Below are 215783 nucleotides of genomic sequence, written 5' to 3' on the forward strand. Positions count from 1 at the left end.
ACATATGCTTTGTGAGCTTGCCAACTAATGGCCTGGCATGCATGGATATAATTTTGTGGAAATATTTGTGAATGGAGCTTTTTCTTATGAAAATCTTTAAGTTGCCCAAGTAGAAACATGTCTATCTGTTTTGAATGTTTTTCTGTACTAAATTGTGTAATGATAATATGGTTACTTAACTTTACAGCGTCTTGTGTTGTCAAAGCCATCCTATTCACATTTGCTGACTTAACAATTTCCATCTCATATACAGTTCATCGGTCCATCGAGTCAAACGCTCTTTTGTGAATTAAACGTGTTGCCAGCAAGTGTCACTTTAAGTTTGCTCCTGCAGTTTTTCTTTAACTTGGGTATGCAAATGTTTTAACACAGAGGTAGAAGTCAGCAATTTTTATTGATTCAGGAGTGGCTTCCACCTTGCCTTACTGGTGTGGAATGCACACCTGGAGGTGTTTGCTGAGTGTCTTTAGTAATCCATATAACAATGCAGGACATGTATTGTAATCAAAGGAACTGCCCTTAAGTCAGGTGCTGCATGTGCGATTTCCACAGGCTATATATCTGTTAAATGATTGGTTCATTTTTGTTGTTTTAAGTAGATTTAAAAAGGCACCTGCTTAAAGATGATGGAATCTCTAATATTGACATAAGACCTTTGAATTTCCCTACATGGAATAGTTTGGTTGAGCTTGTTGACATGGCAGCACAAGATGAGCTGCACCACTTTGGCCTCCAAAAACAGTGTACACACAGGAGGAGATGGGTGCAGATAAAACGACTAGGTTACGCCCAGACGAAGAACTGGGATGTCTGGAGGGAGTTTGGGGGGGTGAAGTGGTGGTGAAGGGGTTGGGAGAACCTTTATTTCTGTCTGGCTTTCCTTCATTTAGCAGTAGTTTTAGGCCATTCCTTGCAGCGTCTTTGATTGCATCAAGTTCGTGCAGGACTCCAGCAAGGTCTTCTCTGGTTAGACAGCTGTCAGGTTGGCAAAGCCCAAAATAGTCAAACACTGACACTGCAGAACCATACCGCAGCTTCAGGTGAGTGCTGATTCACTTAAAGGGGCCTTCTTTCAGTGCTGCCTTGTTTACATTATGTCTGACTAATCAGTAATCTGAAAAATGTTTTGTTCTTCTGATATTTGATTTAGCTATTAAGCTATGCTTCTTCTCACTCCTTTCTGAATATGTCTTTGGTTTTTTATTACTTTGTTTTGTGGTTTATGTAGCTTCCTTATGTAGCTTATCTTTTTTTTTTACAAATATTACAAATTTTTTGACAACGATCAGGAAGCCTTGCACTGCTTGTGATGCATATTCCGAATAAACAAATGACAAATGATTAATCCATCATATATTTTGTTTCTTAACGGAGAAATCAGAACCAAAAATGTTTCATTTTAATGCTGTAGTGTAAGACATATTTATTTCAAATTGACAATGTAAAAAAAACTAAATTGCTTGTTATTAATTTTAAAATAGGGAATGGGATAAACATTTGGTACCATAAATTTCGGACCACAGAGCACACCAGATTATAAGCCGCATGTGTACATTTAAAAAAGAAACTCAACTTTGTCTTTCTACTAACTGCACTGGATTTTAAACTGCAAGCTTGAACAACTGATAAACTGTCCAAAAAGTCAAATCAGGCTTCTGAATTGTATTCAGTACAATACATTGAGTTTTGTTTTGAAAATGTTTTTTTCAAACTCATGTATATATGTTAATACCAATTTAGTTAATATTGACTGAAATGCTAGTTGATGAAGATTGGCTTTTGTGGAAACAGTCTGCAGATTAGTGTCTGAATCACGGCAAAGTTTGTTACTTTTCTGTAATCAGCGTTTCTGTGAATCCTTGAAAAGTCTTAAAAGGCATTGAATTCATTTTTCTAAAAATAAGGCCTTAATTGCCATTAAACTGTCTTAAAACAAACTTCCTAAAGTCTCACAAATTTGAACACATTAATAAGATTTATATTTGTTTGGAACAAAAAGACATTTATCAATTGTCTTTTTCAATAGTTCACCGATTTACTTTCATGGCAATCTCACGTGACCACAATAACAGAACTATCAAAACGGTGATGTGGTTTCAGTCAGGCCTTTCAGATCAGACGCATGTCTTATGTCTGCTCACAATACACATAGCAACTTCGGACAGAGACCTTTACTTTGGAGCATGGGAAAGTGTAAATTTAATGAGAAGTGGCTGTCCTACGAACATTTTTCGCCATGGGTAAAAGCTGTGCTATGTAATGTGTATGAAGAATTATGTATCGTGTGCAAAAAATATTAGTGTTTTTCTTTTTTTTTGCTTGTTTCAAATGTTGTTGTTTTTTGTCAGCTTGGTCGATTTTGGAAATTTGATTTTAAAAGGAATTTTTAAGTCTTGAATATAACCTTCCTTAAGCTGTAGAAACCTTAGTAATAGACATTTCCTTACTATTCTGCCAAGATCCCAATCTTACTCCATATGGATAGTGGGAATCTTGTTCATCCATTCATGCACAATACTAATAGATGAATAGGCATTTAGACACCGAAGGGAGTCATAGTTACCCCCGCCGTTTAAGTGCGCTCAACTAAATTTTTTCACTTTGATATTCAGAGTCACTGCCGCAACCATCACCCTCATGAGATAATTAAAAATATTAAAATAAACAAGCGGCATCGTATTGTTAGCTGTTTGAAGCCTGGAATTTACAGTAATTATTTTTCAAAGTAAAAGCAAGTCGCTAACAGAGGGCCCAAGCCTTTAAGCATGAACATGCCTTTTAATGATACCTCAAAAATATATTTTTTTGTTCAAATAATAACACTGTATTGCAGCACTTAAAAACAGATAATAAAATAAACAACCACCTGAAATTTTACTCAAATTATCAGTCTCAAAGGACTGCACAGGCCACCATTACTAATCTGAAACCTAGACGAAGGCCAGAAAAAACATAGAAAATCTATTTTAACATGGAGCGTGAATAAAGTATAATATTTGCTTGATGGGAATCCAAAATATATTTAAATTATTAATCATTATGATCAAATTTTGATTCATTCTTTGCTCGTTTTGTATTTTAATAAAAATCTAAATTGCACTGTATTAGTTTAGTTTCAATTATTCTTTTTTTCCAAGTCATGTTTATTTGTATAGACCTATATCACAATAAGTCCCTTTTTAAAATGTATCAAGAAAAAAATAGAGTTTCATATTTGTTAAGATTTAATCTGCGTTTTTAGAAGTTAAAGAAGACAGTACAGTATATAAGGGTAGGTATTATTTTGTCTATGCTGCAGGCTGCTGAAATATGCTTTGTAGGCCACAAATAGCCCCCTGGCCTTAGTTTGGACACAGCTGCCATATGGTATTAAAGTCAGTAAGTCACTCAATCTTTCAGTTGGAGTTGATTTGCAATTCCTGTTAATTCATGCACGGGCATTCAGGCAAGTCTGTGCAAGAACCTTCAATGTTCAAAGTTTGAGAACTGTCTTGGTTGAATACTCAATTAGGAAGTCCCTAGTTATAGCGTACTTAGTAAACTGTGGATGAACTCTTTCAGGCCAAGTTTGCACTTTGAAGAGGGCGAGAGCCGCCTCAGTAACTCGACCTAGCCACCTGTGCTCGCGTTCTCAGAGAAAACACTGGCTTTTGTGTCTGAGTGAGATGTCCACTCAGTGGGGTTGGGTTGAGGCAGGGTTGGGCAAACAAATAACATACAATAAAACATTTTTTTTTGTTGACAACTTTGTCCCTATCGTACCTGTGTTTGTCTGCAACTAAATCATACTACAAAAATGCCACAAAACTAAATATCAAATTTAGAACTTAAAAATATGGACCTAATATATAATTTGGCTTTCATTCTGAAAAGAGAAAAATACTGTAGAAATACTACTACAGTAATACTGAGATACAGAAATCCTACAAATATTTTACAACAGAAATACTACAAAATACAACTACAGTAATGATAAAAATACTAAAGACGTTCTATAATGATTCTAAAGAAATACTACAGTAGTGCTACTAAAATACTCCTAAGGAAATACTTCAAAAATAACACTACAGTTATACTATAATACAAAAATATTTTTTACAGAAATATTATAACGGAAATTCTACAAAACTAAAACTACAGTAATACTACAAAAATACTACGGATATACTACATAAATACTAAGAAAATACTACTATGGAAATACTACCAAAATGTTGCTGCAGAAATACCACAAAATACCACAAAAATAAAAGTACACTAATCCTTTAGAATTACAACAAAAATACGACCTCAGAAATACTGCAAAAATACTACAGATAAACTACAAAGGTCCTACTATAGAAATACTACAAAAACACCTCTCAAGAAATACTACAAAAATACTACCAAAACAAAACTACAGTGATACTATGAAAATACTACAGGAATACAACAAAAATGTGACTGCAGAAACACTAATAAAATACTGCAGATGTACTAGAAAAATTCTACTATAGAAATACTACACAAATGCTACTATGGAAGTACTGCAGAAATACTACAAGATTACTCAAAAAATTAAATGCACAAATACTTAAAAAATACTACAGAACTACAACAACAATTCAACTGCTGAAATGCTAAAAAGTAAACAATAATACAACTATAGCAATACTACAAAACTAGAATAAAATGCTTAAAACAGGGCCCTACTATTTTATTTTTGCTTTAATTGTGAACGGTTCAATTTGATGAAACTAATCTATTCCAATAGTAATACAATGTGTAGACGTCTGCATCTATATTTATTCATAAATGAAAAAAACGGACCTGTCTCCAGGATCGGCCACTGGACAACATTTTTTTAACCCAATGGGGCCTGTGACTCCAAATAGTTGCCCACCCCTGGGTTAAGGTATATTACATAGGGGGTCTGTGACAGGTGGCCTCTTCCCTCTTCAGCTGAATCTCGGACTTGCTCACACAACAGCTGCATCACACGCTTTGCAGCGAGAGACCCTGAATTTAGTTCAAGTGCCCTCAGCCGAGCAGGCACTCGTGTGTTTGCGTAGCTGTTTGCATTTGCGTGTGTGACATCATGCCTCGGAACGGAGGAGGAACCGTTTGTTCACATGGTATCTTAAAGCCAGTGGCCGGTTAGAGGCTAGCCTCAGATGGTAAGCATGTCTGGACGGTGATGGGATACCGGATCTAAAACCGATGACGATTGATGCTTTCTGAGGCCTTTCAAAGTATGTGACCTGTGAGTAGAGATTCGTTGATATCTAGTAGATTACAAAGGCTGTCTTTCATAGTTTTTTTTTTTTTAACCTGAGGTTTATCTGGGTTATGGAAAGTTTTGTGGTGGGTTCAACAGATACTTTGGAGTGTAATTTTAGTTTGAAAAAAACGAGCGGTGCAAGAGAAGATGAAGATGATTTCATTGCTATCGTTGATGTGTGGCCTCTGTGGCTATATGAGGTTGCTACGAAGTGAGATAGAACCAAGGTGTCACATTCCTCAGTTTGGTGTGTGTGTGTGTGCCATTCTTAATTGCAAATGACCATCCACCCATTTACAGCTAAGAGGACATTTGGGTCGAAGTGCTTCACTCATTAGTCTTTTCTGGCTTTGAAATGTTCACAATGTCTTCTTTAGTCTGTCTTTTGTGGGAGTTTGAGGGGCTTGTTTATTTTTTTATATTCTCATGAGATACTTCTCAAAATACTGTTTTGTCTCGCTCATTTAACCTTCCTCTTCGTTAGGGTGGCCACCGACCCGTTTTTATTTTAAATACATTAGAATACATACATTTGTTTATTGCCTCAAGGCTTCTTAACTTTGTCAGGAATATCTATTTTAACAAAATCAAGAAACAAAACACTGCATTATAAAATGTCTAGTTATGTTTATTTGTAAAGCCCTTAATCACAAGAAGTCTCAAAGGGCTCTACAGACTAAAATACCATCACACTGATCAAAGACCTACATGAGGGCAAGGAAAAACTGAAAAAAGGGGCTGCACATGAGGTAAGCCACCTCCCAGGAGGATCAGGGTGCAATAGATATTGAAAGGGCGTCAAGAGAGAATACACAGACACCATCAACATGAAATATATGTAATAACAGAACTTTCGGTTGACATTTTCCTGTTCCAAAATCTTGACCAATTTAGCAGGTTCTAGATAAGGTGTCGGGAACCTATGGCTCGCAATCCAGATATGGCTCCTTTCATGAGTACATAAGGCTCACAGATAAAATTATACTCATGCAAATCTCATTTATAGGATTCTAATCCTGAAAATCACTGAGGGTTTAGTGTGCTCATAGACAACATAGCACCAGTATTAAATTGGTTCGGTCCAGTACATAAAGAGCAAACTCTGCACTACAGTTTACAGGCAAGGTGTCACACAGATGGACTCCGTTTTGGCTGTACATTGCTAAGCAATCCTTTATAAGGAAGCTCATTTAACAATTTAGGTTGACTGTTGAGAAACTTTATGATGAAAACCCACAGAACAAAATTATAAACACGCAGAAATGCCAGCCAAGCACACAGACCAATTTGATGATGTGAGCGGTAAGGGTAGGCGGAGCTATGCATACACCACACTTCTTCCATCTGCACCAAAGTTAAATATGTCCATGTTCTCGTTTGCAGTATTTTGTTGCATTTATACAAAATAACTTTGCTTGCACCTTGTTTTAAAACTATTATGGTTTAAAAAAAATAAAAAAGGTCAAAATGAGCCTCAACGATCTTAAAAAATTGCGAAAGGAAGACAGGTTTAAAATGATACGGCTCTGGTATTAGTTTTTTCATAAATTTTGTCAAATCGTCCAACGTCACTCAGTGAAATAAAATGTCCTGAAAAATAAGAGTAGGGTTGGTTTGGCGGTTTTGCTGAAATTTGTCTAAACTATCTGGTATGGCTTTCTCTCTCCAAAAAACATCGAAATGTTTTGTTATTATCGCTCTTTGAGTCAAAAAGGTTTCCGACCCCTGTCCTAGATCATGGCGTACATCAGGTCCAAGTGTTGGTATGATGGCTCAAAACGCATGCACCATGCAACAACCAGGGTCATTTTTCTCCCTCAGGGAACAGTAAGTAAGACTATGAGATCAATATCATTTATAAGCCATTGGATGTTGGTAATTGTGTTTTAAATCTAGATTTAAACAATTTTAATGAGGTTGTAGATCAAAATAAAATATATCCATTCGTATTGTAGGGTCAGTTTCAACCAGGCCGAAAAAACACGATTTTAAAACACTTGCCACAGTCAAACTGAAATCATAAGTGGATTGGTCATATTTTGCAACAACTGCAAATCATATCTCCGCGTCACTTTTTTGCCACAAAAGCATCTTAACACATACTTGCACACAGTGACTTTTACTCTAATTTGTTTTTTTATTTGTTTTGGAACGAATGATCAATCTTGGTCCTTGGTTGTTGTTTGTTTGGTCTTGCAAATTCAATTATTGTGTTTTGATTTGTTGTGCTTTTCATTTTGTATATTTATTACAGTTCTATTGCTGAAAAAAGGATTTTAGCCTTGTTCTTGGAGCAAATGTCTATTAGTCGAAACCAACCCTCACACTATAAATTTCATTTTAGTTAATACTATCAAATGAAAATTAAAAAAAAATGAAAAAATATTTACCAGATGTGTTGCAATACCCCTAAGTAATAGTCATGTAACAAAATAACCTTTATTTTGAGGTTGATTTTAACATTTTTCAAAATTGAAATTGAGGGGTATACAGTCGGAAAAATGGTCCAGGGACCCACAACAAAAAAAGGAAAAAAAACAATATTTTCATGAATAGGAAGCCTAAGAAAGTGACCAAGAGAGAAGGAAAAAAATGGATGATGTATTATTGTATTTTGAAGCGGATTTATGACTTGGGTCACCATTAACCTGCTATCATGGGGGCGTGTTACCTGAAAACTAACACAAGAGGACAGTTGAATCTCAGTGAGGTCAATTTGCTATGGATTCCGTCCAAAATTTTGTTAGAAATGCCATAAATGTTAATTAACAATGTTTACGTTGACAATCACAGCCACAGCAGGACTGAATAGACAGATGTTTAACCGTTAAAAAAAATAAGGGGGAAAAAAACTGCTCTTCTGACATGGGGCAAATACAGTGAGTTCCCATGGTAGTTTTATCGGGTTTACCACCCAAGAGACAAGGCATATCACTTCTTCTCATCGCATAAATAAGACTTACCAGAAGCTCGCGTAAATGTGGCTATTTTAAAATTCTGCTGCTCTGCGTGGAAAAACAACAGGAAAGGTTTCATTTATACACTTTGCAAAACAATATTAACAGACAGCGATCCCCAAATAGATTCTGTTGTTGACTTCAAACACATTGGTAATTATGGTGTCCAGTGCCACAGCCTACATAAACCTTTTTTTGGGAAGGATAAATCTTCCTGAATTTAAATGCAAGCACTGTTTATTCATTTAAGTTTAGTGGCTTGACCTACAAGCCTCCTCTAGTGGACATAAGGCATACAAAAGTCACACAGGACGCATACACGTTTGAGAACTTTCAATTAGAAAGTACATTTTATTAGCTTTTGTGAACCTATTATAGCTTAACATTTCAAACAACACGTGATTCTGCTCATTTTAGGCCTAAAACAAGTATAAAAAGATACCTAATTAAATACACCCTTTTTAAAATGAGAAAAACTAGTTTAACAATTAAGTGATGATGCTTTGTTTCCAAATAAACAAATACATTTATAACAGATAAATATTCTGTAATGTGATTGCCTGTAAGAGAGGAAATAACTGTTTTGTTAAATGTCATCGATATGTTATTCATATAGGCCTATGCATGTACAATATATTTGATGATTCTTCCTCTGTTCTTTTTGTTTTAACAAGCAACGTTTTACGCTAAAAAGTATTTTGTGCATTTAGTTCATCAGTTGATTACAGGGAAATTACAAATTGATACTCTTTTAAATCCTGATTTTCAAAGTTTCAATTCCTCAGAACTAACTGTTGATTGAAGATTCTGCTCATGGATTTTGTCTCAAATAATGGAGGGGTACATTTTGGTTACAAATCTTTCCAACATGGAAGCATTTTAAAGTAGGGCGATGTTGAATTAAATAAAATTGATTTATAAAGATAATTACACAAAATGAATGACATCACATCATATGATTTGTATTTTCTTGTTTTTATTTTTTTTAATCGTACTTATCAATAGGTTACAGAATGTTATTGTATGAATAACAATTCTCAATAAATTGTCCTGCATTCTTAAATCATTACCATAATTCTACCTCGTATGGACGGAACAATATTATATTATTTTCCAGACAAGACACATCAGAATTTCACAAACATCACGTTCTCACCATGAGGCCGTGCAGACACGCCTGCATTTTTGCTTGCTTGCGCAAAATTATATATCTGGGCTAAACGCAACCATAGAGGGCATCCTTGACGTGACTAGATTGGATCTCTCATTAGGGCCCTAACCAAGTATTCATGCTGACTTGCATTTGAACTCCAAACACCCCTTCTCCTTATTTTTTGCCCCACATGTGCAGCTATTCCAACATAATTAGATAAGTGAGGATTAAAAATGAAGGTTGAGAAGAAAACTGTCAGGGATGAAAGTAGCAAAGCCCGCCCTTGCTGACCGTGTAGCCGCTGCAAATGGCCCGACGAGCTCAAATTATAGGTTGAGTTTGTCAAAGGAGGCGTGTATATTTGCAGAATGTGTATCTGAGGTATGTTTCCCTCTGTGTTTACTGCAGATTATACAGCAGTCATTCACAAGAGACTAAATACTTATAACAATAGTTATTTATACCTCTTTCTTGAAGTTTAAACTCAACTTTACCATCTTGTGATGCAATGCATGCTACGTTGCCACATTAGGAGACGGTATGTCGTCGACTTACCACTTGTTGTGTGTCTCGCACTAATAAGACCCCTTAGGAAACAGGGTTTCTTTCTATTTATAAATCAATCTGATTACCTAGCCTCACTACTTTCTTTGTTGAAGCAACATGGCTTAATGTATTTTTTTAACACAAAAAACACATTGCATAGTATGTTCAGTGTAAAACCTAGATGTGTTTGGGCAATGAAGATCTGTGATTTTAGTAGACTTAAGTGATTTCTTTAAATTACTGGTTATCTGCAACAGTTCCGTCTTATAAGACCAATCACATATGCAGTCATTGAATGGCAGCAGCATTTGAATATTGACTACATAACAGCACTATAATTTCCAAATTTGGTACAATCTTTTCCATAATCTACTCATCATCTCATATCAAAGTATGGTTATTGCTGTCAAATATCTTATGAAATAAAATAATATTGTTTCTAATTGTCTGTGTCAATTTTACTTTGAATTATCCCTAACAAGTGAACTTAAGAAATCTGGCGAGGTTTTCTACTGGCTTTTGTCATCACTGCAGCCTCAGTCAGCTTATTCATGATGCACGTGCAAGTATGTGTATTTCATAAACACGCTGCAAGGACAAGCATGACATCAATCTCTAGCAATCCCCCCCAACCCCATTGCTCCTACCTAATGTGTTCCGCCCTAAACAGCTTGGCTGAAAGTAAAATAAGAGCGACAGAAAATAAATATTTAACTTTCAACTTCTTAAGGACACCTCAAATGCTGCACCCATCCTTTACACATATGCACAAGAATTGTACTTTTTACAGTTTTTAGGAGGGCTCTCAAATGTACAGTAATTCAACTTACCTTCTTAGAATTATGGCAATTTTGTGATGCAATTTTCAGAATTTTGTGTTGCTCAGACAGATCTGAAGCAGTTGTTATCATAACTTGTGCAGCACTGCCCTAAGCATTGAAACAATTTCACAAAACGAATACCTACACAAATTGTGGAAACTTTTACCTCACTTTGCACCCAATTTATCTTTTGAGATCATTCTTCTTCAAAGATGTCATATTTAGCCCCTTCAACAGAGCTCTGCGCCTCATGTGTCACGGGTTTGTAAGAGCAAGTTAAAGCCTTGGGTTTTCCCCTGACAAAATTTAAAGGGAATGCTATTGTCGTGAGTGACCCGAACCACCAATCCTGTGCTGATGTCTTCCTTTCTTTGCTTCCCTTTGAAAAGCAGCAGAATAAGCTGAAACCCTAGTCCATTTGTATTGTGGGGACAAAAGAGGGCCCATTGTGGCCAGGAGGGGTGTGGGGACCTGCTTGTGGAGGTTGGGAGAGTAAAGGGTCACTGGGCCAGAGAGGAGTTAGTCAGAGTCCGACCCCTGCCGGGTGGTAGGACAGTGTGTGGACCAGGTAGTGTGTGTGTTTGTGTATGTTTGGAATGATGGGTTGCTGCAGTATGCATTTATCCAGCTGGGAGAGGTTTTCAGTATGGGGAGGCAGGGCTGTGGTGGATCGGGTGGGGGCGTGCGGGTGAGTGACGGGGGACTCCAATGTGCTGCCTCTCTCACGCCCCAGCAGGAGTTTATTCAGCTTCAGCTGCCACAAAGCACGAGACCTCGAAATGGACCCGGTAGTTGGGATGACGGATCATACACTGGATAGTACATCTTGGATTTGACACTGCTTAATTCAGTTTAACTGGAATCTTCATCAGGTGCCTAAATGCTGTCGCTTAGTAAAATGCACTCCAAAGCCAAGTCAAGGAGTTGTGACAACTACCTGAGTATTAAGGTATGTATTTCATGTGCGCTTTGAGGCTTAGGGTAGTTGTTCGACATGCATTATCATGCTTGCTGGTGTCTCTGTGGTTTAGGTCTTTTTTTTAGCCCTAAATTATAGCAGCTGTTTATATTAGCGTTAAACGAGAGGAACAATGTAGCCTACATGCTGAAGTTGCAAATTGGAGTCGTCAAATAAAAACATTTATGTTTTGAATTAGAAAATGAAAAACAGGTCTTTGTGTTTTGAATGGAAATATTTTTTAGCGTTTAGGACAAATATACATTGTTATAACTATCTTACAACTACTCACTTGCAAATCCTTCAAAGTGAAATGGATTCTAATACAACAGGATAAAGTTTGGATTTCATGAATTTGTTAGTAAATTTGACGCCGCACTTGAGTTTGGGAAGGAGACCTGCTAAAACTTGTCAAATACCCTTGGTGTTGTACACATGACAACCCTGAGCGGGAGAAAACAAGATTTAAAGTGCATGCTTTGTATCACTGCTGGGGTCAGCGAAGTACGCAACTTTGTATCCTCTCTGATAAGCAGGTTTCAACTTATCAACTCTCGAACTGTTTTGTTATCCACCGTTCTTTATTTACCTTGCACAAAAATCAACAATTTTCAGTGGTTGATTTCTCCTGGTTTGGCTTTCATTTCCCAAATTGTATTGAATCAATTGTGTACAATCACTCTTTGCATGTGCACATGTGTGTTTTGTGGAATGTGAAAGAAGCCAAATGCATGGAGTCAAAGAGGTCAGCATGGCCTGCTTGAGAACAATATCCTGGAGCAAGTGTTGTTTACATCCTGTCAGACAAAGACATCAGTCGGCCTACAACATAAATCAAGTCTTTTTCTTAACTCTTGTGAGACTATTTTTGAAACAGCCTTTCCTCGAAATCACGGCACAGCTCTGCGTCCCGACATGAATTGTTGGTCAGATACCTTGATTTTACATTCCATTACAAATGAAGTTTTTAATATGTGGAAGACATCTTTTCCAATTAAACTCCCTCAAGTTAAGTCAGTCTTACTTTATTTGTTCAAAATGAAACTGTCATACTGTGAACACTAAAATCCACTCTTCAATCTTGCCTTTGACTCTGTCATTATGCAAGTATTTCTTGATTTCTGTTATGTGTGAATACCTGACCGGTCAGTTTTTGCACTGAGTACTTCCTGAAATTATGATATAAGAGGTGACCCTTAAAGGTTAACTTTAATCATGAAGAGATAGCCTCTCATTAAGAAACTTGTTTTTACTCTACCAAAACCATCTTGGCAGCTATTGTAACGTACTTTTTTTGAAGTCAAATATTTATTTTAATCTTTTTTTTTTTTTTTTTTTTTTTTTCAAAAGTAGTGGGGTTATGAGTGAATGTGAGCACACAAAAAAGTGCGCTAATTAATCATTATATGGACAGGACAAACAAAGCACCATTTTATTTTTCACTTTTGCTAACAGTTAAAGGAGCTTTACAGAATTTGTAACATTTTTACTTGCTGCCACCATCTCCTAGCTTGTGTCATCATTGCAGTCTCTGTCAAGCTCCTTATGTTGCTCCTATTAAGCACCTTAATAAAGCATAAGGGCTTTTTGAACTCATTTTGGCATTGATAACACGCCATAAAAAGTTAAAGGAGAAAATGATCTTTTTAAAGAGACAGTGAGTAATATTTAGAGCCTCCTGGTGTTACAAAAAAACCTTCATTCAATTTAAAGAAAATTATTTGAGTTGTAGCCAAAACTATATGAACTATCGTACCAATGTTAATTTCAATAAGTATTCATGGTTTGAGAAATTTGCATTTCTTTTACATAGCTCGCCGCCCTGAGACTGAGACTTACAACATTGGTACTCATTGCCTTCCTGCTTGGCGCTCGGCAATAGTGGTTGGAATTGGGGGGTTCGGTCACCTGATGACTCCCAACACATCAGTTGGGTTGGGCGAGGGGGCTGGGAATCCCCTCCTCTGTATCGATTTCCCAGAAAGAGTCAGAAAAGACTCTGGCCACCCCCCACTAGGGGGACATGGCTTTGCTATACATACATACAATTCATGGTTTGAGAAATTTGCATTTGTTTTACATAGCGGAAATCTTACCTTGAATCCGCCGCCATGTTTGTCTGGCATATTGCTGCTAAGCTGTGCTCATTTGGTACCAGTTTTCGTTCACATTTGACAATACAGTGCCACTTAGTGGTCAAATACTACACAGTGTATCTTCAAGGACATCTCAAACAAAGCACCCCACCGCTAAGCATGGAGCAGCAGTTCCACATCAAGAAATCCAACGTCAGAAAAGCCCTTTATTTAGTTAATTTAATGTAAAATGATTGCAGCGGGCATCATCCGTATGCTGCCATGTGCGTATCAACAACTTCTCATCATTGACATTTACATGAAGTGACACTATGTCTTAAAATGGTCTGCCACTGCTCGGGAACCTTTGGCATCATACCGTGGCCTGTGAGACACTCGGTAGCTTGGGGGCTCTCTCGTTACACTCCCCTAGTAGCTTCATGGTCCAGTGGAGCCCTGGTAGGCAGGCTTTTGTGCCCGTGACCCACTAAATGAGTGAGCAACCTTTCATCACTCTCGCTCCACCTTTTTCTTGGATGCAGACTTTGTGCCTACTTGATTGTATTTGATTTTCCTCACAACTTAAACAGTAAGCCAAGGTATAAGAAAGCAGAACTCGGATGTACAGTATATGTCAGTAAGTGAATTTGTTGTGTTTAAAAGCAAAATGTGTGTATTTTCAAATCAAATCAAATATATGAGTGAAGCACTCGCAATTTATAACCATTTAACCACTGTCTACCACTGTGGTACCCCCAAATGAGGGAACACTGAAATATGACCATTAAAAAAAAGAAACAACTGCAGAACAAAATTAAATAAAAGTAAGTTATTATGCAATAAAATATTACAGGTAAATAATAAAAAAGGATCAATTAAAATCCATATTTAAAAAGTGTGTCCTGAGCCTCCTCTTAAAAATAGCAAGGGTCCCTGCAGACCTGATGTCCTCCGGCAGACTGTTCTATAGGTAATCTTAACATAGTAAATTCTCAGGTTTTTTTCTATGCGCTTCAGTAACAGCTGTTATGCCACTGCAGCAAACAAGAGTGTCCCACCTGGATATAGAGGCCAATAATTACCACAAGTTTCCTTCACCACACAAGAGGCCATTCACCCACCCTGAAATTATAAAACAGTGGGAGTGGGACTTCCCGCTTCATCCATCTGCCATGGCCGAGGGTCTAAAGCAGTACAATCTTTGCGTTCAGATGAGCTAACTCATTTCGTTGAAACATGCACATTTTGCCACAACATTAGGGACATTTGCACTGACTTAAATCTAGTGCAAAATCAGTCCCAAAAGAAAACAACCTCCGCAATAATTGATCAAATATAATAAGGGCCACCACAGAGATTGATGACATCATGTGGGTTTTGCTTTACAAGTGATATTGTAATAATCAAAATGCATTGTTTAGAATACGGGGTCCCATAGAACATTATTTTTGGAAAATTCTTTATGTTGTCTTCCCCTTTAAGACAGACACTGGTTTTGTGCATGCCCCGGCTTGAAAATGTCATGTCCTTTTTACAAATGTTACTTCCTCTGGAACCTCAAGAAGAAACCTACTAACAAACCTGTCTTCACAGTCTTGTGAAGGATTTTCCCCTATTGTTTGCACACTCCTCATAAAGTGCAACGCTAGTCTTCCTCTGCCGGATGACCAAGGCCTAGAGACGTTTCTGTCCCTCTAAGTGCTGTCGGACTACTAATGGAGGTGGGAGCTTTGTTTCTGGAGACCAACACTGTACCACACGTCACTTAAAGAGGGGGTGATCACAATGAGGGCCTTGTAGCCAAGTCGTGGCATGTGTACCAACGCAGTGAACTGTACTTAATCTCCTCTAATAAACAGAGCTATTAAGACCAACAGACCCACAAACGGTGAAAGAAGGCAATGTCTGACTTAAACCACTAGAGCACATGGGATGTTTTGACTCAGTTGACATTGTCATGCAAATGTGAGCATGTAAAAGTAGCAGAAAGTTCATCAACGTACTTGGCTGGTAAATGGTGGGACTTTCCTCTGCTATTCTGTCTATCACTGTGGTTATCACTCGAGGCAGATGTTCCACTGTTGTGTTCCATTCGGGAAGGACAGATAGCCGAAGGATGTTGGCCTTGAAACTATCCTGAGCTGTAAAAATGACACTCACTCTAAACCGGTCATCAAAGTTTCATGACAAACATGCTGTGCTAAGGCTGTTTTCCAAATATATCCTCCAGCACAGTTGATCATTTATTGGTGAGACATTAAAAAACTACAAATATGCTATTAGAAGGTAAATTTTAGCTAGGCAGACTTTCCAGTTGTGATGTTTGTGTTTTCACACTCAGTGACGTCATTTGGTCCAGGTGTTTCCTCTCTGATTGAAAGACCGTCATGGGGTCGTGTTTTTTTATCTTGATACAACTTCCCGATTACATGGGATCATGTACAGTCTATAAATAAGCACATTTATCTGCTGTTACTCATGTCTATTTATGTAAAAATATACCTCTGGCCAGTCCATATATGCAAACAATACTTTTGTCTAAATTTAATGTCATTTGGGAATTGCATAAATTGCTGAAACCAAAATTAGTGTTGGCAACTCAAGAAGGATGCCATAGTTCTTTCTACTTTATGTTCCTGGACGGCAGACAGAGGATTTACTGCCATGCTGTAGGCGCTGTGACAAAAACTGTGAATGTCATTGAAATAATGTGACAACAAACCAGTGTTATCCTCAGACAGTAAACATGTTTCTGTTGTTGTGTGGAAGTGATAATGTTAGTTTAATTGAATCCCAACCTTGAAAAGGGAAAACATTGATGTGGTACAGATCGTCCAATTTCATAGTCTTTAAAAATGATTACAATTAGAAAACAAAAGGTATTCAGATTTGCAAAACACGAAACACCTGATTGAACAGATATGTCTTTTTCTCAGGACACCGAGTCTTTGGACAGCTGCATCCAGAGCACCTTGTCGGCCCTTTACCGGCCCTTCACTGCTACCGCTTCTACTGTCCTCTGGCAGCTCTTTAGCGTGGTGGAAAGACAATACCGTGGAGATGGCCTCCGTTGTTTTATTGACTTTTTGATTCCGGCCAAGAGGATTCTTCAGATCATCCAGCAAGAAACTTGTGTGAGTAGGTCATTTCCCTGATTATGTTTATTTTATTTTTTTACTAGAGCTAAAATTTCGAAGGCCTAGCCCCTAAAAGCAACATTTATTTCAGAGAACTAGGTACTGTTTTGTGGCCAACATAATATGGTGCTCTCACAAGTTCTTCTGCTAACAATCCAAAAAGATTGAAGCACTCTTTTAATATGAGGTAACAATAAAGATTTCTGTTTTGGCTGTTTAGAAATCAGGCTTGATGCAACAGGCCTACCTGTTAAGACAAATGATCACTGTGAGTGATTCATCGTGTGTGTCTTGCCTCTCCGTCACACTTGAATATGTGTCTTAACAACTGTTACGATTGTTCAGACAGTTATATCTCATACCACAAGCTGTCCTCACACAGAAAAGTGATGTTTTCCCAGAGTGAGTGTTATTTCTCTCCTCTCTCAGGTAAGGTTCCGAGGACTGCTGCTCTTTAATGAAGGGTGGCCTCTCTGCATTCATGACAAAGTGGTTTTGCAGCTGTCGCCTTTGCACAAAGTGAGACTCAAGCAAGGAGACTTCTATCTACAAATCGTCCCACTAGGCCGCAAGGCTGCCAAGCTTGTGATAAAATGCTTGTCGGTCAGTGGCCAGGCCATCGTGGAGATTCCCATCACGGAGAGCATGTATGGCGGTGTCTTTACCGCTGAGTTCCTACAGAATGTAACACTGGAACGGAACCTGCACCCTCTGCAGAACTGCCTGCTCACGACTGGTAAATCTGTTTACAGGACACAGTGGAAGAACGTGGTCAATCCTCTGTTTGTCAGTAGCACTGCAGAAGCCATCATGCAAGCACACTGTAGCAGAGTGGGCTTCCGCGGCCAACTTAGCGCCTGCAGTACAAGCGGATCCACGGGAACCCTGGACAGCCATCGCAGCTCCAGGGAGTCCCTCCATTCTCAGGGAGCGGACTCCTCTTTTTCAGAGCCCACCTCACCAAACAGAAATCACAGGGATATCAGTAATCATAGCCATAGCATGAGTAGAGTAGACATAACAACTCCCAGCATTAAGATCAGCCCCACAGAAGAGCGTGGGACAACGCACACGGGGGAGGACACTGGTGGGCGTGAAAGAGGACCAGCATCAAAGACACTCTGTTTTAGTACAGATCTCAGCAGTCCAATTCCAAACCCTCGTAGACGTCACTCAAGAGACTCTGTGGCTTTTGAAAGCAGAAGACTTTTCCGGAAATCCTACATGGAAGCCCTGCAAAACCCAATGAGCCTCGGATCCAGCACCGAGTCTATTTTGGAAGAAAGTCCAGAGCATGGTGGGCACAGGGACACCGTGACCCCAGGCAGCAGCCCAGACACTCGCACTTCCTCTCGAGAACTCTTGTCCCGAAGGTTGGGGAGCCGAGGCTGGCTCAACGGTGACGACTCCAGGCCTAGCACGCCCCTGCATTACTTACAGAAGGGACTTAGGAGTGCAGAGAAACGTGCGGAACGCCGCTCAAAGTCTTTGGAGAGGATGAATAAGGCTGCCCAAGGTAAAGCTCACCGGGAGAGGTCTTCTTCTGGGGGCTCAGCGAGCGTCTCCCCCAAAAAGTTGATGAATGGATATGTTCTTCGCTTCGGGAAGTTGGAAGTAGAGGCCTCACTTCCTGGTTATGAAAAAAGGAGCAGCAAAGAAGGAACAGGTATGTTCCACTGCTGATTAACGCCATGATTGCACTGTTCTTAGAAAAACAATTTATGCAGTTCTTATTATGGTTATAAAATTATTGGCATATCATCTTAACTTAGTCCATCAGATTAACTGACATTTTGGATGTGTGTGGTTTGAACATCTTAAAACAGCATCAAAATAAAAATCAACATCAATTATGAAATATGAAATATCCCACAAGTTTGTTTTAAACTAAACTAATAGCTACTTAAAAGAATGGTCACCGTGTGATTAATTGTGATGGTCTGTTGCTGGTGATTTCTGAAATGACACAAGCTGAGGTTTTGAAAATAATGTTTTAAGTCTCAAAACATAATAGGCTACTGTGGGCATGTTTCGTAATGATAGCCTGCAGCAATACTAGCTGCAACAGCTCATCTAGGGTGAGACACTTCACAACTGTGAAACATTAGTGTCATCACTGCTGACAGATTGCTTTTCAGACGTGAATTGCTGTGTTTTTTTTTGTGCTTATGGGTGGGGGTGCATGTGTATTGGGTGTAGGTATGGCTTCAATTTTTAATTTTATAATCAATTTTATAATATTGCAAACAAATTTTAACATGATTTTTTTATTTAGTTTAACAAAACACTCAGTAAACCAAGCAGTAGGAACCCGGTTTTGTACAAAAAGAGTCTACCTTATACTTTTAAGGCTAGGGATGCTCATATCACACATAGGTTGCTCCACTTACAAGGTTTTTGTGCATCAATAAGTTCTAATAAAAATAGAGACCCATACCATAGAATTCAAGTCTATGCACTTCCACCGCAAGGTCTTGTCCCACTGACTGAGACAGATTTAGCCTTGACACTGTGATCCTTCCGGAAGGGGACGCAAAAAGCAGATTTTCACAATACTCTAGAGGCTTTATTCAACGTTTGTCACTTCCTGTCAAAACAAAGCAATTTAGAAAACATGCAGCAAACAAGCCTGCTCACACAGTGGCACAGGAAATGCACTGACTATTTGAAGACAATAGAGGCTGTCCTGGCTAGGTTTACTCCCACTCAACTGTGGAACTATAAGAGGCCCCAACCAATTGAAAAAAAAGAGTGTCAAGCACACAATCGTGGAGCTTTGCAGTATATTACAGTAATTGTCTCCTTCATACTGGATTTGATAGACTGTGCTTTCGCCTACTCCCCTGTAGACATAAGATGGGTTGTTGTTTTAATACTATTCTGCATTTTTGAGGGGGCTGCATTACTCTGGCAGTAATCAGAATTGGCATCCATTTGTTGCGCTATTGCCGCACCATTCTTGTTTGGTGGTAAATATGACCTGGTGCAAAAGAAATCGCCTCAGCAGAGGGACAATATTCTACGAAATACAGTGCTGCAATGAAAACAGAAGTTTATAATACAGGGATGAGTTTCAATAAGACAAGCAGTCGCAGGTGTTTGTTCATGTGACATCACCAGTATCTGGTTTCGCTTTGCAGCATCACGAAGACGATAAACCGCTGGGTCTCTTTTAGTTTTTTTTAAATGAGTCACGCAAAACATAATAGAGAGAATTGCCATGTATTGCACTGCAGCGTAATATGAGATCAGTGCTAATTTATGTGTACAAAGACTAATCCTGTTCAGGAGCGCTTTTACAATCCCGCTCTTTAGATCAAGTGTGAAAATTGTGTTACCAGTAGAGAATGTGAGAAACAGGCCCCAGGGACCAAAGTGCTGCCGTTTCCAATGATGGCAAAATCACCCCTGACTCATCTTGATGGTACACCTGGTGTGCACTATGAGTCAGAAAGACTATGATTATAATACAATAAGGTGAAACTGAAAGGAAGCTTCTATCTGTTTGTAAAACTGAGATGTATTATTATAGGGCAGCAGGAGGACACAGGTGACGACAGGAAGTCCAGGCCTGCAGAGGATAAGTCAAATAGTCCCACTACAGCCAATGGCTCAGCCTTCAGGTCGGGGTCATCATCAAGCGCCTCCATTGAAAGCAACTTATCCCTCCCCAGATGGATGTCAGAGGTCAATCAGGCGCTTCTTGCATCAGGCGCTATCATTCTGCCTGGTAAGAAACACCTTGACCTCATTTCACTCTGTCGCTGTTCTAATAGAAAATATTTTGTCATGGTCATCGCTACCATCCAGGGGTTAACTAAAAATCTTTTACCACTACATATTTCATCAGTGAGAAAGTATTTGTTTTCTTTTTAAATTAGTGTTCTGTACCCTCTGCCGCACTTTTGTCTTCTAGGAAGCAGAGATCGTAGTGGGAGGGCCGTATTACAGGTGTGCACCAGAGCTTCGGTGTGGACATGTGAAAGTTTCACATTGCATGACCTCAGCAGTTTACTGGTTTACTACCATTCTACAATGCGGTAAGTAGAGAACAGTCACCCTTTGTCTTCATTTTTATTCACCAAAAAGTCTTTTTTGTAGAATCAACAATTAATTCATTTTTTTCTAATAGCCTTAAAACTTCCGAAAACATTCATGTCAGGTTAATTGGCCGATCCAAATTGTCCCTATGCGTGAATGAGCAAGTGAGTTGTCTGTCTCTGTGTGCCCTGTGACTGGCTGGTAACGAGTTAGGGTGCCCACTGCCCGAAGATAGCTGGGATGGGCTCCAGCACCCCTGTGACCCTCCTCAGGATAAGCGGTGCAGATAATGGATGGATGGATGGGTTTCAAATGACATACTGTAATGCCAAAATTAGATTTCAAATGACATACTGCAATGCCAAATTAGATTGGCCAACTCTCACACATGACCATCAAAAATTCTGAAATGCCAGGATTTCTCTGTAGAGTTTGTGAAACGTTGCAGCCACCAGCGAACAAATCGGGCTGTTTTCTTGTAGTGTGCCGTGGGCATTATAGAGTTGGGTGTGTAAATGTTTTGCTATGCTTCTGACCCCATTTCCTACGAGGACCTCAAATTAACTCCTGTGTTTGTAATGAACAGGGAAAGTAAATGCCACTTGCTACGAAGTTTCTTAATGACAATTATAAGATACAGATCCCTCATAAATTAACAAAAGAAAACATTATATTAGTTGTAAGTCTATTTTTTCATTAACTAGGTATAACAAATATGAATTAATGGTTGCCAAGTGTTGCTTTGATGGATTTAATTTCATGATTATGCCCTGCCATGTAAGTACAGTATTATTGACAATTGCCCCCCTAGGTACTTGTCGTTTAGAAACGCATACATGTGGTCAAAATTACTGGATTATTTTTTTGTCTTTATTGCAGGAAAGAAAAACGTGATGCAGGTCTGACAGTTGTGATAGACAGCAGGAGGCAGCAGCCAGTTCCAGCTCTATTATCATCACTTTCTGAATTTCAGGTTAGCAACAGACAGTACATGTTTTCAACATCCAGTAAATTTTTACTGGCCTCACATGTTTAAGCAATGTCAGACCTATTACTCCTTTTTACATTCTGGGGAATGTTCCATTATTTTTTCTTATTTTCAGCGTTTCTAAAGCAGAGCCACACCTTAAATTTGTAATGAGTGCACATCCAAGAAGTGCTTCTGAGAAAACCCTGCCCTCTGGGATAACCTGTGCTTACATGTCTGTTTTAAACAACTCACTGTGTTGGTTTTACAAAACTTGCATGAGGCATTTGATGATGTTTTGAGTCTGACTTATGGAACTGTGCTGTGTGGGGAAATCTTAGCAAACGTCAAAACAAAATAAAAATATATTAATGCTTGCACTTTTATGAGGCACCCTAGTAAAAATGTTTACCTTTTAACTAGGTACTAGTCATCATTTTTATCTTCATGAAAATATGCCTGTTTCCCCAGACATTGGTACCAAATGCACTTTACTCGGTTCTTTTCCTGGTGGATAAGGAGGCAGCATCCAAACCTGAAAAAGATATTGTCAACGTCCAGGTGAGTATATATGATAATTTTCATATGAAACAATCATGTGGTGGCTGTTCCCAGAGGCCATGTTCTCCTGTAAAAGATTTGCACAGATGGATAAATCGATGTATTTCTGACTACAGACAGAGACCATTTCATCATTGAAGGCCCTACTGAAGCATGTTGAACAGAATCAGCTTACGCGAGACCTAGACGGCACTTTTCATTATGACCACAACCACTGGATGCTCTTCAGAGAGGTGAGCTGGACAAATAACGAACAGAAAGCCACACTGTGGCAATTTTTCATAATCTTTAGTTTTTTGCAGCATTACAGGACAGGGGAAGCACAAATGGTTTAATTATTTTCTTAATTCCCAGCTGCTGGTGCTGTCCGAACTAAAACTCATAGCATAATTGGATGAAGCCTGCCCAGAAGCAAGCAAAGCGTAATGCTAATTTTTTATTCTTGCAGAAAATAGAACCATTTGCCAGGGGCTGCAGTGAAGCCATCTCTTCCCTTCAGGAGTCTATCACCACTTTAGGTCACTACGGCAACCTGAAGACTTCTGAGGTAGGAGCTGGAAGTCTTACAAATATGGGTAAACAACTGAAAATGGGTTTGTGTGTAGGAGGTGTCTCAAATGATGGAGCAGCAGAAACATCTCATGGAGCGTTTGCTCAATGACAGTCATCTAAATAGATTACGCCTGGAAGGAGGCACCATCCTCGCACGCATCAGGAAGGAAGAGGCCTGTGACAACGACAGTTACAGGTACTACAGAGGGTGAGACTTCCTGTTAATACAAAATTGGACCTTGTTGATCCTTTTTGTCTCTCTTTAGAGACACTGTAGATATGTTGAGTGCACTGTACAACCAGGTGGACGAGGAGGTCCACGAGCTTGTCATTCTGTCCAACAAGTCTCAGAAGGACTTGGAAAGTCTCCTGGAGGTGCGTCAGTTTGAGGAACGAACACAACAGGTGAGCCTTTTCATCACTTGATCGTACTTTCCAACAATATTAGATAAAGGCTTTAATTATCATTATTTTTGTTGGGGTTTTTTCAGGTCAAACTTTGGTTCAATGTAGAGGGAGACAAGCATCTCACACCTTTGGAATCACTTACTTTGTCTGTCAACAGCATTAAAGACATGAAGGAAGGCTTGAACAGATTTCTAAAAGAGTCTGTGGTAAATATCTTGACAAGAACTGGCATGTTATGAAAACAATGCATTGGAATTTCTGTGATCCTAAAATAACTCCAAATGTAGTAGCACACTCTCCTTTTTGCCGCTGTATTCAGTCTGCTTTGTATCTAGGGTTAATGAGGGGAGCTGTTTCTATTGCACGGAAGAAAGTTGGCATGTAAATTTCTGAATGTGCACAAAGAATGATTACCAATAAAATTAAGACTGCTCATGGAGCTACAGCCATCGGCCATGAAAATGTTTTCATCAACGTTTAGATCAAATAGTAAATTGTCCCTCCTTTGGTTGACAGCAACAGCAGAGACATGCCCTTCAGATGGTCAACGATTCATCACCATCTCTTCCTGGCACAGTTTCCTCCGAGTTCAAGCAACATCTTGTCTCCATCATGACCAGAGTAGAGAAGAGGAAGGCACAATTGGACATACTGGGAAACCTTTATGAGTTTTATGACTCTGTAAGATAAAACCCTTGGTATTGATTATGTAAATTTGCTCCTTTAATTTAGGTTTTCTTATATGCAGTCTTAGTATTGTTATTGTTTTTCTATTTATTCTAATCTAACCTACTAAAGAAAGTATTTGAATAGCTTAATTCTGCATCGCAAAGCAAAATGGAGGCGCTCACTAAACTCTTAATTATCTTTAAAACATAGGTCAACAAATGGATTGAACACTGCCAGGACTACGTCAGTCACTTGAACACTTCAAGTGAAGCCCTTTCACCTGCAGTGGTCCAGATCCTGCAGGATTACTGCGCCGAAGCCTCCAAATTCTCCCTGGACAACTTCAGCACTTTGAACGATATGGTGCTTTCCTTGAAATGTCCTCAGCAAATGCAGCAGTGGAACACAGTGTGGCACAAATGTCAGCAGACCAAGGAACAACTGGAGGACACTTTGACCCGAGCCACCAGGGCTTCTTCAGACTCATTTTCTTCTGAAATTATGGATATTTTAAAGCCTCCAGAGATCCAAATTAATGTAACGGACAATAGTGGATGCGGGCTTCCAGATGAAGGTTCTTCTTGCTCCAGCAGGACACTTACGCCACAGGGGGTCGAGGAATCCTATTCCAAAAGCCCTTCCGGTTCGACTGCCTCTTTACACTTCACTTTCCCACCCGACAGGAAAATGAGCCCGTTGATGTTTGATGACACGGACAGTGACTGCACTATTGACTCTGCGATCTCGTGCCACTCGGAGCCTACCTTTTCCGCAGCCTCCCGAGTCCGTAAGTCACCGATGAAGAAGATCATGAAGAAGACCGTGAGCTACGAGCTGACGTCAAGGGATGGTGGTTATTCAGACTCAAGTCATGTCCATGGTTACACGGGGGTGTACATCAAGGGTCTGGAGGTGGCCAATAACGTATCTGCTGAAAAGAAGCTTCAAAGACCCAATGTGATGAGCCCAGCTTTAGCGCGCAGTCACAGCATGTCTACGCCCTCTAAGGCCCATAACAGTCACAGTGAAGGAGATGGCAAGAAACAGAGCAGGTCAAAACACTTTTTTTGTTGTTAACAATAAAGGAATGCACAATTGTAACATTTTTAACATAAGCATTGTTTATGAAACCCTAAATAGTCAATTTCAACACAATATCGGAGGAATAAAATACAAATATTACTAAAGCAAGAATAGCAATGAGTGGAGCGCAGATTTGAGGATCTGATGTTTAACTTTTATGATCAAAAAATCCTGACATACACGCAACCATGGGTCCATATGCATTTTTAACTGTAAGATAACAATCAATGAAAAATCAATGTGTTACTATTACAGGAGTATTTTCTGCAACAAAATGATTGAACAAAATTTGAATTGCTACCCATTGAACACAATTTATTTAATCTTCAGCAAAAATGCATATTTTGGACATTAAAAACATTTTAAATGTGACCAAGGTTTTAATTTTTTCACTGGTTACACAAGTGCAACTATGTTTGTTAGTTGGTTACATACAGAGCAAAGGATTTTGTCACATCTCTATTTGTGGCAAGACACCATGACCAATGACCATACTAATGGACAGTTACTACCCTAAGTGTTGTTGACATCTATTTTGTTTGGTCGCAGTCTCGAACCCTTGTTAAGTTTAAATGTTGGCAAGACGTTACAGTTAGCGAAAGTCATGGTGTCCAGTCACTTGTGAGTTATTTTAGATCCCTTACGTTATTTGTATCGTCTTTGGGGATACTTTCCCATATTTACAAATACACCATATTTACAAAGACAATTCAGACTGGCAAAGGATCCTATGTTAATTCAAAGCAAGCAAGCGGTATTAATGATTATTTAACGTGGTTGCTTAGACATATTAAAGTGGTTTCCATGTGTTTAAAAAGAATATCTTTCTGTTCCTAGTAAAGTGCAGCACATCATGGACGAGATGCTCTCCACAGAGAAAGAGTACGTTCGGTCTCTCAGCTACGTCATTGAGCATTATTTCCCTGAGATGGAGCGTCTGGATCTGCCACAGGACCTGCGTGGGAAACGAAGCATCATTTTTGGAAATGTGGAGAAGCTGTGGGATTTCCACAGCCAATACTTCCTCAAGGACCTGGAGTCGTGTGTCGACTCTCCGCTGTCCGTCAGCAGTTGCTTTCTTCGACACGTGAGTGTGTGGACAAATGTCAGCGGGTCCCAGCTTACTAAGAGCTCTCAGTTTCCATCAACAGTCATGACCTTTAGACGTCAGATTAGACCGCTGAATGTCACAGTTCCAGGGTCATGCTTTTGTAAGCTCCTTTGACGTTTTAGATTTGTGCAGATATATTCACAAAGACAGGTTCAATTGCAGGAAAAGTGCATTGAGCTATGTAGTACAGACTGACTGATACAATCAAGATTTTTCGTCAAGTCAAGTCATGTTTATTTGTATAGCCCTTATTCACAAAGAGTCTCAAAGGGCTGCACAGACCACAGATTATTGGAAACTACAGACTATTATTACACCATCACCTGATCTAAAACCTACATGAGGGCAAATAATAGACAGATATTGTCAACATAAAATATAAGTTATTAATATGCTATAGAATAGAAGTGTGTTTTAAGCTTAGATTTAAACATTTCCACTGAGGTTGCAGATCGAATCTCAGGGGGAAGAGCATTCCACATTACCGTGGCACGAATGGAGAACGCTCTCGAAACTGCTGATCTCTTCTGTCTTGCTTAATCACCCAGTCATGTATAAATTTTATATAATTAACAACGGGATACCAGGAATTTTGCCTATGTGTGTATTCTACTGTATATTGTGTAGGACTGTGCACAATTTAGCCTTGCAGTTAATAGGACGCTGCTCATATGGCTTAAATCACATAACTGTACACGTTGTTTAGGGGGACCTGCTGACAGGCCAGTTTACTTTTTGTAGTGTTCTAACTTGTTGATTGTATTTGTGTGTGCAGGAGGATCAGTTTGGAATGTATGCCCTGTACAGCAAGAATAAGCCCCGGTCCGACTCCCTGCTCAGCAGCCATGGGAACGAATTCTTTAAGGTGCGTCTGGAAACTCTGGTAACATTCTTTACTGGGTAAAAAGGTCAGCACTGGTTCACTATGGTGCAGTACAATAGGATTTGGGAAATTCATATCTCACAAAGACTTAGGATGGCTAAAATGAGTAATGTATTGTTTTAAGATTTTTGCGCAATATAATGGTTGTTCTGATCTACACAAAAGACCAAAAGATAACTGAGAATAAAGTGAAAAATATATGTATTTATTTTATGTTTGAATGACATACCATTTGGTAAACCTCAGAAAATTACATTACAAAAGCAAAGTCCTACCCTTTTTATGTCCCGTTAAGTTTTAACTAAAGTAGACATTCAAGAGGAGAGAGAGAGGACATCAATGGATTTTGAACTTGCAAGGAGGACTGGGAGAGGAGCCTTCACATAAGAGAATTTTATCCTGTCCTAAACCCCTCTTCTGAACCCCCTTTTTGTTAAATCTACAAGGTTTTAAAAAACAGATCAGGCCTAAAAGGTGTGTTTATCAAAGAACAGCAACATGATTGGCCAATAGCAACAATGATGTAACAGTCAAAACAACGAACAACAGTGGACAATAATACACAAAATAAGGAACCGGCAACCTATGAAATTTCATTTGCATTTGTCCAATGTCAAAAAGAGAATAAACATATCATGTCCAAAAATATTTCCATAAATGCCACAATTCAAACATTTTGAGGATTTCTTTTAACTGTAATTATTATGAAAGGGCATTTTACGTGTAAAGAAAATAAAAACATGTTTTAATTCTAAGGCTGTAGCTAAACAACCATCTCGTGTCTTAAGCAGGAAAAGTGGCAAACAGACAGTAAAAAAATGTCTGCATTGTCCTCTCACATCCCAGAATAAACAGCTAGATCTGGAGGACAAGATGGACCTTGCATCCTATCTGCTGAAGCCCATCCAGAGGATGAGTAAATATGCCCTGCTGCTGAAAGACCTTATCAAGGAGTGCGGCCAGTCACATGCGCAAGAGTTGAGCGACCTTCGCATCGCCGAGGAGATGGTCAAGTTTCAGCTTCGCCATGGCAACGACCTGCTGGCCATGGACGCCATCCGGGGCTGTGACGTAAGTAGAAAGTGTAAACTTAATGGAGCATTTGTTTTAACGTGGTGTTTTCAAATAGAATACAAATATATTTTTATTATGGCTCTAGAACAAAGATGTCCACAGAAAAAAGTTAAAAGTTTTAAAAGAAGCTCATGTTCTATGACATGGTTCGTGAACATATGGCTTGCGATCCAGATATGGCTATTTTCATTAGTACGTCTGGCTCGGAGATAAGACAAGAGCCATTGTAATCTTTTTGTGACTTTCCTAGATTAGTGTATAAGAAGCCGAAGCAACCCAGTAATTACTAAGTCTGATCCAATTTGTAGGTTAAATATTCAACTACAGTTTACAGACACGGTATTACACCAACATACCCTCTTTTGGATGGGGTCGTTTGGTACTGGGCTCCCACAGAAAGACAAAAATCCCTTAATAAAAGGCTTTAGTTTTCCCTTATACAGTACAAACACACAACACAATAAACGCAAAAGTAAAATCGAAACCAAAACTAAAATCAAAGTTTCAGTGCGTGTTACACCGAGGTTTTATGGTTTTAGGGAATCAAACCCGGATCACTGCGGCAAGAGATTTGAATTCTAGCTACTAGCCAGCTAGGATTGTGGATGTCAAAAGGCATTAAGTTTTATCATCAAATTGTTACTCACTGTGCCACGTTGAACAATGTTGTTTTGACCAACAGTGTAAATGAGCATTATGGAAATGAGTCCAGTCAAAACAACGTTGTATAATGATTGACTAATAATCTTAGCCTTCAAAATTAAAAATATGGTACCGTGAGTGAAAATAGTGTGATGATGATATAAAATGTAATGCCTTTTCTTATGTCATCTAGATGTGGCCAGTGATAACACACTGGATTCAATCTTATTCTTATTCTTTTTATTATCATTGTTATTATTACCAATGTTATTAGTGGGCCAGGCCAGAACAATATTGTCAGACATTAAACCGGTCCGTGGTACAAAAAAACGTTGCCAACCTCTACTTTGTAAGAAAGCTCATTAAACAATCCATGTTCAATGTTGAGACACTTTATAATGAAAACCCACGCAATAAACTAAACACCAGAAAATACCAGAGAATTCTATTGGGTGAGCAGTAAGGGTGGGCAGATCTCTGCACACATAGCACACTACTATAGATACATCCATATCCTTCTTGTTTGCTGTTTTTTGGTCCCATTTTTACACAAAAAAACTCGCACTCTGTTTTGAAAGCATTAGTTACAACAAAAATGACAATCAAAATGTGCCTCATTGATCTTAAGTAACTGCGGGAGTGAGTCCACTTTTAAGTGGTATGTGTGTTTATATGAGACAGATGCTCTCGTATTATTATTATTTCATTGATTTTCACAAACCATCATACGTCACACAGTGAAATAAAATGCTCTGAAAAATTAGCTTTTGTCAGGAAAGCGAGTTTGGTGGTTTTGTTGAATATCGTCTTAACATATACGGTGTGGCTCTCGGGGGAAAAAAAAGCAAAAATTGTGCTTTCAAGGATTCGAAAATGTCCCGACTGCTGTTCTACAAGCACACGTATCCATACAGTATTTTTGAAGTGAATGTCATCTTCCTCTGTATACAGTAGAGTGAAGTCAGCATCCTGCCAGTACTTCCATTGTTGTGTGTGACGCATATGACCCGAGGTTTTTCCTGTCCAGGTGAACCTAAAAGAACAAGGTCAACTTCGCTGCCAAGACGAATTCATCGTCTGGTGTGGACGCAGGAAGTACCTTCGTCACGTCTTCTTGTTTGAAGACCTCATCCTCTTCAGCAAGACTAAAAAAATTGAAGGAGGATATGACATTTACATCTATAAACAATCATACAAAGTAAGTTTTTTCACCAAATTTTTGTGTGGATTTTCTTTTTGACAGATAATTCTTTTTTTTCAATAGACGGCAGAGATAGGCATGACTGAAAATGTTGGCGATAGCGGTCTGCGCTTTGAGATTTGGTTCCGGCGGAGGAAGTCTCAGGACACATTTATCCTGCAAGCAAGCTCTGTGGACACCAAAGCAGTATGGACCTCCATCATAGGGAAAATCCTGTGGAGGCAGGCGCTACGAAACCGGGGTGTGTTTCTTTGTCACTGATAATCCTTTGATTGTGATTGTTTAACATTTTGTTTTGAAGCTTTTTACTAATAAAAGGGCACTTTTTGTGTGTTCTGTCCTGCAGAGTTGCGCATGCAAGAAATGGTGTCAATGGGCATTGGAAGCAAACCTTTCATGGATATTAAGCCCAGCGATGCAGCCATCAATGACAGAGCCATCGACTACATCATGAAGGGGACTGGTAAGACATCTCACACCTTTATTTATACCCATTATTTCTCTGTAATTTACCCATGAGGTTAGCCAGAGGGAAAATAAATGTTCATATTAATTCAAATGGGCAGTATGGAGAAAATGTAACCCAACTTTCTTTTATAATCTGGCAGTTGTCGAAAGATATGACTGTTGAAATTAAATCAAATGTTTTTGTGAAGCTCTTTTGAGGCAAAAAAATTGCCACTCAAAGTCCTGGATAATAGTATTCAGGATACAACAAGACCGCAAAATCCCCGGTCCCATCCCCACCCAACAACCCAAAACACATCATACACAGAAACACAATGGATAAAATACAATATGAAATGAAATGATCTGCATTTATATAGCGCTTTTCAAGTCAATGACTTCCCAAATCTCTTTACAGTGTGCTTCACATTTCCCAATAGCGGCCATGATCTGTGCAGCCATGTAAGGCGCTACTGCTTATTGAGGGTAATTGGGGGTTCAATGTCTTACCCAAGGACACTTCGACATGTAACACGGACAAGCTGGGATTTGAACTGGGATCCCTTAATCCTAAAACGATCGCTCTACCTCCTGAGCTACTGCCGCCCCCAATAAAACCAAAATAAATAGTAATAGAGATCAAATATGATCACAGCAAGGCACAGACTAACCATATAAGGAAAAGGACCTCAGGGAGGCTTATCCACACTTATAGCCTCAGGATTTTCAGCCATTGAACCACACCCACTGAAATATAAGAATTGAAATTAAATTAACTGCAGAACAAAACCTAAAAGAATGAAATAAAAAAGTAAAGTATGATTCAGTAAAAAAAAGAAGTTAAACAGATCAAAAATAAATAAAAATTATCAATTAAAAGCCATATTAAAAAGGTGGGTCTTCAGTCTCCTCTTAAAAATATCAAGGGTCCCTGCAGGGCTGATGTTCTCCGTAGACTGTTCCATCGGTGAAGACCAAAGTGGCCAAATGTTGCTTCACCAGGTTTTGGTCTTCACCCTGGGAACAGTCAACAAAACGCTGACAGAGGACCTCAGGGACCGCAAGGGCTGATATAATAAAAGCAAATCACAGATAAGATGGACCAAGACAATGAAGACATTTAAAAAACAGTAAAAGCAGTTACAGGCTTATGAATTCCTGAGTCAAAATCAGTAAGATTGTATGAACAGAATTTAAAGGTGAATAAAATGATCCTTACAAAATGGGTGTTCTAACTTTTCTTTTGAAGGCTGCAGGCCAAAAAAAGAAGGATGCCAGCGCCATTCTTTAATTACCTGACCTTTAGTTTTATAAATTATAATAATATGAACATTTTTTTTGTTATGATTTTTGAGTTTATGTGGTGGCCTATGCAATTTGTACTGCTTGTTATCAGTTCTCACTGAACTTTTATAACTTTTTTGCAGTTTAAGTCTATAAAATCTCATAAACTATAACGTAAGATCAGTAGAAGTGTCCTAATTTGGGACATTATCATAATCTTTTTTAACTATTTACGCACTGAAGTGCCCATCAAAACATATCTTAAAAATCTTGTAGCCACAAAAAAGGTCTTTTTCTGTAACTAAGTATACTATCAACGCCTAATCATATTGATATTGCAGCCCCTCTAGCACATAGAAAAAAAAAATGTTTATTATTATAAACCCTCCCTTTATTTCATTTTCTTTACAAATCAACACATTTCTTGTAAGGAAATCCCAAAACCCAAATAATGTGTGAATGATACAGAGGTTTCATGTGATTTTTTTAAAAATTGTTTATTTATTTGCATACTGTTAACAGTTTTGTTATTTTTCCTTTTGTAAAGTTCCATTATTTTATTTGTATCTAGTCCCATAACAATAAATAGCCCAGCCAGAGTTAGTATCTCTTTCCAAAATCTCTTGTATTTATTTTAGTTGTCAGAGATTTAATGGTACAATTGGATTGAAATTGAAGTGGGCCCTGCGTTCCTTAGCAAAAATGTGACTCAATACTCCAAACAAATTGGAGACAAGCAAATTTACCATCAGCACTGAGGGACCATTGTTTATGTTGTTATAACCTTGAGAATCGAGTGATAAATATTCCTCCTCTAGGCCAGGTTGTTTTTAGCCGTCGATTTTCGAAAGTTTCTTTGTCTAATGTCACATGTATTTACAAAAAGTACACCATCACCTTTTACAAGTCCTCAAGAGTGAAATTGTTTTATTGTTATTGTAATTATAACTGATTATTCACTTTCCAAATGAAGTATTACATTTTAACCAGCCTGCAGGGTGTGTCATTTCTTTAAATTTTTTTTTTTTTACTTTTTAAAAAAAAACACATTTTTTTTTAAATCAAACACTGCAATACACTAAAAGACAAAGCTGCAAATGGCCCCACGACCATAGATTGGGCACTACCACCTCAGGGAATAATAGGGCGACTTGTTTCTTATCAACACAACATTAAGTTAAAAGAGTAGAAGGAGAATACAATTTATTGTCATTGTAACGTAAAATGCACAAGGAAATCAAAAAGTACCACTCAGATAGTGCAAGAACATTTACAAGCTAAAATAACGCGGTGCTGAATAATAAGTAAAGGGTAATAGTATAAAAATAAATAATATTAAATTGAAATTTGAAAATAAAAAATGGAATGAATCCTTGTCGTTATTGCACATTCTCTTCTCTAAGGTTGACCAGTGTTTTATTTTGCAGCGTTGAGGGTTATTATTGCCTTTGGGTACAAGCCATTTTTCAATATATTACTTCTATCAAGACTTATGGTCCTAAATCATCTACCAGAGTTATTTTCCCTCCTACAATCTTACACCTTGTTTCTTCATGTTGACATCAGAATGTAGGACGAGGGCCTCCATAGCGGTGCCATCATACGAATACTCGGCTTCCATCAAAAGACCACACTCCACCATCTCCAACAGCAGCACCTCCTCGTCCGGCAGCCAGTCTTCGTCCTCCCTGCTTGGATCGCTCAACCTCCATCTGTATTCGTCGCCATCGCACCCGCACGCCCATGCTTACCCGCTGGCTGCAGTGCCTTCCTTCGCCCAGTGGCCGTACGACTGCATCGAAGAAGACGAGCTGGAGCAAGATTCTGGGAGCCAGCCCTCCATGCGTGAGTTGAGATTTTACAGGCAACGTCCTTCAGTTTGGACCGTATTTTGCAGACCATAAGGCGCACCTAAAAACCCCAATACCTGTATGGCTGCAAATGTGAAAGCGCACTTCATTTACTGCAGAATAATAGAGATACGATTAGAAATGTATACGAAAAATTTAGGCATTCGTTGCCATGCAAGGTTTTATGATATACTGTCATTTTTGAGCAATAATTGATCTACACGATAAGCATGGCTGACCCATACTTCAAAAATTGTATGCAACAGTAATTGAGTCAGAGTTTTGTACCACAAGACTACTAGTGGTTAAAATGACAAATGGCAAGGCATTAGATCTTATATCATTATCTCACCATTTTCAAGGAACACTGGTTTACCTAAGTGCATTCTGATAAGTTAAACAGTCTCGTCACTTCTTCAGAAACAAATGTTAGGAAATAGAGAAAACAGAAAGTCTTTCAGCAAAATACTATACAGACGCTGCCCTACTTATGAATGAGATTCTGGACGATCGTTCGAAGTATAATTTGTTCATAAGTTGCTTAACATCCTATATTTTGTATATTTAAGAATAGAATAGAATGTGCCTTTATTGTCATTGTTACAACATGGGATATGCTGTGACAACGAAATTGGACGACTCCAGTCCACATTTACAGTGAGGATAAGGAAACAAAGAGATACAGGAACAAAGAACTAACTGTAAGGTTTAAGGTTTACTGTATATAGGTGTGTTTAAGACTTGTATAAGTAACCTGTATTGTTTTGTACTAATAAAATACACATTTAATAAAATAATGTGCTCTATAAAGATGAATAAAGTATAGTTTCACTTACTTGTGGAAGATGAGCTTCAAGAGTTAGGTGACTTCCTCCTCTGAAAAAAAGCAATCCAACCATTTTCTCAACCGCATCTAGCTTTCTTATTCCATTTAGTTTCAAAAAAACGCTTTACACTTTACACCAATCATATTGAATGGATTCACAAGATATTAAACAATAAAAATGTCAAAGTTCTTCTATAGAACAGTATGTTTACACAAGAACTGGGAAGAGGACGCGGATTTCTTCTGCGGGTTGGATGCAGGGTGACCTCTTACAGCCCCACATGCGGGTAGTGGCTGAAAGAAGCACTACAGTACTGTCCTGTACTCAGAAAAAGGTGCACACAATACAAAATCTAAATTACAGCAATGTCCAGATATTTTTTAAGTATTAAGTATTTTTTTCCATATCGACTGTTTTTCGTAACCCGAACGGTCTTAAGTAGGAGAGCGTCTGTATAAGTTCTTTTATGTAAGCATACATATTAAAACTGAAGTTATTGACACACAGATGAAGAAGTGGAGAGTGATTAATCAGAATACACTCTGCAAATCAGTATGTTAGCGTAAAAATAGTGTCACAATGGGATAAGCTCTAATACCTTTTCATATGTCATCTGTACCACTAGAAGTAAGTGTCAGTGCTCCCAGCGCCACTAACAGCTGTTTTGTTTAGCAGAATTACAGTGGAGTGTACACCTTATACTGAACATACAGAAGCTTTGTTTTGTTTTTTGTTTTCCTCATGTTCAAAATAATGTTTCACTCATTCATTCATTCATTCAATCAAACTCTTACTCTAGTCTCAGTTTTATGCACCTTATAGTCCAGTGCGCCTTGTCTATGAAAAATATATGACAAAAAAAAACATCTGGGGGTTTGCGCCTCATAATTCAGTGCACCTTATGACGTGGAAAATATAGTATACATATTGATTTTAATAAACGCCATTGTGTGTTGCATGTCAGTCACAGAGAGTTCAGAGACGTCATCCCAGTGCACTTCCAGTGACAGCGTGACCGGTCTGAGCACCCTCACTTTACCCGGAGCCACTGACGGACTTTTGGACTCGTTCAACAACAACAGCAATGAGGAATCTTCTTCCTTCAGCTGCTCTTCTCTTGCGCCTTCCTCCATAGACGCCTCCTCGCTCTTCTCTATTAATGAAGACCTCCAACCACAGAGCAACAATTTCATCACAGCAGTAAGTCTTTGTTTTTTTTAAAACAAGTGAAGTTCAGAACGATTGAATTGTGCTTAACAAATGTAAGTTACTTACACAAATATTAATGTGAGCAGACCTGTAGTTGTTCTCATGCTAAACCTCAAGATTAATGTCATGGTGCCTCTTTATACAAACCCCCAAAAAGTGAGTCGGTGTAAATATTATGATTTGGAATATGAATAAACATCACTTGCATGTTTTTTCAATTCCAAAGTTTTATACAAGCAGCGTTGAATAAGTCAATTTTGATTATTCAATTGGTGCCAAATTTGCCACCACCCAAGAACAGGTCAGGGACCATCAACAAGCGGTGGCCTTGCGGGTAGGGCGCCCGCCCCGAGACTGGGAGGTTGCTGATTCAAGACTCAGCCAGGTCATACCTAAGACTTACAAACATTGGTACCCATTGCCTCCCTGCTTGGCGTTCAGCATTAGGGTTTGGAATTGGGGGTTTTGGTCATCTAATGACACCCAACACATCAGTTGGGTTCAAATGGACCCATGAGAATCTCATTGTAAGAATGTGGTACCATTAAAACTAAAACTGAAACTACCTTAATCAGGGCTGTCTCAGTAGAGTGGTTAGCCCTGAATCCTGATTGCATGGATTCAAAAAGATTGTTCTCGGATATTAAATCATTCAGCTGCTGTGCCACAACTTTTTCAAGTACTTTAGAAAGAAAGGGTAGGTTTGACACAGGTCTATAATTACATATGCTTTCTGGATCAAGGCTGGACTGTGTCAGTGTAGGTTTAGTAACAGCAGACTTAAAAGCCGCTGGAACTACACCTGAGGAGAGTGATATGTTTATAATATTTAGAACTGTAGGTCCAAAGACCCCAAAAAGACCTTTAATCAGCGAACTTGGAAGCAGGTCAAACAGACAGGTAGTCAGTTTGGCCGTTTTTACCACCTGTTTAAGATTATGAAGTGACAGATCACTAAATCGGGAAAAAAATCGCTGGACAGCCACCTTGTCGCGCATCTGTAATTTTCAGACCTTTAATATGTGACGTATATACATGTTTGTAATGTTCCTTTTCTCCCTTAAGAAAGACTGATATATTTTGCAAAAAGGTAAACCAAAGTTGTTCTGCATTCTTTAAAAGTCAAGTCATTTTTACACAAATTCTAACATCACCAATGTTGACTATTCCTCATGAAAGAGCCTGAACAGAGAGGCAGTAGATAGCAGCCCCATTTCAAAATGCCACTTTTGCCATCTTGTTTTTGTCAGAGCCAGACTTCTCATATAGGCCTGTCGACAATGGTCTAGCTCAGTAAGTATTAAGCATCGGCATTGTGGTCGCCATGAATAGCCTGCTGAAAAAGCGTGCCAATGACAACTCGTAACTTTGTTACTAATACAGCATGAGTGAAAATCATGCATGCTCGCGCGGGTTGGTTGAATATTCGGTTTTTGACTTGCCTGCCGTTTCTTCGTGCACTGTTGTCATTTTTTTTGCATGTTTTTCAATGCATATTGAAGGAACAGCAAATATTTGAAGTTAACACACCCCTGTTTGAATGCCTCTTTCTTAAAAGTTAACCTATAAACTGTGTTCAACGTTTGTTCTTTGGAGAGTTTAAATCAGCAACTGAAATAATGTGTTTGCACAAGTTCACACCCTCTTGTAACTGGACTTTTGTGTGTTCATGATTCAAGTTTTTTTTACTCATGTTAAATGGAAGCCAGGCAACCCTTTTAAAGGCTTTAGCAAAATGACAGATTTCTTTGTTCAAATACTGTTTGGTGACACATTTACTCGAAATTTCAGATTTTGAAATGCTCCAATAGAACCAGTCTAATAAGGTCAAGTGCAGGAAAGGGCCTCTTAGCTCATTGTTTTTCCAACCTTTTTTGAGCCACTTATTCATAAAAAAATCTTGAGGCACACCATCAGTAGAAATGGTTTCAAACTGAATTCCCAGCACCAGTTTCATGTTGTATCTGTTTTTTAAAACTTAAGTTCACATATTGCCTAATTTTGATATTTTTAGGATCATTTGTGGACACCGTGGCTCAGGAAGTAATACAGGTCATTATATTTTGGGTAATATATTTTTAACCTAGTAGAGTGTATTTGAACCTTGTTTGTCTTGAAAAATAGTAAAATTAATGCTTCAAATAAAGAAATATTTCCAGGTATAGGAATACAATAATTTAACGATGTGTTAGTGTTTTTATTTTTTGAGGAAGGGTGGGGGTAAGAAATCATTCTTTGTAATCAGCAAAGTTGTGTGCAAGCTTTTCACTTTATTTGATGTATTATTGTTATCTTTGCATTGCTTCTTCAAAAAATGTATTTTCTTCAAATATTTCATTGTACTATGAGCAGATAATTTGTATATAAAAAGAAGGGAAAAAAAATATGTGCTTCACTCTTAAACAGCTTTGTTAAAAAAATAAGTTTATCAAATATACTGTGCTAACTCATGAGCAGATCATTTATTTATAAAAATTATAAAAAGTGCCATCTGCTGCAACCCACTAATATTGATGAATGTTGGTTACTTGGCTGATCAATAGGAAAAAGCAAAGACAATAAACAATCGCATGCATTTTTAAAAACTATACAAGAGCTCACGGCACACTGGCTGAAAAACACTTTCTTAGACATAACTAGAGGTAGGAATTATCAACAGCTCTAAATAGAAGTCTTGGTAGGGGCAAAAATGTTCAATTTCATACTGAAAAGCAAAATGAAAATGCCAGGAAAAGCCTCCATAAAGAGATGAAATATGTGATCAATATGTGCTCGTAACAGTGACAAGATTGTTCTGAATTACATGGACCATGAATTTACATCAGCACGGCGGAGCGGTGGTTAGCAGTCCTGAGGTCGTGGCTTTAAATCCAGCTACCAACCTTCCTGTGCGGGGTTTGCATGTTCTCCCCGTGCTTGCGTGGGTTTCCTCCGGGCACTCCGGTTTCCTCCCACACTCCAAAAACATGCATGTCAGATTAGATTAATTGGCCGGTCAAAATTGTCCCTAGGTGTGAATGAGCGAGCGAATTGTCTGTCCCTGTGTGCCCTGCGGCTGGCTGGCAACCAGTTCAGGGTGTCCCCTGCCCACTGCCCGGAGATGGCTGGGATGGGCTCCAGCACCCCCGCGACCCTACTGAGGATAAGCGGTGAAGATAATGGATGGATGGATGAATACATGTGATTGGTTCGTGGACAAAGCCATGTCCACAGTTGTGAGGGTGTGCACACTTATGCAATCACATTACTTCACTTTTTATCTTTTAATATTTACTGTAAAACACTCCTAATTTTACCTAATTGAATTTCCACATGCTATATCTCAGGTTATAGTATATTTTTTATTGTTAAATGTCAGACAGGTTACCAGTAGGTGCAGTTGATGCTTTGAAAACAAACAAGACCCAGGATTTGTAATAGGCATGTTCCGAAGGCTGTGCAATTGGGCAAATAGTACAAAGGGGCGTGGCAACCAATCTCTGAGTTCATCAATTTTAGGGAAGGAAAAAAAAAAACAGGTGTGAATCAGGGGGCGCCTATTTAAGGATGATGAAGCCAGCACAGGTTGAACATGCATTTGAGGTAAATAGGGCGTTCATTGATTAAAAAGTTGATTAGAGAGCAAAGAATCGATAAATGGGGGGGAAAAATGTTGGCTTTTCAGCTAAAATGATCTCCAATACCTTAAAATGGGTAGAAAAACCAAAGACACCTGGATTAAAACGAAAGATAACTGATAAAATGGACCGGATAAAAAACAGAATGGCAAAGGCTCAGCCAAAGATCAGCTCCAGGACGATCTAACACAGTCTGCAGTTACCTGTAAGTGCCGTGACAGTTTGAAGACGTCTGTGTGAAGCAAATTTATTTTCAAGAATCCCACGCAAAGTCCCATGTTAAAAAAGGCATGTGCAGAAGAGGTTGCAATTCGCCAAAGAAGACATGAACTGGCCTAAAGAAAAATGAGGGAACATTTTGTGGACTGATGAAAGTAAAATTGTCCTTTTAGGTCCAGTGACCACCCAAACTCTGAATTCAAACCTCGGTACACATTAAAGACAGTTTGTGTATATCAAGATACTTAAGGAGGTTATGTTGCCTTATGCTGAAGAGGACATGTCCTTTAAATGAGGGTGTTTCAACAAGATAATGATCCGAAATACACCCGTAGACGAGCAAAGTAAAAAAACAATAAAATGAATGTTCCGGAGTGGCCAGCCCAATCCCCAGATCTCAATCTAATTCAGAACTTGTAGGGTGATATCAAAAATTCTGTTTGTGAAGCAAAACCAAGAAATGTAAATTAATTGTGGAATGTTGTTAAGCAATCATAAGGTGAAATAACAACTGAAATTTGCCACAAGTCGGTTGACTCTTTGCCACACAGATGTGAAGCAGTTACAAAAGAACAGTGGTCGTGCAGGTAAATTTTAGGATTGTTAAATCCTATCATTTTTGGAAATACAAAATAGTTTTGAGTTTGTACAGTCAACAGCAGACACTGCTATTATTTTGAACTATTTTTCCAATTGCACAACCTTTGGAGCGTGCCTATTATGAATGCTAGGTCTTGTTTGTTTCCTGAGGCTCTACTACACCAACTGGTAACTTATTTGGCATGCAACAATAAAAATTACCCTAAAATCTGAGATATTCTGGTTAGTCACATTGCAATGCTATCATTTTGAACAGCACTGTGGTTCACATTTCTATTTGTGAAAAAGACTGCATATATTTGATATAAACAATTGGTTTCATAATTTATAATGCAAATATGATTTATACGCACCTAAAAAAGGTATCTGTCAAAGTGTCAATTCACCTTGCATCCAAGCGCAAATGAAACTTAAATAATTTTTCTTCTTTGCAGCTCTGAAGTTACAAGAATGACCACATTCCAGTGAAGACAACGTCACTAATCGGAGATTATGATTTAGAAGCATCTCAATTATCACAATGGTACTCATTCGGTTTGTTACATTTCATGAACAGTATGCACCTGTGTTTATATTGTTTTCTGTTTTTATTATTGTTTTGTAATTTACAAAGGACAACAAGCCCCTGTTTTTTTGTTTTGTTTTTTTGCTGTCCAGCCCTTGTGAGACTTGTACAGATGATTAAAAAATAGGTTTGTTTTAAAACTTTATTTCGTTGTGTGTTGTTATCAATAGTCTTTACTATTTCGAGAAAGCAACAAATATGCAACAACCGCACGTAATCAAAATCAAACGGGGCGGAGGGTAAGGGGAAAGGATTTTCCTTTTCACAACATTTACACTGACAGCAAGGTTTTTTTTTCATTTTGCCCTAAAAGTTGAGATGCACATTCACTGTGATCCTCATTTTTTCCACTTGCCACTGGAGATCCACACGCAGAGGATTACACTGAGCACAAGTTGAAATCCCAGTATGCAAAGTTCTACCACCTTCATCGTCAAGTAGTTTTGTTCTTTGTGCCACAGACTGAGATCGGCGGTCATCAAAGCCACAGCTACTAATGCGAAAACAACGCAGGCTCTGTTGATTGTCAGGGACACCTGAAAAAAAAACTGCATCAGTTCGAAGAAACTATTGCATTTTTTTTAACATACATTCTTACTTACAGTTTCTAATACCGGATATTTTATCAGCATGCTGGATACAACTCCTGCCATAATAAACTGAAAAGCAGCAACACTTCAAATGATTGAGGAAAAAAAACAACATCAAAGTCATGTGAGTATTTCTTACAAGCATCCCGGTCATGTGAGAAACTCTGAAAAGCGTTTCAAGCGAATGGTTGATGCTGAAGTTGGCGGCCTTTGTGAGGCCGATACCAACGCTGGGTAGTCCACTTATAACCTGCAGGGACTGATTATGATGATGATTATTTTTCAAAACACAGATACCGGGAAGAGAAATGTGCTTATTATCATCCATCCATCCATTATCTGCACCACTTATCCTCAGTAGGGTCGCGTGGTTGCTGGAGCCCATCCCAGTTATCCCACCCTGAACTGGTTGGCAGCCAGTCGCAGGGCACACAGAGACAGACAATTCACTCGCTAAATAACACCTAGGGACAATTTGGACTTGTCACAGACCAGGAACGGAGACGGGACCCAATTGCGTTCGTTTTACTCAGTTTCTATTAAGAAGAACAGGACTTGCATCCGCGATCCGATGATCGTCGGTCACGGGTAGCAGATAGCAGTAACGCGGAAGTGGCACTTTCGTGTCGAGTGAAGGTAGTCGTTGACAGCGAGAAAAACAGGTCGATGGCCGGGGCGGAGGAGCAAAAACATAAACGGGTCCAGATTAGAGGTCGGCAACAGCTATCAGACAGAAAACCGGGCAGGATTGAGTCGGAGAGTCACAAAAGCTTGCCTAGCTTGGAGCATAGGTTTGCAGACGATCTGACGGGTTCTTTCAGGAAGGCAGGAGTTTAAAAAGAGTCCAACAGCCAATCAGGGTCCGTGGCTGTTGGCGCCAACGGGGCAGTCACGGGTGCCCCGCATCAGTGATCATGACAGGACTGTCCAATTAACCTGACATGCATGTTTTTGGAATGTGGGAGGAAACCGGAGTACCCGGAAAAAAACCACGCAAGCACGGGGAGAACATGCAAACTCCACACAGGAAGGTTCGATCTCATGACCTCAGAACCGTGCCGCACATTCGCTAACCACTACGCTGCCGTGCTTGCTTATTATCAACATGAAGAATACAGTATTTCTATGTGTTGAATAAAAAGTAAGTCGGTCTACATTGCATGTGAAACTTCTTTTGGGGCATTTCAGAGGAAGACCACAAGCCTCTATGGCAGTTTCCTGTAGCAGACAGGCTGGACAGCCTTTCACCACAAAACCGCCATTTGCAGTATGTCTGTGTTCATTTTGCACGTGCACAAAGATTACATCGGTATAGTCAAGTCAAGTCACATTTATTTGTATAGCCCTTAATCACAAAAATGTTTCAAAAGACTGCACAGGATTACAATTACACCATTAAGCTTTTAGAATACCATTTCATCTAATATACTAATATATGCTCAAATTAATCGATTTATTGGGGGGGGTCATCGGCACCCTTATTTAATGTTTCCTCAATGCGATAGAAATTAAAGATGTCTTTGATTGCCGATACAGTTTGTATTGTAGATTGTGGAATATTTATAATCGGTATTGTCCTTTTTGTGTATGTGGTGGGCATTGTTGGGACAAACGCCTTACAAGACTGCCGGTGGGCTGAAAAAGGGAAAATGTTTTTAAGTAAATCCAGATAGAATAGATATTTAAGTCTTAATTTAGGTTTTGTTTTGAAGTCAAGTGAAACATTTTTTGTATTACAGTCGACACCTCATGGAAGGAGGAGGGTTAGGAGTCGTTTGGGAAGTGTAATGTATTTCACAATACTAATTTTTACCTGTATGGTGATACATTTCAAATAATCATCTTTTCCTTCCTTATAATGACCAATCACAACTCATCCGTTTTATAATTTTTTGAAAAACATTTTTAGTTAGTCCAGGATTGGTCTCCAAGCAATTGTAATGTAATTTACAGTGCACACCCACGGACACACTGCCCACCCAAAGGAAACTGGATTTAGTGGTGAGAGCTGTCAGAAAATAATATATAAGAACAAATAAAATAAAAAAACAATAATTTAATGAAGAAAATGAATTCATAATTTGAATAAGAAAATGTATACTTGTACTTGATTACGGCAGCACAGTGGTTAGCGCTTGTGCGGCACAGTTCATGTCATGGGAACCTGTCGTGGGTTCAAATCCAGCTCCAGACTTCCTGTGCGGAGTTTGTATGTTCTCCCCGTGCTTGGGTTTCCTCCGGGCACTCCGGTTTCCTCCCACGTTCCAAAAACATGCATTTCAGGTGAATTGGCCGGTCCAATTTGTCCCTAGGTGTGAATGAGCGAATGAGTTGTCGGTCCCTGTGTGCCCTGCGATTGGCTGGCAACCAGTTCAGGGTGTCCCCTGCCCACTGCCCAGAGATGGCTGGGATGGGCTCCAGCCCCCCACGACCCTAATGAGGATAAGCGGTATGGCTAATGAGATGAGATGAGATACTTCTACTTAATTATATTTGCATGTATTTTTTCCTTCTACAGTGAATGTCCAAGCTACTTAATTTTTGAACTTTTTTCATAATAAACCTCAGAGGGGAAAAAATAATAAATAAAGCAAAAAAAAAATCGCAGGAAAAGGAAACGAAAGGGAAAGTAAAGGTCTGCCTTTCATATAGCACTTTTCAAGTCAATGAAGACCTCCTAAAGCGTTTTTCAATGTGCTTTACAAACACCCATTCACACACACTCACACACCGATAGCAGCAAGGCAACTACTTGCTTATTGGGGACATTAGGGATTCAGTGTCTTGCCCAGGGACAATTCAACATATAACACGGAGGGGCAGGGAATCGAACTCGCGGCTTCTTGATCCCGAGACGAGCGCTTTACCTCCTGAGTTGCTACTGGGAAAAAGGTTGGAAAAGAAAGGGAAAAAAAATACAAAGAAAGAAGAAAAAAGCAGAAAAAATACAGGTTGGGGGGTCCCTTGTTTAAGTATATTACTAATAATAATGTAATATTCTGCACAAATGAATATGTTTATTATTGTGAAACACATCCCTGAAAAACACTGGAAACTGCTGTGCAAAAATATTGAATGGTAAAATAATTGTGCCTCCCCGTGCATTTGATATGCCCCCCTGAGACACATGTCTGGCCACGGCCATGGCTGTCATGTCCTGCACGGTTGTCATGGCGCCCAGCTGGCCCCGCCCCTTGACACCGGCTGAGACGCATTGGACTGATTGCTTTTGGAGTACTTAAACGCTCCTTTCGGGACTGCCCGTTGCCAGACCATTGTTTAACCCTCGTTGAAACCCTGTCCATGCCCATTTGATCTGAGTAATGCCTAGTTTGTAATTTTGATTGCCTTTGAACCTGTTTTGTTTTGTTTTTGGTCCGTTTGTGTGTTGGACAACTTTTCTTTCCTAATTAAAGTGACAGATCGTCTACGCATATGAGTTCCGACTTCCTGCTTCCTGGTCCGTTTCCTGACAATGGCTGCAGTGATGATTTAAGCCAGAAGGTGTTGTCAGCTAGTACAACATTTTCCAATTCTGGACAGCACCTCTAAATCTATAAAAAAATCAAGACTGATCCTGTCCCCGTACCAACTAACCAAAAAAATTGTATTCTTCTCACCCCGATCAAGGAGGTTTTCATCTGAAGCATCTCTTGCAAAGCCGGTGTCTCATCTTGTCCGACTTTTGTTGCCTGGTAGCGTACCACTCCGGGCATTTCCTTGGCATTATTGCACATGTTTCGGTCGTCTTCTTCAATCTCCATTGATAATTCTGAACACGCCATGATGCACTTACCTGAAAATACATATCGTACTTCTGTTTGTATAGCTTTATACGTGTTACAAATTTGGGACTTTTGGCTATGATGAATTATGCCGAACTGCATTACTGTGCGTAATAGTAATGATTAAGTAATGGAATTTTTGTAAAGTGTTTGCTCCATTTTTGCAAACCGGCATCTTCTAACTATCACAAGACTCTCGATTTCAGCTAGAGTACGTGAAAATATACGGTAGTGTTTACACACAAAGCATTTTTATTAGTTTGTTTATCTGTTCTGTGGTCAAAAATATTAAATGCCCATTTTCTTTGTACTAGTGCATTTTTTAAGTAGTACATACAATTAAGTTTGTCATTATCATACTGTACTGTTTTTTTTACGTTTTATATTAGATTTAGATTTGTTTCTTTTTGCTAATATTCACATTTTCCTTAGTTTTCGTCACCACCTGGTATGTTGTCATCATGGTAAATATGATATTAAAAATATATTGAACGGTTGTTGCAGCACGGCGGCGCAGTGGTTAGCGCCTGTGTGGCACAGTTCTAAGTTCTTGGGAACCTCCTGTGTGGGTTCAAATCCAGCTACCGGACTTACTGTGCGGAGTTTGTATGTTCTCCCCGTGCTTGCGTGGGTTTCCTCCGGACACTCCGGTTTCCTCCCACATTCCAAAGACATGCATTTCAGGTGGATTGGCCGGTTCAAATTGTCCCTAGGTGTGAATGAGCGAGCGAGTTGTCTGTCCCTGTGTGCCATGCGATTGGCTGGCAACCAGTTCAGGGTGTCCCCTGCCCACTGCCCGATGATTGCTGGGATGGGCTCCAGCACCCCCGCAACCCTACTGAGGATAAGCGGTGCAGCTAATGAGATGAGATGAGATGAACGGTTGTATTTATTAAACAGTGAAGTTCTTTCTTACCTAATTTCACAATTTTTAGGTGTTTTTTTTTTTCAAAATCACTGAATTTTCACATTATATTCTGAATATTATTAATACAATGACTATGGAGTGCTTTAGTGTGCTGAGTGTCTGCAGATGCAGAGTGAGGCACGCACTTTTCCTGCCTCATGGCAGAGGGCGATAGTGAGACCGAGGATTCTGATTTGGTCCGCACCGCAGCCCCAAACAATACGATTTGTGATAGTATTTGCAGGCTAACAAGTCAAGCCATCCAATAGTTTTTTTTTTCTTGTTGCTTAGACTTTTTTTCATAATGGACGATAACCTATCTATCGATACTTTCATTCAAAAGGAACAGCGCATGGACTTTATTTTTAAGTTAAGACATTAACGTATTTTCTATGCTAGAGTTTTTTTCATTGCTTTTTTTTCTGTTAATCAAATGATGAATAGGACGTAGGTTCATTTATTTGTAAATCTGAGAAATCAACCTCACCGCACATCACTGAGGCGTGTTCAGGAGAGTGAGCGATTGCTATCGCTAGCTATCGCTAGCTTCTGAACGGCCAATGATTATTGAGCGCTCGCGTGCCCGAGTAATCACGGGAGAAAGACCGCTTACTTTGATTTCCAACATGGCGTCGACAGTGCTGAACATGGAGGATCTCACCCTGACGAGTGCTGTTGGCGATGTAATATATCGTCTTACATTGCCTGGTAATGTTTGTGAACAATGCAAGACAGGTATGACCCTTCCACTGCGTTTAGGATAACCTTAACTGTGTCAATATGCGAACTGTCGCTCATATCAGCCAACTCGCTCAAAGCAAGCTGTAGAACGAAATCCATTGTACTGTCGTCGGCCATTTTGGATCAGTAAGGCAATCACAGTGAGCGATTACAAAACGTTCAGCAGTGCGCGGCAAGCGATTAACAAGCGACTACATGTCTGATTACTCTCCTGAACACGCCTCTGGTCAATAGTCGACAAAAGGTTCATTGCCAAGGAGGATTCTTCATTTTGGGTTAATTAATTTAATTACGTATTGATTTAAACTGATATACAGTACACAGATAGATTAATTATCCAACTTTTTTTATTGTTTACAGTTTTTTTGCAATAATACACGACTAATGTTTGATATATTTAATAATATATGAATGTAATTGTTAATATAGATGATATGTTGTTACTTACCGAGCCCCAAATGGTTTGTCTGCACAACCAGTGTCCTATAGTCGAATTGTCATAACAAAAAAGGTCGCAGGACACTTGTCACTTCCTCATTTGGCTGACATTTAGCTGCAAGAACATCCTCTCTGCCTCCAAAACCTGCGAGCAGGTATTTGATCGGTTCGAAATACATGAAGTGGACCACAATGACGAGTTATTTCAGGTTTCCAATAGCTGTATCCTTCCAAATGTGAGCAAAAGTCATCGTTTATTGAACTCATCCAAGGAACATCAGGTGAGGAAGATCCACTTTGTTTCCTTTATTTGATTATCACTAAAATATTACATGACAACGTTTGTGTTCCTCAAGGAAGATGAAGACTTTTGTGTGTGATGAGTCCATGATCATCAACATTCCTATCAAGAAGGGCGACGAAAAGCGAAAACACGTCATGCCCCGAGAGTTTCATTGTGTTTTCCGAGACACGTTCAAGGTTTTTGTCTACAATGGATTCCCAAAACCTCTCGGGGTGAGTGCTAGTTTTTGGAAATTGAAATATTGAATTTAATCTGTCTAAGTACCAACCTACCTGCATATCTATATCTCTATTGCAATATCAAAATTTCTCACTGCACTTTATAATTTCTTCATGTATTTAGTCGCAATTAGGTAACTTAAGTTCTGGATTTTTTTGTACTCATAAGTGGCTTCAAACACTAATATTAGGTGCCTCACCTTCCTGTTTTAAATTATCACAATGACAGACAATAGACATCTGTTTCAGCTCAAAGGGAAATTTAATCAGCTCAAGAATGCTCATAAATAAAATTCAGCCTTCATCCCTGTTAAAATACAATTGATTTCCTCAGGTGAAGGTTGAGGTGTTTGAGCAAGATTCCCCCCAAAAAGACAAAGCTATCTTTAGTAGAGCAATGCTTTATTCAACTGTGTGACTCCTGATTAATGTTTAACTTTGTAATGAAATGAAATGATCTGCATTTATATAGCACTTTTCAAGTCAAGACTTCCCAAAGCGCTTTACAGTGTGTTTCACATTTCCCAATAGCGGCCATGCAGCCATGTAAGGCGCTAACCTGCTTATTGGGGGTATTAGGGGTTCAGTGTCTTACCCAAGGACACTTCGACATGTAACATGGAGGAGCCGGAATTCGGACTGCGATCTCTTGATACCAAAACGAGCGCTCCTGAGCCACTGCCACTCCTAATAGATTTGTAATAGATTTACAATTAGATAGATAGATAGATAGATAGATACTTTATTCATCCCCGTAGAGAAATTCACACTTCCAGCAGTATCCTTGTGTTGAAAATAGAACAATAATAAAGGAAAGGGAATATAATACATAAATACCCAATGTAACCTGTTGACATAGAGTATTTAAATAGTGCTACATAAAATACACATTGTAATAAAAATGTGGTAATTTGCAAATGTGTGGGTGTGGTTTCATGTGGGCTTTTACTCCCCCGGGTGGAGTTAAAGAGCCTTATGGCATGAGGAAGAAATGCTCTCCTCAGTCTGTAGCTCATATGTGCCTGTAATATACTGTAATAAATGTTTTGGTGGTAGATGGACCCATGTGGGGGAGACAGAAACTAGAAGCAGGGGTGGCAAAACAAAAACAAACCAATCAAAGTACCAAACAAACAAGTGGGCACTAAGCCCACACTTACATGCCCACACTTTCTTGTGTAAATATTTTGTGTTCATATATATCCAAATTATTTTTTATCTTATTTAATCTTTTATCTTTACAGTTAAATGTGTAACTCGAGTGCCACATCCAATTTTGTTGTCACAATATGTTCAACCCATTTTGTAACCATAATAAAGGTATATTCTATTCTATTCTATTCTATTCTATTCTATTTTATTCTATTCTATTCTATTCTAAGCAACGAACAAAATGCCCACTCAAGAAACCAAAAACCAAACCTAGAAATGGATAATACAAGGAGTAAAGTAACAAAGAAATCAGAAACAAACATAGACTAGTGAAGATGAAAATGACAATGAGGAGAACAATGGCAGAAGAACTCAAAATGACCAATAAAGATATGGTGTCCAAACAGTCATGTGGAGATTAGCCTCCCCGTGGGTCTTTCGGTGGTCAGGTCATTTTGTTACAGGATGGACCCATGTCGGGAAGGCGGGAACTAGAAGCGGGGGAGCTCAAAACAAGTCAAGTCAAGTCATGTTTATTTGTATAGCCCTTAACCACGAGGAACCAAAGGGCTGCACAGACCACAGACTATTGCAAACTACAGACTATTAGTACAGCATCCCCTGATTTCAAACCTACATGAGGGCAAGGAAAAACTCAAAACCTCAACATGAGGTTAATGAAGAATACTTGAGAAGGGACCGCATATGTGGTAATCCCCCTTCCAGGGTGACCAGTCTGCAGTGGTTGTTGCAATAACAAAAAATACACAGATACTGTCAACCTGAAATCTAAGTCATTCATAAGCTATAGAATAGAAGTGTGTTTTAAGCCTAGATTCAAACAGGTCCACTGAGGTTGCAGATCGAATCTCAGGGTGCAGAGTATTCCACATCACCGGGGCCCAAATGGAGAACGCTCTCGAACCTGCGAATCTCTTCTTGGCTCTTGGGATCAAGAGTGGACCAGCATTTTCAGAGCGAAAGGCTCCGGACCGGAACAAGGACGGTATTTATTAACAAAGTTAGCAACGTAGTACCAACAAAAACAAGTGGGCACAAAGTAACTAACAAAATGCCCAAACAGGAAACCAGAAAAAAACCTGGAACTGAAAAATGCAAGGAGTAAACTATAAAATAAATCAGAAACAGAGACTATCCTGACTTGAAGGGGAATTAAAAAGGAGGATGACAGTGGCAAAATAGTTCAAAATGACCCAACCAAGTATTTCTTGTTGTTCTTCTTCTTCTTGTTGATATTCAATGGTGGTTTGCATCCATTTTTTGGCACGTTACCACCCCCTATCACCACATCCTCATCACTTTTCAAATCCTGTTAAAAAGTCCCATACTCCTCAAAAAAATGTAAAAGAACCCTCTGGTCAGACTCATTATCAGAATCCAGCAGTCCTTTCGTTGAAACTCCCTTTACTTCTTCTTCCACCAGCCCTTTCTTCATTTCTTCCCTCTCTACTTCATGCAGTCCATTGTTGAAACTCCTCACACAATCAAGTGACATGTTTCCATCAGTTTTAATGTTTTGTTTATGGCAGTGTGTCCATTCCTTGATCACGACAACACAGTCTCCGCTCTTCTCCTTTTGCCATCAACTCTTGCTGTCCCAACATCCCGTTGAATTTCTTACATGTGTCACCCTCTGATCTCTCCATCCCACATGCTCTGCCATTTCTGAAATACCCCCCCAACCTTAATTATACAATTCCAACCGTCGTATATAAAGGGCTATGTGTGTGGAGATTGGACAAACCCATACCTGTCAACCTTCACAGCTCCATGCCCTTACAAACTATCATATTTTCCAATACAAGATACAAAAAAATCTTGCAAAAATCTTTATTTATGTAGTTTAACATGTTATATTGTACATGTGTTTCGTTATATCATATATATTGTTAATTAATATTTTGTTTTGAGATACTGAGTTGCTCGACATGAATGTGGTTCGTTATAAAAAAAGTTCAAAAATGAAGTCGCTTGGACGTTCACGGTAGAAGGAAAAAATACATGCAAATATAATTAAATAGAATAACACATTTTTTTATTCAAATTATGAATTCATTTTCTGCATTCAATTATTGTTGGTAATATACTGATTAAAGGGATAACCACAAACCTGTCTATTTTCATTTTTTCTTTTTATACTTTTTTTCTTAACTTCTTTATACAACATGATAATTCGTAATGTAATGCATCAAAGCAAGTGAGCCGTTTGAGAGCCGGCTCTCTTTAATGAGTGGAGCCGAAAAAGCCGGTTCTCTAAAAAGAGACAGACTTCCTTTCACTACACAAACTACCACATGAAATCTGAGGGTGCAGACGCATGCGCACAGTAGCATCAAACCGCTCGCTTCGTTTGCAACGGAAAAAAACGATACCGAGATAGAGGCTACCGCGGCGAACTCGTTTGACTTGATTGATTTGCCGTTTCGTCATAGTCGGTGTATACCGAATGGTACCCATAATTGACAAATTTGCGTTTTTCCGTACAGATTTTCTTGTACGTCGTACACGTCTTAAAATGCATAATAAACGTACTTTGTACGGCAAAAACGTACAGGTTGACAGGTATGCAAACCGGTGCCCATTTCCAAACCCTGTTGGTGCCCTCTGGTAGAAGAAGTCCTTTTAAACCCTAACAATAAGAAAGGAACTGCTCACCTCCAGCTCCTAATTTGTCCGACCTCTCGTCTCATGACCATGGTATAAAACAAACACAAGGATCAACCAATTACTCTCACAGAACAAATGGACTAAATTGTTTTTTTTCTTTTGTTTTGTAGGCGGCACAATGTCTTGCTGGAGTGTCTCTTGTCAGTCTTGGTCTGATGCTTTCTCAGGGAGAGGCTGACATTCTCCTCATCTGTCCGAGCATTCTTGTAAAACGCTTTCAGTGCAATTGTTATTTTTTTGGTGTTTGAAACATGCACTGATATGTGACTTTTGTCAGTTTGTGCTATGCGGGATGTTGACCTTTGCAGCAGGACGGGTTCCTAATATGCGTTTGGTAAGATGACGAAAAAATTAGTATTTTTCTGTAGGTATTATGGATTTGAGTATTTTCATTGCGCTTGCTATCAGACCAAAGCCTCATTCTGTCTGAACATCGTCAGCTTCCTGGGGTCCGTCGTCTCACTTTGTCTGTTCGTGCTCGATTATCATTTGTCTCAGGAGTTTGCACAATACGAACTCAAGGTGAGTTAATTTCAGATTTATTTTCTTATTCTTTAGTGGTAATGATTCCCGAGCGGTCTGTCTTCATGACCAGGGTTGGGTAGGGTTACTTTAACTGGATTACTTTCAATTACTTTTGGATTACTCCAATACCAAATATGCTAATAAAAGACAAAAGAAACTAAATGTGAATAAAATGATGACTCACAACACGCGGTAAGCTTTCTCTCCTGGCTTTGATCTCTTTGATCTCCGGCAACTCTAACATAAAATGCGACAGAAACAAAATGAAAATAAATCCAAACAGCTTGCCAACATCATTTTTGCCGTTCCACGTATTCCCTTACTCCCCAAGCCTGCACAAAATTTAGTAATTGTATTCATATTTTGTTTCTTTTGTCTTTTATTAGCATATTTGGTTATTGGAGTAATCCAAAAGTAATTGAAAGTAATCCAGTTAAAGTAACCCTACCCAACCCTGTTCATGACCCAGTAACTCACCTTAATTACAAGCTGCAACTCAAATAGAGTAAAGATTTCCATTTCTGACATGTATTGAATGAAAGGATCGCAGTTCAAACCAGAGATAGTAGAATAAATGTGTGTAATCATGACACCCAATCCCTTGCTGAAATGGTCAGAGTGAGATTCCTCTTCCTTGCAACAGCTCCAATCAGGAATCAAGGCGACAATGGCGGCCCATTTTGTGGTGCAGAGCTTGATGGCCGTATTTCTCATCTACTGGCAGAGTAAAGCGGTGTGCAGACCACATTTCAACATACTGGTGTGTTGCCTTGCTCCTGTTGCGATTCCCCTCCAAAGTAAATCATTTTACGACAAGCGCTTTTCCCTGCAGCCGACGATTCAACTGATGCATGAAGACGAACCGGCCGACGCAACCAAACATCGCTATAAGATCAACTGACCGCTTCTGCTCAATGCGTCACTCTCGATCTACCGGTAGATCATGAAAGTACTACCGGTGGATCTCGAGCATGTGTATTCAGTGCTTTGCATTTGTTGGGACAGACTGCCGTCTAGTGGTCAAACGCAGCATATCAGCATTGACATTGATGTTGTACATGCAGTACAGTAACAAATAGGAGATCTCCAAATGTTTTGAATTAAAGGTTTAAATTAATACAATTATATGTATTACATTTCAACTATCTGAATATTTGATCATTAGGTTCAACTTACATATAATATCATTGCCCTCATGTAGATTTTAAATCAGAGGATGTGTCATAATAGTCTGTGGTTTTCAATAATCTGTGGTCTGTGCAGCCCTTTGAGACTCTTTGTGATTAAGGGATTTACAAATAAACATGACTTGACTTCTTAGTCAAATTACAATTTCCCCCAAATTGCTTCAGTACAGTCATGTCCAAAGTCCGGCCCAGGGGGCCAGTTACGGCCCGTGATCACATTTCTACCGGCCCGCAGCCTCTGTGATAACAATTCATGATATGTGGCCTGCCGGTAATGTTGACCGCAGTATGAAACAGATTTGTACAAAAAAAAAATCACCGTTTCTCTAGATGATGGCAGTAGCCCTTTGGTCACCTTGGCTTTGAGTGAGATTGTTAGCCCACCCTAGTTCCAAAATCGCTACTGTAAATAAAAAAAGGAAAGTTGACTGTGAGGACCGCCGTTTCCAGGACAAGTCGAGATCGTGTATTTTTCCACCATAACCCGAAACAACAGCATCTGCCTAATTTGCTAAGAGACAGTGCCTGTTTCCAAAGAACATAATATAAAGAGGCACAGTCAAATGAAACATGCCAACTACTAAAAGCGAATTGGAAATGAACGCTGTGAAAATGTGAAGCAACTGGAAGCTATTTTAACAGTGCAGCAGAACTTTTTTTTATAAAACCCTGCGAGTCAAATTAAAATGCGACAAAGGCGAGCTACAAGGTGCTCTGCAAGCGCGGCACACTTTCCACAGAAGGTGAATTTATTAAAAACTGTTCAAGGAATGCCAGGCTGAAAAGTCAGCCCTCACATATTTTCAGCTTACCAAATCTGGCCCGCTTCATGAAAAGTTTGGACACCCCTGCTTTAGTACGTTTCTCCGCTCAGACTTGGTATTCTCAAAACGACTTGATCAATCCTCACAACACTGTATCAACCAGTCCCGGTTAAAAAGCAACTTCTCATTTCTTTGAGCAAGTTGCAAATGCTTTTGATCATCCATGAAAATTCTTGGGATGTCTTGTTGGTCACAATGGACTATTATGGGTCACAACTTTAAGTCATTAGTTTATTGCATACACCTTTACATGCAAATTGGATAGATCTTATAAAATTAAAGAATGAGGACATGTCTTGGACATGTCTTAGGGACTCAGTGGAGACAACATCACATGTGACCATTTTTTAACCAGTATACTGTACCAGTATACACTAGGCTAGTGGCTTAATGCCATGTGTTCAATGGGGCTGATGTGTTTATTTTGTTCATGTGTTCAGCTTCTGTGGTACAATGGTTGCATTTTCAAGTTCAACGAAATAAAAGTGAATGTTTTTGAAAAACTTTGCTTCACTTGTAAATTTATTTTCACTCATATCTGAATTTTAATTGATTTTCTTAATTATGTGTAACCGCGGTGTACCTGTCCCACCAAAGATCCACATTCACGCTGGACTGGATGATGAGGTTTTAATTACAGTTTCTGCAAATGAAATGACTCACAACATGTGATTAGCTTCTCTGCTGGCTTTGATCTCGTTGGCAGCTCGCTCTGTAGACTGCCCAAAGCATATCAAAGAGATTTCTCTTCAATTTACATAAAATACATTTCAGAATATCACAATACATTTTTACATCCATTTTAACAAGATACTTTTAACAAGAGATCGTATAGTGTTTTTTTTAACGTTTACAAGGAATTCAACATATTTTTCTTTAGTCTGAATTTTAACCAACATCATCCTTTTTATATGTATGAGAAAATAGAAATAAGAACAATAATGAGTACAAAAACGGGTACAATTTACCTGCAAATGAAATGAGTCACAACACGTGATTAGCTTATCTGCTGGCTTTGATCTCTTTGATCCCTACAAGGGGAATTAACATTTTAGCACAACAGAAACAAAACGAAAATAAATCCAAACAGCTTGACAACATCAATCACATTACTGTGCATGTTGAGAGATTTGTCAGCTGTGTTTATAATGTTTAAAATTAACTTTTTTTTGTGGAGCACCAAAAGATGTGTCTTACCCTTGGCAGCTCGCTCTGTAGACTGACAACAAAACCCCGCCTTCCGGTCACATGTCAAAAGCCAAAACAAACCCTAACCCATACCAGCAGGTGGCACTGTTGGACTCATCATTGCAGGACACTTACCAAAAACTATACACATATTTCAGCAGGAATTTAAATAAAACAAAAGTTATTATTACACCCGTTACATATGTTTTAAAATGATAACTTGTAAATTTGACCACACAAAAAGAGAAGGGAAAATGCATCCATCCGTCCATTATCTGCACCGCTTATCCTCAGTAGGGTCGCGGGGGTGCTGGAGCTATCTTCGGGCAGTGGCAGGGGTCACCCTGTACTGTTTGTGAGCCATTCGCATTTTGATTCCCTAAACAGGGGAAAATGCTATCTATTGCCAACAAAGTTGGACCTCTCCACCCGCTAAACTTGCAACATGCAGGTCTTTGGTTTTCCCTAGTGGTTCCCTGGCACTTTTTCAAAAAATGTTTAATAATGAAAATATACGGTATATGGTTTCTGTAGGACAAAAACAGTAGGCAAATGCAGTTTTCAATACGTCCATTTGATAGTAACAAAGTTTCATGCAAAATGTAGTGGATCTGGTCCTTAATTCATAACATTGTGCAACAAAACAGCAGGATTGTTTTTTAAATTATAATTTGACAGTACATAAGTTTAAAACAACAACAAAACGTGTATAAAGTACAGTTCCTTTTTTTGTTAAACAAATATTTGAGCCTGTAAGTTGGGTATGTTCTTTAGTACATAAATAAATAAATAGATCAAAATAGTTTATACTTTGTAGATTTTTCTTTTTTTTAAATGTTTTTATTCATCATACTTTTTCTGTTTACAAATGTAAATGCTCGTTGGGCCTGATTTAGAACGAATCAGGCCGGATATGGCGAGCGTGCCATAACTAGCCCACCCATTTTTGTACAAGTCTTGCAACGCCGCAAACAGCCATAGGAGGGCGACATAGACTGATTAAATAAGAGGCGGATCTAATAAAACTGTTTACCGTTCATCTGTACGTGACTGAAACGTTTTAATTCTTCGTGTTTTCGTCATGAAAATGTAGAAAGACGTTTGTAGTATCTCACTTCTCAGAGTTCGATTTAAAAGCAACGTTTTTCTGAATATGACAGAGAGCAAAAGAGCGCTTCCGCTTCTCGTTGGCACTCCCTTCTGCGCTGTCGCCAACCATAACTCATCATCAGCGCTGTTTTCTCGTGATGTGATTTTTTTTTTAATCGAGAACCGCCTCTTTCGGCTTGGCTCACTGGGAAGAGTCGGCTCTTAATTCAAACTTTCAAATTGTGTATATTGTACATATAAGCAGACAACGCGGATTACGCCGTGCATATAGATCAGTTGAGAAAAAGAGAGGGAAAAAAAAGGAGAGAGAGAGCGAGAGAGAGAGAGAGAAAGAAAATGATACAAAATGAGAGAGACAGACGGAAACAAAGAAAGAGAGAAAAGGAAAGAAAGCAACTATTAAAGAACGTAGGACAAAAAGAGAAAGAAGTATAAAGAAAGACCAAAAAAAGACTATAAGGAAAGAGAACTTGAAAGATAACAAGAAAGTGAACAAGAGTGAGGGAGTTTGGAGGGAACAAGAGAGAAACGAGGATAGAAAGAAAAAGAGAGTAAGGATACAAATTTTATGGAAAGAGAAAGAAAGGGAGAGTAAGCAAGAAAAACAAAAAGAGAGAGAAAGAGAGAAGCAATGTGTGAAAGAGAGAAAGGGGGAGGAGAAGAGAAGGAGAAAGAGAAAAAAGAGAAAACCAAGAATAAAAAGGGAGAGTGACGGAAGGGAGGGGAGAAAGGGAAAGACAGAGGGATACCAGCTCAGTAGCCTAGATGGTAAGGCGCCCGCTTTGAGACTGGGAGGTCGGTGGTTCGCGCCCCGGCCGAGTCATTCCTAAGACTTAAAAAGTGGTCGGCGGCGCCCTCTGTTGGCTGCGGCTGCATCGGCTCGCTACAACGGGTCAGGTGCAATCGACATTTCGTTCTGTGTACATTGTTACACAGAATGACAATACAAGGAAATTATTATTATTATTATTATTATAAAGACAAAGAGAGAGAGAAAGTGAAAGTGAAAGACAGACCGAATGAGAGAAAGAAAGAGACAGACAGACAGACAGAAACAAAGAAAGAGAGAAAAAGAAAGCAACTATTAAAGAACGTAGGACAAAAAGAGAGAGAAGTAGAAAGAAAGAGAAAGAAGGACTATAAGGAAAGAGAACGTGAAAAGAAACAAGAAAGAACAAGAGTGAGAGTTTGGAGGGAACAAGTGAGAAACGAGGATAGAAAAAAACAGAGAGAAGGATATAAAATTTGGGGAAAGAGAAAGAAAGGGAGGGGAAAGCAAGAAAAACAAAAAGAGCGAGAGACAAGGAGAGAAACAAGGTGTGAAAGGGAGAAAGGTAGGGGGGAAGAGAAGGAGAAAGAGAAAAAAAGAGAAAACCAAGAATTAAAGGGAGAGTGACGAAGGGAGGGGAGACAGGGATAAAGATAAAGAGAGAGAGAAAGTGAAAGACAGACCGAATGAGAGAATTAGAGAAAGAAAGAGACAGACAGACAGATAGAAACAAAGAAAGAGAGAAAAAGAAAGCAACTATTAAAGAACGTAGGACAAAAAGAGAGAGAAGTAGAAAGAAAGAGAAAGAAGGACTGTAAGGAAAGAGAACGTGAAAAGGAACAAGAAAGAACAGGAGTGAGAGAGTTTGGAGGGAACAAGAGAGAAACGAGGATAGAAAAAAAAAACAAAGAGAAGGATACAAATTTTGGGGAAAGAGAAAGAAAGGGAGAGAAAGCAAGAAAAAACAAAAAGAGAGAGAGACAAGGAGAGAAACAAGGTGTGAACGAGATAGAGGTAGGGGGAAAAGGGGAAAGCAAAAAAAAAGAAAACCAAGAATAAAAAGGAAGAGTGACAGAAGGGAGGAAGGGAAAGAAAGAAAGAAAGAGAGAAAGAAAGAGAGAAAGAAATGAGCAAGGGACGGAGAGAAAGAGAATGAAGGTGAGAAAAAGACAGAAGATAGAAAGAGAGGGTGATTGGAACGTCGCCTACTCCTTTTCGATGGGGAGCCGCCTCTGGTCGTTCACATCAAAGAGTCGTCTCTTGCTATCGTTTCGTTCGCGAACGATCATCAGTGTTGAAGCCAATCACAACTCATCAGCGACGCTCTGTTTTCATTTTCACATCTCTGCTTTTCTTCCTCAGACGTCACATTCGCACTCCTCCTGTTACAATAGTAATGTTAATATATTGCTCTCATTACGTTGAGCTACGTGTGGCCGGCTAGTGGCTAGCCGCCCCTGGTGTGCTTTGTGCGAAGGGGGGCTCGCCTCGCCTTCCTGCCTGGCTGCCTGCTCGCCCGCCGTGGCTCCGCTATGGCGTCCGCGTACAGCCGAGGCTCGCATACCCTCAGCAAGGATGACGTGAACTACCGAATGCATTTTCGGATGATAAACGAACAGCAGGTTGAGGATATAACAATAGAGTTCTTCTACCGGCCACACACCATCACGCTATTGACATGCACCGTGCTATGTCTGATGTACTTCGCCTTCGCGAGGTAAGCCAGGGAAGGTTAGCTTGTGGGGAGCTAGCTGGTGGGCTAACCGAGATGCTCCGCGTTAACGGCTACTTTCAGTGATTTCTCAGGCTAAGTTAACGATATATGTTTCACTCCAGAAATGTGTTACATCCCAAGCTTTGAATACGGCCAATGTTACTTCAAAAAAATTCAATTTCGTCCTTCATTAGAAACTCGCGTCCTTACAACCGGACAGTGCTCCCCCATTGTAACGCCCCCCGAAATATCGCGAATTTTGAGATTGAACGCTGGTGGGCAGTCAGGCCCTGCAAGGCCTTCTCCGTTGACCTTAAAATACCTGGATCGTGCGACGTCTTGATCTTGGTCTGTATTTACCAGGGTTGGGTAGGGTTACTTTAACTTGATTACTTTCAATCACTTTTGGATTACTCCAATACCAAATATGCTAATAAAAGACCAAGGAAACTAAATATGAATAAAATGATGACTCGCAACAAGTGGTAAGCTTTCTCTCCTGGCTTTGATCTCCGGGAAAACTAACATAAAATGTGACAGAAACAAAATGAAAATAAATCCAAACATCTTGCCAACATCATTTTTGCCGTTCCATGTATTCCGTTACTCCCCAAGCCTGCACAAATTTATTCATATTTAGTTTATTTTGTCTGTTATTAGCATGTTTGGTATTGGAGTAATTTAAAAGTAATTGAAAGAATCAAGTTAGAGTAACCGTACCCAACCCTGGTATTTACATAGCACTTTTCAAGTCACTGAAGACCCCCCCAAAGCACTTTACAATGTGCTTCACACACACTCTCACCATGCAATTGTAATTTGTCCATAATCCTCAATAAAAAATTTCAATTGCCTGTTAGATAGATACTTTATTCCTCCCCGTAGGGAAATTCACACTTCCACCAGTATCCTTGTCTTGAAAATAAAATAACAATAAAATAAAAGAAATAGAATACAGAAAGACCCAATACAACGTGTTGATATAGAGTATTTAAATAGTGCTACACACATTAATAAGAATAGGGTAATATGTAAATGTGGGGGTGGGGTTTAATATGGACTTTTACTCCATCGGGTGGAGTTAAAGAAAAAAATGAGGAAGAAAGGATCTCCTCAGTCTGTCCGTGGAACTACACGTTACTTTCCTTTCGTAGTTTCCCGCTTCGTTTTGCTGCTTCCAGATGTGTGCTTTCATATTTCAGAACTAAATAAACCCATTGGGGCGGCAGTAGCTCAGGAGGTAGAGCGCTCGTCTTGGGATCAAGGGATCCCAGTTCGAATCCCGGCTCGTCTGTGTAACATGTCGAAGTGTCCTTGGGTAAGACACTGAACCCCTAATACCCCCAATAAGCAGGTTAGCGTCTTACATGGCTGCAATACAAGGCCGCTATTGGGAAATGTGAAGCCCATTGTAAAGCGCTTTGGGAAGTCATTGACTTGAAAAGCGCTATATAAATGCAGATCATTTCATTTCAGCCATTAATTGTGGCCAGGCTCAAATATCTACCCAGATACTTTGACAAACGATGGGTGTCGATGAACAATTTTCATATTTTTTTATACTTGACATATTTATAGTCAACACCGAATCCCCAAGCAATCACAAGCAAAAAAAAAAGACTTGTAGGGAACCGGCTCTTGATGGGTGGGGGGTTCAGCTCCTGTCGTTCACTCCCACGAGCTGACTCATCGAGCCTTTTTGTTATAACTAAAGGCCATCACTGAAAGCCTAAGTGTGTAATGCACGGCCCGCCACCGACTTTTATTGCTAGTTTTAGCGTGACGTCCCTAGCATCCCCAAACAAAATGTGTCAGCCATATTGGATGGCTCCCCCAGACACTGTTTGATGTTGTTATGGGTTTACATCAGTTTTGGTGGCTTTTCAACTGAAAGCAACGCCTGAGGCGTTGTTTTCTGTAATTTTAACTGTTTAATTCTCGGCAATGTTACCTGGTGAGTGGAGGCCAGAGCAATAACCTGACTTGCAATGCACCCTTCAGTGAGAATGGGCGCGCCTCATAAATCCTAGTTGACAATATTGTGATGTTTCCCAGCCTAAATAAGCTCAGTGGAAAGCCTCGGTTGTCCGTGAAAGCTTGGCTGAAAAGAGTGCACCCTTATCCGGTGAGTCGAAGGCAGAGATGGACTCCGAAATTGGCGCAATGCAACCCCTCGAGATGACTGGGAATGCTAATACCCCTTGTTGATAATCGTGCACCGTTTAGCGATTAAAACAAGTCCTCGTTTGAATCTTAACCCCGACACTTAACACTTTTCTTTAGCGCTTATTTGAATATCGAATATTTGTTGTAACTTAACCCAGATCATTTATTGTCAGCTAACTAGAGCTATGATTGCTATATTTTGAATGTCAATCACAATAATTATGAGGTAAACTTACACCCAGCATGGCCGCAATTATTTGGGTTGCCTGGATGTTGTTCACATAATTAGAAACTATCTATTGGCCATCCTTTGTTTTAGTGACTCACATCAATTTAAGTACTTAGTCACAATAATATTAATTGATTAGGGATGTCGAGTGCACATTTATTCAGACCAACAACCAAATCAGGGTAAGTCATCAATAAAGATGCCCCACACAAATAACGCTCTCCATAGTAACGGTTGCCCAATGGTTAAATAGAAAGCAGCCCAATAATATTTATTAATTGAGGATGTTGGATACCACATTTGCTCAGACCAATAACCAAATCATGGGAGGTTATTGATACTGATCATATATACCAATATAACATCAGAAAAAAACATATTTTCTGTAAAAAAAAAACGTTTTAAATAGATGGCTTTAAATCCCAGCAGAACATTTTTTCCCTAATATTGCATTTATTTACCAACAACTCGTGTGTTTCTTTAATTTGAAGACGGGCAATACTGGTGCAATCTACTATCAGGAGTAGTGATATCGTAAAAACTGGTAGTATCAGCACCAAAACCTGGCACTGGCATTCAGCCATCCATAGTTTAAAAGCAGAAAAAGTTCATGAGATTTTTTGTTTTTAAAATGTGCAACAATACTGATCAAATTATTGCTGTTAGTGTTTGTGGTTTTGTTTTGTTCCATTTACATTACTGCAACTCTTAAGCCATACTCAATGCCAAAATGATGTTTGACGTTTATAGTTTTTACTGGAGGTTTATCCATTTTTTTGTTCTTTACAGGGACGATGGAAATCCTGATGGTAATGTTTGGGTTGGTCTGATTCTGGTGATTTCCTTTTTCCTGGTCATCAGCGTTTTGGCATTTCCCAATGGTGAGATCCACAGTAAATCAACTAAATGACCTCAATTACATGTTGTTACCTTACCTTTGGTGTACTATGTCACATTTGTGAAACGAAGGTTTGGTCAACTGCTTGTTTGCACACATTTATATTTTCTTTTTTTTCTACAGGTCCTTTTACCAGACCTCATCCAGCAATATGGAGAATAGTCTTCGGTGAGTATTATAGAGCGCATCAAAGCCTCTTTTTTTCCTCCAATCCCTCTTCCTTTTATCTAAATCTCTCCCTGTTGTTCAGGGCTGAGTGTACTGTACTTCCTCTTCTTGGTTTTCATCATCTTCCTGAACTGGCAGCAGGTTAAACAATTAATGTACTGGCTTGATCCAAACCTGCGCTATGCAAAGAGAGAGGCAGACATAATGGTAAGGATGACTTGGCCGTGGAAGTCGAATATGCAAAAGTTCTTTCAAACTGTTCATCAATATAATTTTGGTCCACGTCGGACGATTAGTTGGAAGGTCTGCTTGAGTTCTCACATATCTGCGTGAAGTTGCTGAGGGCATGCGTGTGCCTTTTTTTTGTAGGAGTATGCAGTCAACTGCCATGTCATCACCTGGGAGAGAATTCTCAGCCATTTTGATATCTTTGCGTTCAGCCATTTCTGGGGTTGGGGCATGAAGGCTCTTTTGATTCGAAGCTACGGCCTCTGCTGGACAATCAGTATTACCTGGGAGCTCACTGAGGTACTGCACGGTGTCCTCGCCTCCACAGGTTTTGCATCTGAGGGAATGAATCTCACCTGTGTTTCCTCCAGCTCTTCTTCATGCATCTGCTGCCCAACTTTGCCGAATGTTGGTGGGATCAGGTGATTCTGGACATAGTTTTATGTAATGGTGGAGGCATCTGGCTTGGGATGACTGTGTGCCACTTTCTGGAGATGAGGACTTACCACTGGGCCAGCATTAAGTATGTACTGCTATTTTTTTTCATGTATTTGTAATTTTATTGTCCTGCACTACAAAATAATAAGTTTGTTCACCACTGCTAATTTCGAGTATCATAAAATCTGGATTATAAGCGGTGACTTTGTTCCCAAGCTTTTTACTTTAAATGAGCAAAAACATTTAAAGAATTATTCAAAATATATATTTTCTTACTTTGCTTGAAAAAAAACTAATCAGAATATCTTAAAACTAGAAAAGTATACACTTAGAATGGGCAACAGTTCTTGTCATTTGGGTGAGATTTTATTTTTTCAGTGTGCTCTGAAGAATTGCACTATACAAAATGCCCGACTCACAAATGAAATAGGTTCCGGACAATCGTTTGTAAGTTTAATTTGTTTGTAAGCTACTTCGGTGCTATATTTTCTATGTTTAAGGTTTATATAAGTGTGTTCAAGGCTTGTATAAGTAACCTGTACTGTATTGTACTAAAAAAATGAACATTTCATAAAATAATATGCTCTATAAAGATAAATAAAAGGAAGTTTTAACTTACTTTTGGGAGATGCGCTTCAAGAGGTCCTCCTCAGTGGTAAAAAGTGGCAGAAAAAAAGCGTTGCGACAATTTTCCCAACCGCATCAAGCTTTCTTATTCCACTTTCATTTAAAAAGAAACGGCTCGACTCTTCTTTACTCTTTACACCAACCATATTGAATGGATGCACGAGATATTAAACAATAAAAATGTCAGAGTATTTAGCATGCTGGGGATAGTGTAGGCGCAGAATATGAGGTGCGCATGAATGATGTCAGTAGGGCGACGATTGTCACAACTGTTGGTGCAAGAGTGTAGGCTAGCGCGAGAGTTTAGTTATGGAGAGAGTTCGGTGTGTTTACAAAAAGACCATAAGTGTTTCTGAGTATTTCATGAACAAGGAGCAATCCATTATCCACACAAAACGACACGCTACATTGGCGGCAGCGGTGGGATTACAAGTAGGTGAAGGAGGAGGTGTTTACATACGAATTAGGAAGAGGAAGCAGATTTTTTCACTTCCAGGTGCTGATTGACCTAAACAACCCCACACGTCGGTAGTGGCGGAAAGAAGCACTACAGTAATGTCCTGTACAAAATCTAACTTTGAGCAATGTCCAGATATTTTTCGACACCCCGAAGAAAATGTCCGTATTTACTGTTTTGCGTAAGTCAAATGGTCGTAAGTAGGGGAGCGTCTGTAAATATGTTCTCATTTTAAAGTATTTTATCTATTGTTGAAAAAAAAAAGTCTGAAAGATTGTCCTTAAACAAACAAAATGAACGCATAACAGGTATTAGTTAGTTTTGCTTAAAAAACATTTTGTTGTAAGATAAAATACATGAGCAAAATTATGCATCATCTCCCAAGTGTAACAAGTTCTAAATGTTACCAGCAAAACAAGTTAAAATATCTCAGAACTAAGAAAATACACTTGATATAAGCTAAATGTTCTACTATTGTCGAAAGATTGTATTTTTTTTGCTGTGTGCTCATTATGCTTTGTTTGTTCAATGAGTTAACTGCTACCCAAATGTCCCATTTCCAATTTTATCACACACATTAAAGGCAACAATAAATGTTTTATTTTTGACTCATTAGCTGACCCGTATCTCCATGTCAAAATGCAATTTAACTGTCCCTACAGTAAAAGCGTTAAGACCTCGATCAGTCATTCCAGCCATCCAAAACAAGACCTAAGACTTTCTGTCCCTCAATAGGGACATCCACACGACCACCGGAAAGATCAAGCGCGCAGTTTTACAGTTCACGCCGGCGAGCTGGACTTACGTCCGCTGGTTGGATCCAAAATCTTCTCTGCAGCGGGTGATGGGTGTCTATCTCTTCATGATCATCTGGCAGGTAGGTCAGACCCCTTCCAGTCAGGGATCATCCACTGTGTTCGGCGGATTAAATGCGGGCTATTCTGCGAACGAAATCTAAAACTTAGCTCGGATCCTTTTAATGCTCGGGTGTCTTTCTGTCGACGCATTAACAGTTAATCCTTTAAAGAGGATTACTGGGGTGTAATTAATTAAGAAGGGCAGGATTTTGACTGCTGTAGACCTGAATCACACCCAAGCTTCCTTGTCCTTAGCGTTTGTCTGCCATGGTAACACACAGTTGGTCCTCTTTTATTTTGCAACATCATCATCATCATGCACTTGGCCGCACAGCTCGCTTCTCTCTAGGGGCTCTACACAGTAATCAGTAACCAATCTTCAAGAATGGATCAGAGAGCCTGCGATTGCGCTCGGCTCAGCATGGGGACAGTTGAGCTGGTTCAAGAAGACGGGCCTCAGGCCAAATGAGAGAATAGCATTGCAGCAGGCCTCCGCTCTTTTTATGCTTCTGTGGGAATGAGAGGAGCGGCACAAAAGTCATGCAACAAATGCTTCTCTGTTTGAGAATATTATGCTCATTGAAGCTTTATCTTCAGATTAGGCATTATTTATAGGTTTTATTAGGCGTTGTCACAAAGTGCAAATTGATAATGATATACAGTATCAGGCAGGCTATCAGTCCCATGTGAAATAAAACAAAACAATATCATCATACATGAGAGTAGGATTTCAGATATACTCTCACTGTGTTTTCCAGACCATTCCTTTTTTTTTGCCCGGCTTGGGTAACAGAGCGGATAAATGATTAAAGGGACAGGGTGTATTATTAGACGTCAAGCTGCAGCCGTATTGTGTAGTGCAACTGAAAACGAGTGCTGTAACGTATAAGGAAGAATACAAACTATGGAGACTCAAAGTGACCAAACCGCACCATTTTTTGGGGGGGCCAGCTTTTTGCAAGATTTTTTGTTTTGGGTACCCGTAGCAGTCAGATGGCTTAAAATTATGTCAGCTGTTTTTAAAGTAATGCACGTTTATTTTAGGGTTCCCGTGAATCCTTAAATTCTTAAAGGCATTAAATTTATTATTCTTAAAAATAAGGCCTTTATTGGCATTACATGTCTTGAATCCAATTTTTTAAAAACCTAAAATATGAACACATTATCAAGATTTAGTAACATTTATCAGTTGTATTTTTTCATAATTCACAGATTTTCTTTTGTTGCAACGTCGTGTGGCCAAAATAACGGAACTATCACAAAGGTCATGTGGTTTCAGTAGGGCCTTGCAGAGCAGACACATGTCTCAGGTTAGGTCTACCCACTATACACAGAGCAACTTTGGACAGAGACAATTATTTTGGACCTTGAGAACGTGAAAATCTGATGAGAAGTGGTTGTCCGACAAACGTTTTTCACCATTGCTATATTTTGTGTGCTAGAAATGTTGGTGTTTGTTTCAATTGTGTGGTTTTGTCAACTTGGTTAAATTTGATTTCAAAAGGCATTTAAAAAGTATTTAAAATTCTTGAATTTAACTAGCCTTAACCCGTGGGAATCCAGTTATATGATAGTTCATACAATCCCAGGTATCTTCCGGCAGCGGGCAGGGGACACTCTGAACTGGTTGGCAGCCAGTTGCAGGGCACCCGCAAACTCACTCACACCTACAGACAACTTGGACCGGACAAATAACCTGAATCAGATTTTTCGGTTTACGGAACGATGAAAAAGACTAGGCCCATTTTTGGTGTAGAAAGATGAGGCTAGTTGTCCAGACCTAAGACATTAGTTTTAAAGATGATCTTGATAGAAGATGATGCAAGATTTCCACACAGATTAAAATGACCAGTGTTGAGCTTAAAAGACAATATCAGCTAATTGGGCTGAATAAAATGGGGCATGTGGCATTAGTTACATTTTACCAGTCTTTATGATATGGTTAAAAATTGGACAAAGATACATTGTTTTTAGCGCAGAAAGTAACATTGCTAATTTTCAGCACAGACAACTCTAGTTTTCCACACATATAAGGCAAGGCTATTTTCAGTCTCATGACGCCAGTAAAATGTTATATTTTTCCAATGTACAAATGTACAATACAAACTATGAAGTAATCAGCTGTAAAATTGGCAGCCTGCACCTTCTAGTGGAAGAGGACTTCATTGTTCCTGTCAATAACCTGTATGTCACAAGCGTAAGTAAACAATAGCTGATACAATCTACATTAATGATGTTGAGAATTTCCTTTGGCATGTGATATCATGTCAGGGTGCACTGCTGTAGGCTTGGTAATCCCTTATTGTAAATGATAACTTCTTATTAATTATAATGTTTGTATTAAAATTGCAACAGCTTTATGGTTTTTCATTGTTGTAATAACAATTCTTTGTCTGCGTTCCAGCTGACCGAGTTAAACACGTTTTTCCTCAAGCACATATTTGTTTTCCCTGCGAGCCACGCCCTCAGCTGGTGCCGGATCCTGTTCGTTGGCATCATCACTGCACCAACAGTCAGGTGCAGATTTTGCGTTCATTCCCTAATGCATCGGTTTTATATCCTCTGACGTGTTGTGTTTTCTTGCTTCAGGCAGTATTATGCGTACCTCACAGACACACAGTGTAAGAGAGTCGGCACTCAATGTTGGGTGTTTGGGTGAGTAAGCATCCCGCCACAATGGTCCTTTTATATATCCCAACAAATAAAAAAAAAGTTGATTTCTGCTGTGGGTGTTTTGTGGCTAATAGTTGAAGTTGTGTTAACCATGATCATTTGGATCAAGTCAGATTTGTAAACTATAGGCCTGAACTGAATTGCTAATGTGTGACTCTGTGTACCTCAGGGCCATTGCCTTCCTGGAGGCGCTTGCGTGTATCAAATTCGGACAGGACCTGTTCTCCAAAACTCAGATCCTCTATGTAATCCTCTGGCTGCTCTGTTTGGTAAGATCTGCTTGCTTGGAAATCCATTGTATCTGAGGTAGAGGTAATATCTGGCCTAAGAAATCAGCCCGACCTGGCCCGAGTTGCATGTGTAAAACCTGCCCAAACCAGATGCAATAACTTGATTTGATAAACGAGCCCGAAATAAACCCAAGCATCAATTTGCCGCCGAAGTAAACACAAACCTTTATTCCGGCCGTGCGTACTCCAGAGAGAAGCCCAACCAGCCCGACTTAATGGTTGACATTTGAAGCCAGAACCCAACCCGACCCCAATTGGGCTGGGATCGGGCCCCAGATCTTACCTCTAATCTGAGGGCACGCTCCTGACAAGTGAGCGTCCTTATTGTCCGAATTTCGAGCATTCTCAGTGACCTGGCGATCAAGGATTCTAACTCTATATCAATTGACTCATTCACTGCCAGCTGACTTAAGTGGAGAATTGCGTTTTGACGTCTATAGCCGTCAAGGTCATTGAATGTGCTGGAAAAATTAAATTGAGAAGTATAAAAAAGATGTTGTTCCTTGTTCATTAATTGTTTTATATTGATCCCTTTTAGGCCTTCATTACATTCCTGTGTTTGTTTGGAATGGTGTCGTATGCAGAAAACTATGGTCCAAAAGAAAAGGTACGTCTGATCAGGCCCATTTGCGTCATTGTGTTAAAATCCTGACGTATCAAACAACCGTTCGAATATAAGAATTTATTTTTGCAAATAATGTGCACACTTTAAAGTGATATTAAAAGAAAGTGTTGCTGCGTAGTTATGAATCAAGGGTAAGTCAAGTAAGTATTCACTGGTAAAGTGATCGCACAGCCCTACAAAATACAAATTTATTAGATGCAAAACAAATACCAGTCTCCCTTCATATGTAAGCAACGGTGACTATAAAGTTTAGCAGCAATTCCTTTTCCTCCATTGTCTGTATAGTAAAGAAGTATCTAGTGTTCCAGTGTAGCAATTAGCTACTTGAAACAATGTGTGTTGTGTGCTTCTCCTCCCACAGAGTTTCTCAGAATGTGATGACAGCAGTTACACTGAATTTGCTGCAAATTACCCAGAGTCTGCTGATGATTTGTCAGAAGAACTTGCAGGTACACTCAGTTTCATGTTAAGATACCTCCGCTCATTGCTTGGAATTGGCATATCGCTTCCCCCCCCTTGAATAAATCCAGCCCTTGAAATTACATAACTTGATTTGTGTATGTCCAATATAGAAGTTACCGTAGAAATATTGAAATATTTCAAAACCATGTTGTAACACTAACTTTAAAAAGAAATCGCTTACCAAGAGTCTTTAACAACCAAAGCAAAACTTTGGTATTCCCACTGTACTGATGTTTGTAGTTGAACTAAATCACACAACATCATGACTGTTTTCCGATTAGCCAGAGCTTTGGTGCTCTGCTGTGGAATGCTCTTTCAAATCATTGCAATTAGGTCTGTTTTTTTTTCTGAACAGCTGATTCTCGTTTCCACAGTATGGTAATTCTTTAGCACGGAAGATTTGTTACAGTTCTACAACACAAACACATTTGAACAAAAAAAAAAACATTTGACACAAAGGGACACATAACACAAAATCAAAATATGCACTCGGGTTTTTGTTCACCATTTTTTCCAACCCAACCAAAATGAGTCAATTCAAGCAGTTTAATACGGCTTTGACAGTATAAAACATTGATATCTATGAAGGAAATAAGTTTGTTTTGAGGGTTTTTTTAGATGTTGGTTGAAAGAATATATAAGCCTCAGCACAGAACAACAGCTTAACCTAAATCCAACATTCAGAACAAAAACTCGTGAAACATTTCTTTGATCCTGACACGCCATGTTTTTTATAAATATGTATTGCACTTATTCACGTCATTGCTTTAAACATTGTTTCATATTTAAACAGTTAACTTACATATTTTAAAAGTTCCACATTGTATAAAAGTAAAGTAGGCTATTAGTAGATGAAGTGATTTTGTTATTTTGTTTTGTACCTTTGACACATGTTTTTGTCTGGAGATGCACAGTCAGTCTTACAAATAAATTAACCTAAATCTTATTCATCATCTGATTGGCAGAGCAAGAGAGCGATTAAAAAACTTAATCATAGAAAAAAAAAACCATTGTATTTTTTCATGAAGTCTATGTGCTGCTTCTTTTGAATAAAAGCATCAATAGAGGGCTCCGAGCTTTGTGCTAAAAATAGTAACACGGCTTTGTGCCGCCATTTCGGAAGTCAGTAGATTACAAGCGGTGATAGCGAGAGGAGCAAATATTTACTCAGTTTGTCTATTTATTTACTCAACTAGCTTCTTTTGTGTACGTATTTTTTCATCAACACTATGGAAAACTACGTGGAGAGTTTAGACAAGCAAGCACGCGAGTGGTACGCTGCGAAGTTGCATTTTATTGGAAAATTGGATCACTACAAAATTAAAAACAAGGACTGGAAGTCTGATCCCGATTTGTTGCCGTGTGTGACTTACATCGAACTTGTTAACTATCTTATTTTCAGCCCAAGTCCCTTTTTTGAACTTAAGGATTTTCAAAATTACAAAAGTATGGAAGCCTACGACAGAGAACAACCCGGGAAAGGCAACGCTTCTCCGAACGGCGCACCGGTGGCTAAGTTAGCTTAGCTTTCGGGGGCTTTAAATCCTCTATTGACGCGAGTTGACTGAGGAAAGGAGACTCTCTTTCCTTGAAACCGCGTTGAATTTCTCCACCAAAATAGTGTACGAATGAGAAACGGAGTTTTGTTCGGTTTGTTAAATGTCCTACCTCACATATATGTTATAAAAGTAGTTTGGGGTCGTCGAGCTGTTGTCATGAAGTACACATGTCCCATAACCTTTATAAAATTTATTTCTACATCATAAATAATTCAACTTACCAGCCAGAAAGTGGTCAGAACAAACACGAACACAGTCAAACTTTGGCAAATTCGACCGGTTGATAGCTGCCAGCAACATTCGTCTTCACCGTTCACTTTTCTCCTGAGCTTCAAACCCCTGATCGTAAACACACTTCGGAAGTCTAAAGAAGCCCTTCCCACCCTTTTCCCCTCGGCTACAACAGCCAAAAATAACGCACGTATTCGGCATTACAATGTAGAATCTAACTGGTTTGCTGAACAATAACAATGAAGTGAAAAGCTTTGTTGACTTCCAAAATGCCCGCCAGCAATGCATTGTGGGTAATCTTAGGACCTCGAAGCACTCTATAGATAAGAAATCTTCCATTATGAAAAAAAAATACAACGATAAAAATATTGACTGGATGACTATAGTTTCCATTAGTCTGCTAATACCATCTCTAATTCTATTGCTTGAGTTTGAGGTAAGGAGCCAAATCAGCGTCTCTGGTCTCACTATCGCCCTCTGCCATGAGGCAAGGAAATTGCGTGCCTCACTCTATACCAGCAGACGCTCAGCAAAGTCAAATGTCAAATGGTACCGTAATTTCCTGACTTAGTCTTTCCGGTCTATAAATTGCACGAGCCAAAAATGCAAAATAAAGAAAGAAAAATCGTGTATAAGTTGCACTCGAAATATAAGTCGCATTTTTGGGGGGAATGTTTTTAATAAAATCCATCACCCAAACCAAACATGTCATCTTGAAGGGAAATTTGAAATAAAAGGGAACAATCTTAGTAAGTTTGTACCGTATGCGAACGTTGCATGAGTGAAATGCCTTTTAATTTCAGTACTCTAGCATAAATATCGTGCTTGCCAAACTATCAGTTCACTCCAAATAACTAAATCCAATGAAATATTCATCCTCTGCCTTTTTTTTTTTTACCGGTAAACAACTCCCCCAACTGGAGGAATGACATAATTTGTACTAGGTTTTTCAGGTTGTGCTGTGAGGATTAAGGAGGTGATTTTATTGTCCTATTATAGGCTGAATGATTGTATACAGGACATTAAGTGGCAATTGTCTGCCTAAAAAGTGCTTTACATATAAATTGGATTTGATTGGATAAGCTCTTCACTTCCTCTTTCCGCTTTGAAAAAAACGTCCCGATCACAACAGAGCAAGGTTGAAATTATTCACACAGGCATAGAGCGTCCTCTTGCGGTTAAGTGTGAAAATAACATGTGAAGCGATATTCATTCATACAGTACAGGTAATACCAAAAAATCAATGATATAATAATGAGTTAATAATTTCACATACAAGGCACACCGGAGTATAAGTCGCACCCCCAGCCAAACTATGAACAAAACTGCGACTTACAGTCTGAAGACTGCAATAATTATACTAATAATATTTACAATATAGTGTGAAAACGTAGCGATTTTCAAAAAGAAAATCTCATGGTGAAGTCAAATGAGAACAGACTTTAAGACTGTATAAATGTAATCATTTAATATAATTTGAATTTCATATTTCCATGATGCCAGATGAGACATAGACTCATCCGCCTCCCCTGACTCCACATTATATTGCAACTGAATGGTAAATGGTAGGCCACAAAAAGCTTCCTGGCCAAATTTTGGACACCACTGTTTCAAATGCTTCCAAATAAAACACATTTTATCGAAAATCAGCTTTCTCAAGGCTTAATTATACTATTGCCAAAAGATACAGAAGACTGAAGTATGTATTCATCCATTTCAGCTTCTTAATGATGCTGCTACCTTAGAACATTGCATTTCAACACATCTTAAATTGTTAGCACTGAAGATTCCTCTTTTTCAACTCCTGCTGACTTTCTGTGTTACAGGAGAGGCTGAAATAGGAGGCGACTGCCCAAACCTCAGGCTGAGAGGAAAGCACAATTCTGTTAATGGCCTGGAAAGCTAGTAGGAATCGCAGCAAGTTGTTCCTAAACACACACACAGAGTTGCAAGGGCGCACGTTGGAGAGGCGCACCCACAAATTGCTCGTAAAAGCTCTTTTACCTTGTTCACAGGCGGGCGCGCATGTGTAAATACTCCACATTTGTGTGTGGAAAGAGATGGTAATCGATAACTGCCAACTTTATTTAACTGCATGCTCCGTGTAGCTGATTATATACAGACGATGCACTCGTTTCTTTACGCCCGTTCCAAACATTTCACTATTTAAAGCCGCCAGGTGATCAGAATCTTTTGAGCCTCCCATGTCCAAATGTTGTACTATTGATGATAATAATAAGACCCTACCTTTTGGCATTTTAATGTTATCTAGGTACATTAGTAACCTCTGTGATTATCACCTCAATGTGGGCGGGGCTTCCACTCAGGAGCATTTTTGATCCGGAACAAATGCAGATGCGGCTAACGCACTTTGCAAAAGTTGTTTTTTTGAAGAACTGTATGTTGATTTTCGAGTGTCTTGAGCTTCGTTGATAGCCTGTTTATTAATGGCTGCTATTTATGTCTTACCGTAATGGTATCGAAGGGCAAATATTTAAATTTTTGACCAGAATGATTTTGTTATACGTGCATGCTTGCAATGTTACATGATGGCAGCAATTTTCTCAGAGTCTTTGCCATTTTTAACTTCACCTTTTGTGCCTGTCTGCATGTTTCTTTCGTTAGAATTTTCAGGCTACGCATTTTTTATTTCATCGTCACTCCAAAATTGCAGTAAGAACAGATAAACCAATATGTCTTAGAATAAGAAACATTATCTTTTCAAGTCAAGCATTTTTGTTCTGTTTGTAAATCATTCGACTTATTCAAAACATTTTCCATATTTTGTGATGCATTTTATCCTTTTACTACAGTTTTTTCATTGTTTTGTTTTCAATTAAAGGTTTCAAGGTTTAGTTCTGAGTTAAAGCTTCAAGGCTAATTTAACTTATGCTTTAAATCAGGTGTTAAAGATTTTAAGCTGCTTCAACCCAAATCCACTTTAAATCTTTAACTTGAAGTTGAACCTTATAGTTAAGCAATTAACTCAAGTTTATTTGCAGTGATAAAGCTTTATCTCTCCTTCAAGCTGCTTGTGCTTTAGTTTTGAAGTTTTGACACTTCCTTAGGTCAACTTTACAATTACTTCATGTTTTATATATTAAATATATTACTTCATTTTAGGTCTTAGAAAAGCTGTTAAGCTTTAACTCCATCTTGACCTTTAACTGAAGCGTCAAAGCTTGAAAGCTAAACTTGTCTTAAAGCTTTAACTTGGAATTAAAGCTTATAGTTAAAAAAATACTAATGCTGTGTTAAAGCTTTAACTCTGCTTTAAGTCATCTTTAAAGTGGCTTTACCTTGGGTGTTAAAGAAACTATGAAGCTTGAAAGCTGCTTTAAGATGACTTAATCTTTGACTGAAATCTCAGCAGCTTTAAAGCTTTAACTTCAAGTTAACAGTTATAGTTGAGCAATTAACTCACATGTTATTGCAGTGTTAACGCTTTGACTCTGCTCTAAATCTGCTTTGCCTTTAATTTGAAATGTTTAACTTGAGCTAAGGCAGGTTAAACTTTGTAGGTAGGCTAAAGTTTGACCGCCTTAATCTTTTGCAGCTCCACGTCAACCTCAGAAAATGAGGGGAAAAATAGTTCAAACAATACTTAAATTATCTATAAACAGAACAGGATTCATTTGCGAGGTTTGCTCATTAATTTCTTTGGATTTTGTGCCATCGGTTAAAGCTCATGCAGTATGCGACCTGCCTGAAATATTACAACGGTCAGATTATTAAAAAACGTATCTGCCAAATCTGCTTATCCGCGTTTGTACGTTTTCATGTCGAGCTCACTGATGTTTACGTGTTACCTTTTTGTCAAAGCGTACAAGCACGTTTGTCTCAATGTTTGTGTAGCAATGCCTGTTTTTCCCAAGCAGTTTTCTAAGAACTTTTGCACACGGGCATTACGGGAGATTGCGCTTTTACACTTAATGCATTTGTATCTTGAGGCCTGTACGCAACGTTTTTTTTTTTTTTTGGAGAATGACGGAATATTCCAGTGATGACATACCTCTAATAATAAAAACAAAATCCTGACAAATTGAATTCATGAGACGGAGTAACGGGTGGGCAAAAGGTGCCTGTCAATGGTACATGATTTTTTTCTGGATGTATATGTAATTTGCCAAAACACTTACATGGAAAATTACTTTTGTCGTTCTGTATCACTGTGAAAAATTGAACCACATTAAAATGTTTTACATGTTATTTATGACTCATTCTTTGCTTTTAACCTAAATAGGAGCTATCAATTATGCCTGTATATTTTGTACCAATAATCATTTTTATGCCAACTGAAATTTACAGGCAAAAGGAACTCACGAATGACTTTGACCGACCTCTAAAAGGTGTCCTCTTCCTGCTGAGAACAAAATTGGATGACTCGAGTACTGGCTTGCGAGAGACGAGATCCGATTTCACTGCGCATCGTGAAGCTAAAATAGCTTCCTCATGTTGAGCTGTGTCCTGATTGCTTTGCAGAGAAATGTGACTTTGTGGCGAAGGACAACGTTTTGGGGGATTGGGAAGTGGATTCATTTGAAATTTGGAATCTCCTGAGTGGTGTGGTGAGTATCCATGTTGCAAGAAACTATCTATCTAGCTTGGTCATATCCCTCAAGAGAGGTGACCGACAACAAGACACATACAATAATAAGAAAATAAAAAAGGAAAGAATAGCAAAAAAAAAAAAACACACAAAATCTTTTGGACCATGGCCAGCCCAAATGCCCGGAGGAAACCCACGCAAGCACGGAGAGAACATGCAAACTCCACACAGGAGGTTCGATCTCATGACCTCAGAACTCTGCCGCACATGCGCTAACCACTGCGCCACCATGCTGCCTGTGTTTCATTTACTGGGGACTTATTCAACGCATCGCTTTTAGAAAATCTTTTGTTAAGTTTAATTTTAAACCTTTCCTAACGAATCTATATTTGAAAATACAGCTTGAGAGTTGACTGAATACAATTAATTAAAAAGATGGATTTCCCCTTTTCATGTACGGTTGGTTTGTTGATTGAATCCCTTAGCCATTTGGGTTATAGGAGCACCATTTCCTGCAGTGTGTCTTGGGCGAGTACAGCCTGGTGGCGCCCACCTCGCTCCAGGCCAACATATGTTTTCACCCAGTCTTAGACCAGGGACATTTCACAAAGGCTAACCACTGCACTATGGAACTATATTTTATTAAAAGCCCCATTTAGTAATTTTTGACCATTAGATGGCACTGTGTTATCTGAAGCAAGCGAGGGCAAGTGATACACAGCAGGATATGGCAGGAGAATGCCCAAAGAACATGGCGCTGATCCAAGAAGGGATTCCACAGTGAAAAACAGATTTAATTTAAAAAAAAAAAAAAAATATATATATATATATATATATATATATATATATATATATATATATAAAATTGGTATCATGTATTTCTTCCCCAGTATTCAAATAAATGTGTGTTTTGTTTTTTTTTTTTTAAACTGGATGAAAGTATTTGTATCACTAGAAGGCACAAAATATTACACACACAGACGGGATGGTTTTTTCAATCATGGGCATGAGGACAAAAGTCACTTGATGTTTAATCGATATTATTGTGATGTAAGACCAGCCAGAGGTGGGTACTAACGACTTACATCTACTCTGTTACATTTACTTGAGTAAGTTTTGATACATTTTTAAATCACTATACTTTTTACTTTTACTCGAGTAGATTTGTGAAGAAGAAACTCTTACTCTGCTACTTTAGGCTACTTTGAACCCATTACTTAAATCCCCTCTACCTAAGAATTTCTCCTCTGCTTGTCAAAGCTCTCTTTTAGCAAAATATACGCGTTTAAAATGCCCAATGCATTGGTTCAGGAGGTAGAGCGATCATCTTGGGACTGAAGTGACGCTGGTTTGAGTCCTGGCTCCAAGTTGACTCCAAGTATACTGGGCAAGACACTGAACCCTAATGCCACTGATAAACAGGTAGGTCTTGTCTTTGTTTTGCAACAGAGCAAATTTCTTTTGGCTTTTACAGTGGCAGCCACAGAGTGATACTACTGTTGCACTGTGCAGAAATGTGTTCCCTGTACGCAAATAAATCCCGGCCAAAGAAAACAAATGTCTTCATAAATTAAGATTTTGATTACAGCTATTCACTCCTGGGGAAGTTACATTCTCTTTTAATCAACATGGCTTTTAGCGTGCCGTGTATGGCTTACTCCCTATCGGTGTTTGAAAGTGTGTGAGAATGGGTAAGTGTGAAGCACATTGTAAAGCGCTTTGGGAGGTCTTCAGTGACTTGAAAAGCGCTATATAAAACAGTCCACTTACTCCCTTTAAACCACTGGTGTTAAACAGGCGGCCCGCGGGCCAGGTTAGGCCCGCTAAGCGATTGAATTTTTCCTGTGAGACAACACTCAGAGAAGCACAAGAGAAAAACAAGCTGCAGGTTGAAATATGTCAACTTAATGTTGCCAAAGCCATATCCCTCTCACAAAGACCCTGTACTTGTATTTATCTCTCTCTTTCTTTTCCACCCCTTTTCTCCCACTCTGTCTTTAACTCTGTGTCTCTCTTTTTCTCTTCCTTTGTTTCTCTTTGTCTCTTTCTCTCTGTGTCTTTTAACCTCTTGCTCTAACTTCCCATTTTCCTTTTCTCTCTTCCTAGCCTTCACTCTTTCTTTTCTCTTTTCTCTCCTTCTGTCTTTCTATTTCTCTTTAGATTTCTTTCTTCCTCTCCCTTTCTTTTCCCCTCTCACGACTTTTTGTTTCTCTTTTGTTTCTCACGCTCTCTCACTCTCTCTCTTTTCTTTGTCCTGCCCTCTCTCACTTTCCCTCCCTCTTTCTCTTATTTCTTTATCTCTCCTTTTCTTTCTCTTTAATCTACTAGTCTGGCCCCCGACAGAATGTTTGTTCCATCGTGTGGCCCCCGAGTTAAAATGAGTTTGACACCCCTGCTTGAAACTATTTTAAACTCTCCACCAACATGTGGTAAACTCTACTTCCACAAGAGAGCAGCAGAGAATTCGAATCTGTCGCCAAACATCACGTGACTCCGGCCTACTGCACACATTCTGCAGCCGAATTTTAGTTTTCTTCTGCAGTTAGCTTCCATCTCCCTTTGATCCTCAAATATTCCATTCATTTTGTCTGTTCAGCACCTCGAACGAACGCTCAGGACAGGAACCCATCTGCAACCATGGAACACAGCCTTCCCAAACCAAAGGACACTTTGCGAGACATCCGGGTTAACTTGCTGGAATGTAAAGTCTGCTTCGAAAAGGTCAGCCCCCGGCGCAGGCCTCAGAACCTGTCGTGCGGTCACGTCTTGTGTGAGGAATGCGTGGGGGCTTTGTCCCGGTCTCCCTTGAGGAAACTGGAGTGCCCGTTCTGCAGGCAGCTGTGCCTTGTGGAAGCTACCTCCCCCTGCCAGCCTCTTTTGGACCTGCATGAACTACTCCTACCTGGTCCTGAACAAGATGAAGAAGAAGCCTCGGGCATCGGCGGTAAAACCACACGCTTGTGTTTGACTTTCGGTGGGTGGGGGACGCTCATCAACCCAACCGGACTGGCGGTGATGCAACCCTCAGGGACGGTGTTTGTGGTGCATGATGGCGAGAAAAGAGTGGTGGTGTTTACTCTTCAAGGGAGGACGCTCCACACTTTTGGCAGAAGGGGACATGCCGACGAGGAGGTTTGTTTTCCAGTGGACTTGTCTCTTACCCCTTGTGGTCACGTGGTGGTGACCGACGCTGGGGATAAAGCCGTCAAGGTGTTCACATCCAGGGGGAACCACGTGACCACGGTCAGGTCCGGGTTCTCCATGCCGTGGGGGGTTGACACGGACGCCAGCGGTCGTGTCCTGGTGTCGGACGTCCAAGCGGGGACGCTGTCCCGTATTAAGGTGGACTACAAACACGGTGTCGTGAAGGAGGAGAAAACGGTTGCCACGCATCTGGAGAATCCGAAATCCGTTGCCTGCTGCAGGACGACGGGGCACACGGCAGTGATGGAGCACGTCCAGGCGAAGACCCAAAGTTACTCCAGGTTAACGGTGTTCACACCAGATTTTCACATCGTCTATCAGACGGATAATTTGAGTCTGAGTGTGAAGGCCGCAGTGAGAATAAATATGTCGACGGTGACGTTCGACAGAAAGGGACACCTGCTCGTGGTCGACTCCCTCCGAGGGATGATTTGGACTTTCGGAAATGTGCTAAGAGGCGTTGTCCTCACACCTCTTGTAGCAGAGAAGCTCATTAGACCTGTTGGACTGGTGGCATTTAATAACAGTCTTGTTTTTGTGGACGGTGGGGACCATGCGGTCAAGATCTACGCTTGACAACTGAACTTTGCCCAAAATTTTATTAAAAAACATGTTAAAAAGACAAGATTCAGACCATAAGATGTCTTAATTTGGTTCAAAAGAGTGGGAAAACCGTCTTATTCAAGACGATGTTAAAGGAGTTGGACTGAATTCGCACTAGTAGGTTTAAGAGAGAGGGAGAAAAAGACAGAGAAAGAGAGGGAGGGAAAGAGAGAGCGATAAACAGATAGGGAGAACAAGGGAGACTGAGTAACAGTAAGAGAAAAAGAGAGAGCAGAATAAAGATATGAATGGAGAAGAAGGGGGAAATTAATATAGAAAGAATAAGAGAAGTGAAACGACAGAAAGAAAAAGAGTCAGCAAGAGACAAAGTGAGAGAGAGAGAGAGAGAGAGAGGTCGAAAAAGGGAAAGAAAGAGGGAGAGAAAGAAAGAAAAAAATAGAAAGAAAGAGAATTAAAGTGTAAATTAGAGAGAAGAAATAGAAAGAGAGCAAGACAGAGAAAAAGAGAGAGTGAGAGAGAAATAGAGAAAAGGAGAGAAAGAGAGTGAACAGGAGAAAGAAAAATAGGGAGAAAAAATTTAAAAAAAAAAGTCAGAGAGAAATGGATGAATACTACCACGTTTTTTTGCAAGTGCTACCTGGCTTGGGTGACATCCGGTGGAAATATTTAAAACTACTGCTCATTTTCCTCTTGCGCTTCTCTCACTGTTGTCTTGCGGGCCAGATTTAAACCATTGGTGGGCCTGATCTGGCCCGCGGGCCGCCTGTTTGACACATGTGAGTTAAACTATATCTTGGTATTCTCTCACGAATAAGCAAGGTAGTTTGGTTGGTATTAATTGTGTAGGGGATAAGATGGGGGTGCATGGACAAACGGACAGGTAGATAGCGATTACGTACCTGAGTATATTCGTACTGCAAAGTTTCACTATCGATATTTAATGTCTGGTTAAGTCGGGAAGAGATAATGAAAATGCTAAAGTGCAAGCATAAGAAGAATTTGGCCAACCCTCAGTAAATAGAGCTTTGTTCTTTGGACAGAGTATTATATGTCAATGGAACAGAATATTCACAATATCATAAAACTATCAACCAAGGTCGAACACTAATTTGTTCAAAATTGAAATTTCCATTGTTTTTCATGCTTCTCCTGTTCTCAACTCTGTTTTGATTATGTAAATTATGTGTCTGGCGATAGGGCAGCACGGTGGCGCAGTGGTTAGCACGTGTGTGGCACAGTTCTGAGGTCTTGAGATGGAACTTTCCTGTGTGAAGTTTGCATGTTCTCCACGTGCTTGCGTGGGTTTCCTCCGGGCACTCCGGTTTCCTCATACTTTCCAAAAACATGCATGTCAGGTTAATTGGCCGGCCCAAATTGTCCCTAGGAATGAGTTGTCTGTCTCTGTGTCCCCTGCGACTGGCTGGCAACCGGTTCAGGGTGTCCCCTGCCCACTGCCCAAAGATAGCTGGGATGGGCTCCAGCACCCCCGTGACCCTACTGAGGATAAGTGGTGCAGATAATGGATGGATAGATGGTGTCTGGTGATTTTGTCCCCCATGCATTTTAAGTTTGAGCATTGAACCAATAATCTTTAGCAAGATTCAAAGCAGAATTTTTATTCCCCTGTGCAAAGCAGTCCGTTACATGTTTTTCATGTCTATCAATCTTTTTTTTTGTTTTACAAAATGTACACACACTTTAAAGGACAAATTTTCCACTTTCACATTACAATAAAAATTCATAAAACACTTACAATTCCCCCCCAGTAGGAAATTTGGTATTATTTTGAGGGTTACACGGTTCTGGTGCTTTCTGTTCAAGGGAGAGTTTCTAATTTTTCAGTTTTTAGACCCCTTTTGGCTAGTAGTTTGAGCACATTTTAAACACTCACTTAAGCAGTGGTCCCCAACCTTTTTCTGTACCATGGATCGGTTTAAAGTCTGAAAATATTTTTACTCTGGACCAAGTTCGGCATTAAACATGTTTATACTTTTTCTGAGATAATGATAACAATAACAATGATTCCATTCATAACAAGAATAACATAAGTGATGATAATTGAAGGCAGCACGGCGGTTGGGTGGTTAGCACGCAGCGCCACGGTGCAGAGTTTCAGGGTTCAAGTCCAGCTACTGCAGTCTCCCTGTATGGAGTAGTTTGCATGTTCTCCCCGTGCTTGTGAGAGATTTCTCCCACATGCCAAAAACATGCGTGTCAGGTTAATTGACCAGACCATATTGTCCCTCTGTTTGATTGTCTGTCCTGTCTTTGTGTGCCTTGTGACTGGCTGGCAACCAGTTCAGGGTGTGCCCCTGCCCACGGCCCGAAGATAGCTGAGATAGACTCAAGCAACCTCGCAACCCTACTGAGGACAAGCGTTGCAAATAGTGGATGGAGGCCAATGAGAGGAAGAGGACAACATATGCTGAGTTAGCGGAGGAGTGCTGAAGCAAAAGGTGGAAAGCACAATGTGAGCCTATCGAGGTGGGATGCCCAGGGTTTGCTGGCCAGTCTCTCTGCAGGGCTTACAACATCTTGAACATCGCAGGGGCCAGCAGGGTAAGAACCATTAAGGAGGTCACAGAGGCAGCAGAAGATGCCTCAAGGTGGCTCTGGTTGAGGAGAAGTACACCGAGGGTAAGGTCGGACTACCTGGACACAGGTTTGGGTCTGATCAATCCCAGTTGGGTCACCTGGGTGAGAATGTATGATGTTTGAAAGACCTCAAACACTCTGTGACCCCATGTAACATCACTGATGATAGCAATAATAATAAGTGTAAATCCACTATGCAACAATTTGCAATATTTAGATGTCCTCATAACATCATAGGCAACTCTGCCACCTCACTGCAACACACTTTGGTAGCATTTAAAGCAAGAGTTTGTTATTTGGGTTCAGGTCGCTGGAGTGGGCTAATGTGCCCCATCTAAAATGAACTGCACTGTTTTGATTGCGCTCCATTACTCCCATTGGACTATTGCTAAAGCAGCCTTGTGAGTGAATATATGCCATGCCTGGTTGCTCTTTTTTCCCGTTCTTTTATGAACAGCACCTGTGTGGCCGCGACCCATTATTCACGGTTGATTATTCCTCCGGCAGAGGGCTCGTTAAAATGGGGAGCTACACATCGTGGATTTTCGCATATTGCAGAGGGTTCTGGTCCCCATTAATCATCATAAATGAGGGATTACAGTACGCCTTGCTTGAGAATCGTTCAATGTTTCTGGGTCACTAACATATTACACCCTTTACCTTTAAAGGGACAGTGTGTATTTTTAGTGCTTCTTAGAGGTAAAAAAACATTTGATTTGAAAAATGAGCAAAAATACATGAATTATGTAAACTTGTGTTTTGTTTTTTTTTTTCCAATACTCAATGGCTGAAAAATTGCATTTATTTTACATAACATTAGCCTCACCTTGAGGGATCTGACATAATTACCAACCATCATGCTGCTACGGGTACCCAAAAACAAAAAACCTTTCTCAAGACGCTGCACAAAGAAATAATAAAATGGTTATTTATGGTCACTTTAAATTTTTGTCGTTTGTATTCTTCCTTTTGCTTTTTAGCACTCGCTTTTGGCTGCATTAAACCGTACAGCAACACCTAGTGGTTAAATAAGAACCAGGAGAAGTATGTAGTTTATTTTGCATCTTTGTAAAGTGTCTGTGGTGTGTCTTAAACAGATACAGCCTGGCGGTGCCCATCCCTGTCCATACCAGATCCTAATTCTTTGGGGAAAAATATTTTCGAAACTTTGAGTAATCTAATAATCTTTTAAGTAGTATCTGTCAGAACCCTAACAGGAGGAAGACCCAGATGCGTAACGTTTTCACACAAGCTTTATTTTATGGGAATGGGGCAGTCATGCGCGTGAACACAAACGCCAGTGATTCGGTGATCACTGGGCGGAAGAAGAAAGACAGAAGTCCGGCGTGGGAAGACAGGAAGCCAGAGGCTGACGAGATCGATACCAGGTACACGGGCAGATAACGGACAGACGGGGTCGATACCGGACAGGACGAGCCAGACTGGATCGAAACCAGATACTGGAGATTGGAGTCAGATACTAGACAGGATGAGACAGACGGGATCAATACTGGAGACTGGCGCAAGGTATTGGACACGATGAGAAAGGCGGAATCGTTAGCGGATAGCGGAGACTGTAGCAAGATATCAGACGAGACGAGACAGAAGGGATCGATACCAGACACTGGTGACTGGAGTCAGATACCAAACAGGACGAGAAAGATGGGATCGATACCCGTTACTGGAGACTGGAGCCAGATATCAAACAGGACGAGATAGACGGGAGCGATACCCGATACTGGAGACTGGAGCCAGATATCAAACAGGACGAGATAGACGGGAGCGATACCCGATATTGGAGACTGGAGTCAGATATCAGACAGGAAGTCAAGTCAAGTCAAGTCATTTTTATTTGTATAGCCCTAAATCACGAAGAGTCTCAAAGGGCTTCACAGATTGTTACACTATATTACACAAACTATTTTCAACCGACAAGAGGAGTAGGTTATTCGTATGCAATGGAGTAGAAGTGAGTTTTAAGTTTAGATTTAAACATTTCCACTGAGGTTGCAGATCGAATCTCAGGGGGAAGAGCATTCCACAGCACCGGTGCCCGGATGGAGAACGCTCTCGAACCAGCCGAAGACTTCTTTGCTCTCGGGATCATCAGAAGACCAGCACTCTCAGATCGTAGGCTTCGGACCGGGACATAGTGGCAGATCAGATCTGAAAGATAAGAGGGAGCAAGTCCATGTATGATTTTGTACAATACTAAGAGAACTTTGAAGTCACATCTTTGACTAACTGGGAGCCAATGCAGGTTAGCCATAATCGGTGTTATGTGATCGTACTTTTTTGTCCTAGTTAAAAGCCTCGCTGCGGCATTTTGTACTAGCTGAAGAGACTTGATTCTGGACTTCGGGAGACCGGAGAGTAGTGCATTGCAGTAATCGAGACGGGAGGTAACAAATGCATGAATTATTGTTTCCGCATCAGACTGAGACAGTATTGAACGGATTTTAGCAATGTTGCGAAGATGGAAGAAGGCAGTTCTAGTAATTTGCTTTACATGCATCTCAAAGGATAGATCAGGGTCAAATATGACACCTAAATTTTTAACTGAGTCACTCTGTGTGATGTGACATTTGTCAATGTTCACAGCAGTTTTTGCGAATAAGTCCCGGCATTTAGAAGGACCAATGACTAACATTTCGGTCTTTTCAGAGTTAAGACGCAAGAAATTGAGTGACATCCACTCTTTTATCTCAGTGAGACAGGCCTCCAAATTTCCACAGTTTAGTGTGGAAGATTCCTCCAACGGAAGATATAGTTGAGTGTCGTCTGCGTAGCAGTGGAAGCTGATATTGTACTTGCGAATAATATCACCTAATGGAAGCATGTAAATGTTGAAAAGTAGGGGGCCGAGCACTGAACCCTGCGGAACACCGCAGGTAACATTAAAGGGCTCAGATGTCGTTTCACCATATTTAACACAGTGCGTCCTATCTGAGAGGTAAGATTTGAACCACGAGAGGACGGCTCCTGAGAGACCAATCCATTTTTCCAACCGTTCTAGTAGGATATTGTGGCGCACTGTGTCAAAAGCAGCACTAAGATCCAGCAGCAGCAAAAGTGATGAAGCGCCAGAATCCATTGACATTAGGAGATCATTTGTTACCTTGATCAGAGCTGTCTCAGTAGAGTGGTTAGCCCTGAATCCTGATTGCATGGATTCAAAAAGGTTATTCTCCGATATGAAAGCATTCAGCTGCTGTGCCACTACTCTTTCGAGTACTTTAGAGAGGAAAGGTAGGTTTGACACAGGTCTGTAATTACTTAATATTTCTGGATCAAGGTTGGGTCGTTTCAGTGTGGGTTTAATAACGGCGGACTTAAAAGCTGCTGGAACTACACCTGAGGAGAGTGATGTATTTATAATATTTAGAACTGAAGGCCCAAGGACGCTAAAAAGACTTTTAATAAGTGAACCTGGGAGAGGGTCGAACTGGCAAGTCGTCGGTTTGGCCGCATTCACCACTTGTTTGAGATCATCAAGTGACAGTTCACTAAAACCGGCCATTTTCCCAGGGCAGCCACCCTGTCGTGCATCTGTAAATTTCAGTCCTTTAATACGTGTGGTACTAACAATATCTTTTGCAATTTCTTCCTGTATGCATTGAATCTTCTTAGTGAAGAAGACCATTAAGTCCTGAGCAGAGTGTGTCGAACTGTCTGCGATAGCCTGTTGCCTTGTAAGCGATGCTACAGTGTCAAAAAGGGCTTTGGGGTTGTTCTTTTGAGACGCAATCACCTTCGAAAGGTAGGCCGATTTAGCAGAGGCAAGGGCCGCTTTATACTTTAACAAGCTGTCACACCAGGTTTGATGGAAAACCTCAAGCTTGGTAGCGCGCCATTTTCTCTCCCATTTCCTGCATTCTTTTTTAAGGGCTCTAGTTTCATCAGTAAACCAAGGTGTGCGTCTTTTAGGACGTGATTTTAGTTTTATGGGCGCTATTGAATCCAGCACACTAGTCAGGGTGGTATTGAACTCATTCATGAGTGAGTCAATCGAGCCATTGTATTTAGGAAAGGACGCAACTGCTCCAGGAAGGAGTTCAAAGAGCTCAGAAACTGTGCCAGTGCTTATATTGCGTCCGCTAAATCCCTCAGCTTTATTAAGTCTACATTTAGTTAGCACCTCAAATGTCACTAAATAATGATCAGAGATAACAGTAGTACACGGTAGAACCATAATGTTTGAGGTTAAAACTCCTCGAGTCAGAATCAAGTCTAGCGTGTTCCCATTTTTATGGGTTGGCAAGTCAACCAGTTGAGTAAAACCAAATGCATCAATTAGAGAACTAAACGCAATAGTAAGTGAACTGTGTGGGGAGTTCATATGAATGTTAAAGTCTCCCATAATTATAATTTTGTCTGCATAGGTTACTAGTTCAGACAAAAGTTCAGCAAATTCGTCTAAGAAAGTTGTGTATGGCCCAGGTGCACGATAGATAGTTATTACATCAATTGACAATTGAGGGGACCGCATCACAAGAGCCTCAAACGTTTTGTAATTATTAGAGGTACGTGTATTAAATTTGAGCGATTTTTCAGAGATTAGCGCAACACCACCACCTCTTTTCAGCGTGCGTGCTATATGACTACTCTCGTAGTCTGGGGGAGAGGCATAATTTAGCGCTAAGTGCTCATCCGGGCGTAACCACGTTTCACAAAGACCCATACAGTTAAGTTTATAATCACGAATAATGTTATCAACAAGTAAAGCTTTTGGAGCAAGCGATCTAATATTTAACAGACCAAATTTCAGCTTTGCTGAATCATTTGACTTAGCTGAACTCTTTGTAGTCTTTGTCGAGATCTTCAAAAGCTCCCGGCGTTGTGGCCGCTCGTGAGCGCTGAGTTTAAAGCGTCGGTTGTCCGGCGAGGAATGAATGGTGGAATTAGTTACATCCTCGCGTCCATCCTCGCGTCCATCTTGCTGCTTGGACTTCACACGCTTCACACATCTACCTGCACGGCAACCACGCTTCTGTGTCCTTTCTTTACGGCGCCTTCGGCGACGTTTATTAAGAGGAATAGCTGTCCACAAGGATGCCGGGTCTCTTTGAAGTTCGCTCGGTATATCATGGGCGGTATAAAAAGTGCCCGAAAAATCGAAATTTAGACGCCCACCCAACCGTATAAGTTCGTCCCTACTGTAAGTGTTTTTGGCCACACATGTGTCCAAAAGTGAAAGCAAAAAAGACAAGAGAACGGCAATAAATAGAAGATTAGCTGGAGAGCTAGCCGCAAGCATGTATCCATGCGCAGCCGCCAATACCAGATACACGAGCCAATGCTGGACAGACGGGCTCGATACCGGACAGGATACACAAGCAGGAAACCGGACAAGATCAAAACACACTCCCTGCGGGTGCAGAGTTTTGTTGACGGACTGACAAAGGGTGTGTGAGAGCACTGAGCTTGAAAAGGAGGAAAGCCAATCAGGTAACGAGTGGCAGCTGGCGCCAAACGGGCGGGGCCAATTGAGGGCAATGGGCAACCGTGACAGCATCAGTACTGTATCGTCCCACCTACGCCACAGCCAAAAACCTGCAAATCTCTGAAGAGCGGGATGACGCTTTACAACAACAACAAAAAAACAACAGCGACCAGATGATGAAGGTGCTGTATCTCAGTCCAATCAGGAGGCTTATTCATCTATCAATTTCATGATGTGGAGCAACCCTCTACCCAGAATAACAGCCTGGAGAGAGATGGGAACCGCCAGGCTGTGCTTGCCCGAGACACACCACAGGAAACGGCGGTCACGGGATCTGTGAACCGTATGGGGTAAAAAGAAACTCCCGGGCGGGTGTTCTGACGTCCGGTCACGTGCGTTAGTCGTCTTCTTCCCACCAATCAGGGTCTGGTCCCTGTTGAGTGCACATCGTCGAAAAAAAAGAAAAAAAAAGGGTTTGTCCCCCTTGTGGTACTGCAGCCTCCACAGTCTGCCAGACGAGAGCAGACCAGAGCCGCGGAGCTCCGAGGCGGGTCCGTGGAGGAAGATGGCGGTGGGGATGCTGTCTTGGAGCGAAGTCGAGGACTGCTCGTAAAAGAAACAAAAAAACCAAAGCCAATGGATTATCAAAGACGAACACAGGCTCTTTACTTTGACGCTCGGACGCTTTGAGGCGATTTTTAACACTCTTATTCCGTCGCCTTTCGCCTCACGGACTTCTCGTCTTTTTCCTCCAGACGGTCTCAAAAGCGGACGAAAAATGTCGGATACCAAGGTTAAAGTTGCCGTGAGAGTTCGGCCCATGAACCGCAGAGGTAAGACTTTTCAAAAACCTTTTCCATTTTTTTGGGCGAACTCGCCAACTTTTGAAGATTCAAAAGGGCGCCACTTAGTTGAATCTACCGAGAACGAAGACGCCTTTTTACTTCACTCTTCGTCTTCAACTGATTTGTTTTGCAAAACAAAATGTCTTGGTGCAGAAATTGAGCTGAATACAAAATGCGTGGTGGACATGGAGGACAACCAAACGGTTCTTCACGCGCCGCCCTCCAACGCAAAAGGAGAAAACAGGTAAAACAAATACCATAAAACAAAAACTCTTTTTTTGTTGACATGAGCATCATTCCAGTGGGGTTTTGTTCGAATTCCGGGGGGGCGGCATGGGGGGCTTCCTGTAAAAGAAAGTTTGGATTACTGTGCTTGGTTTGAGTGTCACCAGATATTTGGAGCTCCCAGGGGGCTCCAGGGGTGTTATGTAAACGTCTGACCCCCAAGTGCAAGTGCACAAATAACTTGCACAGCCCCTCTTCCTGTTACTTGCTAATAACAATGTAGTCAAACTGGGTGTCAAACGGGCGGCCCGTGAGGCGGATCAGGCCCACTAAGGGATTTAATCCGGCCCGCGAGGCTACACTCAGGGAAGCGCGAGAGAAAAACGAGCTGCAGGTCGAAATATGTCCAGTTGATGTTGCCAAAGCCAAGTGCCTCTTACAAAGACACTGTACTTGTATTTCTTTCTCTGTCTCTGTATCTGTCTCTCTCTCTCCCCCCCCCCCCTCTCTCTCTTCTGTCTCTGTGTATTTTTACCTTCTTTTGCTCTCTCTTCCTTTTTTACTCTTCTCTCTTTTCTCTCTTTCTCTGTTGCTTTCCCCTCTCCCTTTCTCCCCTTTTCTCTTTCTCTTCTTCTCTTTTCTCTCATTCTCTTTCTCTCTTTCTATTTTTCTTTGGCTTTCTTTCTCTCTCTTTCTTTCCACTTCTCTCACTATTTCTCTTTTTATGTTTATTTCAAGTCATGTTTATTTGTATAGCCCTTAATCACAAAGAATCTTAAAGGGCTGCACAGACCACAGATTATTGCAAACCACGGACTATTATTACACCATACCCTGATCTAAAACCTACATAACGGCAAATAATACAGATATATTGTCAACATGAAATATAGGTTATTCATATTTATCTTTTCATGTTCTACCTCGCTCTCTCTATCTCTTTCTCTTCCCCCCTTTCTTTCACCCTTTTCTCTTTCTTTGTCCCACCCTCTCTTTTTCTCTCCCTCTCTTTTTCTTATTTCTTTCTCTTTTTCTTTCTCTCTAACCTACTATTCCGCCCCCTGAGAGAGTGTTTGTTCTATCATGTGGCCCCCGAGTTAAAATGAGTTTGACAACCATGATGTAGTGTGTTGGTTTGCACATCAGCCTCAAAGTTGCAAGGTTTTTGGTTTGAATCTTGATATTTCTGCGATTGGCTGGCAATCAGTTCAGGGTGTCCTCTGCCCACTGCCCGATGATTGCTGGGATTGGCTCCCGCACCCCCGCGACCCTACTGAGGATAAGCGGTGCAGCTAATGAGATGAGATGAGACATCCCTGTTGGTTGGGTAAATGCCAATCACGGCTTACTTGTTTTTGAAGCTGTGCCGTGATTGGTTATTATCAGAGATCTGATCTGTGATGACAGTTTCAGTTGACAGCAAGTTGCTACCGCTCTAGTTATTGTAAGTTAACTTTAACTTCCTCAAACAGTTGCTTGGGTAACACAAAAATCACGGCTCTCTTACCAGAGATTTAAGCCATGATGATAATTTTCAGTTGATCACAGGATGCTAATAGTTGTCTACTCTAGTGATTAAAAAAAGAGATAGACATTGCTTCTCTATTTATATTCCACATACACAAAAAAAATGGAATGTCACATTTGACTAGTCCGAGCTATGTAAGTTATTGAGACAATTTGTGTGTGGGAGTTTGATGTCTTCCTCTCAATATCCGTTTGAAAAGTTGTTAAGGATGTGTGACGTGACCTCCATCTGCATGCAATTTGAGATGTTGTCTCATCTGAGGTTAAGGTTCCAATATCCATGAGCTCAGCAGAACGATTGTGACACGCTTGAACCTAGCCGACAAATTTCTCAAGGTATTACCGTTGTGCCAATTTCAGTTAAGGGTGCTGCGCTAGAGGATGGGCATTTAAAGTCGGGGAATTGATGCTGTATAAATGGATCGCACACAGACTCGATGTAAAAAAAAATGAAATTAGTTTAATGCTGTTTTATGTTCAAGCAATTACTTTGTAGGTGTTGCAAGGCCGTCATATAGTGGAATTTTAATCTAAGAAAGAGAACTAATCTCTGGCACAATTGGGTTACTGGCAGTGTAGTAGTTGATTTATCTGATATAAGTGCTGGCAACTTATGCTCAATTGCCTTGGTTATGAGTTTGAATCGTTATCCGTTGCTCTCTGTGTAGCTGTCTTGCCCAAAATGCTCACGTAAAGCCAAATTTTCCAAGAGGACTTTGTTTTATCAACACCTGAGTCATCAGCTTGTCCCAAAAACCAGAATTCAAATTTTAAGAGCGTCCTTCCTATTTTCAACAATATCTGTATATTTAGTTTTTCAAACTAAAATACGCGAAAGATCCCCGGTTCGAGACTGGGTGGAGGGATGGGCGCCACCAGGATGTACTTACCCAAGACACACCACAGGAAATGGTGCACCTATGACCCTTGTGGTTAAGGGATCCAACCAACCAACCAATGAAATTCCACAGTTTTAGTCACCGGTACATTAGTTTTAACTTACAACAAAAATCATCTCATCTTTCATAAAGTTAATTAAAAAAAATAACAGTAAGTAAATAATTAAAACTGTAATTTAATACACTATAAAATATTGCCTCTTTTCAGAAAACTGCTCATTTGAAGTATTATTTGTCAAGACCAGAACGGAATCAGGACCCAAATGCGTAGCGTTCACCACAAGTTTATTGAATAGAAAGAGGAAGGGCAGCGCCCGCGATCCGGTGCTCGCTGGACGCGGGAAGCAAGTCACTCTCGCAATCAGATTTTGATCCGAATACGGAAGTGGATCTTCCGTAGCGGGAGATGGCAGTGTCAGGGACGGAAAAACCGGTCAATAGCCGGGACAGGAGAGCAAAAACGTGGTCGGGATCAAAAAACGGGTCGTAGCCGGAGACAAACGGGGAGATCAGGAACGGACAGGTGGAAAAACGGGTACAAAAACGGGACAGGCGGGAGTCAGGGTCAAAATGCCTGCCTTGTAACAACGGAGGTTTGCTGACGGACTGACAACAGGCGAGTGAAAGGACTGGGCTTAAAAAGGGATCAGATAGCCCGCAGCGGCTGATGCCAAATGAACAGGCACAGGTGATCCAAATCCGAAACCATGACATTATTTCTGTTACTTTTACAATATTTTGAATTTTTTTTACAAACTCTTTTTGGTCTTTTTTTCATATATTTTTAACCATTACCTCATAAAATAGGTTGTCAAATTGTTAAATGATTGCATTTTATTTTCACTTCTTTCTCTAATAAATTGAGAAATACAATACAAGTTTTTCTTACTTGAAATAGTCAAAAAATGTCATGAACCAAAACAGGAGGGGAACCCAGATGCGTGACGTTTCTCACACAAGCTTTCATATTACGGGAAATGGGGCAGTCATGCACGACAACCCAAACGCCAGTGATTCGGCAATTGTTGGGCGGAAGATGTAAGGCAGCAGTCAGGCGTGGAATGACAGGAGGCCAGCGGCTGACAAGATCGTTACCAATTGCACGAGCAGATATCGGACAGATAGGGTCGATATTGGACAGGACGGGAAGGGCAGGATTGATATCAAAACTGGATATTGAAATTAAACAGGACAAACTAGACGGGAACGAAACTGAAGATCAATATTAGACAGGACAAAATTGGCAGGAAAATTACTGGACAGGAAATCAGCAGGAAACCGGACAGAGTCAAAAACCCACATTTTGCGGGTGTAGAGGTTCGTTGGCGGACTGACAAAGTGTAAGTGAGAGCACTGAGCTTAAATAAAAGGGAAGCCAAACTGTCAACGAGCCGCAGCTGGCGCCACACGGGCGGGGCCAATTGGGCGCCATGGCAACCGTGACAGAAAAATGGAGTAAAATCAAATAAAAATACAAAAAACTATCTGAATGTTTGATGCATCCGATTTTGTCTGCCATCTTTCATTTTAGATAATTAAGCTAATGTCTCAAGATAATCCATAGAGTAGGGAAAATCTGCAAATGTATTTTTTTTACAGAGGAATAAATGAATCAACAGTTTCAAAATGTAACCACGCGTATACATTGATAAATTGTATGGTGTTCATTAAAAATCTTGGCGCTGATAATCGGCCTGACCCTTTATCGTCCATTTCGAAATTATAAATTGTAAGATTATTGTGTTAGAAACCTAAAACACTCTTGTAATATTCCTGAATTTGATAATCAGGAAAGCATATAAACCTGCTTTAAATAGTTCAACTATAAAGTATGTGCACATTTTCAAACTCTTCTATAAAACTCACCAACCAACAATTTTCACTTGGCAGAGTTCACTCTTCCAAGACGTTTTGGATGCTAGTTGCTATTGTCGAGATGACGTTTGTATTTTGTTCCATATTGCATTCCGATCGGTATGCTGGTTATGGAACAAATCCATATGTGTTTACACGAAGTCAAAGTTTTTCTTATTTCCCGTCATTTCTTTGGTTGCAATGATACCCTGATAGCTTCAACTTTGACATTCAACGTGAGAAAATAGGTGGAATTTGTCTTGACAGGCTGCTGGTGATTCGGCTCCATGTGTTTAGACTGCAGTGGTTTTGCAAAAGCTTATAATTTGAATCTCTCGCTGGTGGTGAAGCTGCGAGAGAAGCTTTTTCCCCCCGTGTTTTGAAGACACCTGTTTCTGTGTGCTGGAGAAGTGTCAGATTTAGTCTGTATTCGAGTGCCAAATACAGCTCCAGGGGACACAGTCATGGGAATTTTCCCACTCTAGTGGGAACCGATTGAGAGCCGATTCTTGTTCTGTTTCTAAAAATATTTAGGTGGAATTTGGTTTGGGGATGCAGATGATGTCACGAAGTGCCAAAACGTTTGAAAACATGTTTTGCAGACCACACAGTAAACATGGGAGCGGGTTGAGAATTAAGAGGCATGTGATGGATTTTCTTTGATGTTTGAGCTTCATTTTTGGCCATAAAGCGACTCTCGTGATCCCTAAGCTGCCACGCAGCTTTTGAGGGGACCTCAGGGCTGCAGGTTACATTTCTTTAAGTTCCTAATCGTTCTTATCAGGTTTCATCTCCAGGTTGCGCTGACACACACCAGAACATTTGACACGGGAACAGAAACCTTTGAGACAATGCTCGAGTGGAGGTTAGACAGGTGGCGAAACACCTCAGGCTGCTGTCGGTGATGGTACTCAGTGGCGGGGGCATTGTGACAAGGAAATACCCCTTGAAAGGGTATTACAATGCGTCATGTTGCAACATGCCTTCCAAAAAAAAAAACTAGAGATAAAACAGTGTCATTTTTAGTGCCACCTAGTGGTACAAAAAACCTTCATTCAGTAAAACAACATTGATTTGAATAATAGGCAAAAATAAACGAACTATCATACCAATGATAAATTTGACAAATATCAATAGATCAAGACATTTATATTTCTTTTATATACCAGCACGGTGGCGCAGTGGTTAGCGCGTGTGCAGCACAGTTCTGAGGTCATGGGATTGAACTTTCCTGTGTGGAGTTTGCATGTTCTCCCCGTGCTTGCATGGGTTTCCTCCGGGCACTCTGGTTTCCTCCCACATTCCAAAAACATGCATGTCAGGTTAATTGGCCGTTCCAAATTGTCCCTAGGTGTCTAGTTGTCTGTCTCTGTGTGCCCTGCGACTGGCTGGGAACGAGTTCAGGCTGTCCCCTGCCCACTGCCCGAAGGCAGCTAGGATGGGCTCCAGCACGCCCGTGACCCTTCTGAGGATAAGCGGTGCAGATAATTCAGATTCAGATATTCTTTATTGTCATTCGTGTACACGTGTATACAGAACGAAATGTCGATACATCTGACCCGCACAGTTTCCTTGAGCGTCAGCCGGGATGGATAAGTTTAACCATGTCTTCGTCAGAATTATAGCGCAGCAGTTCGTCATCTCGCGGTTCGATGTTAGTTCCAGTTGTAAATGGTCCAGTTTATTGTCCAGAGAGCGAACTTTGGAGAGGAAAATGGATGGGAGAGGCGTTTTGAAGGGTTTAGCCTTTAGCCTAGTGGTTAGCCCGGCCCGACAACCTCGCTTCCTCCTCCGGTCACACCGCTCTCTTGCCACTCTGCTTCGCTGCTTTGTAGGCCGCTGGGTCTTGTTGACGTAGCAGTCCGAGGCTAAGTAAACACTCCCGAGTGGTCGTAGCACCGAGCGCTTGATGTCTGGATGATCGCAAATCCAGCAAAAAAATTGCGATCGTATAATGGGTGGACGGATGGATTATATATCGGAATCCATACCTAATAGTTGCGGCTCTTTGTCTGGCATCTTGCTGCTACGCTATAATCATTTGACACTGGATTTTGTTCGCATTAGAAAATACACTGACATCTAGCGGTCAAATCTTACATAATGTACCTTTAAGGCTTACAAAATCACCTATGAGACAAAGATTTTGAGATTTCCTTCCCATTATTAATAATAGTGATAAAAATCAGTCAAATCAAGTCAAGTCATGTTTATTTGTGACGCCCTGTCAAAGGGCTGCACAGTCTATTGCAAACTATGGATTATTATTACACCATCCTCTGATCTAAAACCCACATAAGGGCAAGGAAAAACTCAAAAACCTCAACATGAGGAAAATGAAAAAACCTTGAGTTTAACTTAACTGGATTTTCCTTTGTAAACCGGGCAAGATTAATGTAACAAAAACTTGTGTATCAAAATTATCGTGTGTAGCGGTCCCACTGTATTGACAATTTTAAAAATGAAACCTTTTAAAGAGTTTTAGAGAAGTATGTTACCAGTTTTAGACTAATAGTATTCTTATATACTGCATCTAGTTGGTTATTTACAAAACTATCATTAAAAGTGACGTCATTCAAATTCACTGCACATTGAATAATCATGTATTTTTGGCACACAAAACAAACCTTTTTCCAAATGACAATGTGGTCTTGCCCGGTGACCGCCCTCAGGAATGGTTCTTTTGTCTTTCTATTATCCTGCCTGTGTCACTTCTCAACATTTCCATGTAGTAAGATGTTTAGAAACCTCCCTGGTCCAATAATACATTCTATCAAACATCCTGTTCACATAAATTATCTGTAATCACAAAAGAGATGTTTGCTTCAGGGTTTGCCTATTGTTTTCATCTTTCTGCACAGAAAGAAGAAAATATCGCGGCCTTCATCTTTTGTTGCCAGATGTGGTTTCTCTTGCAGAGTGAACTGAGAATCAGCTGTCTTTGTAGCAAGAGATTTACAAGATTTTGGTTTTCTTGTGACATACGTCTCCATTGACTTTTTGTGACCTTGTAACTATTCAAACATGTGACAGCTATAAGTAGAAAGGGTCAAGAGAGGCGTTTCTCGGTAGTAAATTTCACGATTTCCCTTGTGCATGGGGGGAAAGTCGCATCGAAATAAACAAATCGATGAACTCCTCTTTCGAAATTCTGCCTGTTAAAGTGATTTAGTGCCTCGGGGGACGAGCATCATTCGACATGTGTGGCTCTCAGACCCACCTTGTTGCTACTAGAGCTGCAATTTGAAATAAACTAGTCACCAACTATTGAAAGAATTAGTCGAGTAATCAGATAATGATTTTTTTCTTAAATTCAGCATGAAGTTGATTTGATAATCAACACAAGAATATTGGGTACAATGGAAAATATATCTTTTTATTATTGAAGATACTGCGTATTTGTACAAAAATTATATAATATACCTTTTCTAAAACCAGTAAGGCGGAGTTCTCTGTCAAGTAGTGACATAAATTAATCAATAAACCTCTGTCCACTTGAGGCACAGGCCAATAAATAATGTATTAAAATACAGTAAGCATTTTTTATTCCTTTATATCAAGAACAAGGTAATTTCGTAGTAGTAGAACATTACATAAAACAAATATGTGCATTTTGTGAAGTACTTTCAGTAATTAACTGCAAAGTCTGCAACTAAAGAACAGTTCAAACAGTTTAAAATCAAACAGTTTTAAAGGGGAAACTCTTCTTAAGACTGCATGCATTTAATTTCAAATGTTGTCTGTCAGGCACAGTCTAACATAATGCTCAAGATGTCCTTTATAGCGAAAAACATGTGTATAAAATGTACATTGTATGTCACCAAAACCCCATTGGCTTGAATGTTACTTGAATCTTCCCGATATGGTTTTAAATGTTCATGCGTCACCACGCTACTGCCATGATACACAAGGTCTCTATTGCAACCTTTGCAAGTACCTTCCACTGGCCATATCCAGGCTAAGATGCTCCCAAAATTTAAAAGTTTTAATACGCAATTTCTGTATATCTACGTTACCGCTCGAGACAGAGAAGCTAATCGCTGCAGCCCTAGCTTTGATTGTCTTCGACATGCGTCAAATCCTCCGACAGCCACGGAGGGGGCGGGCGCATCCGGCGTATTGCTTCCTGTTGAGACTGTTTTTGACAGCCAGAGTTTGGCTTTCATGCCAGAACTTTGACTCACAAGGCCGGCCATTTGTCTTTGCTCTGTGTTTGCGGGGCGGTTGCCGAGCGACAGCCGTTGCCGAGGAGTGAGGTTGATGACCATATGAGAAATATTTCACAGCCACCCAAAAAGTTGCACATGTGAAAAAATGCATGTGTTTTTTTCCTTTGAGGTTTACATATTTCATACACAACTCAGAGTTGAGGTTCTATGTAAACAATCGCTTTTAAGGTTTGTACAGTGTTTCCGTAGTGCAGTGGTTTACACATTTGCCTGACATGTGAAAGGTTCCTGGTTCGAGACCAGGTGGAAACATATGAAGAGGGATGGGCACCACCAGGTTGTACTTGCCCAAGACACACCAAAGGAAATGGTTCCCCTACGACCCTGGTAATTAAGGGATCCTACCAACCAACATAAATTACACTTATCAACCGATTACATTGTTGCCAAGGAAGGTTAGCAATTCTCCCCCACTATTCATTGATCGTTATTTGTACCGTCAAGGAAATTTGTCAATCCTATTAGCCACCAAAAAATAGAATATATGGTAAAAGTGAAGCTTTTTGTATTGGGTGGTGACTCAATGCCCAGTTATTTGTAAACAAATAGTGACACAGCTTAGCATTTAGCACAACTTTTCTTTGTCTTTTCTTGTTATCTCTTGACTTTTGACATAAATGTTTCATAGGACTTTATATAACTGAATGAGGACCAATTGCAAATGTTGCATTTTATCACAGGTTTGACAATTGTTGAAGTATGATTTATTTGTGTCATCGTCAGGGTTGAGTAGGGTTACTTTAACTTGATTACTTTCAATTACTTTTGGATTACTCCAATACCAAATATGTTGATAAAAGACAAAAGAAACTAAATATGAATAAAATGACTAAATTTTGTGCAGGCTTGGGGAGTAACGGAATACATGGAACGGCAATAATGATGTTGGCAAGCTGTTTGGATTTATTTTCCTTTTGTTTCTGTCGCATTTTATGTTAGTTTTGCGATCAAAGAGATCAAAGCCAGGAGAGAAAGCTTACCACGTGTTGTGAGTCATAATTTTATTCACATTTAATTTCATTTCATATTTAGTTTATTTTGTCTTTTATTAGCATATTTGGTATTGGAGTAATCCAAAAGTAATTGAAAGTAATCCAATTAAAGTAACCCTACCCAACCCTGGTCATCGTTATGTTTTTGATTTTAAATGATTCATAGTTGTCACTATTGTTCAAAAGGTTTTATTTTGGATATGTTCAAAATGTCCCTGTGACAATGCTGACAACTACACATCCACAGGCTTACTGATTATTTCCAGAGGTCGGTAGGAACAGTGTACATTTACTTGAGTAAGTTTTGGGAAATTTTGTACTTCTAGTATTTCTAAATCCCTATACTTTTACTTGAGTAAATATGTGAAGATGAAAAAAATGGTACTTTTACTCTGCTACATTTGGCAACATTAAAGTCATTACTTTGTACCTTGATAAATCTCCTCCACGTAAGCACGCGTCTGTCTGTCTCTGCTAAGGACCATTTATTTTGACGCAGAACTCCACCTGACATGGGTCTAGCCAAGCTTTTCGGGAATGTTCGACAATACTTATCTTTATTCACTTGCTTTTTCAATCTTTTCTTACCAAGCAAACATTAAAGTAGCTTGCTCAAATAAATAAAACATCTTTAACTTGTTATTAACTGGTTCATTGTATCTTTAAACACTTATTTATGTAACTGGACAGAAAATCTCTCCAGAGACTTTCCACTCCCATTTGCATGCCAGTGTCAAGGGAATAAATGAATGCTGCTCAAAAGGAGTTGGGTCAAAGCTGAGGTCTTAGTAGATTTAACTCAACTTTTTATAGTTTATATGTTGTTCTTATTTGCTTTAAGTTGCAGCCAAAAAATCCTGCACTTATTCTAGTTGTGTAAAGACATGTTTCACTTTCAGCTACAAACTTGTGTTTACAATGAACCACATTTTTTTTTCAAACATAAACTTAAAGACTTTTTAATCAGAGGTCAGACATGTGACCACCTATAGCCTCTGCAATTGTGCTGTTTTATAATATTGTGTATTTTATGTTTGTTTTTTCTGTAAAAGCCCTTCTGGTGACAGCCATTGAGGATTAGCTTTGGCTAAAATGTTATAGTATGCAGAGGTGGGGAGTAAGAGAGTACATTTACTCCGTGACATTTACCTGAATAGGTTTTGGGAAAATGTGTACTTCTAGGAGTAATTTTAAATCCCTATACTTTTACTTTCACTTGAGTATATTTGTGGAGAAAAAAATTATACTTTTACTCTGCTACATTAGGCAACATTGAAGTTGTTACTTCGTTGCTTAAAAAAATCCCCTCCACGTAAGTACGCGTCTCTGTGTCTCCGCTAAGGCCCATTTATTTTGATGCAGAACTACGCCAGGCATTTCCATGTTCAACCAATCAAACGAACCAACCTCGTCACGTGACCATATTGAACTTTAGTGTGGAGGAAATTGTTTACGGATAAAACAGATCCAAAATGTCGCTTAGCAATGCCGACTATGAAACCACAGAAGAGGAGTACTACCTCTGGCCTCACATAGAAAGCATGTTCCCCTTAAAAAGGGTGCAACACACCAGCTACTAGATGCAATGTCTCCTTTGTTTGAGTTCATGGGCTAGACTTTGATCATTTGATCGGTTGTTTTTAAAATAAATTAATAAATACAGTGTTGCTACAGTTACTCAGTACTTGAGTCATTTTTTCACCAAGTACTGTTTTACTTTTACTCAAGTAAGTATTTGGATGAATACTTTTACTTCTAGTTGAGTAATATTATTGTAAAGTAACAGTACTTTTACTTGATAGTATGTGACATGAGTTTATGGAGCATACTTGTCCCTTTTTAAATAAATGAAACTTAAACTTATGATTAATTTTAGCCTTATTGTTTCAAGCCCCGTTAGGGCAACATACCTATGGACAAATGGTCACAAGAACTCGAACTCTTTTGAAACTATTTCCACTTTTATTGACAGGTCAACCTTGTCTAGGCTTTACAGAGGCAAGATTTAATGCGAGAAATGAATCTTACCCTAAAACAGCTTAAGCGTTGTTCTAATTTATGGTAACTTCTCAAGAAAATCCCACCCAAAACTGTTCGGTATTTTTTTATGTCAGTAGATGAAGGCGGTTGACTTCAATTTATTCTAAATCCAAGAGGCTGATGTTTCAAATGGTTGTTATTTTTGCAGAGGAGTGCAGCGTGCGAAACGCAAAACCTGACAGACACACTAGGAGGCTGAGAAAACCCAATGTTATGTTTGGCACATAGTCATATGAATTGTCTTAAAGCTGTTGTCAGGCGAGAGTCCTAAATGTGGTTGAAAAGAGGTTAAACAGTTTGGAGAGCTTGAGTATTAGCTTTCAGGCGAAATCTGAATCTCCTGTGGTCGGTGTACGTGTGGTATTGTTCCTGTTTGTGTGCGACTGGATGTGCAAGATTATTTAGTCAGACTGTTAAAATGTTAATCTTGTCAGGACCAGAACGGAGATAGGACCCACTCGCGTAAGGTTTCTCACAGTTTTATTGGGAAGAAGGGAAAGGATTGCACACACGATCCGGTGGACGCGGGGAGCAGGTCTCTCTGAATGGGAAGTGGGGCTTCCGTAGCGAGCGATGGCGGTGTTGGGAACGGAAAAAAATGGGTCTGTAGCTGGGATAGCAAAGCCGGGATAGAGCAAAAACGTGGTAGGGATCGGAAACAAGTCGAAAGTCAGGAGAGAGTAGACGTGGCCGAGATAAAAAAGAAGCTGCAGCTGGCGCCACATGGGCGGGGCTAATTGGGCGCTATGGCAACCATGACAAATCTGAAATTACTTTATTTGCAAAGTCTGAGATACCCCTATCGGCTCTTGTTGGTGCAGGTGTTCTATTTTCAGATGAAGTTTCGCACTTCATATATTTGTCATTTTGTATATGGACTAATTTTAGACAGTACACAGCAACAGATAAAAGAATTTCTTCATGGCTGAAGAATGATCAAACGTGTTACTACCTACAAGGACACCGGCTGATTCAATATTAGAGTAAATGTGAGAAAACTTCGAAGGTGTCTTAACATTTTTAAATACTAAGCTTTTCTTTAAAGTTGAAATAAATCCAAAGGATTTGCAAAAAAAAAAATTGTGTTATAGTAGCATATATTTGGATTATTAGGGACTTTTTTTTTTGTAGATTTAAGAAAAGTTTTTAAATAATCTTTAGGATCGCTCATTTTAAAGTGCCGTGTTTCGACTATTGGTGGCTATTATTTGGGTGACTTCCACTTTAAAGGAGCATAGCCTGTACCTTTTTTGTCCTATGGTTGAAATTTAGGCCAGGAAGCTTGGCGCTGCACTGTCTTCAACTTGTGATCATTTTTTTGGTGGCCATAATGAGACTTTAAAGACAAATTACCCGTGTATTTTTACACAATTAGGCGATACGTTTCATTTCGTTTTTTGTTAGGACTAGATTTTATAATGCTGTGTACACAAAGCCCATTGTATTAGTATTTAGTGCCTGATTATTAAACAATCTTAGGTTGTGGTCAGTGTGTCTGCCTATCAATTCAAATCTGGACACCAGACTTTCTGTGTGGGGTTTGCATATACTCCCCACGCTTATGTTAGATTTATCCAGACACTGTACTCCAGTTTCCTATGACAATGCTATACAAATATGATTCTTATCTTTGTATGAAAACTTTTTGCCTGCTGGTTTGAATCAGAGTGCAAATGTTGAGCCTCAAATTCTGCTAACCTATAACAAGGCTAGTAACAAGCGATCATCTATCAGCGTGCATTTCTGTTTTGTTCCACTTAAGAGCCACTTTTTTGGAATTGCACAATGGATTCAGTCTTGCTGGATGATACATACTGTAATCTTGTGTGTTTGTTTCCTGCTGGGCTAGGAGGACATTTTTGACAACATAATGACCCAGTGGCCTTAATCCTACTGCATATCCACGGGGGGATTCTGCTGCAGCAACTCCCACCCTTCATAACTTCATTTTGGAGAGCATACAGTATTTTGATGCTGCAGAAAAAAAAAACGTGCACAACAGTCCTTAGAGAAAGAATGTTCAAAATAACATTTCACTCAGTCTTTCTACTGGAGATCTAAAGATGTGGTCGATAAGATCACCTTGACGTGAGAACGTTGGGGGTTGGGGGGTTTATAACTGTGTCTTTGGGCCATGTTGATATATTTTCTGTATGTCAAACACGCGACCATGCAGACAGACTTTGCACGACACGCAATAAAGCGCACAGAACTAGTATCCGTGGTCTGTGTGCGCTGGAGCGCAACATAAGCCCTCCAGTCTCTACATGTCATTCACGCTCAATTTTAATCAAACCACCCTAGGCTGCCACATCTGAGCTTTGTGACCGAGTCACCAAGGCTGGCGCCGGATCGGCGTGAATAAGCTTCATTCAGCATTTGGGCTGACTTGATTTCATGGCCAATTAAAAATCAGTGAAGTGCTGAGCATTTGCTCTATTTTCAACAATAGATATGATCACATGCAAAGTATTCTTTTTTTCTACGCCTATTATATAAGATTAGTATTGCAGATTGATTTATGGTTAAGACACAGTCAAATTTCTGGTGAGATTAAAAGATTATATCTGGAGGCTGATTGGGAGAACTGGTTCCTAATGCACCAGAACCTTTACTTGGAGCTCTTAAAGTGATAGAGGCAGGTGGGAAGAACATCACATACAATAATGTACAAGTCACAAATTTTAAAATATAATACAAAATATATAAACCCATATTTTGTCAAGACCCACTCGCGTAACGGTTCTCACAGTTTTATTGGGAAGAAAGAAAAGGATTGCACACCCGCTCCGGTGATCGTTGGTCGTGGGAAGCAGGTCGCTCTGAACGCGGAAGTGGCACTTCCGTGTCGAGCGATGGCGGTGTAGGGAGCAGAAAAAAAAACAGGTCAGAAGCCGGGACAGGAGAGCAAAAAAACGTGGTCGGGATCGGAAACAAGTTGAAAGCCAGGAGAGGAGAGTAGACATAGTCGAGATCAAAAAACGGATCGTTATTCGGGACGGGAGAACAGACGTGGTTGAGATCAAAACAGGTCGTAATTCGGGACGGGAGAGCAAACGTGGTCGAGTTCAAAACAGATCGTAGCGGGAGACAAACAGGAGCAAAGAACGGGACAAGCGAAAAAGGGCTTGCCGTGTAAAAACAGAGATTCACAGATGGATCGACAGGAGGCTGACAGGACAGAGTTTAAATACTGACAGGGAGCCAATCTCTCAACAAGCTGCAGCTGGCACCACACGGGCAGGGCCAATTGGGTTCCATGGCAACCCTGACAAACAGGCGCGGCCTATTGGGCGCCATGGCAACCGTGACACATATATATATATATATATATATATATATATATATATATATATATATATATATATATATATATATATATATATATATATATATATATATATATATATATATATATATATATATATATATATATATATATATATATATATATATATATATATATATATATATATATATATATATATATATATATGTGGAATGCTCTGCCCCCTGAGATTCGATCTGCAACCTCAGTGGAACTGTTAAATTTAGGCTGAAAACACACTTTTATTCTCTAGCTTATGAATGACCTATATTTCATATTTACAATATCTGTGTATTATATTAGTTATTGCAACATCCATTGCAGCCTGGTCATCCTGGAAGGGGGATGACCTGATCTGCGGTCCCTTCTAAAGGTTTCCTTATTTTCCTCATGTTGAGGTTTTTGAGTTTTTCCTTGCCTTCATGTAGGTTTTAGATCAGGGGAATCTGTAATAATAGTCTGTAGTTTGCAATAGTCTGTGGTCTGTGCAGACCTTTGAGACTCGTTGTGATTAAGGGCATCACAAATAAACATGACTTGACTTGACATATATATATATATATATATATATACTGGACTGTCTCAGAAAATTAGAATATTGTGATAAAGTTCTTTATTTTCTGTAATACAATTAAAAAAACAAAAATGTCATACATTCTGGATTCATTACACATCAACTGAACTATTTCAAGCCTTTTATTATTTGAATATTGCTGATTTTGGCTTACAGCTGAAAAAAACTCAAAAATCCTATCTCAAAATATTAGAATACTTCCTCAGACCAAGTAAAAAAAATAATTTTATAACAGCAAAACTAAATCAAACATTTGAAAATGTCCATTGATGCACTCAGTACTTGGTTGGGAATCCTTTTGCGCGGATTACTGCATCAATCCGGCGTGTCATGGAGGCAATCAGCCTGTGGCATTGCTGAGGTGTTATTGATGCCCAGGATGCTTCGATAGCGGCCTTCAGCTCATTTGCATTTGTAGGTCTGGTGTCTTTCATCTTCTTCTTAACTATACCCCACAAATTCTCGATGGGGTTCAGGTCAGGGGAATTAGCAGGCCAATCAAGGACAGTGATGCCATGGTCAGTGCACCAGTTACTGGTGGTTTTGGCACTGTGGGCAGGTGCCAGAGCATGCTGGAAAATGAAATACTCATCTCCATAGAGCTTTTCAGCAGATGGAAGCATGTAGTGCTCTAAAATCTCTTGGTACACAGTTGCATTTACTCTGGACTTGATGAAACAGTGGACCAACACCAGCAGCTGAAATGGCTCCCCAAACCATTGCTGACTGTGGAAACTTCACACTGGATTTCAAGCAACTTGGGTTTTGCTCTTCTCCAGCCTTTCTCCAGACTCTGGCGCCTTGACTTCCAAATGAAATGCAAAACTTGCTTTTGTCTGAAAAGAGGACTTTGGACCACTCTGCAACTGTCCAGTGCTTCTTCTCCATAGCCCAAGTCAGACGCTTCTTCCGTTGTCTTGAGTTCAGAAGTGGCTTGACCATGGGAATACGGCTATTGTAGCCCATTTCCCGGACACGTCTGTGAACTGTGGCTTTTGATACCTGGACTCCAGCTTCAGCCCACTGTCTTTGAAGCGCCCTCAAATTCTGGAAGCGGCTCTTCTTCACAATTTTGTTAAGGCTGCGGTCATCTCTCTTGGTTGTGCAGCGTTTCCGGCCACATTTTTCCCTTCCAACAGACTTTTTGTGGATATGCTTTGAAACTGCACTCTGTGAACAGCCTGCTCTTTGAGAAATTTCTTTTTGTGTCTTACCCTCCTGATGGAGGGTATCAATGATGGTCCTCTGGACAGCAGTCAGATCAGCAGTCCTTCCCATACTTGTGATTTAGTTTACTGAACCAAGCTGAGTGTTTTTAAGGCTCAGGAAATCTTGCAAGGTTTTTCGAGTTAATTAGATGATTCAGGTGATTAGTTGAATAGCCTACTTGTATACTTTTTCATGATATTCTAATATTTTGAGATAGGATTTTTGAGTTTTCTTAAGCTGTAAGCCAAATTCAGCAATATTAAAATAATAAAAGGCTTGAAATAGTTCAGTTGATGTGTAATGAATCCAGAATGTATGACATTTTTGTTTTTTTAATTGCATTACAGAAAATAAAGAACTTTATCACAATATTCTAATTTTCTGAGACAGTCCAGTATATATATATATATATATATATATATATATATATATATATATATATATGTGTGTGTATATAATTAAATATATATAATTAAATATATATAATTAAATATATATAATTAAATATATATAATTAAATATATATAATTAAATATGTATAATTCTAAATCTTATGTTGGTCATTAGCGAGGAAGTGATTTCTCAATCAAAATTTATATTTAGCTGGTTGGATACAGTTGGCTCCATTGTCTTCCTCGGCATTCCCGACATACCAGATGTGGTCGTGAATACTGTACAGACAAAAGTCAGCCAGGGAAACGTTGCAAGGCTCAGTTCCTTCTCGGGTCGTACATCTGCACTAGGCTTATAAGTTTCTTACATTGCGAAGAAACAATTTTGTTCCATAGACAGAAAATGTTCTCTTTTTAGGCAATACTATACTTTATATATGTAATTTGTAGTAAAACATAAACACAAATGTACATATTGTAAAGAAGTAAAGAACATGTAACAATTTAAAAAAACAATTGACATTTTATTAAGGGTGGACAAAATAATCGCCCAACCCATTATTTGGCTGCACTTTCCTGATTTTTGGGAGATCTGTAATCAATCGAGCTTTTTGAAGGTAAACCAATCTTTTATCCCCATATCTTATCTTCCTTTTCATTTGTCTGGAAAGGTGGGGCATTGTTTTTTTATGGTGAAATAACTAATGGAATGTTTTTACTCATGGGAAATAAACAATATACTAATAAAACAACTGTTTGGTTGCTTCAGATACTGTCCAATGCTTAATGGTTAACAAAATTTGAAAGGTGAAAGTTTACGTTGCAAGTATTTGGGAAAAAATGTGATTTACAGGGACTGATGAATCCTTACATTCTATGGTCGATATAATTTTTAATAAAAGCAAACTTGAAAAGTATTATATTGTCAGGACCGGAACAGAAACAGGACCCAATTGCGTTACGTTTTTCACAAGTTTTATGAAAGGAAAGAGGAAGGGCTGCGCCCACGATCCGGTGTTCGCTAGGTGCGGGAAGCAAGTCGCTCTCGTACTCGGATTGTGATCCGAACACGGAAGTGGATCATCCGTAGCGAGCGATGGCGGTGTCAAAGACGGAAAAACAGGTCGATAGCCGGGACTTGAGAGCAAAAACGTGGTCGGGATCAAAAACGTGGTCGGGATCAAAAAAGGGTCGTAAGGCGAGACGGTAAAGCAGACGTAGTTAGGATCAAAACGGGTCGTAGCCGGAGACAGATAGGAGCAAAAACGGGACCGGTGGTAGTCAGGGTCGAAAATGGCTTGCTTGGTATGCACTGAGGTTCGCAGACGGACTGACAACAGAGGATTGACAGGACTGAGTTCAAATAGTGACAGGGAGCCAATCAGAACCCGCGGCTTGTGGCGCCAAATGACCGGGTACAGCTGAGTCACATCAGTAATCATGACATATATACACAACAGATGCCAGTTTAATAGGAAAAACAAAACCTAAAATTAGCCCATTTGACTAGGAATAGTGCTCCAAATAAATATTACTTCATTCACGTTTTAGCACTACAGCGTTGTTCAATTTTCTGAGATCTATTTTTTTAATTGTTCGATTATCGTATCAATTTCTTGTGTGCAGATTGCAGGGCACCTAAATTTGGTCACCACTGCCTGTGTTAAATGAGAACTCCATTGCATTTGTCCCAGAACTTTGGTACTGTATTCAAATAATATAATATTGTTCTTAATCCATTCCTCCGAAATTACAAAACTTCACTTATCTTGCAAAAAAGTATATTAAAAATGGATGCTTCCTAGAGTTGTCAGTGGCCTTCAAGTGTAGTGTTTCCTTCCAATATTTGAATTGCAGCTGATAACACAACATGTGGTGTACGTCGTGACGACTTCCTCTTATGTGTCGACAGGCACTTAATGCAGGGATTTGATGATCCGTGCAGGATTGAATTACGAATATAAAGTAGTGACAAAAGAGTGCAAAACCTTTTGTCTTTAGCTTTGGCATCTGGGTATGTTGGGTGCAGCTAGCCTCAACCTGGCCTCTTTGTTAAGTCCACAGGCAGAAGATCTATATACTCAAAATAGTCAGTGGGACATTGAATGTTAAAGCCTTTCTCTTGCTTACGCTCCATCAGCCCAACTATAAACCCAAACTCTACTGACCAGCCCTGGAAAATGCTGCTTGACAGTAAACAAAAGGAGACTATAACAGTCAGATTTGTGTATAAACACAAAACAAGGGGAATATTCAGGAGTTTTTAGGTAATGTGTTTAGCAGGTCTCATCATTCTAACTGCTTCTCTTTTTCTCTTCCGCCGGCTCCCCGCTTTGGAATCCTACTCTGTATGACTGATTGTGCATGTCATCCAGCAGGAAGCAAACGAAGGTATGTACCCTGCCCCTCAGCCGTCTGTGTTGTTATAATGTCCACAAGCAATCAACAGAGTAGATGTCTGTTAAACAGAATCCATTTTAATGTAAGCATTTATAAACGAGTTTCCTTGAGGATGTGGGGAGCATGCTACACATTTTACAAGGGATTCATGAGGGTGTTTTCGTCTTAGGTTCGGTCAGCAGGAGCTAGATAGATGTCCGTGTGAATGTGTCGGTACTCAAAGATGTGCTGAGCCCCCACAAAAGCTCTACAATGAGAGCAGAGATGAACGTGGACACTGGGCTAGTGTGTGTTGGCACATTCAAAGCCGTATTGTTGCGAGCGCACCCCAGCCTCCTCCCCTTGACAGTACTCTGGTGACCGGTTTGGGGACGGTTCATACACCTTTTGTGTCGAGTACGCTCGTTGACAGCGAAATGGGTCCCTTGGGCCCGTAACCTAACCCTGTCACTAGACCAGCACGTGTCTGCTAAATCCATTCTTTGGATGACACCGATTGTGTGATTTACAGTTTGTCGGTGACACCAGATTCAATGCGCTATCAAATTCTGATGATATGTTAACTGTTACGACTCATAAGACTAGGTGTTACCAGGTTTAAAATGGCGAGTATCAGAAATAACTGCAAACAGGAACATGGGAGCCTGAGTGCACTGGAGCAAAAAAAAAAGGATACAACATAAGGTATCAGAATGCCTGTATTGAATAGGACTATTGAATAACAGTGAACAGGATATAGGAATGTCAACAAAACAGGTGAACTCAGGACCAGGTCAAGGGACTGGTGGAAGTATGCGCAAGAAAATAATATAATAAAATAGCTAACAAGAAAGATAATCTGACTAACTTCCCCCCTCCCACAAAAACCCCAATTGCAACAGGTCCCTAACAGACTACTCTACCAAAATATACAAGGGTGGCATGAATAGTGCAGTTTGGTCCTTTTGAGCCTTGGTAGTTTGTATTCTTCCTTATGCTTTTTAACACGGTTTTTAGATGCACTACACAATGCAGTGATATAATACCGGTATGTGAGACCAAACACTAACTTGCCCCGTTTTCTATGATAAATTAATCCGGTCAAAACAAGGCTGATTATGGATCTCCTTTGTAAGCCTTAAATGGCAATAGGACTGTCACCTATTAATAGTCGATATTAATTTTTATTGTTAAAAAATAATTTTAACATGATACAATGTAGGATTTTTTGTTTTCCCAATGGAACAAGCTAAAAAAAACATTGTTGTTAGCCTTTGTTTGGTATGAAGACGTTTCGCTAGCTCTCCTGCCATGGTTAGCATCTTCCTACATACCAGTGAGTATTTTTTGAAGTGATTTGTTTCACTAGTCTCGGTTTCATCTTGCTCTGTTTAAAATGCTAATCTTGTTGAATTTATCAGTTGTGAGTAATGAGCTGAACTCTGTTTCAACGCTTACGGTGACACTTTTAATTAGGCCCGATTGCTAAACATGTAGCGGAAGTAAGGATAAACCCCGGACAAGACAGGAAAAGAATCCATTGTCCAATCAAGAACCCTTCGTTTCTTGTTTTTGTTTCTCTTTGTTCCTGGAATCACTTTTTCTGGTTGAGCAAGACAGTCCAGGGGAGACCAACTCAGCCCTAGCCAGCAAGGCATCTCTAATTGAGAATGATGGCTCTTTTTGTTCCCTGACCGAAGTCACAAGAAGAGGTTTTGTTTTCCAGTGCATTCACTGCTTTCTAAGCTTCTCATGCTGACTGTGCAAAAGCTGAAGCTTCCTAGCCAGCAGCCCCTATCATGATTAGTAAGCAGTTAGATAAGATCTTTGCTTTGGCAGCCATTTGCAACCGTGCGGAAATTCCAAAAGCAGCTTAATCTTTCTTTTTTTTATAATTTCATGGGTGGTGAGCTATTTGAATCCTTTCATTGGTGTTAATTGTGAAAGTGTAAATTTTGCTACATTTCTATACAGGGTTCTTGCGGATCCTTGAAAAGTCTTAAAAGGCATTGAATTTATTATTTTAAAAATAAGGCATTTATTGGCATTAAAATGTCTTAAATCCAATTTCCGAAAGTCTTAAAAATGTGATCACAATAATGAGATTGAGATTTGTTTAAACTCAAAACATTTAGTAAGATTTTTCTATTGTCTTTTTCAATAATTCACCGCGTGACAACAATAACAGATCTATCAAAATGGTCATGTGGTTTCAGTCGGGCTTTTCAGAGCATGTCTTAGGTCTAACCACAATACAAATAGCAATTTCGGACAGAGATCTTTACTGGACCATGGAAAAGTGCCAATTTAATGAGAAGTGGCAAATGTTTTTGCCATGGCTAAAAGCTGTGCCAGGTAATGTGTACGAGGCACGAAGTATTGTGTGCAAGAAATATTTGTGTTATGTTTTGTCTGTTATAATTGTGTTTTTTTGGTCCACTTGGTCTTAAATTTCTTTTCAAAAGGCATTACAAAAGTATTGAAAATATTGAATTTAACTTGCTTTAAGCTGTAGGATCCCTGCTATCGGTAAAGGTAAGATCGGGCCTATAAAATTCCGGCTGACCCGAGCTGCGTCGCAGGTATATAAACCTGAACCTGCCCAAACCTGACGGATAAACTCAATTTGAAACAGCAACCCTGACATAAACCCGAATCTTTTATTTGCCGCAGGAGTGCGTATCTCTGCCTCATGCAGCGAACTAACGTGAAACTGAACAAAATGGCACCGAAAGAAAATCAAATTCTGCATATTATGAGCTGCAAAAAGTGAAAGATTTGGGCAAAAAATAAAAAGAAAGTTTGTAAGCTTTTGGCAAGAAGAAGAAATTACGTCTGACGTAAGGAGGTGGGAGGAGGAAGCCGCGCATCTTTTACCCCAACACCGAGGAGGAAAATTTCTCCAGATTTAGTAATTTTGTGTAAATTGATAGTTTGGTGAGCATTTTCTTTATATAGAAAATTACATGTATGCTGTGTAGATCCTCCACGTTCGGGCCTTGGCCCAAGATCTTCCCTTTAGCTTTAAACACTCAGTAATAGTAAACATATTTGTGCTTAGCCCTATCACTACACATATAGTACAGATAGTTACTATGGACGGTAACAGGTGTTGTTTTCCTTTTGGGCCAAAGAGCCTCCTTTTTTTTCCCCCGAGAGCATCACTCTGTGTCGCTGGCTGCAAAACTCATGCAGGTGCCTCTGGGATACAAAGCAAGGGGTCTCTTCTACTCAATTCAGTGTTGTGAAACACAGTACTGAGGGCTACGAGCCAGCATACACCACCGGCCCCGTTTCCTTGGAGACGAGGGTCACTGAGTGTTGGAATTTCTTGGGGAAGCGCTGACCCTGATTTATGAATTCATTTAGCTGCAGCCACTACGACAAAACCGCTAACAGTGGATTTGCACAGACCGTCTTAATGAGCATTACTCGAACAATAGGCTCAGTTAGTCTGCATCTTACTCCAGCAGACATTCTCGATTCTGCTGATTTACTCACACGGCTGGGCAAAATAAGCCTGATCATTGTGCCTGGAAAGAAAGTAGGATGAGGTTGTGTTGCTCAGACAGGTGTGGAAAGTGTGTTGATAATTTTGCATTCTTCTCGGCAGGTGTTCGCCTTTGACCATTGTTTTTGGTCCATGGATGAGTCCAACGTTCCCAAATATGCCGGTGAGTCACACATGATGAGTCTTCCTTCCTTGCAAAAGAACTCAGAGTCAAGTCAAATCAAATTTATTTGTTTAGCACTTAATCACAAGAAGTCTCAAAGGACTGCACAGACTAAATGCTGAGTCAGTTTTTTGGACTTTTTTCACATCTAGGGTAACTTACTCAACTGCCTGTAAAATATGGTGTTGGTATTCAATGTGATTCTGGTCTAGAAGAGAAAAAAGTCTTTCTGGGGAAAAATGCTGAAGCGACAAAACCAAAAGGGCTGAGTCAGCTATTGGGAACATTTTTAATGTCTGAGGTAGCCGTTTTTCTGTGTGTTCTTCTTGGTAAATATATCATTTGAGGCATTTTTTTATATAAAAAAAAGAAAGAAAACGATTATTCTTTAATAATGTACGGGGTGCGCCTTACAGTTTGGGCAAAACAGTGTCGACATATACTTTTATGAACCATGTGGACAATTTACGGACAAAATATGTCATATAAAGTCCACCTTGGTCTTTTAAAGTCTTAAGAAACAGTTATAGGTGGCTGAAAACATGCCTGTTACAAATGTAAAGCTGTCAATATATCTACCACCAGAGGGTGCTCTAAATTTTAGGTCCTATTTCGACTTTAAAGGGACAGTGTGTATGACTTGGCCACTAATTGATGCTGTCCCGTGTAGTACAGGGGTGTCAGAGTCAACTAAACCAGGGGCCAAATACAAATGTTTGCCACAAGCCGAAGGCTGATCAGATCAAATGTTCAATGATACATTTAATATAATAATAATAATAATAATAATTTCCTTTGTATTGTCATTCTTTGTAACAATGTACACAGAACGAAATGTCGATACACCTGACCCGTTGTAGCGAGCCGATGCAGCCGCAGCCAACAGAGGGCGCCGCCATTTTACCAATGTTATAAGTCAGGTATGACTCGGCCGAGGCGCGAACCAGCGACCTCCCAGTCTCAAAGCGGGCGCCCTACCATATGACGCATATAGCCCGGTAAACCTAATTGAAACTTCTAAAAACTAAACAAATATATTCCAACATGATCAGATGAATAAAGCAATAGTTTCTTATAATAAACAATGACTTAATATATATATGTGGAAATTTCTCAAAAAAACTTCTTTGCAACCTAAAATCTAAGAAAAATGTGATGTTTTTGTCAATAATTTTGAAGGGCGGATGTACATCGAATTCATGTTCTATCTCCCCGTCTTTCTCTCAAGCTTGAGCGTGCGTTGCATTGTGGGAAATATAGTGTTTGTGTGTGTAAAAAGATCCACTGGGTCCCGGCTTACTGCGGGTCAGTTGTGCTAGTGACCTAAAATCACAGCAGGGACCATAGAAAACCTTCTGCAGGCCTTGACTTTACATATGTGGTGTAGTTCAACCGAAAACGAGTGCTACAAAGCACAAAGAAGACTACAAATTAAAGCGACTCTAAGTGACCAAAACGCAGCACTTTACTTGTCATTTTTTTTCCTTCCTTTTTTGAGACTTTTGGGTATCCGTGGCAATAAGAAGGCAGTTATTATCATTATTTTAGCTCCCTTTGGATGAGGCCCATGTTATGTAGAATTAAGGATAATTTCACGACTTTAAAAATGCACGTTTAAACGATACATGCTTATTATTTGAAACAATATTGTTTTTTTTTAATGAATGAAGGGTTTTTTTACAACTATGAAGCACTACATAATACACACATCCCTTTAACCTAAATTTAGCATGTCGAAACGAAATTCGACTTAAATGCCTTGCCCCTCGGCTGCTAAAAATAACAAAATGACGATCTATGATGTAACAAAATGAATAGTTTGCAGCCTCTTGTGCCGTTTACTATTTTTCCAGGGCTACAATACATTTGTGAATGTTAGATCAAATACTTTTAGCTCTTTTACATATTTTCTCAGATGTATTTTAAGAAAAATATCGGTTTATAATTGCGAGCCAAAGGCACACTTGGATTTGTGGTGGCCATTTTGCCTGCTAATTTGTTTCGTGATGGAGATCTAATGCATGAAGGAGACAAGCTGATAGCACCGCCTGAAGCTGCAAAGCCTAATCTTTATTTAGCTTAATAAACAGCTGCTCTATTTTCAAGTAGCTCGACACAAGAACACTGTGTGGCACTGCTAAATAGTTTCTACATGACCAGGCAGCGAGTGGTCGCCTTTTTAAGTCTAGATTTCTTGTTCACCTCTTTGTTTGCCACAATGACTTAAAGATGCGCACTAAAGCAAGTGTTTGACACAATGATACTCCGATCTCCATGGTAACTGATTCTTTGTTTAAAAGGTCAAGAGGTGGTGTTCAAGTGCCTTGGAGAAGGAATACTTGAAAATGCATTCCAGGGATATAATGCCTGCATATTTGCCTATGGACAAACAGGTAATTCTGAAATGGTATAATTACGTTAAATTGTATGGCTAGAAAATAGGGGCGGATGGATGGATGTGATGTGCGTACAAACAGTACGGACGCTCTCCTACTTACGACCATTCAACTTGTGTAAACCGGTAGATATGATAATTTTTTTTCGCAATGTCGAAAAATATCTGGACATTGCTGTAGGTTATATTTTGTAGTGTGCACCTTTTCCCCGAGAACAGGACATTACAGTAGTGTTTCTTTCCGCCGCGTGGCGCTGTGAGAGGTCACCCAGCATCCACCCCGGAGAAAAAAATCTGGATTCTTCTTCCTAGTTCGTGTAAACATACTCTACTGAATCTCCAGCGCTTCTTTGAAATTTTTATTGTTTAATATCCCGTGCATCCATTCAATATGGTTTGTGTAAAGTGTAAAGAAGAGGCGAGCCGTTTCTTTTGCAACTAAAGTGGAAAAAGAAAGCTTGATGCGGTTGAGAAAATGGTTGGAACACTTTTTTTCTGGCTCTCTGCCATGGAAGAGGACCTCTTGAAGCTCCTCTTCCAAAAGTAAGTTACTAACTTGACTTTATCTTTATAGTCAATTCATGTTTATTTGTGACGCCCTTAATCACAAGGAGTCTCAAAGGGCTTTACAGACGACAGAATGTCGACGCCTAAAGGGTAGCTTTGTTTTTCAGTACTGTGCTTTATCACTCAGCCTGTTTTGAAACGTTATAGAGCATACTATCTTATCAAACGTTTATTTTTCAGTTTTCAAAACAATACAGATAGATAGATACCTTATTCATCCCCGCAGGGAAATTCACAAAATTTCATGTCAGAAGTGGGATTCGAACCCACGCCTCCAGGGGAGACTGCGGCCTAAACACAGCGCCTTAGACCACTCGGCCATCCTGACCCACAGGTTGGCCATCCTGACCCACAGGTTGGCCATCCTGACCCACAGGTTGGCCATCCTGACCCACAGGTTGGCCATCCTGACCCACAGGTTGGCCATCCTGACCCACAGGTTGGCCATCCTGACCCACAGGTTGGCCATCCTGACCCACAGGTTGGCCATCCTGACCCACAGGTTGGCCATCCTGACCCACAGGTTACCCATAGAAACGTTTATTTTTCAGTTTCAAAACAATACAGATAGATAGATACCTTATTCATCCCTGCAGGGAAATTCACAAAATTCAATGTCAGAAGTGGGATTCAAACCCACGCCTCCGGGGAGACTGCGGCCTAAATGCAGCGCCTTAGACCACTCGGCCATCCTGACCCACAGGTTACCCATACAAACGTTTATTTTTCAGTTTCAAAACAATACAGATAGATAGATACCTTATTGATCCCTGCAGGGAAATTCACAAAATTCAATGTCAGAAGTGGGATTCAAACCCACGCCTCCAGGGGAGACTGCGGCCTAAACGCAGCGCCTTAGACCACTCGGCCATCCTGACCCACAGGTTACCCATACAAACGTTTATTTTTCAGTTTCAAAACAATACAGATAGATAGATCGATACCTTATTCATCCCTGCAGGGAAATTCACAAAATCTAATGTCAGAAGTGGGATTCGAACCCACGCCTCCAGGGGAGACTGCGGCCTAAACGCAGCGCCTTAGACCACTCGGCCATCCTGACCTACAGGCTACTCATACAAGCCATAAAAACATTTATATAAACCTTAAACATACATTCTACACAAAGTATAGCACTGAGGCAACTTACGAACAAATTCAACTTACGAACGATTGTCCGGAACTTAACTCGTTCGTAAGTAGGACAGCGTCTGTACCTTTATTCTGGTTTATTTAATGGATTGTCCATGACAGGGTTCTCCAACATGGTGCCCCCTATGAACATCTGATTAGCTCACCAGATATGGGTCATTGTGATTTTCCAGGAAATTTGATTTCTAACTGGCATGTGTTATAGTGGTTGACAGAGCCTATTTTAACTTGACTTATAATAATGAGACCCTGTTAACGACATAGTAACAACATAGTAATAACATAGTAATAACAGGATTAGTTGTCATTCTAGAACTGCATATCAAACTCGTAGCCTTTCGTGCCATCAGTATCAAAAAGTAGCTCTGAGCTTAGAGAAGGTTGGTGACCCCTGCTCTCTATGATGAGGTGTCAAACATTAACTGGATGAGAGATGTAAACAATTGAATTCAGGTGAATTCAATTTAAATCTTCTTTTGTGTCGGTAGGTTCTGGCAAGTCGTTTTCTATGATGGGAAACGGAGAGCAGCCAGGTTTAATCCCTCGCCTGTGCTGCTCGCTGTTTGAGAGGGTCCAACAAGAAACCAACGAGGGCCACACTTTTAAAGTGGAAGTGTCTTACATGGAAATCTACAACGAGAAGGTCCGAGACCTACTGGATCCCAAAGGGTGAGTTTGATGGGTGGTCTTGTGCTTTTCTTGTAGTAAACACACATGTGACCCAAATGTCTTGGCTGAAGCTAGTGAGCTAATGTTTAGGACTTGCAGTGACACACAGCTGCTTGCACAGACTGCGATGTGTCATTTTTTTCTGATTCATTCCGACTCCAGCATCAGCTGGCTGCTTCTAATTTGGCTATCTAGGGTACTGCCCGATTCTCCTTTATAACATTTTGCAGTATCCATCCATCCATCCATTATCTGCGCCACTTATCCTTAGTAGGTTACTAGGGTGCTGGAGCCTATCCTAGCTATCTTCGGGCAGTGGGAAGGGGACACCCTGTACTGGTTGCCAGCCAGTCGCAGGGCACACAGAGACAGACAATTCACTCGCTCATTCACACTTAGGGACAATTTGAACCGGCCAATTTACCTGACATGCATGTTGTTGGAATGTGGGAGGACACCGAAGTGCCCGGAGGAAACCCACGCAAGCACAGGGAGAACATGCAAACTCCACCCATCTCCTCAAAACTGCTGCACATGCGCTAACCACTGCGCTGCCCTGCTGCCCATGTTCAAGTCAAGTCAAGTCAAATTTATTTATATAGCCCTTAATCACAAAAATGTCTCAAAGGACTGCACAGGATTACCATGACACAATTACCTGATCTTAGTATATTTTTTTATATTTTTTACTATTTTCAGATTACTGCAGTTGGTGTGACTTGTTTCTCAAATCAGGATAGATAGATGGACTTTCCCATTGTTGGAATCAAATTTGAATGGTGTTGTCCTTCTGAAATTGGATCTCGTAATAAGTGCAGGTCTTTTCCATTGCAATTCAAATAAGAAAAAAATAGACAATAGGTGTTGCATGACTACTAAAAATAAGAGACTTTTAAGATGAGTCTAGTTTCCAAATCTGTTTAGTTGTGATCAATGGCTTTATGACACCTTTAATTAAATTCCCTGCTAAAGTGGTTGCACTACATTTGTGGTCGAATAATACATACTGTCCCTTTAAACACTGTTTGCAATTAGCATTGAGCCTTTAGCAGGCTTCTGAATAGCAAATCAAAAGGCCAAGAGAATATTGTCTTACAAAGTCACAATTATTAAATACTGATGAAATTATTCAGCCAAAAGGGAAACTTAAATGCGATATCCGTAATTTCAAAATATCTTACTCGCTGACGCCATATTCTGGCTGAAATCATCATTGCAGCCTCTGTCGAGCTACTTTTGTTGCACGTGCAAATACGTGTCTATCTTTTCAGCGCTCGAACAAACTCTTTTTTTATGTATTTGGGGTTTGGTATTTAAAACAATCCTTTTCTCACTTTCACCATTTTCATCCTGGAACTAAAGAAAACCATGAGCATGCACGTGAAGTCACACTATCCCCGGATTAAAAAAGATTTAATTTTAAACCATTTAAGTACACCTCAAACTAAACATCATGTAGAAATAGACTTTGTGATAAATCAATGTACGAACATATTTTAAACATGTCAGGAAAAATGGGAGGGGAAAATGTTTTGGGTTGACTTCTGCTTTAAGGATATTTCTAGGAAGAAACAAAGGCCAAACATAGAGTTTGTAGTCGTATAGGGATAGAATAGGTCTATCAACATACCATACTTATGAGGCTCTGCTACGATAAAAACTGGAAAAAGCTTTAGGTTAAATAACTGCTGAAAATGTAGTGTATGTGCACGTAAACTCAAAAGCCGATAAACATATTACCTGGCTGGGATGGTAGGTCACTAGAATGGAAAGAGGAAACCTGGTAACAGTTCACCTGAGTGGATCTATAACCACTGAGTTGGATAGAGTGACTAACAGCTATCAGATTTCTCCTTGACTGATAGATACTGGCCTTAGGGTTTGTCATAAAAAACGTATATCATTCCTATGTGTCACTTTATCGTTTGGGTTGCAGTTGTGAACTGAAAATCAGCCCCTCCTGAAAGGAGGAATGTTTTCATATCCAAAGGGAAAATCATTATTTTCTCCTTATCTGTTGGAAAGCTGAGCTCCGTTGCATCCAAAGGCAGTCCTTATTTGGCAGTTGCAAGCTATTACTCAATACAATCATGCTAAAAGTGAACTGAAATAGAAATAAGCGAAGAACTGCTCTTTGACAAAACATCTTTGTGTCACGACCGGAACAAGCAGTGGACCCAAACGTTTCAGACAATGCTTTATTAAGGGATCGGGGAGGTCAGGGCGAGAGAAAAAAGACAGTGATCTGGTACTCGCTGGGCAGGAGGATCAGGAAGCCCTCGCGGCCGGTGACAGGTGGAGAGTCGGGTAGCCGGGACAGGAGAACGTAGCTTGGTCGTGAATTGGAAGCAGGTCGGGTAGCCGGGACAGGAGAACAAAGCGTGGTCGGGGATTGGAAGCAAGTCGGGTAGCCGGAACAGGGAAATGAAGCGTGGTCGGGGATCGGAAGCAAGTCAGGTAACCGGAGATGATCGGGAAGCCAGGGACGGAGGATCGATACAGGAAACAGGGGACGAAATCAGGCAGGATACGGAAAAAGATCGGAATCAAAACGGGAGCCCGAGTCCAAAAGTGCTTGCCTTGCATGTGCTGAGGTTTGCTGACAGACTGACCAAGAGTGAACGAGAATGAAGTGCTTAAAAAAAGGAGAGGGATAATTAGGGAACAAGTTGAAGCTAGAGCTGAAAGAGTGAGCACAGGTGAGGGCAATTAGCCGGCAAGTGACAGAATCGTGAATGCATTTGAGCTATTCCTGTTTTTATTTTCTTCATGCCCACTGTAAATGTTCTGATTCGTGTGTGTATCCGATTTTTTAAATGTCAACCTATATTTATATGAAACTTCTTTCAAGGACGTACCCAAGAAGCAGAAGACATCTGTATCAGCTACTTTTGAAGAGAAATGTATTTTTAAAGTCAGGTGCTAAATGTTAAACCCTGTTTCCTCTAGATTTTCTCCAGACTGCGCATCTGGCAGCAATTTATTTTAGCGTTTAAAATCCCGTATATACTGATTGTTCACACACTTGCCCTACCTCTCGCTGTCGAATCTCATCACATCGAGTTTTATTGTTTTTGATATTACGCAGGATGTTTTTCATTTACTGGATCCATTTGACAAGCTATAGCTTTTCTCGTTTCTGGGCTTTTGGTGCTCTCTGGCACGCTTTTATCTTAATTCACAACGGAGAAAGTATTGGAGCGCAACACACTTATCATACACGTAGAACAACCTGGGTTCGATTACTTCTTTTTGGGGGAAAATTCTCTACTCCTTCCTTGAACTGATGGTACGCCAAGACCTAAATGGCTTCTGTAATGGTCTCATGATGACTTGGTGTGGAAAAGTTAAACTGTGTGAAATGTGAAACGTGCGCACAACTACAATGGATTGCAGTTTCTTTCAAGCTGGCAGCACTTTTGTCACTAATTCTCTAAATGACATTTTGTCAAATACTGCGTTGTGTACAGTATCCTGCAATGCCTCCTAACGTTTCTTTGCTTCAAAATGTCCACTTAGTGGTTTAACAAAAATGTAGTAATACAAGTTAGCTCAGCTCCCTGGCAGATCTTTATTTTAAATATGTATTTTTTCATATTTTAAGATTTAGTTCAAGTACCAAAACCCCCTCTCGCCATTACATCACCCCTTTCAAAATCCTGCTCTACACCTACATGGCCATTCATAACCTTGCCCCTCCCTACCTCTCCAACCTCCTTCACGCTGCCACGCCATCCCGCACCCTCAGATCATCTTCCTCCATCTCACTATACCCCCTGCCACCCTGAACTCCATGGAGAGCAGAGCTTTCAGAGGCTCTGCCCCCCAGCTCTGGAACTCACTGCCGCCTGACCTCTGAATTTCTGCGACGCTGTCCACCTTCAAATCCGGACTCAAAACTCACCTCTTCAGACTTGCCTATTCTTGACCATCTGCCTCACACTCTGCCCCTTTTAACTTTAATGTGTTTTATTTGCTATGTATTACTTGTTTGTTTTACTCTTCGTTTATAGTTGTGTCTTACTCATATGTACAACGACATTGGGTGTCCTAAAGGCGTTTCGAAATACAATGTATTATTATTATTGTTATTATTTTAAATAAAATAGGAAAAATGTATTACAAACAAGCAAAATTATCTCCTATTATATAACATCTCATCTCATCAGCCGTACCGCTTATCCTCATTAGGGTCGCGGGGGGGCTGGAGCCCATCCCAGCCATCTCCGGGCAGTGGGCAGGGGACACCCTGAACTGGTTGCCAGCCAATAGCAGGGCACACAGGGACAGACAACTCATTCGCTCATTCACACCTAGGGACAATTTGGACCGGCCAATCCACCTGAAATGCATGTTTTTGGAACGTGGGAGGAAACCGGAGTGCCCGGAGGAAACCCACGCAAGCACGGGGAGAACATACAAACTCCGCACAGGAAGTCTGGAGCTGGATTTGAACCCACGACAGGTTCCCATGACATGAACTGTGCCGCACAAGCGCTTACCACTGCGCCGCCGTGCTGCCCATTATATAACATGATTTTGCTTTTTATTAACTATTCATGTTTGACTTGAAAGTGCATTTCAAATGTCATAAAATAGGAAAAGTAATATGCGTATAGTTTAGTACTCAAACTAAAGAGAGAAGTCATCAAATCATTTTGAACATGCAAGGAGAACAGGAGAAGACTGTAACAAACTCCTTTAAAAAAGAAAATGCCAAGCTGTTCTAAAAGTCCTCCCCTGAGCCATTTCTTTGTATTAAATATCCTAGGTTACAAAAAGCAGATCAGCCCTAAATGTCAGGACCAGAACGGAAACAGGACACGATTGCGTAACGTTTATCACAAGTTTTATTGAAAGAAAGAAGAAGGGCTGCTCCCACGATCCGGTGTTCGCTGGATGCGGGAAGCTGGTCGCTCTCGGACTCAGACTGTGATCCGAACACGGAAGTGTATCTTCTGTAGCAAGCGATGGCGGTGTCAGGGATGGAAAAACAGGTCGGTAGCCGGGAATGGGAGAGCAAAGCGTGGTCGGGGTCGGAAACGAGTAGTGAGCCAGGACCTGAGAGTAGACGTAGTCGGGATCAAAAATGGGTCTTAAGCCGGGGCGGGAGAGCAGACGTGGTCGGGAACGAAATAGGTCGTAGCCGGAGACAAACGGGAGCAAAAACGGGACAGGCGGGAGTGAGGGTTGAAAAAGGCTTGCCTTGTATAAACAGAGGTACGCAGGTAGACTGACAACGGGGGATAAACAGGACTGGGTTTAAATAGGGACAGGGAGCCAATCAGAGCCTGCAGCAGTTGGAGCCAAAAGAGCGGGCACAAGTGATTCCCATCGGCAATCATGACACTAAAGGGTGTGGACATCAAATATTATTGATCATTTTTGACAATCACGTAAACAGTGCTTCGTAGTGAAAATAACGAACAACAGTGAGGAATAATAGTGAAAATAACAAACAACCCAGGCTTCTCATGCAATCTCTTTTGAAGGCGACCAATATTTCAAACTGAAAAAAATGATCAAGAAATAAAATAACTACAAGTTTAGTGGGCCTCAAAGACACATTTTCTGGAAATAAGCTCAATACAAAAGATTTATTTCCTCTCGTCACATGGTGGGAAGGCAGAAATTGCTCTGAAGTCGTTTTCAAAAGCCAATTTACTATCCTTCTGCAAAATGGCATGCTTGAAGTGATGCTGATGGTTTTATTAATGCTGGGAATTGTCGTAAAGGCCTCGGAAAAGGAGGAAGAGGAAATTAAATGTGCTTTGTGCCACAAGAGGCATTTACACTCCTTTCACTCACTAGACCTTTTCTTCATCTTCTTTGAAGGAGCCGACAGTCTCTAAAGGTTCGTGAGCACAAAGTTCTGGGTCCTTACGTGGATGGATTGTCTCAGCTGGCCGTGACCAACTTTGAGGTATTCCTTTTAATGTCTTGGCTACCTTCTTAGTGCACCAATGAAGAAATTCTCACATATTCCACAAATTCACCAGTCATTTAGAAGTACTCGTCGTTCCAGCCAACTTCCACGGAACTTAACAATGTGGTTTTAATCCTTATCCGCTTGTAATAACACATATTATGTGAATGTGGAATTCGGGTGGGTTTGGCTGGATTTTATGCCAATTATTTGTGGGGATTTCCTTGACTTAGTTTAAACTACTCCACCCTATTTCTGTGTGCCATGTTGGCCTGATATTAACGCACTGGATTTCCGAGTTCTTTGTCTCACTGCCGGTTGTGACCCAGTGAACATTGGCGGCCTTAGTTTGCACATTTTCCCCAAGAATCCACTGAAATCTCAACCAAATGTTCAACTCCAAAACTTAAGACATGTATTACTGTGGTCAGGGTTGCTGCTTTAATAAATAGCTATATTTTAGGTGCACTGTCATGATTACCGATGTGAATTACCTGTGCCCGCTCATTTGGTGCCAACCGCTGCGGGTTCTGATTGTCTCTCTGTCCCTATTTGGACCCAGTCCTGTCAATCCCCTGTTGTCGGTCCGTCTGCGAACCTCTGTTTTTACAAGGCAAGCCTTTTTCGACCCTGACTACCGCCTGTCCCACTTTTGCTCCCGTTTGTCTCTGGCTACAACCCGTTTTGATCCCAACTACGTCTGCTCTCCCGTACTGACTTATGACCCGTTTTGATCCCGACCACGTCTGCTCTCCCGTCCCGACTTACTGACCTTGACCTCGTTTTTGCTCTCCTGTCCCGGCTATCGACCTGTTTTTCCGTTCCTGACCCCGCCATCGCCCGCGACTGAAGATCCACTTCCGTATTCGGATCACAATCCGATTGCGAGAGCGACTTGCTTCCCGCGTCCAACGAGCATCGGATCGAGGGCGCTGCCCTTCCTCTTTCTTTCAATACAATTGTGAGAAAACACGTGATTGGGTCTACCCTTTGAGCTGGTCAGGACAGTGCACATGTAATAGCACTAAGCATCTTAAGACCATTAATATTCTCTAGAACACATATTTTAGAGTCAAGGACCAAGGGCCACATCAACCCAAGAGAAGAGAAGTAAAGAGAAGAGAAGAGAAGTAAAATGAAATGTTGCCTATTATACACAATTCTAATCATCATAATAATTATAATCAACCAGTTGGTGAACCTTATTTTGAAAAGCAGGAACTCATTGGTCATAGGACCTGCCTCTGTCACCTGATCCCCTTTAAAATCGCCCTCTCCTCTTCCTGTTGACTTCACTCGTGCTCAAAAACAGGGGGAAGCCTCACCGACCTAGGTCGCCTGGGGACGATGCCGACCAACAAGGCCAAAAGCCGCAGCCTTGTCTCACCAGTCAGGAAACATAGCAAAACCAAGCCTTTTCTGGTTTCCTTTTCTCTATCCTTTCGGCTGAGGGATGCGACAAAAGGGATTGAAAGACTTTTTTTCGCCATGCACCTGCTGGCTGAATCGGTAACCACCGAATTATATTCTGAATTGAATAAAAATAATAATGGGCAATTGCTCTAGAGGGCACTGGATTATAAGGCACACTTTCAAATTTCCGGCCAATTTAAGGTTCTTGGGTGCACCCTATAGTCTGGAAAATGCAGTAATTGAGATTTTCTTATTAAAGAAAATTTGTCGTTGGTTGGTTGGTTGGATCCCTTAACCACTAAGGTCATAGGGACACAATTTTCCTGTGCTGTGTCATCGGCAAGTACCGCCAGGTGGCGCTCATTGCTCTCCAGGCCAACATGTTTTTACCTGGTCTCGAACCAGGGACCTTTCGCTTGTTAGGCAAATGTTTTAACCACTATTGCTTATTTTACCAGATCATTAGTTTCACTAGTGTTAGTACGTCATTTTAAAAATGTTCAAAATTTAATCAGCCCGGCACTCAACATCTCGCTTAATTTCTTTGTTTGGCCGTTCCATCAGTTTGACTTTTCCACCCCTGCTCTAGAATAAACAGCAAACAACACTAAGTTTTGTCTTCTTCTTATTAGGACATCGAGGTCCTCATGTCAGAGGGGAACAAATCTCGCACGGTGGCAGCCACCAATATGAACGAGGAGAGCAGCCGATCTCACGCCGTCTTCAGTATTATTGTCACACAAACATTATACGATCTACAATCTGGGGTAAGTCTTTTGATTCTGTCATTCGAATGCAGTGTTCTGCAAAAGTGTTGACCCTGCAATGGGTTCGATTCATTGCCAGAATTCCGGAGAGAAGGTGAGCAAAATGAGTCTCGTTGACCTAGCAGGGAGTGAGCGCGTATCTAAGACAGGAGCTGCTGGGGAACGACTCAAAGAAGGAAGCAACATCAACAAGTGTGTATATTTGTACGATTGCACATTTCACAAATTAAAAATATGAAATGATTCATAGCAAGTTAAGCAAAAATACAGTAACTATCAGGACTACATGATTAAGAGCTGAACAAAACTTAATTTTGTCTTTGTAAAAGTCGCACTGGATTTAAAGCTGCAGGCTTAAACAGCCATACAAATGATCTTATTCAGGCCATTTCTTACAAGACCAGCGCACACCCGGCACCGTTTTCAGCTTTGCATTTTTTAGTTCTTCTCTAGGTTGTTTATGTCACACGTTGGATCATGTGACCATTCAAGAGGGCGATCACAAAGATAAGCACATATTTAACTACTGTGCTGAATGAAAATGCAAATGAAGACCTTGGGTAAAATGTGATTTTTATATTTTTAGACAACAGCCCCAGGGCTAGTCTTATTTTGGAGAATAGTGCCAGATTGCAACACAGCCATGTCTCTTTGTGTTGTTGTCATTGGTGATTGCTGCAGAAATGGACCAAATTGCATTCGCTTGTTGTCCTTCCTCGAGGATTAAAGGAAACTTCAGAGACCTGGCATTGATGCCCATGATAAGAAGGGAGATAAATTCCACTGCTGACTAATTCGGATGTATACATTCAGGACATGATTTATGTGTGAAAAGGTTGATATATCATGAGTGTGTTTTAAATATTCTATAAAATACTCTTAAACATGTATAATTTGAATAATGTTGACAGAAACAAGGACTAATTTCTCTTGAAGGGCGTCATACATGTTTCCAGATGTCACTGCAATGTTTTGTATTTAGAGGGCATGCAGTGTGAAAAAGAGCCCCTTGCCGTTTTCCTCTGTGCCGCCACAATAATAAAAAAGAATATGCCGCAAGGTATTTTAAGCCTTTGGGTTTAAAATGTAGCAAAAGAGTAGCCTTTGGTAGCCCGGAATTTCCGGTAAATGGAACTTTTATGATGTTGATAGAAGTCAGTTGCCATCAATAAATTAACAACAAATGTAACTCATTCAATGCCATAGACAGCTAAATGTGTAAATGATCTATTATAGCTGTGTTGCCTTTGATTTATATAGCATTGTGGTTGTAGGTTGAAATGTTTTGGTTGGGTGGAAATAACGTTTAACAGATCTTGAATTTTTTAAGTAATTACTGCTCTGCTTGTAGGTCACTGACCACTTTAGGTTGTGTTATTTCTGCTTTGGCTGATCAGTCAGCGGGAAAGGGAAAGGCCAAATTTGTGCCTTACAGAGACTCAGTCCTCACATGGCTGCTAAAGGTTTGTACTCTAATTCAAGATAATATTTGCTTTAAATTGTTTCCGTCACATTTCATTTACTTTTACCGCTTTTTCTCTTCAGGACAACTTGGGTGGAAACAGCAAGACGGCTATGATCGCGACAGTGAGTCCTGCGGCAGACAACTACGAAGAAACTCTTTCCACTCTGCGCTATGCCGATCGGGCCAAGAGGATCGTCAACCACGCCGTCGTCAACGAAGATCCCAACGCTCGCATCATTCGAGAGCTCCGAGAGGAGGTGGAGAAGCTAAAAATTCAGCTGTCTCAGGCTGAGGTAAGATTTCCGTAAGGAGCTTGCTTTGCGATTTTGCCGTGACTGTGACATGATCTTCTCAAAAGTCTTTGAAGGCGCCTGAGCTTGAAGAGAAACTTAATGAATCCGAGAAACTCATCATGGAAATGACAGTCACATGGGAGGAAAAGCTACGGAAGACTGAGGAGATAGCCACGGTTTGTGTCTACATATATATATATATATATATATATATATATATATATATATATATATATATATATATATATATATATATATATATATATATATATATATATATATATATATTTATAGGTAATATTCAATAAATAGACCCAATAACCTTACAGGAAAATCATGCTGTTTTCTAGGAACGACAAAAGCAACTGGAGAGTATGGGAATCTCTCTAGAAACATCTGGAATTAAAGTGGGTGAAGACAAGTGTTTCCTCGTTAATCTGAATGCAGATCCCGCCTTAAACGAACTTCTTGTTTACTACCTGAAGGTAAGGTGAACTCTGAAAAAAAATTGCGTAAAAAAATAAAAAGCCAAATTGGGTTTACTATTTTGGTTGATGTGACGCACCCTTTTAGTTTTAGGTAAGGCCCATGTCATGTAAAATAAACACTTATTTCTTGACTTACAAGTATTTATAAAAAAATGCATTATCATGTGATAGCTCATAAGTTTTTGCTCATTACTGTATTTTAAAAAATATATATATTTTTAAGGAATTAGTTTTTTTTTTTACCACTAGGAGGTCCTAAATAACACTCACAGACCTTTAAAATAAATTATCCAGATTGGATAGTTTTGTTCAAAACAACCACCGAAATTTAGTGACTTAAAATAAGACAACACCCCCCAGAAAGGAGTACAGTATCTTTCTTCAAGATTACCCTTAATATTGGGTACTTTTTTAAACAATTGCCCCCAAATTTTTCTTTTTTGTTCCACAAAAAATAAACTTCGGTTTTCTAAAAGAATCGGTCTGCATTGTACAAAATAGTTTGTTTTCTGTAAAACATACAAACCATAATAAAAATGTAATTTTGTCAATAGTGTGTCAATTGTTTAAAAGAACCCCAAAAGTTACATCTTTTTTTTCAATTTTTTTTTCAAACCAAACCCAAAACAAATTAGGTTGTTTTGTTCGTACTCGGATTGTGATCCAAACACGGAAGTGGATCTTCCGTAGCGAGCGATGGCGGTGTCGGGAATGGAAAAATGGGTCAGTTGTCGGGACAGGAGAGCAAAAATGTGGTCTGGGTCAGATCACATTAAGTCAAGTCATGTTCATTTGTATAGCCTTTAATCACGAAGAGTCTCAAAGGGCTGCACAGATCAAAGACTATTGCAGACTACAGACCATTATGACACCATCCTCTCATCTAAAACCTACATCTGCGTAGCAATGGAAACCGATATTATACTTGCGAATAATATCACCTAATGGAAGCATGTAAATGCTGAAAAGAAGGGGACTAGGTACTGAACCATGTGGAACACCACAGGTAACACTAAAGGGCTCAGATGTCATTTCGCCATATTTAACACAGTGCGTCCTATCTGAGAGGTAGGATCTCAACCATTAGAGGACGGTTCCTGGGAGACCAATCCATTTTTCCAACCGTTCTAGTAAGATATTATGGTCCACAGTGTCAAAGGCAGCACTAAAGTCCAGCAGCAGGAAGAGTGATGAAGAGCCAGAGTCCATTGCCACTAGAAGATCATTGGTTACCTTATTCAGGGCTGTCTCAGTAGAGTGGTTAGCCCTGGATCCTAATTGCATTGATTCAAAAAGATTGTTCTCCAATATAAAATCATTCAGCTGCTGTGCTACAACTTTTTCAAGTACTTTAAAAAGAAACGGTAGGTTTGACACAGGTCTTTTGTTACATAAGCTTTCTGGATCAAGGTTGGTTCGTTTCAGTGTGGGTCGGAAGCAAGTTGTAAGCCCGGAAAGGAGAGTAGACGTCAGAATAAAAAACGGGTCGAAGCCGGGGGGACAGATGGGAGCAAAAAACAGGTGGGAGTCCGGGTCGAAAAAGGCTTGCCTATTGTTAACTGAGGTTCGCAGACGGACTGACAAAAGGGGACAGATAGGAGTGGGTTTAAATAGGGACAGGGAGCCAATCAGATTCCGAGGCAGTTGGCGCCAAAGGAGCGGGCACAGGTGATTAACATCGGTAATCATGACACATATTGCTTTAAATTGTTGAAACAAAGTTGGAATTTGTAATTAAAACCAAAACTGTTCCCTTATTATCAAGAAAAAATAGTATCTGTCTGTTATTAGTCCTGGAAAAAAACATAGGCCAATCACAGTGTGCAATTTTGAGCTTCAAGGTTCTAATTTTAAGGTCAATGTTATGAAATTGCCTCTATAAATTATGTTCTGTGTATATGCCCTCTCATTACAAAATACATGACTACACTTGCATAGTTATGTAACATTGCTTCCATACCTCTGCCATTTCAAGGTATCCTAAATTAATGTGTTTATATATACAGTATATATATATATATATATATATATATATATATATATATATATATACATATATATATGTGATTATAGTTTAGATGTGTGTACATGTGAAATTCTGCACAGTGTTATTTTTTTGGTGATCAACAGTCATCATTCATTGGATCATTGAAAGTCTTTGTTGGCGATCTTATTTCTAGTTCGAGTTTCCTTCCTTTCCTCCCTGTTAGCAAGACCTGACTAAATGAGCAGGAATGTGTTTGGAGTTTTTACCTCCAAGCATATAAAAAGTGAGTCCTATTCTCAGGATTAAAATTTTGTGGTTTTCAAGATCCTGTGTATGACTGAGAAAGTTGCAAGACATTCTGATAGAAGTGTGTGGGAGCAACCTGCACAGTGCACAGAACAACAGGCCTTTGTCTGGATTCTGCAGACTGTGCCTGCCGTTTCAATGTAGAATGACCGCGTCCAAAAGGGTTGGACATCCTTTGAAGAAGGAGATGTTTTTCTTACGCCTACACGCGCAGTGTGAGCCTCCCAATTTTTTCAACCTTGGCCCGGTTTTGTCCCAGTTTTATTCTTGCAGTTAGCGTCTTGTTTTCTCATTCTGTCACAACAAATTAGGCCAAACATGGGGGAGATGAAGGAAATTCCTTTCAGGCCTGCTGCTAACGTCTCTTAAATCTGTCTTCCACCTGTGTGTAGGAGCGCACCCATGTCGGTGCTGACACGTCTCAGGACATCCAGCTGTTCGGGATCGGTATCCAGCCGATGCACTGCATGCTGGAACTTTGCCCGGACGGTGATGTCACCTTGATGCCCCTAGGGAACGCCCGGTGAGATGAAGTAAAACTGCTACTATGTTTGTCTATGGAAGCCTCGCATGAGCTCATGGTCGAGGAATCTGAAAGCTCTGCTTTGATTTTTGCCGTTTCCCTTCTTGAAAGGATGCAGATAACAATCCACTTGATGTTTTCTCCCCAGGACTTGTGTTAACGGAACAATGATCGATTCCTTAGTACATCTCTGGCACGGAGACCGAATTTTGTGGGGCAATAACCACTTTTTTAGGTGTGTCACATATCGACTTCAAATTTGTTCCGACGAATTAAAAAACTGAAAACAAACTATGTCACAGGATCAACTTACCAAAACGAAAGCGGAGGGACCGTTTGAAGGAGCTGGAGAGGGCTTCCCCAAGGGACAGCTTTGTGGAGATGGATGTGGAAACCGCCAGTGAGGCATCTTCTGAGCAGGACTACAGCTATGAGTTTGCCCAGATGGAGGTCATGATGAAAACTCTGGGAAACAATGGTAAAGAGAGAAAATCTACTCGACATTACAAATCTGTAGATAGGACCTAAAAGAACAATAAAACCCTTATCTGAAGATTTTTATTTTTTTCAGTTACTCCCATCTTATCAAAGCAGTCATTTTTTAAATTCCACAACTGTAAAATATACGTCCTTAGGCGCGAGTCAACAGTGGGCCCTCTTTATCTTGGCAGTCATTTGTAATCACACGATTAAAAGTTGTTAGTGTGTTGAAGCTTTTATGGTTTAACAGTTAACCACCACATGCAAAAAATAAACAAAATAAAAACAGGCAAAAACAAAAATTGGCAGCAATCCATTTGTTTTCCTTCCCATGCAACTTGGGCCTCTAACTGCAAAACGATAAGTATTAAAGAGCCAAATCTATTGATTAGGTTTTTATTAAACAGAAATCTATTTGTAGCTATCAATCACTTTAATGAATTAAAAAATATTGATAAATGTATTGTTAAGTATACGCTCAAAATTTTATCTATCTATCTATCTATCTATCTATCTATCTATCTATCTATCTATCTATCTATCTATCTATCTATCTATCTATCTATATACCCTGGTCATATCCCTCAAGAAGGGCGACCGACAGCAAGACAAACACATACAAAAACAGAAAAAATAAAAAAGGGGAAAAGTAGCAAAAACACACACAACCTGAACCTGGACGCAAGAAAGCGGCCATGTCACTCGGGTCAGGGTGACACAACACACTCTTTTGTTCAACAGCGGGGCCCTAAAGGGTGCAAGGATCAAAGAACAGCAACAATATTGCCCAATAGTGACAATAAAGCGTGTGTAATAATAATAAAAGAATTCTTTTGCAATCTCCTTCCCAGGTATTTGTAAAGTGGGCTTAAACTAGTTCCACAAAAGTCTGTATTTTTAAACCAGATGGTATCACGTTTCTTTTTCAAATATTGGTACCGCCCAAAGGGGCGTTTCTTTCTTACTCTGTCTTTGTTCCACCTAAATAAATGCAGTTTGGTGGGGGAAGTTGGGAGCGCGGCCAAGGAGACGGACGTAAGTTCCTCCTCTCCTGGCCCCTCCCCCTGTCCAACTGGCAGTTGTAAAAAGTCCAAATGCTTAGTGTATTTTTTTCTAGTGTCAGCAACTTGTAAATAGCTTCCCACAACATGTAAGAGGTCGATTTTAGACCCCACAGTGTTCAATATTAAAAAGAGAAGTATGCATTTGAACAGGGGCATGGAGATTTTTATATCCAGTTTTTGCAACAATTTCACTCTCCAATCCAGAGCAACAATTTACTGTTTGAGTTCCCTAAATATATTTTTTCATTTTACTCTATATCATGTGTTTTACATGACATTTCATCACACCTGCCTGTGTTTTTTCCTAGACCCCATGCAGAATGTGGTCCATGTCTTGGAAAAGCAGTACCTGGAAGAGAAGCGCACGGCTCTGGAGGAACAAAGGCTAATGTACGAGCGCGAGCTGGAATCGCTTCGGCAGCAGCTCACACCCGAGAAAACGCAACAACACCATCGCAGCAACAGTGACCGCCTCTCATTCCAGACACACACGCCGCACGGCAAGATGCAATTGTGGACAGATGAACGGTTGGTGGCAAAAAAATTAAATGCACAATGCTGTATATTGCGTTTTTAGCTAAGACAGTCAAGGTTATGCTTTACGAGTTGTTTCCAAACAGTGGATCCATCGCATTCTAAAGATTGAGGATAGTGAGCATTGCAAAATGACAGCTGTTTTCCAGAAGTGAAGATAACCGTTTTTTATACGTGTTTGCTTTAAAGCCTTCATGTGCACCCAACTCCAATTTTGCACTTCTAACACTGGATCTATTTAGATAGTCAAGTCAAGTGAAATCTTGTTTATTTGTATAACCCTTAAGCACAAGGAGTCTCAAAGGGATGCACAGACCTCAGATTATTGCAAACCACAGACTATTATTACACAATCACCTGATCTAAAACCTACATGGGTGGTTAAAACCCAATTTCCAAATTTTTTGCAAAGGTTTATTTCATACAAAACTGAATTTAGAAGGGACTGTTTTTCAATAACACTACATATTTATAAAGATTTTTTGGGTTTGTTTCTTTTTCTGTTTTTCTATTTTTTTTTTTTTTTGTAAAATAATCCAGGAATTTGGGTCAAACTAACACAAGCAGTCCACTCTTTTGCCAAATGGGGTTATTTTTCTGTATAGAGTGACATTTGTTGAAAATGTCAACTATATACCTCAATTTAGCTTTGATTCCTTTTTTAGTAATCAATTAAATTATTTTTCTTAAGCCTTTTTATAGGTCTGAATTTGATTGGCTGATCTTTATTTTATTTTATTTGGTTACTAAAATCAAATCAATATCAAGAAAAATGTATTATTTTATTATTTCATTTTTATGAGAAATAAAAGAAAGTATGGCTTACTAGTAAGAGATGATTTAAGTTTCACTGTAGTCATCACGGTTCATGGTTCACTTAACTGCACCAATGAGGACACAACTCTGGACAGCTTTTTCCACTGTTGACGGTTCCTGGCCGGTTTTTGAGACGTGGAAAATTTGGCACCAGTCCATTTCTTAATGTTGTCTGCCCAGTTCTTCCTCTCCTCCTGCCCCTTCAGACTTTGCCCTGGAGAATTATCTTGGTCAGTCCTGATGATCTTGTGACGTGACCATACCAGTGAAGTTTACCTCTCTGCGTGCAGTTGACAACAGTTCTTCGTAGGGTCTATTGTGCCCTCTGACAGTGTTTCCTTTGGACTAAGTAGCTGATGCCGCCAACCTTAGCGCCAACCGCCTTAGGGGCGGCAGTGGCTCAGGAGGTAGAGCGCTCGTTTTGGGATCAAGAGATCGCAGTTTGAATCCCGGCTCCTCCGTGTTACATGTCGAAGTGTCCTTGGGTAAGACACTGAACCCCTAATACCCCCAATAAGCAGGTTAGCGCCTTACATGGCTGCACGGCCGCTATTGGGAAATGTGAAGCACACTGTAAAGCGCTTTGGGAAGTCTTGACTTAAAAAGCGCTATATAAATGCAGATCATTTCATTTCATAGAAGTTTCTTTTAGCATTGCATCTCTGAGGCATTGCATCTCCTTTTCCAGTGTTGAGGTGAGGGTCCATGTCTTGCAAGCATAGAGGAAGATGAAAGTAACCAGCGCTTACATGAGTCGATCTTTGATTTAACTGCTGTTTCTGTCCCTCCAGATTGGTTTAGGTCTAGCAATTGCGGCTGTGGTTTAAGCTGTACTCTATGAAGTTGTGTGTCGCTGATCGCAGCAAGGCTTTAGGGCTAGGACCTTAGCTTGGCCTTTTGGCTGAGAGTAAGTGTCCCGGCTCCTAGGCTTTGTAGCGTATTATGAACTGACCGATAACGGATAATGGATAATGAATAACGAAGATAGAACAATAACCCTTAAAAACCCCAAAACCCCCATCCTGGCCATTATTTCTGGTTTTGACCTCTCTTACTTAATGTTATTGCGTTCCTTGTTTCTTTAAAAAAAAATATTTTCTTGTCTTTCTTGTGCTTCAGAGATGAACTTTTCCGACAGAGTCTGTCTCGACTGAGGGAACAGGTTCTGAAAGCCAACACGCTGGTGCGAGAGGCCAACTTTTTGGCAGAGGAGATGAGCAAACTGACCGACTATCAGGTCACTCTTCAGATCCCCGCCGCCAACCTTAGCGCCAACCGCAAGGTCAGTAAACTGAGCTACTGCCAATCAACCAGTAAAACTATTTTGTGAACGCAGGCTTTTCTAAGGTGTTTGTTTGCATTCAGCGTGGAGCCATAGTCAGTGAACCAGCCATCCAGGTACGCAGGAAGGGAAGAGGGAATCAGGTGTGGACTATTGAGAAGCTAGAGAATAAGTTGGTGGACATGAGAGACCACTACAGAGATTGGAGTGAAGGCTCTGAGGAAGTGGTAAGGAACACAACATAAGACTTTGTGTTTAAAAAAAGTTTAAAAAAAATATACAATAGTTTCTTAATTTTTTCATTTGTGTATTTTGCAGCACAACAAGGCAAATGGTAAACACTGTGACCCGTTTTATGACACCCAAGAGAACCACAACCTTGTAGGAGTGGCTAACATTTTTCTGGAGTGCCTCTTTCATGATGTCAAACTGCAATATGCAGTTCCCATCATCAGCCAACAGGGAGAGGTAAGAGTACACTAGCACAGCAACAATCAATAACATCCACTATATATACTGAGGATAAGCGGTGTAGCTAATGAGATGAGATGATATGTTTATTTTATTTGAACTCAAAAAGTGGGGCACGTTTCCCATCTGGGATCTGTTCACTTTCCTAGAATAAAGTACAAGTGCACCTCCACTACACTAGGGGGTGTGCCACTCTCATTGGCAGGGTGTCCTGTTTTTATTTAGCATCCACGCACATAGCACAGAGTACGAGCATTAAGTATTAAGTGTAGACACAAAGTGGAGCTGACCCTCAAGTGACCCCATGAAAGAAATCACATTCAGTGTCGTACGTTTTCAGAATTGTCCCTGAGTGCCAAAACATAACAATATATATTTTTTTGTTTTATTAAAAAACTATTATCAAATGTTTGGCACAGCTTATCAGTAAGTATCAAGCTTATTGGAATGATTTCAGTATGATGAATCATTAGATGGCAGGATTGGCTTTGATCAGATCTTTGTCCACACTTCGAGGAAGCTCCTACTTCCTAGTCTAGCTTCCTGTATCCAGAGATTGAAGTGTGTATGAGGCCCTGTATGGCGAGTATAGTGAAGGAGTGTGTTTAGAGTAGCGAAGATATGGATAAGTACAGACTCTTAATGCTTCAAACTTTAATCTCTGTGTCATTGTCCGGGCAAGGAGGAATGATGTTTCGTGCACATCTGCTGGAACGCGATCGCCATGGTGACCGAAATTGTGTGATGTCACCGGAAACATTGTGCGATGAAAAGTTATTGTGGAATTCATGCATCGTTCATGCATAAGTTCAGTGTTCTTGCAATGTAATGTTATTTTGCAAGCAAACTGCCCTCGTGTTTATACAAAGCATTGTTTAGTCAATGCATAAAAGGCACAGAAGTGAAAGTTCTGCTTAAAATGCATCATTTCACGAAAAGCAGTTTTTCTCAGTTTTCAAGGAACTTTGCAATGTTCAACTGTTGTTTACTAAACAATGGTTGAAAATAGAAACATACTTTTTCTCCAATGAAAGATGAGAGTTGAAACTTTCTTTTAATATGTCCTACGCCTTTATCACTACGGAACCAAATTTTCTGCAGGGCTTCAAAAATAAAGTAAAAATGGTAAAAATAGGCTCGTCCCATTTGAGAGAAACGCCTGTCATTGAATGAGTTTGTGGGGATGAGGAGACAAGCAAATAAAGATGTGGACAAACAGACAAACAAAAGTCGCCTAACAAAATTTAAGACAAGGAAGTTTGACTAAGCGTATGTAGCGCTTTACTGTAACCATGGTGGAAGACAAGGGAAAGACCTCTGAACTATGTTTACAAATGTTGGCAGCGGACAGCACAAAGCCCAAATAATTTTTTTTAGGGAAAAACGTGCTATACACGGGCGTATATTTAACATGGACGGAAATGACGTGTTACCACTTACCAATATCAAGCAATCATTGTCCTGTCCCAAAGATCGATTAACGTCTCTTTCATTTAGCAGAGCAGAAAGGGTTAACTGGTAAATGGTCTGCATTTATATAGCGCTTTTCAAGTCAATTACTTCCCAAAGCGCTTTACAATGTGCTTCACATTTACCCATTCACTCACACTCACACACCAATAGCGGTCGTGCAGCCATGCAAGGCGCCAACCTGCTTATTGGGGGCATTAGGGATTCAGTCACATCTTCTGCTGAAGCGCTTATGCATAGGACAAACGCATTGGCGGCGCAACAGTTTTTCTTCTTCCTAGGGGAGACCTGACAGAAAATAATTGAAGAACTGTATACACTGAAGATGTGTTTTATTCTTTGTGTTTGCAGTTAGCAGGCAGGCTGCACGTGGAGTTGATGCGGGTTAGCGGTCCGGTGCCGGAACGCCTTTGCGGGGGAGATGACTCCTCTGAAAATTCCAGTGAGAGTAGCTGCTACGACGTCTTGGACACCAACGGAGAAATTGTCCACATGGCCAAGAGACTCACTATCAGGGTAAAAGAAAACACATTTTAGGAACCTGCTACTTTTAGTGCAAGGGTTGGGAATCTTTTTGACACAAAGAGCCATCCATCCATCCATTATCTGCACTGCTTATCATCAGTTGGGTCGTTGAGGTGCTGGAGCCCATCACACCTAGGGGAAAATTAAATCTGAAAGATATGAGGGAGCAAGTCCATGCATGATTTTGTATACTACCAACAGAACCTTAAAATCACATCTTAAGCTAACGCTATTGGCTCCGTAGCCAATGCCGGCTAGCTAAAATCGGGGTAATGTGATCAAACTTTCTTGTCTTAGTTAAAAGCCTTGCAAGATTAAGGGTTCTACAAATAAACAAGACTTGACTTGAATAGATGTTAGTTACTTTCGGATAAACCTATAACCTAAATTCCTGCCATACTTGCCGGAACTAAGGTAAGCTTCATGCTATGTATGTGTTTTTATATTCCAGGTTCGAATCAGGGAGGCGACGGGGCTTCCCCTCAACCTTTCCAACTTTGTCTTCTGTCAATACACTTTTTGGGATCAGGGCGAACCCACTGTGGCCCCCCCAATGGTGAGCCCGGAAAAACCTTCCTCTCGGAGCCCGGATGCACAGTTCACTGTCCAGTTTGACCACTGCAAGGTGAGAAAGACTGGCTTCTTTTTACCTTTACAAAAAAGTGCAGCCATACGATCATTGATTTTGCAGGTGATACATATTCAAACCGAGTCAAGACTCTTCTTGAAACCTATCTTGTGTTTTTTTGCAGGACTATGTTGTTCATGTGACAGATGACTTTCTGGAGTTCATATCAGACGGCGCTTTGGCAATAGAAGTCTGGGGTCACTGCTGTGCTGGGAACGGACATTCTCGGTGGGAGTTAGACGCTCTGGAAGCCAAGACCCGTACGCTCCGAGACAGGTATGTTTAAGTAGTAGGAGTGGGCGTTATGGTATGCATGTATTGCCGCTTTGTTGTGAAGTGCAACCCAAAACGAGTGCTAAAAAGCAAAAGGAAGAATACGAACTAAGGAGACTCAAAGTGACAAAACTGCACCATTTTACTTGTCATTTTTTGCTCAGCCTTTTCGAGGTTTTCGGGTATCGGTAGCATCAAGATGGTGGATAATTATTTTAGATCCAATGAGGTTAGGCTCAACTTATGTAAAACAAATGCACATTTCTTGCCCTGCAGTTATTTAAAAGAATACACATTTACATGATATGTCATGTATTTTTGCTTATTTTTCAAAACAATATAGCTTTTTGAATGGATTTTTTTACCCATAGGAAGCGCTAAATAAGACACACTTGCCCTAAATATAATATTTCGGCCTTGAATAGCTCACAATACTTTTCTTCTGTTTTTGAAAAACAAGCACCTTTCTGAGCATTTATGCTTCATGTTTCACTCATGCATTTTACGAAATGTATATTTTTGCAATATAAAACATTAGGAATCCTTGTGAAGGTACGACGGATGGGTGCTTAGCGCACAGCCCAACGGTGCAGAGGTTCAGGGTTAAAGGCCAACTACCGCAGTCTCCCCGTGTGGAGTTTGCAAGTACTCCCCGTGCCTGCGTGGGTTTCCACTGGGCACTCTGGTTTCCTCCCACATTCCAAAAACATGCATGTCAGGTTACTTGCCCAGTCCAAATTGTCTCTTGGTGTGAATGAGTGAGTGAGTCTGTCTCTGCAACTGGCTGGCAACCAGTACCCGAAGACAGCTGGGATGGGCACCAGCACCCCTGTCACCCTGCTGAGGATAAGCGGTGCAGATAATGGATGGATGGATAAATCCATGTAAAGACACCATCATTTGTGGCTAGCAGCCGCATATCCACAATTAGTGGGTAAGACTCAAGCATTAGCTACTAAATTAGATAGAGATAAAGCAATGCTATGCACTAATGCGGCTATCAGCTTTGTTGGGGGAAAAAAGTGCTAAATCCAGGCCAGAAAAGCCCCCAGACATCTAAGGACTTTTCCATTCTATGAGATCTCAAGCCTGAATACGCCTATGACGATTTATTATCACTATATCACCCAACCAGAGTTAAGGACTCAAGCCAGAGTCCGAGCCAGTCTGGTCCCAAATTTCGGGTCTCTTGCTGAATGTAAAATAAATGAATAAATATATGTTTATAAGAAGGCCGGCACGGCAGATGAGTAGTTAGCACATCCACGGCACAGTTCTGAGGTAATGTGCTCAAATCCAGCTACCAGCCTTCTTGTGTGGAGTTTGCATGTTCTCCCTGTGCTTGCGTCGGTTTCCTCCGGGCACTTTGGTCTCCTCCTATATTCCAAAAACATGCATGTCAGGTTATTATTGTCCCTAGGTGTGAATGAGTGAGTTAATTGTATGTCTCTGTTGGGGATGGGCGGGGGTGTTCTCCAGCACCCCTGCGACTTGCTGAGGATAAGCAGTGCAGATAATGGATGGATGGATGTATATAAGAAATACATCCTAAAACGATGTGTGGATATAAAAAAAAAGATATCAAAAATGAAAAAAAAAAACTTCTCACCGCTTTGGCTACGCTAATAACATCAACAGTGTGCTGAGGCATTTCGAGGTCTTGAGTAGTTTTGGTCACAAGAGACCATGGTCCAAAAACAGAAGTCCTCTCATCACAACTTCTAATGTATTATAAAACACTTTTTGGGTCATTGTTCTAATTGTTCACTCTGATACCGCCCCCTCTCTCTCTTAAAGAGATGCACTGGATTCTTAAGTACATACTGCTGCTGTGGTTTATGGCCCAATTTTCAACCTGTCAAAATGACCCCACGGCCTTAACATTTTCAACATTTAAATAATCCGTCAATGATGGAAAATTCTCGGTTAATGTAACCTCTGCAGACACAAAAATATAAAGGATATAAATGTTTATAAAGTATTGTTTAACTTAGATTTGGTTTACAAACGAGGGGGGGTTAATTTGTTGTCATAAATCACCTCTCATCCTCCCAAGTCCTCACAAATAAAATATGAAATTTCAGGTTTGTCTTCGGGGTCCGTCCTGCAAATCAAGTGAATTGGTCAGGCTTAGGCTGGGTCTGTCTTTAATATTCGCAGGCCTTGGTCTGGTTTTGCTGGGTTTTTAGGCCCTATCTAACCCTAAACTCAAGTTTGAGTTAACTTCAATAGAGGAATGCGGAAGGATCCAAACACATCCCTGACCTTGATGCATGTTCCATGAAGGTGGAGCGAGGTGTCTCGAAGGATCGAGCTGTGGGTCTCCATCCAGGAACTCAATGAGCAGGGAGAGTACGCTGCTGTGGAGCTGCAGCCTGGAAAAGACATCAGCACCGGAGGAGTCTTCCAACTGCGACAGGTTGGAGAAAAACAGAAAATATGGTTCACTTATGAAATTATGTTAAAGAAATGCCAGAAACTCCGCACTAAGGTTGGTCTGTCCAATCAGGGCCACTCGAGGAGGCTGCATGTTAGTGTAAAGCCGGTCCAAAACTCGGGGACTCTCCCTCTGCTGGCGGAGGCGATGTTGTCTGTTTCTATCGGCTGTGTGACGCTGCGCTCTGCCAGACTGCAGAGGCCTCTCGACACTTACCAGGTCAGAGACAGTTGGGGATGCTTGATTACATTCAGGGTTGGGTAGGGTTACTTTAACTGGATTACTTTCAATTACTTTTGGATTACTCCAATACCAAATATGCTAATAAAAGACAAAAGAAACTAAATATGAATAAAATTACTATATTTTGTGCAGGCTTGGGGAGTAACGGAATACATGGAATGGCAAAAATGATGTTGGCAAGCTGTTTGGATTTATTTTCATTTTGTTTCTGTCGCATTTTATGTTAGTTTTGCCGGAGATCAAAGAGATCAAAGCCAGGAGAGAAAGCTTACCAGGTGTTGTGAGTCATAATTTGATTCATATTTAGTTTCTTTTGTCTTTTATTAGCATATTTGGTATTGGAGTAATCCAGTAGTAATTGAAAGTAATCCAGTTAAAGTAACCCTACCCAACCCTGTGTACATTGTAGGGAAGGGTTGTCAAATATACGGTCCATCGGATTTAATCCGGCCCTTGAGAGAACTCTGAGAATGAGATTAAGCGCATGTCATATAAGGACCTGTAGTTTTAAACATGCCCACCGAATGTCGCAAATGTGTTCACAACTTTCCATGACTTCTCTCTACTTTTGTCTTTTTCAACTACTGTTTCATACTATTCTGTATTCTTTGTATACTTTTCAGTACTTTTTTTACATTTTAACATTTCAGGTTTTTAGTACTGTGTAGTGCCATACTTGTTTTATATTTGCGTTCTTTCGGTATGTTTTCCATTCTAGTACATTTTTGTACATTTCTTTACCTTTATACTCTTTTAAGAACCCTTTGTATGGTTTTCAGTACTTATTTATACTTCTTAGCTCTTTTTTATACTTTTCAGTATATTTAAAAAAACGTTTATATTTTCCTGAACATTTTTACATTGCAGTTTTTTAATGTACTTTTCAGTACCATACTTTTTCTATATTTGCATACTTTTAGTACGTTTTCATACTCCTTAATACATTGTTGTACATTTCGCTATGTTTTTGTACTTTTCAGGACTCTTTGTATGCTTTTCAGTACTTTTTCTTTTCTTTTACATTTTAACATTTCAGTTTTTTAGTACTGTTCAGTGCCAGACTTTTTCTATATTTGAATTCTATCAGTACTTTTTCCTACTAGTTCATACATTTTTCTACATTTTCATACTTTTCAGTACTTTTTTATACTTCTCAGCTCTTTTCATACTTTTTAGTACGTTTAAAACGTTTATACTTTTCTTTACATTTTCTTACATTTTTACATTGCAGTTTTTTAGTACTTTTCAGTGCCATTCTTTTCTATATTCGCATACTTTCAATACGTTTTATTACTATTCAGTACGTTGTTATACATTTCACTACGTTTTTATGCTTCTTAAAACTACTTGTATGTTTTTCAGTACTTCTTTATACTTTTCAAATCTTTTACATATTTTACAGCACATTTAGAACTTTTTTTTATATATTTCAATACATTTTTCACATTTTTACATTTCAGTTTTTGTATCACTTTTCAGTACCGTACTGTTTCTTCTATATTCGCATACTTTCAGTACTTTTTCCCACTATTTAGTATGTTTTCATACTTTTCACTATTTTTTTATACTTTTGAGTACTATTTCTAGGCTTTTCAACGCTTTTAAAAAATATTTTTCACCTCTTGTCATACTTTTCAGCCCTTTATCATACTTTTCAGTACATTCAGAACTTTTTATACTCTTTAGTACATTTTTCACATTTTCCAATTTTTTGGGTACTTTTCAGTACTGTACTTTTTCTATATTTGCATAGTTTTTCATACAATTTAGTACCTTTTCATTTGTTTCAGTTCTTTTTTTCCAGACTTTTCATTGCATTTTAAGACGCATTTCAGAGCGTTTCCATATGTTCAGTTCTTTCGCATATTTTAACGTTTCAGTTTTTTTTTTTCAAACTTTATTTAACGTTTTAGTTTTATTTCATTTTCTTAATTCTTAGTGCCGTATCTTTCCTATATTTGCATACTGTCAGTGGTTTTTCTTACATTTCCGTTCTATTTCCATACTTTTCAGTTTTTCAACACGCACTTTTGAACTTTTTCATATTTTCCAGTGCATTTGTCACTTTTATACATTTCAGTTTTTTTAGTACCTGTACTTTTCAGTACTGTTCTGTTTCCAAATTTGCAGTTTCAGTACTTTTTTATACCATTTAGTACTTTTTTCGAAATTTCAATTATTTTTCATACTCTTCAGTGCTTTACAATACAAACTATATTACTTTTTAAAATATGTTTAATCTATTTAGTACTTTTCATAACTTTTTTCATACTTTTCACCTATTATTGTTGTTTTTTTCATGCTTTTCATTACCTTTTCATAGTTTGTAGTACTTATCAATATTTTCTGTAATCTGTTTTTAGTTTCTCATACTTTTCAATACTGTTTCACCATTTTTTGGCGTGTCTTACCGTGGCAATTTTGTAATAAAAGTAATGATTATTTCACACCAATTACTTTTACTTTACAATTTGAAAAACGTTTCAGGGTGATTAATTTATGTATTTTTTATTAGGGTAATTAGGGTGAGCTAATTTCATTATTTGACAGTACTTTTTCTGGTTAGAGTTACGTCGACAAACTGTACATGTGACTAAATGTCGATATTTTTATAAGGAAAGTTTCACGAGCTATACTTTGTTCTGTTCGCTGTCCTGCACACACACGCACACACATCTGACAGTGTGTTTCTCCTGCCAGAGAGAGTTGCAAGACGATATGGATAGTTATCAGGTACCCTCATCCTGCTGTAACACACCCCGCAGCATGAAGGATCATGTGTTTGGGACAAGGTCCTTTGCTTAAGGGCCTGCAAGGGGGAGGAAAAAGGCTGTTCCTCTCCCTAAACCCCAAAATTGCTTTATTAAACAAAACACACAAAATGCTGTGATAACATATCATAACTCCATTCTTTGGAAGCTAAACACGGCTCCACCCATCACTGACTTGGCGAGTCCACATGCAGACTAATGCTGTTGGCTTGCCATTACTGCAGAGCTGCACGAACACTACATGCTATCCAAACACTTGTTGCATGGCTGGCACTACTCTGCATTGGGAATGTGGACTGATGTCCGACATGTACTGCAATTCAGTTTTTGGGGATTCTGTTCACTTAGTCATGGAGATTTTTGCACAAGGTGATCAGGTTGGAATCTGATTGGCTGCTGCATGTGTTTGTCAATGACTATGAGAGTGTGTTAAAAGTGTTTAATGAGTATACAGTACATATTTATTACAATTTTGCTCTTTATTGATATTGGCTAGACACAGAGCTGTGGTTTGAGAACTCTTTCCGTGCACCACTAGCATGTATAACAAAGGCCATATATGCCCCATTCGGACCCCAATGCGGTGCCGCTTTGGGCGTATATGCTATTCTTTAGCTACATCAAAAACCAACGTCATGATGCCCAACTTACATTGATTACGTCTGCTTCTAGGAAGAAGATCTCAGCTGTCTAAGAGACAGATGGTCAGAGGCCTTAATCAAACGACGGGAGTACCTTGACGAACAGATCAAGAAGATCATAAACAAGCAAGGTGAGTTAAGAACTTTTCATTTTTAGCACCCGCACATTTTGTACAGCATTCTTAGTTTTTTTCCTTTGTCACGCAGTCCATTCCTATTGGTCTTTCAATTTTTCACCCATTTCCTTATCAACCCTTTTGCGTTTACTTTGACGTACTTTAGACAAGACTAACAAATTTAACAAACTTTTGTATTAGAGATATTAACTAAGTGGCTGTGTACGCTTTGCTGGTGTATACATTGGAGGAATATGTTTAAAGATTAGTAGACACTTAAAATAAGGAGAGAAGACATCGGTGGATTTTAAACTTGCAAGGGAAGCAAGCCCAAATTTTAGATAAGAAATTCTAACCTGTTCTATTAGCACTCCCCTGAGCCCTGTTTTTGTATTCAATCGCATAGGTTACAAAAAAAATAGTTCCTAAAGGTTGAGGGAATCAATTATCAGCAACCTGATTGGCAGACAATGATGTGAACAGTTTGTAACAGTCAACAGTGTCCTATCATAGACAAAATAATGAAATGGCTATAGAATCTCCTTTGCAGGGGTCCAATATTAAAAATTGATCTTATATAAACCCTAACCCTGTACTTAGCTTTGCCACAAGTAACCTAGTTACATTTTGCTTTGCCTTAATAATAGCATGATGAATAAAGTCTATCCATCTATCTATCTATCTATCTATCTATCTATCTATCTATCTATCTATCTATCTATCTATCTATCTATCTATCTATCTATCTATCTATCTGTACATCGGACACCGTGGTTAGCAGCACAGGATCTCCGCAGGGGACCGTTCTCTCTCCGTTCCTATTCATTCTATATACATCGGACTTTAAGTACAACTCTGAGTCCTGCCATGTGCAAAAGTTTGCAGATGACACTGCGATCGTGGGATGTATCAGAAACGGGCAGGAGGAGGAGTACAGGAAATTGATTCAGGACTTTGTCCGATGGAGCGACGCAAACCACCTGCACCTAAACACCACCAAGACCAGAGAGATGGTGGTGGACTTCAGGAGAACCAGAACTCACCCGGTTCCTGTAAACATCAAGGGAGAATGTGTAGAATTTGTCCAGACCTACAAATACCTGGGTGTGCAGCTGGACAACAAACTGGACTGGACTGCCAACACAGAAGCTCTATGTAGGAAAGGGCAAAGCCGACTTTACTTCCTCAGAAGGCTGGCCTCCTTCAACATCTGCAAAAAGCTCCTGAAAATATTCTATGAGACAGTAGTGGCAAGCGCCCTCTTCTATGCGGCAGCGTGTTGGGGAGGCAGCGTCAAGAAGAAGGATGCCTCTCGTCTCAATAAACTGGCTAGGAAAGCGAGCTCTGTTGTGGGCAAACAGCTGGACAGCCTAACAACAGTAGCTGAGAGACAGGCACTGAAAAAGCTGAGGTCAATCATGGACAATCCATCGCATCCGCTTCACAGCATTATCTCCGGACAGAAGAGCAGTTTCAGTGACAGACTGCTGTCACTGTCTTGTACTACGGACAGACTGAAGAGATCTTTTCTTCCTCATGCCATGAGGCTCTTTAACTCCACCCGGCAGAGTAAAGGCCCACATTAAACCACACCACCTACATTGGATATTACCGAATCTTACTGCATTATGTGTTCTGTGTAGCACTATTTAGTTACTCTATATAACATGCTAAAGTGGGCATTTGCACGTCACACTGGGTATTTGTATATTGTATTCTTTTGGCTTTATTATTGTATTGTTCTCAGCTCAGGGATGCTGCTGGAAATGTGAATTTCCCTTAGGGGATGAATAAAGTATCTATCTATCTATCTATCTATCTATCTATCTATCTATCTATCTATCTATCTATCTATCTATCTATCTATCTATCTATCTATCTATTTCTTCAGCTGGAATTTTTTATCATGTTTGTATTTACAATATGACAATACACACTGTAAATTTGAAATGATAAGGTGCAGCAATCCAGCGTTTTCTGTATTCACTCATTCACTGCCATTTACACCTATGGTACTGAATGAGTGATTCAATATCCTTGATATATATGTTTTTATTGCAGTTTTTTTTTAAAAAAATCTTGCACAGCTACCTTCCATCATAACTCTGAAATGACCACAAAACAGTGGTCAGGTCAGCAGTGTGTGTAATTCCACACCACACAAAGAAAACAGTTTGGTACTTTTGAGCAGAACTCAAGTACCACATCAATCAGTACACAAATATACTCACACTCTTTCTTTAGGCTTTATGGTTTGTGATAACAATCTTCACTTTTTCTACATCCATCTAGAGAAATCAGAGGAAGACATCGAGCGTGAAGCCCGACTTGTTGAGCAATGGGTCGGCTTGACCGAGGAGAGAAACGCCGTGCTTGTACCGGCACCTGGAAGTGGCATCCCTGGAGCTCCTGCTGACTGGTACACAATTTAGTTTAGTGTTTTTTTTTGTTGTTGTTGCTTTTTTTCTGATTTTGTAATGTTGCATTAAATTTCTGCCTGTAGGACCCCAACTGCTGGAATGGAAGCTCATATCCCGGTCCTCTTCCTGGATTTGAATGGTGAGTGAAACACATTTGTAAAATTAATTTAAGGGTCCAAAGGGGCCAGGGGCCAAAACATAAGCTAAAGGTGATCATATGACTCATTTATCTTTGTTTGATTCGTCAATGAAATGATGTAAATCCATGGATGTACTAGACTGAAAATATACAATAAAGAAAATAAGTATTTGGCTATTTATCCCACTTAGAAATCATGGAGGGGTCTGAAATTTTCATCGTAGTTGCATGTCCACTGTGAGAGAGATAAACTAAAAAGAAAAATCCAGAAATCACAATGCATGATTTTTTAACAATTTATTTGTGTGATACAGCTGTAAATAAGTATTTGAACATCTGTGTACCAACTACAATTCTGACCCTGAAAGACTTGTTAGTCCGCCCATTAAAAGTCCACCTGCACTCCATGTATCATCCTAAATCAGATGAACCTGTTTGAGGTCCTTAGCTGCATAAAGACACCTGTCTACCCCATACAATCAGTAAGACTTTAACTTGTTACATGGCAAACACCAAATAGATTTCCAAAGACACCAGAGACAACATTGTACAACTCCACAAGGCTGGAAAGGACTACAGAGTAATTGCCAAACAGCTTGGTAAAAAAGGTCCACTGTTGGAGCAATCATTAGAAAATGGAAGAAGCTAAACATGACGGTCAATCTCAATCAGAGTAGAGCCCCATGCAAGATATCACCTTGTGGGGTATCAATGATTCTAAGAAAATTGAGGAATCAACCCTAAATTACACGACAGGAGTTGCTCAAAAGAGCTGGGACCACTGTTTCCAAGGTTACTGTAGGTAACTAAGACGTCATGATTTGAAATCATGCATGGCACAAAAGGTTCCCCTGCTTAAACCAGCACGTCAAGGCACGTTTTAAGTTTGCATACGACCATTTGGATGATACAAAGGAGTCATGAGAGAACATTTTGTGGTCAGATGAGACCGAAATAGAACTTTTTGGTCATAATTCCACTAAGCGTGTTGAGGGGAGGAATGGAGAGTACAATCCAAAAAACATCATCTCTATTGTGAAGCGAAGGGGGTGGTAGCATCATGCTTTGGGGGTGTTTTTCTGCACATGGGACAGCACAAGTGCACTGCATTAAAGAGAGGATGACTGGGGCTGTGTATTGTGAAATTTTGGGGGACAACCTCCTTCCCTCAGTCAGAGCATTGAAGATGAGTCGTGGCTGGGTCTTCCAACACGACAACCCAAAGCACACAGCCAGGAAAACCAAGGAGTGGCTCTGTAAGAAGCATATAACAGTTTTAGCTTGGCCCAGCCAGTCTTCAGACCTGAACCCACTTGAAAATCTTCTTAGGGAAGTCATACTTCGTGTTTCTCTGCGACAGCCCAGAAACCTGACTGATCTAGAGAAGATCTGTGTGGAGGAGTGGGCCAAGATCCCTCCTGCAGTGTGTGCAAACCTGGTGAAAGACTACGGGAAACGTTTGACATCTGTTATACTTATTTATTTAATTGTTTATGCAAAACAAGATCTTCAGTAATGCACTGGTTAGGGGCTATCTAGCTGAAAAAAAATTCACCTGAGGTGAAAGATCACGAGTTGAGACCAAATTACCTACTAGATTTTTTTGTTCCACCAGCTGATAACCTGACAGTGAATGAGCAGCTAACAGGACCCCATGCTGCAGGCGTGAACTCTATTCTACCCAAGGAGCATGGAAGCCAGTTCTTCTATCTCCCTATGATCAAGCACAGTGAGGAGGAGGTGAGAAAGGACTTTGAATTGGATGCTAACTGATGATCAACGATTAACTTCCTTTCTGGGGATGGATTGTATTCCGTTTGAACAATCCCCATGTACATCCTTCAAGTCTTTTCGTTTTTGCAGGTGTCGGCCGTGTGCTCCTGGGACTCATCCATCCACGATTCGGTGCATCTCAATCGGGTGACTTCTCCTCACGAACGTATCTACTTGATCCTCAAGTGCACCTTACAGCTCAGCCACCCTGCTTCAATGGAATTGGTGCTCCGCAAGAGGGTCGCCGTCAATATCTACAACAAGCAGGTTGTTTGAATGCACCGCATAGCAGTCAATTTGACTCCCCTAATTTGACTTATTTTTTGTGCAGAGTTTCACGCAGAGTCTCAAAAGGAGAATGTCACTGAAGAACACGCTTTACTCATGCGGTGTGACCTACGAGATTGTTTCCAACATACCAAAGGTGAATCGTGATCGAGTTGTCAATATTATCTTAAATAAGTCATGCTAATGAAACTTTTCACAATTGATTTGTCATCAAGGCCTCAGAGGAGCCAGAGGAAAGGGAGACTTTAGCCCTCATGGCTGCTCGTGCAGACAGCGAGGAGACCCAGGACGGGGAAACTTACATTGAGAAATACACTCGGGGAGTTCTGCAAGTGGAAAATATTCTGAGCTTGGAGAGACTTAGACAGGTACAAAATAATTACATGAGATGTGGATTCTCTGATCAGACTATTATGATAAATGAGTGATTGCTGAAATATTTATTATTGCTGGTGTATTTCCACATTAAATTATTATAATTAGACAAATCAGAGTTTGTGTTTGCAGCATAGGCTTCCTCTGGTGGACAAATACCAATGATGTAGCAGTTAAATATCATCAGTGCATTTTAGGGGTGTGCGGTGAGGTTCGTGTCTGGTGAGGCACAGTCAGATTTACAAATACATGAACCTACATCTTATTCATAATTTTATTGGCAGGACAAGAAAGCATCATATAAACTAGCATAGAATTTTCTTACCTTACTCATAAATTAACTCTATTATGAAGACAAGTCCATGCAACAAGATTAAAATTACTGGATGGTTTAACTAGCTTGCTAACACTGTCACAAATTTTATTGTTTGGGGCTGAGGTGCGCGCCAAATCAGAATCCTTGGTCTCACTGTCGCCCTCTGCCTTGAGGCAAGATAATTGCTTGCCTCACACTGCAGACGCTCAGCACAGTAACACATTATGTTGTAAAATGCTGGTCTACTAGTGATCCCTGGAGCCAAAAAGAGATCCGCAGGTTCGAGAGTGTTCTCCATCCGGGCCCCGGTGCTGTGGATGAAATGAAATGTTTTGCATTTATATAGCACTTTTTAACTCAATGACTTCCCAAAGCGCTTTACATTGTGCTTCACATTTCCCAATAGCGGCCGTGATCTGTGCAGCCATGTAAGGCGCTAACCTGCTTATTGGGGGTATTAGGGGTTCAGTGTCTTACCCAATGACACTTCGGCATGTAACACGGACGAGCCGGGATTCGAACTGGGATCCCTTAATACTAAAAGGATCGCTCTACCTCCTGAGCTACTGCCGCCCCAATGCTCTTCCCCCTGAGATTCGATCTGCAGCCTCAGTGGAAATGTTTAAATCTAAGCTTAGAACACAATTCTACTCTATAGCATATGAATAACCTATACTTTATGTTGATAATACGTTTATCATTTGCGTTCATGTAGGTTCTAGATGAGGGGATGGAGTCATAATAGTCTGCAATAATAGTTTGCAATAGTCTTTGATCTGTGCAGCCCTTTGAGACTCTTTGTGATTAAGGGCTATACAAATAAACTTGACTTGACTTCACTTGATATCATTCAAAATATATTTGGAAAATTTTGCAATTTTGAAAAAAAAAAAACAACTAAAAATTGTGAAGGTAAATGAGAGAACTTTAACACCGAATGAATATAACCATTATGTGATATTTCCATGCTGCAGACTCACCTGCCGCCCCTGACAGAAATTATCAACCAAAACAATATTTTTTTGCAGGCTGTGACAGTAAAGGAGGCACTTTCAACCAAGGGACGACATCTCAGAAGAAGCCTCAGCACACCGAATGTACAGCATGTAATGAGCGCATTACTTTCATTCCTTTACACATAAAGTGGAAATAATCATTCTAACATGTGCCATGAATAACATTTTCCTGCTCTCCAGTCTTCTTGCAGTAAAACAGACCTGACTGGCTGTGAGGATGAAGACCGCAAAGTATGGGAGGTATGCGTTAATATCGTGTTGATCACATGTTTTACAGCTGGGAATGAACTTTGTTTGGAATGACCACACGCAAAACTCAGGAAATGATATGCATGAGTGGCAGTGCTTGTAAACAGAGGGGTTTCTAGTTTTTTGAAGCAAACTTAAATGATGTACATATTGGTTCTTAGGACAACTGTGACCAAGTCGACGGCTGCAATCCTCTGGATGCCTCTTTATGCAACACACCAGTCAAAAACAAAGAAGGGCAAGGTATTTTGTATTTGCATGTTATACACATTCTACTGTTTTATCCATCATATAACCACCGAATCTTCAAGCAGTTCTAAAAGTCAAACTATCTGTCAAATGCTACAAATCAAGTCATGTTTGTCACAAGTCTCAAAGGGCTGCACAGAACACAGACTATTGCAAACTACAGAATATTTTTAAAACATCCCCTGATCCAAAACCTACATGAGGGCAAGCAAAACTCAAAACCTCAACATAAGGTAAAGGAAGAAACCGTGAGACGGGACTGCATATGAGGTAATCCTCCTTCCAGGAGGACCAGGCTGCAATGGATGTAATAATACACAGATATTGTCAACATAAAATTTAGGTTATTCATATGCTATAGAATAGTGCTCCCGTCTCCAGTATCTGATATCGATCCCGCCTGTCTCTTCCTGTCCGGTATTTTGCACCAGTTTCCAGTATCGACCCTGTCTGTCTTACCCTGGTCGGTATCTTGCTCCAACCTCCAGTATCCGGTATTGATCCCGTCTGTCTCCTCCTGTCCGGTATCTTGCTCCAGTCTCCAGTATCCGATATCGATCCCACCTGTCTCGTCCTGTCCGATATCTTGCTCCAGTCTCCGGTATCCAGTATTGATCCCGTTGGTCTCATTCCGTCCGGTATCTTGCTCCAGTCTTCGGTATCCGGTATCCATCCTGTTTGTCTCATCCTGTCCGGTATCTTGCTCCAGTATCCGGTATCGATCCCGTCTGTCCTGTCCGGTATCTACCCGGGTTTTCTGTATCGATCCCATCTGTTCTGTCCGGCCTCGATCTTGTCGCCTCTGACTTGTCAGTCTCATTTCTTCCGCCCAGCGATCGCCGCATCCCTGGCGTTTGTGTTCACGCTTAAGACTGCCCCATTCCCATAAAATGAAGCATGTGTGAGAACGTTACACGTCTGGGTCCTCCGTCTGTGTGGGTTCTGACAAATGTAATCATTTTCATTCAATACATTTAAGGGATACATCTTCTACCAGTACTGTGCTTCGAGATTCATTCAATGAAAAAAACGTGAAAGATATCTAAATTCTGAATTGATAATTGCACCTCAACTGTTTACCTCAATTCACCTGAATTAACTTGTTTCCAAAATTTGTATCTAATGGCTTTTGACGTTTCTGCTCAGGTTTAGTTACAGATAGTCCTACCTTCTTCAACTCCAGTCCCTTCAAGCTTCTGTCCCCTCAGCCCTCCAAGTTCCTCAAGTCCCTGTTACCGGTCAAAGAGGAAAACAAGGTAAAGAAAGTCCTGGAGGCCCGTCCACTGCTTGGACAAGAGGTAAGAACAAATGAGTTACAGTTCACCCACATGCATCCATGTTTTTGTCTCTCATATTCATAAGGATTGCAGATTTTATAGCCCTTAGTGCTCTTCCAAATAATTTTTAACGATTTCAATATAGCTCGTACTGTAAATACATTTCAAATAATCCCATGACCATAACTACAGTAAATTCCGGACTATAAGCCGCTACTTTTTTCCCAAACGTTCAACCCTGCGGCTTATTCAGTGATGCGGCCAATTTTTGTAATTTTTCTAACAGCCGCCAGCGGCGCTCGAGTTCAAGGCGCATGACGCAGCTTATAAGCTATACGCAATCGAGCAGTCCGATAAAGAAGGAAACAGAGCTACTGCACGCAAACTTTACCTTGCGAGCGTGTTGCTAGCGTGTTTTTGAATAAGGGAGCGTGGGACGACGTTTATGTGACAAACTCTCTTTCCCATACCAAAGGAGGACAACTTCGATGACGACAGTTATAGGGAGGAAGATGAGAATGTTTTACCGTGATTTCTATATGAACGGTATATTTATTTTAACAGGCACTTTAACCGTATTGCGAGCGTCTTGTTAGTAGCGTTTTGCTACCCTTCACAGGCACGGTTTGGGATGAAAGTTATAATATTATTATTAAAGCTTTGAAAACTCTCTCGGTGTACCGTCTTTTTTTGTAAATATGTGTAAGAATGTATAATATGTATTTGCAACTGTATATTTTTGTAATGTATTTATTTTGGACACTTATTCTGATAAGTGTTGCACTCACCATTTAAAAAGAAGGGGCGTAACAGACGCGGGGGATGACGGGAAGTGGGGACCGGTAAAGGTGAGTGTTTGTGGACACGGCAGACAAAAGTGGATATATATTTTTCCCACCCTTACCTTTGGAAATATACACTTTTTTTCCTTGGATTACTTTTAACGGGACCTGGACTGTGCAGGTCTGCATCAAATTTTAAGTACCGGTATCATTTTCCGTTCATTTTGCCGGCTGTGGTTTTTAAACTGTGCACTTTATATTCAGTTGAAATCGCGGGACTCAAATTAGGGTTTGGGTTAATTTTGTGATTGTGTCACACGTTTTAATGTGGGCGCATGCGGCTTATATACAGGTGCGGCCTGTGTAAGTACAAAAGCGTTATCCTCTTAAAATGTGGTGGGTGCGTCTTATAATCAGGTGCGCTCTATAGTCCGGATTTTACGGTACACAGCTTTTGATTGAAATGCATGCCGCTAACTGACTTGCCAAGCTGCAACCATGCATGCACGCATGCATGCAACGTGTTTGTGGTGTGCGTGAAGTTTGTGCTGTTGTTGTAACCCATCCGCAGAGCATGCGCTCATGTGTGGACAGCCCTGCACTGCTCCCCCCTCCCTGCTCCTGGCGCAGACCCAGGGCAGGCAGCGAGGGCCACTTCCACCCTTCCACCCCCACCTGCAGACAGCTCAGCCACACACTGCCTCACGGCGTTGTAAGTGCCACTTTCACGCTTTTTCTCACGTCACATGAGCACAGTACAGGCTGCTTTGGAATCCACCCTGCTCTTGCACCGTTAACTGTGTACTTTTGGTCAAATATTTTGCAGTTAGATAATAAATAGATCATCAACGATTGGATTTCAGAAATAAAAAAAGACTTGACGTGACTTGACTATTTACTGCCGGGGTCTCACACTCAATTTACTTGGAAACAGAGTCTGGGTGAGGCTTGGCTGCATCAGGTTTTTGTTCTCAAATATTTTTTTTCTTAACACGAAATAAGATGAAAAAATAATAAGGCAATCAATTAATCAGGAATAAATGGATAAAATAATAATATTAATACAGGCAAAATCACAAATCGTTGCTTACTAGAAAACTTTCCTTTTTATTCAGTTAAATTGGCTGTATTAACAGTTCTTTAACTTTTAACTTTCTAAACATGAATGAAACAATGAACACAAACTGTTCTAAACAGGGCTTCTCTTACCTATTCCTTGCTGGTAGAAAAAACGGCCGAAAAACAATCACAAAACGCCTCAAAATGTACACTTTTTTTTTTTAAACAAAATCAACAAAAAAATGACCTAAAAAGATCCCAAAACGACCCCCAAAAAACGCCCAGTAATGAGGAAAACTTCTAACAAAAGTATTTCAATGTACTAAAAAGTAGTAAAAATGTACACAAAAGTAAGAGAATGAACAAAAAGAGCGACCAAAAACAGTTGAAATATGATCAAGAATTGAACCTAAAAACGAGAATTAAGCCCAAAAAAACACTGAAAAACGACAAATAAACGACTCATAAAAACAAGCACAAAATATCACGACCAGAACGGAATCAGGACCCAAATGCGTAGCGTTAACCACAAGTTTATTGATAGAAAGAGGAAGGGCAGCGCTTGCGATCCAGTGCTCGCTGGACGCAGGAAGCAAGCCGCTTACGCAATCAGATCGTGATCCGAATACAGAAGTGGATCTTCCGAAGCGGGAGATGGCGGTGTCAAAGACAGAAAAACAGGTCGATAGCCGGGACAGGAGAGCAAAAATGTGGTCGGGATCAAAAAACGGGTCGTAAGCCGGGACAGCAGAGCAAATGTGGTCAGGATCAACAACAGGTCGGACAAATGGGGAGATCAGGAACAAACGGGTGGAAAAACGGGTGCAAAAACTGGGACAGGTGGGAGTCAGGGTCAAAATGCTTGCCTTGTAACAACAGATGTTCGCTGACGGACTGACAACCGGAGAGTGACAGGACTAGGCTTAGAAAAGGACAGGGAACCAATCAGGTAGCCCGCAGCGGCTGGCGCCAAATGAGCGAGCACAGGTGATACTAATCACTAATCATGACACAAAACGCCTTAAAACGATCAAAATAAAACCTTAAAATAATAAAAAACCCAAAATATTCACCCCCTAAAAGACCCCCAAAAATACCCATAAATGAGAAACCTTCCAACAACACCCTTTAAAATATAAAATGTTAAAGAATGTACTGAAAAGTATAAAAAAAATACTGCAACAGAACTAAATGTTTGAAAAAGTACTGAAAAGTATTTAAAAGTACTAAAGAGTAGTAAAAATATACATTACTCTCGCTCTCTATTGCGCTTTTTCTATTTCTCTCACTCTTTATCCTATTTTCTGTCTCTCTTACCTTCTCTCTCTCGGAATCCCTTACTCTGTCTCACTGGTACTTTATCTCTCCTTTTCCCCCTTCTCTCTTTCCATAAACTTACTACTCCTACTTTATTTTCTAGCAAGTGGCCCCCAGTTTAAATGAGCTTGAAGGAATATCGTGCATTATTTAGCACGTTCTAGTGGTAAGAAAAACGTAATTCAATCAAAAATAGATATTGATTTGAATAATAAACAAAAATACGTAAACTATCATGCAAACATGCTTTTTTTTAATACCTGCAGGTTGTGGTTTTTTTTAATTTCATTTTGCATGACATGAGCATGATCTTGCTGCTACAGGTGCCCAAAAAAAACTGAAAGGATGGGCAAAACAATGACTCTAAAAATTGTGCAGTCTGGTCACTTTGACTCTCCAATTTTTGTATTCTTTTTTTGTGCTTTTTAGCAAAAATACAGCAACACCTGATGGTCAAATATTACACAGCGTCCCTTTAATAAATACTTCAACCTTTGTTCACAACTTTAAATTATTTTCTTTTATTTTTCTGTGTCTCAAATCTGTTTATTACAGTACTGCAAATGAATTATAATCACCTAAAACCTTGCAAAAGAATAAAATTTAAATCTGGCCAAATTCATTCACAAATTCAAAACCAAGTCAATAATGTAGTGGAAACTTTGCCTTAGGGAAAATATGTCGACTAATTAAAAATGAAAATAAATATTTGCATCGCTAACAAGCCATCAACTTTCATGTTGCATAATCACAATCTGCCCTATGAACTGTTGCAATCAATGTTGTAATAACAGAGGTGAACACTCTGCTAACGTCTGCTGGTGTTCGACTGCAGGAGTCCGACGAGGAGGAGCCTGCAGCAGTGACTGCTCTCAATCTGGACCAAAACCTTCAGGATGGCAGCAACGTTTTCCGGGCATATATCCCAGAAGACTTTGCCAACTTCGACATCTACAACGCCGCCCTAGAATGCCGTGCCGACCCCAAGGAGCCGAAGGAGGTGTCTCGTAGCCCCACCACCAGTAGCTGCACCAGTGGTTACTTCTCCCAAAGTGCTTCCACTGCCACGCTTTCGGACCTCCCTTTCAGTTCCAGCGAAAGCTCCGATCATCTCAGCTGTGCCTCACAAGACGGGAAGGTTGGCGTGCAAATGAAAAGCCTTCCCGCCGGGAGCGAAGACCAGCCGTCTGGTTCCTTACCTATCAGCGTTCCTTGTAACAAGCAAAGAACTTCACCTCAAACCTTCCAACTTAGTTGCAGTCAGGAGTTCACAGACTTCAAAGGGGCGGACGACACCATAGCAGAAGAAGAGCTAGACAATTTCACTAAGAAATGGGAGCGAGATGGTGCCGATTCCACGAAAACATGTGACTCTTCGGTTGAAGCCAACAACCTCGACAACGCCTCGAACGCTTTCCCCAAATATCCTATTTCAAGTACCACTGTCATTTCCCCTCCTGCTCCATCTGCAACTTCAGTTATCACCTCTTTGCCGCCGTCTCCGGCTCTGAGGGGCGGAGTCCCCCCGTTCCGTGAGCCGGCACAGGGTGACGTGCCCCGGGGGAGCCCCTGTCCCAGCCCTGACCCCAGCAGCACAGAACCCTCGGGGGACTCCAGCGGTGAGGAGAGTGCCCCTGTGGCGCAGCTTCCCGACTGGATGGCGCCCGGGGAGCTGGTGTGGGTAGGCAAGCGACGGGGAACGGTCCACTATGTCGGAGGTGTGGAGTTCGCCAAGGGGATCTGGGTTGGTGTCAAGCTGGACCTGGCAGTGGGTGAGTACACAGCAGGAAGTACAGCTAGTCAAGTCATGTTTAGATGTATTATCACAAGGAGTCTCAAAGGGCTGCACAGACCACAGACTATTGCAAACTACAGACTATTATTACACCATCCCATAATCTAAAACCTACATGAGGGCAAGGAAAAACTCAAAAACCTCAGCATGAGGAAAATAAAAAAAAACCTTAAGAAGGGACAGCAGATGAGGAAATCACCCTTCCAGGAGGACCAGGCTGCAACGGATGTAGCAATAACAAATAATACACGGATATTGTCATTGTGAAATATAAGTAATTCATATGCTATAGAATATAAGTGTGTTTTAAGCCTAGATTTAAACAGTTTCACTGAGGTTGTAGATCGAATCTCAGGGGGCAGAACATTCCGGAGCACCGGGGCCCAAATAGAGAACGCTCTCAAACCTGCGGTTCTCTTCTTGGCTCTTGCGATTACTAGTAAGCAGCATTTTCAGAGCGAAGGCTCCAGACAGGTACGTAGGGGGAAATTAAATGAAGAGACAGAAGAGCCAGTCCATGCATTTTCCATGAAAGGCTGGTGCTCTATATTTTATCTACAAGTCCAATGGTGTCTGGATATCTAGATTCTTTCGTTGTTACACCAAAGTTCCCGTTTCACGGACCCCTCAACCACTGGGGTTTTAGGGGCACCACTTCCTGTGGTGTGTCTTGGGCAGGTACCGCTTAGTGGCGCATCCATCCCCAGCCCGTTTTGTATTTAGGTTGGGGTTTGCTCCACCACATTAAACAGATTAATAGTACAGAGTACTGGTTTCCATGGTTTCAAGTAGGCAAGGCAAGTTTTTTTGTATAGCACAATTCATACACAAGGCAATTCAAAGTGTTTTACAGAAATGGCAAAGATACAGGTTAAAAACACACAATTACTGTTAAAACATATAAGAAAAGACATTGAAAATTTAAAATGTGGTTTTTAAAATGCATTAAAACCACAGATAAAACATAATAAAATCAATGAATTGAAATAAAGTAAAAATGAAGAGTGCAGATAGAACCCTTTCAGTTGTATGCACAGTTGAACAGAGCTGTTTTCAGCCTGGACTTAAACACTGTCAGAGTAGATGCCTGTCTGACGTCATCAGGAAGACATCATCATAAATAGAATAGTCTTCACTTTTGCTTTATTTTGGCAAAACATGCGAAAGATTCCCGATTCGAGACCAGGTGGAAGTACAGTATACCTGTATGTTGGCCTTGAGAGGAATGGGCATTTGTGCCGCTTCTTCACGTGTCCATATCCTGGCCACTAGGGGACAGTATAACACAGAAACTAAGCTGTTAACTATCGTCTTCACTATCTTCAATGTGCAGTGCTGGATATTGATTCTTACATGATCTCTTAGATGCAAAATCTTCATACAGTTGAATTAATAACAAGTCATTTTTTGACTGTAATTGCTCTGAATGTTGCTGAAATATTATTTTCTTTCAGGTAAACACAACGGTACAGTCCAGGGAAGAGTCTACTTCCGATGTCCGCCCGGCCACGGTGTCTTCGTCAAACCTTCTCGTCTGACCAGAGGGCCGCCCTCCATGGACTCGCAACCAAGTACACTCCTCAGATAAAACCGAGCCTCCTTTGGCCAAGATTTCGATTTTTTTTTTAAAGGCTTTGACTTTATAAAACAAGCTAATCACTGAATATGCACATGCTCATTATGCACATTTTTTCCATATGGGTGTATTTTTTACGTTAAAATGCATAACCAGGAGTCCATATGGCGATATTAGCCACTACAATTTTCTTAAGAAAGCATATTTTTTTATGGTTTCATAATCCCCTGAGGCTCATATAATGATTAATCTGGGATGCGAAGATGAAGAATGTACTACTGTCAAACAAGCCTTGGTGTTTTCATTGATGTGTGATGTCAGAGGCAACCAAAGAGTTTTATATCTGCTGTTCGGAGTTGAGTCACAAATGAGGTGGAAACCTTTTCTATTTTAAACAAGAATAAAAAGTTTTTTTTTTTTTACGGTCTTAAAAAGGGCATGAAGGCAAATTTGAATATATATTTTTTTCTTAAACAGGGTAAAAAAATGCCTTAATATTTTGAGACCCAATAACAGTTGTTCCCAAACATTTACTTCCACAGGAAGGTTTCCATCTTTATGATATATAGCATAATCTGTTTTTTCTATCAGGCCTAAAGTTGAGTGCCATGTCTCTGTAAGGAATAATTACACCTTCGCAATATCAATAAGAAAACCCGCATTGCTTTCATTTGTGGCTCTTGAATTCTCCTGCCGAAGTACTGTGACACTGTGTATCGAACTATCCTCATTCAGCATAACCGTGCTGATTGAACGCTTGCACTGGAACGGATCCTCAGAGACGTATGGGGGATTCATCTTGCCAAATGGAGAATAAATGAAGAAATAAATACCAACAAATATATGCCATATAGATACATAAACAAGTACATAAATCACATAATATCTAAACATGTGACATCAATGCAATTTATTCCTTTATTCGTGCATTTTTCGTTAATCTTGTTTATTTAATAAGGTATTTTGTCATGCATTTTGTCACGTATCATGTCGTGTACAGTAAGCCTTCTATTTGTCATGGAAGTTACTTTCCAAAAAGGATTTTGATCAGGGAAATCCAAGAAGTTGAAACCTTTATTTATTTTTATTTTTTTTACAATTATTATTACATACTCTATAATACATTGAAATTGAAGAACAAATACAAGTACTGTATACTGTACCTGTAAACATTTATCTATTTAATTTTACCCCCGTTTCTCTTACGGTGCCGCGCGTGGTTAGCACGTTGCCCCACGGTGCGGAGGTACAGGGTTCAATTCCAGCTACTGACCTCCATGTGCGGAGTTTGCATGTTCTCCCTGTGCCTGCGTGGGCTCCCTCTGGGCGCTCAGGTTTTCTCCCACATTCCAAAGATAAATAACTCCAAATTGTCCCTAGGTATGAATGAAGCGTGTGAGTGGTTGTCAGTCTCTTTGTGCCCTGCGTCTGGCTGGCAACCGGTTGAGGGTGTCCCCTGCCCACTGCCCGAAGATAGCTGGGATGGGCTCCAGCACCCCCGTGACCCTACTGAGGATAAGCGTTGTAGAAAGTGGATGGATGGATGTTTATCCTGGATTGTTTGGCCCAGAAATTGGCAACCCAAAATTTTGAAAGAGACATTGCACCGAAATCATACGATTTTCCATTATCAAACATTTTTGTAAAAGCGCCAGGACGCCACTAGGGAGCTCCAGAGAGACGCATGTAGCTCCAGAGACGCATGTTGCTGACCTTTGTTTAGTCAATCATAATGCATAACACAATATGTGATCAAACCCATGAAGCTTCAAGTGAGGAATTACTATATTTTGTTTATTTTGTCTCAAGTAAATGTTATTCAAATGAGCAGGTGGCCCAAGTGCATGGGTGTTTAATTGGTTGATCCAAATTTGACCCGCCTCCTAATTTAATTAACATTCTGTTGTGAAAAATACTTGACATAATACACAAGAGAATACACAACAAAATAAAACGACAAAATATCCAAATAAATAAATGAAAAAGAAGTATAAATAAACCTATATATATCGCGTGTACAGTGGTACCTCTACTAATGAATTTATTTTGTTCTGGGAGTAGTTTTGTAACCTGAAAACTTTGTGAGTAGAGACACATTTGTTATGTAAATGCGGTAATCCGTTCCAAGCCCCGGAGAAGTACAGTTTGATATTCTTTATAAAGAGCATGACAACATGGAACAAATATATGTTAATATTTGATCACCGCACAATACACATAAAACGAGATGAACATCATGTAAAAAAAACCGAAAAATATTAATTTACCTTTTTGCCTCGCGTTTCTTGAAAAACTGATCCAATGACGTCTGCTTTTGCCGGAAATCCATGGGAAATGAGTGAGGAAGACGTCGCAATCGCCCGACCTCTCAACACTCCAGTGGATTCCTTTCCAAAAATTCAGACACTACATAGATTTTGCTAAAATGTCTTAAATTTGGGCGGATTGAACGATGGCTGCGTCCTCCTTCCCGCTATCTTGCCGTAAATCCTCGTCTCTGAACTCTGACGGTGACCCAAAGAGCATGCTGGGTAGCACGCCGCATGTGCACTAGGTTGCCAGGCAGATTTGAAGCGTTTGCCAGCTTCTTTACGTCTGGGAAACTCCGGGAGTGGCAAATAGCAGCACGTACTTTGAAACTTGAGGCAATATTTTCCCGCTCAGGTACTACCTGAAACTTTCTTACGTAGAGACATTTGTAAGTAGAGTTACCACTGTATGTCATATATTAAGGTATGATGTGACTGATTTATACGGCATATATTTGTTTGAATTTCTTTCTTTAAATTATTATTGCTATACGTGGCAGCATTGGTCCTTCATAGATACGGCGGGGACAGTATCCTGTACCCGATGGACAGAACGAGTTCTCTCTTTGTGAAACATTTTATTATAGACTTTGTTCAGCACTTGGATTATGAGGATTCCAAAGGCTTTATCCACAACTTGGATTCGATGATGCCTTATGTCCCCGTTTCCATAAAGGTGGACACATAACCTTTAAAAAAAATAAGTGTGTACCTGTGATGTGTGTATGTTATGACGATGCCCCGGCTTTCTGATCGCCACCTAGCCTTGTTTGGCTTGACTGATGTGCATATTTTTTGTTTTTACGTGAAATGTATATGATGACTGTCTGACACGTAATAGCACATATTATTAGCAGGTACTCAATAATAGATCACGTCCTATTTAGGATCCAATGACATGGAAGCAGGTGTCACGTTACCCAAGAGGATAAAGTTGTCCTGTTGGAACATGTGGCCGACTGCAGGCTAGGACCTTGTGATACTTTGTATAATAGTGTATGTTTGAGTAAAGACCCTTCGCCCCCTCTGCTGCTCTCCTTTTTGGAGATGTAAATATGTTTTTGAAATAGTATTTACGCTATTATGTACAGGTTTGTATTTATGATGTATCGGAAAAAGTGTTTAAATTGGTACAAGAATGTTCGAGAATAGAACATCAACAATCAAACTACCGTGTTGTCTTTTTTGTTATTGTCGAATGAAATGTTTACTATACATCTGAATATTTTTTGTAAATGTCATAATACTGGATACTCACTATTCAGAAAAAAATGGATTCTTAATTCTGTCCACCCAGCAATGATTTAAAATTGATTATTTATAAACAAATGTTTAACTTTAAAGTGACTAGAATTATGGTAGATATTTAGATGTCACTGTATTGTGTAGTGGTTAAGTTGATAATTTAGCAGACACTCAAAATAAGTAGAGGAGACATCAATGGATTTTCAACTTGCAAGAACCTTAACCTTAGATAAGAATTGCAACTTTTTCTAAAAGCCATTCTACGAGCCTTTGCTCTTTATTAAATCTTCTAGGTTACAAAAGCAGATCCGCCCCAAAGGGTGTGGATAACAAAGAACAGCAACATGATTGGCCGATGATTACAATTATGTAAACAGTGCATAATAGTCAAAACAATTAACAAAAGTCAAGTCATGTTTATTTGTGATGCCCTTAATCACAAGGATTCTCAAAGGGCTGCACAGACCACAGATTATTGTAAACCACAGACTATTATTACACCATCCCCTGATCTAAAACCTACATGAGGGCAAGGTAAAACTCAAAAACCTCAAAAGAGGAAAATTAAGAACCCTTAAGAAGGGACCGCACATGAGGTAATCCCCCTAGCAGCAATGGATGTTGTAATAACAATTAATACACAGATATCGTGAGGTATAGTAGTCAAAATAACCAACTGGCATATTGTTTGCAGATGTCTAATATTAAAAACAATGAACTTTTCAGTACCGGAACTGAAAATGAGTGATTAAAAAGCACAAGTAAGGTTACAAACTAGAAAATTTAGTGAGCACACTGCTTTATTTTTCCAAACCTTTCACACGGTGTTTGGTTTTTCCAGGTACCCATAGCAGCAAGATGGTAGACAATTGTCTCGGTTCCCTCTAGGTGAGCTTTTGTTATTCGAAATAATTTCTTGACCTATAAGTATTTTTAAAACTGCACGTTCATTTGATAGTTCATGTACCTTTTCTCATGATTCTATTTTTTTAATTAAATTTGTTTTTTAACGAATGAATAATACACCAATTAATTAACACTCTCCCTTTAAGTGTTAATGCGGTGAGAAAACTTTATAAATATAAAAAAACTGCAATAGAGCAAACATATTGGGGCTTCTGGTGCTTTTCTCCATGTGACCTTTCCAAAATGTCCCAATGTACTAACACAGAGACACACAAACATAAAACATGATACAGCAGCATGCTCAGCCTGTGTACATCTAATTTTGGCCTCACATGAATCCACCTTACTAGAATTGGGGCCGCACACAGAAGAGGGCAAAAGGTTCATGATAAACACATTTATTTGTATTTTTAATTAATGCAATGATTTAATCGTTTGATAAAGCATTTTAGTATCATATTTAAACGTTAGCACATGTTAAATGACTTTTGAATTGTCACTAAAAAGGTCAAGTACTAAAACGTGTCAGGAAAATATGGACCAGAGACATTTTTGAATAGATATTAATGTACTAGAGCTCACCAATAAAATGTTGCAAAAACTTGAGGGGGGAAAAAGTGAAAAAATATTAATATAAAGCACAATTTTCTAGTTCTTCTGCAAAATAATAAATATATTTTATTGTAATAGTTTTTTAATTTCTTTAATTAATCTATCCATCCATGCTTATCCTCAGTAGGGTCGCGGGGGTACTGGAGCCCATCCCAGCTTTCTTCAGGCAGTGGGCAGGGGACACCCTGAACAGTCGCAGGGCACACAGGGACAGACAAGTCACTCGCTCATTCACACCTAGGGACAATTTGGCTCGGCCAATTAACCTGACATGCATGTTTTTGGAATGTGGGAGGAAACCCACACAAGCACGAGGAGAACATGCAAACTCCACGCAGAAGGTTTGATCTCATGACCTCAGAACTGTGTTGCACACTCGCTAACCACTGCGCTGCCGTGCTGCCCTTCTTTATTTCATTTTTAGTGAAATAATAAAAACAAAAAACAGGGATAATTTGGTAATCTAAATGGTCAAAAACGTCCCAATTGCTACTAGTATTATAAAATGTCATAAGTCAGTGTTATTGATTTTAAAAAATACCCACATTTTTTTTAAATGTTGGGACACATTATAACTAGCTGACCTTGATTTCTGACTACTGCAAGACATAAATAGTGAAGTAGATTATTAATGCTTGGATTTTGTAATTTGCTCAAAACAATTATGTACTTGATTCTTTAATTAATATCGATTGATCAGTCATTGCCCAGAAACTGTAGTATTCTGTAAATTTTTGTGTAGGTTACGGTTGTTCCTGGACCTGACCTCAAGTGCGGTCCCCTTCTCAAGATTTCTTCATTATTATCATGTTGAGGCTTTTGAGTTTTTCCTTGCCCTCATGTAGGTTTTAGATCAGGAGATGGTGTAATAATAGTCTGTAGTTTGCAGTAGTCTGCGCAGCCCTTTGAGACTCCTTGTGATAATACATCCGAACATGACTTGACTAGATCCGTCAGAGAGCGCTAAGCCACGCCCACCATAGTTACCGTATCCGTGTATCACACGTGGAGCAAAGAGAGCGGCTGAAAAAACAGATAATTCTGATTGCATAGCTGAATAATTTCTTCCTTTTTATGGAAACATATCTCAAAAGACAGTAATAAAGGGTCTAAATTATTATATACAGTTATATTCATGACATCAAAGTGTCCAAAGACGCCAATAACCTTTAGGGGTGGATGCAAAATGTTGGCGATCTATGAGGAAGTCAGAAGCCAGTACTTACTAAACATAGAAATAGATTCAGATTTGTGGGGGATAATGGTATATAGAGGATACACAAATGAGTGATCCAGCAAATCAAATTCATGAAACGAGTGGTGCCATATTGGAAAGGCTATACGGCCCACTAAGATAAATTGTTTTTAAAGAACTATTACATGTGATTTCCATTTTGTAAAGAGTATCTTATGATACATAATACTAACATTTTGGGGGGGATTTAGTTAGTTGCACAATGCAGAACCGTAATGAATCACGTTTTAGTGGAAGTTCAATGTTGGCAACAAGATTGACTTGATATATTTGGACACACAGGACCAATCAAATCGACTAATCAGAAAAATATTATTTTTTCTTCTTTTTCCCTGCTTTTTTTACTTTTAATTTTTTCCCTATTTTGATTATTTTTCCCCAGCTTTTTACTTCTCTATTCTTGCCTCTTTTTTCTCTATTTATATATTTTTTATTTGTTTCTTTATTTTCTCTTTTTAAGCGTTTTAATTAGTTTCTTGCTTTTTCTTATTTTTTTTCTTTTTTATCCACCTTTTGTTTCCTTTTAATTAGCTTCCTATCCCTTTTTTATTTGGGTATTTTTTCATTTGACTTCTTTTCTTGTTTTTTTCCTGTTCTTGTTTCCTCTTGTTTTTTCTCTATTTTCCTTTTTTTTAAATTATTCTTTCGTTTCTTTTTCGGTAGATTTTTACTTCTCTATTATTATTATTTTTTATTCATTGGTTTCTCCCAGAGCCCAGATTTTCTTGTGCGCGGAGAAGTTCTGGGTAGTGAGCAATAAAGAGGGAACATTGCCTGTCACCATGCAGATTTCCCAATCCTGTGACCACCAGCTTTGTGTGTCCTCTGTATTTGACTCTAACAAACTCCACCATGGACCACGACGTCATCGCTACCTGTAAATTAAAGTCAACAACGAATAAAAGCTGCAGCGACGTCATCACCAAACAAACAAGCAAACGCACACCTGTCTCCCTCCGAACCAGAGGAGATGACGCCTTTAACCACCTCCGACCAGCAGGGGGCACTCGTCGCGCAAGCACCACCACACATCAACACCACCCGCACCCACAATGTAATAAACAACATTAGCAGCGTTTTCGTTTTTTGTTTAAATAATTCTCACGAACTTCGGTCGACTGTGTAGTAGTTTCGAGGTGAAGTTTAACACTATTTGGAGTTACTTTGAGGTGTTACACACTTTTACAAGTAGGCAACCAAGTAACAGGTGTTCTTTTTCCCTCCCTCCTTTCTTCTCCTCCTCCTCGCTAGCGAGCAGTGGACTTGACGCGTCCTAGACACGCTCCAAACACTCACGCGCCGTCACTTCATTAAGACCCTATACTCTGCTCTCAAGTGCCTCTTTTAAGTTCTTTCTTTCCCAACTTACTTTATAAAACATGCACTCAGCCCAGAAAGACACAACTTTTACCAAAATCTTCGTAGGGGGGCTCCCCTACCACACCACCGACTCCAGTCTCAGGAAGTACTTCGAAGTGTTCGGGGACATCGAAGAGGCTGTGGTCATCACTGACCGCCAGACCGGGAAGTCCAGAGGTTATGGATTCGTAAGTCTTCACTTCAAAAATATGAAAAACAAAACAAGTTGTTTTTTAATGTTCTTCGAGCACGTGCTACCTGTTACCTTCTGAGTGTTGCTGCCAATTTGAAGATAATATGTTGAAAGGTGTCCCTGACTAAAGTATTCCTGCCGTTCAACAGGTGTTACGGTCATTTAGGGTGTTTTTCAATGATTTTCTAAACAAAAGGCACTGTTTTTTTTATTACAAATTACACCGTCCTTTGTAAATGTTTTAAAAAACAATTCCTCGCACCAGTTTAAAGTTTTTTGGGATATAAAAGCTTTAATTGCCATATTGTGAAAATTAACTGTGATCTCTTGTGGTCAGGAGGCAATACAGGTTGTCTTTTCTACTTAATAATGTACATTTTTGTTTTCATTATATCATTTACCTGTTTTACTTTATTTTTTTTCATCTTGTTTTTCAAGAAAACAACAAAAATGATTCCTAAAATGATCTGACAGCAAACTATTTATTTTAATAATGTATTTTGTTCTTTTTTCCCCTTCAATTACAAATCAGACATCATCTCCCTGCAAAATGAATTGCAAACTTTGTCTACGCTCACTACCTCCTCATAGATCATTGTAAAAATACCTATGTGTTACCACCTAATGTATAAGTAAACTTTTAGTCCGCTGATGAATTGAAGAACACCCACCCTCTGGCAATAATTATCAACTTGGCTCTGAATATATGAAATTTTACGCAGCACACAAGATGACTTTTAACAGCACACTAGTGTTCTGCTGCAGATTGGTTGGGAAACACTGATTTAAAGTCTGAACTTGAACTACTTGTGTAAACATAACAAAAACAAGTAATCCCAATACTAAAAATCTGTGGCATTATTTTTACGTAGTGTTGATGCCATTATAGAATATATTCCAAACTGTATTTTATCTTAAGAAACTGCATATCATACTAGGAAAGGAAAATTAAATCAAATTTTATTTTTATGTTAACTCTAACACAAAAAGCAAAATATGTGATTTTCGATGTCCAAAGTTAGTGTATTTCAGATTGTCAGACGACAATGGCTCTCCTTAAATCTTTATCGTCCAACAATGTTTTTAAAAACAAAATTGTTGTAAATTTGTTCAAGATCGGGTTTGCTTTTTAAAAATTTGTGTATATAGTGGTTGGTATTCCAAATTTCACATCACCTAGAATCATTTGTGAAGGTTCAAATCATGAGCCCATTTTGACAAAATATAAAGGAATTACAGTTAAACAAAACAAGCACACGATTCATTATTTGTGACATCCAGGGCCGTAGCCCCGCAAATGCACATAACGCGCATTGCGTAGGCCCTATGCAAACTGACCAGGAGGGCACGTGGATGCGACCGTTTCGCGCACTAGGGGGGCCACCATAAAGCATTTGTGCTTAGGGCACCCAAATGGCCCTGGTGACATAGACTATGTATGGACATTAAAATGCCATATGTTATCCTATATAGACAACCCACTTCAAAAAACAAGATATTACGTATTGTTTCTAAATTTGAAAACTGATTTAAACTTTTTAATCGCGTTTAAAGTATCTTTTTGTCTTCCTCCAGGTGACCATGGCAGACCGATCCTCGGCTGACCGAGCCTGCAAAGACCCCAACCCCATTATAGATGGCAGAAAGGCAAATGTGAACCTGGCCTACCTCGGGGCCAAGCCCAGAGTCATTCAGCCAGGTGAGAGGTGTTTATTGTTCACTCCTGGAAGTGTATTTATTTATTTACAGGGATCAGAATTTTCCGCGGATCCGCGGATTTCCGCTGTTTTTGAACCCCAAAGGTCATTCCCGTAAATCGTCTAAATTCGATAAGAAAATATTTTGGGGGGGTGAGGTATGATACGTGACTGTTTCATCACCCCAAGTTAGCATTTAGACCATTGGTCGATAGGTTCGCTGATAACCAATCAGCGGAGCTTTTGTTCAGAGCATTGGCTTTCTCAATCAAACATGGCGCTTTTTCCGGTCTTTTCAAACGGTGAAATGAGTGTTTGAAAAAGTAAATATGAAAATACTAAGAAAAGAAGACGAGGCTTTTGTCTCCGAGATTGATAAAGGAATCAAGAATAAATTTAAGTGGTCATGGCTGGAGAAGACTGTCACAGTAAACGTTAAAATCGGCGCAAAGATCGAGGAAGTTACAGAAACTTTGAGCCAGTTCATCGCAAAGTGTGATGTTCCAGGGAAAGCAAAGTGTCTATACTGTGTCGATCTGATCAATTATGGTACGCGAGGTTGTGTGGCACTGATCGATCATGCTGAAATGAACAAGCACAAAGCAAAAATAGCTTGCCGGCGATCAAATTATGCACTCGGATCCGCATTTAAAATCGGCAGTGAAACTAACAGTAACACCACCGGTTCAACATTATTGGCCGTTCCAAATCCTTCCACTTCAAATACTAGCAGCAGTCAACCACTGGTTCCCCTGTGTGACAGAAAATCCCAATCTGAGGTATTTATAAATCTATTTATTTATGAAATGATTTTATCTTTTGTGTTTATACAATATTTAGAACAGGATAAACAAAATTTAAAATTTGTTATAAACATGATTAAAATAAATTATTTTGTATCATCATGATAATTTTCAATATTACAAATGCTTTTAATATCAATATATTATTATTTTTTTAATTTATATATATATATATATATATATATATATATATATATATAAAACAAAACAGAAACCATGTATTTTATATATATATATATATATATATATATATATATATAAAAAATACATGGTTTCTGTTTTGTTGGATTTAATTCATTCTAGTGCAATTTTCACATAGCAAATAAGATAAATGCTGTTGGCTTCAGGGGGGCTTTGCCCCCCTCAGCCCCCCACCGGGCTCCGCCCTGGTCCTGGCCGGGGCCTACGGCCCCTGGACCCTGGCTATTTCAGCTGAAAATGAAAATCTCCATTCTGATCCCTGTATTTAGTTTTTAATTTGTCGTAAATAACCCTTTTGGAGCACTCAGCCTTGAAAATGTTATTCCACCCATAAAAATGTATGTTGTTTTCTTTGTGTACTCCCTTTTGCACAAGCTTTTTGCACAGAATGTTTTATTTTTTTTTCACCTAATGTTCTTTAAATAATTGTGCATCATATACGTATATTCTTTTGTTTCAAATCAATAGTCTTCCAAAGTCGGACAGTTTACCTAAAGAAACACTGGTGTACTTGACAAGTTGTTTTAAATACAAAAATACTTCCAAGTCACCACTCAGCCTGTAGAAATAATCAAATTCATTTGCAATGGTGTGTTTTAATACAAAATCCCACTGTAAAGGTAACGCTTATACTTTTTAAGAGAAATCTTAACGACTTGGTATTCCTTCAAGGTGAAGTTTAATGTTGTGCCTCACAATAAAGAATATTCCTTTCTAACTTGTTGTCTTTTCTAGGCTTTGCATTTGGCATGCCTCAGATCCATCCAGCATTCATCCAAAGGCCTTATGGGTATGTTGCACAACTCCCACCTTCACCGCTTTCAAAAAAATGCCACAGAACGGTCACGTTATCATGCCCTTTTCATTGTGCCCATCACCTGTTTCCCCCCTGATGAATGAGTGTTCGTCTCAGTGTTGGCTGTGACGGAATTGAACATGTGTCCTCCCCTCCCTCCCTTCTTTCTTAGCCAACTGCCGGATTGACTTCATGTTGTCTGTGTCTCTCTCTGATCTGACAGGCTCTGTAACGGTTTAAATAGCAGATGATGGTTTGAGGAATAGCCGAGTCTACTATTGGGCAGAACGCTAAAGTGTTACCTGTAAACATACACAAACGAACTCAATGGTGACTAGATGCATGGGTGTCCCTTTTTTGTTTTTGATGATTTGGGTTGGTTTTCATAGCACATAGATTGGTGTGTGCCTTGTTTTCAGTATGAAGTGGTGTCCAGCTTAACTTGTGTGCTCATTTCTACAACTATTTTGGGCAGGGGCGTCGATTCTTTTATTTTTCCCTCGACGATTTGAGTTTTACTAGGGCGGTGTAACTGCAATGGGTTGTTGACTCTTTAATTCCTTTTTGCAAAGCCTGCTGTTTATACCGCCTCCCTTCGTTTTTGAGTTAACCTTAAGACGCTCATGTTTTGTTGTGAACACATAAAAAAAAAAAGATCTTAAGAGTTCTCAAAGAATTCCCTGCAACAAAACAAATTCAGCCTGCATGCTGGAGTTTTTTATTTTTATTTTTCATTAACCCATTGCTTTGGTTTCAGTTGTATACCTTCAGAAAATGAGCCTTGCAAACTGTAGACCTCTGTAGGTCAACAGACAAATGTTTAAGCTGCAGACACGAGATCCGAGCGCGCCTCACGGGCAGCAGCTGTCTGCTGCAATGATCTCCCCGGCCTCTCAAATTCGGATGGAAAATAGAACCGGTGCTGTTAATAATGCAGTGCGCAGGCATCGCCGCTCAGCTGTGGACAACAGGTGGAAGGCTTTTGGACACATGCTGCAGATTACTCGCGTGTCCTGCCCACATACAAAGCGCCTTTATTTAGCTCGCTACTGGAAGAACTGCAAAATATGCATTAAAGCAAGGGCATGCGCAAGTGCCAAATCTTTTTTATTTTATTTTTTTTCAAAATGGTGGATGGGTCAGTTTATCGGTGAAAGTGTACTCATAGATGTCTTCGTTACAATGTAGCTCCCACTGCAATTTCATTTTTACGCTAAACCTACATCTTTCCTAAATGGAAAATGGACAGCTTCCACACTAAATGTGTTCATACCAACAGAAATGATAAGAGGAATTGAGCAGAAATAATTCAACTCTCATTGACGTTTGCAACCATTAATGGTAGTTTATAAATTGATGTCGATAACGTTGAGAGCCGTCAATGGCATCTAACGAGTTGAACATCCAAAAAAACACAGCAAAAGTTAAAGATGGGGTGGATCGTTTGAGGTGTCCTCAAATAAGTTGAAAGTTAAATATATATTCATAAAGTAAGTGTTAACGATGCTCAACTAAGTTCGAAGAGCCTTTGTGTCTTTTTTCCTGCACTGCGTCTATCTGCTTTTATCGTACTTTAAGCAAAGCTGTTCGGGGCGGAACTTATTACAGAAGAGGAATTCGGATTGGGGGTATAGCTGGTTTACTTTTGTTTGTTAGTGTAGCATGAAAATGGTGAACGTAATAAAAGGCCTGCTTCAAGTAGAGTCAAGACACCAACCCAAACTCCAATAAAGATGAAAAAGAGAGTTTATCCTAGCGCAGCTAAGAAATGCACGTGTGTCATGAACAAGCTGACAGAGGCTGAAATGATGATACAAATCAGGAGGTGGCAGCAATGAGTAAAAAGTCTCATTCTTTACAGCTCCTTTAAGCAAAACAATGTCATAATACAATTTAATAAAATCATTTTTTCAAGTAAAATTGTCTTTTACCCCTTATAGAGTGTAGTATTTTTTTTAAATACTAAAATTAGTGTTCATTTTTTAGCGGCACTTAGTGGTAAAAAAATGAATTATTTTATATTTTTTTTAAAAACCTTTGGATTTAAGCAAGTGAAAACTCATACGCATTTTTGGAAACACTCTTAGGATGAGAAATTTGCATTAATCTTACATGACAAGGGGCCTCACTTAAAGTGTGCTGAAATAATTTTTCGTCGTCTTGCTGCTACAGGTACCCGAAAACCTCAAAACGGTTGGCCAAAAACTTGCTAAACAAAATTTTGTGTTTTTGTCACTGACTCTCCGTAGTCTGTATTCTTCCTTATGCTTTGTAGCATTTGTTTCTGGGTTCACGACACCCAGCAGTCAAATAATAAACACTATCTCTTTAAGATTGCTCAGTAAAATTAATTTGGAGTTGTAACATTTTCTCATGGCACTCACATCAAAGAAAAATATAAATAAACAAGAAACATAATACTACAAATTAGCAAATGTATCCACCCCTGAAACCAAAAATATGTTTAGAAATGAGCTTTTAGCTTTCTTAGAGAAAACCTCAGGAAGTTTTTGTTGTTTTGTGCCACCACTGTGATCCCCGATAAACAGTATCAGAATTATTTTGAACAAGTCCAAAAAATAAAGTACAAATTTGGTATTTGTTTATCTCGCTAAGAATAGAGATACGATTATTTACTTAGCAGATCTTTTTTTCTCCCCGTGAGATGAGATTCGGCACCCCAGTTGCCAAGTGGCCTGCCATGTGTTACTGAAAGAGATCAGCGCGTCCTTTGGACATGACAAGGGCGGCAAAAATAGCCTCACCTCCAGCCTCCCTTGTCAATCAAGTTGACATCTGTACTTTTATGTGGGGGAAAGGGGGGATTCTTGTATGTCCAAAAGGACAGATATAAACCTCTCCCACCTGCTCCTATATATTTTCTGAGTGCCCTTAAAATTCCTCTGCAGCTAAATGTAAGCTAGGTGCCCCTCGACTGGTACAAGGGGAGTATAGATTTTTTTTTTTAGGCTTTTAAGTTTGGAAATTGTTAACGCGACCAAGATTTTCTGTCGCACATAGAGCGAGAAGTTTTCATCTAATTGTGATACCCATTCTAAGGACTGAGAAAACCTTTGATCAATTTTTATCTGAAAAATGTATTTTGAAAATGCTGTCGAGGGGTGATGACATGAGAAACTCGGGTTAAGCTATTGACCAAGCATAGTTCAACTGCTTTCTAAAGCAGAGTCCTGATTGGCTGAACCCTGAGGGTTGTGATCGCATCTTAATCCGACAGATTTCACAAAGGTTGCCCCCAGAGATGGATAATCACAGCTCACTATTGCTTCATAACTTATATTCTACAAAACACAATGCTGTGTTTGGATCATTATACAGTCATAACATAAGTGTTAAGAAATATTCTAAGTTAGTTGGACTAACTTAGCAAGTGATTTACAAGTCATTCTTACTGGTACAGAGCATATGGGTGACTTAATTTATACAGGAAGATTCTGGTGGGCTTCCAGGATTTAATTGGTCCTGCCACAGTCTCATAAACTTGTATTAATAGAATTGTAATAATAGTTTTAAAAATATAAACACAAAGTTAATCAAAATAAACATCCATTAGGCCCTGCCCCATACAGAAGCCCATGCTCTTACTGACACACACTGCACTCCCAATTGTTGCTGTGTTTGTCCCGCCCCGCCTGCACTGTGTTAGATGGTTGGGTAAAATAGGACATCGATGAGCGTACGGTTTTCCAAAGATGAACATTTTTCAACTCTAAGCGACCTTAAATAAATGTTTAATGCTGTGTGTTCTGCACAGAAATATCATCTGCCCAGGGCCTTGCCACATTACCGGGATTTTCAACAAAGCATAAAAATCCGTTGCTGCCATTGAAATAGGATAAAGTTGGCTCAGAGCAGGAAAACGCTACAGTGGACACTGGCCCTAACTGTAGTTCATAAGTTGCGCATTACAATAACCTGTAAACCATCGAAGAACTGGCATCCTGTCATAGCAGCAATCATAAAAGCGGCAGTATGGGTAAATAATACTGTGATTTACCAAATCACTGATTTGAGTATTACATTTAAAAAATGTAAAACTCGTATACCTTTGGTATGTTTACCCCCGATACAATACCTCAGAAAAGTACAGCATCAGCATAGGATTAATTCTAGTTTTTTTAGTCTAATTAAATCACAAGCAGATTTTTTTAATGCAAACTCCTGTCTCATTTACCAATCCTTGTGGGTGTGACTTGTTTGCTGTGTCATTGCCTTTCATATCTAGTGTTTTTATGATTTAATAGTTTAAAAAAAAAAGCCCCCACGTTTATTATAGATCACAGCTTCTTTATTTTGTTCTTAAAATGTAAAACCTTAGAGCAGGGGTTTGGGAACCTTAGGCTTTTTTTATGATTGCATCTGGCTCAGAAACAAAATTGGGGTAACGCAAAGTTTCTCTGTGTTCCATTTATGGCGTGAGCAAAGGTAATTGTAGTACACGCAAAGCCAAAGCAACGCTGTGAGCGCTGATGGTTTGGTCCAGTGTATATATAGGGCAGTTTACAGTCAAGGTGTCACACCAACAGACTCTACTTTGGCTGCACATTGTCAAGGAATCCTTTTGTTTGGACGCTTATACAATAAGGGTATGTTCACTGTTGAAGAACTTTATGATAAAAACCCAAAGAACAAACTGAACAGCCCAAAATGCCAGTAAAGCACGAAAGAGCAATTTGATTTGGTGAGTGGTAGGGATCAGCGAGTTATGCACACGGCGCACGCACTACCTTCTATCTCTCACCCAGTGGCTGTCTACGCCGAAGGCAAATACATTGGTATCTTCATTTGAGGTATTCTGTGACATTTTTACTTCAAAATTTTGCTTGCACCTTGAAGCCATTATTTATGACAAAAACGACGGTCAAAATGAGCGTGAGGAAGACCGTTTAAGTGCTAAATTTATTTTGATATGGGACACAGGCTGTAGCATTATTTTTACTTAGTACATTTTATCAAACATCACACATTGAAATAGAAAGCGCTGAATAATTACCTTGTGTCTGAAGAGCAGTTTAAGCGTTTTGTTGAATTTTGTCTTAAATGTATATGGTGTGGCTCTAAAAAAAAAATCAAAATATTATGCTTTCATGGCTCTTTGAGTTAAAAAGGTTCCTGACCCCTGTCCTACACTGTCCACCCACCAGGGTCTCAAAAAAAATCTATGGGACACACTGTCCAATGATCCCCAGATATATGTTGGCCCTCATTGGCTCAATGTATGAATTGTAGTGTTGTGTTGGTATACTTCGCCTATGTCTGGATATGGTTGAATCAGGGGTCTCCAACGTGGTGCCCCCTGAAGACAGTTGAGGTTCGCGCGTACATTTTCTGAAAATAGTACTAGGTCATTGTGATTCCCTAGAATATATATATATTTTTATCAGTTGACTGAGTCTATTTAGCCCATTTTTTAATAATTAACCTGGTAATAACATAGTAACAACATAGAAATAACGCAATTGTTAATTTACAAATTCAAATAAATTCCAGGTCATGGGTATAATAGAGAAAAATTTTAAACAATTAAATAAATGTGAATCTATTCATGTATTAAACAAATGTATTGATTCATTTTACAGGAAATACAACCAACAGAATTCCAATTTGTGGGTTCTACAAAGCGAATGAGCAAGAAATGTGCATTTTTTTTACCTCGCTAGTTTTTCGGCAACCTTTTTAGCTTTGTCGTCAGCTATTTTCCTACCTTTTTAGCTATTCAGCAAGCTATTTACATTTTTTGCCTGCTACCCAGTTAACATTTTACCTTTTGCTAGTTATCATGCTAAATGTCGGTCTCATTTCTAGCTATCTAGCATTTAGCTTTCTATCTGGCTAACTATCAAACTACCTTTAGCTGTTTAGAAAGCGATTCAACTAAGTTGCTATTTTTTAACTTTATATCAAAGTGGGTGCCCTTTAAGCTAATTAGTAACAAAAAGTAGTACGACCCCTGGAGACCCCTGGTTTAATGATATGAAGAAACACACATTTAATCTGCATATATAGACTTATTTCAATGTGAGCAATATTATCCACTCCTTTGTGTAATAGTAACTTGAAGTGACTGAAACGAAAATATAATTTCAGATGATCTGTTGCACCACTGGTAGGCCACCTTTAAGGTTCCACTGTATAAAATTGTTCTGGGTTTTGGTAAGCTAGGCCTTAATTTAAAGATTCAGGATTGTCTTTATTGTCGTTAACTTAAACATGCTAATGAGATTTTCTTTGCGATCCCGGTGTATAATGTTGATAATAAGTGTAAAAACTAGGATACAATAAAAATCAAATCAAATATGTATATGTACAACGAGGAAATACTGTACATATATTCTGTGTTGTTGTATGTGTGAATCAAATTGCAGCTAAGTGTAAACAAAGTGCATTGTGCTGTGGCTCACAGCCTATAGCTCACTGAATTATTTAGCAGTTTTCATAGCAGTGACGTGGACTTGTTTGCAGTAGATTTGGTTTGGTTTTGTGTTGAAGGACCTAACACGTGTGGGCATGCTCCTTGGTGTGCTGTTGGCGTGACCGAGTGGGCACGACGACGCCCGCTCCGTTTTCTCGACGTGGTGGGGCCGTGCGATCGGCTCGCATTTTGTTGCCAGGTTAGGTGATGCGGGGTTGCTATTTCAGATTTGAGGGGCTTTTATGACGCTTATTTTATTTTCTTATGTTTTTTAAATTCTAGGTAGGGTTTTTTTTTTCCTCCAAGTTTGTTAATGAATGGATTTGCTGTGTTCTGAAAACTGGGTTGACGTATTTGCGGCGGCTGCAGGATTACACGCGGCGTGACGCCTTTTGACACCAATCGTGTGTTTGTGTCCTGCAGGATCCCGGCTCACTATGTCTACCCTCAGGCTTTCGTACAACCGAGTATGGTGATCCCTCACGTGCAGCCCTCCAGCGCTACGGCCACAGCTGCCGCGGCGGCCGCTGCCGCTTCCTCGCCTTATCTCGACTACACCGGAGCCGCCTACGCTCAATACTCTGCCGCCGCCACTGCCGCCGCCGCTGCAGCCGCCTATGAGCAATATCCGTACGCGGCCTCCCCGGCCCCCGCAGGCTACATGACCACCGCCGGGTACGGTTACGCCATGCAGCAGCCGCTAGCTACCGCGGCCACCCCTGGTGCCGCCGCAGCTGCAGCTGCCTTCAGCCAGTACCAGCCGCAACAACTGCAAACGGATCGCATGCAGTGAAAAGGAGCACTGGAGGGGGGGGGTCATCACCCCTGTACAACTGGGGTTACGTTACTGGACAATGAGAGTGGTCCGCACAAAAATTTTAACTTGAAAAGTGATGAAAAAGGCAGGATGTGCAAACAAATGCTGTATTTTATTCGAATTAGATCAGTATTTTTTTGTGTTATTTAATATTTATACATCAAGGAAAGGATTGAATGTTAACTAAAACAGACTAACTGAACCTCATGACTAATTTTTTTTTGTATATATATAAATATGTATTCTTTAAGTGTTCCCAAGTGCATTTATGTCTTATGATAACGAGTCTTCCCCTCTGCGTGTGACTGAGCAAGTCAATCATGGTGCATTATTCTGACTCAATCTATGCAAACAGCTCTCTCTAGTGTCCCTTTAAGTCTGTACATCATTAAAAGTTTGGGCTAATTGGCTTGGAAATGTTTGGATAAACTTGAAATGTGATGTAACCTAGATTAACTTTTGAATGCACAGCTTTGTGAGTCTTCCTACAGTTGAGAGTGAGCAGAATGTGGATCAATCCAAAATAATCATGGATAAAACACGTAGAAAACCTGACTCTTACAACTATTAAGCGGTGTAAAAATGCAATTGATACACCTCTAACATTTATTGTTAAATCCTAAAATGTCACCCTTTCATTATTCTGAACTTTGTGTGTAGTTTTCATACATTTTCTATAACAGATGAGGAAAATGGCTGAAGCTGGAAGAAAAACACATCAAACTGCACATCGAAAAACGTCTTTTGAATGCGAATCAGTGGTTTAATTTTCCTAATGTGCCTTTTAAGTTATGCTATTTATGTATTTATTATGGATGCCTACAATAAACCCTTTTTATTTTTGTGTTTGCTGTTCAGTTTGATCCGCAATGTTTTTGTGGGTCTCTAAAAGGTTTTTGTCAACATTTGTCTAAAGAACAAAGAATCAGTGGAACAGTAGCAATAACTAATGTAGCTTTATGATGTCCCGTTTATTGAATGTTGCTTTTTTTTTTTTAATAAAATTTCACTTGAGCTTTTTGACAAATTTCTGTCACCTTAAATTTGATTGTGAAATGCAAAGGTATTTCATATAACATTTTACAAAGAAGAGTTCGAAATATGCACGTTAAAGGGAAAATGACAAGTGTCGAATATTCTGTTTGGATATGCCTCTGAGTGATGTCAATTTTTGTAAGAAAATAAAGGTTTACCAAAGAAGACATAGCGTATGTATTTTCCTCCAATCGGTTGTGTGTTTTTCGTATTCTAAATTAATTAGACCACACCCATGTATATATTTTGAAAAAAGCATAATGGCCCAGTGTTGCTGGGCTTCGTTTTGCCGGGCTTGCATTTGCTGGGCATTGTACTTGAGCGAGGTGGTTGGGGCTGTGGCTCGTTGAAAGATCGCCAGGGAGCCACTAGGGGGTGCCAAAGAGCAAGAGTCGATTGTACGTAAGCAGATGTTTATTGATTTCGTTGGTATGTAATAGAAATGCCTTGGCACACGGCTAAATACACTCCCAGAGGCTTAAAGTACTGTTTTGTAAATTTTCACGGAAATCGGTACAGCCGTTTTGAAGCATTTAAACCACATACACACATCAGGATTTATATAATAGCCTGGATTTAGATCAGGGGTGTCAAACTCATTTTAGCTGAGGGCCACATGCTAGAAAATAAATGTCACGGGGGCCACCCTAGTAGATTTAAGAGAAAGAGAGGGAGATGAAGAGAAAGAAAACAAGGGTGATAACGTAAGAGTGCGAGAGAGAGAGAGAGAGCGAGAAGGAAAGAGATAGAAAATGGGAGAGATATAGAGAGAGCATAATATAGAAAAAAGAGAGGAAGATAAAAAAAACAAAAATTAGAAGTGAAATGCAGAGTCAAAGAGAGATAGAGAAAAAAAGAGTGAGTGTGTAAAAGAAAGGGAAACTGAGCGAATGAAAGAAATGGAAAGAAAGGAAAAAAAGAAGAAGAAAAAAGATAGGAATTAAATAATAAAAAAGAGAGAAACAGAGAAATGGAGAAAGAGAAAGAAAAGGGGAGAGGAATGGAGAGAGCATAATATAGAAAAAAGAGGGGGAGAGAAAGAAACAAAGAAAAAATTGAAGTGAAAGGTAGTGTCAAAGAGAGATAGAGAGAAAAAGAGTGAGTGTGAAAAAGAAAGGGAAAGAGAGAGAGTGAAAGAAATTGAAAGAGAAGGTAAGAAAGAAATAGTAAAAAGGGAGAAAGAAAAAAAGTAGAAGGACTGAAATAATAAAAAGAGAAACAGAGAGAGAGAGAGAGAGAGAGAGAGAGAGAGAGAGAGAGAGAGAGAGAGAGAGAGAGAGAGAGAGAGAGAGAGAGAGAGAGAGACCAAAAGAGATAGAGCTTTAGTTGCTTCACAAGTGGTGCCTGGCTTTGGCGACACCAGGCGGGCATATTTAAAACCACAGCTCATTTTTCTCTCTCGCTTCTCTCAGTGATGTCTGGCGGGCCGGATCAAAACCCTAGGTGGGCCTGATTTAGATCCACCAGATTTAAGCTAAGGGTCAGCAAACAATGGCTCTGGAGCTGCATGCGGCTCTGTGGCGCTTCCTAGTGGCTTCCTGACACTTTTTCAAAATTGTTTGATGCTGGAAAGAGATGGTGACTGTAGGAGAACAAACATGACACAAACATTCTTAAAGGTTTCCAAAGAATATAGATGTAAACAGTATGCGTTGTCTTCCTTATAAGGCTTGTATAAAGCATTCATTTTTGTTTTTTGGGGGGAGGGATTTAATCAAGCTCTTTCAACATTTTGGGTTGCCAAAACCTGGTTTCAGCCGTACCTATCAGTTTACATAATACTTCTGGAACATTTTTTTTTTTACTAAAATAACTTCCCAAAAACGAACAAAAATGTATGTGTGTTTCGTATAATTTGCCAAACATCCATTGTTAATTTGATTAAACCCTATGCTTTTATCTGACTTTATATCTAATGTAAAAGTAAAGGGTTATTACCAGGGTTGGGTAGGGTACAAAAATATGCTCTATAATGATAAATAAAGTTGAGTTTAACTTACTTTTGGAAGATGGGCTTCAAGTGTTAGGCGATTTCCTCCTCTGTGGTAAAAAGTGGCAAAAAAAAAAGCGATCCAACCATTTTCTCAACCGCATCAAGCTTTCTTATTTACCTTTCATTTCAAAAGAAACGGCTCTCCTCTTCTGTACACTTTACACTAACCATATTGCATGGATGCAGGAGATATTAAACAATAAGAACGTCAAAGTTTTTAGTGTGCTGGAGAATACAGTACATGTAGTATGTTTACACACGAACTAGGAAGTAGAAGCCGGATTTCTTCTTAGGGGTGGATGATGGGTGACATCCCACAGCGCCACATGCCAGTAGCGGCGGAAAGAGGCACTACAGTCATTTTGTTTCTGTCGCATTTTATGTTAATTTTGCCGGAGATCAAAGCTAGGAGAGAAAGCTTACAACGTGTTGTGAGTGATCATTTTATTCATATTTAGTTTCTTTTGTTTTTTATTAGCATATTTGGTATTGGAGTAATCCAAAAGTAATTGATAGTAATCAAGTTAAAGTAACCCCACCCAACCCTGAAAATAGCATTATATTGTCGAGTATTCAGCAGCACGGCAGTCCACTGGTTAGCGCATGTGTGACACAGTTCTGAGGTCATGGGATCAAACCTTCTTGCTTGGAGTTTGCATATTCTCCCTGTACTTGCGTGGGTTTCCTCCGGGCAATTGGCCGGTCCAAATTGTCCCTAGGTGTGAATGAGCGAGTGAGTTGTCTGTCTCTGTGTGCCTGGCGACTGGCTGGCAACCAGTTCAGGGTGTCCCCTGCCCACTGCCCGAAGTTAGCTTGGATGGGCTCCAGCACCCTCGCAATCCTACTGAGTATAAGCGGTGCAGATAATGGATGGATGGATGGATGGATGGATGTTCAGTATTCTTTCATCCAGGGGTCTGCTGGGTAACTCCAACATTCATCTTCTCCAGTAGGTGGCAGCAGATTACCTTTTTTTTTAATGAGGACAGCATGCTCATTGACTGTTTAGGACTACACTGCTTAAAATAATATCAAATAAAATACAAATCTTTCACATATATTTGGTGATTTTCAATATTTTTCTCATTTCATTAAAAATTGAACATAGTAAAAAAAATGTTCCACTGGCAGATAATTTTTACTCATTTTAGTTTTTTTGTTATATTTATAGAAAGCAAGATTAAATAAATCAATTTAAAAAAACAGATAAAACATTTAGTGTAGTTATTCCAAAATTACAGAAAAAAAAAATCAACTTATCCGCAAGGTTGGGTAGGTTTACTTTAACCTGATTACTTTCAATTACTTTTGGATTACTCCAATACCAAATATGCTAATAAAAGACAAAAGAAACTAAATACGAATAAAATGACTACATTTTATGCAGGCTTGGGGAGTAACGGAATACATGGAACGGCAAAAATGATGTTGGCAAGCTGTTTGGATTTATTTTCATTTTGTTTCTGTCGCATTTTATGGTAGTTTTGCCGGAGATCAAAGCCAGGAGAGAAAGCTTACCACGTGTTGTGAGTCATAATTGTATTCATATTTAGTTTATTTTCTCTTTTATTAGCATATTACAGAGTAATCAAAAGTAATTGAAAGTAATCAAGTTAAAGCAACCCTACCCAACCCTGCTTATCCGGAGACACTGATCACGAAAGATAAGACAAACCTTTATATTGTCAATTTGGCACCATGAGGGTTTAAAGGTTGACAATTTTTAAACAAAAAATGATTTTTAAATAAAAACATGAAATTTGAGACGGGATATATCGACGGACGGTGTGTTTTGTCTTTAATTTAAAAAAAGAGTATTTACATAACCCGGAAATTGGACGATCACGTGATCATGTCGTCATCATCAGGGGGCGTGTGTTTATCTCTTCCGTCGGCCTATAGTTATTATAATTTATTCCATACAAACCGGACGTCTCCACTCGATTTCTCTTGACAAAAATGGCCACAGATAACAACAAAACTGCATACACTCGACTAGAAGAGGAACTGCCGCCGCCAGAGACGTCGTTTGCGCCCGCCTCAGGGGCGAACATTTACACGGGAGATGTACCCTTGCCCCCTCCGGCTACTTTCGGGCCTGGTGTACCTGCAGCCTTCGGTACGAACAAACAAGCGTCCCTGCCATATTCACCGCCCGCTTATGACTTTCACGACAACATACGTGGTAAAGGTTAATGTTTTTATTTCGTCTTGAACTCGGTACACTTAAAAAACGGCATTTTTTGGGGGTGTTATGGTGGACTTTTTTTAGGTGATTTCCACGATGAGGAGGACCCACCACCGTTTCATGACAACCAGGACTTCGGTTGTGGATTGGAAAACAAAACCATAAGAAGAGCTTTCATTCGAAAGGTAGGGGGCAGTGTTTCTTTCTTGAACAACAAACCGAAAACCAAACCCAAAACATTGCAGGCATGAAAATTTCTCATCTTTAGGAGACATCCACAATTTTGATGTCTAAGGGGCAATGTTCCCTGTCATTTTCCACGGGTCTGAGCGTTCACACAAAGTCGGTGAGCAACGCTTGAAACAACAGTGAGCCACCATAATCCCAAGTGTGGCAAGATAATTAATTATCAAACATGTCCAAAATTTGACATCAAGTTACATTTTGCTGAGTTTCCGGCAATGCAAAATTATTTTTCTCTTTTGAATGAATTGACTTGAATTGCAAAGGTTGTACGGCCTACATACGTACTGAGTTGCCGCTATGTGATTGGCTGTTTAGAAATTAGGTGTTAATGGGTAGTTGGATGGGTGTACCTAATAAAGTGGCCGGAGAGTGTAGGTTTCAAAATTAAGAAAAAGGAAAGCTTTTATCTGTTGTCAAACACTGCGAGTGCCAGTTAAATGCAACTAAACCCATTCCCACTCAACTGTCAATTAAATACCAATACCACGACACGTGAAAACCGATTCCCCCAACTCCTTCAACATGCACATATTCTCCTTAGCAGACAACGAGGCGCTCCTAAGCAACACGGAAGATTCGCTTTTTGACATACTCAGCTACTTAACTGCATGTCGTAGACCAGATGTTCTTAACTGGTGGGTCAGGACCAATGTTCCCTGTAATTTTCCACGGGTCTGAGCGTTCACACAAAGTCGGTGAGCAACGCTTGAAACAACAGTGAGCAACCATAGTCCCAAGTGTGGCAAGATAATTAATTATCAAACATGTCCAAAATAAACATTAATACAGACGCTGCCTTACTTACGATCGTTGAACTTGGCAATGCAAAATTATTTTTCTCTTTTGAATGAATTGACTCATGTACTATTGCAAAGGTTGTACGGCCTACAAACGTCGTCTTTTATTACAATTCTTTCACAAGATATCCATTTCTTTTTTTTTTTCCTGATATATTTTTTTCGCATAATATTATCATTTTTGGGGGTTTATTTAGTCGGTTGCAAGATACAGAACTGTACTTAGTCACATTTTTAGTGGAAGTACAATGTTGGCAACAAGATTCACTTGATACAATTGGAAATTATTTGAATGCAACACAAACTTTTTATTCTTTTTTCTGTGTTTTTTTCTACTTTTTTTAAAAATTGCTTTAAAAAAAGTCTCATTGTGTTTATTTTTTCCGAGCTGTTACTTTTTTCTTTTTGTTCTCCATTTACTTTTTTCCTACGTTTCTTTCTTTTCTTTTTTTCTGTAGCGGCGGAAAGAAGAGCTGCAGTCCTGTCCTCTACTCGTAAAAAGATGCACACAATACAAAATCTAACTTACAGCAATGTCCGTATACTCTTCGACATCCTGGAAAAAAATGTTTGTATCTACCGTTTTTCATAAGTCGAATGGTCGTAAGTAGGGCAGCGTCTGAACTTTTATTCATGGTACTAAAGACAAATCTTAGGGAATGGAAAAAAACTAAAAGTTGTCCTGAAATACATAAACAAACACAAAAAATTACGACGAGGAAATCAACTTTTTGGTGTATGTGATGATGAATCAGATTTGATCGGCCTCATCTCTGAAGGGGACGAGGCGGCATACAGGGATGAGGTGGAGTCACTTTCAACGTGGTGTTCGGAAAACCACCTCATATTGAACACCACAAAAACAAAAGAACTGATTCTGGATTTCAGAAGGAATGGCAGGAATCCAGCACCACTCACCATAAAAGGAGACTGTGTAGAGAGAGTCCACTCTTTCAAATTTCTGGGTGTGCACATATCCGACGACCTCTCCTGGTCTGCAAACACCAGAGCGGTGGTAGGGAAGGCCCAGCAGCGACTGCACTTCCTGAGATTGCTCAGGAAAAATAACCTAAAACAGCAGCTGCAGGTGTCCTTCTACAAAGCCACAGTGGAGAGCATCCTAACATACTGCATCACGGTGTGGTATGCTGGGTGCACAGCAGCAGACAGGAAAAAGCTCCAGAGGATCATCAAAACAGCCCAGAGAATCGTCGGCTGCTCTCTGCCCAGTCTGGAGGACATTGCCTGCTCTCGCTACCTCAGCAGAGCAGAAAACATCATCATGGACTTTTCTCACCCCGGCCACCACCTCTTCGACCTGCTGCCTTCCGGCAAGCGCTACAGGTCACACAAAGCAAAAACAAACAGACTCAGAGACAGCTTCTTCCCCACAGCCATTACCACCCTAAACAGACACCGCACAAAAAAACTGAAAACTGTTGCAAAAAACTACCTCACACGAATGTAAAATGGTACTCACGTACATGCTGTCTGCACTATGTTTGTTCACTGCTCAAAACAGACACAGCACAAAAAACCTGAAAACTTGTGCCAACACTACCTCATACGAATATAATGGTACTAATGTCTATGTTCTTGCACATGTCGACTGCACTACGTTTACTGCTCACCTTGCACAATGTCTGACCATTTCCTTTTTTCTGCACTATGTTGTCTATGTTTGCACCAATGCATATGCTGACTATTTTTTGCACTATGATGACTTTGCACCAAATGCAATATTGCACAACCCTTACGATACCAACGGTATCACGACAACACTGTATGTAACATCCCACATGCCGACATTTCTTGTGTAAATACCATGTCAATGATAACTATAGCCTTATCCCCCTTGTTTTATAACCTTATCTTCTCTGTTCCTTTATCTTCTTGGCTCATACCTCACTGTGAATGTGTAAAACTGGAGTGTCATGCCCAATTTCGTTGTCACAATACGTTAACCCATTTTGTAACAATGACAATAAAGGTATATTCTATTCTATTCTATTCTATTAAAAGAACATGAAATAAATACATTGTAAATTTTATGTTGGTATTGTGTTCATAGTTAACATTGATTTGAATCATGGCTGTGTGTTATCAACAACACAACATTCCATGCCGATTATTAATCAAAACTCAAGGGTGCGCGAGGTCAAGTAAATATTAATAATATGAATTTCCCCCACACGCATCTCACACTTTTAAGCACTGACCCGTTTTCATGCCTGATATTACGACAGGCTGGGCAAACTTTTTTGTGGGACGCATTGATTGATTGACATTTTTTCCCCACTTTTCATCAGATAAAACAATGCATCCTTAATCAACAACTTTAATAAACAAGTGACACGACAAAAGTAAAAATAAGTGGACGGGAAAACCCGGAGCTTATCTAGGTCTTGTCCCTTTGACAGTCCAAACACTTTTCACTTTAATCAAATCATGTATTTGAACAAGGTGTTATATGTAAAATGAATCGCATTTTATTATCACACAAGAGAAAAGGAAATAATAAAGAACAGAAAACGGATCATGAATGTAGAATTATATTGATTCAACACACCATTTGATTCGACATAATCACACATAAAATTAGGCCAAACGATTGCAATGAATTAATATATGTATGTTTTTTTTATATTTTTTTAAATTTTCATTCTCTCCCCTTGCCTTTCTGACTTCTCTTAATTTTCCATCATGTCTCTATCTTGGTTTCTGAAATTCTGCAGGGACCCATGTCATGAAATTGGTTTTGAAACCCTAAGAATTAAAGCAAAATGACAGGGTTTTTTTCAGCACTAAACTCAAGGGCATGGAGGTTATAATTATTATTTTTTTTGTTCATCTGAGAATACAATTGAATTGTCTTTGGTACATTGTTTGAAACAAGATTAAACATTGCACTACAGGATTAACACGTAATATGGCTTAAACGTAAAAAAAAAAAAAAAAAAAGATGAAAGAATGTCCGGATGAATAGGCAAAAATATTTACAAGGTAGTGCTTGGAGACCGGCCTAACTGCAATTTTATTTCTTAACAATAGTGCAATGAAAAGTAGTGCGAAAATATTTAGCAGCACCAAAATTCCCGAACATAAAAAACATTTGATTTTTGAAGCAAAACAGTTGGTGTATGTTTTTCTTGAGAAATAAAATGTATACAATATATAAATACGTATACAAAATACAGAAATGTGCAGCCATGATGATAACATCATCGACGAGCGCAGTACACTTTTATGTGAAACTAAGATGCTTTATAAAGAACATCTTTTTATGGGGAAGATTTCACAAGGGAAAGATTTCATGGGGACAAGAGTGACACCAAGGTCACAAATTGCCTTTTGCTTGCTAAAAATGTGACACAGTGACTTCTTTCATCAACAAATATGTACAACTTATTTATTAGCTTGCTAAATTCTGTCTCTATAGTGACCACACTTTTGTCGTCAAATAATCAGCCCTCGTTTAAAACGTATTCGAAGCTATGTGCATTGCAGCTTCTAATTACCATCATGATCGTTCTCTCTCCTCTCCAATCTTATCAGTAAATTTCCCTTTTCAGTTCATCTGTTTTTTTTAATGATGGGCTTCAAGGCCAACTTGAATCAGATTGAAAACAAATCTAAAAAGAGAAGATTTGGTCCCATCAGTTCGATGTGCGGAACCCTCAATCCTGCAGTTGGAAATGGATGTATTCCCAACAACGTTCAATGTGATTTGAGTGTGCCATCTTATGGGGAAATGTGCCCATTGCAGCACCTTCTTATTTACCTTCATATTTTTTCACTTCATTTATCCGGCTAATAGGTTTCAAACGGGCCATAGTTTGCTCATACCTGTATTATGAGCGAGGCTTCATTGAGCTCAGGCGTTGCGTGGATATTAGAATTACTCAAAAGCAAAGTTGCATGACCCGAATAGTTTTTCATGCTTGTATGTCAACAAACAGAACATTTTTTAAGTTTCAAAACAAAATGATCCAAAGTGTTTTTATCGTAAACAAAATAACTTGGTATGGTTGTTACGTTAGATTATTTTAAAGGCATTTTTTGAAGCAACTGTTCTTTAAATGTACCTTAACATACATACGGGTTATATATGAACACTACAGTTTTCAATGGCATAGTTTATTACGGTGTAACACAAGTGCTTCTTTTTAAAAGTATTTAAAAACGTCACATACCCTTTGGAGGATCTTTATTTTCCCCGATTGGAGAACCACTGATAAATAATGGCAGCAGAGTCAAAAGTTCTCACTTGGTCTTGTCAAGCTAAAAACGAAACAAAGAGAACAAGGGGTGTTTTTAAAACTATTGCATCACTTAATGTGCCCGTTAACTGCCAGAAATGGTCAAAAAGTAGCATCGGTTCTAACGCCAACGGTCCAACAAAACACGTAGACAGACAAATGTGATGACTTAAGATGGATGGATGGGAAAATTGAGCTTCATTTGTTTCTTTCACCCTGCAGGTCTTCTTGGTGCTTACTGCTCAACTTATAGTGACGTTCTCCTTCGTGATGGTTTTCACCTTTGTGGGCGTAATCAAGTCGTTCGTAATGACAAATGTCTGGACTTACATTGTATCCTACGTCATATTCTTGGGGTCATTGTTCGCCATCAGTTGCTGTGGAAACCTCCGGAGGAAACATCCTTGGAACCTGGTTGCATTAGTAAGTCATTTTTTTTTTATTTTTTTTTTTTTAAATTCTGATAAAATCTCTTTTTTCCCTTCAAACTAAAAGATATTCCGTCTAATTTTCAGTCTATCTTAACGCTGAGCATGTCCTACATGGTGGGGATGATCGCCAGCTTCCACGAAACCGACATAGTGATCATGGCATTGGGCATCACAGCTGTGGTCTGCTTCACAGTGGTCATTTTCTCCCTCCAGGTTGCAATCTCCCGCTTAAATGTACCAATACCAGTTTGAAAAAATGATATTCCACTTAAGCTTGTCATCCTTTTTCCCAGACCAAGTACGACTTCACTTCTTGTTATGGCGTGATGTTCGTCTGCTTGGTTGTCCTCGTCCTTTTCAGCCTGCTGTGCATCATCATACGTAACCAGATCCTGAATATTGTTTATGCTGGATTGGCAGCTTTGCTTTTCACCTGTGTAAGTCCTCACACAAATGCAAGACACTGATTGGTTTCCTGAATTGAAGAGATTGATTGTTTTATACATTTATACATTTTTTTAAAGTCTCATATGATTAACAAAAAGTTAAAATTCTTCATTGGGGCCAGTCAAATTATTTTCCTGCGGATTTTAATCAGCGATTGGTTACAACCTGACTATGAAAGCCCGCCTTAAAACATCTGACGAAAACAATAAATCAGAACAATTTTTCTCACAAACATTAAGAAAGCTAAGAGAAGCAGAGTTGCTTATTTGTAAAAGTACCATGAATGCACCAATTTGCTACGTAGGTCTAGCATCTACTACGTAACAGCTGTGATTCTGATGTTTCTATATGTATATATCAGTGAGGTTTGGGTCTGTTGAGGCACAGTCAGATTTACTTACATCTTATTCCTCATTTTATTGGAAGAGCTAGAAAGCAATATATGAACTGTAGCAGAGAAAACAAATGTTGTCTTAAGTTAAGTTATAAATGAAGTCTATGTGCTGCTTATTCTAATAATAGATGGTTCATTCTCTGTATACAAAAAAAAGTCCGTGCAATGAGAAAAAATGACTGGATGGCTTGACTTGCTGTTAAGTCGCTAACACTATCAAGTTAAGTCATTTTTATTTGTGACACCCCTAACCACAAGGAGTCTCAAAGGGCTGTACAGACCACATATTATTGCAAACTACAGATTAGTATTACACCATCCCCTGATCTAAAACCTACATGAGTGCAAGGAAAAACTCAAAACCTTAACATGATAAAGAAACCTTAGTTCAACCTCTAAAGATTCATCATGTTTCTGCTTTTTTGTACAGTTTCTTTTCATATTCTTTATAAATGATAAACTATTATAAATTATTATTTTATTACTATGTATTATATATTTTTCTAAAGATTTTACAAATCAAACATTATTCAGCTGGCAGATAGTTATCCTATCTTAAGCAGTATTTCACTTATTTTATTATTACATCTAAACGAGAAAAACAGAAGAAAAAATGAGAAAATGTGGAAAATAATGAAGGGAAAATGAATCATAGGAAAAACAGGACTAAGGAAAGTCTAAGGAAAGATGAAAAAAACAAAAATAAAGAAAACGGGTAAAAAGAAAGACATAAGATGAACAATTAGAATTAAAGAAAAGGGAAGAAAACCCCAAAAGTAAAAATAATAAAGGTCACTTATTCTGTTGTTTTGGGGCCAAAGCAGAATCATTGGCCTCGATATTGCCCTCTGCCTTGAGACAGGAGAATTGTGTGCCTCACTTTGCGTCTGCACCTGCTCAGCACATTAATAAGTGAAGACTAAATGTATGAATCATATTCATAATGTGAAAATTCAACAATTTGGAAAAATAAAACCAAAGAAATGTGTAGTTAAATGAGAATGAAGTTTAAAACTGAATAAAAATCACCATTTGATTTATATTTAATTTTATAATTCCACAATGACAAGTGAGGTAAAGCCTCGCTTGCCTCCCCTGACTGCACATAACTGGTATACGGAATAGTGTTCCGATGAATTCAAATGAACAACATTTTATTGTCACCGCCAGTCAAAATTGCAAATAAGCTATATATAAACACACACACACAAAATTTGAGATGTGTGTGAGTATTTCTGCATGGCTTTTTCTGATTTAATGAAAGTTCTTTCATTTGTTTAAGTTCTTGGCCGTGGACACCCAGCTGCTTCTCGGCAACAAGGAACTCTCCCTGCATCCCGAGGAACACATCTTCGCCGCACTTAACCTGTATTTAGATATTATCAACGTCTTCATCTACATTCTTGCGCTTTTGGGAAGAACCAGGAGCAGCTGAGCCAGAGCGTATGGGATAAAATGGTGTCACAATACTTCTCTGTATTGAAAAAAAAAAAGTTTTTTCTTCTTCGCTTGACCTTTTGTAATATGTAAATTCTCTTTAGTGGCAACAAATATTATAAAGCGTTCTGATCGGTTCTCTGTTCTACTATGTTGCATCATTTAACCTCCATAAGCACAACACAGTTGAATCTGTTCTACGGAAACCAGGAAAACAAATGATAGAGGAACTCAAAGTGATTGCTTATCATACAAATGGTTTTATCATTATCAGAAACAAATATATGGTTATGCATTCTGCACAAACAACTGGTTATCTTTGTAATGTCATCGCAAAAAGTATTTGATATGGAGTGTTTGAACGTTCCCACAGGTACAACATTCTAAAAGTTTATATAAGATGTGGGCAGCACGGTGGTGCAGTGGTTAGCGTGTGTGCGGCACAGTTCTGAGGTCATGAGATCGAACCTTCCTGTGTGGAGTTTGCATGTTCTCCCCGTGTATGCGTGGGTTTCATCCGGAAAAATTAAGTGTCAAATATGTTACAAGGATGTTCAACTTCCTACATACTGACTAGTTTGAAGTGCTATCAGTTTGATATCCATTTCTAAAATAAGTTATTACTATTTTTAATATTTAACAATTACCAAGTGTAGTCTTTAGAAGTATATTAAATAAGCTGAGCCAACCACCAAAACATCCATCTTCTTTGCTTTGATTACAGGCTAATTTAGAAAAAGAATTGATAATGTTATTAAAGATAATGATCATTACAATATTTCCTGAAAAATCACTTTGACCCATTTTGTGTGCTATTTTTACATCCAGTTCAAAGGCTATTCATGCATTCACGTAGGTGAGCCAGAATGTAAGGTTTAGTACTGCCTCTCGATGTAATCCATGATGTACTCAGTCGCTGATAAAGTCTGGTCGGCAATTTATTCATGAAATAAAATCCATTTTAATATTCACATCGGAGTTACTGTTGGTCGCAACACACACCGTTCACGTGCACACACAGACGGACTTCAAAGCATCTCTCGCCTCCTGGGCGTCACTTCCTATTTTAAAGGGTCAAAACGTGAACAACCGCAACAAAAGTAACATTACAAGACCTGTAGATTAAACATTTACAACATATTGACATTATTTAATAAACTCGTGGAATTTTAAAAATGAAATTAAATAAATCATTTCACGAGGGTATTTTTATTGACGTGTCGACTCGACCGTGCCCATCTCAGGTATTTGTGTCACGTGGTCACAGGTGAGGTCACGTGCCAAGCGGGTTAATCCACCCGTGTGACGTAATCAAATACTCAGCTCACACTTTCCCATCATGAGGGATTGAAAACATGGTGAGTGACTGTTTATCTGATTTGGAATATTTCTTTATGTGCGTTAATATTTCAAACAAGGAGTTTATTGTTGAATACGTGAATCTCCGTTTTGAATAAATGCTTTTAGACAGTGTTTATGCGTTCTGTGTAAAACCCGGGACGCTGCGCCCCATTTTCATGCCAATATAGGAATGTCTCGTTAGCCGTGTGATGCTAGCCTTCGCCATGTACATTATGAGCACCTTATAAACATAAATCATGGGCGAAGTCACTTTCAAGACAGCGACCGTAACATGAATGTGTTTACTTTACAATATCGAGAGTTTATATTCCTGAATGGGAGAGGTGACAACCGAAGTTCCACACCTGAAGGAGGAAGCGTCGGAACTCGGAAGCACTCAGCAGGTTTGGGATGTGCCGCATCAAAACACAGAAAATGCATTAAAAAAGATGAATGAGTGGGGAAAAAATCTGCAACTTCCTGCTTGTTTGAATCTACCGCGGCCTGAATACCATCGAGTCGTTTTAAAAGTCTTAAAATACTACGGTAGCGTTTGCTTTTAAAATTTAACGTTATCTTTTCAAGGTGCTGTTTGTAGTTGAGCGGTGTGCATAGCAAATTACAACGTGATTATTCATCCATTATCTGCACCGCTTATCCTCAGTAGGGTCGCGGGGGCACTGGAGCCCATCCCAGCTATCTTCAGGCAGGGGACACCCTGAACTGGTTGCTAGCCAGTCGCAGGGCACACAGAGACGGACAACTCACTTGCTCAATGACAACCAGGGACAATTTAGACCGGCCAATTAACCTGACAAGCATGTATTTGGAATGTAGGAGGGAACCCGATTGCCCGAAGGAAACCCACGCAAACTCCACACAGGAAGGTGGAGAATTGTGCCACACAAGCACTAACCACTGCGCCGCCCTGCTGCCCACAACGTGATGACATCCGTGACATTATTATTGTGTGATATTCACTCTAGTCAAGTCACATTATTTCTATAGCCCTTAATCACAAGATGTCTCAAAGGACTGCACAGGATTACAATTACACCATCCCCTGATCTTAAACCAACATGCGGGCAAGGAAAAACTCAAAACCTCACCATGAGGAAAGTAAGAAACCTCGAGGAGGGGCCTCACAAGTGCTAATCCCCTTCCAGGATGACCAGGGCCCTGCTGTTGAACAGAAGATTGTGTTGTGTCACCCTGACCCGAGTGACATGGCCGCTTTCTTGTGTCCCGTTTCATCTGGAGGAACAAAAGCATGACCAAATTGGGTGCCGAGGTGCTTAACTTGTTTGGGTGTTTGGGTTGGCCATGGTCCCCAAAAATCTTTGTGTGTTTTTTGCTACTTTTTCCCTTTTTTTCTTTTCTTTGTTATTGTTTGTCTTGCTGTCGGTCACCCCTCTTGAGGGATATGACCAAGGTAGATAGATAGATAGAAATATAAATTCAAAACATGTATATTATGTTTCATTTGAACTTTTATTGGTAAAACACTCACTATATCCTGAACAAAAAATATCTGGAAAACGTATATAATTTGGAGGCCTCCAATTTGCTACTGCAAGAGCACCATTGATCTTTTTGCTGACATGTCGCATTTGACCGCTCGATGACAGCTTGACCCAGCAAATACAAAGCACTGACTACTTTCCTGTGATCAACCTGTAGATTGCGATTAACTATATTAGCACCCCTAGTCCAAACATAATATTTTGTGTTGGTTGTATATGAGTTAAGCAACTAAAATCATGTTTTTTGTGTTTATTACTGATGGGTGACATTTTCGAGAATACGGTCAAGTGAGGATTACAGTCAAATTGCTCGGTGTCCAGCTAGTGACCAAGCGAAGCTCTTCTTCATTTACAAAAACATACCTCCAGATGTGTTACTCAATGCTAGCTGCAGTAGAGGGTTGTAGTATCCCTGTACACCCCCTGCCCTGATGTAATGACATTTCTAATGCCCTGTCTCTCTGATTTCTTGTTGTACCAGATGGTAGATTAAATGCTCTAATTCCGTGTGTTTTTTCCATTCAGCCTCGTCTGAAAGTGATTGTCTCATGTTGTTTTTCTGTTAATCACCACAACTACATCTTGTAAAAACACACTCTATTGAAGAAGAAGAGAAGAAGAATTTACTTTTATTGTCATTCTTTGTAACAATGCACACAGAACGAAATTTCGATGCAGTCAAACAGGGCGCAGCCATTTTAGTCATTCGGTGACCAAACCCCCCAATTCCAACCCTTAATGCTGAGCGCCAAGCAGGGAGGCAAACGGATACTAATGTTGTACGTCTTAAGTATCGCTCGGCCGAGGCTTGAGCCAGCGACCTCCCAGTCTCAGAGCGGGCGCCCTACCACCTAGGCTACCGAGCTGGTATTGGAATGTGCTGCCATCATAACATGTGTCTTTTTTCTTCTTTCCGTAGTGTCCAGAGGAGACACAAAAAATGAAGCAACAGTCGTTTCTGGTCAGTTTGGATTGTTAACGAAGGGCCATCTGGCATGGCATTGCAAGGATCCCCATTCCCCAACAGGTGTGCTGCTGCAGCCCACGCGGCGGGATGGGCGTTGATCCTGCCCTGTTTCTGGTTTCTGGACCGCCTCATTGCCGTGTGCAAGTTGACCACCATAGAACGGAGACGAGACGTCACCTGCTACCTCTACCCGCTAAGAGTCTTCTTCGGCTTCATCGCCTTCTTCGTTCTGTTTGTGGTGAGCGCACCGGTGGCCTTACTTGGATTTGTGTTGTGGGCCCCTTTGCAAACATGTCGCAGGCCCTTCTGCTACCACCGCGAGGGGGCATCGCTCCAGAGCGAGACGCACAAGGGTTTGGAACTGGAGGGGAAAGCGTCTTTTGTCTTCGCCTCGGCCAATTTGTGTCTCCTGCCCGACAGCCTGGCTCGCTTCAACAACCTGGGACACACCCAAAGACGAGCCACCGCGATCGGCGAGTGTATCGCTCAAGGCGTGGGCCGACCCAATATCCGCATTTTCATTGACTCCCCCAGCAGCTGCGATTCGCTAAGTCCTTCCAATAGCACCGTACCTGCCTCCAACGCCTCGCTGTACGGCGCTACAGACAAACGGGCTTCCATCCCCAATTCCACGAGCGAGGTGGTTTTCATACCTGACGAAGAAACGCAAGAACCCTCTGCTTCCATCCAGCACAACCCTAACCAGAACTCCAACCATCAGGGCCAACGCAGTGCCCCTCGTGTTTTGCTCTCTCAGGGACCGGGCCTGGAGGGTGACGTACCGTGCGAGGTGTCCACGATGTTTCCTGCACACGTGGACATCCTCTGTTTAGAGGAGGTGTTTGATAAGAGGGCGGCACAGAAACTCACCCGGGCACTGAGCCCCTTTTTTGCGCACATACTCTATGATGTCGGCAGCTATGCCTGCCAACCCCCGTGCAGCTGCTCCTCTTTTAAGTTTTTTAACAGCGGGCTCTTCCTGGCCAGCCGGTTCCCCATCGTGGAGGCCAAGTATCACTGCTTTCCCAACAGTAAAGGAGAAGATGCGCTGGCAGCCAAGGGCCTACTTGCCACTAAGGTACTGTTTATTTTTGTTGCCTGTTATTACACAAAAAAAGAACAGAATAGTCTTTTTTTGTCATTGAAAACAAACATAGAGAGCATTGCAACAAGATTAGACAATGAAAAGTAGTGCAATTACATATAATCGCCCAAAAAAAAATCCCATTAACATCTACGAATAAAATATGAATATCCATTTTCCAAAACCACTGTCCAGATTTATATTTCGCAGTCTTGAGCTTGTTTATTTTACGTTGACAATATCTGTGTATTATTTGCCCTCATGGAGGTTTTAGATCAGGGGATGGTGTCATAATAGTCTGTAGTTTGCAATAGTATTTGATCTGTCGAGCCCTTTGAGACACTTTGTGATTACGGGCTATACAAATAAACATGACTCGGGTTGACTTTATAATTTAGGCTGCGTACGTTCTGATACTAGTCTTTAGTATTGCCGCCGATACCAGCCTTTTCTCAAGTTATCGGTTCTTTTTACGGCCTCTAACAGGAACAAATCCCTGCTGTTGCACTAATCACCTGTTAGATGGACACTAAATATATGTTTATCAATTCAACAGTTCTCAAGTGTTCATTTTATTCACACAAAACAGTATGGATATTTAACACCAGAGTGTTGGAAGGTTAGAAACGACAGTATAGTGTAAAAGGGACACCATGAAAGGTATTACATGGGTCTGGACTTTGGACACATAGGCAGTTTACTTTGTTGGTCTAACATTCAGTATGTTGCAATTTAGCCATTTCACTCTCAGGAACTAGAAATTAGGATGATATTCTATTTGTAATTAACTATACAAATTGTTTGGATCTATAGTTATTTATTTAAAAGGATAATTTCTTATGTTTCTTTTGATCAGAGGGGAAGGGTTGGGATTAGATAAACTAGAACACTGGTTCAGAAAATTTATTATTCCAGTGATATATCCCCCATTAAAATATATACCTGTATATTTTTTCAGCCTAGTACCCCAACTACTGCGTACCAATTGTGAGCACTAAAAAAACAATTCAAATAGGTAGAGTAATCTGAAAAAATACACGAGTTTTAAATGACATACACCCAGATCAACGATGTGTCATATTTGAATCCCAATCTAGCAATCCCCTGAATTTTAAATAGTTTTGAAATAATGGACATGTGATGGATTATGAGAGCTTGGGCCTGGTATGGGCAGGCTGTCTTTTTTTAGGGCATAGAATAGAATAAAAACTGATTTCACTAACTTATTTATTATTTTTCTGAATTAATTCCATGATTTAATATTCATGTATAGTTTAAATTCATCAAAATCTCACATATTGATGTCTTCATAATAGTAATCAAAAAGCAAGTAATATATGAATGCTGATATTTATAACATGCATCGCTGAGTTGCTTCCATTTCTACTGCAGTACAGACATTTCATACTTCACGTTTTATTCATTTCTTTTGTAGTTAAATGTGTGTACGAAATTGTAACAAAAAATTTTGAATGGTTGGAAAAGCAAACAATAAGTCAAGTCAAGTCATACTTATTTGTATTGCCTTTTATCACAAAAAAGTCTCAAAGGGCTGCACAGACAACCAGTGACTAGAAAATGAAACAGTGAAGAGAAAAGTAGGAGATACTTAAATCACAGGACAGGGTGACCATAAGTGGCCAGGTAATAAAAGCATCGCTGTGATAAGCTACCTTGGCAGAATGGTCATTGGCCTTCTGTCTTAATAAGGTGCCACGCAAACATGTCAACCTTTTAACCTACAAATACGAATCATACAAAAGGAGTGGCTCAAGAAGGAAACTGTAGGAAAAACATTAGTACATGTCTTTTTTGTTTATTAATCAAATCAAAAGTATTTCATTGGAATACTGTATAATAATGCAGCCTGTTTTAGAGTTTTGTGCTCCATCTATCTACATGCCTTGTATGTAAACAAACACATTGTAGCTCAGCTCCTGTCCGTCCATGCTTTGGAAAAGACAAAAGTAGCCGTGGAAACTCAGTTATGAATGTGTACCGGTAGTTGAATTGCATTAACATTCTGTACAAAAACGGTTTGTCTTGTTTTTAGGTGTTGATCGGGAAGAATCGGAAACAAAAGAAACTGGTCGGTTATTTTAACTGTATCCACCTTCATGCACCAGAAGGTAATCTCAAATTTCAGACGAAGCTTTCGAATGTAAAAAACGACCGTAAACATAAACGACACGTGTCTTTTGGAATTAGGTGAAGGAGAAGTCCGATGCGAGCAGCTGAACATGGTCACCAAGTGGATCACTGATTTTCAAGCATCCAGCGGACAGCCCGATGAGGACGTCGTTTTTGATGTGCTCTGCGGAGACTTCAACTTTGACAACTGCTCACCGGGTCCGTTTAGTCTCTGGCGGTCGCCATTTGTGCCCATTTCATCCACTTGATGGTCGACATGTTCCCCTGTACTCTTAGATGACACCTTGGAACAGAATCACCGTCTCTTTGAGGAGTATAAAGACCCTTGCCGAGCCGGGCCGGGGAAAGAGAAGCCCTGGGTCGTTGGTGCGTGCGCTTTTATGTGTATCGGCACATTTTGTTTCGTGTGGCTGTATAATTAGTCTTTTCTCTTTTACAGGAACTTTACTAGAGCAGCCAACATTATATGATGATGATGTAAACACTCCAGAAAGCCTCCAGAGGTACTCAGTGTTTCCCAACCTCTTTTTAGCTAGGCAGAGTTTTTTTGTTTTGTTTTTTTTAATCCAAAAATCTCAAGGCACAGTGTCCGTCAAAAATATGAAAACAAATTCTTGGCACCATTTTCATGTTGTTTTAAATCTTAAAGGGACACTTTGTATTATTAAGCGCTTCCTAGTGGTAAAAAAATAATAGATAGATAGATAGATAGATAGATTATTCATCCCCGTAGGGAAATTCACACTTCCAGCAGTATCCTTGTGTTTAAAATAAAATAATAAAAATAAAAGAAATAGAATATAGAAATAACCAATATAACGTGTTGATATAGAGTATTTAAATAGTGCTACATAAAATACACACTGCAATAAAAATAGGGTAATATGCAAATGTGGGGGTGGGGTTTAATGTGGGCTTTTACTCCCCTGGGTGGAGTTAAAGAGCCTCATGGCATGAGGAAGAAATGATCTCCTCAGTCTGTCCGTGGAACAAGACTGTGACAGCAGTCATAATAAAAGAAAGATATCAATTTTAATAATCGACAAAAATAAACATGAATTCTTTTAAGATATTCATAGGTCGAAAAAGTGGCACTGAAGAAGTTACAATCTGGCCAGAGGAAAGTGTTCGCTAAAAAGGCTCGCTGACAACATTTTAAATATCACAATTCAATGCTAAAACGTATTTTCCAAGACATTTTTGAGTACTTAAAAATTATATAATATTTTCAGTAACATTAATAAGACAAAGCCCTTAATAGCATCAGCCATGGATCGTAATGTGGGAAAATGTGGAACCAGATTAAAATGAGTTTGAGATGCTTAGGCTATATCGTTAAGGAGGACAAATTTTTTTCCTCCTCCGCATGTTTGCTTAAAATCCGGGTTGTACAACAAGCGCTAGAGTTGTGCAGTTCAGTTGAGTTTCTTTATAACATAAAAAAACGGAATATTCTGGGCTTGTGAGTATTGAAACAATTTACAAAGGTTTCACAAGTGCACTTTCCAAATGGCTAACGATTATTAATATAGGGAAGGGGCAGAAGACAGGTTAGTGGAAAAATCCCAATCACCAGCTTCCCACCTGTCCTTTGACCAGACTGAATATGAATCCTGCAGGTGGTTTGATAAGACCCAAGACCTCTTTCCCAACAGTAAATTAGACAACCTCTTGGATCAATGAAGAGACTGTATAACCACAAGATAAATTGATATATTGGGGCAACAAGTGATTGAGACAAGAATTCAATAAGTAAATTTAAATATATTGATAATCATGAGGTGCATCAATAACCACTAAATCATTATTTTGATTAATCTGATGTGATGATTGAAAACAATGAAAAGGTAAAAACTAAGAAAACTCAAAATTAGAACTAAGTGCAGTGACACATTTCAATACTACTACCATCTATCTCTCGTGGATTAATTAGCCTGAAACATTAGAAAGAGGACAATTTAACATCCATCCATTATCTGCACCGTTTATCCTCACTAGGGTCGTGGGGGTACTGGAGCCCATCCCAGCCATCTCCGGGCAGTGGGCAGGGGCACAGTTGGGTAGGGTTACTATTTGCTCGTTCATTCACGCCTAGGGACAATTTGGACCAGCTAATTAACCTGACATGCATGTTTTTGGAATGTGGGAGGAAACCGGCGTGCCCGGAGGAAACACACGCAAGCACGGGGAGAACATGCAAACTCCACACAGGAAGGTTCAACCTCATGACCTCAGAATTGTGCTGCACACGCGCTAACCACTGCCCCGCCGTGCTGCCTGACAATTTAACAAAGAACACATTTTCAACTCCTTCTCTCGGACTGTACAATATAAGTTCCCAATAATCATCATGAATAATATTATATTTTAAAAAGCACCAAAGTTTTGTGTATGTTTGTGAGCAGAACATTGGAGAACGACATGCAGAGGAAACATTTCATCTGCCCTCCTGTTCCTGCCAAGGGCTCACCATTGGTTTACCCTGAAGCCGACCAGCCTTGGATTGGACGGAGGATTGATTATATCCTGTTCCGTGAAAATTCCATTGCCAAGCAGTGCCAAACCGTATGAAGCTCACTTTCTCTGCTTTTTTCATTGTGAGACAAATTTGACTAATCTGGAAGGAACGACATGCTGTATTTTCTGGACTATAAGAGCACCTAAAAACCACAAATAGCCAGAAACTTGAAGCACGCCTTAAAACCCGGTGCACCTCGTATACCGCAAAATACGGTGGATAGGTTTTAGGGCAGGGGTCGGGAACGTATGGCTCGGAGATAATAACCCGATCATGCAAATTTCTTCTACAGCTATCAAATTCTGACAAGCACATTGCTGACATAATAGTAACATGAGCGGTTCGGGCCAGTATATAAAGTGCACAGTTTACAGTCAAGGTGTCACACTAACAGACCCGTTTTGGCTGTACGTCACCATGGAATGGTTTCTATGGAGAGTCATTGAACAATCTACTGTATGTTCGATGTTGAAATTTTATGATGAAAAGTCACAGAACAAACTGTAAACAGCCAAAAACGCCAGCCTTGCACATACAGCCATTTGATTAAGTGGTAAGGGTGGACGGAGCTATGCACGTAGCGCTGCACTCACTTCGCTTTGCCCAGCGCTGTTTGTGCCAAAGGTACATACGTCAGTATCCTCGTTTGCAGTATTTTGTGACATTTTTACAAAAGAACTCTGCTTGCACATTGTTTTGAAACCATTATTTATGAAAAAAATAAGGGTCAAAATGAGCCGCAACGATCTTGAGTAACTGAGAGGGAGGTTTAAAATGGTATATTTGTTGACATGGCACACAGGCTCTCATTATTCTCATTTGTTATCAGTGAAATTGAATGCGATGAAAAAATTTGATTCTGTGGAATTTTGACTTAAAATGTATGATGCGGCTCTTTCTCTCTCAAAAAAAGATTTTCTTAAATCATTTATATTTGTTATTATTTATGCTGTTGTGGCTCTTTGGGTCAAAAAAATTCCCGCCCCCTGTTTTACAGTATGCTACTATACTACATAATTACAAAGCATTCTATGCAATGGGAATCCAACTTGGGTCAGGTGGTGGGGGTGCCGACACTTAACCACTTGACCATTAGTGAGTGATACAGACTATACACAAAAAAGCTTTAGATTTTCTCATTATCACACTATTTCAACACATGAGGCCAGAAACCAATGTTAGAGAAAGGAGAAAACAGAAATTTCATTGTGGAAAATATACATTAACGCACAGTACAATTCAGATCCATCAGAGTTGTTTCCCTCTGCATGCCTAATTGCGTTTATTTAAATCTTTCAGGACAATTATCTTTTTTGTCCTTTCTCTAACATTTGTTTCTGGCACTGTGAGTAAAGCCGATTTATATGTCATCTGTATCAATAATCTTCTAGTGTTTAAATTTCAGCAACCCGTGTTCGATTCCCATAGCATACGATGTTTTGAGATGTTAGTCAGCCCCATTTTTCAAACGATCTATCGTTGCACTAATATGCACCATAAGTGCATAAATTGAGCTATGGTAACAGATAGGGTAGCCCTTACAGTATTTTACTTCCATGCACCTTATATATGAAAGTACAGACACTCCCCTACTTACGAACATTCAAGTTACGAAAAACGGTAGATAAGAACATTTTTTCCGGATGTTGAAAAATATCGGGACATTACTGTAAGTTAGATTTTGTATTGTGCGCACCATTTTCCGATTACAGGACATTACTGTAGTGCTTCTTTCCACCTCGTGGCACTGTGAGAGGTCACCCAGCATCCACCACGGAGAAGAAATCCGGCTTCTACTTCTTAGTTCGTGTGTAAACACACAGCACTTTATCTCTAAGAACTTTGACATTTTTATTGTTTAAATGTCTCGTGCATCCATTCGATAAGGTGTAAAGAAGAGGCGAGCCGTTTCATTTGAAATTAGTGTGGAATAGGAAAGCTTGATGCGGTTGAGAAAATGGTAGGATCGCTTTTTTTTTGGTCCGCTTTTTACCACTGAGGAGGAAGTCGCCTAACTCTTCCAAAAGTAAGTTAAACTTAACTTTATTTATCTTTATAGAGCATATTATTTTCTGAAATGTTTATTTTTTAGTACAATACAAGGAACTTATACAAACATACTTATGTAAACCTTAAACATACAAAATACAGCACCGAAGCAACTTACGAACGTCCGGAACATATCTCGTTCATAATTAGGGCAGCGTCTGTATGACAAAAGACAAATTTTAGGGAGTGCAGTACTTTACAAATAGTATTGAAGTTGGAACCATGTTGAGTGTCTGTAAAATGACAACAAAAACTTTGTTTTTCAGGAAGTGGAAGAGGTGTCATTTATAACCCAGTTGGCAGGCCTGACGGACCACATTCCTGTGGGCTTGAGACTGAAAGTCAGTATGGACACCTAACTTTCTTCAGTTCCAACAAATCCAAACATAATTCCAGTTGGAGAAAAAGGGAACAAGTTGTACTCGAAAGTACATTGCTGCACGCCATAATATTTTGTTTACATATTGTATTTTGGGTATGAGATGTAGCATATGCACTAGAAATCTCTGTATAATAACTCAGGTGGTACAAGTACGTTTTTTTCTCTAGCTACTTAACGTTTGTAGTATTGCAGGTTCCGACTTTGGGAATTTTGTATTCATACTTTTTTTTATTAAACTACAATCATTCCTGACCTCAAACAAATAGTTGCTGTCAAACAATGCCTGTTACTTTCGATACAATGTGACACACATAATCTCATTTCACACAATTGGCCTGAACAACATAAACGTTTCCTGGTATTCGGTGTCCGGGTGACTATTCAGGATAAACTAGAAATGTGTTGGTAAATTTCTAGGTTAACTTAAGAGTGCTGTCCGGAATTTCAAAATGTGTTTCTCTCTGCTACCATCTCCTATCTTAAAGTCATGACCGCAACCTCAGTCATTCACCAGTACGCGTATAAACAAACTTCTTTTTTTCAATATATTTTTGGGGGTTCGGTTGCTGTTCGGACTGTATTTTAAACAGTGATGAAGAGCAAAAAGTCACTTCTCATCCCTCCCCACCTTTCTCCTACCTAATGAGTTGAAGTCCTGGAACAGCGATGGAAAGAGTAAGATGAAAGCAGATAGGCGCAAGCCCTTTAAACTCCTATTGGACACCTCAAACGATGCACAACACTTGTATGCATTTCTTTGTTCGGTTAGAGATTTTGATTCATTATCGTGCATATTTAGACATTACCAGTGAGGTTCGTGTCTGGTGAGGGACAGTCAAATTTACAACTAAATGAACCTACACCGTATTCACCATTTGATTGGTCAAGCAAAAAAGCACGATAAAAACTGGTAAAAAAAAATGTTTCTTGCCTAAACTAGTCAAGTCATTTTTATCTGTATAGCCCTTAATCACAAAGAGTCTCAAAGGATTACGCAGACTATTTTTTCAGACTATTATTACAACATCCCCTGATCTTGAACCAACATGAGGGCAAGGAAAAACTCAAAAAACCTCAACATGAGGAAAATGAAGAAACCTTGAGAAGGGACCGCACATGAGGTATCCCCCTTCCAGGATGACCAGACAGCAGAGGATGTTGCAATCGCAAATAATACAGAGATATTGTCCACGAAAAGTTTAGGTTATTCATATGCTATAGAGTAGAAGTGAGTTTTAAGCTTAGATTTAAACATTTCCACTGAGGTTGCAGATCGGATCTCAGGGGGAAGAGCATTCCACAGCACCGGGGCCCGGATGGAGAACGCTCTCGAACCAGCAGAACACTTCTTTGCTCTTGGGATCACCAGAAGACCGGCGCTCTCAGAACAAAGGCTTCGGACCGGAACATAGGGGGAAATCAGATCTGAAAGATATGAGGGAGCAAGTCTATGTATGATTTTGTATAATAAGAGAACCTTGAAATCACATCTTAGCTAACAGGGAGCCAGTGCAGGTTAGCCAAAATCGGCGTGATGTGGTCGGACTTTTTTGTCCTAGTTAAAAGCCTAACTGCGGCATTTTGTACCAGCTGAAGACTCTTGATTCTGGTCATCGGAAGACCGAAGAGTAGTGCATTACAGTAATCGAGACGGGAGGTAACAAATGCGTGAATTATCTCCGCATCCGACGGAGACAGCATAGGACGAATTTTAGCAATGTTGCGAAGATGGAAGAAAGCTGTTCTAGTAATTTTCTTCACATGTGTTTGAAAGGAGAGATCGGGGTCAAATATGAAACCAACATTTTTAACTGAGTCACTCTGTGTGATGTGACATTTGTCAATGTTCACAGCAGTTTTTGAGAATAAGTCGCGGCATTTAGATGGACCAATAACTAACATTTCGGTCTTTTCAGAGTTAAGACGCAAGAAATTGAGTGACATCCACTCTTTTATCTCAGTGAGGCAGGCCTCCAAATTTCCACAATTTAGTGTGGCAGATTCCTCCAACGGAAGATACTAATAGCTAGTGTTTTTCAACCAGTGTGCCGTGAGAACTTGTCTAGTGTGCCGCAGGAAATTGTCCGATTTTATCTTGGCAAATAAAATAGACGCCATTGGTTTTTTTTCCCAGTGATCCACAAAATAACTAACTCTCATCCATATCAGTAAGTGAGAACACATTCAATGGTAAATAGTCTGCATTTATGTAGCGCTTTTCAAGTCTTTTGAGACCTCCCAAAACGCTTTACAACATGCTTCACCCTTACCCGTTCACAAACGCACACTGAGAGCGGCCTCAACCATGTAAAGCTCCCAATGCTTATTAGGTGTTTGGGGGTTCAGTGTCTTGCCCAAGGGTACTTCAACATTTAACTCAGAGGAGCCGGGAGTTAAACTTTTATATTTTTTCTTATACTGTATATTATTTATCTGCTAAGGAGGTACTACAGAATGAAGCTGTTAAAGATTGCCCCGCCCAAAATAAGGTCAAACAATTTGTTCAATTATTTTTTTGTTATTTTACGTTTTTATAAAAAAACTGAAAAACTATTTGTGCTCTTCCTATGTATTTCTGATTTTTCTGGGGAAAAAAAATAACAAGATATTGGATAACTTCACTTGCTTTTAGCATGCTAATACTACCACTAATTCTATAGTTTGGTGCTTTGGTGTGAGCCAAATCAGAATCTTTTGTCTCACTATCGCCCTCTGCATCTTCAGATACTCAGCCCAGTAATATTTTACATACTGATTGTTTAATAAGTCAAAAGAGAAAGTAAATTTTCTGCGACTTTGAAAATTAAAATACCCAAATGAAACTTAAATGAGAAAGACTAACACTGAGTAAATTTTACCTCTATTATTAACAGCCTGACTGGATGTCACTGGAAGGTTGGGTGCTGAATGAACAAATGAATGAATTAATGAAACTTGAAAGCAAAAACAAAACAAAAAAAAAACAACGTTATTGTTCATGTTCGAAAGGAAGTAGGAAGAAACATATGCTTTAAATCCTACCCCTTTGACTTCATTCATAATTGTGCTTCACAGTTAGCTCCGAGGGGAGCAGAGCTTTCAGACGCTCTGTCTCCCAGCTTTGGAACTCATTGCCGCCTGACCTCCGAAATTCTGCGACCCTGTCCACCTTCAAATCCGGACTTAAAACTCACCTCTTCAGACTTGCCTTTTCTAGACCGTCTGCCTGACACACTGCCGCTTTTAACACTAATGTGTTTTGTTGGCTATTCATTACTTGCTTGTTTTACTTTTTGTTTATTGTTTTGTCTTCATATGCACAGTGGCCTTGGGTGTCCTGAAAGCGGTTAAAAATACATCCATCCATCCATTATTTGCACCGCTTATCCTCAGTAGGGTCGCGGGGGTGCTGGAGCCCATCCCAGCCATCTCCGGGCAGTGGGCAGGGGACACCCTGAACTGGTTGCTTCAAAATACAATGTATTGATAATATTATAATAATAATAATAATAATAATTTCCTTTGTATTGTCATTCTTTGTAACAATGTACACAGAACGAAATGTCGATACACCTGACCCGTTGTAGCGAGCCGATGCAGCCGCAGCCAACAGAGGGCGCCGCCATTTTACCAATGTTATAAGTCTTAGGTATGACTCGGCCAAGGCGCGAACCAGCATTATTTTTAGTTTTCATTTAACAACCAGGTGGCAGCACGGCGGAGCAGTGGTTAGCGCGTGTGCGGCACAGTTCTGAGTTCATGAGATCGAACCTCCTCTGTGGAGTTTGCATGCTCTCCCCTTGCTTGTGTGGGTTTCTTCCGCACACTCCGGTTTCCTCATTCCACATTCCAAAGACATGCATGTCAGCTTAATTGGCCGGTCCAAATTGTCCCTAGGTGTGAATAAGCGAGTGAGTTGTCTGTCCCTGTGTGCCCTGCGACTGGCGGGCAACTAGTTCAGGGTGTCCCCTGCCCACTGCCTGAAGATGGCTGGGATGGGCTCCAGCACCCCCGCGACCCTACTGAGGATAAGCGGTGCAGATACTGGATGGATGGATTTAACAACCAGGAACCTGAAATCAGAGTAATGGCAAATTGTCATTCAATAAATGCAACATTTAAAAAAACACTTTTTGGGTGTTACAGGTAATTCTTTAATATATCTGTAGTTTTTTTTTTCAATGACAAGGGAATGGACTGATATCAATAAGCGGTTTCGGCATACTCAAACTTTGACTATTCGATATGTCTGAAAAAAATTGGAATCAGTATGTGTTATGCCCAATTTTGATATAGACATAGCTCATGTAGTAAGTGACTTATTCCTTCGGGCGACATTAGCTCAGGAGGTAGAGCGCTCGTCTTGGGATCAAGAGGTCGCAGGTTCGGCTCTATATATCGAAGTCTCCTTGGGCAAGACACTGAATCCCCAATGCCCCCAATAAGCAGGTTCCCTGTGAGTGTGTGTGTGAACGGGTAAGTGTGAAGCACATTGTAAAGCGCTATATAAATGCAGACCATTTACCATTCCCTGACTGTACGTCACTGATTGAGACCAGGGAGTCGATTTCGATTGTACTGTACACAAAAGTTTCTTGGAACTCACTGACAATTAACATCAAATACGATTCCCCCTCATTTTTAGCAAGGTAGATATATTTGGAAAAAGAAGAGTTTGATTGTTGTAACATACCTGTCAACCTCCACGGCTCCATGCCCGTACAAACTCATATTTTCCCGTACAAAATACAAAATAATCGTACACCATATATATATATTTTTTTCTGGAATGATGCATGATGGGAAATTCCCAGGCGGCAGACGCATGCGCACAGTAGCATCAAACCGCTCGCTTCGTTTGAACAAAAAAAAACGATACCGAGATAGAGGCTACCGCGGCAAACTCCTTTGACTTGATTGATTTGCCGTTTTGTGATAGTCCGTGTATACCGGATGGTACCCATCATTGACAAATTTGCGTTTTTCCGTACAGATTTCCTTGTACGTCGTACTTGTCTCAAAATGCATACAAAATTATGACTCACAACACGTGGTAAGCTTTCTCTCCTGGCTTTGATGTTTGGCAAAACTAACAAACTAACAAGCATAGCAATCCAAGCCACTCGATGACCGACAGTCGTGCGGTCTCATGCTCCCCCCTCACCCGATCTTTTCTACCTGTTCATTCAATCAGCGATTGTGTTTCAGAGGGACCACATCTCATTTACCTGTGATTTAGTGAGTTTTACTGCCTATAATCAGGGTTGGGTAGGGTTACTTTAACTGGATTACTTTCAATTACTTTTGGATTACTCCAATACCAAATATGCTAATGAAAGACAAAAGAAACTAAATATGAATAAAATGATGACTCACAACACGTGGTAAGCTTTCTCTCCTGGCTTTGATCTCCGGCAAAACTAACATAAAATGCGACAGAAACAAAATGAAAATAAATCCTAACAGCTTGCCGTTCCATGTATTCCGTTACTCCCCAAGCCTGCACAAAATTTTGTAATTTGATTCGTATTTAGTCTCTTTTGTCTTTCATTAGAATATTTGGTATTGGAGTAATCCAAAAGTAGTTGAAAGTAATCAAGTTAAAGTAAACCTACCCAACCCTGGTTGTAATACATATTCTCACAAATTCAAAGCGAGCCTTTTTTGTGGAACGAGATTTGTTTCGTTTCCAGTCAACAGGGGGCGGTACAAGCACGCTTTTTGTTTGACAGCAAACGAAGAACATCTACTGACCAATCCAAATCCCGGCTAGTATTTTACTTCCGTGTTTATGTATAGCACTTGAAAGATTAATATCGTACGGTTCTATTTTCAAATGATGAATGTCGTCAGGCGCGTCCATTTCTTCCTATATTCAAGTAAAATACCAGTCAATTTATACAACGTCGGCACAACTTTGGTAGCTAAACTTCCTCACCGCAATCATTTAATTCCTCGACGATTCGCTACACGTTTAACCCCATGCTCGCATATTCACCACGAATCGCAATGTCGATTTTGGACAAAGAGGTGTTTTTCGGAAATGGACGGCGGTCAATCACTGGTGAAGACTGACGTTCTTCGCGATGAATCACACGAGATTGACGGCAACTCTAATGACAAGCGTCACCCGAGCCAAAGTGAGTTAAAACGCTCCGATTGATTTCATGATACCCACCCCGGGGTGTCATTTGATCCCGTTTTAATAGATGTTCATTTCCTTCAATGCAAATATTGGTGATATTGAAGGAGTAATTGCAGGACTATTCATATTAAAGTGGCCTCAGTCGGTGTCATTTTTCCCAATTTCTGTCATTTTCATAAATCTCGTATTGAGCAAAATTGTAGGAATGCGTCACCCTTAATTAGGGGCGTTTAAACTCCAGACTGCATTGAGTGTGTGGGAATCATACCCTATACCACAGGTGTCAAGCAGGCGGCCTGCGGGCCAGATCAGGCCCGCCAAGGGATTGAATCCGGCCCGCGAGACAACACTCAGAGAAGCACAAGAGAAACACAAGCTGCAGGTTGAAATATGTCAATTTGATGTTGCCAAAGCCAGGTGCCTCTCACAAAAACATTGTACTTGTATTCATTTCTATCTCTCTCTTTCTTTTCCACCCCTTTTCTCCCACTCTGTCTCTTTCACTCTCTGTGTCACTCTTTTTCTCTTCCTTTGTTGCTCTTTGTGTCTTTTAACCTCTTTTGCTCTAACTTCCTTTTTTCCTTTTCTCTCTTTTCTATTTCTCTCTTCATACCCTTCACACTTTCTTTTCTCTTTTCTCTCCTTCTGTCTTTCTATTTCTCTTTGCATTTCTTTCTTCCCCTCTCTCTCTCTTTCTTTCTTTTCCACCCCTTTTCTCCCACGCTGTCTCTGTCTCTTTCACTCTGTGTCTCTTTTTTTCTCTTCCTTTGTTGCTCTTTGTCTCTTTCTCTCTCTTTTAACCTCTTTTGCTCTAACTTCCTTTTTCCCTTTTCTCTCTTTTATCTTTCTCTCTTTCTATTTCTCTTTGGATTTCTTTATTTCTCTCCCTTTCCTTTCCCCCTCACTCACAACTTTTTATCTTTTGTTTCTCATGCTCTCTCTTTTTCTTTCTTTGTCCTGCCCTCTCTCCCTTTCCCTCCCTCTTTCCCTTATTTCTTTATCCCTCTTTTTCTTTCTCTTTAATCTACTAGTCCAGCCCCCGACAGAATGTTTGTTCTAGCGTGTGGCGCCCGAGTTAAAATGAGTTTGACACCCCTGCCCTATACATTCTAGTTAGTGGGAAAAAATAGCTTGTTAAAATATTTTATATTATGAATTGTCTTTATCATAAACAGCAGCGTGGTAAATGTTGTATATGAGTATCGCTGCATCACTCCAAGATAAACAATGATGTAAACAGTGCATAATAGTCAAAACAATGAACAAAAGTCAACTCATGTTTATTTGTGACGCCCTTAATCACAAGGAGTCTCAAAGGGCTGCACAGACCACAGATTATTGCAAATCACAGACTATTATGACACAATCCCCTGATCTAAAACCTACATGAGGGCAAGGAAAAACTCAAAAACCTTAACATGAGGAAAATAAAGAGACCATGAGGCGTTTAACTCAGACAAGAAGTTCAGGAGGAAGTTCAGGCATCATTTTGTATGATACCAAAAGAACCTTAAAATCACATCTTAGTTAAAAGCCTCTCTGCAGCATTTTGTACCAGCTGAAGGCTCTTGATTTTGGACTTCGGGAGACCGGAGAGTAGTGCATTACAGTATTTGAGACTGGAAGTAACAAACACGTAAATTACAATCTCCGCATCCGACTGAGACAAGGCGAATTTTAGCAATGTTGCGAAGATGGAAGAAAGCTGTTCTAGTAATATTCTTAACGTGTGTTTGAAAGGACAGATCAGGGTAAAATATGACACCTAAATTTTTGACTGAGTCACTCTGGGTGATATTACATTTGTCAATGTCCAGAGCAGTTTTTGAGAACAAGTCACGGTTTTTAGTTGGACTAATAACTAACATTTCGGTCTTTTCAGAGTTAAGACGCAAGAAGTTGGGTGACATCCGTTCTTTTATCTCAGTGAGGCAGGCCTCCAAATTTCCACAGTTTAGTGTGGCAGATTTCTCCATCGGAATATATAGTTGAGTGTCATCTGCGTAGCAATGAAAACTTGCGAATAATATCACCTAATGGAAGGATGTAAATGCTGAAGAGAAGGGGGCCAAGTACTGAACCCTGCGGAACACCACAGATAACACTAAAGGGCCCAGATGTCATTTCACCATATTTAACACAGTGCGTCCTATCTTGTATGTGGAGGTATCAATCAATGTATAACAAAATCTTGGACATTTTTAGGATCACGTATTTCTCAATTCCTCTAATTGACATCAATATGGAAATACTGGCGTCTAGTGGCGCTGAGCCGTCACGTCACTGATATTGTCGTCGACGGGTATGGTGGGAAATGTAGTTTTGGGTCAAAGCATTCTTTTGAGCCAAGTCAAGTCCCATTTATTTGTGACTCCTCCAATCACTAGATGTCTCAAAGGACTGCACAGGATTACAATGACACCATCCCCTGATCTTACACCAACAGGCGGGCAAGGAAAAACTCAAAACCTCAGCATGAGGAAAAAAAGAAAGCAGTCCTTTATAATGTTGTCTCTCCCGTGTTATTGCACATACTCATTCACATAGTTAGAAATATTGAACTTCTTTATTTCCCATGAGTATTTTTAACAGGAGTCCAGCATGTAAACTTAGTAAATGCTGTTCCTAAAATGTTCCTTTTATACAAATACAATCATCTCTTCGCAAGATTGATAGAATCAATAATTCTCTCCTAAGTTACACAGTAATTTAATCGTATTTAGTGCTTAACCTGCTTAAGTAACTTAATATTTTGGTGACTTTCTTCTTCACGTTTGCATTAGACTTGGCTGGTTGCCTCCGTTAATGCAACCCTATAGCTCACAGCGAGCGAAAACGTAATTATTTCCCTACGAATCGATTTTTCGTGACTGTTGTGACGCGCAGGACCTGTTGAGACCTTCAACCTGGACGTCCTGGTGGGACTCTTACGTCAGGAGAATGCAGCTGACATTTGCGTGATTAAAGTACCCGAGCACATCAAATACACACAGTATTTTATCGTCGTCACTGGCGTTTCAACTCGTCACCTTCGCGCCATGGCGTTTTACACCGTCAAAGTCGTAAGTGGCCTCCGATTCCTCTAGTGCTTGCAAGGTGACGTTTATTCCTTCGATTTAAAACTCTATTTGCATCTCAGTACAAATTCATGAAGAAGGATCACAATGTTGATATGAAGATCGAAGGAAAGGATGCCGACGACTGGATGTGTATCGACTTTGGTATGTAAAGCGCATGTTCATCATTTTAGGTCTGGTATGAATTTCACGTGTCTATTGTGTCCCGCAGGCAATATAGTTGTTCACTTCATGCTGCCAGAGACTCGAGAAGTGTACGAATTGGAGAAACTGTGGACTCTGCGTTCCTACGACGAGCAGTTAAGCAGAATTCCCGATGAGAAACTGCCGAAAGACTTCATATACGACCTTGAAGACATTAAAGGATAAAAAACATTTTGACGCTTCATCAGGCTTTGACTAATCTTCTGAAAGTCTCGCACTTTAAATTCCGTTCTTGTGTAATTTTTCATTTGCAAACGCATTTGCTCGTTGAGATATTGCGTGTCGAACAGCTTTGATGGTTTGAAATAAATTCCTATTTTTCTAAATCGCTCCTAGCTCGTTTTTTAAATTTTGGTTACGAACAATAATCGCTGTTGGTTTATTTGTTGTAATAGATTTATAAGCATCATAATGGTTTTTTTTCCTCCTTTTATTTTATTATTAAGACCTGCAAACAGGATCGCTAAGTTGCCAGTTTATCATTTTGACTATTATGTCGTTTTCACATCATTTTCAGTAGTGGAAATTTATGTTGCTGTTCTTTGCTTTCCGCACCGTTTAGGGCATGTCTCTTTTTTTTGTAACCTCTGAGATTTATTACAAAAAACTCAGGGTAGGGCTCTTAGTACAGATTTGGATTTTGACATAGTGAGGTTTCTTTGTACAGTCTTCTCCTGTTCTCCTTTCTAGTTCAACATTAACTTGATGCTTTCCTTCATTTGAGTGGCTACTAAACTATAGAATCAGGTATTAACATTTTATAGGGATTGTACACATTGCTCTCTATAGTGGCAGTATTTGGGTAGGTGGACAACCCAACGGCTGTTTATCTTTTTCCCCTGCCAACTAACTGATTAAAAAAAAGAACGCACTTAGGTCTCCTCTAAGTACAACCATAAGTTGATAGATAGATACTTTATTCATCCCCGTTGGGAAATTCATGTTTCCAGCAGTCTCATGTTAAATAATAAAGAGATATAGGATACAAAAATACCCAATATAACATGTCAAATAAACATGGCGGCGCATGGATACATGCTTGCGGCTCGTTGCTCAGCTAATCTTCTATTTATTGCCGTTCTCTTGTCTTTTTTGCTTTCACTTTTGGACACATGTGTGGCCAAAAACACTTACAGTAGGGACGAACTTATTCGGTTGGGTGGGCGTCTAAATTTCGATTATTCGGGCACTTTTTATACCGCCCATGATATACCGAGCGAACTTCAAAGAGACCCGGCATCCTTGTGGACAGCTATTCCTCTTAATAAACGACGGCGGCGGCCCCGTAAAGAAAGGAAACAGAAACGTGGTTGCCGTGCAGGTAGATGTGTGAAGCGTGTGAAGTCCAAGCAGCAAGATGGACGCGAGGATGGACGCGAGGATGTAACTAATTCCACCATTCATTCCTCGCCGGACAACCGACGCTTTAAACTCAGCGCTCACAAACGGCCACAACGCCGGGAGCTTTTGAAGATCTCGACAAAGACTACAAAGAGTTCAGCTAAGTCAAATGATTCAGCAAAGCTGAAATTTGGTCTGTTAAATATTAGATCGCTTGCTCCAAAAGCTTTACTTGTTGATAACATTATTCGTGATTATAAACTTAACTGTATGGGTCTTTGTGAAACGTGGTTACGCCCGGATGAGCACTTAGCGCTAAATTATGCCTCTCCCCCAGACTACGACAGTAGTCATATAGCACGCACGCTGAAAAGGGGTGGTGGTGTTGCGCTAATCTCTGAAAAATCGCTCAAATTTAATACACGTACCTCTAATAATTACAAAACGTTTGAGGCTCTTGTGATGCGGTCCCCTCAATTGTCAATTGATGTAATAACTATCTATCGTGCACCTGGGCCATACACAACTTTCTTAGACAAATTTGCTGAACTTTTGTCTGAACTAGTAACCTATGCAGACAAAATTATAATTATGGGAGACTTTAACATTCATATGAACTCCCCACACAGTTCACTTACTATTGCGTTTAGTTCTCTAATTGATGCATTTGGTTTTACTCAACTGGTTGACTTGCCAACCCATAAAAATGGGAACACGCTAGACTTGATTCTGACTCGAGGAGTTTTAACCTCAAACATTATGGTGCTACCGTGTACTACTGTTATCTCTGATCATTATTTAGTGACATTTGAGGTGCTAACTAAATGTAGAGTTAATAAAGCTGAGGGATTTAGCGGACGCAATATAAGCACTGGCACAGTTTCTGAGCTCTTTGAACTCCTTCCTGGAGCAGTTGCGTCCTTTCCTAAATACAATGGCTCGATTGACTCACTCATGAATGAGTTCAATACCACCCTGACTAGTGTGCTGGATTCAATAGCGCCCATAAAACTAAAATCACGTCCTAAAAGACGCACACCTTGGTTTACTGATGAAACTAGAACTCTTAAAAAAGAATGCAGGAAATGGGAGAGAAAATGGCGCGCTACCAAGCTTGAGGTTTTCCATCAAACCTGGTGTGACAGCTTGTTAAAGTATAAAGCGGCCCTTGCCTCTGCAAAATCGGCCTACCTTTCGAAGGTGATTGCGTCTCAAAAGAACAACCCCAAAGCCCCTTTTGACACTGTAGCATCGCTTACAAGGCAACAGCCTATCGCAGACAGTTCGACACACTCTGCTCAGGACTTAATGGTCTTCTTCACTAAGAAGATTCAATGCATACAGGAAGAAATTGCAAAAGATATTGTTAGTACCACACGTATTAAAGGACTGAAATTTACAGATGCACGACAGGGTGGCTGCCCTGGGAAAATGGCCGGTTTTAGTGAACTGTCACTTGATGATCTCAAACAAGTGGTGAATGCGGCCAAACCGACAACTTGCCAGTTCGACCCGCTCCCAGGTTCACTTATTAAAAGTCTTTTTAGCGTCCTTGGGCCTTCAGTTCTAAATATTATAAATACATCACTCTCCTCAGGTGTAGTTCCAGCAGCTTTTAAGTCCGCCGTTATTAAACCCACACTGAAACGACCCAACCTTGATCCAGAAATATTAAGTAATTACAGACCTGTGTCAAACCTACCTTTCCTCTCTAAAGTACTCAAAAGAGTAGTGGCACAGCAGCTGAATGCTTTCATATCGGAGAATAACCTTTTTGAATCCATGCAATCAGGATTCAGGGCTAACTACTCTACTGAGACAGCTCTGATCAAGGTAACAAATGATCTCCTAATGTCAATGGATTCTGGCGCTTCATCACTTTTGCTGCTGCTGGATCTTAGTGCTGCTTTTGACACAGTGCGCCACAATATCCTACTAGAACGGTTGGAAAAATGGATTGGTCTCTCAGGAGCTGTCCTCTCGTGGTTCAAATCCTACCTCTCAGATAGGACACACTGTGTTAAATATGGTGAAACGACATCTGAGCCCTTTAATGTTACCTGCGGTGTTCCGCAGGGTTCAGTGCTCGGCCCCCTACTTTTCAACATTTACATGCTTCCATTAGGTGATATTATTCGCAAGTACAATATCAGCTTCCATTGCTATGCAGACGACACTCAACTATATCTTCCGTTGGAGGAATCTTCCACACTAAACTGTGGAAATTTGGAGACCTGTCTCACTGAGATAAAAGAGTGGATGTCACTCAATTTCTTGCGTCTTAACTCTGAAAAGACTGAAATGTTAGTCATTGGTCCTTCTAAATGCCGGGACTTATTCTCAAAAACTGCTGTGAACATTGACAAATGTCACATCACACAGAGTGACTCAGTCAAAAATTTAGGTGTCATATTTGACCCTGATCTATCCTTTGAGATGCATGTAAAGCAAATTACTAGAACTGCCTTCTTCCATCTTCGCAACATTGCTAAAATCCGTTCAATACTGTCTCAGTCTGATGCGGAAACAATAATTCATGCATTTGTTACCTCCCGTCTCGATTACTGCAATGCACTACTCTCCGGTCTCCCGAAGTCCAGAATCAAGTCTCTTCAGCTAGTACAAAATGCCGCAGCGAGGCTCTTAACCAGGACAAAAAAGTACGATCACATACACCGATTTTGGCTAACCTGCATTGGCTCCCAGTTAGCCAAAGATGTGACTTCAAAGTTCTCTTAGTATTGTACAAAATCATACATGGACTTGCTCCCTCTTATCTTTCAGATCTGATCTGCCACTATGTCCCGGTCCGAAGCCTACGATCTGAGAGTGCTGGTCTTCTGATGATCCCGAGAGCAAAGAAGTCTTCTGCTGGTTCGAGAGCGTTCTCCATCCGGGCACCGGTGCTGTGGAATGCTCTTCCCCCTGAGATTCGATCTGCAACCTCAGTGGAAATGTTTAAATCTAAACTTAAAACTCACTTCTACTCCATTGCATACGAATAACCTACTCCTCTTGTCGGTTGAAAATAGTTTGTGTAATATAGTGTAACAATCTGTGAAGCCCTTTGAGACTCTTCGTGATTTAGGGCTATACAAATAAAAATGACTTGACTTGACTTGACTAAATAATGTTCCAAAAAATAGACACTGTAATAAAGATGAAGCAAAATATGCAAATGTGAGGTTAGAGTTTAATGTGGGCTTTTTCTCCCCTGGGTGGAGTTAAAGAGCCTCATGGCATGAGGGAGAAATGATCTCCTCAGTCTGTTCGTGGAGCAGGACAGCAACAGCAGTCTCTCACTGAAGCTGCTCATCTGTCTGGAGATGATGCTGTGCAGTGGATGTAGTGAATTGTCCATGACTGTCAGCAGCTTGTTCAGTGCCCGTCTCTCAGCCACAGTTGTCAGGCTGTCCAGCTCTGTGCCCACAACAGAGCCCGCTTTCCTCACCATTTTTTTCAGACGTAAGGCATCCTTCTTAGTGCTGCCTCCCCAACACACTGCCGCATTAGAAGAGGGAGCTCGCCACAACAGTTTGAAAGAACATC

At 39.9% G+C, this 215783-nt stretch overlaps 10 protein-coding genes and 5 non-coding genes across 22 annotated transcripts; 10 read left to right on the forward strand and 5 right to left on the reverse strand.

The window, feature by feature from the left end:
* Window positions 1-11500: 11500 nt before the first annotated feature.
* plekhg4b (pleckstrin homology domain containing, family G (with RhoGef domain) member 4B) lies at window positions 11501-40862 on the forward strand. Of its 2 annotated transcripts, XM_088327281.1 has the most exons (24): window positions 11501-11686; window positions 16707-16904; window positions 17337-18573; window positions 20440-20637; window positions 20824-20947; window positions 21828-21921; window positions 22387-22476; window positions 22593-22709; window positions 22925-23023; window positions 23082-23224; window positions 23295-23433; window positions 23520-23642; window positions 23953-24117; window positions 24316-25157; window positions 26026-26275; window positions 27075-27164; window positions 28029-28253; window positions 29926-30096; window positions 30163-30340; window positions 30446-30562; window positions 33397-33675; window positions 35472-35707; window positions 36967-37009; window positions 40587-40862. In XM_088327281.1, the coding sequence occupies exons 1-23, from the start codon at window positions 11618-11620 to the stop codon at window positions 37003-37005; spliced, it is 5223 nt and encodes a 1740-aa protein (XP_088183407.1). In that variant the 5' UTR covers window positions 11501-11617; the 3' UTR covers window positions 37006-37009; window positions 40587-40862. The 2 variants fall into 2 exon arrangements, with proteins under 2 accessions (XP_088183407.1, XP_088183408.1); XM_088327282.1 differs by lacking the exon at window positions 36967-37009.
* Window positions 40863-41055: 193 nt separating this feature from the next.
* LOC148372694 (uncharacterized) lies at window positions 41056-47228 on the reverse strand. The gene is made up of 5 exons (XM_088327720.1): window positions 47189-47228; window positions 44928-45103; window positions 41447-41566; window positions 41320-41376; window positions 41056-41253 (listed from the first exon to the last, which is right to left on the reverse strand). Exons 2-5 carry the CDS (start codon window positions 45090-45092, stop codon window positions 41056-41058), a joined length of 540 nt encoding a protein of 179 aa, XP_088183846.1. The 5' UTR covers window positions 45093-45103; window positions 47189-47228.
* Window positions 47229-47234: 6 nt separating this feature from the next.
* Window positions 47235-54511, forward strand: LOC148372695 (uncharacterized). Of its 3 annotated transcripts, XM_088328082.1 has the most exons (7): window positions 47235-47459; window positions 47535-47694; window positions 51651-51746; window positions 51818-51874; window positions 51949-52062; window positions 52709-52825; window positions 52898-54511. In XM_088328082.1, the coding sequence occupies exons 2-7, from the start codon at window positions 47539-47541 to the stop codon at window positions 52964-52966; spliced, it is 609 nt and encodes a 202-aa protein (XP_088184208.1). In that variant the 5' UTR covers window positions 47235-47459; window positions 47535-47538; the 3' UTR covers window positions 52967-54511. The 3 variants fall into 3 exon arrangements, with proteins under 3 accessions (XP_088184208.1, XP_088184209.1, XP_088184210.1); XM_088328083.1 differs by lacking the exon at window positions 47235-47459 and having other exon boundaries at window positions 47506-47694; XM_088328084.1 differs by lacking the exons at window positions 47235-47459; window positions 47535-47694 and adding an exon at window positions 51520-51570.
* Window positions 54512-58420: 3909 nt separating this feature from the next.
* ptdss1a (phosphatidylserine synthase 1a) lies at window positions 58421-74974 on the forward strand. Its single transcript, XM_088327283.1, has 13 exons — window positions 58421-58860; window positions 62042-62133; window positions 62274-62318; window positions 62401-62525; window positions 62688-62846; window positions 62918-63069; window positions 64804-64945; window positions 67330-67442; window positions 67515-67580; window positions 67768-67867; window positions 68427-68495; window positions 68875-68962; window positions 72592-74974. The coding sequence occupies exons 1-13, from the start codon at window positions 58676-58678 to the stop codon at window positions 72669-72671; spliced, it is 1416 nt and encodes a 471-aa protein (XP_088183409.1). The 5' UTR covers window positions 58421-58675; the 3' UTR covers window positions 72672-74974.
* A 2832-nt stretch (window positions 74975-77806) lies between these two features.
* Window positions 77807-79225, forward strand: LOC148372697 (E3 ubiquitin-protein ligase NHLRC1-like). Its single transcript, XM_088328086.1, has one exon. It carries the CDS (start codon window positions 77952-77954, stop codon window positions 79092-79094), a length of 1143 nt encoding a protein of 380 aa, XP_088184212.1. The 5' UTR covers window positions 77807-77951; the 3' UTR covers window positions 79095-79225.
* Window positions 79226-87658: 8433 nt separating this feature from the next.
* kif13a (kinesin family member 13A) lies at window positions 87659-159872 on the forward strand. Of its 4 annotated transcripts, XM_088327284.1 has the most exons (40): window positions 87659-87953; window positions 88119-88209; window positions 107610-107625; window positions 111227-111287; window positions 113588-113680; window positions 115890-116070; window positions 121906-121993; window positions 124042-124176; window positions 124256-124368; window positions 125528-125639; window positions 125722-125934; window positions 126000-126110; window positions 126285-126419; window positions 129108-129238; window positions 129387-129473; window positions 129541-129716; window positions 131091-131310; window positions 133252-133414; window positions 133498-133641; window positions 133733-133882; window positions 135707-135871; window positions 136332-136505; window positions 136633-136784; window positions 139068-139200; window positions 139291-139437; window positions 142162-142194; window positions 142905-143004; window positions 145282-145408; window positions 145493-145548; window positions 147164-147288; window positions 147412-147588; window positions 147653-147745; window positions 147825-147977; window positions 149329-149406; window positions 149497-149556; window positions 149727-149808; window positions 150961-151112; window positions 152445-152585; window positions 155085-156021; window positions 157499-159872. In XM_088327284.1, the coding sequence occupies exons 1-40, from the start codon at window positions 87899-87901 to the stop codon at window positions 157630-157632; spliced, it is 5694 nt and encodes a 1897-aa protein (XP_088183410.1). In that variant the 5' UTR covers window positions 87659-87898; the 3' UTR covers window positions 157633-159872. The 4 variants fall into 4 exon arrangements, with proteins under 4 accessions (XP_088183410.1, XP_088183412.1, XP_088183411.1 ...); XM_088327286.1 differs by lacking the exon at window positions 152445-152585; XM_088327285.1 differs by lacking the exon at window positions 142162-142194.
* trnav-gac (transfer RNA valine (anticodon GAC)) lies at window positions 96879-96951 on the forward strand. Its single transcript has one exon. It is a non-coding gene; the product is annotated as a tRNA-Val (tRNA).
* On the reverse strand, window positions 114495-114577 carry trnal-uag (transfer RNA leucine (anticodon UAG)). The gene has a single exon. It is a non-coding gene; the product is annotated as a tRNA-Leu (tRNA).
* Window positions 114865-114946, reverse strand: trnal-uag (transfer RNA leucine (anticodon UAG)). The gene has a single exon. It is a non-coding gene; the product is annotated as a tRNA-Leu (tRNA).
* On the reverse strand, window positions 115045-115127 carry trnal-uag (transfer RNA leucine (anticodon UAG)). Its single transcript has one exon. It is a non-coding gene; the product is annotated as a tRNA-Leu (tRNA).
* On the reverse strand, window positions 115230-115312 carry trnal-uag (transfer RNA leucine (anticodon UAG)). The gene has a single exon. It is a non-coding gene; the product is annotated as a tRNA-Leu (tRNA).
* A 5049-nt stretch (window positions 159873-164921) lies between the features above and the next one.
* rbm24b (RNA binding motif protein 24b) lies at window positions 164922-177448 on the forward strand. The gene is made up of 5 exons (XM_088327288.1): window positions 164922-165083; window positions 165199-165494; window positions 167075-167198; window positions 168936-168990; window positions 175853-177448. Exons 2-5 carry the CDS (start codon window positions 165327-165329, stop codon window positions 176220-176222), a joined length of 717 nt encoding a protein of 238 aa, XP_088183414.1. The 5' UTR covers window positions 164922-165083; window positions 165199-165326; the 3' UTR covers window positions 176223-177448.
* Window positions 177449-181128: 3680 nt separating this feature from the next.
* grinab (glutamate receptor, ionotropic, N-methyl D-aspartate-associated protein 1b (glutamate binding)) lies at window positions 181129-190444 on the forward strand. Of its 2 annotated transcripts, none has more exons than XM_088327291.1 (6): window positions 181129-181393; window positions 181547-181647; window positions 186987-187187; window positions 187280-187408; window positions 187489-187632; window positions 189319-190444. In XM_088327291.1, the coding sequence occupies exons 1-6, from the start codon at window positions 181234-181236 to the stop codon at window positions 189469-189471; spliced, it is 888 nt and encodes a 295-aa protein (XP_088183417.1). In that variant the 5' UTR covers window positions 181129-181233; the 3' UTR covers window positions 189472-190444. The 2 variants fall into 2 exon arrangements, with proteins under 2 accessions (XP_088183417.1, XP_088183416.1); XM_088327290.1 differs by having other exon boundaries at window positions 181131-181459.
* Window positions 190445-190686: 242 nt separating this feature from the next.
* On the forward strand, window positions 190687-201751 carry smpd5 (sphingomyelin phosphodiesterase 5). The gene is made up of 8 exons (XM_088327292.1): window positions 190687-190831; window positions 193257-194382; window positions 196442-196517; window positions 196597-196737; window positions 196816-196905; window positions 196979-197042; window positions 198945-199104; window positions 201373-201751. Exons 2-8 carry the CDS (start codon window positions 193333-193335, stop codon window positions 201463-201465), a joined length of 1674 nt encoding a protein of 557 aa, XP_088183418.1. The 5' UTR covers window positions 190687-190831; window positions 193257-193332; the 3' UTR covers window positions 201466-201751.
* A 5491-nt stretch (window positions 201752-207242) lies between these two features.
* On the forward strand, window positions 207243-211219 carry malsu1 (mitochondrial assembly of ribosomal large subunit 1). Its single transcript, XM_088328087.1, has 4 exons — window positions 207243-207607; window positions 210499-210674; window positions 210752-210833; window positions 210901-211219. Exons 1-4 carry the CDS (start codon window positions 207304-207306, stop codon window positions 211056-211058), a joined length of 720 nt encoding a protein of 239 aa, XP_088184213.1. The 5' UTR covers window positions 207243-207303; the 3' UTR covers window positions 211059-211219.
* The last annotated feature ends 4564 nt before the right edge of the window (window positions 211220-215783 follow it).

Source organism: Urocampus carinirostris, chromosome 2 (assembly GCF_059441175.1).
Source record: "Urocampus carinirostris isolate Australia breed hairy pipefish chromosome 2, RoL_Ucar_1.0, whole genome shotgun sequence".
Classification (NCBI taxonomy): domain Eukaryota; kingdom Metazoa; phylum Chordata; class Actinopteri; order Syngnathiformes; family Syngnathidae; genus Urocampus; species Urocampus carinirostris.

Excerpts from the sequence above, each read along its gene's own strand:
- plekhg4b (XM_088327281.1), top strand. The coding sequence starts at position 11,618 with ATGCTGTCGCTTAGTAAAATGCACTCCAAAGCCAAGTCAAGGAGTTGT. Across the intron at positions 23,024-23,081 it reads GCAACCTGAAGACTTCTGAG|GAGGTGTCTCAAATGATGGA; the intron begins GTAGGAGCTGGA and ends GTTTGTGTGTAG. Across the intron at positions 23,643-23,952 it reads GATTTCTAAAAGAGTCTGTG|CAACAGCAGAGACATGCCCT; the intron begins GTAAATATCTTG and ends TTTGGTTGACAG.
- smpd5 (XM_088327292.1), top strand. The coding sequence starts at position 193,333 with ATGGCATTGCAAGGATCCCCATTCCCCAACAGGTGTGCTGCTGCAGCC. Across the intron at positions 194,383-196,441 it reads AGGGCCTACTTGCCACTAAG|GTGTTGATCGGGAAGAATCG; the intron begins GTACTGTTTATT and ends TCTTGTTTTTAG. Across the intron at positions 197,043-198,944 it reads ACTCCAGAAAGCCTCCAGAG|AACATTGGAGAACGACATGC; the intron begins GTACTCAGTGTT and ends GTTTGTGAGCAG.
- rbm24b (XM_088327288.1), top strand. The coding sequence starts at position 165,327 with ATGCACTCAGCCCAGAAAGACACAACTTTTACCAAAATCTTCGTAGGG. Across the intron at positions 167,199-168,935 it reads GCCCAGAGTCATTCAGCCAG|GCTTTGCATTTGGCATGCCT; the intron begins GTGAGAGGTGTT and ends TGTCTTTTCTAG. Across the intron at positions 168,991-175,852 it reads TTCATCCAAAGGCCTTATGG|GATCCCGGCTCACTATGTCT; the intron begins GTATGTTGCACA and ends TGTGTCCTGCAG.
- ptdss1a (XM_088327283.1), top strand. The coding sequence starts at position 58,676 with ATGGCGTCCGCGTACAGCCGAGGCTCGCATACCCTCAGCAAGGATGAC. Across the intron at positions 62,526-62,687 it reads AGAGAGAGGCAGACATAATG|GAGTATGCAGTCAACTGCCA; the intron begins GTAAGGATGACT and ends TTTTTTTTGTAG. Across the intron at positions 63,070-64,803 it reads TACCACTGGGCCAGCATTAA|GGACATCCACACGACCACCG; the intron begins GTATGTACTGCT and ends GTCCCTCAATAG.
- kif13a (XM_088327284.1), top strand. The coding sequence starts at position 87,899 with ATGTCGGATACCAAGGTTAAAGTTGCCGTGAGAGTTCGGCCCATGAAC. Across the intron at positions 131,311-133,251 it reads CAATTGTGGACAGATGAACG|AGATGAACTTTTCCGACAGA; the intron begins GTTGGTGGCAAA and ends CTTGTGCTTCAG. Across the intron at positions 133,415-133,497 it reads ACCTTAGCGCCAACCGCAAG|CGTGGAGCCATAGTCAGTGA; the intron begins GTCAGTAAACTG and ends GTTTGCATTCAG.
- LOC148372694 (XM_088327720.1), bottom strand. The coding sequence starts at position 45,092 with ATGGCGTGTTCAGAATTATCAATGGAGATTGAAGAAGACGACCGAAAC. Across the intron at positions 41,567-44,927 it reads TGAAAACCTCCTTGATCGGG|TCCCTGCAGGTTATAAGTGG; the intron begins GTGAGAAGAATA and ends CATCATAATCAG. Across the intron at positions 41,254-41,319 it reads AATATCCGGTATTAGAAACT|GTGTCCCTGACAATCAACAG; the intron begins GTAAGTAAGAAT and ends TTTTTTTTTCAG.
- malsu1 (XM_088328087.1), top strand. The coding sequence starts at position 207,304 with ATGATGAATGTCGTCAGGCGCGTCCATTTCTTCCTATATTCAAGTAAA. Across the intron at positions 207,608-210,498 it reads CAAGCGTCACCCGAGCCAAA|GACCTGTTGAGACCTTCAAC; the intron begins GTGAGTTAAAAC and ends TGTGACGCGCAG. Across the intron at positions 210,834-210,900 it reads CTGGATGTGTATCGACTTTG|GCAATATAGTTGTTCACTTC; the intron begins GTATGTAAAGCG and ends TGTGTCCCGCAG.
- grinab (XM_088327290.1), top strand. The coding sequence starts at position 181,234 with ATGGCCACAGATAACAACAAAACTGCATACACTCGACTAGAAGAGGAA. Across the intron at positions 181,460-181,546 it reads CTTTCACGACAACATACGTG|GTGATTTCCACGATGAGGAG; the intron begins GTAAAGGTTAAT and ends GACTTTTTTTAG. Across the intron at positions 187,409-187,488 it reads TGGTCATTTTCTCCCTCCAG|ACCAAGTACGACTTCACTTC; the intron begins GTTGCAATCTCC and ends CCTTTTTCCCAG.
- LOC148372697 (XM_088328086.1), top strand. The coding sequence starts at position 77,952 with ATGGAACACAGCCTTCCCAAACCAAAGGACACTTTGCGAGACATCCGG.
- LOC148372695 (XM_088328082.1), top strand. The coding sequence starts at position 47,539 with ATGAAGACTTTTGTGTGTGATGAGTCCATGATCATCAACATTCCTATC. Across the intron at positions 51,747-51,817 it reads TCATCTGTCCGAGCATTCTT|TTTGTGCTATGCGGGATGTT; the intron begins GTAAAACGCTTT and ends GACTTTTGTCAG. Across the intron at positions 51,875-51,948 it reads GGGTTCCTAATATGCGTTTG|ACCAAAGCCTCATTCTGTCT; the intron begins GTAAGATGACGA and ends GCTTGCTATCAG.